Source organism: Macaca mulatta, chromosome 5 (genome assembly GCF_049350105.2).
Source record: "Macaca mulatta isolate MMU2019108-1 chromosome 5, T2T-MMU8v2.0, whole genome shotgun sequence".
In the NCBI taxonomy this organism is placed as follows: domain Eukaryota; kingdom Metazoa; phylum Chordata; class Mammalia; order Primates; family Cercopithecidae; genus Macaca; species Macaca mulatta.
In genome coordinates, this window is record NC_133410.1 from 130,556,206 (window position 1) to 130,844,563 (window position 288,358).

General features: G+C 38.6%; 6 protein-coding genes across 8 annotated transcripts; 2 read left to right on the top strand and 4 right to left on the bottom strand.

Moving 5' to 3' along the window:
• Positions 1–17,461: 17,461 nt before the first annotated feature.
• TMEM155 (transmembrane protein 155) lies at positions 17,462–23,707 on the bottom strand. 2 transcript variants are annotated; one of them, NM_001384279.1, is given in 4 exon segments: positions 17,462–19,003; positions 20,071–20,228; positions 22,296–22,404; positions 23,347–23,707. In NM_001384279.1, a coding segment is annotated over 1 exon segment (192 nt). In that variant the 5' UTR covers positions 23,636–23,707; the 3' UTR covers positions 17,462–19,003; positions 20,071–20,228; positions 22,296–22,404; positions 23,347–23,443.
• Positions 23,634–25,337, top strand: LOC106998484 (uncharacterized). The gene is made up of 2 exons (XM_015139156.3): positions 23,634–23,950; positions 25,038–25,337. Exons 1-2 carry the CDS (start codon positions 23,634–23,636, stop codon positions 25,066–25,068), a joined length of 348 nt encoding a protein of 115 aa, XP_014994642.1. The 3' UTR covers positions 25,069–25,337.
• A 36,873-nt stretch (positions 25,338–62,210) lies between these two features.
• Positions 62,211–77,767, top strand: EXOSC9 (exosome component 9). Its single transcript, XM_015139157.3, has 12 exons — positions 62,211–62,360; positions 62,694–62,788; positions 63,536–63,655; positions 63,777–63,879; positions 65,418–65,555; positions 68,345–68,427; positions 70,837–70,969; positions 72,447–72,535; positions 74,070–74,216; positions 74,711–74,892; positions 77,237–77,315; positions 77,628–77,767. The coding sequence occupies exons 1-12, from the start codon at positions 62,295–62,297 to the stop codon at positions 77,710–77,712; spliced, it is 1,320 nt and encodes a 439-aa protein (XP_014994643.1). The 5' UTR covers positions 62,211–62,294; the 3' UTR covers positions 77,713–77,767.
• Positions 77,327–84,648, bottom strand: CCNA2 (cyclin A2). Its single transcript, NM_001266158.1, is given in 8 exon segments — positions 77,327–78,491; positions 78,852–78,985; positions 79,609–79,722; positions 80,173–80,380; positions 81,320–81,543; positions 81,737–81,849; positions 83,152–83,395; positions 84,170–84,648. Coding segments are annotated over 8 exon segments (1,299 nt in total). The 5' UTR covers positions 84,383–84,648; the 3' UTR covers positions 77,327–78,442.
• A 569-nt stretch (positions 84,649–85,217) lies between these two features.
• BBS7 (Bardet-Biedl syndrome 7) lies at positions 85,218–140,011 on the bottom strand. Of its 2 annotated transcripts, XM_001101234.5 has the most exons (19): positions 139,817–140,011; positions 137,504–137,569; positions 132,424–132,486; positions 130,401–130,576; positions 127,894–128,080; positions 124,431–124,503; positions 123,643–123,759; positions 121,895–122,025; positions 117,613–117,697; positions 116,169–116,271; positions 114,252–114,444; positions 112,702–112,776; positions 106,408–106,473; positions 101,899–102,038; positions 93,866–94,030; positions 89,310–89,419; positions 89,089–89,192; positions 88,832–88,955; positions 85,218–86,698 (listed from the first exon to the last, which is right to left on the bottom strand). In XM_001101234.5, the coding sequence occupies exons 1-19, from the start codon at positions 139,850–139,852 to the stop codon at positions 86,565–86,567; spliced, it is 2,148 nt and encodes a 715-aa protein (XP_001101234.2). In that variant the 5' UTR covers positions 139,853–140,011; the 3' UTR covers positions 85,218–86,564. The 2 variants fall into 2 exon arrangements, with proteins under 2 accessions (XP_001101234.2, XP_028704583.1); XM_028848750.2 differs by lacking the exon at positions 123,643–123,759.
• Positions 140,012–148,600: 8,589 nt separating this feature from the next.
• On the bottom strand, positions 148,601–221,495 carry TRPC3 (transient receptor potential cation channel subfamily C member 3). Its single transcript, XM_002808420.4, has 12 exons — positions 220,493–221,495; positions 201,089–201,860; positions 193,882–194,070; positions 184,272–184,436; positions 181,373–181,589; positions 179,667–179,900; positions 176,812–177,076; positions 173,816–174,011; positions 172,345–172,554; positions 169,107–169,190; positions 151,938–152,013; positions 148,601–149,456 (listed from the first exon to the last, which is right to left on the bottom strand). Exons 1-12 carry the CDS (start codon positions 220,705–220,707, stop codon positions 149,314–149,316), a joined length of 2,766 nt encoding a protein of 921 aa, XP_002808466.2. The 5' UTR covers positions 220,708–221,495; the 3' UTR covers positions 148,601–149,313.
• Between the last annotated feature and the right edge of the window lie 66,863 nt (positions 221,496–288,358).

A 288,358-nucleotide genomic window follows, 5' to 3' on the forward strand; every position in this document is an offset into this window, starting at 1 on the left:
CCACTGCCTGGATACCTACTCTCAGGCTTCACCACATAAGTCTGCCTAAAATGTACACTAATTCAACACCTGTCTTTGAACACTGCATATGGTGGAGGCAGTCCAACTCAGACTTCCAGGGCCCCATCTTCTTAAGAATCCAGCTTTCTCTCTCTCCCTGCAAGGCATCACTCATTGCCTTCCTGCAATATAAACTGATCCTCTTGGGCCATAATAAGAAATGCCATAAGCATAGTAAAATGTAGTTTTCCCCTGGTATCTGACAAAACCTCATGATTTTCTGTTAACAAGATGGGGAGATGTGGTGTGGAGGATAGAACAGTCAGGTGGATTGATATCTAGCTGAATGAAAACTAAACTCAAAGTGTCTTGAGAAATGAATCCATGTCAAACAGCCTAGAGGGAGGTATGGGCATATTCTAAGACTATATCTGATCCAAACTTAAACAATGATTTTGCCAAAAACCACATAAAGACATAAAAGGCAAAAATGTTAGCTAAGTTTTCTATGACATCAGCCTAAGAGAGTTAATATGTTGGATAACTGTATGAAGAAATTTTTATTATTTCCTTATTTGTCAATTATATGTCAATAAAGCAAAAAAAATAATAAGTAAGTTTAGAAATCTAAGATTTTAACATCTCTTTACAAGTTGGAAAGCTGAGGTTTAATTAAAATCAACCAACCAACAACAAAAATAAAAACACCTTAACTAAAAAAAAAAAAAGAAAGAAAGAAAGAAAAAAGGAAAATACAAGCTGGGCCCAGAGCGCCTTGTAAGAAAGTAAAGAGTGCTCAAGAAAAGAAAGGATGGAATACATAATAGAAATACAGGAGCCAATCCCAAAGAGCTCACCGCCCGCATACAACCATAATCTTTCACCTGGGTTGTGGCTGCGGCCTCCAAATAACCATCATCTTTCACCTGGACTGTGGCTGGGGCCTCCAAACAACCATCATCTTTCACCTGGATTGTGGCTGTGGCCTCCAAACAACCATCATCTTTCACCTGGACTGTGGCTGCGGCCTCCAAACAACCATCATCTTTCACCTGGACTGTGGCTGGGGCCTCCAAACAACCATCATCTTTCACCTGGATTGTGGCTGGGGCCTCCAAACAACCATCTTCTTTCACCTGGACTGTGGCTGGGGCCTCCAAACAACCATCGTCTTTCTCCTGGACTGTGGCCTCCTAAATCGGTTTCCCTGTCTCCATTCCTGCCCTTTCAAGTCACTTCTCAACATAGCAGAGTTACCTAACCCATTATTCCTCCACTTGAAAGCACTAACCCATCATTCCTCCACTTGAAACTGTCCAATGGCTCCCCATCACACCCAGAATAAAATCTAGCGTTTGTACCATGGTCCACAAGGCCCTCCACTTGCGGCTGCTTTCTCCCTCAGCACCCCTTCAAGCGCCAGCCCCTGGTGGCTCCCTCCACACTGGCCGGCCTGCTGCAGCTCCGTTACATTGTGCAAGCTCCTGCCTTAGTTCTTTCACGTTCCCTAGTCCCTCTGCCTGGAAGGGCTTCCCCCAGATGCCCACAGTGCCGGCTCCTGTGGCTCCTTCAATCCCTCACTCAACTCTCATCTCACGGCGGCCTACCCAGACCACCTATCTGACTACAGCTTTTCAAGGGCCCCTTACGCTGCTCGAATTTCTCCTTTTTCATAGCAGTGTCTCCTTCTAATGGCACAAGATAATTTGCTAATCAAGTTTTATGTTTCTTTTCTGTCTCCCTGCTCTAGACGATAAGTTCCTAAAGGTAGGAATCATCTATTTTTTTCAGCCATGTACCCGATAACCCAGAACAGTACCTGACACATTGTAGGTACTCATGTCTCTAGTGTGTATGTATGTTTCTCTATAAAGATAGGAAAAGGTGGAATTACTGCTTATGTGCAGTTTAAATGTCAATAGATACTGCCAAATTACCCTTCAATGTATCCATTCAGATTCACATTCCTACCATAGTGTATGAGGACTTGTTTACCCACACCCGAGCCAACAGCATCACTTTTTAAGTGGAATGTAATCTAACTGGAGGGCTTCCAGAGGGAGCAAACAGAACGGTAGAGTCTGGCACTCTTTAAAAGAAACTTCGTCTGTTTAACCTAGAGAAGAGAAAATTCTGAAGAGCTCTCATGAAAGAAGAATTCTAATTATTCTTTGACATCCTAGTGCTGTAAAATCCTGCCTTCCCAGACCTACCCACAGGGCAGCTTGACCCATACTTGCTTCTGAATTCCCTGTTCCTAACGATGCTAATGAATTCAATTATTTGTGTAATGACCAAGGGGCAAAATACCAAATAAATTCTCTATCTTTTTTGATATCATGTTTACTAAGGAGCTGACTTCATATCATAAAGTAGTTGTAACAGTGTAACAATTTCGTCTCATTTTTTTTTTGTTCGGACCCCAATATTAAGATGACATGTACTAGATAAAAATGTTCTAATTGCCAATTAGCTTGTTCAATCTCATCAATAACTTTAAACTACAAGAATAAAATGTTTTAATCTATCAGATTGGAAAATATAAAAAAAGATCACGTACTGTTATGTAGAGTATAAATGATTATAACAATTCTGGAAATCAATCTAGCAATGACAGAAATACAAAATGTGCACATGCTTTAAGTCAAAAATTCTATTTTTAGGAGTTATCCTAAGGAAAGAATTATGGACGTGCACAAGCACTTAGCTAATGAGGGCTTCCAAATTCATTCATTTATACTAATGAAAAAATGGAAGCTATTTAAATATCCATCTATGTAAGGTTTGTTATGCAAATTATGTTACTAAGTTTAATGGAATACATGCAACCATTAAAATTTTGAAGTAGGTCTGTGTGCTGGGTGTTTCCCCACTGACCCTCTAGATCTATCTTTCACGCTTCTCCACCCTACCTTGCGTCCCAGGAGGGGCATCAATGGGCTCCCTCATCCTCTGGCTTTGTCTGGGTTTGGCCACTGGGAAGCCATGGTAGAAAATGAATGGTTGGCAGGAATGAGGGTTCTGAGTATTCCTTCCCTTTCTTCCCTCCCTGCTGAGTCACCAAGCACTGGCTGTGTTTTCCAAAGACCTTGGCTCCTGTCAAGAGGATATCTCCCACCACTACTCTCCTGAGTCCCAGCAACTGCCCTTCCTTTCACCTCTCTAGACCCAGGGCTGGTAACAGCTCCATCTCCCCACTGTGGCTGTCCCTGAGGTGCTTGTCCGGTCTCTGCTGGTTCCCTAAACCCTGCCCACAGTCCTGTAATGCAGCTTTAATTTCTGCCATCCAGTATTGAAAGTTCAACAAATGGAGAGGAGAGACATACTACATTTTTGGTTCTGCATTTTCATCCTATTTTGATGTACAAAATCATACATCAAAACATAGATTGTGTAAGGGACACAAAAAAATTAGTTATATACAACATTTAAAATGTGAAAAAAGTTGAAGTTTTCTGTATTAGCTATTATATCTTGCTTCGAGAATGTTATTTAAAAAGAAAGAAGATCAAGCTAAGAAGTAAAGAATAAATAGTAATGCATTACAAAACACTATTATAACCAAATAGGAAAGTGTCCTGAAGTGTTAGGGTGATAGTAAAGACCCACAGACCACCATGGACTTTAAGCAGTAAAAATCCCATTGAGAGGAGAAATACCAGCTACCTAATCAATCGCATGATTACTTTCTCTAACAGACTTAAAAAATAAAATATATAAGGTAATCAGCCCTAATTTTAAAACCTCGGGAAGACTTTTAAATAATAGGAATAGCATTTTTCTCAATATTAATACATTTATTATATATATATATATATATTTTTTTTTTTGAGACGGAGTCTCGCTCTGTCGTCCAGGCTGGAGTGCAGTGGCCGGATCTCAGTTCACTGCAAGCTCCGCCTCCCGGGTTCACGCCACTCTCCTGCCTCAGCCTCAGGCGCCCGCCACCTCGCCCGGCTAGTTTTTTGTATTTTTTAGTAGAGACGGGGTTTCACCGTGTTAGCCAGGATAGTCTCGATCTCCTGACCTCGTGATCCGCCCGACTCGGCCTCCCAAAGTGCTGGGATTACAGGCTTGAGCCACCGCGCCGGGCCTATTATATATTATCTTATGTTTCAATACAAATTTTCTAAATATGATAATGTATGGTATTATCAAGGTTAACTTTTGAACATTAATTATTTAGATTATAGATGGGATAGGAACAATCTCTAAGCAGCATTGGGTTTTATTTTCACAGGTAATAGGAGTTTCCTCCAGCTGCAAGGCAGAAGTTATCTTCCAAATCTGTTTTATAAAATGCAGATCAAGGCCCATGAGTGGGTCCTGAAATCAATTTACTGGATAGAGTAAGAGGGGGCAAGTAGTATTTTTTAATGACATAAAATGACTAGAATAGAATTAGAACAAAACAGAAAGTATCAGAGTGCCTTTCACTTAAGTGTACCATATAATGAAACTTGTATTTCATTTATTTTCATGTATATGTACGTGCACTAGGTCACAAGGCAAAATGCATTTCTTACTGGGTCTTGGTCAAAACCTTTTGAAAGCCTCTGTTCTAGTCTGTGCTAACCTCTAACAATTTCACTGCTTTCAGCCAAGGTTACAGTACAACTAATAAAAGCAGCAGACAGAAGTAAAGGTGAAGATCAAAACAGAACAAATTTATAGCAAATGTATTAGGCTAGAGAACACTTTAATGTTATTATCCTAAAAGGAATCTTTAGACTGATAAAAGCTATGGTATTTAACTGTCATGGCTATAATGGCATTAGCTGTAACTTTTGAATCTCAGTGGGAATGGTAGGGGAATAACTGTATTGCACAACTAGTAACTCACCTTTTCTGATATTTCTCCAAGAGAGGCTGTTCATTAAATTACTTTAAATAGATATCTGGTGTGATTACAAACAACATGGTTCAAATTAAAAAGTAATGTTGATAAAACTGTCACACATTATTGAGAAAAGCAATGAAAAAAAACAGCACTAGAATAGGTTCCAAATTATGACTCAAAAAATAATAAAAATATGTTATATACATGAAAAAATAGGAAAATCTATTAAGGGCATAGGATTATGGAATATCTTTAATAAGTGTCTGAATATTTATACTGAGTACACATTACCTTTATATTCAGAAAAAGAAATAAGGATATATTTGCAATATTCTTCAAAAAAGAAAGCAAAAAGTGAAGGCTCTCCATCTCAAGAATTCCTGGGACCCAGGTTTTCCAGAGTCAAGCAAATCCTGCCTTTGAGCGTTACAACTGGACCAGGGTGGCGAGGCCTCTTCCCCTGAAGGCATGTCAGATATCCAAATATTAGGTTCAAAAACAATTTCACAGGCCAGGCCCAGTGGCTCATGCCTGTAATTCTGGCACTTTGCAGGGCCAAGGCAGGGGGATCACTTGAGGTCAGGAGTTTGAGACCAGTCAGGCCAACATGGTGAAACCCTATCTCCACAAAAAGCATAGAAATTAGCCGGGTGTGGTGGCACGCGCATGTAGTCCCAGCTTCTTGGGAGGCTGAGGCAGGAGAATCGCTTGAACCCAGGAGGTGGAGGTTACAGTGAGCTGAGATCCCACCACTGCACTCCATCCTGGATTACAGAGTGAGACTCCAGCATTAAAAAAAAAAAAAAAAGAAAAAAATTCACAAGTGGTTTTCCTAAATTTTAATAAATTTACTTTTTCATTATAAAAGCAGTAAAGCAACATTTTTTTTTTTTTTTTTTTTTTTGGAGACGGAGTTTCTCTCTGTCACCCAGGCTGGAGTGCAGTGGCATGATCTTGGCTCCCTGCAAGCTCCTCCCCCAGGTTCACGCCATTCTCCTGCCTCCCAGGTAGCTGGGACTACAGGCGCCCGCCACCACGCCCAGCTAATTTTTGTGTTTTTAGTAGAGACGGGGTTTCACCGTGTTAGCCAGGATGGTCTCGATCTCCTGACCTTGTGGTCCACCCACCTCGGCCTCCCAAAGTGCTGGGATTACAGGCGTGAGCCACTGTGCCTGGCTCTAAAGCAACATTTTTAAAGTCTGGAAAATAGATGAAGGAATTCCAAATCCCACTGTTTGACACAACTATTCTCATTTTATATATTCCCTTACAGCATTTTTTTTTTTTTTGTGACGGAGTCTTGCTCTGTCCCCCTGGCTGAAGTGCGGTGGCGCCATCTCGGCTCACTGCAGGCTCCGCCTCCCGGGATCATGCCATTCTCCTGCCTCAGCCTCCCAAGTAGCTGGGACTACAGGCGACCGCCACCACACCCGGCTAATTTTTTTGTATTTTTAGTAGAGAAGGGGTTTCACTGTGTTAGCCAGGATGGTCTCGATCTCCTGACCTTGTGATCCGCCCACCTCGGCCTCCCAAAGTGCTGGGATTACAGGCGTGAGCCACCGCGCCCGGCCCTTACAGCATTTTTTTTATGTGTATTTTGCATGGTTACCACCATGGTAAATATAAAATTTTATGGTCAGGTTTATTTTTCATATAATATTACTACATTGTTCTTTTTGCTACATAGACTTCATATATTTTATTTTTAAATGGCTGTGTATTATTGCATTAAGTAAAATCATGATTTAATTCATCATTCCTCAATTACTGGAATGAATTTCTTAAATATTTATTGAATATTTCTACAATGCCCACAACCTAGATATAGATGATATCTCTATCAACACTTACATAGATAAGTACAGAGAGTACACAAAGACTTTATAAAGACCATCTCCTTTAATTTTTTTAAATGAAAAAGTCTTTAAAACATATTTCCAGCACTGGACTAGATATTTTCGCATATTTTCTTTCATCTTATCCTTAAACTAACCCTGCAGCATCAGGCTAACAATCCCTATTATAAGAATAAAATAAAATACAATAAGGAAGACAGAGGAAGTGTATAGTTAATATTTAAGTAGCTAAATCTCAACCCAAATCTGACACCCAAATCTTAGGACAAGATGTCTTTCTAAAATATATTTTTCAAATCTCTTTTTATTAGAAATAAAGGATAACTTAACCCTGTACTACTAAGACATTTTAGAATCTAAGCATAAAGACTTTGATGTTCTGTTTGGCCAGTATGGTATTTTAAAAATTTGTGAACAAAAGCATCTAACAGTAAAGCACATACCATGCAGCTAGCCACAGTCCTTACCCCTCACCTCATGCACATGTGGGCATGTACACACGCACACACATACGAACACACACAAATACACACAAACACAACCACACACAACATACAACCACACATGCACATAGTACAAACACACATGTATAGACACTCAACCACATACACACAAATATACACAGTGTTATAGTACCTTTATGCTATGAACCTGGCCTTTGAAGGCATCTGAGTTCGTGTCCCCTTTGTTAGAATTTTAACCAAAGAGAGGGGACACCTGTTAAGAAACTGGGAAACTGGCCAGGCGCGGTGGCTCACGCCTGTAATCCCAGCACTTTAGGAGGCCGAGGCGGGCGGATCACGAGGTCAGGAGATCGAGACCATCCTGGCTAACAAGGTGAAACCCTATATCTACTAAAAACACAAGAATTAGCTGGGCGTGGTGGCGGGTGCCTGTAGTCCCAGCTACTGGGGAGGCTGAGGCAGGAGAATCGCTTGAACCCAGGAGGCGTAGCTTGCAGTGAGCCGAGATCCCACCACTGCACTCCAGCGTGGGCGACAGAGAGGGACTCTGTCTCAAAACAAAAACAAAAACAAAAAAAACTGGGAAGCAGCTGAAGTAAATCTATAATCCTCAGAAAATTAATAAATTTGGGAGATAATGCTGTTCATAGCAGTAGACAGGTGATTAATGGGATTATTAAATTAAACCAATACATTTACACTGAGATACGCAAAATTCATATTTTTATTTGTTCTGCTTTGAAGATTATGCCTGTTATGATATTGCCCCAGACAAAAAACTGGCAGGATAACAACATGGTCATGAAATCAATAATTCATATTTGTGAAGACAATTTTAACTTTTTAAGTACTTTTACGTCTGTAGTACAAGGCTCAGGAACAAAAATAAGAGCAATTAAAATGATGTATAAGAACAACTAAAACTGAAATGGCCACATAACCAAACCATATAGTTTTTAAGAGCTCATACTGAAACATCAAAGGAAAAACATTTTTTAAAGAAGATTTTATTATATTGCATTTCCAGGAATCTCATCCAGTTATTGTCTAATCCTAAATAATTTCACTGATTGTTTAATTCTTTGTTTACCTAGATGATGTCAAAAGGGTTTCCTCCCTTGAGGGACTGATAAATTTCCCAAACACTTAAGGACCTGGAGACGCCCCCAAGTTGCCTCATGTTCTAATTATGTTTACCTTGCAATATTTGGAACTCAGTAAATATTCTAAGAAAACCATTTTAGGACATTATAATCTGATTTTAGACAATTCTTATCCATTTTTTATGGTTTTATAATTATTACAGATAATTATGAGTGAACCATTTTTTAAAACCTTGTATTTCCTTTATGCCCTGTGTAAAAATTAGCACTGTGATCATCTAATATTAGCACAGATTCATATCTAATTGGCATCCATGTTGATTGGATTATAAATTCATCTTTTTCAAATCTTGATTTAGAAGCACTCAGAAACATCAATTCATAATAGCATGCAGGAGAAATAACTATATTGAGTAATGTGGGCATTTGTCACCTGAGAAATTAGAAGTAAACAAATTGCATCCACATTAAATTATACATACATAGGTGGACATGAGAAGTACTCATCTTATATTAATCTTATATGTGCTCTGTATGCACATGCCTTCAGATGCCAGATAACAAAAATCCTGCTTTCTGCTTGTTCTAAAGCAATCTTCTGCATGCCAGAATAGCTCACCAAATTGAGTCTAGGAAGTGATTGGATTCTGTATTAGTTTGTTTGGGCTGACATAACAAAGTACTAAAGACTGGGTGGCTTAAAGAACAGAAATTTATTTCCTCACAGTTCTGGAAGCCAGAAGTCTGAGATCAAAGTGTCAGCAGGGTTAATTTCTTCTGAGGTCTCTCTCCTTGGCTTGCAGATGGCCATTGTGATGGTTATTATTATGTGTCAACTTGACTGGGTCACAGGATGCCCAGATAAACATTATTTCTGGGTGTGTCTGAGAGTGCTTTCAGAAAAGATTAGCACTTGAATTGGTGTACTGAGTAATGCAGATGGCCCTCCTGATGCAGTTGGGTACCATCTCATCCACTGAGGGTCTGAATAGAACAAAAGGTAAAGGAGGGAGGAATTCGACCCATTTGTTTCTGAACTGGGATATTTTATCTCATCTCCTGTTCTCAGACTAGGATTTGCACTATCTGTCCCCTGGTTTTCAATCCTTGGGGCTTGAACTAAATTATACCCCTGGCTTCCGTGTGTCTCCAGCTTGTAGACAGTAGATCATGGGACTCAGCCTCCATAATCATGTAAGCCAATTCCTCATAATAAACCTCCTTCATATATATTTATATATATAAAAAGGATGCATGGATGTGTGAATATATGTTATGTATTGTAATATACATATGTATATATTTTTATATATATACACATACATATATACGGTATACACATACATCTACATATATGTATATATACACATGCATAGTTTTCTTTGGAGAATGCTAGAACAGCCATCATCTTCCTCTATCTTTACACGGCATGTCTATGTTTTAATCGCCTCTTTTTTTGGATAAAAGTCATATTGAATTAGGATCCAGCCTAATGACTTCATTTAACCTTAATTACCTCTTTAAAGGACCTATCTCCAAATACATTTTGAGATACTAGAAGACAGGACTTCAGGACTTCAGACTGGGCACAATGGTTCACACTTGTAAACCCAGCACTTTGTGAGGCTGAGGTAGGAGGATCACTTGAGCTCAGGAGTTTGAGACCAGCCTGGGCAAATAAGGACCTTATCTGTCTTGTTCCTACTGCTTCCTCAGCATCTAAAACTGTCTGGAGCAAAGTATATGCTTAATAAATATGATTAGATGTTAAATATCTGAAACCCCATCTCTACAAAAAATACAAAAATTAGCGAGGCGTGGTGGCACATGCCTGTAGTCCCAGCTACTCGGGAGGCTGAGGTGGGAGGATGGCTTGAGCCTGGGAGGAAGAGCTTGCTGTGAGCCAAGATAACGCCACTGCATTTCAGCCTGGGCAATAGACCCAGACTTTGTCTCAAACAATGAGAAAAAGAATAAGTTAGTACTTCAACATATGAATTTTGGAGAAATACAGCTTAGCCCATACAATATTCTTATTTCTATATTTCATAACAGTGAAGCAAGTAACTATTACCTTCGCAGAGTTGGGTTGCCTCGTTTAAAGAAAGGAAAGAAAAAGAAAAATGAAATTAGAAGATATCTAGCTTTTTTTTTTTTTTTTTTTTTTTGAGACGGAGTCTCGCCCTGTCGCCCAGGCTGGAGTGCAGTGGCCGGATCTCAGCTCACTGCAAGCTCCGCCTCCCGGGTTCGGGCCATTCTCCTGTCTCAGCCTCCTGAGTAGCTGGGACTACAGGCGCCCACCACCTCGCCCGGCTAGTTTTTTGTATTTTTTAGTAGAGACGGGGTTTCACCGTGTTAGCCAGGATGGTCTCGATCTCCTGACCTAGTGATCCGCCCGTCTCGGCCTCCCAAAGTGCTGGGATTACAGGCTTGAGCCACCGCGCCCGGCCGATATCTAGCTTTTTAAACCATATTCTTCACCAACTCAGCCAGACAAAGGCAGTTTGGTCCATAAAGAGATGATTTCCATCCTAAGTAGCAGTGAAAGGACTCCTTTGCCAGCCAGTTTGGTCCCCTCCTGCAAAGCTGTACGCACATCCTGGTACATAATGAGAACAAAGAAAAACAGAAACAAAAGCAGGGTGACTGAATGACTCTCCTCTTCCATTCATGATCATGTCTGTTGTCACCACTAATCCTCAAAAGCCAAAATTAGACATTAGGATGGTGGTCCTCAAACAACTAGGACAAGTTCACGTCAAACTATCTAGGAAGCATTTTTTATATGTTCTCAACCTCAAACATATCAGAATATGCGAGTGAAGAAGTGAAGCAGGTAAGATTAAATTCAACTGTATACAACATAAAAGTGAAAATATGGGTGACTTTACACAGAAGAAGCTTGGAGAAAAGTGGTCTAGAGTAGGTATGGTTGCTCCATGGTCATCAGAGATCCAGCTCTTTCCTACTCTCTGGCTGCCATTCTCAGCACAGGCTTCCATTGTCACGACAGACTAATGTCCAAGGGGGCTTCTGGAGCTGGGGCCATCGAGACCCTGCAGGCAGCAGGGAAAAGGCAAGCAGAAATGGCAATAGGGGATGCCCTAGTACATCTGCCTCTTCAGGAGTCTTCTTGGAGATCCTGTCTGGTAGCTTCAGCTTTTAACTCATCAGCAAGGGAGTCTAGGAAAAGTAACGTCTCAGACACACCATTCTGAATAAAATTAGTTTGGTTCCGTAAAGGCCTAGGGATATGTGTGTTGTACGAGCTTACTGAGGGATCCTAATATTAATACATTCTTGAGAACCACTGTAAAAGAAACAATTTCTTGGATAAGTTTCTTGAGTAGGCCATCCCAAAGAAATTAATTGAAGGACACATTTGTCATTTGACTCCCAGCATCCATTCTGCCTGTTCTCAACAACAACCCAGATTTTCATTTGGGCATCAAGCCCTTGCCTACTCTCAGTCTATACGGTCCAGGTGCAGGCCCATCTTTAGCCCTAGGGATCAGGCAAATGATCCCAGCCTAAACCTCATTAGCATGTATCCTGTTGGCCAAGTAATTGGTTCAAAGGTAGGCATATGACCTAAGCCTATTCAATCAGAATGTGTCTCAAGACTTTTACTAGAATGTAAACTCAACAAAAATAAGGACCTTACCTGTCTCATTTCCACTGCTTCCTCAGCATCTAAAACTGTCTGGAATAAAGTACATGCTTAATAAATATGATTGGATATTAAATATCTGAAAATGGAGCTCAGAGATTAGAGAAAAACTAGATTTTGATAACATTGTTTGAATCTCTGTCTCTATGTACCTCAACTAAATCTACCCTTGGTTCTTTCAGTTACTAAATCCATCAATTTTCTTTATTTGCTTACAGCATCTTGAGTTTGAGTTTCTCTTACTTGCACCCAAAAGGTAACAGGGAAGTAGGCAGGACCAGTAGACTAAGTAATTTATAGATTCAATACTATTCCCATTAAAATACCATTGACATTCTTCACAGAATTAGAAAAAACTACTTTAAATTTCATACGGAACCAAAAAAGAGCCTATATAGCCAAGACAATCCTAAGCAAAAACAACAAAGCTGGAGGCATCATGCTACCTGACTTCAAACTATATTAGAAGGCTACAGTGACCAAAACAGCATGGTACTAGTACCAAAACAGATATATAGACCAATGGAAGGGAACAGGCCTCAGAAATAATACCACATATCTACAACCATCTGATCTTCAACAAACCTGACAAAAACAAGCAATGGGGAAAGGATTCCCTATCTAATAAATGGTGCTGGCAAAACTAGCTAGCCTGTGCAGAAAACTGAAACTGAATCCCTTCCTTACACCTTATACAAAACCCTAGAAGAAAACCTAGGCAATACCATTCAGGATGTAGGCATGGGCAATGACTTCCTGACAAAAACGCCAAAAGCAATTGCAACAAAAGCCAAAATGGACAAATGGGATCTGATTAAACTAAAGGGCTTCTGCACAGCAAAAGAAACTATCATCAGAGTGAACAGGCAACCTACAGAATGGGAGAAAGTTTTTGCAATATACCCATCTGACAAAGGTCTAATATCCAGAATCTGCAAGGAACTTAAACAAATTCACTAGAAAAAAACAAACAACTCCATCAAAAAGCAGGCAAAGGATATGAAAAGACACTTCCCAAAAGAAGACATTTATGCAGCCAACAAACATGAAAAAAAGCTCAATATCACTGATCATTGGAGAAATGCAAATCAAAACCACAATGATATACCATCTGACCAGTCAGAATGGCAATTATTAAAGAGTCAAGAAATAACAGATCCTGGTGAGGTTGTGGAGAAATAGGAACGTTTTTACACTGTTGGTGGGAATGTAAATTAGTTCAACCATTGTGGAAGACAGTGTGGCAATTCCTCAAGGATCTAGAACCAGAATTACCATTTGACTGAGTAACCCCATTACTGGGTATATACACAAAGGAATATAAATCATTCTACTATAAGGACACATGCATACATATGTTTGTTGCAGTACTATTTACAATAGCAAAGACATGGAACCAACCCAAACACCCATCAGTGATAGACTGGATAAACAAAATGTGGCACATATACACCAAGGAATACCATGCAACCATAAAAAGTAACGATCTCATGTCCTTTGCAGGAATATGGATGAAGCTGGAAGCCACCATAATCAGCAAACTAACACAGCAACAAAAAACCAGACACCACACGTTCTCACTCATAAGTGGGAGTTGAACAATGAGAACACATGGACACAGGGAGGGGAACAACACACACTGGGTCCAGTCGGAGGTGGGGGATGAGGGGAGGGAGAGCATAAGGAAAAATAGCTAATGCACGCAGGGCTTCAAACCTAGGTGATGGGTTGATAGGTGCAGCAAACCACCATGGCACATGTATACCTATGTAACAAACCTACATGTTCTGAACTTGTATCCCCGAACTTAAAGTAAAATTTTAAAAAAGAAAAAAAAAATCAGTGAGTCTTTTCAACAAATGGTACTGGAATAACTGGACATCTACATGCAAAAACACACAAAAATTAATTTAAAATGGGCCACAGCAATGCAAATGTACAATGCAAAACTATACAATTATACAACCCCTGGAAGATAACTTAGGGAAAAAATCTAGGTGACCTTGGGTTTGGTGATGACTTTTATATACAACATCAAAATCATGATTTATGAGAGAATAAATTGTTAAGTTGAACTTCCTTAAAATTAAAAACTTTTTCTCCACAAAAGCCACCGTTAAGAGAATAAAAAGACAAACCACAGACAGAGATAATATTTGCAAAATACCTATCTGATAAAGAACTGATATCCAAGATATACAAAGAACTCTTAAAACTCACAATAAGAAGAAAACAACCACCCAACTATACAATGGGCAAAAGGTCTAAAGAGACATCTCAACAAAAAAGATATACGGATGACAAATAAGCCTATGAAAAGATGTTCAACATCATACATCATTAGAGAAATGCAAATTAAAACAACAAGAAACCACTAGACACATATTAGAATGACTAAAATCCAAAACACTGATAACATCAGATGCTGATGAGGATGTAGAGCAACCAGAGCTCATTCATTGCTAGTGGAAATGCAAAATGGTAAGCCACTTTAGAAGACAGTTTGGCAGTTTCTTACAAACTAAGCATAGTCCTACCATACAATCCAGCAATCATATTCCTTGGTATTTACTCAAATGAGTTGAAAACTTAACATCTACACAAAAACCTGCATGAGAAAGTTTATAGCAACTTTATTTGTAATTGCCAAAACTTGAAAGCAACCAAGATATCCTTTAATAGGTGAATGGATAAACAAATTTTGATACATCTGTGCAATGGACTATTACTTAGAGATAAAAAGAAATGAGCTATCAAGCCACAAAAACACATGGAGGAAACTTAAATGCGTATCGCTAATTGAGAGAAGCCAATCTGAATGGCTGCCTTACTGTATGATTCCAATTATATGACATTCTGAAAATGGCAAAACTGTGGACACAGGAAAAAAAAAAATCAATGGTTGCCAGGAGTTTGGAGGCAGGGAGAGACAAATAGGTAGAGCACAGGTGATTTTTAGGGCAGTGAAACGATTTTGTGTGATACAGAAATGGCGGATGCATGTCATGGTACATTTGCTAAAACCCATAGAACATACACCAAGAGTGAACGTTAATGTAAACTGTAAACTTTAGTTAATAGACAGGACTGAATATTAATGTAAACTCTGTAAACTTTAGTTAATAATGTATTAACATTGGTAATCAATTGTAACAAATGTAACATGCTAATAAAAGATTTCAATAAGAATAGGAGAAACGGAGTGTGGGGTTGGGGAGTGTGCGGTTGGTATGTGGGAACGCTCTACTTTCAACTCAATTATTCTATAACCTGAAAACTGCCCCTCAATTATGAAATCTATTAAAGAACAAATCAATAAAAATAAATAAAAATTTAAAATAATCAGTGAGAATAAATTTTGAAGCAATATTCCCTCTATTTCTATATATGTTTCAAGTTTCTATAACAAATTTTTACAAAATGTGCATACCAAGATAGTCCACAGCTAGGAGTTTACCCTATAGATATATGCACATATCAATCAGAGATTTACATGAAAGGATTATGTACTTTGTCAATAATAGCAAAAGTCAGGAAACAACTAAATACCTATTAACAAATAATTAAATAAATTATGCTTTTTTTACACATGAAATACTACAGAGCAGTTAAAAAGGGACAGCTGGCCAGGCGCGGTGGCTCATGCCTGTAATCCCAGCACTTTGGGAGGCCGAGGCGGGTGGATCACCTGAGGTTGGGAGTTCAAGACCAGCCTGACCAACATGGTGAAACCCCATCTCTACTAAAAATACAAAATTAGCAGGGCGTGGTGGTGCATGCATGTAATCTCAGCTACCTAGGAGGCTGAGGCAGGAGAATCACTTGAACTCAGGAGGTGGAGGTTGCGGTGAGCCGAGAGCACACCAATGCACTCCAGCCTGGGCAACAAGAGTGAAACTCGGACTCAAAAAAAAAAACAAAAAAAAAAAAACAGGACAACTATATGTGTAGAATGCAAGTAAGCTCCACGATAGGGAAGGTATTGTTGCTTTGTTATTGTTCACTAATACAGCCTAAATAGCCAGTGTGTCTGGCACCTGGTAGATCCTCAATAAGTATCTGTTGAATAAATGAATAGAGAATAATGGTTAAATTTGTTTAAAAGCAAAGTAAAAACAATGTGCATATAGTTTGCTTATCTTGATAGGCTGAAACATGAGGGCATCCCTCTTGACCAAGAGCTACCCCAGATGTAGACTCTGATTTTCCATGGAGCTGGGAGCAGAAATAAAGGAAGCACAGTGTTGGGTGGGGATTTTAAAAATGAATCTGAACCCTTTTCAACAAAATTACTCAATCCTCTTAGTGTGTAGACTCAGCCTTAGAGTGGATGATTACAAAAGTTCAAACGCGTAATATTTTATGGTGAATACCAAGACTTACAATAAAACTTACAGTAATCAAGACACTGTGGGAATGACATAAGGATGACCCTATAGAACAGAACAGAGAAACCAGAAAGAGATCCACACTTACGTGGTTATTTTTAACAAAGATATCAAAGTAATCCAATGGGGAAAATCTCTTCAACAAATAAAAAAGCAAAAACAGAAACATTATTTATATATGGGGAGAAAAGTAACCTCAATCTTTACCTCATACCATACACAAAAATTATTTATTTATTTTTGAGATGGAGTCTCACTTTGTTGCCCAGACTGGAGCGCAGTGGCATGATCTCAACTCACTGCAACCTCGACTTCTTGGGTTCAAGTGATTCTCCCACCTCAGCCTCCCAAGTAGCTGGGATTACAGGCACCCACCACCATACCCAGCTAATTTTTGTATTTTTAGTAGAAACAGGGTTTCGCCATGTTGGCCAGGCTGGTCTTGAACTCCTGACCTCAGGTGATCCACCAGCTTCAGCCTCCCAAAATGCTGGGATTACAGGCGTGAGCCACAGCGCCTGGCCAAAAATTAATTTAATATGGAAAATAGACCTAGCAAAAGTTAAAACTATAGTTTCTAGCTTAGAAGGAAACAGGAGAATATTTTTGGTGACAGGGTATAGGTAAGTCTCTTAGGACAGAGAAAGCAATCAACATAAAAGAAAAAAGTAGATAAATTAAACTTTAAAATTTAAAATACATCTTTTGAAGACACTGTTAAGAAAATGAATAGGCTAGCCACAAAGTGGGAGAACATATTTGCAAAGCATATATATTTGATAAAGGAGTAGTGTCCAGAAGATATTAAGAATTCCTATAACTCAATAACAAAAGACAAACAACCCAAAACAGGGCACTCGTAGAGAAATAAGGTCCAAGTGATGCTTAGTGTGATGAAACAACCAGATACATAAGAACTAATCCAGTAATATTATACAACCTTCATACTTTATCCAAACTCTGAATATAATGGAAGAATCATTTAATATTTCAAGAAGATAACATTAATTGGCATATAAATTTGCCCATTAAAAAGTAAATTTAACATGAAAATAAATATTTCTATCTATGAATCTCATTCCAATTGACCATTAACAAAGTTCGGTAATAATAACTCACCAATAAAAAGCCACATGAAAAACTGTGTTACATATAGTTTATTTTTATTTCATAGCCTTTTTAAAAATATAAGCCACCTAATATTTTGAAAAACATACACAGAATAATCATTTAGCTGCCACAATATTACAAAAATAAAATGACACAGAATAAACTGCACAAGAGAACAAAATAATCTCTGCTGAGTCACTCTGACTGGGAACACATAATAGTCACTAGGAAGGTGAAGTGGAGCCGTACTGCCATTTCTTCAAGATCAGTTATCACTCAAATCAATCACAGGTACTCCCAGGAGACCATTCCATGCACTACACAGGAATATGTGCAATATATAGATGTCAAGTTAACATCTTGAATTTAATTCCAAATACCATTCTTTCTTTTCCTCTGGGAGACAAGTTCAATGGCAAGCTAGAATAGTGAAGACCATGGGACATCAAGCCCATGACTGACCCACACCTCTCCCAGCTGGTTCTACAACGCAAGAAAGAGAATAAAGTATACTGTGCTATCTAACACAAAAGCTAGTAGCCCCATTTGGCTATTTTAATTTAAATTAATTACAATTAAACAAAATTTAAATTTTCCTTCCTCAGTCACACTAGCCACATTTCAAGTGTTCACTAGCCCCATGTGTCTAAATGGTTAGCATATTGGACACTGCAGATATAGAACATTTCTGTCATCACAGAAAGTTCTTTTAGACAGCCCTGGATGTGGGAAGTGTTTCTTCTTTGCTTAGCTAGGATGTAGGCTGCTTATAGAAGCAGCTTTGAGAGGCAATTCTTCTCCCAGGATATTCCTAGACCGGTGGTGGAGTCACAGAAAGGAGTAAGGTAGCCTTTCTCTGCATAGATTCCCCTCCTCCATGCATGAAAGCAACGGTCTTTTTATAGGAATCAAATACACAAACCCAGACTCCACCAAAATATAACTGACAGGATAATTAGAGAGGAGAGAAATGATGCAGATGAGGGAGCAGCGTGGTAGAACATTCTTTATCCTACACCAACCCTCCATAAAGAGGTTATGGCCACCAAGGAAGTGCGCAGGTACCCAGGGCCCTCTAGAAAATCCTGATGTGGGACAAGGATATTGGCTAAGAGAGGTCAGTCCTGTCAAGAGTTTTGTGAGAACACCTGACATGCCTTCACTCTGCTCACTCTGTCAGAGGGGAGCAGTGCTGCTTGGAGCTTTGACAGTTGTGAAGGAACTAGAGTTTTGATCTTTTTGAACTTTATGCTCCTCTGCAACTGTATTTTGTAGCCAGGGCATAAAATGTTAGTTGTCCTCCCAAGATCCACCACCATCTTCTTCCTCATCAAGAGAAAATGGATTTTTGTCAAAGGCAGTTATATATCCAGCTACGAAAACTACATTTCTCAGACAATCTTGCCGATAGCAGTAGCCAATGACACAGTTCTGGCCAATGAGATGAAGGCAAAAGCTATTGGCCTGCTGAGGAAGCTCTTAAAAAGCAAGTGGATTCGAACTGGCATGCCCCGTTTTCTCTGTGGGCTTCCTCCTCCTTCTTGTGGGCAGCTGCAGGGACCATCTTGGAACCTGGAGGAAAAAGCCAAAGGAACCTCAGCAGCCACCTTAATTAAGCCTGACACCCGTGAGCTGCTGAACCAACACCAGCAGCTGCCTGCCTCTAACCTCCTTGTTCTATGAGAAAAGAACAAACCCTCTAATTTGTTTAAGCCGCTCTTCAGTCCAAAACTTCCTATTCCATTATCAAGATAAAAATTCATCTTGATTCCCAATAGGAAAGTGTGATTTTCATCTGAAAGGAAAAGACATCTTGCTTGAAGAATCTGTACCTATTCAATAAATTCAAGTAACTTCAGAGTCATACTAACAAAACAAAAGTCACAGATAAAGGTTTTAGCTCAAACCCACCCATGTCTTCAGGATCTGTCTATACAGACCAAGAATGGCAGAAATGTTTGGGTTCATTATACAAAGTGGCTACTGTTAAGGAAAATAAGAGGGTTTTTTTTTTAAACTTTAATCCATCAGAAAGCTTTTCCTGCATGCTTATTAGGTTCTGATTACTGGGTCTAAATGCCCTTCTGATAATCCAGCTTCCTGTATGGGAAGATGCTCATGACTCAGATACTTAATCAGATCATTATTAACCCATAACATTATTTATTTTGTGTAGACAAAATAAAAAGTGGAGGACTGAGAAATGTATTTCACTGATTCAAACAAACAAAAAAAAACTACATCAAAGATTTACAACTCAATTCTTAACCTTCCCTTGTATGTGACACAGACACCTGACAGTGACATTCTAATGATCCTAGAGTTTTAATTGTGGATTTAGCTTAAATATGCACAAATAACTCGGAGTAGCTGCTAAAATTAAAAACAAAGTACAGCACTGTGTAGATACCTTATGTATTACATTAGTATCTTTAGTATTCTACCAGTCTCTAGATTAGTAAGTGTGACTTAGAAAAAAACAAACATTTCCCACTATTCTAAATGGTTTAACCATTTACAAACTTTAAAATTTTGGTCATTTAAAATTTAACTCCATTGCACTGATTTTGAAACTATAGACAAAATTGGAAATACAGAATGTCAAACTAAAAATAGAGTATTTCATATTTTTTACTCACCTAGTTCCAAGTTTCCACCCCTGCAGGCGAACCAAAAACAAATCCTGGCACCTTGCCATTCCCAGAAAAGCCAGTGCATGGCACACTCTGGGTAAATTTTCTCTCTTATTCTGTAGAATCACACCAGATGGCATCAGTTCTGCATCTACAGCTGTGCCCTAAAATTGAAGTTCAGACATAGGAATCTACTTTATTAGACATTTTAGATTTTGCAGGTGTGAGTGTGATGTCATTCTCATTCAACTTAAAATGGTTATCTTGCCAAGTAGAACTGCAGATCCATTGCACTTACAAGTTTGGAAACTAATGCAACAACCAAGATTGTCTTGATAAGATCTGAAGCCATTTTAAACACCTGAAATTTAGAAACAATGATGAAATAATAATATTTGAAATAAAATACAAATATTACATAATAGAATTATGGCTCATTTCCTTATAATGTAAGAAATTCAAGTCACCTTCTAACATTGCTGAAGAATCACTAAAAACCTTTTTATTGAAAATAAAACATAGGAATCTTCTATAATGAAGTTACATTTATATAATAAGCAGTTATTTTAAATATTCTTGACTTTTCAAGTGCTTTAATGTCTGTCTCATACTTACACAGTCTTTAAAAATAGACTTGGCCCATAGTGACTGTCAGAACAGGGGGTGGTCAAGGGATGGAGTAGCCAACATGTAGAAGCCTGAAACCTAGATCATTGTGGGTGTCAGAGTATTTGATCTAAGTCAAAAATGCATTAAGGTAGCCAAAAATGTGAGTTTGAAAGTAGTCCTAATTTGGGAGGTCGGTCTATGTCAGGTCTTGGAAAAATGATGATTGAATAATTAAATAAATAGCAAAAGACAGCTCATCTACAGGTGTCAAAGTTTCAAAAGCAGAGCCTCTAACAAAGCAAGGGCAGGGCAGGAGATCAACAGCAGCAAGATCTAAGAGCAAATGTGAGTTACCTTAATTCCCAGAGCTTAGAGTCAAGTTCCAAGCAGAGGTTGAGTAATAGGAATAAATATTCATTGTGGCCTGGATAAATGGGAACTTGGTCATTAATGAATTTGATTACAAGGAGGTAATAAAATGACCCTGGACACAAGATAGAAAGGCACCACTGCTTTCTTAGGAACATGAGTCAGTAGAACCAGCTGAGAGATTGGATTAATACTCAGATGGTAATAAACTAGTCACCCTGACTTTTCAATAGTCTCCTGTCTAGGAAGAATGATGGGCAGGTTAAACTCATGGATACCAGTGGTGGTGCTAGGAAGATTAAAAGATTGCAAACTCAAGAAGCCAAGCATGTGGTTAAAATAATTTCCATTCTGGTTATTCTAAAGTGTGAAATGATTGTTTTCAATCCTTACAAAAACTATCATTGCTAATTAATTACTCCCACACTCATCTTCAATGTCCGTATTAACTATACAACCCTTTAACTAAATGCCACTGCGGAGATATCAACCAATTAGAGAACTATTGTTCAAAGCACAATACAGAATCACTGCAGTTGATTCAGGGAATTCAAACTGAGAATTCAAATCAAGTCTTACCATAACTCTGATAAAGAGGTGAGAATTTGCTCATACCCTAATAATTAAAGTAAACCACTTATTTATTAAGAACGGGCCTATTTGGGGAGAGTGAAATAGAAAGTGGGAAATTATCTGATGTCTTGGGCCAAAATTATTCACCTGAGACTATTTTTCCTTTAAAGCATCAAAATAATTGTCTTACACTTCACTTTTATATTATCAACTTAGGCAAACTTTAGTATTTCATTTTTTACCCTCTCTATATGGTCTTTCTTTGTGTCTAAAATTAGTATTTTCAATACTACAGTTATGACTTAGCTTATCCCACACTGATATGACTAACCCAAATCCTCCCTTACTGAAGACAGAGTCTATCTGCATCACATATTTCATCCCATGAACCCCCGCACTGTTTTTCAAAAGGGCAGAATGATTATTAAAAGTGCAAACACTCCTGACATCTCAGTCAAATTTCCACAATCCTCTACTGAGACACTGATTCTCGAAATGAGTTAGGAGTCAGTTTGGCTTTGTAGTTCTGGTAGAAGCTCACCAGATTTGAGTGGGAGAGAGCCCTTTCCTTCCTTGTGCCCATTTCCCCCATCCTGAACCTACATGTTTTTAGGCCCTGGATCTTTAGAAGTTTAGTCATAACTAAGGCCAACGTGAAACCATGTGCCATCCCAACCTACCATTTGCAGAAAGCTTCCATCTCCCGTTGTTCCAGCCTTCTTTTTGCAGGCCCAAACTGTCATTGCAGCTGTGGTCCTCTATGCACTAGTCAAGGGCAGCAGCTCGGCTCTAGAAAGAGAGACGACATAAATCCAGGGAAAAGCTTCCGAAGGATGAAGATATTTCCCAAACTAACATTACCGAGAGGGTACTTAGGGCATACTGGTACTCAAGTTTGCTCCTGCCCGCCCATATTCTGCAAAAGTTCTAGTAATTTAAACTGAAACCACAGACCCGCCTCTCCGTCCTTTTTCCTGTTTCCCTACGCTATGCAAACAGTACCTCTTTTAGCTGGCTTTCCAGGCCATCACCCAAAAGGTCACGTACCGGCAAACCCTAAGGCATCTTTCAAATGACTCTCACTGTAACGTTCACCATCCGCTGTCCCAGATTCCAAACCTACCCTGCACTGCAATCCGCAGACACTAACTGTGGTTGGTGGCTAGAATATGAGTAAGGAACACCGGGAGGAAGGGATTCCTCCCTCCAAATGGGCGACTGAATCTTCCCTCCCCCACGCCCCACCCCAGCACCACCAGACGAACTCCATTTACCATCTCTCAAAGCGCAAAAATGTTTAAAGCAATTTTTAAAATACTTCAAGTGCGCTGTTTCCTCCTGCCACCTGTCCCAAAGCCCACACACTCTTTCTCAAAAATGTGGATATTCAGGTTAACCTTCGATTTTGTTCGAAAATAGCTAAACTGAATTACCCGAATAATTTACTTTTCCACTCCTTGGGTATAACTAAAATGCAGTTGAACCGAAAAGAGCTTGCTGTTGTCCAAAGTCACTCCGGCTCCAAGGGGCGAATTCTCTTTTCGCCATCTCTCCCAGCCCTGGAACAACTTGAGGTCCCTCCCGAAGAGCAAAGCGCCAGCCCAGACCCCATACACCCACCGTCCCTGGCACCCGAACGCTCTGCGAGCCCCGGGCCTCCCACAGGAGCGGAGACGCGGGTACCTGCGCCTCACGCCGGAACCGACCCGTCAGAGCCGCCGAGCCCCGCACCTGGAAACTGGGAGGCCACGAAGACGCAGAATTGAGGCGGAGACCCAGCCCAGGGCCCGCGCAGTTCGGTGCCCTCCCGCCAGTGCCCGCACTCAGGTCACACCGCTTGCTCTCGGGAGAAGCCCCAAGGCTCACGGTGCACCGAGAGGCGCCCGGGCTGGAGCGCCCCGGCTGTGTTGGCCACGGAGTTCTTCAGTTGCTTGATGACCACGAAGAGCAGGAGAAAAAGTAAGAAAAGCAGGAAGAAGAAGAGCGCCAGGTAGAGCAGCAAGTTGAGTTCCCACTCCATGCTGGAGGCGCCGGCGCTCGCTTGCCGTGCGCGCTCAGCACGGGCTGCAACTGGAGGGCGAGCGCGCCGACCGCACACCCACCTCCCCGCACTCCCGCCCCTCGCGAGGCCGTGCCGCTTTGGGCGCCGACTCCGGGGTCCGTGCTCTGCCTCCCCCGGCTCCGAGGAAACGCGCCAAGAAGCTGAGGAAATCCGGCGCCGACTCTCCCCGCTGGCACCAGAGCCTTCCGCTTCGCTGAGATCCTTTCAGGTGCTCTCGAGGACGCGAGCGACTTCCCTAGGAGCGAAATTCCGCTGGCAGGGACGCCAGAAGAGGTAACGGCTCAGTCTCCCAGGGGAGGTCGGGACTGGTGTTTTGCAAATGATTTAAAAGTTCCCCTCCAACATCCAGTAGGGTCCCTAGCCCCCTGTCTTCCGAATTCATTTCTTTCGTTATATCCCTCCGTTCCTGCTTTCCGAAAAGACAGGGGTTGCCATGGCCCAGAGACCCAAAAGAATGAAAGGTGACAGTGAAGACGGGGTCTGAAAGGCTATGAGATGATTTCGTGCTATGAGATGTCTGAGTGAATTCCTGTTCGAGCTGTCTTGCTCTTCAGAGTAGCAGATGCATTCAATGTTGAATGTACTTTTCTATGGACAACAGGTCATTTGGAAAGGCATTAAGAATACAACGTATTTCGGTAGTGATATAGCACAAAGTTTTCAAATATTGGCCTCAAATTCAGTTTCTTTGGTGAAAGGAGGAAAACAAGTTTACTCAAAGTGTTTCTTGAGTCCCTAAAGCCTTTCTGTATCTAGTTGACGTGACCCGAAGCCCATATTGAGCAGCTTTGAAAGCTGTTCAGTGTATCTATTACTGCGCAACAAATTAAACCCAAATGTAGTGGCTTCAAACAACAAACATTGATCATCGCTCACAGTTTCTGTGGGTCCAAAATGTAGGAGCACTGGCTGGGTGATTCTGGTGTGGGGTTACTCATAAGGCTCCGTTCAGATGTCAGCCAGGTCTGCCTTCAGCTGAATGCTTGTGTGGAGGTGGAGGATCCACTTCCAGGATGGTTCACTCGCTGGCTGCCAGGTAGGGCTGGTTGTTAGTGGGAGGCCTCAGTTCCCTTCCATAGGTGCTTCCAACACAGCTGCAGGCTTCCCCCAGAACAAGTGATGAAAGAAAACAAAGCAGAGGCTGCAGTGCTCTTTACCACTAGCTTCAGAAGTCATGTGTGGTCACTATCCCACTGGTCACACAGGTCAGCCCTATTCAGTGTAGGAGTCCAAGAACATGAACGCCAAGGAGTGAGGATCACTGGGGCCGGTCTTGGAGTCAGCTATGACAGCTGCTAATACAGCCAGTTATCATTGCCCATTTGTAGGCCTAACTTTATTTTATTCTTTGTTTATGAAGATGCGGAATTGCCTCCTGGACTGAATTCTGAGGATGAGGCCTGACAACATCCCTGACTGTAGTAAGTGGCTGCTCCAGAGATGACAGGGGTTCAGAGAGACAGGGTGGTATGAAAACAGTGTGTGAACTGCAAGTCTCATGGACCTGATTCTAGTGTCCGCTCTACCTGTCAGGGGTCACTTTTGCTTAATGACTCTCAGTCCCCTCCTCTGTGACATGCCTTGCTGATCTTTCCCTTGGATTTGTTGTGAGGCTCAAAAATGAGCAAATGTTAAATAAAAATGTGTTTTGCTATATAAACGTCAGATACTGTTATTATTCTTTTACCAAGGGCCCCCAATGCTACAAGCTACTGAACAAAATTTCCAGGCCCTAGGCCTCTCCACCAAGCATCTTAGTGCATAAACGAAAAGAATCTTTTTTTTCATTTTCTCTTTGTCTCTCTCTCAATAACATGATATTGATCCACTTCAAGGCAGTGGTATGCTGGAGCTGGCTCATAATGACTCACAGGAGCTGATTGTTAAATTTTGTAAACCAGTTATTAAATTCCAGCTATTATTAAAAGTTAAATTATATAAAGCTACAATTATGTTAACAACAAAGGTAATTAATACTCAAAACTCATCACTTTCTAATTATTTTATTAGTTTGGTACAAAGGCAAAAACCACGTACTACATTTCACTGCTGTCTGTGCACTTGAGGTTAATTCCATGTGTTGTAGCTGTGTGGTGAAGATGCTGCATAGTGGTATGTTACTGCGCATCTCTTCCCAGCTGTGTTCAGTGCTGTCGTGTTGGTAGCTTGAAATTAGCTATGATGAGTGGGTTTGCCTTGAGAAAATAGACAAATGCTACAAATCAGGACCAGGCAGGCAGTTGTTACATTAACCAGCACAACACTGCTCGTGGGGCTATTGAGAGAAATTTAAAGTCTTATACAAGTTTAGCAAAGATTTGTGATTTTTTTTTTTTTGACCGCCCAGAATCCACACACCTCCACTCTAAGCACCACATGTTCCTACGGATGGAATTCTCCATTTTATGTAATCTTGGCAAGAAGACAGATCCCAGTGCCTACTTTCCCTTGCCACCTCCTGTTACGGAAACCAAGGGGATCAGATATATCTTTTACCCACTCCTGATACAGTGTGGGGAGGAGGGCAAGAAGAGCTATGCCAGAAACTTAGTCAAATATCCTTGTCTCCAGGACTCTGAACCTTGGGAGTTGACAGAACAGGAGGAATGTTCAGAAGTCAGATGCATCCCCGTTGCTCGGGCAATCTGAGCGCCAGAACAGTGCCAAGAGTGACCTAGGCATGGCTACTGCTGCCTGCCTCGACGGCATCCTCAACTCCTGGCCCAGACCGGGCCCTCCTGCTTTCTTTCCATTCCATAACCTTTCTCTGGCTTTCCAGGAAATCTTATTGCTGTGAGGCCAAGTGGTTAGTGCCAGTTTTCAAAGGAGAACGCTGACCAATTATGAAGGCATTGCTTAAGTACTTGGCACATGTTAAGCACTCTTAATTAACAAGGTGTTTGGTAGGAAAGGCGTGTGATTTGGCACATTGCCATCCAGATATCCAAGCTATCGAAGGATGAAAATTGAAGCATGGAGAGGTTAAGTGACCTGCTGAAGATCACACAGCTGGCAAGTGGCAGGAGAGGGATGTGAACCCAGAAAGTCTGGCTCCAGAGCCTGCACTCCCAACCCTCGTGATTGTACTGCCTCGCAGGGAAAAGTGTACTTTTGTGTGCATGACCATCAAATTAATCAACATATTTTTTCTTTTGAGCGTCAGACTAAAAAGAAACACATTTCAAGAGACATATGTCTTCTGCATCTCAGCTCCTACTTTTGAAATCTTGAAGGTCAGAACTTCAAATGAGCCAGTGTTTGCCTGCAGAATGCTGTGGGAAAAGGCCAAGGGATGAAGGTTTTATGTTGCCAAGCTCAAACCCATGTCAGCCTTTCTAACCGTAACTCTTTAGATTATCCATTTATCTGAGCAGCTTAAATGGATTTATAGGTATTAACTAACAAATTCTGATATTCACTTTCCATAGAATTTGTATTTAAAATAATATTGCTGCCACGAAAAATAACATATTACATTTAGTAGATGCTCCCAATGCTTTTCAGTCTCTGGTTATATTTATGTACCTCATAAAAGGCTCTGAACTTCAGTTTATATTGTATAAATGACTCCATATGAATAAAGCAGAATCTTTCTCTTCCTAAAGATGCACATTAATGGAAATTCATAGAAAGAAAACCCAAGCATTTTAAAAAGCAGAAAGGATACTCACTATAGATAAGAGCATAACTGCTTCCAGAAACTAAAAGATGTACAAATGGGTAGGTGGAGGGAGCTGTGTCACTACAATCACATACGACTGCCCACAGTGTGGACCCCAGATACACTCCCACTAACAGCATGCCTCGTCCCCCACTCAGAGTTAGACTTCATGCATCTTTCATCTTCTCAGTTTCCTCCCCGTGGGTCTCAAAACAACTAGATGTTGCCCCAGAGCTGCCCAAGGTCTTAGCCTATGGACCTCTATGGCATGTGGCAAGATGAGGGTTCCCCTTCCCTTTTCCCACCTTGTTCCTCCCAACTCTCATCTCTTATAGGAAGCAGGTATTTGATCATAACAAGCATCATAGATATTTATGAGAAATGATTAATACCAGGAACAGAAAGGTTTATGTGTCTTGTAAATGTGCTTCTCCAAAGAGTCTAAACACCTAAGAAGACACCCAGAAAGGGCTGTAAAAATCTACTGTCACAATCCTACCTGGACTTACCTGTTGTTGGCACCTGGAGGATGGAAGCAGCTTCCCCAGGAGAAGGGCAGGATAAGAGCAGGAGACAACAGAAAAAGAGATTTCCAGGCACCTTTCTAAGGCTGACTCAACTTGGCCTGATGTGAACCCCTCCAAAAAACAAAGAAATGTTTTGCAACATGCTTTAGTCTTGAAATGTGTTGTTAACCTGGGTAGTAAGATAGGTTCTTAAGTAACAGCACACCTTCCCAGGTGCTGCAAGCCATAAGAATTGAGTGACCCATAGATGATGTTTGCTTAGATGGGGTCACCTTAAAGCACCCATGCATGTGCTGGGGATGAGGTCCATACTCCTTGGAAGCTTCCAGGCCCTAGGACCCTGTCCTGGCTAGTTAGGACCTGAATCAGCCCCAGTGATCTTGGTGACTCCAATGGCCCAGAAATATCCCAGCCATACTATTCATGCCTCTGTGGCACCTCACCTCCCTTGCTTCTGCTCCATACACAAAAACACCACCATGTTCATTTCTGCAGAAGAGACACAAACTGGACCTCCTTGAAATTGCTGCTTGTTGATACTTTTTATCACCCCTACAACCCTCTAGATCTGAATTAGAAAGGCTAAGAGAATGCTCGCTGCTGTAGGAGAACAGAAAAGTCAATTGTTCTGCCTGAGGGAGTTGTATAAAGTTGATCAGCTATTACTGTAACACCCCATGATAGGATTTGCTCTTTACACCATCACCTCTTCCCAGATCCCATCCTCAAATCAACTGTATAAATATGCATTTTATACAGTGCATATAAAATGAGATGCTCTTCAGGAAATAAGTAAAATTTATGTGATAAGCTATTTAAATTTCATGTAACCGTTCAGGAATTCCAGTGAGAAGGAAGTAAGGAAGGGTGGGAGGAAGGGAGGGAGGGAGAAAAGGAGAAGGGGAGGGAGGGAGGGAGGCAGGGAGGGAGGCAGGGAGGGAAGGAAGACAAAGAAAAGAAGTCTAATGAAATTTATTGGAGGGGTATGTGGGAGATAGTCCTATGTGGGTAGCCCTTGAAATCCAGAATTTGCCACTAAGAATAGTTCTGTGAAAAATACTCTGGATTCTGTCCTTGATTTAGAATGTCTTTAAACACAGCAGAAGATACACTAAGTCTGTTCAATATTGGAAAAGAAAAATATTAAGTGACAGATTGTAATTGCAGCCAAATGCTATATCTTCAGTTTGGATTCTGCAGTAAATTAGCAGGAACATTGAAAAAAGTCGATGTGACTGTGGCCGACCCTGGACTTGATCAATACTATGTCATGTAGCAAAATAAAGAATCTGAGCATTATTAAGCAATGTATCTTTTGTTCAGCATAACTTTAATGGCAGTGGAGAAACTGTTGCTGCTGATGACAGGTCTGCAAGCTCCTGCATGAGTTAACGATGAAGAGCAACGAGCTTGCACACACACACAAGACAAAAATTGGGCAGTCCAGAGGGCGGAAAAGAATGGATAAAAGTAGATTTTGTCTGTAACTCCTACATCTTCAGTGAAACACTCGCTTGTGAGATCTAACCACCTCAACACCTAGGGCGTGCACTCCCAGACCCAGTGACCCAATCTGCCTTCCAGACATGTGCTTCACCGTGGCACAGACTGGCAGCAAACACACTTGGTTCCAGGCCCAACCCTAGATACTCGACCTTGTACTACACCATATACTGTAGTGCTGCAAATGGCAACAAGACTTTATTTAGGTATCTACCTCTTCTCCATGCATCCCATGTGACTTAGAGGAAACCGTTCCAGGGAATTGGGTCCATAATGGTCTAAAATTCATTCGGGGAATATGAAGATTTTTTTTTCATCCAGAAGGGCACATCTGATGTAAATTGATCTAATCTAATTCAAGTTTTACAGTGTCCAACAAAGAAAACAAAACCACTATAAGTATCTAAAGTAAGGGAATTTAATATTGTTTAAACTTGTAAAATTAGTTACAAGGCTGTTGAATGGTAGAAGGAGTAGAAAGGAGACAGTAAGTTTACCACAAGATTGTAGCTCTCCTGGACTAGAGAAGCAAAGAGGAAAATGGGATTACACAGAGCCCATGATCACTGTATCAGGAAAGACCCCCAAGTGTCCATGGCTGCTGCCGCCAGTGGAGAAGTCGAATCTCCCAACTGGATCCAAGGACTGGGTTCACCAGCCACCTCCCAAGACACCACCAGAAGCCAGGAAACAAAGAGGTATTCTCCCTTCCTCTCATCTTCCAACCTCATGGTAATGCCTCCCATTATGACATTATCTAATGGAAAGCTGGGTGACAGGGGAGTCTAGGCTCTCAGCAAGATGGTTGAGAGGAGAGAAGGGCAAGAATGAAGCTGAAATACAACAGGCACTACCCAGCACAGGAAGTACACATGATCCACGCACTGGGGAGAGGGTTCTCTCTCATCCATGTCAAATATAAGTAAATAAGAATGGCAGCCCAGTTTCTGGTGGTAGCCACCTTACGTCCATGGGGAGAACCAGCCACAGGATGTGGGTGATTTGATAAATGGCACGGTAGAGAGAACCTGCTTCCCTGATGGCACTACTGGGCCAGTAAATCCGTCAATCTTGAAGGCTTGCCTACCTCTGGGCATTCTATTTTGCACAAAAATGCATTTCATTATTGTTTAAGCTGGTTTGAGTTTGATTGTTATGAACTGCTGGAGGCACCCTAAGATACATTCAAAAGTCTCAGTTTTCTTATCTGTCAAATGGGGCTAATAGCATGATAATGACATCTACTTGAATAAGGGTGTTGTAACTGTTAAATGGAATAATACATGTGAAGCACCTGGCATTTAACAGGCACCTAACAAATGGTGATTTGTGTTATTATTATTACTATCATTTTTAATGGAGGTAACAATATTTCTAACTGTGTTGCCAAGCAAATATAGCTTAATAATAAATGTGGTCAGCCACTCCAGGCCAGCCTTCCATCCCTGCCACATACAACTTTCCATGCTGAGGCCTACACACCACCATCCACCACACAGCCTCCACCTCCCTTTTTTCCTCCTCGTAAGAACACTGGAGCCACCACCAGGACCTGGAGAGTGGATCAATCTGGAGCTCTTCATCTGCCACGGCTGTACTTTCCATACCTCACTATGGAAGCACTAGGATGATGTGGAAAGGAACCATGCTGAGAAACTGATAAAACAGCAGAACCAATAAGGTGACCTAATCTTCAAATCCTCAGGAAACCAGACCATGAGAACTAGGAGAGTAAACCGAGTACAAAGGAGTATGTTTACATTGTTTAAAGTATTGTGTCTTTACTGATATTATCTAAATAGGCCACTGAAATTACCCAAATTACGAAACAACCCTGGGTTGTGTGACGTTCTGGAGACTCATTATGTGAATGAGCAGGAGTAAGCAGTTTGCATGAAGTGGTGGCTGTAGAATCTGGCATGTGGAGCATCTCTTTGACAAGCCCATCCTAGGCTTGAGCCTGGGAACTCATGGCCATGGGGTTGACTTTCCATGGTCACCAATATACTACACACATCTTCGGGTTATCTTCACTCTTCCCATAGACTGTACCAAACCATCTGCCTTTTTCCCTTCAATATTTGTATCATTCATTTCAATAAAGTAAGTTGCTACCAGAAAAAAAAAGGAAGGAATGAAACCCTAGCCCCAGACTTCTTGAGGGGATGGATTTGAGGTTTCTTCCTGGCTCCTCCTTGGACCAGCACAATGATTAAACCTCTTTCAACCAAGAGTGTTAGCTTATGCCTATAATCCCAGCATATTGGGAGGCTGAGGCAGGTGGATCACTTGAGGTCAGGAGTTTGAGCCCAGCCTGACCAAAATGGTGAAACTCCATCTCAATTAAAAATACAAAACAGTATCTGGGTGTGGTGGTGCATGCCTGTAATCCTAGCTACTCAGGAGGCTGAGGCACGAGAATCGATTAAGCCCAGGAGGCAGAGGCTGCAGTGAACTGAGATGGCACCACTGCACTCCAGCTTGGGTGACAGAGTGAGACTCTGTCTAAACAAACAAACAAACAAAACACGAAGGAAGGAAGGTAGTTAATTCCTAAATGATTCTGATGATTAACCAGATGTGGGAATCACTATTCTACTTCAACTTCTTTATACTGCAGATAAAGACGTTGAAACCCAATGAGAATAAGTGACTTACCCAAAGTCAGACACAAAAGAAGTACAAAAGTGAAAACTGCAATTCAGGCTTACTGTCTGGTAGTTATGTTCTTTCCACCAATTGAGAATTCCATTCTTTTCTTTTTAAACTATGTAGCAGTTTTCCTATAGTTAGAATTGTTTTTGAAATGCTAATTTTGCCTCTGGATTAGAATTAATTAAAACCCACATTAAACTTTTAAAAAATTATTAATTCACAATATAATAGACTGCAATGTTTTATCTAAGAGAACTCAAAGAAATGAATTCTTCAAAAAATAAGACAATTATAATTTTTCAATCAAAAATAATATTAATAATTTTTTAAAATGTAATGAAAATAATGTGTCTTACTTACCACAGTACCTGGAAGTTCTGCAAATGAATCACTCACTTGAAAGGTTTTGAATAAAGCTAACCTTCTCCTGTCTGTGTTAGATCTTCTCCATGTGCCTTTCAAGTCTACCCTCCACCCTACTGTGTGTCCCATTAGCTCATATTGATTAGTCACTCCTTGCCCTACACTTTCTGCTAGGCTTTCTCCAAGGGAGGCATCACTGAAAGATGGAAGCAGGGAGGGGTTGTGGTATTTATTCCCTGGCCCCTCCCTGCCAGGCTGGAAGTTAATCATAGCCAACTCCCTCCTCTAGAGTCCTCAGTGTCCAGTAGCTGCTGATCTCACCAGGTTCCAGTACCCACCTTCTCCCTTTGCCTCTTTGAGATTATGGATGGTAACAGTTTCCGGCTGTTGCTGTCATCCCTTCATTACCATCTGCTATGAACTAATTGTTTGCTATAGTCTGAATATGTGCCCCCCAAAAATTCAGGTGTTGCCAATGTGAAAGCATAAGAGGTGAGGGTTTAAGAAGTGATTAGGTCATGAGGGCTCCTCCCCCGTGAGTGGAATTGAAACTCTTATAAAAGAGGTTTCTTGCAGCATTCATTTGGCAAGCTTGCCCTTCCACTTTGTGCCCTGCTGGGGCACAGCGTTCCTCCCGTCAGGAGGGTGCAGCCCTCCCCAGACAACCAAACTGCAGCACCTTAATCTTGGAGTTTCCAGCATCCAGAATGGTGAGAAATACATTTATCTTCTTTATAAATTACTCAGTCTCAGATATGTTGGTCCAGCAGCACAAAACAAACTATGATAATATTTGTGTCCCCTGGCCCCAATTCATATATTAAATCCTAACCCTGGATGCATAGGAGGTGGACCTTTGATAGACGATTAGGTCATAAGGGCAGCACGCTCACGAATGGGATGAGTGCCCTTTAAAGAGACCACAGAGAGCTCCCTCACCCCTTCTAACGTGTGAGTACACAGTGAGATGACAGCCATCTATGAACCAGGAAGTGGGCCCTCACCAGACACATAATCTGAGGACACCTTGACCTTGTACTTCCCAGCCTCCAGGACTGTGAGAAGTAAGTTGTTTAAGCTACCTAGTCTATGGTATTTTGGGTACAGCATCTCTTTGATCATCCCTTTAGAGATGCCTGGCTCTTGGCAGACCGCTGAGTGATACTCCACTCAGGCATTTCTCTTCTGCCTCTGCATCCCTTGAGGGATGGCATTCTAGATGGCTCCACTGTGGATTAGCTGTGTGTCTTTAGGAAAATTGTTTAACCTTTCTGACACTAAAGTTCATCAACAGTGAAAATAAAACGTTGCAGGATTGTTTTAAGAATCAAATGAGAAATTTATGTGAAAGCATTTTATAATGATTACTACATTAGAGGTAAAGCCAATGATCGATGTTTGTTTTGAATTTTATTAATTTTTATATATAGAAGCACATTGTTGAAACTTTCCCTATTTCAAAAAAATTGAGTATATCAGGGGACTGAAAGAGAAGCTATTTTATGTACAAATGATGATATGCCTGTGCAGTAAACTGAGGAACTAATATTGACTCCATCCCTACTGTCTGGTAAAACAATTTCACAGCTTTTTCTGTGGAAATTATGAATCTGCTTGTGTGATGACCTTGATAGAGGGGGTGTTTATGTCATTCAGGTGGTCTCCTAAAATACTGGGAAACATTCTCATCCATTTGATTGGCATCTAGGTAAATGTTTCTCGTAAACAGCATTTTTTCTTTTCTTTTTCTTTCTGAACATGGAAAAATACACTTAACATAAAATTTACCATCCTATTTACTTTTGTGTGTATAGTCCAGTGGTATTACATATATTCTCATTCTTGTGTGACATTACCACCATCCATGTCCAGAATTTTTCCATCTTGCAAAACTGAAACTCTATGCCCAGTAAACAACTGCCATTTCCTCCTTCCTCCAGCCCCTGGCAACAGCCATTCTAATTTCTGTCTTTATGAATTTTACTGCTCTAGGTACCTCATATAAGTGGATTCAGTAACTTTCTTTTCTGTGTCTGGCTTATTTCACTTAGCATAATGTCCTCAAGGTTCATTCATGTTGTAGCATATGTCTGAATCTCCTTCCTTTTTAAGGCTGAATAATATTCTGTGATGGTTAATTTTATGTGTCAATTGGACTGGGCCCTGCGGTGCCCAGACATTTAGTCAAACATTATTCCAGGTGTGCCTGTGAGGGTGTTTCTGGAGGACATTAACATTCTCCTATTGGTTCTGTTTCTCTGGAGAACCCTGACTAATACATATTCCGTTATATGCATATACCATTCCTGTAGATATATTTTATTTTCGTTAAAACTGCAGTTTCACCATATGATCTAAAACATTAAAGTAATCTATTTTAGTCGGAAGTTACAGGAAAGCATACACATATCCCTCCTGGACTATTTCCTGTAGAGTTTAAATATGCTTAACATAGAAAGCCACAATGCTGTTTTGCACATATGAATAATATTTCTACTTAGTTTTCTATATTTAGAGAGGCCAGTTCCACAGTGGCTAAGGTATAGGCTTGGTATGATTGCCTCCGTAATATGTCATATTAGAAGGCACATTGTCATGAATACCAATTTTATTTTATTTTATTTTATTTTTTTTATTTTTTTTATTTTTTTGAGACGGAGTCTCGCTCTGTCACCCAGGCTAGAGTGCAGTGGCCGGATCTCAGCTCACTGCAAACTCTGCCTCCCGGGTTTACACCATTCTCCTGCCTCAGCCTCCTGAGTAGCTGGGACTACAGACACCCGCCACCTCGCCCGGCTAGTTTTTTGTATTTTTAGTAGAGACGGGGTTTCACTGTGTTAGCCAGGATGGTCTCGATCTCCTGACCTCATGATCCACCCGTCTCGGCCTCCCAAAGTGCTGGGATTACAGGCTTGAGCCACCGCGCCCGGCAATACCAATTTTAATTTACAACAGAAACCCTGGGTGAGAGATTCTAAGGCCTCTAGTTGGAAATATATCTGGAAATTCATTTTGCTATCCTCGTCATAAACCAGCTATCAAATGACTGCCTACCCAAGCCTCCCTCTGGCTTTTGTATCAGCCATCTGGAAGCCACCATGAATCTATCTAAGGAATCTTCTAACCCTCCCCTCTGAAACCGTTATTCCCGATGAGAAGCTGCTGGCTCGGAGAGACAGGCAAGGACTCTTTTTGTCACTTTATATTTATGTGCTTTGTTGTAGTTTAATGGCTCTGAACACCCAAACACCAAGATGACCAGCATCATAGAGATGGCCAACTTGAAAGCATTGTTTTTCAATAATTCAAAAGCTATGGTTATAAATTCACCACAGGAAATTGTCTTACAGTTTTTTTTTTTTTTAATCATCTATGAATCATTGCAAAAAAGAAACTGTTCTGGGTGTTTGTGAAACTCGTGTTATTTGAACACTAATACTGTCTTGAGGTTTTCTTCTGCCCCATCACAGATACTGTTGGTTGAACTAAGTGATGCTGTTATAGTCATTACTCAACAATGAAAAAGAGGACTTGTGACATCTGAAGAAAATGCGTATTCCTTGTCACTGGTATACATCTGGCTCTTGTGTGCGGCCCTTCATAATCATGACCTCTTCAAGTGCTGTATGGCTGAGCTGGTGGGCTATGATTTTCACTATACATCACTAAGAATTATGTTTCTCCACCCACCCCAGCTGTGGTTGAACTGTTTCTCACCTTCAAGAAGAAATGAACACACAACTCATTATACAAAGCTCAGCACCTGCTACTTACATATTTTTCACATTTAATGTTTTCATCTATCGTGTGTATCTTGTCAGATGAAAAAGTCTTTTGCAAGAGGAAAACAGCTATATATCAGTTTCATCGTTTTGCTGATGCCTTGGCTATATTTACTGGTAAGACTTTTCCTCCTTCTCCAAATTTCTTCATATTTTGTGGTGCTGTGGAAAGAGCATTGGTTGAAAACTTCAGAGCCTGGATTCTCACCGTCCCCTGCCAGCATAAGCCATACAACATCGCACATGTCTCTAACTTCACTGTGGTTCTATTCCTCAAATTGGGGGATTAAATATAATTATCTCCAAATCCCTTCTAGTTCCAAAATTCAAATAGCTTACCATTTTTTACTGCCAAAACCAGGGATGGTGGAAGAGAGAGATTACTGGAATGAGTTGCTGCCAGCTGCCAAGATGACAGAGTAAGTGGGGAACCCAGAGTGCTTTCTTTCAGGAGAGTCATTGGCTCCAGGAAGGGCCTCTGACACATTTGCAGAAGAGGTTCCTTCATGGCTCACTGCTCATTCCAGCCACGACTTTATTCCTTTTATGAATACATTAAGTAAGTGGGGTTATTCATGTGTCACCTACATATCAGCCACCTTTCCACTGTGTGCAAACCACGAACAGGACTCAGCACAACATGTTGTTTCCCTCAAGGAGAAAAATCACTCCACAAAGCACGACTGAACAATGCAGACAGCACCTGGAGTTGTCTCCTTTTCATAACCTTTCTTCCCCAGCAAAGTAGTCACTTCTCCCTCCTTTCCTTTCTTTGTTATGCAGGAAACCTGGGTGCCAACCTGAGCTAATTTCTACCTGTAGGTTTATCAAATTGCCTTTTAAATAAAATTGTCTCTGCCCCCAAGGAATTCTCCTACTAGCTGAGAAGAAGGTATTTTTTTCCCTGAGTATTACACATACCTCTTCAACTTCTCTGATCCAGCTCAAACCATTTCCAAGTAGAAAAGGATGTGAAAGAAAGAAAGCTACGTTGATAAGACCTCCCACCTATACTTCTGAGGACAGGGCTTCATGCACTATGTGATGGCATGCAGTTTTTAGTCTCTTTCAGATTACTTATTCAAATAAATAAAAATTCATTTGTACAGGCTTAAGAATGAAACTTGCCCCATCTCTACCACCCTGAGAAAAAGGCTTCTCTTAGTCTTAATTTAATTTTGAACAAAAATTGGTCTTATCTTACAAATTCCTTTTTAAATACTGAAGAACATTAGTAGAGCATTTTTTATTATCAAGCAGTTGACAATACATTATTTTATATCTTCTTTAACATCACAATAATTATTTCACAACAATCTTATAAAGCTATTACATTTGGTATGCTATTTGGTATTTATACATTTCTAATGAGATTTACAGATTTACTCTGCCAAAGAAATAATGTGATATTTGCTCCCAGCTTCAACACAAGCAGAATACTAATGTAAAGAATGACTATTTTGTCTACCATCCTGTGATAAACTATTGATAATCATAATTGTAAAATAATTCATACATAATGGCAGTGTGTTTCTACTCTATGCGCTGTTTTTTTTTTAATACTATGAAATTAAATTGTGACATAACCTTGCAGAGATGTCAAAATTATACTCTCCTAGTGAAATATATAAGGGGTAAAATAGTACTGTGTCCTTTCACTGAACTGTTAAATAAAGACAGTCTTTTTCTAAAGGAAATATACAAATTGTTTAAACTTATCACTGCAGATTCAACTTTGTCAAAATTTAACAGTTATTAATCTGGTATGTCTAGTATTTTTTAAAGGCATATTGTGAAAAACATTGTTTCATAGTAAAGTGTGGTGACCTAGTCCCTGGGGTCTGGAGCCAGCGGCCTAAATTAATAAATCTTGGCTTTACTCCTAACTAGCATGTGACTTCAACTCTTGGTGCCTCAATTGCCTCATCTATAAAATGGAGATAATAATATTATTCTCATCATTGGGTTGTTGTGAAGATTAAATGGTTTAATACATGTAAAATGCTTAGAACAGTGTCAAGAACATAATAAGCACTCAATAATGGTTAACTGTTATTCTTATTGTTAACATGTCACAAGTCAGGATATTAACATACCGATGTCAGCGCTAATCTGTGAGCACTCTTGTGATAACAGAAACCAGCTGTATGCTTCATTGCCCACCTCACTAATCACACTTCCCATTCTCCCGCTATTGTTTCTACTGGTATTCGGTATGCTTATGGGTTTTTTAACCTTTTTTTTTTTTTTCTTTTTGAGATGGAGTTTCACTCTTGTCGCCCAGGCTGGAGTGCAGTGGCACAGTCTTGGTTCATTGCAACTCCGCCTCCTGGGTTAAGGCGATGCTCCTGCCTCAACCTCCTGAGTAGCTGGGATGACAGGTGCCTGCCACCATGCCTGGCTAATTTTTGTATTTTTAGTAGAGGCTAGTATCAAAATCCTGACCTCAGGTGATCCGCCCACCTTGGCCTCCCAAAGTGCTAGGATTATAGGCATGAGCCACCACGCCTGGCCTAAACTTTTATATATACTTCTATATATAGGGAAATATAGACATACATTTTTAGAAACAGGGTCTCATGACATTGCCCAGGCTGGCCTCTAACTCCTGAGTTCAAGCGATTTTCCTGTCTTGGCCTCCTGAATAACCGGGACTATAGGCATGCACCAGGGTCCCTGGTTGTTTTTTACGTTTAAATTTTTGATACATCCAGAATTTAATTTTTGATAAATCCAGAATTTAATTTTTGATAAGGTGTAAAGATCCATCCTTTTTTTTCCATTTGACTACCCAGTTCTCCAAGAATCATTCAGTCAGTGAATAATCCATCTTTTCTATTACATTTTCCTTGTTCATTCACTCTCCACAACCTTAGACCAAAAGTCTTCAAACTAGATTTCAGATATACCTAAGGGTATATGAAGACTTTCTAAAGGGCACACGAAGGTCGGACACAATGGCTCATGCCTGTAATCCCAGCACTTTGGGAGGCTGAGGTGGAAGGATCTCTTGAGCCCAGGAATTCAAGAGTAGCCTGAGCAACACAGTGAGACCCCTTTCTCTACAAACAAATAAACATAAATGAATAAAGAAAGGCACACAAACATGGTTAATTTTGTGACTATGTCCAAATACTCAATGTCTACGTACTTTTTCCTAAAATTATTTGTCTAAGAAGATGTCTATCATCAAGGGTACCCTTGCCTCTCTTTTTTTCCTCTCTCTCACCTTTATTTCTTAGAGCAGTTTTCACAACAAAACTGAGCAGAAAGTACAGAGTTTTCTCATATACCTCCCGTTCTCACACAGCCATCCTATCAACAGATCACTATCACTGCCCCCCACAGAGCTGTACATTTGTCACCAACAATGAACCTGCATGGGTATGTTATTACCCAGAGTTCACAGTTCACATCAGGGTTCTCTCTTGGTGTTATATGCTCTATGAGTTTGGACAAGCGTGTAATAACAGGTATCCACTATTACAGGATCACACAGAATAGTTTCACTGCTCTAAAAATCCTCTGTGTTCCACCTATTCATTCCTGCCTCTCTCCTAATGTCCGACAACCAGTGATCGTTTCACTGTTTGAATAGTTTTGCCTTCTCCAGGGTCTCATATAATTGGAGTCATACAGTATGCAGTCTTTTTAGATGGGCTTCTTTCACTTAGCAATAGGTCAAGGGTCTGTTTTCTTTTTCTTTCTTTCTTTCTTTCTTTCTTTCTTTCTTTCTTTCTTTCTTTCTTTCTTTCTTTCTTTCTTTCTCTCTTTCTTTTGTTTCTTTCTCTCTCTCTCTTTTTTTCTCTCTTTCTCTCTCTTTCTTTCTTTCTTTCTTTCTTTCTTTCTTTCTTTCTTTCTTTCTTTCTTTCTTTCTTTCTTTCTTTCTTTTCTTTCTTTTTCTTTTGAGACAGAGTCTCACTCTGTCCCCAGGCTGGGGTGCAGTGGCATGATCTCGGCTCACAGCAACCTTTGCCTCCCCAGTTCAAGCTATTCTCCTGCCTCAGCCTCCCAAGTAGCTGGGACTACAGGTGTGTGCCACCACGCCCAGTTAACTTTTGTATTTTTAGTAGAGATGGGGTTTCAGCATGTTGACCAGGATGGTCTCAATCTCTTGACCTCATGATCTGCTCACCTCAGCCTCCCAAACTGCTGGGATTAAAGGCATGAGCCACCATGCCCAGCCAGGTCTATTGTCATAGTCTGCTTTCCAGATTTTTTTCCCCCACTTTAACAATATCTTACTGACTCCTAACTTATCCTAACTCCTATCACACATTGCCAAATCAATAAGAAATCCAGCAATTCCTTTGATCAAGGCACCATAATACATCCTCTCCTATCCCCTCATTAAGAGATAGGTTTCCAATAAATTGTACTTTTTAGGTGACAAGAAACAAGTTTTTTCTCGCTGCACAGCTTCAGTGGTTCTTCCCTACTCCACCAGCTTCTAGCCAATGTCAGCCTCACTGAGCAGCTTCTAGCCACTGTTAGCCTCACTGAGCTCCAACTATTTCCTTTTTCTAAGACAGTCAGCCCACCTCTAGGAAGCTCCACTGTCACATAGTCAAATAAGTGCTCCCTGTCTCCTCTTAGTGCCCCAGGTTTCCACAAGTAAGGTCCTGAACCTACACACTCCTCTCTGCGGGATGATGGTTTGAGAGATTCTGTGTGCTTTGTTGGTGTCTCTTTGACAAGACTTCCAATAAACCTTACTGCCCCCTCTGTGTATCATCCAGGGGGATTGTGCCACCTAATAGTCATCTAAGAATGGTTTATCAAAATTTATAATGTGTGCTGTTTTAATCAAATGTATATCACCAGTATTTAGAATAACAAGTAAATCCAAAAGAAATTGTTTTACACATAGAGTCACAGGACATATACTTTATATGAAGAATGATTACCAATTGAAGACATTAAATATAAATATATTACATTAGGATAAACATGTATTGGAGATGTAGAATAGAAATGGAAGTTGAAAGAGAAAAAGGATGATGTGAAGTTTCTGATTGTTGGAGAGGAGCTCGTTTATTAATGTCTTAAAGGGACGATGGTGATGGATTCCAAATTACTGTGGTATCTGTACTTCCACTGGAGAGTGATAGAAAAGCTTCATTTTAAAATATAAATATTTACAATGTGCCACAAACAATATCCTTTGCTACTGTTTAAATTTATGATGAAATATTTAAGATGTCAATTTTAAAATATTTGAGAAGGTACATCGCTTTTCAGGATGCTTTTAGAGGGATTATTTTTAAAGAATCCTAAAATATATTCTAGGCTGCATTGTTTCTTTCTTTTTTTTGAGACGGAGTCTCGCTCTGTCGCCCAGGCTGGAGAGCAGTGGTGCGATCTCAGCTCACTGCAAGCTCTGCCTCCCGGGTTCACGCCATTCTCCTGCCTCAGCCTCCCCAGTAGCTGGGACTACAGGCGCTCGCCACCGTGCCTGGCTAATTTTTTACATTTTTAGTAGAGACGGGGTTTCACCGTGTTAGCCAGGATGGTCTCAATCTCCTGACCTCGTGATCCACCTGCCTCGGCCTCCCAAAGTGCTGGAATTACAGGTGTGAGCCACCGCGCCTGGCCCATTGTTTCCTATATTCCCAGCTAATGCCTGTAATCCAAGCACTTTGGGAGGCCAAGGGAAGAGGATTGCTTGAGGTCAGGAGTTAGAGACCAACCTAGGCAACATAATGAGATCCCGTGGCTATTGGAAAAAAAAAAAACTTAGCCGAGTGCGTAGGGTGCCTATAGTCTCAGCTACTCAGGAGGCTAAAGTGAGAGGATCACTTAAGCCCAGGGGTTTGAGACTGCATTGAGCTATGATCACACCACTGCACTCCAAGCTGGGCAACAAAATGAGATCCTGTTTCTAAAAATAAATAAATAATAATAATAACATATATTTGTAGACCAATTAACAGGGCACTTTTACATACATTATCTAATTTGATCCCAAGTGCAATCTTCAATTTAGAATGAAGAGCTTTCTGCAAAGTGCACAAATTCAATTCCAACTATGTGAAGAAACATGGGTAGAACTTCCTGAATTGTTTCCAAAGATGAGCATAGTCTAAACCCGAAGAGTTATTTGGCATTATTTTCCAATTTAATAATGTCAGTATTCTTCATTCAAATATAATTTGTTCTTATGTTACAGAAGGTTTTTTAAAATATAAGAGTGGTGGGGGGTGGTTTTATTGTTATATCATCAAAAATTTAGATCTGGAAAGCTTGTTAATAAAACTATGTCAAGAAAAATCAAATCACTTGTCCAAGGTAGTGGCAGAACACAAGTTGGAAACTGGAAACTCTGATCCTCTGTTCAAAAATCAATCATTTAAGAAGGAGTTTATCTTAGCTTGTACACATGGATGGACATTTTGTCTTGTTAAAAACAAGTTTATTGAAATATAATTTACATACACTCCTTGAATTATGTAATTATATGTATCATATATTAATATATAATGTAAGTACACTCCTTTAAAGTATACAATTCAATGGTTTTTGATACATTACAGACTTTTGCAACCATAATCATAACCTAATTTTAGAACATTTCATTATCCCCCAAAGAAACCTTGGCCCCACTGTCAGTCACTCTCCATTCCCCTTTCTCCTTACCACCTCCTTCCTTCCTCAGTCCCACGATACCACTAATCTACTTTCTGTCTCTAAATTCTTCTTTTTTGGGTATTTTATATCAACGAGAACATACACTATGTGGTCTTTCTTGACTGGCTTCTTTCACTTAGCATACTGTTTCTGAGATTCATCCCTATTGTGGCATGTAACATGTATCAATAAAAAATTCCTCTTTATTGCTAAATAACATTCAACTTAATGGCTATAGTACATTTTGTCTATTTATTCTCTAGCTGATGGACATTTACATCATTTCTACTTTTTGGCTATTATGAATAATGCTTCTTTGAACATTTGTGTACCAGTGTTTATGTGAGCATGTTTTCATTTCTCTTGGGTAGATATGAAGGAGTGGACTTGCTGGGTCATATATTTAACTCTCTGTTCACTTGTGTAACTCTATGTTTAACATTATGAGGAACCGCCAAACTGTTTTCCAGAGTGGTTGTACAGTTTTACCTTCCCGCCAGCAATATGCAGGGGTCCCAATTTCTCCACATCCTCACCAACACTTGTTATGTCTCTCTTTTATATTATAGCCAACCTAGTGGGTGTGAAGAGTGGATTGAATTAATCAAGATTCACCAAATAGTTGTGCAACTCCCCACTTCATTTCACCAAATAGATTCAAAATCAAAAACACAAACTTTATCATGAACATACAGGGTTATCTAATAAATCAACAAAAGGTTTCTAATGTCTGATTGCAACTGTACTGTGTCAGGTACTAAAGAAATTAAAAAAAAAAACTTAACATTAACTCTATATTGTCCACAGTTCATCCTTTATGCATTAGATACAATACCAATTAATAAAATACGAATCCTGTTATAAACTGAATATATGTTCCCCTAAAGCTCGTATGTTAAAACCCTAAACTCTAATGTGATGGTATTTGCAGGTGGGACCTTTGGGAAAGTAATTAGGTTTAGATAAGGTCATGAGAGTGGGGCCCCCATCATGAGATTAGTGTCCTTATAAGAAGAGTAAGAGTCCAGAGCTCTTTCTCTCTCTGTCATGTGAGGACACATCAAGAAGGCAGCCATCTGCAAGCCAGGAGGTGAGTCCTCACCAGAACTCAACCATGCTGGCACCCTGATCTCAGACTCCCAGCCTCCAGAACTGTGAGAAATAAACATCTGTCATTGAAGCCACCCAGTTGATGGTATTTTGTTATAGCTGCCCCAGCTAACTAATGCATAATGCACATCCTCATCTTTAAGGAATCCTCAAGGAATTTTTATTTTCTGATTAGGAAGAGACTAAATTTAATAAAACAGATAACAATTACAGAGCAGAATATGGAAAAGAGCTACAGAATTGGATACCATATGTATCAAAGTGATATAAACAAGCAGAAGGAGGTGGGATTCGTAGGAAGGACTGAGGTAACATTTATCGGGTACTTTTCTAGCTAGGAAACTGTTTGTTTTTTTGGGGGGCCCATTGCTTCTTTTTAGGCTGCTAGAAAAGGACGATGAGTGGGTGGATGGGTAGAACAAAAAGGCTAAAGGAACAAACAATGCCCACATATATGGAGGCAATAGACTAAATATTAATATTTCCTGTCTCCAGGAAGTCCCTATTCATATTTAGATTCTTATTTTCACAGGATCATGTCTGGTAAATTGGACTATTAATCTGCTTTGGCAAGCCTGGTACATTCCTGGGATGTCACAAATATACCTTCCTGATATTCAGGAAGCTCTTTTCTAGTCCAGAAGTCACAGGAGAGCCTTGTGGTTCTAGGAAGTTATTTCCCTGTTCCAAGACTGCTGTTACAGAGATGCCAGCAGCCCTGCATCCCTCTCTGACCCTGTGTGGAACCACAGCAAGCCCACAAAGCCCATCTTGGTGTTTTAAGAACTGTGTCTCATACACAGCTCCTCAAGCAAGCTGTCAACTTACCTTATCTGTAGGTAGCTCACTTAATACAGATGGTGTCACCCCCAGAACAGCCACTGATACATCACATATCTGAGGGCATCTTCTTTGTTGCTTATTTCTCGCCCCTCCTTGGAAATGGGCTTGCGTTGTTCCCTTTGCCTTTTTGTTCTACCACCCACCCACAAGCATTCTCTCTTGGCAGCTTGAAAAGCCCTGGCACTCTGAATGTAACTACCAATGGGTGCTCTTCGCCAAGTGGGTTCTGACATCACGTTCTGTTGCCAACAGCCCTGCCTCACTCCAGCTGTTCTGCCTACTTCTTTCTGAGCAGTGTGACACCCACAGAGAAGAGTGGGGTAGAGCTCAGCCCAAGGGAGTGTCTCTATTTCTGCCCTGGGCTCTGCTGGAGGCTCTTAAATATTGGACATGCACAACCAAATATGTACACATGACTGTGCACTGAGCACAGGGTTTTTGCAGAGTGTGGGCTAATCAAATGATCAGTTTGTTTTGTGGCTTGGGACGGAATGAAATCTTCTTGACTGGTGTCACAACAAGAAAAAATAGACATCAAAGCCTGAGGGATATGGCCACAGGGTGAAGCTACCTACTCCAGTCCACAGGGCTGCTTTTGCAGAGTTCACCTGGACATGAGCCAGATGCTTGAGCCTCCCCACTTGTACATGGTGCTAGGCAAACCTTGTATTTCTTCCCAACTTCTATCTATGAAAAAACATACAGCATCTCCATAAAATTAAGGGGGAAAAGTCCTACCACTCTAATATCTTCACTGGTTTAAATTTCATGTAATTACTTTGAGTTCTAACTGCTATGAATTTATTTTTACACAATGTTAATCAACCAGCATGTATTTCCTTCAGGGTAAAGCTCAAAGTGTTGCCATCTAAAGCCATTCCATCAACAAATATGCACTGATCACCTTCTCTGTGAAAAGCAGAGTTTTAAATTGGCTTCCCAAAGCCTGATTACCAAAACATTGACTAATCTCCTAAAGAAAAATTGAGTGCACTGAGAAGCTTGTGAAATATATTTTGGATGGCTAGATATGTTGTGAGGTTTTTTTGGATTCTGTAAAATTTTCCAATTCTGAACAAATGTCTTTATGCATCTTAAATCACTAGCCTGGCTCTATCGTACTTGGTTCTTTGCCTCACCTCAGCTGACTTTGGTGTCCTTCACATTATTGTAGATGACTGAAACACCATCTATGCTTCTCAAGGAGATTTTGAAACTATTTTAAAGAAAAGAAGGTAGTTTCATTGAAATGTTCCACATTTCATTTATATAATGTCAACTAAAGGTTCTATAGAGTAATTAATCCTGTTTAACAGTTTTCTCTGGCCAGGCGCCATGGCTCACACCTGAGTAATCCCAGCACTTTGGGAGGCCAAGGCAGGAGAATTGCTTGAGCTCAGGAGACCAACCTGGACAATATAGGAACACCTTGTCTCTACACAAAATTTTAAAAATTAGTGGGGCATGGTGATGCACCCCTGTAGTCCAAGCTACTCAGGAGGCTGAAGTGGAAGGATCACTGGAGCCCAGGAGGTCAAGGCTGCATGCAGTGAGTTACGATTGTGCCACTGCACTCCAGCCTGGGTAGAGTGAGGCCCTATCTGGAAAAAAAAAAAAATTGAAAACAATTTTCTCATAACAAAGATGTATGTTAATTTTAAATAAAATATTTTCTAATTTAAAGATTTAATGTATTTATTTGTTAGTTTCAGAGAACCTGAAGGCTCACCCTGGAAGTCTGTTATAGTCATATTGGTCTTACCTATATGCAATATATGATTAGTTAGTCTATCTTGTTAGATGTCCTAAACATGCATAGCTTCCCCACTAAAGAAGAGAAAGCATCAAACTTATCAATGCCTGACTTTATCAAGTTACCTTGTTTATCTAAGCATCAGAATCCTCATCTAGTCCAGGTTGTTGGGAAAATTAAATACATGGGAGTTGCTTTGAACAGTGCCTGGAACATGGAAGGAATGCAAAGGTGGCCATGAAGATCACTCTTGCTAGGCAGTACCACTTAGGCTTGTGGCTCCAGGTAAACGTGTTCCCATCTTCATCCTTTTCCCGCTCTTCTCCCATTCATTCGTTCATTCATTCATTCACTCGTTCAATATTTACTAAGCTCCTTCCATATTCCAGGCTCAGGCAGTGTGGATTAAAAAGTGACTACAACAGAGCTTAACGGGAGACACAGCCAGGCAAGCAGACCACTTTAATCCATGCCATAAATGCAAAGATAGAGGAAGTATCAAATCCTCAGGAGCACAGAGTGGGGGTTTAAGCGGGTCTGTGGTTTTAGGAAAGGCTTTTTGCTTTCTCTGAGATGCAAACTGAAGAATGCTTAGGAGTTGGCCAATCATAAAATGTGGGGGAAAGTCTTTCAGGCAGGTAACCCCAACGCAAATGGCTGAAGTTAAGAGAGAACTTGGTACTTCTGAGAAATTTAAAATAATTCAAGAAAGTTTAAGATTAAATAAGAAAGTTTTAAAAGATGGGTCTGAGGAAATAGACAGGAACTAAATCAGAAAAGGCATTGTAAACCATGGTACAGGGTTCGCAATGTATCTTAAAAGCAATGGGAAGCCATGGGAGGGCTATATGTAAAGTAGCATTGTTAGATTTGTGTTTTGTTTTCTTTTTGGGATGCGGAGTCTCACTCTGTTGCCGAGGCTGGAGTGCAGTGGTGCAGTCATAGCTCACTGCAGCCTCGGACTCCGGGCTCAAGTGGTTCTCCCACCTGTCTCCCCAGTGGGTGGACTGCAGACACAAGCCACCATGCCTTGTGTTTTAGAAGCATCATACAAGATGTGGAAAATGAACTGTTCGAGGGCAACACCGGAGGCTAGAAAGTTAAGTTGGAGGCTGATAACAATAATTTAGGCAAAAGATGATAGTGGCCTGAATTATGGTAGTGACAATGAAATTGGAGAAAACATATGGGTTAAGTGTTTAGTAGGTGGCCACAACTGGACTTGGTGATTTATGAGAAGGAGTGGGTGTGGTGAGGGAGGAATCAAGAATGATACTCTGGTTTACTGGTTACTGGGGTATTGCCATTCACTCAAGGGAACACAAGGAAGAACAAGTTTAGAAGAAAGATAGAGTTCAGTTGTGGACACAGTGAATTTGAAATGTCCCTGGAATATCTGGAGACACTGAGAGCCCAGAGAAGAGGTCTGGGCTGGTACAATAGATTTAGATGTCATCAGCAAAAACCACAGAAGTGGAAAACTAAAGCAAGTGTATAAAAGGAGACATTTTCTAGGACAGAATCCCATGAAACACTGGCACTTAAGAGGTGAACTGAAGAAGAGGACTCCCCAAAAGGAACTGAAAAGGAATATCCAAAGAGGTAGAAACAAACAGAAGCATAACAAGTCACTAAAGTCAAGAGAAAAAGGTACTTTGAGAAGCTCACTAAAGTCAAGAAAAAACAACATTTCAAGAAGACAGATGATATTAAATGATACAGAAAATTAAGAGACTCAATATTTATTAGTTTTAACAAGGAGATGTAAGTCTGTCTAGATTCCACAAACACACACAGAGACACTTACATATACATACACATACTCACAGATTTTAAACCCTCAGATAAGAGGCTAATGTTCCCCTAAGAGACAACAAGGTCTGCTCTCTCTTGTTTTTTTCTCCTACCGCCTCCATCTTTTGCAGTTTCTTTGTGACTCATCTGTAGCCCTCAGCATACCAAAAGCAAAAAGAGAAAAGAAACAAGGGGTAGGGTACAACTCGAAAGTTCTGTGACCAAAACTGAATCCATTTCAGTAGTACCCTGATTCTGGCTGGGGTTTTTTGGTTTTGGTTTGGGGGAGGGGGAGTTGTTTGTTTTTCTTGTTGTTGTTATTGTTTTTGGTGCAATCATGGCTTACTGGAGCCTCAAACTCCTTGGCTCAAGGGATCCCCCCAACTCAGCCTCCAAAATAGGTAGGACCACAGGTGCATGTCACCACACCTGGCCTTCCTTTCTTTCCTTCCTTCCTTCCTTTCTTCCTTTCTTCCTTCCTTTCCTTCCTTTCCTTCCTTCCCTCTTTCCCTCTTTCTCTCTCTCTCCTCCTTCCCTCCCTCCCTCCCTCCCTCCCTCCCTCCCTTCCTTCCTTCCTTCCTTCCTTCCTTCCTTCCTTCCTTCCTTCCTCTCTCTCTCTCTCTCTTTTTTTGGTAGAGACAAGGTCTTGCTATGTTGTCCAGGGTGGTCTCCAATTCCTGGGCTCAGGCCATCCTCCCCTGTCAGCCTTCCACAGTGCTGAGATTACAGGCGTGAGCCACTGCATCTGGCCAATTCTAGCTGTTGAACTGAAACTTCCCAATAGAAGCAAGTTATCATTATTTTAAAAGTAAACTGCAGAGATAAAATGCTAACTTGACCACTGAAGTCATGAAGTTTAATTCTCATCTTCTAAGAATCCAATTGACTCCTAGAAATTTTAAGAAGGGAGATAATGGACTATACACTTTAACATTTCAGAACTTTTACTACCAACTTTTGATTCAGGCGATACCATCCAGACAAAACAACAACAACAACAACAACAACAAAAGTACACATAACTCAGTTTCTTTGCTATGTTTAAATGATCACAAATTATTTATTAAAGAAAAAATGCAGTGGGAAAAGCTTGCCACAAAGAAAATCACTGACTTATTCTTAAAGTCCAAGTATAACTCTGAGAAATTCAAATATATGAAAGATATAATTGGTCAAGGGGTTAGATATATGAACATTTTTACATTTTCATTTTTTAAACTCCTTTAAAACATATGGTTTAGTTAAATAGGATTTATTTACAGGGCAGAAGAATGTCACATTATATGACTCACATCCTACCTAAATTTTCCTGTTGGAGCTTTTCCTCTGACAGATGAGTAATCTCATTTTATGTTGGATCAGACCCACAATTTGATACAGAGTTATGGCCTGAAATAGGAGCCAGTTGCTAGCTGCATAATTCAAATGCTCTTCAAGCACAATATAGTCATCTCATTGCTTTAAGAAAAAATTAACATTATATGGGAAATTTTTGATGGTCTTCATCACTAATGAAGTATACACAATTTTGATCCTGAAGAGAACCAGAAGTTCCCCTAAATTCCAAAATATGCAAAGAAGGCAAATACTGTAGTACACTAAATAGAATGAAGAGAGAGCCTGAATTCAGCAAAATCTGGTGCCAATCAGATTAAAGACCCGCACAGAGGAACAGAATCAGCATGAGATTACAGCTTCTTCATCTACCTGCCCCATGTCTCCACCCTGAACTCTTCAACCAATCAATGATCTCTTCACTTCCGCCCACTCTCAAACCTTTGAAAATACAAGCTCAAAGTCATTGAGGGGATGGATTTGAGGTTTCCTCCTGTCTCCTAGTTGGGCCAATCCAATGATTAAACCACTTTCTTTGCAAACAGAAACAAAAACAAAAAACAGTCAAGTGAAGCTGAAGAAGGAAAGAAGAAAAGAAAGAAAGAAAGAAAGAAAGAAAGAAAGAAAGAAAGAAAGAAAGAAAGAAAGAAAGAAAGAAAGAAAAGAAAGAAAGAAAATGAAGAGCTTTATACTGATTGCAGACAAAAATCTAAAACAGGTGATCAGATAGTCTGTAATCATTTAGAAATGTAAGAGGTGACGATTAGGCATCAGCGTGGGCTCATCACAATAGAATTTTACAGATAATATAATGGTCCTATCAAAATAGGGTTATTTTTGGAAAATAGATTTGCCAAGCTGCTGTTGTACACACCAAAGAACCTAAAAAGATGAAAATTTGAGTTATTTAGCCATAACAGAGTATACAAATATTCTATTGGCTATGTTATAATTTACTATGACTTTGCAAAGTCACTTGTTCAACAAATATTTAGTGAGGGCTTGCTTCGTGTCTCACATTGTGCTGAGTGCTTATCTATGAGGTAGAAATTGTTATCAAGAGGTAGCAGTGTGTGACTTAAGCACACAGACTTGGAATGAGATAGCCTCCATTCAGATCCTGACCTTGTCACTTAAATGGACATGTGACCTTGAGAAAGTAACTTAACCTCTGCCTCATTTTGCTCATCTGTAAAGTGGAGTGCAAGGGAATTGTGAAGATTAAATAAATTAATAAATGCAAACATCTTAGAACAGTGTCTGGCATGTAGTAATTGCTCTATGAGCATCAGCTGTAACAATTGCATTTTAGAGAGGTGCTATTGACAATGTTTGTGTTTCTCTCAAAATAATCCCCTGATAATCCTCAGTGTGATGGTATTAGGAGGTGGTGCATTTAGGAAGTAATTAGGTCATAGGGGTACCCTTCTAAAAAGAGACACAAGAGCGAGGCTGTCTCTCCACCGTCTGAGAATATAGCAAGAAGGTGGCCCTCCGCCATCCAGTGTCTTGATCTTGGACTTTCCAGCTTCCACAACTATGAGAAATAAATTTATGTTGCGTAAGCCACCCACTTTGTGGTATTTTATTATATAGCAGCATGAGCTGCTTAAGACAAGAGGTAAGATCATGTGTCAAGGACATCACAGTTTCCCCAGCCAAGATCTAAGCCCGAGACTGTCTGAGGCCAAAGCCCATGCCCTGAACCACATCAGAAATGACATTCAAAATGTGTGACGTTTTGGGCTTTCAAAAAAACCTTTGACATCCACTTCTTTATACTTTTACTTTAATCATGTATCCAGATCTGCAAAAGACCTAACGTGTCTGGGAAGTTATTTCTGGGTCTATATGCCAAAACTTTCCTAGAGGCCAGGAAAGTTACTTAGAACATTGGGCTTGCAACTTTGAAGTTGCAACCTATTGCAGAACTTTGGGAGGTTCAAGCGATATTTTAAAATATCTCCTATTTTAAAAGGTATGTCACGGCCAGGTGCGGTGGCTCTCGCCTGTAATCCCAGTACTTTGGGAGGCCAAGGCAGGCAAATTGACCGAGGTTGGGAGTTAGACACCAGCCTGACCAACATGGAGAAACCCTGTCTCTACTAAAAATACAAAGTTAGCCGGCCATAGTGGCACATACCTATAATCCCAGCTACTCGGGAGGCTGAGGCAGGAGAATCGCTTGAACCTCCCAAAGTTCTGCAATTCCAGGCATGAGCCACTGTGCCTGGGCCATTTACTTAATTATTGACTCCACACATTTTCAGGTTTCCTCAAATGCCCCCTCATCAAAAAGGCCTCTCTCCTGATCACATCACTGCACAGTAACTTCTTGGCCACCCTCTCTCACCTGGCTTTTCTTTTCTTTGTATCACCTCTCATTACCAGGCACTGTTGATTGTTTGATTATTACTTTATTGTCTACCTGTCTCTATAATATAGGCTCCAAGTGACCTGTTCTATTTTGTTTACATTATTCCAGTGCTTAAAATAGAACCTGGCACATAGTAGGTTCGCAAAGAATACTTATACAAATGACTGAATTCTTATAAATTTTTACTTCTTACAAATCTAATTTTTATTAGTAATACTAGAAACAAAAATTAAAGGAAACTCCCATTATCAAACTTTTTTTTTTTTTTTGAGACAGGGTCTCACTCTGTCACCCAGGCTGGAGTGCAGTGGCATGATCACAGCTCACTGCAGCTTCAACCTCCCCAGGCTCAGGTGATCCTCCCAAGTAGCTGGGACTATAGGTGTGTGCCACCACACATGGCCAATTTTTGTATTTTTTTGTGGGGACAGGGTTTTGCCATGTTGTTCAAGCTGGACTTGAACTCCTGGGCTCAAGGAATCCTCTTGTCTCAGCCTCATGAGTAGCTGGGATTACAAGCGCACACCACCATACTTGGTGTTAGCAACACCAAGCTTCCCAAATGTTGGGGAAAAAAGGCAAACAGGGATTTTATTTATACTATCATTGAGATGAGAATAGTCCAGCGAATTATGAGATTTATAAGTAATGCTCACCTGAGAAGAGTTTGTGCTCAAAGTTGCAGTAGTCATCTTTTGCTTCTTAGCAGCTTAAAGCAGCACACACTAATTATCTCATGGTTTCTGTGAGTCAGGAATCCAGGCACAGATTAACAGGGCTTGCTTAAGGGTCTCTCTTAAAGCTACAATCAAGATGTCAGCAAGGGCTAAAGTCTCATGTAAAAGCTCAGCAAAGGAAGCTCAACAAGCTCACTTCTGTGACTGTTGTCAGGCTTCAATTCCCTTTGAGATAGAGATTTAGGTCGTAAATATTGACCTGGCAATTGGCTGCAGAACACCCTCAGTTCCTTGCCACGTGGGCCCCCCAACATGGAAACTTGCTTTATCAAATGCAGCAAGAGAGGGAGTCCGCTAGCGTGATCAAAGTTATATTTTCTTATAATCCAATAGCAGAAGTGCCATCCCCTTAATGTTGAGGTATTCTGTTGATTACAAGTAAGTCATTCGAGGGGAGGGGATCACATAAGGCCCTAAATATCAGGAGGTATGAATCACTGGGGACCATCTTAGGGACCTCTTACCACTGAAATACTATCTCAAAATAACATTATATTGCTTGCTAGAGAAATGTATGCTTGAGCCAGGCACAGTAGCTCACACCTGTACTCCCAGTAACTCAGGAGGCAGAACTGAGATGATCACTTGAGTACAGGAGTTAGACTAACCTGGGCAATACAGTGAGACCCATGTCTAAAAAAAAATAAGACAAAGAAAAGAAATGTGCCTACATGATACCACCTTCCAGCCTAGGCTGTCCATGATCACCTCACAGGACAGTCAGCATCATCTGGTGTTCTCCCACTTCTGCTGAAGCTACTGCCTCTGAAACAGCCTAAGCCTTCCTTGTTAGACAACTTTAGGAAGAAGCAAACAGGGTGAGAGTGAATAGATACAAAACAGAAACTTTTCCTCTTAAGTCATTTATTTGATTAAGGAGTGGATCAACGGTATGGGTGCAGCATCCCTGGGAGCTGGGCTAATGGAGAGTGGCCAACGTAGTACAAATAACATATTCTGTAAAAGCCTCTCCATCAAGAACCAGGGCCACTTTTGCACGTCCAACTCCTCCTATTGCTTGTGATAAAAGCTCAATATCAACCTCACTCTTGCCTGTACGCTAGCTTTGGAATTGTAGTCAGACTTCATATGTCTCTTTGCATTAATGAGCCCTACTTCATCATTATACTTCTAATTGTGTGTCAGATTAAAGCATGAGAAATTGAGTTTGGATAATCTAATAAGAGCAGCTTTATTCTCTATATGGATATCAGATGGCAAAGTAATCAAATGAGGAAAGTTAAGATCCTCACAGACAGATAGGCAATAACCTGGTTTAGTGTTAAGAGTGAAGAGAATACACTCGCCATAGAAATGAATTCCCATTTACAAGCAGCAGCACAGAGTACAGTCTCTGGAGTCAGGCTGTCTGGGTATGAATCCTGGTCCTCTGGCTTACTAGCTGTGCAAACTTGGACAAATTACTCAATCTGTCTGTACCTTGTAACATAGGCATCTGTAAAAGACAGGTAACAAATACCGTTTCACCGTAACAAATGTACCACACTGATGAGGGCTATTGATGGTGGAGGAGGTTGTGTATGTGGGGGAAAGGTATATGGAGACGTTGTGTACTTTCCACTCAATTTTTTCGTTACCTGAAATTGTTCTTAAAATTGTCTATGAGTTTATAAAATCATGATGTTAAAATATGCCTCAAGATTAGATTGTCACTGAAAGCGCTCCTTCCACAAAATGAGTGAACACCAAGTTAGCAAACACTGTACGGAAGTACCTCGTGTTGAACTTTGCTGGCACCAATCACAATGCCTAGCACATAGCAGAAATTCCACCTAACTCAGGAAATCTGTAAGCATGCAGTTAGCACTGCCCTGTGGGAACAGGGGAGTGAGGACATCTCCCAGCACATTTTGCACAAAACAGACAGGGAATCCTAGAGCTAGATAAGATTGGGTATATCTCTCTCTCCGAGAAATTTAGATCAAGGCTTCTCCAACTTTAATGTGTATAAGAATTACCTGGAGGGGGCTGGGAGCAGTGGCTCATGCCTGTAATCCCAACACTTTGGGAGGCCAAGGCAGGCGGATCATTTCAAGTCAGGAGAACAGTCTGGCCAACATGGCAAAACTCCATTTCTACCAAAAATACAATAAATTAGCTGGGCTTGGTGGCACACGCCTGTAGTCCCAGCTACTCGGGAGGCTGAGGCAGGAGAATCGCTTGAACCAAAAGGTGGAGGTTGCAGCGAGCTGAGATCCCGCCACTGCACTCCAGCCTGGGTGACAGAGTGAGACTCCATCTCAAAAAAAAAAGAAAAAGAAAAAGAAAAAGAATCACCTGGAGGTATTGCTTGTGTGGGTTGTAAACTAGTTTCTGATTCAAATCGTTTGGGACAGGACCTGGGAATTTGCATTTTTAAGTGGCTCTCTGGTGATGCTGATGCTGCCGGGCAGTGGATCACATTTAAAAGTTGCAAGAGTTTGGATAAAGCTGAATTCTGTTCAGTAGACCCTCTGGGAAGAGTTTGGGATCAGTAATCTGTCCGAAAGAGACTGAAGAACTCAGAAGGCTGCATTTGCTTGGTAATCACACCGTGTTTACTTAGAATGAGAGTTTATTTGGATGGATCGAGGGTGACAGAGGTTATGAGAGAGGAACTAAACAGGCTAGCAAGCTATGTTTTATTTTTCTCTCAAAGAGTTTTAACAATATTTGAATCATTTTGGCAGGGCGTGTGTTGAAGGCCAAAAGAATGAGGGCCGTGATGAACTCAGTATACCACTGGAGGCTATATGAGTAAACAGCAAACTGTTTCTCATGAAAGCAGGATGTTGGCAAACTGACAAACTGCGTCTGCCTCCCAGAAGGAACGCTGAGGGGAGGCATGACCCAGGCACAGGTGTTTCTTGTGATTAGGCACATTTGAAGCCTGTCAGCAATAACGTGAACCTGTGATCAATCAAGCAGCTGACCCACTTTTACCTCCTTCTCCCTGCTCTTTCTACCCAATAAATACAAAGGGCTGTTGCCTTTGCTCACTAGAAGCAGGGAACCTTCTTCTTCTTCCCCTGGTTCCTTCCTTTAAAACAGTTTCTTTGAAGTTTTCATTGCTGCGTTCGTCATCCTTTGTTCAGTCTCGTAATTACTGTCTCAAACAGTCACAGTAGTAAGTCTTATAATTACAGTCTCAAGTAGTAACAGTAGTAACTGTCGTAGTGACGGTCGCAAGTAGTAACCATGACAGTCAGCCACAGGCATGTGTTACATGGGTCACCACAGTCTTCCCTACTTTCTATGGTCCTATATCTGACCAGCTTCACTCATTTGTAATTGGCCTGGACCCTGAAATCATTTGGCTTTGCAAGCCCTCGCTCTTCTCTTTCTCTCCTTCCTCCTGTACTAGAAAATATTTCAGAGCCCATACAGCTTTAAAATTAAGAGATGTTATCTACAGACTTTCCCTTTTGTGTCAGAGAACAAGTTCCTACTAGCACAGAAAAGGGCCATAGTTACACAGTATTTTCAACGACATACCCTTATGCTGCAATGAGGATTTCTCAGGTAAAAATGTCTTTATAAATAATCCCCCAAACATAATTTATGTTGAACACAAGCACTCTTTTAAAAGAAAAATTCACAAATAAAACTGGAGATCAAAATTAATACATAAAGGAATAAACAGGGTGCATTATAATAGTTTATGGTTGCCAGATTTATTTTTAAAAAAATATGTCGTTACATTTGAATTTCAGATAAACAACAAATAACTTTTTACTATAAGTATGTCCTGGGCAATATTCGGAACAAATTAAGCACACTTATATTTAAAAAAGTATTCATCGTTTATCTGAAATTCAATTTTAGCTAAGCATCTTGTATTCTATCTGGCAATCTATATAAGTTTTCTATTTATCGACTGAATATTTGTGTCTCTGCAAAATTCGTATGTTGAAATCCTAACTCCCGATGTAATAGTATTGGGTGGGGCTTTTGGGAGGTGATTAGGTTGTGGGAGCAGAGCCCTCATGAATGGGAATCTGAGGCTCCTTATTAACAAGACCTCAGAGAACTCTCTTTCCCTCCCACCATGTAAGGACACAGCAAGAAGATGGTTGTCTGTGAACCAGGAGGTTGGTCCTCACCAGATACTAAATCTGCTTGTGCATTGGTCTTGCACTTCCCAGCTTCTAGGACTGTGAGAATAAATTTCTGTTGTCTATGAACCACTCAGTCTATGGTATTTTGTTACAGCAGTCCAGACCAAGGCAAACTTACTGCAAACTTACTGGCTCTGAACAACATAAATTTATTATCTTATAGTTCTAGAGGCCAGAAGTCTAAAATGTGTCTATAAGGTGACTTTTTTTTGGAGGCTATAGGAGAAAATGCATTTCCTTGCCTTTTCCAGCTTCTAACGACCCCCTACATCCCTTGACTTGTAGCCTCCACCTTCAAAGCTAGCAGCATAGCATCTTCTCTCTTCTTTCTTTTTTCTTTTTCTTTTTTTTAAATTGAGATGGAGTCTTGATCTGTGGCCCAGGCTGGAGTGCAGTGGCACGATCTCGGCTCACTGTAATCTCTGTCTCCCAGTTCAAGTAATTCTCCTGCCTCAGCCTCCCAAGTAGCTGGTATTACAGGTGTTCACCACTATACCCAGCTAATTTTTGTATTTTTAGTAGAGATGGGTTTTCACCATGTTGGCCAGGCTGGTCTCGAACTCCTGATCTCAGGTGATCTGCACATTTCAGCCTCCCAAAGTGCTGGGATTACAGGTGTGAGCCACCACAACTGGCCATCATCTCTCTTCTGACCTCTCCTTCTGTCATCCTCACTTCTCTCTCTTTCCTGCCTCCTTCTTGGGCTCACCCAGCTAATCCAGGAAAACCCCCCTATTTCAAAATCCATAATTTAATCATTGCTGCAAAAAAACTTCTGCCACATAAGGCAACATATTCACAGTTTCCAGAGATTGGAACATGGACATCTTTAAAAGAGGCCATTGTTTTGCCTACTATACAACCCTATAATAGTTATTTACATGACAATTAGTTTAATTCACTAAAGCAAAGTCTACTTATTTTATTTGTAGAAGACTAATTGACAAATAACTTTTCTAGATTGTATTTATTGCTTAGACATTAAACAGTACAATTTCCTACAGATTTCTATCAATGAGCATGAATCTTCTTTTCATAGATGAGAACAGATCCAAGGGCATCAGTGATGTGTCCAAGATAGAGCCATATGCATAGTCTGAGTAAAGTGAAATGAAAATGTCCCTTCCTTGACTTATCCTCTAATTTGTTGTATTTTTGATAAGCCAAAAACGGATAATTTTTTATTCCTCTAAATACGTTGGAAAAGCTTAATAATAATAATATGAGAGATCACATATAGCTTCCTGGACATAACAAATGATACGGTCAGAGTCAAATGAAGAGCTCTTTTCAATATCCAAGGAAGCCAGAGATGGACTGGATAGTCTAATGGACTTAAAAATCTGTAATTCCAATAAAACATATGCGAGGGAAATTTGCACTACATTTGACATATTAGTGTTCGGCTGTCAATACATAAAATCTTTTCAACATATTAACTGATAAGTGGTTTCCAGTTTGAATCTTGAAAAACAACAAAACAAATGTCTTTGTTAAATGTAGTTGAAAGTCAAAATTCCCTTAAATAAAAAAAATAGCTAAGTGTGGCAGAACAATAAAAAGAAAACAACACTTTTTTACTTTTTTCTGACAATAAAAGCTATTCACATGCCTTACAGAAGATTTGGAAAGTTCATAAAGAAAAAATATCAAAATGAAAAAAAAAAAACTTTTCCCAGACTCCTACCACTCAGAGATAACCATTCTTAATATTTCATCTTATTCCCTTCCAGGATAATTTTTGGGTACACCAAATTCTACACAGACAAATTGTACAGCAGACATATGGTACATAAAATGAGAAACTTTCATTTGTTCACTCATCCACCCAGTTTTTTCCTTTTTTTTTTTTTTTTTGAGATGGAGTCTCACTCTGTCACCCAGGTTGCAGTGCAGTGGCACAATCTCGACTCACTGCAACCTCTGGCTCCCAGGTTCAAGTGATTCTCTAGCCTCAGCCTCCTGAGTAGCTGGGATTACAGGTGTGTGCCACCGTGCCCGGCTAATTTTTGTATTTTTAGTAGAGACAGGGTTTCACCATGTTGGTCAGGCTGGTCTCAAACTCTTGAACTCATATGATCTGCCTGCCTTGGCCTCCCAAAGTACTGAGATTATAGGCATGGCCACGGTGCCCAGGCCTTTTTTTTTTTTTTGAGATGGATTCTTGCTCTATTGTTCAGGATGGAGTGCAGTAGTGTAATCTCAGTTCACTGCAACCTCCACCTTTTGGGTTCAAGTGATTCTCCAGCCTCAGCCTCCTGAGTAGCTGGGATAGGTGTGTGCCACCATGCCCAGCTAATTTTTGTAATTTTAGTGGAGACGGGGGTTTCACCATGTTGGCCAGGCTGGTCTCAAATTCCTGACCTCAAGTGATCTGGCCGCTTTGGCCTCCCAGCGTGCTAAGATTACAGGCGTGAGGCACTGCACCTGGCCTCCACCCATTAATTCTTTCACCAGATATGCTATAATAGGCCATTCATCCTTTTATTCACAAGGTACACTACCAGTCTCAGTGGGTGCTACAAAGGTTGAGAAGACATGGACTTTATATTCTAGTAGAAATGTATTAGAATTCCTTTGGACACACTTTTACAAAGACCAACTCAAATGTATTGGCTCACTAGAATCGCATGGGGTCAGGAAAGTGCATTTCTCCAAGAAATAAAAGGATGCTGGTCAGACAAAGCAACTGATGTTCAATAAAGAGAATGCATACTCAAATAGTTTGTTGAGAACTAGGTTATTTTTAGACAGATCATCCAGATTAACATGCTGATTCAAATTGATTCTTCTTTTAAGAACAGAAAGTAAGGCCAAGTGCGGTGGCTCACGCCTCTAATCCCTGCACTTTGGGAGGCCAAGGTGGGCAAATCACCTGAAGTCAGGAGTTTGAAACCAGCCTGACCAACACGGTGAAACCCCGTCTCTACTAAAAATACAAAAATTAGCCAGGTGTGGTGGCGCATGCCTACAGTCCCAGCTACCCGGGAGGCTGAGGCAGAAGAATTTCTTTAACCTGGGAGGTGGAGGTTGCAGTGAGCCAAGATCATGCCGCTACACTCCAGCCTGGGTGACAGAGTGAGACTGTCTGGAAAAAAAAAAAAAAAAATAGAATGTATCACATTATCTGAACTTCTTCTTAATCTTCCAAACCTATTTTTCCCTGAAATCATGAAACAAATTTTCCTTTGGCATTCAAAAATTTCTTATAAACACAAGGTTGTAAAGTAGATATATTTTATGATGGTATGTAGTAGTAAGTGGAGATGGGTCATACACGTTTGGATTAACTCAAAAATAAAAAGACAAAAGCAGGAGTGTTAAAATTAGAATATAAAAGTGAAAGTAGAAAAGAACAGTGGAAATCCAACAAAAGTGGAAGGAAAGCAAAGTAATCAAGCAGCAATCTCAGAAAAGCAATCTGTCATACTGAGTTTGGGCAGTTGCATGGGAAGCCTTTGCCAAGCCAACAAGGAAGGAGGAAACTAACATTTGAATAGCTATCATGTCCAAAATGTTTCATTAGATACTTTCATTCAGACCACTTAACACAGAGTAATTGTTACTTCCAATCTGAAGATACAGAACTCCCAAATAAGAAAGATTATTTAGCTCACTCCAAGTCCATTTGAGCTGAAGTTTATCTGAAGCCAAAGTCCATTCTCTTTCCATTACCAAGCTGCCTTGCAGGAAGTAACACGCTATTTCAACAAAGGCCTATTTCATTGCTGAAGGGAAAAATTACCAAATGGCCACTGAAAGAACCCAAGGATTTAAATGAAGAACTTATCTACCAGCAGTTCTGGTGTGAAACTGTATAATAAAAATGAACTTATGTTGTTAAAGAACTTAAGTGGTTAGTACCCTGTAATCCCCTTGCCGATTTTGAAAATTAATCATTTCTGTCCACTTTCCTCCTTCTTCACAATTTCTGTCTCCAGACCATGTGGAGCTCATCCCATTTCAGTTTTTGCATATGTTACTCTTTCTGCTTGAAACACTTTTCCTCTCCAGATGGCATCAAGGGTGCTCCTGCTCAACACCAAAGATTTACTTTACTTAAATGTCAGCTCTACAAAGTCACCTGTTCCTGCAACTACCCCTATTAAGATAGCATTCCTATTCTCAGAGAGCACTTACCATTGTGTGAAATTGTTCTATTTGTTTAGGGTTTTTTTGTCTTTCCAAAAAGAATGTAAATTCCTTGAGAGAAAGGATCTTGTCTACCCTGTTTCTCCAGCACTTAAATTATTCTTGGACAGAGTAGGCCCTCTTCAAGTATTTATTGAGTACATGGATTGCAAGTGGTACAAAGTGAGACTAAAATGTATCACTGGTAGAAATAACGTGTGAGAAGCTACCAAAGAAGCCAAAGAGAGACTGCGTAGGAGTTACAGTGCCTACCACCTCTAAAGCAAAAGGAAACAAAATAATAATATGCAAACACTTAAATAGTGCTTACTCCATGCCAGGCACCGTTCTAAACATTTTATGTATCTATTCACTCATTTTATTCCTCATAATAAATAGGTTTCTCACTCCCCGCCGCCCTCTTTTTTTTTTTTTTTTTTTGCAGGTGAGTAATGTGAAGCACACAGGTTAACTTGCCCAGGGTTATAGTAGTTAACGACAGACTTAAAATTTGAACCCTGGCAGTGAACACTTTTTAAAAGTACTATTTGATACTGCCTCTCCAAAAAAGCTGATTGGTTGGCAGCATGGCCCAGCTAAGGTTTCTCTGTGACCATAAAAATAAGTCTATCGACTTAAAATAACTGGAGAGGGGATGAGAAATAAACGGTACATTTAGTTTCAGCCCACAGAAGTAGTAACATCATTGGTTATTACGTGCGAAAGTTCTCCATTCTCATCAACTTCTCAGATCCCACAAAATTTCACCTTTGGCCACAAAAACATCCCATTTCACCATCTTAACTTTCTCCCGCAACCCTTATGCCGCCTCATTCCAGTGTTTGTTCATTTAATATGCTCCAAATCCTGCATCTGCGGCTTTCTAGGGGCCAATGTCAACTCATCTGTGAAATTGCAGTAGTATCTCTCTAGTCTCCACCCCGCAAGAGGACTGAGCGAACGGTGAAGTGTGAGAGCGGTCTACTGATATTAATTTCTACCACTCTGATGGTTATTTTGAGTATCCTTTTCTCCTCCGCATTTTATGAGAAAAGAAACGCAATTTCACGTTCAGAAACGCCCTCCCTAAGCCGCACTGGCTTCTTGCTGACCGCTGGCCCGCCCCAATCACGCTTTGAGTCTGCGCAGTAGCGACTGCCCAAGCCCTTGCCTATTTCCTGCCGCCGCGTTTTGATGACGAAATTTTCCTGCGCCTCGGGACCGGCAGCGGCGCGTAAGGAAAAGTCAGTTTCCGTTTTTCCCGCGGATTCTGGTGCCTGTGGGGCCGGTGACCCAATACCATGAAGGAAACGCCACTCTCAAACTGCGAACGCCGCTTCCTACTCCGTGCCATCGAAGAAAAGAAGGTATGGTTTGGTCCCCGCAGAATTGCGCGCTGCATGGGCGCCCGGGTCTCAAGGTGTGGACTCATACCTGGTCCGCCTGGGCCGGGGGAGCCATTAGGGGAACGACCGGCACGTTCACCCCATTCCCCAGGCTTTATTTTTTTTCGACAGGTTCTTTTCGAGTCTCTAGTCACCCCAGCAGTTGTCCGTGCTGTAGTTTCCACTTTCTTGTATGGGCGGGGTGGTTAGGATTCCACTTTCCCCCAAGTGCTTAGCCCAGGGCCAGACAAAAAGTAGTTGCTTAAGACATACTTGTTGAAGGAATAAATGAATGAATGAATTTGTGCTTAACAGCGGCTGGATGGCAGACAAACCTATGATTATAGGAACATCAGGATCTCATTTGGAACAGATTACGGATGCTGCATTGTGGAACTTGGCAAAACAAGGTAACAGGATTTAAATGAGATAACACATTGAAAAGGGAGAAGTTTGAAAAAAGACCTTATTGACTCGGTTGTTTATAAAGCAGCTAAGAAGTCTGCACAGTATTCTTTGTTTAGCTGACAAAAATAAGTATTTTTTATGCAAGATTTTTTGATTTTGTGGTCACACTTGAACTTTTTAATCATAAACGTATTTTCTGTCACCTATCACATAGTTCTGACTTCTGTAAATCGTGTAGACAACCAGTAGTGCTCATATCGAATTTGTTTCTCACACTAATACAGAGATCTTGAGCATCTTGTCATTAAGTGTACATCCTGATTTCCTGTTTTTCGAGTGACATGAAAGTTAGGTTTTCAAATATTCATTTGAAAGTTGTAAGGCTATTTGGTCAGTTAATGGTGGTGAACTATGGCATGTGAAAACACTTAAATATCAAGTTTTCATGCCATCTTGTATCAATAAATACTTGCTTTAGAGGTAAAGGTCATTGATTTTTTAGAACAATCTGTGGAATAGTAAACATTGTAATAAGAAGAGAGGTGTTTTTTCTGTCGTGTTTTTAGTTGCACCAATTTATGTTTTATTTCTGTGTATATTATACTTTACATATATTTTTTACTTTCTATGATTTATCTGGCTTACTATGATATTACTCACATTAAGATTGAAACTTGTGATCTGTTTCAGATTTTTTTTTTTTGGAAGGAGAGTCTATTTAGTTAATACTTTGTACTTTATCTTTGCAGAGTTCTTGGACAGGTTTCCTGTGAACTTGTGTCTCCAAAACTCAATAGGGCAACAGAAGGTATTCTTTTTTTTAACCTTGAACTCTCTCAGATGGCTGCTCCAGCTTTCGAACCTGGCAGGTATTTAAATCTTTTTCTTAAGCTGCTTTAGTCATAGGAGAACCTAACAGCAATGAGCTTTTGTTTTAATACCAGGTGTTATATTTCATGACAGTAGCCCATTCCTATTTTCTTATTATAGGCAGTCAGATCTCTTGGTGAAGTTGAATCGACTCTTGGAAAGATGTCTAAGAAATTCGAAGTGTATAGACACTGAATCTCTCTGTGTTGTTGCTGGTGAAAAGGTGGGGAATATGCCCATAATTCTTAATCTTAGGATGAATACTGTTGATTCATGGATCCCGGTGTCTGAGCTTTTATTCTCAGAACTTTAGTCAACTCAAGTTTTGTACTGATTCACTTCACTTCAGATGTTCTTGAGTGATACCCTTAGAACTTTGTGCCACCTCTATCTCTCTGAAGGGATAAAAAGCATTATTCTAAAAGGGTGAAAATAGCAACTTAGATTTTTGTGTAAAAATATTTTATTCAAAGAATTTGTGGCTTTTTCATATAATCTCATTTTCTTATCTGCGTTCATAGAAGCAGGTGTTCATAGAAGCAGGTAGTTTTTCATGCAGAACTCAAGAACAGAAGAAATCCTTCATTTGGATAGGTTTATCGAGTTACACAGGGCCACACCATGTCAGTGGCAGGGATAATTTTGAAAATCTTAGTCCCAATAAATTGTGCTGCATTAGGATATTAGACTTTTATTCTTTTTTTTTTTTTGAGACAGAGTCTCACTCTGTTGCCCAGACTGGAGTGCAGTGGTATAATCTCAGCTCACTGCATCCTCTGCCTCCCCTGTTCAAGCAATTCTCCCACTCAGCTTTCTGAGCAGCTGGAACTACAGGCATCTGCCACCACACCCGGCTAATTTTTGTATTTTTAGTAGAGACAGAGTTTCACCATCAGACTGGTCTTGAACTCCAGACCTCAAGTGATCCACCCACCTTGGCCTCCCAAAGTGCTGGGATTATAGGCGTGAGCTACTGTGCCTGGCCAGAATTTGATTCTTGATTAGGGTATTTTGACAAGCATTTTTATTCCAGAGAAGTCATTTAGCTTTCCATATTCCATACCTAAGTATAATACTTCCTATTTGCATTACTTGTAAAGTTATTAAAAATATCACAAAACCTAAAAGGTTAACGTTTTTTAATTTTTGAAAATATTCATTATTTTCTGTTAGGGACAGTGACACTTTCATCCAGGCAGGAGTGCAGTGGTGTTATTATAGCTCACTGTAACCTTAAACTCCTGGGCTCAAGGGATCCTCTCTCCTTAGCCTCCCGAATAGCTAGGACTACAGGCGCATGCCACTCCACCCAGCTAACTAAAAAACTTTTTTTTTTTTCGTAGAGATAGGGTCTTGCTGTGTTGCCCAGGCTGGTCTCGAACTCCTAGGCTCAAGCAATTCTCCCATCTTCGCCTCCCAAAGTGCTGGGATTACAGGTGAATGCCACTGTGCCTGACCTAGAGTTTGTGGTTTTTAACAGACATGATAAAAATGTAATTAGATTTGAGGTTAGGAAAATCTTAGTATTAAACATTAGAGTAGTTCTGTCTATTTAAAGTATGTGTTCTACGATTAAACGACTCACATAGTATTTCAGATGTTTGGCTTAAATTTTCTAAAATACATTTTTTGTTAACAAACTAGAAGGAGTAACTGCATGTTTTAACAGCAAGAAAAATTACTTTGTGCACAATGTTACTTTTCTTGATAAATAGCCACTGGTTGTAATCAGGATTTATTTTATTTTAAATTCACTATCAGGTTTGGCAAATACGTGTAGACCTACATTTATTAAATCATGATGGAAATATTATTGATGCTGCCAGCATTGCTGCAATTGTGGCTTTATGTCACTTCCGAAGACCTGATGTCTCTGTCCAAGGAGATGAAGTAACACTGGTAAGCTCTTATGTGAACCAGGATCCTTGATACGAATGAATGAGGAGGGTCCTAAATGTGCAGGAAACTTGTTTTTAGTGAAGTTATGTTGTAGATGGCAATTGGGTAGGTTCTAAAAATTTGTTCATAAGACTAAAACTGCATATGGTCAAAATTGCCCTTGAAATCTCTTAACAGTTCCTCTATTGAAACATTTGTCAGTAAGAACATACCGTAGCATGGTTTTCCAGAATAGAATTAGATGACTATTTTGGATTGAGCATTAGATGAAGTGTTTGACTTATGTTTAAGGGCCATATGTGTGAAAAATAAATGAATCTCAGCACAGTGAGATGCTTACCCTGCAAGAGGTATGCAATAGCTGAAAAGCACTGAGGAATCAGCAGATTCATATTTGTCTCCAGGATGTTTGTTCATTAGGCAAAGAGCTGATGAAAGTCCATCAGAAATACCCGGAGGGCTTGTTAAAACATATTGCTAGACTCTACTCCCAAAGTGAAACAGGGCTACGACTTAAGAATTTGTACTTTTAACTTTGAGTTCTTAGGTAATACTGATGTTGCTGGTCCAGGGAGCACATTTTGAAAACCATTGACCTACATTTTCTTTATCTTTTGTTCTGAGTATGTCAGTTTTAATTTATATAAATTACTTGCTAGAATAATGAAAGTGCACCGTAGTTGTAGTTTGAATCCTGAAGTTGCAAAAGGACACATCAGATGCCCAGATTTTCTAAACAATGATTCATAATTTTGCTTTTGGGCAGTAGACTGGAGCAGAACCGTTAAAAAGTGAGAAGTAGGGACAAAGGTTTATTAACAGTAGAGGTAATATTCTTTTAGAGGAGGGAGTTTATATAAGGAAGTGAAAAAAAGTAGAAAGCGATTACTACACTTGAAAGATCAATTAAAGAATACTGTGGTGTTCTTGCTAGTGGGAATGTAAAATGGTACAGCCATGTTGGAAAAGTTTGGCAGCTTTCTTAAGTTTTAAGTGTAGACAACATTCTATATTCAGAAAAATAACATTAGAAGGAAATACTCTTTTTTTTTTTTTTTTTGAGACAGGGTCTCACTCTGTTGTCCAGGCTGGGGTGCAGTGGCATGATCTCGGCTCACTGTACCCTCTGCCTCTTGAACTTAAGCAATCCTCCCTCCTCAGTCTCTTGAGTAGCGGGGACTACAGGTGTGTGCCACCCGCTTGACTAATTTTTGTGTTTTTTGTAGAGATATGGTTTCACCAAATTGCCCAGGCTGGTCTTGAACTCCTGGGCTCAAGTGATTCTCCCACCTCGGCCTCCCAAAGTGTTGGGATTACAGGCATGAGCCACCATGGCCAGCTGAAAATACTCCTCTCTTATATGTACATCTTTCAGCAGATTTAACCTTGTAAATTTTTTTTTTTTTTTTTTTTTTGAGACAAGAGTTTCACTCTTGTTGCCCGGGCTGGAGTACAATGATGTGATCTCAACCCACTGCAACATCTGCCTCCCGGGTTCAAGCGATTTTCCTGCCTCAGCCTCCCAAGTAGCTGGAACTATAGGCATGCACAACCACGCCTGGCTAATTTTGTATTTTTAGTAGAGACAGGGTTTCTCCATGTTGGTCAGGCTGGTCTCGAAGTCCCCACCTCGCCTGCATCGGCCTTCCGAAGTGCTGGGATTACAGATGTGAGCCACCGCCCCCGGCCGACTTTATAATATTAAGACAAATTGCAATGGCTTAAAATTGGAAAAAAAAAAAATTCTAGCAATTCCATGCCTAAGAATCTACAGGAGGAATAAGAGCTTATTGTGTTCAGAGACTTGAATGCAAATATTCATAGCATCATGTATTAGCCAGAAACTGGAAACAATTCGAATGTCCAGCTGGTGAGTAGATAAATAAAATGTCATATATACAAATAATGAAATACTGTTCAGTAATGAAAAGAACTGAGCTACTGACAAATGCTGCAAGGTACATGAAGCATGCTGAGTTGAAAGAAGCCAGGCGCAAAACATTACAATTTTTTTTTCCATTTATATAGAATGCTCAGAAAGTCAGATTTACAGAGACAGAAATAAGATAGATCAGTGGTTCCTTGGGGCTAGGGTGGGAGTACACCAGACTCCTATGGACTACAGACAGATTCAAAGGAATTTTGGGGAGTAATGGAAATGTTAAAAAACTAGATTGTGGTGATGAGTCCATAAATATATCCATAACTACACATTTACTAAAAATTGAATCATATACTTAAAATGAGTGGGTTTTGGCTGAGCGCGGTGGCTCACACCTGTAATGCCAGCACTATGAGTGGCCGAGGCAGGTGGATCACCTGAGGTCAGGAGTTTAAGACCAGCCTGACCAATGTGGATAAACCCCGTCTCTACTAAAAATACAAAATTAGCCTGGCATGGTGGCACATGCCTGTAATCCCAGCTACTCGGGAGGCTGAGACACGAGAATCGCTTGAACCCGGGAGGGGCAGGTTGCGGTAAGCTGAGATTGTACCACTGCACTCCAGCCTGGGCAACAAACTTCGTCTCAAAAAAAAAGTGGATTTTATGGGATGTAAATTATATGTATGTCAGTAAATTTTTGAAAAAGGTTTTTGAAGAAGTTGTACAGTTTGAGGAACATGAGTGGCAAAATCAAACAGGTAATTATTAATATAAAAGAAGTTATTTGGGTAGTCAAAGGAATAAAGGAACTTCATTTTTATTTTAGTATTTGATGTGCAAGATGATTTTTTTGTATGTTCATAACTTAGTGACTATAATTATTAAACATTTTCTTTTGAAACAGTATACACCTGAAGAGCGTGATCCTGTACCATTAAGTATCCACCACATGCCCATTTGTGTCAGTTTTGCCTTTTTCCAGCAAGGGTAAGCCTCGCCTTGTTATGGGCCAAAATTACAAATGCAGCTAGGAATTTTATTGTTCTACTCAAGTATGTCATGTTAATATTAAATACTTCACCTAATATTAAAACACCTTATAGTTCCTTTCTTTCTTTGTAAGGGCATTAGTTGGCAAAGAGCTTTCTCAATAGAAGTAACAAAACTCTTATACTATGATGAAGATACTTCTCAACGTTTTTCTTTTCATGGCATACTTATAAACTTAGGAGTTTACTATGGCATGGTAGTGTTTTATGTTTCCTAAGGATGTACAGGGGTTAAGAGAATTATATGCTAGGCTCTAATTTGGGAAAGTGGGATGACAATTACTGTGGGTTATTGGAAGACAGGGGACTTTGGAGCATATTAGATGGAGTAGTTCTAGGAGTCAGTTACAAGAGGGGATGGTTCACAAACTGGAGGAAAAAAATCTAATGTTCTTCAGTTTTCCAGTGTTTACTTAACTGCTAAATCCTTCTGTGGCTGAAAACTTGGAGTTTTTCAGGTCCATTTAATGGTACTTTCAAATGAAAACTTGAGCCTTAAATTCCTTTAGAAACAAGGGAAGATAAAAATATTTCACACAGTGTTGTGTACAAGGACTAGAGAAAAACTTTCAAGTTTTAGTGATTGTAAGTGTAGAGTTTCATCAGAGGAAAATGGGCTAGCATTGTCCAGTAGAAATAAAATGTGAACCATATATATAATTTTCTTATTTTCCTTTTTTTTGTTTTTTTTTTGTTTTTTTTTTTTTTGAGATGAGATCTGGCTTTGTTGCCCAAGCTGGAGTGTAGCAGTGTGATTTTTGCTCACTACAACCTCTGCTTTCTGGGCTCAAGCAATTCTTCAGCCTCAGCCTTCTGAGTAGTTGAGACTACGGGCATGCACCACCATGCCTAGCTAATTTTTGTGTTTTTTGTGAAAAAGAGGTTTTGCCATATTGCCCAGACTGGTCTGGAACTCCTGAGCTCAAAAGTGATCTGACTACCTCAGCCTCCCAAAATGCTGGATTACAGGGATGAGCCACCATGCCTGGCTGTTTCTTTTTCTTTTTTTTTTTTTCTTTTTTTTAAGACAAGGTCTCCCTCTGTCACCCAGGCTTGAGTGCAGTGGCGAGATCGTGGCTTATTGCAGCCTCAACCTCTCAGGCTCAAGTGATTCTCCTGCCTCAGACTCCTGAGTAGCTGGGACCACAGGTGCACACCATGCCCAGCTTATTTATTTTTTGTAGAGATGGGATTTCACTGTGTTGCCCAGGATGGTCTGAAGCTCCTGGGCTCAAGTGATCTGCCCATGTCCACCTCCCGAAGTGCTGGGATTATAGGCTTGAGCCACCATGTGCCGTCTTTGTTACTTTTTAATTTTTTCCTTTATTTTTTTGTGACAGGGTCTCACTGTCACCCAGGCTGGAGTGCAGTGGTGTGATCATAGCTCACTGCAGCCTCCCAACTTCTGAACTCAAGTGATCCTCCCACCTCAGCCTTCCAAGTAGCTGGGACTATAGGTGTGTGGCATACCCAGCTAATTAAAAAATACTTTTTTTTTTGTAGAAACAGGGTCTCACCTTGTTGCCCAGGCTGGTCCCAAACTCATGAGCTCAAGTGATCCTGCAGTCTTGACCTCCCAAAGTGCTGGGCTTACAAGCATGAGCCATCATGCCTGGCCTCATATGTGTAATTCAAAATTTTTAATATGACTACTTATATTTTAAGTACTTATATTTTTAGTAGTCACATTAAAAAGGTAAAATTAATTTTTATATATTTTAATGAATATATTTTCATTTTAATGAAATAAAATGAAATAATCAGTATTTTAGTAATTAGTCATGAGATAGTCTACATTCTTTTATTTCCACTAAGTCTACATTCTTTTATTTCCACTAAGTCTCTGAAATCCAATATTTTACATACTCTGATTACATTTCAAGGACTCAGTAACCACAGGTGACTATTGATGAGTGTACTGGACAGTGCAGAAATAGACAGTATTTTTTTTCATGAGCCATTAGCAGAACACAGTAGAACTTTGGAGTATAGGACATTAGGGCAACTTTAGGGTTAGCCAAATTAACATTATCTAAGTTTTTATTAATGAGCCAGAAGTCATTTAATCAAAGAGATAGCATTATGTTTAGATGATCATTTAAGTAAATCCAATCTGAATTTAATGTGATTTCATTGTAATAACTAGAGATATCCACTTAGCATTCATTTGTGTTCATAAACACAGTAATTTTCTTGTCTCTTTCCCCATTTTAGTGACCCAAATCCATAGGCTCAGACCTTTATTCTTTGTTGACTTTATTGATGTCATCTTTTAAAAATTCATTACCCAAGAAATGGTAAGCATTCGGTCTCAGATTTGTTCAGGTCCATTTAACATTCGTTTCAGAACATATTTATTGGTGGATCCCAATGAACGAGAAGAACGTGTGATGGATGGCTTGCTGGTGATTGCCATGAACAAACATCGAGAGATTTGTACTATCCAGTCCAGTGGTGGGATAATGCTACTAAAAGATCAAGTTAGTGCTTTGATTAATGTCCCATTAAGAATAGGTTGCTTCTCTTTAGATGCTTTTTTTTGTCTTTTAACAAAAATCCAATGGGGATACTTCCAGTGACTGATTCTAGAATGTGTTAGAATGTGGTTTCAGTATTGTCACTATTAAATACATTCTGTTGACTGGTGGCTATGAGGTATCCTCCTCCTTCCTACCTTGGTGCTCCCATGTCTGGCCTGCTAGAGTCTGACCCTTCCGTCTAGAAGCAGGGTCTAGTGAAGAAAAAGATTTATATCCCTATTAAAAAAAAAGTGGCCGGGCATGGTGGCTCACGCCTGTAATCCCAGGACTTTGGGAGGCCGTGGCTGGTGGATCACTTGAGGTCAGGAGTTCAAGACCAGCCTGGCCAACTTGGTGAAACCCATCTCTACTAAAAAGACAAAATTAGCTGGGCGTGGTGGCTGGCACACGCCTGTAATCCCAGCTATTTGGGAGGCTGAGGCAGGAGAATCTCTTGAATATGGGAGGCAGAGGTTGCAGTGAGCTGAGATCGTGCCATTGCACTCCAGTCTGAGCAACAAGAGCCAAATTCCATCTGAAAATATAAATGAATAAATAAATAAATATTAGCCGAGCTTGGTGATGCATGCCTGTGGTCCCGGCCACTTGGGAGGCTGAGGTGGGAAGATTGCTTGAGCCCAAGAGGTGGAGGTTGAGTGAGCTGAGATCGTGCCACTGCATTCCAGCCTGGGCTACAGAATAAGACCCTGTCTCAAGAGCAAATAAAAGTTTTTAAACATCCAATAGTAGAAATTATGTAAAAAGATAGTTTTATTTTTAGGATTTGGGTACAATTGGCAGTAGTTCTGAAACCCAGCTACATATCAGATTCACATGGGAGCTTTTAGAAAATAGATCTCCATATAGCATACAGTGTAGGTGATTAAAAGCTGCTTTAGTTTGAATTCTAGTTGTGCCCCGTACTAGCTGATCTTAGGCAAATGATTTTATATCTTTGGGTCTCACTTTCTTTATCTGTAAAATAGGGAATGATGTTATTGCCAACACCTTGTTGTTATAAGGATATAAAGATAAGATATATTGCACAGTGTCTAGCATATACTAAGTGTGCAATAAATGTTAGTTTCTGGTATCATCATCATCTTTACCAGCATCACAAGTACTACCCAGATTACTCACAAAGAAAGGAAGTTAGTGCATCCTGGAGCATATGTGTCTGTGGTTTCTTCCATGGTATTAGTATTTATACTGTTGTGTAAGAAAGTTTTTGTGTCTGTTCCCATAATGTGATAGTCCTTCACATATCTTAAAACAACTTTCACATCTTGCCTTAATCTGTGTTTACATTGTATTCATGTTTGGAAAAGCCAGGCTTAAATTTATAAAGGTAGAAAAATTAATTTCATGGTTTTAGTTTCATTAGAGAAAACCATTTGGTTTACCGTCTTTAAACAACATAATTCACTTTTATAAATAGGTTTTGAGATGCAGTAAAATCGCTGGTGTGAAAGTAGCAGAAATTACAGAGCTAATATTGAAAGCTTTGGAGAATGACCAAAAAGTAAGGTAAGTAACTTTTCCAGAACTAAATGGTCTTTTATTTTCATTTTTTAAATATTTACTTTTTTTTTTTAGTATAGGCAAACTTTATTATGCATGAACTTGATTTCACAAAGTTAGAATGGCAATTTCACTTAAAATTAACTCATTAAAAAGTGTAAATACCATGGTATAGATATGTTATCCAAAACTCCGAAAGGTAGTGAAACTGGTAACAGATATTGCTACTCATCTTTGGACAGACACAATAAAAGTATTAATGAAACTGGTTTCCAGACAAGTGTGTGTCACTTGCTGCTGTGCCTTAGGGAGGAGAGGATGTTATAACACAAGCATTATTGATGCAGTGACTCGTGGATAGTTGCTCCTTACTAACACTGCTAAAATTAGGATCACAGTTTTTACTTTGTGTGGGAGCTGGTGATTCTTGTTTTATGAGGATATCTTTCAGGGTGTTGGCATCAAACCCACTTATTGCAAAATGCATCACAGATGGGAATTCAACGCTGGGTCAAGTCCAGAATTCCAAAACAATGAAGAGGAAAGACCCGCCTAAGAGCAAGAGGTCTTCATTGCTCCAGGCTCCAAGACACAACACAGGGAACAGGAAATGGCCCTAAATGGTCTTTTAATGTATTTTTTCTCTTAAGGATTTTCCTTGAACAAGGGCAACCATATAAACTTCACACTTGATCTTTCCTTATTTGTTAATCGCAATTGAGTGTACTACTTAGTGTGTTTTTAGAAAGTTGATTGGACTTACTATATTTTCTGCAATTTAAATATAACCTATATTGAAAAATCATGTAAGATTTTTGTTTTTTGAGATGGAGTCTCACTCTGTCACCTAAGCTATAGTGCATTTGTGCAATCTCGGCTCACTGCAGCATCTGCCTCATGGCTTCAAGTGATTCTCCTGCCTCAGCCTCCCAAATAGCTGAGATTACAGATGCATACCACCACGCCCGGCTAATTTTTGTATTTTTAGTAGGGATGGGGTTTCGCCATGTTGGTCAGGCCAGTCTCAAACTCCAGACCTCAGGTGATCCACCCACCTGGGCCTCCCAAAATATTAGGATTACAGGTATGAACCACCACACCTGGAGACCTAAGATTTTTCTTTAACAGTTAACATTTTCTTAGGATAAAAATAATCTAGTAACTCAAATTAATGTAAGGAAACAGGTTGATTCCCATCTCTACTTCTTACTGTGCTATCTTAAGCAAGATATATAACCCAGCATTTCAGTGTCCTCTTCTATAATATGGGATATTAACACTACCTGGTAGGGCTGATTTGAGGGTTAGAGAATAGTGTATTTTAAGCACCTAGCACATGGTCTGGCACATGGTTTAATAAATGATTATGCTATTGGCTCTTGTTAGGCATAATAAATTGGTGAGGTTAAGTTAGATAAACTAATTCTCTTTCAATATTTTTCATCCACCAAAGGATAATAGTTTTTTTCCCTTCCTGTCTTCTGTCTAATCTGTTACCTTCCTCCCGCTTCCTTCCCACCAAAAAAACCCCCACATACAGGAAAGAAGGTGGAAAGTTTGGTTTTGCAGAGTCTATAGCAAATCAAAGGATCACAGCATTTAAAATGGAAAAGGCCCCTATTGATACCTCGGATGTAGAAGAAAAAGCAGAAGAAATCATTGCTGAAGCAGAACCTCCTTCAGAAGTGTATCTTTATTTGGTGGTTTTTGCAGTAACAAGATTCATAACACTTGGCATTATAATATTAGGCTATATGAAGGATGTATATACTGAAATTAGTTTTTGTAAACACTGTACTTTGTTAGAAAAAACACTTAAAATACAAGATAGTGATGTGAGTCATATTCTGTTGATGGTATAACATTCAGCTTCTCTTCAGTTATCCTGGAAAAACCAGATTGTGTTTTAAGGACCAATTTAATTTAGTACTGTAACTAAAATGTTGAAGCTGTCTCTTCACATTTCTTATTATTAATTGCATCCATAAAATCTTGCCTGAGTTATTTTTTCTTCTTCATTGTTCAGCCATCCATAGTGTAGCTATATTAAGTTTTTTTTTTCCCTAGGAACTTGAGGCACACTTGAATCAATCTTACAAGAAGAAAACTTTCATTCTCATCTTTTTCAACAGTCCATCAAATAGCAATATTTTTGTTACTCAGTTTTCTTAACTTGTTAAGTGTTTCTACACCTGTGCTGTGGACTCCTGGAACTGCCCAAATTGGAGAGGGAGTAGAAAACTCCTGGGGTGATCTTGAAGACTCTGAGAAGGAAGATGATGAAGGCGGTGGTGATGAAGCTATCATTCTTGATAGTATAAAAATGGACACTGGAGTAGAAGTCTCTGATATTGGAAGCCAAGGTAGGTGACACTTTATGGCACACTTATTACTATATATTACATATATGTAGTATTTTGTATATACAATAATGCATAAAATGTGTATATTTATATTATCACTATATATAGTAATATATAGCATATCAGCTATATAGAGATGTATACTAGATAAATAACATACAGGATACTATATAGAGAGAATATAGATATATAAATATAGGGATATAAGTATTGCATTTTTAGAGGGGCTAAATATTGTGATTTAAATTTCAACTAAATTATTGTGGCTAACTGCAGTACTAACACGACTTGCTAAAAGAATATGCATATCTTTGTAGAGTAGTGGTACACTTTGGCATAAAATGATAGTGACATTTTTAATTAAAAAAAATTTTTTTTTGTAATGTATTTGGGTGGGTTTTAAGGGAATGAGTTTCTGGAAGATCTTATTCCTCCGTGCTGTCTTTTTTTGTGGTTTCTAGACTGAAACAAAAAGCCCATCCTTTATCGGAACATGTAATACTGTCTAAATAAAACTTTCTGGGATAGAAACATTACACTGGTATAGCAGCCACTAGCCCCACGTGGCTACTGAACACTTGAAATGTGGTTTGTATTACTGAGAACTGAATTTTTAATTTTATTTAATACAAAATTAAGCAGCCACATGTAGCTAGTGGCTACCATACTAGACATTGCAGTATTAGAACATAAAAAAATTCTAGAAATGACTAGAATACTGATAGTCCTAGACGTTGCTTGCATTTTGAAAGCCATAGAACTGAAGAAGTTGTTTTTGTGTATGGTTATTTTTACTTAAAAAAAAAAAAAAAGCAAATTCTTGCTGGTCTAGATAATAGAATAATGACTTATTTTCTTATGTGGTAAGAACAGAAATCCTACAAGGAACTGGGAACTAGGCTGGCAGGGAAAACTGAAGGTGATATGTTTAGTAGGAATGTAAAACAAATACTTCTGTTTTCAAAGAGAGAAATTATGAACACTACTAGAGCCTGAGCTTTTTGTTTTTTTACTTAATAGGGAAGGAAAAAATTTCCCATTGATTGGGACCCTTACTCATATTTCCCAGTGGTTACTTCTATTTGGTATAATTCTTCCAAATACTTGTCCCAGGTATTTATTTACTCTCTGTGCAGTGATATAAGCTAATGCTGCATAGACTTATGTAGCATTGAATATAACTAGTTGGTTTAACAATTCTCTTATTGTTGAAGATGTAAGTTGTTTCCATTTTTTCACTGTTAACAATATCCTTGCACTTGCATATACCTTATATGTTTGTTTAGTGTATTCTTCTAACAGTGAATAGTATTTTCAATTGAATATAATGAAGGTGGACCTAAGAATTGGAAAAATGGAGCAGGTACAGCCTTTCTAAAGCATGTGAAGAAAGGGAGAAACTAACTGAAAACTAAAAATACAAAGAATTGATATGGGTTAATTCACGTTTTATGTATATCATTAACTAATGATCAGGAGAAAAATAGGCAAAAGACAGGGAGCAGTACTCAAAATATACAAATGGCCAGTAATATTTTTCATGGTCAGCCCTGATAGTAATACAAATAAAATCCAAAGAAAAATGACATGGCATTTTTTGTTACTGTATTTTGGGCAGTATTAAAAATACCAGCAATGCCAAAGGTATATGGGAAATGGGTTTTTATTTATTGGAATGTAAACTGGAACTATTTCTGGAGGAATAGAGTAGCACAAACAATTCAATTGTCTCTACAAAAGATGATATATAGATTTCCCCCTAACTTTTCTATTATGACATGTACCAAATTGTCACGCCATTCGAGCACTTGCAGGAAATAAGAGTTTAAAGAAACAAATGTTACAGACAAGTTCTAGAGTGCTCTAAGAAGCTGATTTAAAGAGAAGAGTAAGCCTCCACCTAAAGAGTGGCATGGGCTGTTATATGCAAATAGTCTTATTTTTATTTATTTTTTAGGATGGAGTCTTCCTCTGTCACCCAGACTGGAGTACAGTGGTACTGCAACCTCAACCTCCCTGGTTCAAGCGATTCTCATGCCTCAGCCTCACGAGTAGCTGGGCCTATAAGCACATGCCACCACAACTGGCTAATTTTTCTGTTTTTAATAGAGATGGTGTTTCACCATGTTGGCCAGGCTGGACTCGAGCTCCTGACCTCAGGTGACCAAAATGACCTCAGCCTACTAAAATGCGGGGATTAAAAGTGTGAGCTACCACGCCCAGCCCAACCCCAGCCCCAGCAGTAAGAGTTTTAGAACGTCTGATAGAAATAAACTTGTGCAGAAGTAAATATTGCAAGAGATTGCTTACCCTTTTTTTTTTTTTTTTTTTAAAAAAAAAAAAGATGCTCCCATAATACTGTCAGATAGTGAAGAAGAAGAAATGATCATTTTGGAACCAGACAAGAATCCAAAGAAAATAAGGTAACACGTTTCTGGTTTATTTCAAATGTATATATATATATATTCAACACTTCTAGAGGTTTGCTCTCTGGTTTTACTCTCATCTTGCCACACGACTATAAACAAAAAGACGTCCCTTTTTCATTAGCGATCCATCTGTTCTGTGATTTCTTTACCTTGTGATTTATAAAAATTAGGACCAAAATCTATAGAACTCTTTGGATGCCAGTCTTACACATTTTATATCCTATTGGAAAACTAAGAAATGCCTCTTATTTCAATAATCCAAAACTTAACAAGCATACGCTTAGTAAATTCTTACTTTATTAACAGAACACAGACCACCAGTGCAAAACAAGAAAAAGCACCAAGTAAAAAGCCAGTGAAAAGAAGAAAAAAGAAGAGAGCTGCCAATTAAAGCTAACAGTTGTATATTTGTATATATAACTATTAAAAGGATATTTATTCCATTCTAAGAACCCTGGGTATTTTTTATTCACAAATCCATTATAAAATCTAGCAGGGTTTTAAAAATAGTTTTTTGTTTTTAATGTTATGCTTTAAAATAATAAACCTTCTGGAGCATTTCTCGTCTGTTAATTTGCACGTAAGCTTCCCACCCTCTTCCGCTCCCAGCCTCTGTTTAGTTTGCAGAACCTAAACAGGTTTTACAAAGAGTGAAAAAGTCTGTATTCAGATATGCTTAGATTATGCCCATCAGCAAATTGATCCAGTTGCTTAGGAAAATGAATGTTAGAATTTGAGGGTCTGTTTTCCTAAACCTACTTTAATTTTAGAGGAAGGTTTTCACTTCTCATTATATAGTAAACCAAGTAAACTTTTTTAATTGAAATCCTGAAGAAGTTAAATTTGACTTGCGAAGTTTTCCAAATCAATTTATTATCCTGACAGCTGGCATCATTAATACTTTAACAAAACCACTTAAAATTAGCCAAATATCTAAGACAGATACATATACAAAAGATATACAAATTAAAACCATTTAAAAAGTAATAGATACCATAATTTGTACTTGGCCATAACTTCTGTATTCAGAAATGATTGTAAAATTAAAACCTAAGTTAAAAACTGTACACCATATACTTTGAGTGATTTACATCTTAGAAAACAAAGGCAGTCTTTCATTGTTACAGATTTAGTGTCTCTGGTGGGTTGAGGAGAGAAACACCATGATACCTGTAAGTAGGAAAAAAAAAAACAAAAACATTTTTAGTAAACAGTCACTGGGTAAAGGAGATCATGGAATAATGTTTGTACTCATGTATTGGGAACTAAAAAATGCTATTTCTCTCTGACCGAGTTGATGGTGTTAGAAACATTGGTCCCTGAAACACACATGCATGCCCCTCTTCCTTCTCTCTCCTCCCCCAGACCCAGGGCAGAAAGCATGAACTGCAACCTTCTTCAAACACATAACCAATTAAGAGAACAGCTTCTTAAGGAGGCTATGGCAGATTCATGAATGAAGTTAAAATGTCAAAGATCTCTGAACCATAATCTAGAAAAGTAAGCTTCCATATTCAAGTTAATTCTTACTTTGAATTTTTGTACTTTTCTCTTATTGACTGTTGTGCATGCTGTGGAGCTTTGAGGTAGGTCTGGTGAAGGTCCATGAGACAAGGCTTAAGACTTTCCAGGGTATATCCAGTCTTTCGTATTAATGATTCAGGCTACAGAGAAGGGAATAGGAAGCCCTGAGTTGTGCTTTTAGTAACAGACACCAGTTAATAGTTAGCATTAAGCTTATGTTAAATTTCAGTACTAATCTTTATAACTTTTCCAACTACTAGCTTTCTCAGGCCATTATTCCATCTCTCGATCCATTTTTTACTACTTTCTCTGCCAGCAACAGGTCAGATGCTTTTTAAAAAGCTCACCTTTCAATCCAAGTTACAACTAAGCTTACTACCTAACAAAAAGCTACTGTTCAACAGGTAACATGCCTTAAACAGTATATAATCATCCCTCAGTATCCATGAGGGATTGGTTCCAGGACCCTCCCCAAGTATACCCAAATCTGTACATATTCAAGTCCTGCAGCCACCCTTCCATATATATGGGTTTTGAATTCCCTGAATACTGTAGTTTCAATCCACATGTAATTGGAAAAAAATCCATGTGTAAGTGGACTCACACAGTTCAAACCTGTATTTTTCAAAGGTCAACTGTATATATTTGAAGTTTTTCCAAGTAAGAACATCTAGGCAACCCTCAGTTTTGTAGGACAATTATTATTTAATCTGGCATAGGCATTTCAGTCACAAGATAGGTGTGTGAAGACCGTAATACATACCCAGCTTTGTCCTGTGACTGTGTAGAGTGCTAAATGAAAGGCGGCTCCAGCAATAACTGATGGCAAATACTTTAGGTATGGGTCAGCATCTATCAAACTTAATTCTCCCAAAAACTGGAATAAAAAATACTTTATGATCACAAGAGCGTTTAGAATTCAAATGTCAAACCTCTGCCTTCTAACCTAATATTTTCCTGCCTTTGATAATGGCTCTGTAGCAACCCTAGAAAAAAATATTTCACAGCCTCATCTTTAAACATATCAATCATTTTAGTGTTTTGTTCCATCCTCATCCTGTATTTTCCCTCCTTTATTAACTTTTAAAAAACAATTCTTCTGACTACCCATCCCCAAGATGTCATCCTTAGACCTCTGCTTCTAGTGCTTTCCTGATATAGATTATCTTTTGCCAGCAGCAGGCTTTCTTCCATACTGCAGCATTAATCTCCATCTGAATACTAAATCTCTTCACCATGCTGTACAAAGGAACTACGTTCCTGTACAAAGGAATTAGGGCTTACATTACCTAAGAATCGCCATTCAACAAAATGAAAGTTAACTCACCATTGCTAAACTTTCAACTTTGCTGTTTGCAGGCTGCTGATGCAGAAAGTATTGGGTAAGAAACTGATTTACTGTTGGAGCAGCTAAGTCAAAAGTAAGGACTTTCAAAACTAGATGCTCCATTCTCAGAACTTGTTTCTTGGTGTAGGTATCATCTGTAATGTACACAAACTCTGCTACTTCTGGGGGGTATATTTCTTCAAACTTTCTACAATGAAAAAAGTTTTAAGTAATCAGTCCTAAAAGAGAAGCAAGCTTCCTTATCCCAATTCTGAAATCCCATTAGCAGAATATATGGAATGAATCCAAAATCCATACCCACTGCATTTCCAGACACTTGATCATCATTTCTAGTAAAGACTGGATAGCTAATTGCTAATTAAAAGGCCCAAATCAATAAAGGACTTTTGAGATATTTTTCCCAGTTCAGTCAAAGGAAGTAAATGAAAGGCATGAGACTTCTCAAGATGGGAACAATGCCGGAGTTCACCAAGTAGCTGAAAATTTAGGAAATACAAATCTTAGGAAAACATGTTTCAAGTTTTCATTTTTAAATTGTTTTTTTTTTTTGAGACAGTCTTGCTCTCTTGCCCAGGCCAGAGTGCAGTGGTCCAATCTTAACTTACTGCAACCTCCCCGCTCCAGGTTCAAGCGATTCTCCTGCCTTAGCCTCCCCAGTAGCTGAGATTACAGGCATGTGTCACCATGCCCAGCCAATTTTTGTATTTTTAGTAGAGACAGGGTTTCGCCATGATGACCAGGCTGGTCTCGAACTCCTGACCTCAAGTGATCCGCCCACCTTGGCCTCCCAAATTGCTGGGATTATAGGCGCAAGCCACCGCACCCAGCCTTTACTTCTTAATAAAAGAGACACTGCTTATATGCCAGAAAGTAATATTGGAAGGAAAATGTTTTAAAATTTCTAACCTAGTGTACTATATCGTCTTCAAGGAATCCAGTTTGGGGAAAAACAGTGTTATAGATTAGAACACAGTTTCATCCTCCACTTCCCCAACCCCACCACATTGCCATCCCTGAAGTAGTCACTGACTCTGCCTGGTGTATGTTAAAAGGTCACCATTAAAAATCAGTTTCTTCCCTAGACAAAAGATCGTGATCACTTTTAAACAAACCAAGGTAGACTTACGAGGCTAACAGCATAGCAGCAGTGCCCACAAGCTGAAGCTTTCCTCTCAGCACTGACATGGAAGAAAGGAACCTATCAATGTAGTTCACAGCCAAATGCAGGGTCTCATTCTGTAGTTTATATTCTTCTCCTACTTCAACTAACCAGTCCACGAGGATAGCTCTCATACTGTTAGTGATGTCTGGCTGTTTCTTCATGTAACCCACTTTAGGTTTACATTTAACCTATTGAGAAAAGTATTTAGTAGTGTTAAAATTGCAATTAGATTATTTTACAATTAAGAGAGGCTACATGCTATAAACTTAACTGTAGCATTAGAATAATTCATTAGTTTAAAAATTTAAACATTATCCTCTCAATTTCATTTAGCCACATTTAACAAATACATTACACAAACTGGATTCAGAGAACCTTTACCTCCATTTCCCTAAGGTATGTGTGAATATCCTCATGGTAGTCTGGTACTTCATTAACACTCAGTGGCTTTTCATCTTCTAATACAATTGACATGTCCATAGTATGTGGTGACTCTGGGACAATTAAAAAGATATGATTAAATTAATTGTTTGTCTACTTAGTTTAATAGCTAAAAATGACTGCCCTTGTAAGGAATTTCATATTAACAAAGCACTTATTTCATCAAACTAAAAAGAGCTTCTCATGACGAAAAAGGTAGAATATTTTACCTTAGTCTCAGTATCTCTGTACATATAGCTTTGGAATGATTTTAGTTAATGAAGGGGGAAAGAAAACCATATTAGTAGGCCCCTAACAGGAAAACGAGAATCAGGTATTATCTTAAAGTATCCATCTTCCACAACAGAAAGGAGCAGATGGCATGGTGGTTCTGTTAGGACAGAACATTTAAAATCCAAGTTTTGAGATAATATCTAAGATTTGCCCTAAGAGAGACTGCAGATCCCAGAGTCTGACATATACAAAGCCCAATTAGGCGATAGCTAGAATCAGTTAAATGGCCTCCATTAACAAGTGTTATTAAGAAATTAGGTTTGTTATGGGCAAATGGATTAACACTATAAATTTATTTTTTGTAGTATAAATTATCTTTTGAAGCAAAGAGTATCATCCATTATTCTTTTCGCTTCAAAGATCACCTTGAGATTAAACATTTTCTGCAAAATTTTGATAAAAACACACAAATTATTATTTCCAAAGGACTTTTCCTGCTCACCCCTCCTTCCCCACGATCAATACAACTAAAACTAAAATGAGACTGGATTTAGTGAGCTGTCCAGTGACTCGATATCCCTAGGGCAAAGAAACAGTACAAACTGCAAAGAGCTGTTTGCAGCAGCTACTTTAATACATGGGTAAGAGTAAACAGCCATGGTACAACTGTTTACTTGTAGGAGGAAAAGTGTCACTTTCTGGTATCAGATGATAATCCAGACTGGTTTTATAGAAACAAAATTATAAAACTGGAAGAGATGTAATCACAATATTTAAGACTGCATCTTCAAATAGCACTCTCTAAGTGATATATAAGTGAGTTAAATAAAACAAATCTATTCTCCCAACCAAGAACACATTTATGGGATCAGATTAAAATAAGCATTTAAGATCTAATTATAATTAGACTGATGTGACTGGCAGTGAACCTGAAAGAGCACTAGGTTAGGATCCTTTTGTACATCACCAGGTCGAGTGTTAGCTGTGAGATCTGAGATAAGTCACATCCTTTCTAAGCCTTGTTACATTAAACCTAACTCACTGTAATCAAAATGACTACATAAGACATCTTAAAATGCAAATCATTAATATCTAATAATTATAATTACCGTAAATTCATATAGATTTTCCTTAAAACTTACCAAAACTACCATCCATTGGATAATCAAGAGGGACCAATGGTTTTCTGGGTCCAGGTAAACTAATGGCTGAATTAAAAGCCAGGGCATCTTCACGCTCCTTTTTTTGAGATTCAGCTGGCTGCTTCTGAGTCTCTTTTTCTGCTTCATCCACATGAATGGTGAATGCAGGCTGTTTACTGTTTGCTTTCCAAGGAGGAACGGTGACATGCTCATCATTTACAGGAAGATCCTTAAGGGGTGCAACCTAAACAAAAATAAATAACTGGCTTTGAGCCTACTAAATAGTTTTGCATTCTTTCTCTTATGGGTGTTGGCCTTTGCTTTTTCTCCCAAATACTCTATCAGGAATTAAACTTTCTGGGACAAACAATAGTTTGAGTATTCAAAAGAGAAGGGATGTTCCCATTTGTCACAGGCATTCCCACAAAGGCTATCAATAGATAACACTAGGTGGAATTATGCAAAACTAATCAGGGCCACAAGAAGGGTCGGGTGGCAAGTCAATACATGACAAGTTTAGGAAAGACATGGCAAAAAAGTGTTGGTTCACCACTGTCGCCCGAGGGTGGAGCAACAGAGCAAATCTGGCTAAAATGGCGGAATTTGCCAAAAGCAAAGTTATTTCGTACACCCTTTTCTAAAGTAGAGGTTATCTCTTAACCATGAGGAGGAGGGGGGTCAGAGTCCTACAGTAGTGCCTGGGGTTTAAAAGTGGAGAGAAAGGCGCGGAGCTGAGCGAAGACTACACGTTTTAGAGCTTGGTTTGACCCCATTATGTACAGGCAGATGCCACCTATAGAGAGCAGACAGGCAGCATACACAGTGTTGGCGGGGTCCTGATGCTAATAATGGGAGAATTCCTATTGTGGCATCCCACACACCAGCACCAAGTGGACTCCAGACCCTGGCCCCCTTCCAAAAGCCCAGGACATGCCTTCTCGCCACTCTTCTCTGCCTGCTAAGCCAGTGCCAAACCCTGCTCGACCCACCCTCCTGCAGACATCCCGCATCCCTTTACCCGTCGCGTCTTCGGCCTCTGCTGCTGCGCTAGACCCCGCGGGTTCCCGGCCTTCAGTACCGCCAGCGCGGCCCGGGTCCGCGGTTGCTGGACGGGCGCTGCCTTTTCCGGGTTGATATTCTCCTGGTCCTCTTGGAGCGCAGTCTGCTGCAATGCTAGTAGCGCTGAGCCCGCCTCGCGGGTCGCAGGCCCCGGCGCGGAGTTGCCCAACATCACTACTCCCGGGAGTGGACGGCGGGATCAGCCTGCGGCGCCAAGCAGCGTGCACTCTGCCCAGCCCACCCGGCCAAAGAACAGTCGTAGCCGCCGGTCGCAGCCCAGGCCAGCCTACCCGCCCGCCCGCTCACCCAGCTCGAGACCACGCAGGGTCGAGGAGGTTGCGAAAGGCGCAGGAAGGCACGGCCGGGCGTGGCGGGCCAAAGACACCCCGAGATGTAGCGAGCAGCCCGCCGGAGCGGCGGCTGTTCTTGCAGTTCAAGTATCCCGCGACTATTGAAATGGACCAATGAAAGCGCTCGCGGCCTTGACGTCATTCGAGGCGACAGGGTCGCAAGCGAGTGAAGGAAGCACCAAAGGAAACTGAGCAGGGGCGGGGCAGGAGGGAGAAACGAACTGGGGCTGGGGCGGGAGAAAACGCCTGCGCGGGTCGGGGAGAGCTAGGGGTACTCAGGGCCCGAGCTTCCGATTACTTTGAGCCACCTGGAGAGCGAGGCGGTCCAAAGGCTGACTCTAAGCCTTTTAGGGAATTAAGCGGAATTAAACTTTGGCGACTATCATTTGGGCTGCCCAGCCTTTAGCTCTGGGACCTCTAGTTAGCTCAAGTGACTTTTTCCCAAGGTCTAAAATCTGGACCACGTTTTTCAGTATCTCCGATTCTCCGTTTTCTTATTTGTTAATAGGGACTAATAACTACAGTCAAACGGTTATTAGGATTAAATAATGTGCATAAATTAACACGGAGCTCACATAGTAAGTAATACAGTACTCAAGTGTCAGACTGTAGTAATATCATCTTAACATTTAGGCATTTATTCATAGTAACCAGAAATTGTGTTTTATGCTTTTTATTTTTCCTAATGAAGATGCAATTAAGTGCCACCTTGAACTACTGTTGATATATATATATAATAAATATACAATGCATTACAAAATATTCAAATAGAGTCATTAATTTTTATCTATTTTTCCCCAAGCTGTGGCAGCCAACAAAAAATACAATGACATTCTAGTGACCTAGATAAATTATGTTCCTTTCAGAAGTAAAGTTTCTTTAAATATAGTAAAAACAATATGATCTTATTAAAATAAAATTCTCTTAACTATATATGTGCCTGTAACAAATTTTAATATTTATATACAAAGCTTGCACGTACCTAGTAAGTATAATAGCATATCATTAAGAAGCATTGTTTTCTAAAAAATTAGTGAGTCTGCCCTTCTTGAAACAAAGCTTATTTTCCATTATCTTTATGCCATTTTAAGACGTTTCAATATTTCTTTGAAATTAATAAATATGAATTAAGATTAATGTACAAAACTTCTGTAGCCTTAATGTCATATATGATAAAAAGAGATCATACTGGTGTAGGAAAATCTAAGATGGCATCACTATTTCTGCACTCTTCACTTGTAGCATGCTTGAATAGCTCCACTGGTTACAGCATGTCTAGTTAAGATCCCCCGACTCTGTGTAAGCTCTTATTTCCCTGACTACAATTTATAGCACTGAGCCAAGTCCAGCATTTCCACAAACTGCAGCAGAGTCATAAAACATCACCAAGCAAAAGGAAAATCAGTTGCAAATCAATCCTATCTCCTAGAAAAAATAATTGGTAGGTTACTTCCACTAGCTGGCAACATACATAGTAACCAGGACACAAAGCAAGTACCAGTACTTGGGTTCTGGTCCCAGCTTTATAAAGTACTAGCATGTCCTCTTAATCGCAAAATTTCACTGAGAATCAGTTTTCTTATATGATTTGACAAACTTATACAACAGTTGTTAAGATCAAATAAGGTAATATATAAAAATACATTTTGAAACCTATAAAGCAGTTTATATATTTATGTGTTTATGTACCTTGTAATACATTTGCATATATTTTCATTTTCCACATATTACTTCTCAATTTAAAAATTAAAACAGCCACTTATCAAAAATTCATTAAAATCCTATTTAAATCATTCTATTTGTGTTTTAAAAATAAAAACTCTTAGAAAGTTCAACTTGGCAAAAGAAACAGAAGCATTACTTTAAAAAGCCATTATATCTCAAATATTTTTAGATATAAAAAAGCAGTTGAAATTAAAGTAGGTACACAGTTAACTTCTAATTCTGTTTTAACATTTTTCATTTAAACAGACCACTTCTTTGGGACTTTACCTTATTTGTATTTCATGCTGCATCAAAGAATGAAATCAATGCATTTTGGTCATAACTGTCCAGAATTTCCAATAGAAGGGGTACTTTAGTTTTTACATTGGTGCCTTTGAACTTAAATTTATCTATGAAAAGATCAGTGATCATGCCTATAAAGAAAAAACATAAATTTCCTGTCAGTGATTAGTTATATTTAATTACACAGTATTTCACTAAAGTAATTGCTTGATAATCTATTTTTAAGCACCTGTAATTCCATTATTTAACATACACAAACCTAAAAGCCATGATGTTTTTAAAAATATTCATTTTGGGGGGATTTTAAAATAAGTTTCAAGATATAAATAGTTTGCCTAATAACCCTCTTAACAATTGATTACAAGCTATTAATTCAGACAATCAACTACTGGTCATTTTTGAACTATCAGTATATATAACATTACAACAAGTGGTATCTTTTTTCCACCAAGCAGACCATTTTGACATAGTGTAGGCAGATTCTATTTTTAACAGCTTATCTGAATTAAAATATTCCATTTACATGTTGACCATTCTTGGGATTTGACTTGAAGGCAAATAGTCCTAAGTTCAAAGATCTGGGCAAATCATTTCGCCTTGAGTTTTCTCATATGTAAAATAGGAATTATTCAAGCTGTAAATCCTTTATCCAAAAAGCTTGATGCAAGATGTATTTCAGAATTTTTCCTATTTTAGGAAGATAATGAAAGGAATATACTATAGTATTAACCCCAAGGGGACTGAGTGGCAGCATTCAATAGCAAAACATAGTACTATTTCTGTCACAAAATATATGGATGAATATTTGCACTAAGTGGAATAAAAAAGATATAACTTCGGGCTGGGCACCGTGGCTCACTCCTGTAATCCCAGCACTTTGGGAGGCTAAGGTGGGCAGATCACGAAGTCAGGAGTTTAAAAGCAGCCTGGCCAATCTGGTGAAACCCCGTCTCTACTAAAAGTACAAAAAAATTAGCTGGGCATGGTGGCATGCACCTGTAATTCCAGCTACTCAGGAGGCTGAGGCAGGAAAATTGCTTGAACCCAGAGGGCAGAGGTGGCAGTGAGCCAAGATTGCACCACTGACTCCAGCCTGGGGACCAAGCAAGACTCTGTCTCAAAAAAAAAAAAAAAAACCTCCTGTCAGGTTAAGTCAAGTTTTGTTATTAAATTAATTCAGATTAAGTCAAGATTTTGCTGTCAAATTATTTATGAAAAAAACTTTGATTTACAAAGCTGTCTGGATTTTGCAATCAGTGATGTTATGTACAGCCAATCTCATAAGTTATTACAAGGATAAAAGAGATCATGTGCTTGCCATGTAATAAAGGTTAAGACATTAAATACAGCCACAGTTTGCGAGAAAGTCTCTGGATATATAATAAGAAATTCAGTAGGCAGGCTTAAGGATCAGTGTGGACTAATGATACCAATTGGCTCTACAGTGACTATGGAAGACTTGGCATAGTGTAAAAGGCATGCATTTTGGAGTGAGAAGATTCTAATGCAGGCATTATCACTAGCTTGCTAGGTGACAACAAATTCCTTAGACTCAGATTTCAGTTAAAGTGTATGAAAAATGAAGATAATACCACTTAACGTTGCAGAGCTATTGTAAGGATTAAATATCTCACCTGATTATGAAGACAGTGTAAATAGTGTGCTATATACAACAGGTCTTATGTAAAGATTGCTAATAAAATTGTTTGTCTTAAGCTGTTTCTTCCTTCCTCACTCCTTCTTTCCCTCCCCTCACCTCCTTTACTCTGTTTCAATACAATTTGTGAAACATTCAACTTCTCACCACCAAAGTAAGTTTGGAATTGTAAATTGACACAACACGAATACTGTATATCCTTTATTAAATTTTGCCTTAAAATTTTTAAATGCTGCATTTTTATATTTCATAATAGCAACAAAACATGACAAATATTTGTGTGAAATACAGTCTAAGCTCTAAAGGTTCATAGACTACATTCATTTTATACCAGGTTTGTTCATATATATAGATTAATTCATCACGGTATACTTATTTCTTAATATACTTGTATTTTATCAAGTAAGAGAATTAAATATTAAAAGTGGCTTGACAAAAGACAGAAATATCCTGTGCAATAAATTGGTTGTCAACTGATTCATGACTGGTTCATGAATCATGACTGATGTAATCTTTTTATCTTTCTGCCCAGCTTCTCTTATATGATCCTTGGGAAATAGCCAGTTGAAAAGAAATATGGCAAGGTATTCTAGAATGGTCCACTAACCATAGAGTCTTTCAAGATGTGCAGGTTGCTTTTTGTATTCTTCCTGTAGGTGATCTGCCTCTTCTAGAATACAGCGATATTCTGGTATCAAAAAGTTCATATTTCCCTCATGAATCTGCAATTCCTTATTTAAAATTAAAAACAGAAGCACCTTAATATTCAAAATTCAATCCAATGTAATGTTAAAGTAACGATAATTTTAGAAATCCTGTGACTTAAAATAATAATCACCAGTCCACGACAACACATGTACTTACTTTTAAAGCATCAATTAACTGCACTTTCTTAGCCAAAAGCAACTGGTACTCCAGCTTTGGGTGGATTAGCTTTAAAGTGTGTTGGACTGATACTTCATTTATCTCTAGAAGGAGGTGACCAGATGCAGTTAGATAAATCACTTTGATCAGAAACATTAATAATGTAACAACAACACAAAATAAACATCAGAAAGAATTATTAATTTTGTTTGTTTCTTTACCGTATGATATGTTGAGGTTAATTTTCCTTTTTGTAGCTTCTTTAGAAAGCACATCTTTTAGGATGGAGATAGTAGAAATGTTGTCAGATTTAAAAACTCCCTCTCCTTTTCTATAAAATTAATATATTTTTTAAAAGAATAGCTGTAGCAGGAAATTGTCCAGTACATATATATTTTATGATTAGTACTTAGTGTATAGATTTCATTTGACTGTAGATTTCTTTTGTATACATATATCATTAAAGCAAATTTAAACATGTAATCCTTTACTATTATATTAATTCAGCTTCTGAATATACTCGTAAAACTAAACAAAAGATATATGCCTCCTAAAGATGTGACAATTTGTATAAAAACTTCATTTAAAACAACTTTTACCTTCACTTTTCACTAATATTTCCAACAGCCAACCTCATATATATACATATATAAAATGCACTTAGAATTGCTTACTTACATAAGTGTGTTTTTCTTTCATGTAATCACACAAATTACAATGTGACTATATGCTTTATCCTTAAAAGAAATCTGATATCAAATATGTAAGAATGAAATCTGCTGTTTTTCATGCTCAGCATCCAATGCCACTGCTTATGGTCAGAGGACCGTTATTTTTCTTTTCTTTTTTTGAGACAGACTCTCATTCTGTTGCCAGGCTGGAATGCAGGGGCGCGATCTCGACTGACTGCAATCTCCACCTCCTGGGTTCAAGCGATTCTCCTGCCTCAGCCTCCCAAGTAGCTGGGATTACAGGCAGGCGCCACTACACCCAGCTAATTTTTTTGTATTTTTAGTAGCGATGGCATCTCACCATGTTGGCCAGGATGGTCTCGATCTCCAGAACTTGTGATCCGCCCGCCTTGGCCTCCCAAAGTGCTGGGATTACAGGCATGAGCCACCACGCCCAGCCAGGATCGTTATTTTTCTTTAGGGTACCACTCCTCTTTCTCTTGCCCTCTTCAGTCCATATAGTTTCAGTGGCATTGGTCTCAATCTATTTATGGGACTTCAGGAGGAAGCATTGAGCAGTACATTCCATACCCCTGACCACAGTGGTTCATGGCTTGACAATGAAACTCAATCCTGGGATTTTTACTGGAGCTAGTGGGCAAGAGAAGTTCTATAGCAGCTGAAAATATATACAACTGGATTCTAGGAACTGCTGGTGGCCATAACACTGCATGGTAAAGCCAAGAAAAGATAAAAGCAGAACTGAACATGGGATAAAATCTTGATGACATCAATTAAGCCACTGATCCAGTTGTGCATGAGGCAGATTACTGCTAGACTTTTGAGTTATGTGAGATGATAAATTTATTTTATTTGGTTAAGCTGCTTGCATTTGATTCCTTTTTACGATGACCAAGTTTCCTAATTAATATATATCATCTTTCATATAGTTAATGCCTTTTCATTTGGTTTTCACACACACACAAATGATGTATGCCAACTAGCTATATGCAAATGATAATTGCTTTGGCCTGGTGTAGTGGCTCACGCCTGTAATCCCAGCACTTTGGGAGGCCAAGGCAGGCAGATCACTTGAGGTCAGGAGTTCAAGACCTCATGTTGGCCATGGTGAGACCTGTCTCTACTGAAAATACAAAAATTAGCCAGGCGTGGTAGCACACTCCTAAAATTCCAGCTGCTCAGGAGGCTAAGTCATGAGAATCACTTGAGCCTGGGAGGAGGAGGTTGCAGTGAGCCAAGATTGCGACACTGCACTCCAGCCTGGGCTGATGAGTAAGACCCTGTCTCAAAACAAACAAACAAAAAAAAGATATTTTTTTTTCTGGAAATGAATAATACACTTACTACTTTGATCTCAATTGTGTTTTAGAAATCATGACATTTCTATTAGTCTTTCATCTTAACAGATGATCTTTAGTAAACACATAGTGCCAGGTACTATAGAATGACTCAAATGGTTATCTTCTTTTAATCATCATAACAATTCAATAAAGTAAGTGCTATTATTTTCATTCTTCAGAAAAGAAAACTGAAGCTCAGAGAGTTAAGCAACCAGCTAGGGTCACATAGCTGGTAAGTCACAGAGCCAGGATTCAAATCTAAGTACATCTGCCTGCAAAGCACATACGTCTACACTACCTCCATACACATATATTTTATTCAGGCATCTGAAAAACATCTGTTGAGCATCTATTATGTGCAAAACTATGTTTTAGGTCCTTGGAGGCTACATACAAAAATATTTAAAATTAGACTGTCCATAAAAATAAAGTTTAACGCAGAGAAATAAGTTTATATAAAAATTATTAGGGGCCAGGCGTGGTGGCTCATGCCTGTAATCCCAGACTTTGGGAGGCCAAGGCAGGGAGATCATGAGGTCAAGAGATCGAGAACATCCTGGCCAACATGGTGAAACCCTATCTCTACTAAAAATACAAAAATTAGCTGGGCATGGTGGCACATGCCTGTAGTCCCAACTACTTGGGAGGCTGAGGCAGGAGAATCACTTGAACCCAGGAAGTGGAGGTTGCAGTGAGCCAAGATCGCGCCACGGCACTCCAGCCTGGTGACAGAGCGAGACTCTGTCTCAAAAAATATATAATAAAAAATAAAAAATAATTATATACTTTAAGCAGATAACAATAAATATCACAGACAAGTAAGAAAAAAATGCTATGGAAACAGAGAAGAGAATCAAGGAAGGCTTCAAAAATGTAGCTACTGCTGGGTACGGTAGCTTGCACCTATAATCCCAGCTACTGAGGAGGCTGAGGCAGGAGGATTACTTGAAGCCAGGAGTTTGAGACCAGCTTGGGCAACACAGTGTGACCCTGTTTCTTAAAAAAAAAAAAAAAGAAAAAGTAGCTATTAAGCTGGACCTTAAAGGATAAACAGTTTTGAATCTTAAGAAAAAATATTCAAAGCCACAGAATGATAAAGAGCAAAGGTGTGCTATTATAAAAGTATATAATATGCTAGGGGCATATTGAATTGTCTGCTATGATTAATGTGTGAGGTTCATTGTGGTACTTCAAAATGGGAGTAATTATTACAGGTTTAGACACAGATAAGCTTCCTTGGACGGTATAGTGAAAAACCTCCATAGAGTGGATGTTAAAACCAATTAGATTTCTGAAGAGTTCTAAAAGGCTGAATTCCTGGTTCTAAAAGGCTGAATTCTGAGGTAAAATTATGTTTTTAGAACAATACTGTTATTATTTTAAAATAACAAGAGAAGCAAAAGGTATTCTACTTCTTGCTCCTGAGTTGAGAGAACTTAGGAGAATACCACAATTATATGCTTAGGGAAAGACCCTTAAGAGGCCAGAGAAAGAATAATGAGCTCTCTCCCAGACAACACAAAGCAAAACAAAAACAAAAACAAAAACACACACACACAGAAAACAAAAACAACCTACAGGCCAGGTGTGGTGGCTCACACCTATAATCCCAGCACTTTGGGAGGCCAAGGCAGGAGGATTGCTTGAGCTCAGGAGTTTGAGACCAGCTTGACCAACATGGTGAAACCCTGTCTCTACAGAAAATAAAAAAATTAGCTGGGCATGTTGGTGAATGCCTGTGGTCCCAGCTACTCAGGAGGCTGAGGTGGCTGGATCACTTGAGCCTGGGAGGTCGAGGCTGCAGTAAGCCAAGATCATGCCACTGCACTCTAACCTGGGTGACAGAATGAGAGCCTGTCTCAAAACAAACAAAAGGAACAAACAAAAAACAACCTACAGATGTGAGAAAGAATGAAAAAGGAAAGACTCTGAAGAAGCAGGAGGATCCAAGCTCAATGGGTAGATGTAGAGAAATTAGCCTTGCCCAAGAAGTAGGCCATTTCACATTCAGAGACAGGTTAAAAAAAAAAGGAAAAGTTTAGCTTCTACTATATTGAGAAGTTGAGAGGAATTACTGGAGCTTATAGAAGATGAGTTAGAGGTAATGGTGGAGGAGCGACGGGTGTAACTAGAAGCTTGAGAAGAGTGTAAAACAATATAATGACCTCCAAACTGTATCAGAATAGCTGCCAAAAACCTGCATTTTCTAAGCCCTAAACTTCTAAGCCATGTTATATTTGTGCATGAAGAAATTCAACTGGAGTTTTTATTGGAATTAGGATAAATATTCAAATCAATTTGGGTAGGACTGTCATCTTTTACAATGTCTTCATATTGATGACTATAGAATATATTACTCCATTTAATCAAGTCATTTATGTCAATAAAATCTTACAGTTTTCGTCATGTAACTTCTACATATTTCTGATTAAGAATATGCCTACAGATTTTATCTGGCTATTTTGTTATTGTTATTGCTACTCTGAAAGGGTCTTTTAAAATAATTTATTTTCTCACTAGTTATTGTTATTGTTGGGAACTTAAGAAATGTATTGATCTTTGCATATACATCTTTACTCAATCGCTTTTCCAAACTTACTAATTTGATTTGTTTTTCAATAGATTATCTTGAACAGTATATATTTTCAATCAGATTACTCACAAATAACTCCTAACTTAAAGGAAAACTTAGAAGCTACATTTATATAAAATGACACTTGTGAACCAGTAATAAGTTTGATTTACCTGTAGATACTTTCAAGTTGTGTATCTAGAAAGGTGTTCTGAAAGTAAAATGTCACACATTCTCCTGCTGGAGGTTTTTCTGGAACTTCAGGCAGACAAAAAACCACCCAGGAGTGAACTTCAGCAAAACTGAACTGGCCTGTTAGAGTCAGTGTATTCATGGGTCTGTAATACAATAGTAGAGGCACATATTTATGTGTGGGAATACATGAAGGTATTATCTGTACACATTAATAAGCAGAATTTTGTAATATTTGTTAAATATAAATGAAAACATTCAATTTTCTCAGATTAATCTTATACGTAAAATAAATGAACATTTCAATTTCATGAAAAAAATCGAACACTTACCTATACCTGCACCTGTGCTAAGTATCAGTTAACTGATATATGTAAACAGGTTTTATTCATTATAACATGTTTTCAAATAAAATTCCATTTATTTGGGAATATTTCATTTTTAAAAAGTTTATTTATTTTTTTTATTTTTATAGAGATGAGGTCTTACTATGTTGCCCAGGCTGGTCTCGAACTCTAGGGCTCAAGCAATCCACCTACCTTGGCTTCCCAAAGTGCTCAGATTACAGGTGTGAGCCACCATGCCCAGCCCTCATTTTAAAAAAGCTTATCTAGTATTTCTACTACATAAACTACAAAACATACTTATACAAGAATCTCCTTAGGGAAATAATCAGTATAGTGTGAAGGCAAAGAATTGGGCTTTTGAGTAAGACAGGCATGGGTTGTTCCATTATTTACTAGCTCTGTGCCATTGGACAACTTACAGAATAATACCTTCTATCTTCCCGAAATATGGGATCATACTTTCTATCTTGCAAAAGCACACACTAAAGTAACATAAAAAAAACTGTAAAATAAATCAAATTTAAAATAAATCAGATGGATAATTATAAAGAGTTAAGAAAATGCAATTTATGAAATGAAAAGTTCAGACCAATCCTCTCATTTGCAGATGAAAAAACTAAAACCTAGAGACTAAATTAAATTATACCCCCAAAGTCAGACAGGAACAGATTGTAATCCAAGTCTCTTGATTACCAATTTGCTGTTCTTTCTAGCACACCATGCCGCCTCCATTAATACAACCTTGACTTTTAATGTTTTCCAAAAATCTTCGTTAGGAATAGTCTGCCTTACATCTTATTTAAATTATATATTTTAAATTATAGGCAGCAATACAAAGAACATGGGTTTTGGCTTAAATTCATAGCTTTAGTCCCTTTATGAGCAAGTTACTTACTTTTCTAAGCCTCCATTTCTCATTTATAAAATGGAGACATTATTACCTGTCTTGCTATAAGATTTAAATACTACATAAGCTCCCAGCATAATACATGGCACAAAGAAAGTAATCAGTAACTGTTCCTCTCTTTCCCTTCTCTTTAAGCCCATGTTCTGAAAAACTACAAAAAGGTGGATGCCTAAGTTGGCATGGAAATAAAAGGCACTATCACAACCAATTGCTTTATCAGTATTCCCTAAGAAGAAATATAAAGGAAATATAATATTTGAGGCTAATACAATGAGGTCCTATTCACAGAGAACTATTATACTATCTAAAGGTTAAATAGGGGGGGGGGCGTGCCCAAGATGGCCAAATAGGAACAGCTCCAGCCTCCAGCTCCCAGCATGAGCGACACAGAAGACGGGTGATTTCTGCATTTTCAACTGAGGTACCGGGTTCATCTCACTGGGGCGTGTCGGACAGTTGGCGCTGGTCCGCAGGTGCAGCCTGACCAGTGAGAGCTGAAGCAGGGAGAGGCATCGCCTCACCTGGGAAGTGCAAGGGGGAAGGGAATTCCTTTTCCTAGCCAAAGGATATTGAGACACACAACACCTGGAAAATCGAGTAACTCCCACCCTAATACTGAGCTTTACCAAGGGTCTTAGCAAACGGCACACCAGGATATTATATCCCACACCTGGCCCAGAGGGTCCCACGCCCATGGAGCCTCTCTCATTGCTAGCACAGCAGTCTGAGATCTAACTGCAAGGTGGCAGCGAGGCTGGGGGAGGGGTGCCCGCCATTGCTGAGGCTTAAGTAGGTAAGCAAAGCTGCCGGGAAGCTTGAATTGGGTGGAGCCCACCACAGCTCAAGGATGCCAGCCTGCCTCTGTAGAATCCTCTTCTGGGGACAGGGCATAGCTAAACAAAAAGCAGCAGAAACCTCGGCAGAGGTAAATGGCCCTCACTGACAACTTTGAAGAGAGCAGTAGATCTCTTAGCACGGAGGTTGAGATCTGAGAGTGGACAGACTGCCTGCTCAAGTGGGTCCCTGACCCCTGAGTAGCCTAACTGGGAGACATCCCCCACTAGGTGCAGACCGACACCTCACACCTCACACGGCAGGGTACACCCCTGAGACAAAGCTTCCAGAGCAAGAATCAGACAGCAACACTCGCTGCTCAGCAAGATTCTATCTTCTGCAGCCTCCACTGCTGATACCCAGGCAAACAGGGTCTGGAGTGGACCTCAAGCAAACTCCAACAGACCTACAGCTGAGGGTCCTGACTGTTAGAAGGAAAACTAACAAACAGAAAGGACACCCACACCAAAATCCCATCAGTACATCACCATCATCAAAGACCAAAGGCAGATAAAACCACAAAGATGGGGAAAAAGCAGGGCAGAAAAGCTGGAAATTCAAAAAATCAGAGTGCATCTCCCCCTCCAAAGGAATGAAGCTCATCGCCAGCAACGGAACAAAGCTGGACGGAGAATGACTTTGATGAGTCGAGAGAAGAAGGCTTCAGTCGATCAAACTTCTCAGAGCTAAAGGAGGAATTACGTAACCAGCGCAAAGAAACTAAAAACCTTGAAAAATGAATGGATGAATGGATAACTAGAATAATCAATGCAAAGAAGACCTTAAAAGAACTGATAGAGATGAAAACCATAACACAAGAACTATGTGACAAATGCACAAGCTTCAGTAACTGACTCGATCAACTGGAAGAAAGAGTATCAGCGATTGAAGATCAAATGAATGAAATGAAGCAAGAAGAGAAGTGTAGAGAAAAAAGAGTACAAAGAAATGAACAAAGCCTCCAAGAAATATGGGATTATGTGAAAAGACTAAATCTACATCTGATTGGTGTGCCTGAAAGTGAGGGGGAAAATGGAACCAAGTTGGAAAACACTCTGCAGGATATCATCCAGGAGAATTTCCCCAATCTAGTGAGGCAGGCCAACATTCAAATTCAGGAAATACAGAGAACGCCACAAAGATACTCCTCAAGAAGAGCAACTCCAAGACACATAATTGTCAGATTCACCAAAGTTGAAATTAAGGAAAAAATGTTAAGGGCAGCCACAGAGAAAGGTCGGGTTACACACAAAGGAAAGCCCATTGGACTAATAGCAGATCTCTCGGCAGAAACTCTACAAGCCAGAAGAGAGTGGGGGCCAATATTCAACATTCTTAAAGAAAAGAATTTTCAAACCAGAATTTCATATCCAGCCAAACTAAGTTTCATAAGTGAATGAGAAATAAAATTCTTTACAGACAGGCAAATGCTTAGAGATTCTGTCACCACCAGGCCTGCCCTACAAGAGATCCTGAAGGAAGCACTAAACATGGAAAGGAACAACCAGTACCAGCCATTGCAAAAACATGTCAAAATGTAAAGTCCATCGATGCTAGGAAGAAACTGCATCAATTTGCGAGCAAAATAACCAGCTAAAATCATAATGACAGGATCAAATTCACACATAACAATATTAATCTTCAATGTAAATGGACTAAATGGTCCAATTAAAAGACACAGACTGGGAAATTGGATGAAGTGTCAAGACCCATCAGTTTGCTGTATTCAGGAGACCCATCTCACATGCAGAGACACACATAGGCTCAAAATAAAGGGATGGAGGAAGATCTACCAAGCAAATGGAAAACAAAAAAAAGCAGGGTTGCAATCCTAGTCTCTGATAAAACAGACTTTAAACCATCAAAGATCAAAAGAGACAAAGAAGGCCATTACATAATGGTAAAGGGATCAATTCAACAGGAAGAGCTAACTATCCTAAATATATATGCACCCAATACAGGAGCACCCAGATTCATAAAGCAAGTCCTTAGAGACTTACAAAGAGACTTAGACTCCTATACAATAATAATGGGAGACTTCAACACCCTCACTGTCAACATTAGACAGATCAATGGGACAGAAAGTTAACAAGGATATCCAGGAATTGAACTCAACTCTGCACCAAGCGGACCTAATAGACATCTACAGAACTCTCTACCCCAAATCAACAGAATATACATTCGTCTCAGCACCACATCACACTTATTCCAAAATTGACCACATAATTGGAAGTTAACCACTCCTCAGCAAATGTAAAAGAACAGAAATCATAACAAAATGTCTCTCAGACCACAGTGCAATCAAATTAGAACTCAGGACTAAGAAAATCAAACAAAACCGCTCAACTACATGGAAACTGAACAACCTTGCTCCTGAATGACTACTGGGTACAGAACGAAATGAAGGCAGAAATAAAGATGTTCTTTGAAACCAATGAGAACAAAGATACAACACACCAGAATCTCTGGGACACATGTTAAGCAGTGTGTAGAGGGAAATTTACAGCACTAAATGCCCACAAGAGAAAGCAGGAAAGATCTAAAATTGACACTCTAACATCACAATTAAAAGAACTAGAGAAGCAAGAGCAAACATATTCAAAAGCTAGCAGAAGGCAAGAAATAACTGAGATCAGAGCAGAACTGAAGGAGATAGAGACACAAAAAACCCTCCAAAAAAATCAATGAATCCAGGAGCTGGTTTTTTGAAAAGATTAACAAAATTGATAGACCGCTATCAAGACTAATAAAGAAAAGAGAGAAGAATCAAATAGATACAATAAAAAATGATAAAGGCGATATCACCGCTGACCCCACAGAAATACAAACTACCATCAGAGAATACTATAAACACCACTACGTGAATAAACTAGAAAACCTAGAAGAAATGGATAAATTCCTGGACACTTACACTCTCCCAAGACTAAACCAGGAAGAAGTTGAATCCCTGAATAGACCAACAGCAGGCTCTGAAATTGAGGCAATAATTAATAGCCTACCAACCAAAAAAAGTCCAAGACCAGACAGATTCACAGCCAAATTCTACCAGAGGTACAAGGAGGAGTTGGTACCATTCCTTCTGAACCTATTCCAATCAATAGAAAAAGAGGGAATCCTCCCTAACTCATTTTACAAGGCCAACATCATCCTGATACCAAAGGCTGACAGAGATACAACAAAAAAAGAGAATTTTAGACCAATATCCCTGATGAACATCGATGCAAAAATCCTCAATAAAATACTGGCAAACCGAATCCAGCAGTACATCAAAAAGCTTATCCACCATGATCAAGTGGGCTTCATCCCTGGGATGCAAGGCTGGTTCAACATTCGCAAATCAATAAACGTAATCCAGCATATAAACAGAACCAAAGACAAAAACAACATGATTATCTCAAGAGATGCAGAAAAAGCCTTTGACAAAATTCAACAGCCCTTCATGCTAAAAATTCTCAATAAATTCGGTATTGATGCAACGTATCTCAAAATAATAAGAGCTATTTATGACAAACCCACAGCCAATATCATACTGAATGGGCAAAAACTGGAAGCATTCCCTTCAAAAACTGGCACAAGACAGGGATGCCCTCTCTCACAACTCCTATTCAAAATAGTGTTGGAAGTTCTGGCTGGGGCAATCAGGCAAGAGAAAGAAATCAAGGGTATTCAGTTAGGAAAAGAAGAAGTCAAATTGTCCCTGTTTGCAGATGACATGATTGTATATTTAGAAAACCCCATTGTCTCAGCCCAAAATCTCCTTAAGCTGACAAGCAACTTCAGCAAAGTCTCAGGATACAAAATCAATGTGCAAAAATCACAAGCATTCTTATACACCAGTAACAGACAAACAGAGAGCCAAATCATGAATGAACTCCCATTCACAATAGCTTCAAAGAGAATAAAATACCTAGAAATCCAACTTACAAGGGATGTAAAGGACCTCTTCAAGGAGAACTACAAACCACTGCTCAGTGAAATAAAAGAGGACACAAACAAATGGAAGAACATACCATGCTCATGGATAGGAAGAATCAATATTGTGAAAATGGCCATACTGCCCAAGGTAATTTATAGATTCAATACCATCCCCATTAAGCTACCAATGACTTTCTTCACAGAATTGGAAAAAACTGCTTTACAGTTCATATGGAACCAAAAAAGAGCCCGCATCTCCAAGACAATCCTAAGCCAAAAGAACAAAGCTGGAGGCATCATGCTACCTGACTTCAAACTATACTACAAGGATACAGTAACCAAAACAGCATGGTACTGGTACCAAAACAGAGATATAGACCAATGGAACAGAACAGAGCCCTCAGAAATAATACCACACATCTACAGCCATCTGATCTTTGATAAACCTGACAAAAACAAGAAATGGGGAAAGGATTCCCTATTTAATAAATGGTGCTGGGAAAATTGGCTAGCCATGAGTAGAAAGCTGAAACTGGATCCTTTCCTTACTCCTTATATGAAAATTAATTCAAGATGGATTACAGACTTAAATGTTAGACCTAAAACCATAAAAACCCTAGAAGAAAACCTAGGGAATACCATTCAGGACATAGGCATGGGCAAGGACTTCATGTCTAAAACACCAAGAGCAACGGCAACAAAAGCCAAAACTGACAAATGGGATCTAATTAAACTAAAGAGCTTCTGCACAGCAAAAGAAACTACCATCAGAGTGAACAGGCAACCTACAGAATGGGAGAAAATTTTTGCAATCTACTTGTCTGACAAAGGACTAATATCCCGAACCTATAAAGAACTCAATCAAATTTACAAGAAAAAAACAAACAACCCCATCAAAAAGTGGGCAAAGGATATGAACAGACAGTTCTCAAAAGAAGACATTTATACAGCCAACAGACACATGAAAAAATTCTCATCATCACTGGCCATCAGAGAAATGCAAATCAAAACCACAATGAGATACCATCTCACACCAGTTAGAATGGCGATCATTAAAAAGTCAGGAAACAACAGGTGCTGGAAAGGATGTGGAGAAATAGGAACACTTTTACACTGTTGGTGGGACTGTAAACTAGTTCAACCATTGTGGAAAACAGTGTGGCGATTCCACAAGGATCTGGAACTAGAAATACCATTTGACCCAGCCATCCCATTACTGGGGATATACCCAAAGGATTATAGGTCATGCTGCTATAAAGACACATGCACACGTATGTTTATTGCGGCACTATTCACAATAGCAAAGACTTGGAATCAACCCAAAGGTCCATCAGTGACAGACTGGATTAAGAAAATGTGGCACATATACACCATGGAATACTATGCAGCCATAAAAAAGGATGAGTTCCTGTCCTTTGTAGGGACATGGATGCAGCTGGAAACCATCATTCTCAGCAAACTATCGCAAGAACAGAAAACCAAATACCGCATGTTCTCACTCATAGGTGGGAATTGAACAATGAGATCACTTGGACACAGGAAGGGGGTCATCACACACAGGGTCCTATTGTGGGGAGGGGGGAGGGAGAGCATTAGGAGATATACCTAATGTAAATGACGAGTTAATGGGTACAGCACACCAACATGGCACATGTATACATATGTAACAAACCTGCACATTGTACACATGTACCCTAGAACTTAAAGTATAATAATAAAAAAAAGGTTAAACAGTATTTGCTCTCACATTAAGTATCTGAGAAAGAGAACTGCTATTCCAATAATCCCAGAATAGTAATATACGAGAAAGATGGAAAAGTACAACTCAAACTAGCCTGTAAAATAAAACAAATAATCTTATATTTATTAGAAATATTAAATCTATAATATTTAAACTATTTAATTTTTAAAAGTAGAACTTGCTAACAGAATTTACACTATAAAAATAAAAAACAGGTCTATTTGAATTGTGTAATATCCTAAAAAGAAACTGCTCTTTCCTTTGTCCTACCTGTCATGATCAATAAAGTGAGTTCTTTGATGGAGTGAAAGAGGTTTGATGTGGTATTGGCGGACCTGACAGGTTTTGGGTTGAATTCTTGGAGTCACATATGCTTGTAGTGTGCCATACTGGCCTTCAATTGAGCGAATCTGATTCAACAGAAAAAAGAAAACAAAATAAGAATATTTAGCAGCAAAACATATCTTTAAAACGTTCAACACAAGTTATCAAGTACTTAAAATTTACTAAGATGTGAAGACCTAATTTAAGAGGAGTTGGAAAGCTGTCTAGCTTCTTTCTCCTGTCCCACTCTGTTCCAATTCACGGGACAGATTGTAGTACCTCTTGTACTACACAAAGGTAACTTCTCTAATCTAATTAATACTTTAACTCATACTTTTCATGGCATGAGGGGGAAAACATCAAAATTTGACCTAAGTGGGAAACATTAAAAAGTTTAAGTAAGATGTTTTGCAAATGTTGCCCTGTGAATATTGCTGACAAGGAAGAGGATAAAAAAACATAATAAGTAAAACTATAGAAAGAAAACAAAAAATCGATCTGATAAACCTATATTTTGGTGTTAAGTTTTAAAGAGTAATAAGCTCATATTGGCAGAGATTTTTTTCCACAAGAAAAAGAGCTTTAATATAGAACATAATAATTTTATATGAAAAAGTATTTTGTAATAATCAGCATAACAATTAATATTCCTTATTTACAAATTCAAACAATAAAGAAAAATCTGGACAAACATGTAAGTCACCTGAAATCCTCCCACCCCAGATGATCATTATTACTACTTTGGTAGTTATGCTTTTATATGTCTCTCCACGTACAGGTACAAAAAAAGAGTATTTAGCACATAGCTGTTATTATAAAAATCTATTGACAGAAAAAATGTTTCAAATAACTTAATTATTGACATTCTGTGAAAATAGAGATGCATACCTATAATCTAATTATGGCATATTTGAACTGGAAATTCTTTTGGGCTATTTTGAATATAACTGGCTGGAAATCCTGAGAATTCAACATACTTAACAGGAAATAGTAATTCACTGAGCTGGGAAGATCTAATTTAAAAGAAGGGCCTAATTTAATATATCATTTCACATGACTAAGTCTATTGGATATCCTACACATCTTTGCTTTCATTTCTAATGTTCACATTTTCCCCCTTATCTCTGTCTCTCCTATCACCACCACCTTGCTGCTCCTCCCATCCCACTTATGCCTTCCCATATTATATAACTGGCTATATCAGACAGGTGTGTTTCTTTTCATACATTTATTCATACTTATATTAATATAAATAAAAATATATTCAAATTATATGGAGAGATTTTATCCGCATTTTGTGTGTTTTATGAAATTCCCTCCATGTTAATCTGTATAAATCAACTCATTCTTTATAGTAGCTGTGTAATATTCCAAGATATGGATAAATAGTTATTTATTCAACCATTCAATCATTAATGAGTATTCACCTTGGTTCTACTTTTCTGCTTCTACAAGCAATGCTGCAATTAATTATATTCATGTCTGTATGTATATTACTGTTATTTTATTGCTATTAACAGATTTCCCCAAAGGAGCTAATATCTGTTTTCCAAAGTGGTTGTAACAACTTATATTTCCACGAGCTGTGACTGACAGTGTCATTTTCTTCATCCCCGTCCCCAGTGATGTTGTTCTTTAACTATTAATTTTTTGCCATTCTGCTAGATAAAAGAAACTGCTTTTTGTTATTTTAATTTGAATTTCTCTGGCTAAAGATGAGGTAGAACGTTTTTGTTTGTTAGCTATTTTGATTCCCTCTTCTGTGTTTTGGGTTTTTTGCTTGTTTGTTTGTTTTTGAGATAGAGTCTCACACCATTGCCCAGGCTGGAGTACAGTGGCACAATCTCAGCTCACTGCAACCTCCATCTCCTGGGTTCAAGCGATTCTCATGCCTCGGCCTCCCAAGTAGCTGGGATTACAGGTGCGTAATCCCAGCTAACTTTTTTGTTTTTGTTTTTTTTGTAGTAGAGACAGGGTTTCACCATGTTGGCCAGGCTGTTCTTGAACTCCTGACCTCAAGTGATCTGCCCGCCTTGGCCTCCCAAAGTGCTGAGATTACAGGTGTGAGCCACTGTGCCCAATCTTCTCTTCTGTGACTTGCCTGTCCATATCCTTTGCCTATTTTCCTTACTTGGTGGTTTTTATTGTAACAATAGGCTGTTTATACGTTATCGACAATTACTGTTAGACAATTAAGTCTTCTTTCTTTAAATAAGTAGGTACTTAATTCATCTGAATTTATTTTTTATATATGGCATAAGATAACAATTCATTTGATTTTCTTCTAGATGGATGCTAGTTGTGTCAACAGTAATTTTTAAACAGAAATAGTGATTTAATAGAAGTGTTCCCTTCTATTAAAATAGAAATGTCATGCACTAAATTCCCATAAATGTGAAATATATTCTGGGTTCTATTTCTAGATTATTCTGTTGTATGGCCTATATATTTAGGCTTGGAAATATCCTCCATTATTTTTATTATGGTATGTTTTATCATATGGCAAAGCAAGTTACACCTTACTTTTCTTCTTTTTCATAATTTTCTTGGCTCTTTTCAGGCATTTTGTCTTTCTTCTACACTTTAAAATTATTATGTCCAACTAAAAAAAGGGGAACATGGCTGGGTGTGGTGGCTCACACCTGTAATCCCAGCACTTCGGGAGGCCGAGGTGGGTGGATCAACTGAGGTCAGGAGTTCGAGACCAACCTGTCCAACATGGTGAAACCCTGTCTCTACTAAAATACAAAAATTAGCCAGGCATGGTGGTGCACGCCTATAATCCCTGCTACTAGGGATGCTGAGGCATGAAAATCGCTTGTACCAGGGAGGTGGAGGTTGCATCGAGCCAAGATTGTGCCACTGCACTCCAGCCTGGGTGACAGAGCAAGACTCCATCTCAAAAACAAAACAAAACAAAACAACAACAAGAAAAGTGAAACATTGCTTTTAATCAATTTTTACTCAACTTTCAAATTTGTCAGCAGAAACTTGCTCAATGTAAAATGTTTAATTAGGTCACTTACTGATACTTTTTTTTTTTTTTTTAGAAATAAATTTATCCTAGTTTTCCATTTTTCTTTCAAAGTACATAAAAAGGAATGTATGCAGACCAAAATGAATTGTTCAGGGGAAACATCATATTTAACTGGAACTTCCTTAACCAGATGTGAAAAAAATATTGTGTAACAGCATCTCTCTTGAAAAATAAAAAAACCTTTGAGTTTCAAAACATCAGCAACACCAGGAAAAAAGTTACAGTCCTTAATTTTTAGATCATACGTCTATCAAAATTAATCCCACTATAAATAACTAAAACAGATTTGTGTGCTATGGTAAGTATTTAATTATAAAAATGATTATGTCAAACTTTAAAAGGTTTTCTCTAGAATGTATGATAATAAATCATATCACTGGAATGCAATCAGCAAAATTCAGGTGGTAGGAAAATATATGACAAATGCTCAGATACTTTAATAACTAAGTTAATTTAGAAGATGACTGTGAGGACCAGCCTGGCCAACATGGTAAAACCCCGTCCCTACGAAACAAAAAAAAAAAAGTACAAAAATTAGCCAGGTGTGATGGAAGGCACCTGTAATCCCAGCTACTCAGGAGGCTGAGGCAAGAGAATTGCTTGAACCTGGGAAGCGGAGGATGCAGTGAACCCAGATCATGGCACTGCATTCCAGCCTGGGTGACGAGAGCACAAGAGTGAGACTCCATCTCAAGAAAAAAAAAAAAAGGATGACTGGATTAAACAAGCTGTAAAACAAAAATCAGTAAAATCTGAACATTAAATATTTTATAATATTAAAAAATTGTTGATTTTTCTTAGGTGTGATAATAGTGTAGTTATGTTTAAAAAAAGAGAGAGTACCTATCTTTTAGACACACTAAATGAAATTATGAGTATCTTGTATTTGCTTGAAAATATTTTAGGGTAGTAATGATAGCATAAACAAGGTGGCCATGAGTTGATCACTGCCGAAGCTGTGTGATTAATACATGGGGATTCATTACTTTTATAAATATTTGAAACTTTCTATAATAAAACATTTGAAAGAAAATTTTCAGTTAGAGGAAACTTTAAGACCAATAATTTTAGGCTGGGCATGGTGGCTCATCCCTGTAATCCCATCACTTTGGGAGGCTGAGGCATGTGAACTGCTTGAGCTCAAGAGTTTGAGACCAACCTGGGCAACATGGCAAAACCCAATTTCTATTTAAAAAATAAAAATCAATAATTTTAGAGAAGGTGATTAAGAAATAATAGCAGAGATTGTGGTCTGGGCTAAATTATATCCTAACTGGTCATTCAAAATTCATTACTCCAAAACAATTCATTTCAGGGAGAAATTAAATGCAAACAAATAATATCATATGTTATAAGACATACCAGCAGGAAAAAGGAAATTTAAACATTCAAGTAAAGGTAATTTCTAATATTTTTACCTTGAGTTCCAGCCTTGTAGTATTTGCCTGGCACCGATAAGTGGCGAGAAGGAAGTTGTCATTTGACTGGGAAGAATACAAAGTGGAGGAAAAGAATGAATCCATGTTTTTAGCAACAAAAAAAAGGCATCAATAATAATAATGGTTACCATTTACTTAAGTATCTGTCACTGGTGCTAAGTGCTTTTGAAACATGTTCTAACTTATACTTACAAAAACCCTATGCACTAGGTTTTACTAATTAAGCTTTAACAGATGAAGAAACTGAGGTTATGAGGAGTTAAATAACTTCCCCACAGCCATTAAGTGATGAAACTGGAATTCAAATTCCTATCTAAAGCTCATGCTCTTTCCATCTTGAGTTTTTACGATAACATTTTTAAACATTAAGAATTCTTCTAAAAATCTGACAATGCAAACACCAAATGTGATATGGTTTGGCTGTGTCCCCACCCAAATCTCATTTTGAACTGTACTCCCGTAATTCCTATGTGTTATGGGAGGGACCCAGTGGGAGATAATTGAATCATGGGGCCAGTTTCTCCCATACTGCTCTCATGGCAATGAATAAGAGCTGATGGTTTTATAAGGGGAAATCCCTTTCTCTTGCCTCTCATTCTCTTTTCTCTTGTCTGCCACCATGTGAGATATGCCTTTCACATTCCTCCATGATTGTGAGGTCTCCTCAGCCAGGTGGAATTGAGAGTCCAATAAACCTCTTTGTTTTGTAAATTGTCCAGTTCCTGGTATGTCTTTATCAGCAGTGTAAAAATTGACTAGCACAGTAAATTGGTACTGGTAGAGTGTGGTGCTGCTATAGAGATACCCAAAAATGTGGAAGTGACATTGGAACTGGGTAACAGGCAGGGGCTGGAACAGTTTGGAGCACTCAGAAAGACAGGAAAATGTGGGAAAGTGTGAAACTTCCTAGAGACTTATTGAATGGCTGTGTCCAAAATGCTGATAGTGATGTGGACAATGAAATCCAGGCTGAGGTGATCTCAGATGGAGATGAGGAACTTGTTGGGAAATGGAGCAAAGGTGACTCTTACTATGTTTTAGCAAAGAGGCTGGCAGCATTATGCCCCTGTCCTATAGATGTGTGGAACTTTGAAGGGAGACAATTTAGGGTATCTGGCAGAAGAAATTTCTAAGCAGCAAAGCATTCAAGAAGTGACTTGGGTGCTGTTGAAAGCATTGTTTTATAAGGGAAGGAGATTATAAAAGTTCAGAAAATTTGTAGCTTAACAATGCAATAGAAAAGAAAATCCCATTTTCTGAGAAATTCAAGTTGGCTGTCGAAATTTGCATAAGTAATGACGAGCCGAACATTAATCATCAAGACAATGGGGAAAATGTATCCAGAGCATGTCAGAGGTCTTCATGGCAGCCCCTCCCACCACAGGCCTGGAGGCCTAGGAGGAAAAAGTGGTTTTGTGGGCTAGGCCCAGGATCTCCATGCTGTGTGCAGCCTAGCAACTTGGTGCTCTGTGTCCCAGTCACTATAGCCGTGGCTGAAAGGGGTCAACGCAGAGCCTGGCCTGTGGCTTCAGAAGCCTTGAGCCTTGGCAGCTTCCCTGTGTTGTTGAGCCTGTCAGTGCACAATAGTCAAGAATTGGGGTTTGGGAACCTCTGCCTAGATATCAGCAGATGTATGGAAACACCTGAATGTTCAAGCGGAAATTTGCTGCAGGGGCGGGGCTCTCACGGAGGACCTGTCCAGGGCAGTGTGGAAGGAAAATGTGGGGTTGGAGCCCCAACATAGAGTTTCTACTGGGGCACTGCCTAATGGAGCTGTGAGAAGAGGGCCATTGTCTTCCAGACCCCAGAATGGTAGATCCACCAACAGCTTGCACTGTGAGCCTGGAAAAGTCACAGACATTTAATGCCAGACTATGAAAGAACCCAGGAGTGGGGAGTACCGTGCAAAGTCACAGGGGTGGAGCTGCCCAGGGCCATAGGAGCCCACCTCTTGCATCAATGTGACCCAGATGTGAGACATGAAGTCAAAGGATCATTTTGGAGGTTTAAGATTTGACTGCCTTGCTAGATTTTGGACTTGCATGGGGCCTGTAGCCCCTTTATTTTGGCCAATTTCTCCCATTAGGAATGGTTGTATTTACCCAATGCCTGTACCCCCACTGTATCTAGGAAGTAACTAACTTGCTTTTGATTTTACAGGCTCATAGGCAGAAGGGACTTGCCTTGTCCCAGATGAGACTTTGGACTGTGGACTTCTGAGTTAATGCAAAAATGAGTTAAGACTTGGGGGACTTTTGGGAAGGCACGATTGGTTTTGAAATGTGAGGACATGAAATTTGGGAGGTGCAGGGGTGGAATGATATGGTTTGGCTGTGACCCCACCCAAATCTCATCTTGAATTGTACTTCTGTAATTCCCATGTGCTGTGGGAGGGACCCAGTGGGAGAAAACTGAATCATGAGGGTGGTTTCTGCATACTGTTTTTCATGGTAGTGAATAAGTCTCATGAGGTCTGATGTTTTTATAAACCCCATTCTCTTGGCTCTCATTCTCTCTTGTCTGCCACCATGTGAGATGTGCCTTTCACCTTCTGCCATTATTGTGAGGCCTCCCCAGCCAGGTGGAACTGTGAGTCCAATAAACCTCTTTCTTTTGTAAATTGTCCCATCTTGGATATGTCTTTATCAGCAGTGTGAAAATGGACTAATACAAAATGTTTATACTATAAAGGCACATACATCAGAGTTTGATATTGAATCTCTTGGATTTTTCACAAATACTTACGGAGGAAAGAAAATATCTCTTCTCTCTATTCCCAGCAAATGGCACAGTGCCTGGCACACTGTAAGCACTTAATACATGTTTGCTGAACTAACCTAGAGGAGTTCCTTCAAATATTATAACTTCTTGAAATTGAATATTAAACTACTAGAAATAGAGAAATGTAGCTAGGTTCGTGGATTACAAAAACAGACATAGCAATGTAAGATAATTTATATGTTATTTTCGAGACTATTTCTCTATTTTTATTAAATAATCAAAGAAATGAAAAGGATGGTAATATAAAATATAAAACTCAAACATTACAATTTCAAATCATTTAAACTCAACAGAGAGGACCGATCAATTTAAAAGTAAATATATTCTTTTTTTTTTTTTTTTTTTTGAGACAGAGTCTTGCTGTGTTGCCCAGGCTAGAGTGCAGTGGTGTGATCTCAGCTCAATGCAACCTCTGCCTCCTGAGTTCAATTGACTCTCATACTTCAGCCTCCTGAATAGCTGGGAGTACAGGCGCGTGCCCCCACATCCAGCTACTTGTTTTGTATTTTTAGTAAACAGGGTGTTTTACCATGTTGGCCAGGCTGATCTTGAACTCCTGGCCTCAGGTGATCCACCTGCCTTGGGCTCCCAAAGTGCTGGGATTACACATACGAGCCACGGAGCCAAGCCGTAAATATATTCTTGTATGATTAAAAACAAACGTTATATACTACAGTGTTTATTGATAAATGATACAGATAACATGTTTGGGATGAGGTTTGGGAGTGGGGAAGGAGAGGGTGAAGAGCATGAGAAAATAAGACTGGGCTGGGCATGGTGGCTCACACCTGTAATCCCAGCACTTTGGGAGGCTGGGAGGTGGAAGGACAGCTTGAAGTTAGGAGTTCAAGACCAGCCTGGGCAACAAAGTGAGGCCCCATCTCTACAAAATGTAAAAAAATAAAAAAAAATTAGCCGGGGATCATGGCATATGCCTATGGTCCTATGTACTCAGGAGAATGAGACAAGAAGGTAAATTTGAGCCTAGAAGTTTGAGGCTGCAATGAGCTATGATCACACCACTGCACTTCAGCCTAGGTGACACAGTAAGACCTCCATCTCTGAAAAAAAAAAAAAAAAGACTAACCATATGTTGAAAATTAGTGATGGGTACATGCAAGTTATTATACTAGTCTTTCTACTTTTGTGTACACCTGAAATCTCCATAAGTTTTTTTAAAGCCACTGTCCTAGAAAACATATTTTAAATTAGTATGAAATAGTCATTTCAAAAAATCCTTCAGTGATGTAATTAAAACAGATTAATCTTTCATAGTAACTTAAGAATCAAAGATCTTTTAAGTTTATGTTAACTTGATTTTCTAAATAATCATAAAAATGTAGGCCATATCTTTTGTGTTTTGTTCTCAAACAGGGATGACAAACCATATATTGATAATGTAATACAACTGTTATAAAATCTCTTATTAAAAATAAAATTTTTACTATGAAGTTACATTGAAAAATAGGCTGGGCATGGTGGCTCACACCTGTAATCCCAGCACTTTGGGAGGCCAAGGTGGGTGGATCACCTGAGGTCAGGAGTTCAAGACCAGCCTGACCAGCATGGCAAAACCCCATCTCTACTAAAAATACAAAAATTAGCCGGGTGTGGTGGCGTGTGTGTGTAGTCCCGGCTACTTGGGAGTCTTGAGACAGGAGAACTGCTTGAACCTGGGAGGCGGAGGTTGTAGTGAGCTGAGATTGTGCCGCTGCACTCCAGCCTGGGTGATGGAGTAAGACTCCGTCAAAAAAAAAAAAAAAAAAAAGACAGAAACAAAAAGAAAGAAAGAAAGAAAGAAAAAGAAAGAAAGAATGAAAAAGAAAGAGAAAGAAAGAAAGAAAAGTATTCTTATATCTATCAATATTTTACTTTATCTACTCTTTTATTCCTCCTTTTTAAAAAATATATAAGGCCAGACATGGTGGCTCATGCCTATAATCCCAGCACTTTGGCAGGCTGTGGTGGGAGGATCACTTAGGCCCAGGAGTTTGAGACCAGCCTGGGCAACATAGGAAGACCCTGTCTCTACAAAAAATTTCAAAATCAGCCAGGCATGGTGGCTTGTGCCTGTAGTCCCAGCTACTTGGAAGGCTGAGGTGGAAGGATCTGCTCGAGCCCAGGAGGTCGAGGCTGCAGTGAGCCATGATCACGCCACTGCACTCCAGCCCGCGCAACAGAGTGAGACCATGTCTTAAAAAAAGTAAATAAGTAACAAAAACCAAATAAGTAAAATATATTCTGCAGCAGTGCCAATGCATAAAAATAAAAATAAAATACATATTAATACAACTACCCACCAACTCCAGTTACCATCTCCTCCTGCTCTGGCTTGCCTTCTCCAATGCAATTAATCCAAACCTTATCTATACCTTGACTTCTCTTCAGGAGTCACACGTAGCTCTGAGACTGCTTATAGGCTAGTACTAAGCAGAAAGAAGAGATACAGAAAGCATGTCCAAGAGCACTGACGTGATCTCATCTCAGGTACTGTGCACATGTTAAGTGCTCAATAAAAGTCTGTTGAATGAAGTTTATTACGCATTCAACAAGCCTAGAAAAAGTGGGGCAGGGCAGGAAGAGCGGGGGAAGCAACAGATCATGTTCCAATGCAGGGATGTGTGAAACTATATAGCATTTTCAGGAATTTTAAGAACTTCAGTTTGGCAGAAATAATGTGCATGGGAGGGGTGGTAGCAGCCAGTGAGAGAGAAGTTAGAGATGTAATCAAGAGCTGAATCATGGAAAGTTTTCTATGCCACAATAAGGAATCTATATTTATATCTAGCAGGAAATCAGGAATATTTAAAAGGTTTTGAGAAAAGAAAGATACAGTGATGTTTGTGTTTTAGGAAGGAAGACTTTCTGGTGGTAGTGTACATACAGCATATCCCAGAAGTCAGAGGCAAGACTAGAGGCAGAGAAATGTATAAAGTAGTTCAAGGAAGACATGATACAGGCCTGGACTAAGTTAACAGGGGTAGGAATGAAGCCAAGTAGAAGTATGAAAGCCATGGAGGTAGAACTGACAGAAACTGACTAATTGGGTCTATAGGCTGAACATTCCCAAACTGAGTATCTAAAATGCTCCAAAACCCTAAACTTTTTGAGTGCCAAGATAATACTTTAAGGAAACGCTCACTGGAGCATTTCAGAATTTCAGATTTTCAAATTTGGGGTGCTGAACCAGTAAGTATAAAACAAATATTCCAAAACCTAAAAAATCCAAAATCCAAAATACTTCTTGGTCCCAAGCATTTCACATAAGAGATATCAACCTGTAACAGATCACAGAAAGGAAGGAATCTAGGACAACACTAGGTTTCTCGACTGAGGACAGGGAAAGAGAACCGACACAGATTTTGAAGGAGAGGTTACATAAGAAATGACTGAAAAAGAAACATCAAAACCTAACAGCATTTATAGACTTTAATCAAAATGGTATAATAGAAATGAAAGCATGTGAAGAATTCTTTTATATTTTTTACTCACCTCAGAATCACAGCTGCTAAAGCTAACAACAGCAGAATTTTTATCCACATCAAGTAAATCTATTGGAACATCACTCTACAGTCAATATTAAAAAAAAGAAGGTTTAGATGGAAAACCTAAAAATGTTCATAAATTATGTTTTCTCTAAGAGTTCTCCTTAGTTCTAGTTTATATTCATCTTTAAATCTGAGAGTATGAATTCTCTTAATTTATACTTGATAGTATATACTTCTAGAAAATAAATATAATAAAGAATAAATGTTATTTTACAATCACCTGTTTTGTTCTAACTTGGAATATAAAAATCACAGAATATAATCTCTTACCACCCCCTTAGAAGTCCAATTGTCCCACTTATTTTTGTAAAGTACTAAAAATGTTACTATGAGCTATAAATAATCACATGGCCATTCTGATTCATTTTTAGCAGTTTCAATTTCACCTGTAACACAGAAAGAAGATAATTTTTGGTCTCCTCTGGAGAGGCAGTTTCTAGGACAAAGCTGTTGCACTGTGTTCTACGTGAATGGCATTCCCAGAGTTGCTCAATGCAACAACCCGTGAGCTAGCATTACTTAAGAGAGTTTTCTGCCTTTAGGTTTTTTAAAATAATCTGATATCTTCATTACGTCTTTTTAAACCTTCTCTTCCTCCAATTTATTATGTTCTCATTTTGTGATTGGTTTACTATCTGTTGCTTGTTTTCTATTCATCCTATTATTCTTTTCTACTTCCTGAATACCTTCTAATTTAAATAAGTCAGCAAATGTATACATTGATGAATGGAGTCATACATTATTACCCCTAAATTTCACCCTTTAGGATTTTCTACTTTGCCTGTTGACCTGCCAGAAACTATTGGGTTAATGAGCAAGCTGTACTTTAACGTTTGGGGCTTAAAAAGAAGAAGTTCTAGCAAGGGCGTTAAATATGGTAGTTTTCTAAGTCACATCTTTGTTAAGATTCTCCCAGAGGGTAGCCAAAGAAGAAAAACCTTACTGTCTTTTCTATTTTTTCTTAAAATGTAAGCCCATCTTTGGTTTATTAAGTACATAAATAAAAAGTAAAAATATAATTCAAATAATCTATGAGCAAACAATAGATTAAAAGGCCATAAACATTTAAAATTACTGTCTATGGCTGGGTGGCGTGGTTCACGCTTGCAATCCCAGCACTTTGTGAGGCCGAGGCAGGTGGATCACCTGAGGTCAGGAGTCCAAGACCAGCCTGGCGAACATGGTGAAACCCTGTCTCTACTAAAAATACAAAATTAGCCAGGCATGGTGGCACATACCTGCAGTCCCAGCTACTTGGGAGGCTGAGAGGCAGGAGAATCACTTGAACCTGGGAGGCGGAGGTTACAGTGAGCTGAGATTGCACCACTGCACTCCAGTCTAGGCGACAGAGTAAGACTCTGTCTCAAAAAAATAAAAATAAAAAAATAAAAAATTACTGTCTAAAACTAAAAATGTTCAATAATAATTAGTACATATGACTGGTTTGTAAAATAGATCCAGTCATAAAACTAAGAAATTAGACATTTTGCTTACCTGTATTAAGACATTATCTATTGCAGTCTGTACCTCTAAGATAAGGCTATAACTGGCATCATCTTTATTTAGTGTAAATTTATCATTTATACCAAAGGAAGGTACTGCTGATTTTGCTTTGCTTGATTGAGAAGACTGCTGATAATTCTCTCTTTCCTGCAATACCTTATACTGCAGATGTTCCAACTCATTCCTGGAGAAAAACATACACAAATTTGTCAAATGTAAGTATAAACATTTGAGGTCCTTAGAATGTTTACAAAAATTTGAGACATTTGCTTTTACAAAATGTGTTTTTATTAGTTGAGCTAATAAAATAAAAATAAAGGGAACAAAATTTTTGCTTCTATGACTGACTAAATGATTCCACATTATTTATCCTTAACCCAAAAATTAAAACACGTACTCAGTCCCATACTAGCAATATTAATAGAGAGTTTTAAATATCATGGTAGGCTACAAAATAATCAATCTTAACACAGGAATCTTAGTACAGTTACATAAAATACTAATCAGAAGAGAAACTTATCATACTAAAGAGAAATTAATATTGCAGAACATACTAGACTTAATGAAAAGAGACAAAAATGTGTGAAGCTAGTAAACATGTAACTTTCAGTAAGACACTAGGGAAGACATAAAAAAATAAAAAGGAAGCTGCAGAATATTAGCATTTTGGGGACCACAAGGATGATCATGAGCCAGTGGTACAGCTTAACTACCAAGTGTTGGAGAGGATTCTGCTGAGACTGAACTACACAGGCATTGCTTAGAGCTCCAGTTAAGGGGAAGGTCCACATGCAAATGGAGTGAACAGTCATTGGGATAGAACAACATGAGGCTTAACTAGCCACAATTTAGGAGGAAAAGTCTAGGGAGGAGCTTGGAAGGGATTTGTGTGATGAACAAAGGAAAAGATTCATTCATTAAAGAATATTTACTGCTAAATATTACATATTTACTCCTATGTACCTAGCAGTGTTTGGGTATCAAATGAACAAATCAGACATGAGCTTCTCGTAAAGCTTACATTCCAGGGTGGAATCAAGAAATGGTAGACTTGGTTATAAATAAAAGGTACTATATTGAGGATGTGAGAGAGTAGTCATTAACTATACTTGTATCCTTGTTGCATGAAGTAGGATATCCTGAATGAATCTGGCATACTTGTTTGCATGAACATTACAGCTTGCTCTCTGGTGGCTTTGGTGAAATGGCTTGTGCTACTAGTACTTGTGGCATTTGCTGCCTTAAACGTTTCTGTAGCCTTCAACTACCACCAAAAAAAGATCATCCTTCACTCCACAAAAGGTCAGCATGGGTTGAAATGGGGAGAGCAGTCATTAAAAGTTTTAGCAACTCCTACTTCTTTATTGTATGAAGCATCTTTATTTGAGTTTGAGGTCCCCCTTTTCATAGCACACGTCAAATTGAGCATACCATAAAAGCAATTCTTGTGTCTAGGGGAGTCAACATTACTCAGTTCCAGTTAAGAAAATTTATAAGCCAACATTACAGATTCAGAAGGGTCCACAGGAAGAGTAAATGTTAGAGTTAATGAGAAATAATACAGCCATCTGTGTTGATTTATTTCTAATGTCTGTGAAAATCAAAAAATAAAACACTACAAGTGTCTATTACGTAAAAAAAAAAAAAAAAAAAAATGAAAAATACAACTCTTGACCTAAGAAAAAGTCAATTCAGAATAAGGCATACAAAAAAGTATATTTCTATCTCCAAAATATTAATCAGCACTTACTGCTAATTTTCTCAAAACTGTAAACTTTCATTTTAAAAGGTGATTAATTAATTATATAATTCCTTCCAATAAAATATACTCCATCTATAAGTAATAAAAAGCAATAATCACACACTTCATGAGATTTTTAAAAAAGCAAATAAAAAACTCAAAGTTACCGTAAGGAAGAAATTTTATTCTGCATCTCCTGATTAAATTTTAGTTCTTCTCCTGGTCCACTTTCCTTATGAATGGGCTCTGTTGTCAGACCTGTAACCCAGCCTGTAGAGATGAATTACAGTCACGCACCACTTAGTACTGCTGGTGTTAAAAAAGATAAATTATGCATTGTGTAGCAGAAACTCCAATGTACATGCCCCTTTGTCCACTAATATCAGCCTATCTTAACCCTAGGACTTCATTCAAAAACAAAACACAAAATCAAGCTGGAAAATATTCAGACTATATAGAAATTACTTAAGCATTTCACGATATCATTTTTTTTTTTTTTTGCCTGAAATACCATAATACTATAATGAAGGGAATCTTTTACTTCTTAACAGATTTAAAATATGGAGTAAGTCAACATAGTCTAGCAATTTCAAAAATAGCTGAAAAATAAGAATTGCCTTTTAAAAATTACTTTCATGGAAATTTAAACTCTCACATGACTACTATGAGGATGCAAAAATTACCAATTCAAAAGAAGTTTTGGCAAGTTTTTGAGACCCTGTCTCAAAATAAAAGTTTTTTTATCAGGCACATACATAGTCCAAAACATAAAATAAATCTCAATAAGTACTTCTCTTTAAATCAAATAAGATAATTTAATAAAGGTAAGAGTGACATGCTAAACACTCTTAAAAAGTATTATTCAAATATCAACTATTTTATAAATCAAGAAGCCTATACTTTCTCCTTATTTTTTAACCAAGAAAGTTTTTAATGCTATAAGTAAGAGTGATTGATTAACACAGCAGCCTCCCCTTATCCACGATTCCACTTTCTGCATTTAAGTAACCCATAGTCAATGGTAGGCTGAACATATTAAATGGAAAATTCCAGAAATAAGTCCTAAGTTTTAAATTGTACAACATTCTGAATAGGGTGATAAAATCTCATGCCATCCTGCTCCATTCTGCTCAGGATGTAAATCATCCCTTTGTCCAACATATCACCTGCTGTATATGATACCTGCTACCAGCCTATCTATTGTTCCCTTAGAAGCCAAACCAGTTATCAGATCAACTGTTGCCGTATCATAGTGCGTGGGTTCAAGTAACCTTACTTTATTTAATAAGGGCCCCAAAGCGCAAGAGTAGTGATGTTAAGCATATTGTTATAATTGCTCTATTTTATTATTCATTATTGTTAATCTTGTACTATGCCTAATTTGTAAGTTAAACTTTATCACAGGCATGTAGGTATAGGAAAAAAATATACACAGGGTTCAGCACTATCTGAGGTTTGGGGCTTCCACTAGGGGTCTTGGAACAGATTCCCTATGAATAAGGGGGGACTACTATAACTCTTTTTAAAAAAGAGACATCAAAAGCAGTTTATTAAGTTTAGATTTTTTTGTTGCTGACTCTTTCTTCAATTACTTATTATCATTTACTTTACCTGAATATGTGGACACCACGATTTCATCATAGCTGTCTTTTCCTACACAACCACCCTGGATAGATGTGACACTTTCAGACAACATCTAAGGAAGTTTAAGACCAAGCACTTCATTAGTAACTAAAAAATTCAGACATGTTAAAAATAAGCTACACAACGTTTTCCCTGGCTCCAGACATTCAACATATATTTACTGAATGCTTATGTGCAGACACTCAGATTAGAAAGACAAAATATCTTGAACAAATGGCAGGAAACTTCCGTGTTTTTAAATTTGGGAAAGAAGATTCAAAACGATCCTAGTATATTTGTGGGTACCACTCAACTAACGATATACTCATCTAATGAGTTAAAATAGTTTATTTATTTATTTAGAGGCAATGTCTCCCTCCGTCACCCAGGCTGGAGTGCAGTGGTGCAATCACAGCTCACTGCAGCCTTGACTTCCTGGGCTCAAACGATCCTCCTGCCTTAGGCCCCAGAGTAGCTGAGACTAGAGGTGCGTGCCACAACGCTGGGCTAATTTTTCTATTTTTTGTAGAGATGGGGCTTCGCCATGTTTCCCAGGCTGGTCTTCAAATCGTGGGCTCAAGCAATCTGCCACCTTGGCCTCCCAAACTGCTAGCATTATAGGCGTGAACCATAGCTCCCGGCCAGTTTATTTTCATAAAGAAAGGTTTTTTTAAAACTTACGTAAGCAAGGCTGGGCGCGATGGCTGACGCCTGTAATCCCAGCACTTTGGGAGGCCGAAGTGGGCGGATCACGAGGTCAAGAGACCGAGACCATCCCGTCCAACATGGTGAAACCCCATCTCTACTAAAAATACAAAAAAATTAGGTGGGCGTGGTGGTGCGTGCCTGTAGTCCCAGCTACTTGGGAGGCTGAGGCAGGAGAATCGCTTCAACCCCGAAGGCAGAGGTTGCAGTGAGCCGAAATCATGCCACTGCACTCCAGTCCAAGTTTTTTCAGATGACTCGGTGTTTATAATAACCATCTTTTAAGCAATACTTCCCAAACTTATTTGACAACGACTTAAGTAACTCAACTAGGAATCTGTATTTTTTTTTTTTAATTTCTTTCTTTCTTTTAAAATAATGCAGGGAGCTGGTTTTTTGTTTTTGTTTTTGTTTGTTTTTTTAGACAGGCCATTGATCTGTTGCCCAGGCTGGAATGCAGTGCATGATCACGGCTCACTGCAGCCTCAACCTCCCAGGTTCAAGTGACCCTCCCAATTTGGCCTTCCAAGTAGCTGGGACAACAGGTGTACACCACCATACCTAGCTGATTTTTAAATTTTTTTTTTTTGCAGAAATGGGGTCTCCCTATGTTGCCCAGGCTAGTGTTGAACTTCTGGGCTCAAGCAAACCTCCCACCTTGGCCTCCCAAAGTGCTGGGATTACAGGTGTAAGCCACTGTGCCTGGCCAGAAACTGTTTTTAACAAACACTCTAGGTCGGTGGCTTTCAAGCTATTTGGAAAGCAAGCAATAAATTTTATATTACAATCTGGTATACATTCACACATAAACATATAAAGCAATGTATCTAACTTAAAAGATTTGTGTCATACACTGATATGTTCTAATCTATTCTGTTTTTTAAAAACTGCACTGGCAACACACTAATTGGTTTTGACTAGCAGTTTGAAAAACTCTGGTATGTAATTCTTAGCAGGCAAGACTGAGAACCTTTGTTTTAAAGGAGGGAGTGGAAGGAAGGGACACTAGCACTAAACCAGACAATCAACAAAACACTAGTTCTCTTCACCTACCCTATAGGGGGCAAACCTCTGAGCTATCCTGCAAATTAGGATGTGATAGTTGTTCCTGAGGCTAATTACCTGAGAAATTCAAGTAACAAAGGTTTGATTATAAATCACATAAAGTTAGATTTACAGGTGGGGTCAAATATCTGCATTTTTAACAAGTGTCCAGTTGATGTGTATAATAAAAGTTTTCAAAAAATTGTTTTTTATTGATCTGACAACTTGATTAGATCTTCCTTTAATTTACTGAACACAAAACACTGGAAATCACCTGACTTGCAGAATAATGTTATACTCAACCAACAGAAACACGCACATTCTCACTTTCTGAGTGGTTTATCAGGGAACTATTAATTACAACTTTAAAGAGTATTTTAGGCCGGGCGCGGTGGCTCAAGCCTGTAATCCCAGCACTTTGGGAGGCCAAGACGGGCGGATCACGAGGTCAGGAGATCGAGACCATCCTGGCTAACACGGTGAAACCCCATCTCTACTAAAAAATACAAAAAACTAGCCGGGCGAAGTGGCAGGCGCCTGTGGTCCCAGCTACTCGGGAGGCTGAGGCAGGAGAATGGCGTAAACCCGGGAGGCGGAGTTTGCAGTGAGCTGAGATCCGGCCACTGCACTCCAGCCTGGGCGACAGAGCCAGACTCAGTCTCAAAAAAAAAAAAAAAAAAAAAAAAAAAAAAGAGTATTTTAATGCAATATACTTGGAAAACATTTTTAAAACTATTCATTTCCTTTTTTAACTGTTCATTTCTATATACTTTTTTGCTAATAGAACATTTTAATGAAATTCATTTATCTTATGTACTTACATAAAAAAATTGGGGCTACTCTGCACACTGCCTATGGGGTAGCCTTGTTCTGCAAGGAGCAGGAAAAGAAAAACAAAGGAAAAAGGAAGGAAGGAGGGAAGGAAGGGAGGGAGGGAGGGAAGGAGGAAAGAAAGGGAAGAATGGGAGGAAGGCAGGGAGGGAGGGAGGGAGGGAGGGAGGGAGGGAGGAAGGAAGGAAGGAAGGAAGGAAGGAAGGAAGGAAGGAAGGAAGGAAGGAAGGAAGGAAGGATCCTATAACCAGAAAATCAGAGATCCTGGGCAATATACTATGGATAAGTTTTATGTAAGAAAACATGGAACTAAACTTACAAAAAAAAGACCTTGGTCCTTCCTCAAAATATTGGCAAATGAGTATATAAGTTTAAGTTAAAATGCAATGTTCAAGGTATACATATTTTCTCTTTTTATGATTTACCCCTTAACTATCTTTTTTGATTAATCAACCATCTACCAGTCCAGACTGTGTCAGACAGTAGGTCTCCTCCTGATTATAAAAGCAACATAGTAAGTGATGATGTGAATCCAAGATGACGCAGAGTACTCCCAACCTAAGCATAACCTGAAAGCAGGACCTCTGTCATTAGACAGAAGAAATAAGAGGAAGATAGGATTTCTTAGTGCCAGACCTGGCAGAACAGGTAAATGCTATGACATTTCTGGGGTTTAGAACAAAAGTCAAAGAGGAGACTTGGGGTCCGAATAGGAAAGTTTCTCAAAGGGCTGATGAGAAAAAGCAGGAGATCATCAACAATGGATTATTATTTCTAAGCCTAGACTATTACTTGCCTCATTAGCAGGATGACTTTTTACACCAAAACAAGATGAACAAATTTGAAACCAATCTAAAAAATAACCTCAACTGTGTAACATTTTTATCCCTATATTTTCTAAATGATATATTTTACCTGTGCTTCAAACCACTTGTATTTTCTGAACTGCAGTTAAAGTTAGGATTGGGAGGTACCACTAGTAGAGAAATTAGACAAAAAAAAAAAAAAGAGTTGACACTTGAGTTGTGAACTCTTTTATTTCCTTTAAGTTTAATAGCCTCAGTATGTCCTATATGAGGCAGGATAGGGAAGCCCGGGATTGGAGAACACTAGTTCATGAAAAGGAAAGATTCAATTTATGCCAGAATGCTTCTCTATGTAACTTTATAGCTTGGCATAAATCAGCTTAATTACATTTAAAATTTGTGAACTAAAATTACTTTTATCTAGTATTTCTTCTTATATAGGCAGCCCTTGAATGGGTAGAGTGAAACTGCTACTTTTTTCCTTTTGCTTAAGGTTATTTCTGATACTGTCCTAACAATATGAAGTTTATTCCTAAAATCTTATTATTTTAAAACAGACTCATTTATATTAACCAAACATATAAATATTACTCCTATAAAGTGTCATTATATGTTATAAACTAAGGCAAAATATTTAATACTTTAGATACTTATAATAATATTTTAAAGTATAATGAAAAAGTGATTATCCTGCTTAAAGGCAAGAGTCTATTATTCAAACATAAGAGAAGTCTGGAGAAGATTCTGATAACATCAAAATAGCAATATTTTAAACCAAACACAAGATTTTAATATATTTTCACTTAATAAAATTCAAACCATCTGTCATCTCTATAATAATTTGACAAATAATAAGCATATATAGTCTTTTTTAATGAACTTACCTGATCAAATCGTAGAACAGGTTCATTTGCATTACCAAAACTATACACTTCCACCATTCCGTCATCTCTCCCAACAAGTAAATCTTTAACCCCATCACCCACAATGTCAAAGCTGTCAATACACAAAATACCTTTAAAAAGAGATATGTGATAAGTTATTAAGAAGACTAATAGTTATCGTCAAGTATATGCCAAGTAAGAATGAAAATAACACATATTCCGACTCAGAATGCTGAGTAAAAATCTTTGAGCAAAATCAAGTGCTCTTCTCTTGTCCATCCACATTCATCTATTTCCAGGTCTTTAAATATAATCTGTGTGAGAACGGCCCCTACATTTATATCTCCCTCCAGCTCTGGCCAAAGCTCCAGACTGATATATTCAATTTGGTATCTTCTCACAGACATCTGCATCTTAAACTTTCCATACCCCAAACAAAACTTTTTATTCCCCTTTTTACCATACCCCCTCAATACTGCTCCTCCCTCTGTCTTCCCCCATCTCCATAAATTATTCTACCTAGCTGCTTAGACAAAAATTCTGGGCTACATCTCTGATTTCTTTTATTCTCACCACCCCTCATATCAAAACCACTAGCAAATTCCATCTTCTCTACCTCCACAATATATACTGAAATTGTCTCCTTTAGGTTTCTAGCTACTGATAGCCTAGACTAAGCTAGCCTAGACTAGAATAAATTATAATAACTCTTCCAGCTGGTCTCCATGCTTCCAATTTTGACCTGCTTCCTCCCGCCCCCTCCAATCCATTCTCCAAACAGTGTCCTTTGTTTTGTTTAGGCTTAGTAAATTAAATGTCACACTCCCACTGAAAATTTTCTGATGACTTCCTACAGCACCTAGATTAAAATTCAAACTGTTTTCCAAGGCTTACAGAGTTTGGCTCTACTCTACCTTTCTGACTCCATCTCCTGCCATGTTAATGCATTTAGCCAAACTGACCTTCCTACTGTTCCTCAAATGAATCAAATCTACCTCCACCTCAAATCTTTCGCACTTACTTCCTCCTCTTCCTGAAACATTTTTTTCCCCGCAAATCTGCATATTGCTAACTTTTTTTCTTATCAGTTGAATCTCAGTTCAAATTTCACCTCTTCTAAGAGGCTATCTTTGACTACCTGGTCTAAAAGTGACCCTCCTCCTTCTATCATCACTCTCCAATACACTGCCCTGTTTTATTTTCTTCAGGTGACTAGGTAAAGCTGTCTTATGTATTTATTTGTTTTTACTCTGTCTCTCCTAATAAGTATTTGTTGAAGGAATAAATGAATATATGAACATCCTGAACATATACATAGGCATCTAACTATCTACCAAATCAGTTATAAATTCTCCTTAGAAAGTTATAAATTCCTTAGAAAACAGGAATATTCTCTGACCCACTGCACTTCTTCTTTGCTTCATAACAAAGACTCCTAGATTCCAATTAATTCTGTACCTCAGACAACTAAGTTACCTCAGACAACTAAAATCCAATTAAAACTGGATTTTAGCATAAAATGATATTAGCCTGTAAAAACGCATCAATACCAAATTACTATAAGCATTTCTTACTTTAAAAGAATTGCCAATAGTATAACAGACCTGACAAATAAACAAATAGTAGATAAATCAAGGTGTGAATTGCTAAGTCTGCTATGTAGTATAAATAAAATAGAATAAATTATATAATTTAAGATACTTAATAATCATTGACACCTCAGAATCTGAACTACATGAAAAGCATACCTCCCCTCTTTTTCTCATTTCGAATTTCCCACTTGTGTATTGGTTTGGATGTAGTAATCTGAATAAGCCCAAGTTTTCCATCTGATGTCCCAAACAAAAGGTCTTCTCCAGAGTCACCTAGTTATAATTAAAGTCAACATATTATATTTCTCCTACAATTAGTAATCTCTTTAAAATTAAAATATTGTTATGTAAAAATCTCATTTAAAAAATATTATAAAAAGACATAAAACTTAATTTTTGAGAATGGTTATTATATATTCACTCAATTTTATAGTTATAAGAGATAACATTTCCCCATTATCTAATTTTAAGATGAAGAAACTAGGTTGGTTGCCATGGCTCATGCCTGTAATCCCAGAACTTTGGGAGGCTAAGGTGAGAGGATCATTTGAGCCCAGGAGTTCCAGACTAACCTGAGCAACATGGCAAAACCCTGTCTCTAAAAATACCAAAAAGCTAGCCGGGCATGGTGATGTGTGCCTGTAGTACTAGGGAGGCTGAGGCGGGAGGATCCCTTGAGCCTGGGAGGTCGAGGTTGTGGTAAGCTGAGATTGTACCACTGTACTCCAGCCTGGGAGACAGAGTGAGAGCCTGCCCCCCAGGCCCCCAAAACCAAAAAAAAAAAAAACAGAGAATTAAAAGTTCAATAACTTGTGCTGTTAGTTACTGGCAAGATCCCAGAAAGACAACTGTCTCGTTTCTAGTTTATGTCCTTTCTACAATTTCCCATTTTCACTTAATATTAAAACACATAGTTGATTTGTGAAAAATAAAATCCTGATTACCGCCATTTCCATTGTGTAGTGCTAAGACAGTAGGGGGGCCAGGAACTTCAATTTCATACATCACATCAGATCCCTGAAGGAAAAGAAGTATTTAAAAACTGAAACAGAATACAGACTGAAAATAATAGAGGCATTCATGAATAACATCAATATTCAAATATAGTACTCTTAGTAACACCTAGAATAAAATTGCTTTAAAAATTAGGTTATGAATACAACTTGCATTTGTTAGCAATTTTGCATATATCAACTGATTTGAACACATATATATACACACACGTATATATATACACACATATATATACACACACGTATATATATACACACACATATATATATACACACACATATATACACACACACACACATATATATATAGTGTAAAAGACCATGGAGAAAACATTTAAAATATTGTCTACCCTTAATATATTTTAAATACGTTGTTTGCCTGAAAACTTGACACTGGTAGATTTTCCTATCAAGTCTCTAGGAACAAATTATTCCCTGTCCTCTCTAGGTGAACTGGAGAGCTTTAACTTGGAATACATCCAAATATTTTAATAGACACAAAGTTACTTCCTAAGGAAAATGTTGGCCTTGCCTTTGGGTATTCCCAAAATCTGCTCCAGTTAGAGGCAGAATGACCTGCTACTTAGATAAAAAAAAAACAAGTTAGGTCCTTTTATATTTCTCAGTTTTTCAATTTTGCTACTTGTAATGCTTGTCATTTGGGGCACAGTATTTGTGATGCTGTTAAAGAATGATTTAGAAGAACTTATACTCACATGGAAAAAATATCCATGATCTAGAATTGAAAGAAAACACAATTTGCAAAATGGGCCGGGCGTGGTGGCTCATGCCTGTAATCCCAGCACTTTGGGAGGCTGAGGCAGGTGGATCATCAGGTCAGGAGTTTGAGACCAGCCTGACCAACATGGTGAAACCCTGTCTCTACTAAAAATACAAAAAAATTAGCCAGGCATGGCGGTGCACGCCTGTAATCCCAGCTACTCAGGAGGCTGAGGGAGGAGAATTGCTTGAACCCAGGAGGCAGAGGTTGCAGTGAGCTGAGATTGCGCCACTACTCTAGCCTGGGTGACAGAGCAAGACTCTGTCTCAAAAAAAAAAAAAAAAAGAAAAGAAAAGAAAACACAATTTGCAAAATTATAGTAAATATAGTATGACATTTTTGTTTTAATTTTTTTTTTTTTTTGAAATGGAGTCTCACTCTGTTGCCCAGGCTGAAATGCAATGGTGTGATCTCAGCTCGCTGCAACCTCCACCTTCCGGGTTCAAGTGATTCTCCTGTCTCAGTTGCCCGAGTAGCTGGATTACAGGTGCAGGCCACCATGCCTGGCTAAGTTTTGTATTTTTAGTAGAGACAAAGTTTTGCCATGTTGGCCATGTTGGTCTTGAACTCCTGACCTCAGGTGATCCATCTGCTTCAGCCTCCCACAGTGCTGGGATTACAGGCGTGAGCCACCACACCGGGCCTAAAAAAGTTTAATGTTTATTTAGAAAACATAAGAAAGCCATATACTTTATCTTTTTTTTGTTTGTTTGTTTTGTTTTTGAGCCAGGATCTGGTTCTGTCATCCAGGCTGGAGTGCAGTGCAGTGGTGTGATCATAGCTCACTGCAGCCTTGACCTCCCAGGCTCAAGTGATGTTCCCACCTCCGCCTCCTGAGTAGCTGGGACTACTGGCATGCACCACCATGCCCAGCTAAACTTTTTTTTTAAGAGATAGGGGTCTCACTATGTTGCCCAGGCTGGTCTTGAATTCCTGGACTCAAGTGATCTTCCAACCTTGGCCTCCCAAAGTGCTGGGGTAATACGCCTGAGCCACTGTGCCCAGCCCGCTTTATCTTTTATTTAAAATATCATTTTAAAATTTACAGTTTTCCACACGTAACTATATAAACACAAAAGAATATACACAAAACTGTTTAAAAAAGGCAACCTCTGGAGTAATGGATTATTCATAGAGATAGATGGGGAGTGAGAAAAAAGTATGCAGTGCAGAGGGAAAGATTTCAACTTTATTTTCTACAAATCTTTAGTAATTTTTTTTAAAAAGTAATAAGCATATGGCTCTCTTGTCAAACAAAGCAGAATCCTAGAATTCAGTCAATTTCTAATTGAATGCCAAACAGTTCCTGTTAAAAGCCTTGTTCAAAATAATTCATATTTAAAAGCACAGGCTATGGGGGAAATTAATCATTCATAACTCTAAAATGAACCTTTCTTCTTTTCCTTTTTTTTATTTTTATTTTTTTGAGATCGAGTCTCCCTCTGTTGCCCAGGCTGGAATGCAGTGGCGCAATTTCAGCTCACTGCACGACCTCTGCCTCCTGGGTTCGAGTGCTCTTGTGCTTCAGCCTCCTTCCTTCTGAGTAACTGGAATTACAGGGGTGTGCTACTGCAACCGGCTAATTTTGTATCTTTAGTAGAGACGGGGTTTCACCATATTGGCCAGGCTGGTCTCAAACTCCTGGCCTCAAATGATCTTCCTGTCTCAGCCTCCCAAAGTGCTGGGATTACAGGTTTGAGCCACGATGCCAAGCCTAAAATGAACCTTTAACATGACTTTGTCCCTGGGGGGTAAAAACCTCATAGACTCACTGGATCTTTCCTTCTACAAAAGCGCTGATGCCAAGAAATGGCCATCTGTCTATGGAATTCCAAAGAGTAAGATGGCCTGTGCTGGCATGGACTTAACAGCTAAACTTTTTCATCAACTGCGCCAACTATTACCAGCCTGTTTCTGATCCAGTTGATATACCTGTTATATGCTATTTACATTTAAATATTATTTTAAGCATCCTATAGTGTGTGTGTGTGTATATATGTGTGTGCATGCATTTTATTGAAAGCCACTCTCAAGAAGATATAGTGGTAACTATTATTACTCATAACAATGACCTGAAGCCGTTGTTTTAGTCAATCGTGGTTTTTATCAGAAACATAAGGACATCAAAACGATTTTTCCCTCTATCACTCATTTACTTATCCAACAAATATTTACTGAGTGCTTATTTCATATACTGCCATAAATGCTGGATAAATTCAAGTTATATAAAACCCTCCCCCCAGCCCAATTTCTTCCTTTAATTTGATTTTTTGGGGAAGAGAAAGGTGATGGAAGAAGAAAACAAAACAAAGAGGCAGGCAAAGGTTATCTGTAGTCAAAGTACTCCATTCTGACAATAGCTCAGAAATTGTGGATGGTGAGGCAAAAAATATCCCTTTTCTCCCAAATATGCTTCTCTAAAAACTTACAAAAGAACACATTTGACTCAAGTTAAAAAAATTAATGTGTCAAATTATTTAAAAATTGTTTCCATATATTTATATAAGCACTTAAAACAGTAACCACTATCGTTATTTATCTCAAGTACATAATGTTCATCAATATTCTCTCACATAAATTATAAAAAATTAGAAAAATACAAATAACAGCAACCTGTAAAACTCTGAGCACTCTGTCCTGGCAGGCCAATACAGGTGTGATACGAGATAATCTTTCCACTGGAAGGCAGATAACATCATTGATTTTATCCCCAGAAAGGTAATAATGTTGGTCTTTGCAGTCACAATAATGGTTATAGATGTAACTTGCACTGAGAAAGAGGTCTGAGCCAGATATGTGCCTGAGAACATTAAAATAGTAATTTTTAAAAATAAGCACAGGTACTGAATTTTTTTCAGAGATAAAAACAGAATAATTTATAGTTTACTAACATTTTATTATAGACTTAGAGAACACAGTTTTTAAAACTTTCTCCTACTTAATTTCTAGTGTTTTTGGTATAACACTGTTTTTGATTTTGAAAGCTGAAAATGAGGATGTTAAGGCCTCAGCCTTCCCAATAAAACTGAGCTCAGAAAAATGGAAAACAAAGACAAGATAATGATAATTTAACTGTCTATATCCAAAGGCAATTAATACGTCAAAAAATGACTTCTTTGTGTACTATGTGCAAGCACTATCTTAAGTGATTTTTATGTATTAGATCAATTAATCATCATAACTCTATAAAATAGGGACCATTATTATTCCTTTTTACAGGTGAATAATAAAATGTTAAATAACTTGCCTAATGGCATCTAATTATTAAGTAGTAGATTAGACTGCAACTCAGTTTTTTGCTCTAGAGTTAGCTTTCTTACCAGCACACTAATTTGCCTGAAAAAATCTATTTTAAGTGACTCTACCTCAAACTAAATGATAAACAGCAGAAAAAAAATGATTTCATTAGAACTTTATCTTGAAAAGAGAAATGAAAACAAGTTCATTTCAAATTACACTTAACAAAATTTAGTCAATAGTCATAACTATGTTCTAATTCTTAGACTGAATCAAGTTTTCACTTGGGTGAGCTAAAATGGCTTGACAAAAATTTATATGTAAGTGTGATATATTTTTCACTTCTAGATTGTTATTACCATATTTATCATAAAGAGGATAATTTTATTTGAATGTTTCATGTATTCCTCTACCTCCAAGTTCTATTTAAAATTTTTTACATTAAAATTATTATCTAAAGAGCTTATCCTATAATAATCCTCCCTGATTTTCTCTTCTTCAGTTATTAAGTGGCCTCACTTTGTGGCTCTGCATATCATTGAATAGTCCTCTTACTATTTTTATCAACTTCATGAAATTCTGTTTTTCAAAATTTTAAATTCCATTTTGAAACCAATCTGTATTATATTTGCATTATATTGGCCAAAGTACTATTTAGCAATCACTATTGCTGACATGAGTGGGGATACATGGCAGCATTAAGCAGGAAAGGATGTGTAGTGACTAATGTTAAGTGGTCAGTTTCCTTACTGAGTATCTTCAAGTTATAACTTTTGTTTTCCTATAAAACCTTACAAATGTGGGGATTCAGACAATCAATTTTCAAAACTTGAGTAAAGAACTTTTCTATCCCATCTTTGCCACTCTAGTAAAAACATTAAAAAAACCATTTAAAGAGACTATTACTGAGAAACTCCGTATCTTTCTCACACTACTATCCATATACCTGTCCGAATGTAGTTATGCTATTAACACATTACTTTTAGTATTTCACAATTATCATTGGCCATGTCTATATACAAGTGTATTTCAAAAGTGTTACTATTCTTGTTAAACCATTTGAAATTACATATTTCCACTTACCATTGTTTGTTATCTAATTTCACCAAGCCAACATTTTACATCTCAAACATCAGGAGATATGCTGTGCATTATAAAAAACTCTGGGCTGAATCAGTTGTTTCTAGCCTAAGAGTCTGACTGATTATATAACTTGGCTGCACTAGATTCAAAGGAAGAACTTAAAAAATAAAAACAAAACCTACTCCAGGTTATTCTGATTCAGTAGGTATGAGGTGGGACAAGGAATTAAGTGTCCCAAGGGATTCTTCTAAGTAGCAAATTTAAGAAACAGTGAATTAGATGAATTTTAAAGCCCTTTTCAGCTCCCTGTGATTCAAAAACTAAAATCTGAATTGCAAAATTTCACATCAGGAAGCCATTTAGGGAGCTATATTTCACTTAGAGTCTTACCTGATATACCTGAAATTATACCCTATTGGTAATCACTAACTTTGACAGTCAGCTTTTTAACATAGCGATGCTACCTGAAAACCAGAACTAGCAAAAAGAGCCAAGGAACATAAAGCTAAATATCTAGAGATTTATTTTCCATTTTTTCCCATACCTTGATAATGAATCAAAACTGAACCAAGTAGTCAAAAATGATTGTATAAATACTGTGAAGTTCTTTAAAACAAAATTTCAACAACCAATTTCATATTGATTGTAGGTCAAATTTAGTTTCTGACTAATAAAATACCTTTAGTTAATTTTATTTTCCAGAACGCCTATTAAGATATGATACTTAATCAGTTGCCTTACATCTATCCAAAATATTATAAATAAGTATGTAAAAATACAAAAAGGAAAAATAGACATACATAGCTTTAATGCTTTCAGTGAGGTTTGTTTCAAAAGAGAGGAACTGTTTTCCTCTTTTTGTGAAGGCTCTAATCTCAGATGCTGCAGCAATAAAAATTTTCTCCTGAGGTGTGTTAAGAACCCCTCCTAGTTCCAGTCTTGCAATCTTCGGCCCCGGTAAAGTCTTGAACACTGCCTGAAAAAAATCATTCATGAAAAAAGTACATAAATTACTTCATTGTGAGCATTTTTTCCTTTACAATACAAAATGTTAAGATGTTAAATTTGCAAAATATTACAGTTCCACTATATAGAAATAATTTTAGATAATAATCTGTATACTTTAGTAGCTCTTCAGGTTTTTTGCTGTACTCAACTTTTAAATATATATTCCCACACATATTTGCATGTCATTGAAATCTAAATCCTTGCAATTCAAAGTACAGTTCACTAAGCAGCAATGTTAGCATCACTAAATTGATTTAAAATGCAGATCAAATGAATGAGAATCTGTGTTTTAACAAGATTCCCCAGCAAGTTCCTATGCATATTGAAGTTTTAGAGGCACTGGCTTAAACAATACTCCTATGAACAGGGAAGTCCATTTGGCAAATTATTTAATGAGGTCCAATGAACATGTTTTTACACTTCAATCATCTTTTAAAACTAATCTTTCCTGGTTTCTTTACAATTTTTATAAATTTTAATAGTAAAGGACTATAGAATTTACTGAAAATGTGAATGTATGACTTAATACCTATAATCATATATCTATTTAACTGAAAACAATATTCATTTCATTAATTTTTTCATGGTTATTTTCCATTTTATTATTTGCACCAGCTTTTTCTCCTCCACTTCCTCCCCGTGACTTTATATACAGAGAATAAGATATCTGGGAGAATATGAATAATGGAAACACTGAGTTTCTGGTAGTTTTTATTCTCTTCATCTCTTGGAAATTCCATATAGTATATAATGAATACCAGAATCCACATCTCAGACTCATCATTCTAAATTTCTAATTATGACCTGTAAATATGATAATGTAACAGTAATAACTTCCTTGATTAGGTTAAATTAAGTGGCAAAGGTTGTAGGTTAGTTGCTTCCATGATTACATTATGCTACATAAGATTCTTTCTTAGCAGACTAGAGAAATTTCCTGCTGGCTTTGTTTTGTTTTTTTTTTTTTTTTTTTTGAGACGGAGTCTCGCTCTGTCGCCCAGGCTGGAGTGCAGTGGCCGGATCTCAGCTCACTGCAAGCTCCGCCTCCTGGGTTCACGCCATTCTCCTGCCTCAGCCTCCCGAGTAGCTGGGACTACAGGCGCCCGCCACCTCGCCCGGCTAGTTTTTTGTATTTTTTTTTTTAGTAGAGACGGGGTTTCACCGTGTTAGCCAGGATGGTCTCGATCTCCTGACCTCGTGATCCGCCCGTCTCGGCCTCCCAAAGTGCTGGGATTACAGGCTTGAGCCACCGCGCCCGGCCCTGCTGGCTTTGAAGAATTAGATTACCATGTTGTGAGAAGGACTGTGAGAGGACCACACAGCAAGAAATTGTAGAGACCTCAAAGAACTGAGAGCAAAAAAAAGAAATTAATAAAGTGGGGACCTCAGTCCTGTAATAGCAAGGAACTGAATTCTGCAAACAACCACATGAGCCTGGAATAAGACCCCACACTCCAGAAAGGAACACAGCTCAGCTGACACCTAAATTGCAGCTGTGTGAAACCTTGAGCACAAACTCCTGTGCTACAGAAACTGTTAGATAATAAATGTGTGTTGTGTTAAGGCCCTAAATTTGAGGTAATATATTACACAGCGTAGAAAAGTAACCCACAACCACAGGATGCCAAAGGTGCCTTACAACTAGCTAGCAAATGACTTTTGTGCTGCCTGCAGACTCATACCTCACATTAACTACTTCCCTCAGAACCCATTTTCCATTATCTGCATTTTAGGAAATTTTTAACCTAGTATATTCAATAAATAGTGCATTCTGTTTTAGAGAACTATTTTTCCCCTTCACAAAGCTATACTTACTCCTGCTTCTCCTTTCTTCATGCCAAAGCACATAACTACCCCATCATGATCCCCAATAACCACCTGTAATAGATGGAAGAGAATCTAAAATTACTATTGTTAATATTATGACCTAATAATTATATACAGGGAAAGCAAGATTCTTAATTTATAAATATTGACTTAATAGAGAACAGAAAATCTAGGAAAGACACCCCCACAAAAAATAATCCTCAAAAGAACAAGAGCCAAAAGAGAAGGATATGGAGAGTCATTAGAAAAGTAATTGGCCATAGATTTTGTTCCTATAATGTTAATAGGACAACACAAATATGGTTGTTGTTTTTTTTTTTCAACTTTTATTGTAGGTTCTAGGAGTCCACATGCAGGCTGTTATGAAGGTATACTTCCGGACAATGGATTATGGTCAGAAATGCCTACAAAGTAATTTTTTTTTCATAACTGGAGCATAAGAACATTTTAAGATTAACTTTTAAAACAGATTATCAAATAAAGTTGTGAGTGACATATTTAATAATTTTAAACACCTTTTTTAAAAGTAAAATTTTAATGTATGAAAATGTACACAAAATATTATAATGAATTATCATGTGCCCATCACCTAGTTTCAACAATTACTAACATGTAGACAATGAATTATTTTGAAATTAAGGATAGAGGGACATTTTAACACTTCTTCCTCAAAAGGAGATATCAAACAACCTTGGACCAGTTCCAGTCCATGGCCTGTTGGGTGCCAGGCCACACAGCAAGAGGTAAGCAGCGGGAAAGCAATCATTTACAGACTGAGCTCCGCCTCCTGTCAAATTGGCAGCGTCATCAGAGTCTCATAGAAGCACAAACCCTATTGTGAACTGCGCATGGTTGTATGCTCCTTAGGAGAATCTAACTAATTCCTGATGATCTGAGGTAGAACACAGTATCATCACAAAACAATCCCAGCCCGATTGGTGGAAAAACTGTCTTCCACGAAACTGGTTCCTGGTGCTAAAAAAGTTTGGGAGCTCTGGTTTAAGAAACTACTAATCAAGTTTAGGCATAGTATCAAATAGAAAGAGTCACAATCATCTGAAAAAGTTATTTAAATACCCCTCCTTATTTCCAACTATGTATCTGTGTCAGCTGATTTTCTTCAAATATTTCAACCAAAACAACATAGCACGAGATTGAATGCAGTAAACAAATATGAAAATCTATGTGTGTATGCTTATGCCAGACATTAACCAAGTTGCAAAAAGTATAACATAATGATACTATACTCACTAAATTCTTTTTTGTTTTGAAAAATAATTATTTTTCATAAAGACGTGTTATATAAACATGTAATGAGTTAATTTTTTAATAAAAGAGTTTAAGCATTTCTTAGTCTTCATTTTAATACAGTAAGTATTGATACATACAACTTACATTAAAAAATGTTCTTTGGGATCCTCAATCATTTAATTGTGTAAAGGGGTGCTGAGACCAAAAAGTTTGAGAAGTGCTAATCTAGGAGACTTAATCCAATAAATGACAATCAGAAATCTGTTGGTTTATCTTTTTCATTTTATTCATTTAATTTTATTTTTAAATTGACAACAATTGTACATATTTGTGGGGTACATAGCAATGTTTCAATACGTATAACATATACTGATCACATTGGGATAATTAGCATATCCATCATCTAAAATACTGATCACTTCTCTGTGTTGGGATCAGTCAATATCTTCTTTTTAGCTATTTGAAACTATATATTGTTAACTATAGTCATCCTATAGTGGTATAGACTACTTGAGCTTATTTTTCCTATCTAGCTATTTTATATCCTTTAATAAATGCCTCCCTATCCCTTCCTTCCCTCTACCCTTTGCAGCCTCTAGTATTCTCTGTCCTACTTTTTACTTTAATGTGACCAAATTTTTTTAGCTTCCACATATTAATGAGAACATGTGATGTTCAACTTTCTGTTCCTGGTTTATTTCACTTAACATAATGTCCTCCAGTTCCATCTATGTTATTGCAAATGACAGGATTTCATTCTCTCGCTCTTTTTTTTTTTTTTTTTTTTGAGACAGAGCTTTGCCCTTGTCGCCCAGGCTGGAGTGCAATGGCACCATCTCGGCTCACTGCAACCTCTACCTCCAGGGTTCAAGCGATTCTCCCACGTCAGTCCCCCAAGTAGCTGGAATTACAGATGTCTGCCACCATGCCTGGCTAATTTTTGTATTTTTAATACAGATGGGGTTTCACCATGTTGGCCAGGCTGGTCTCCAACTGCTGACCTCAGGTGATCCGCCCGCCTCCGCCTCCCAAAGTGCTGGGATTACAGGCGTGAGTCATCGTGCCTGGTCAGGATTTCATTATTTTTTTTTTGCTTAATAGTATTTCATTGTGTATGTATACCACATTTTTTTATACATTCATCTGTTGTTAAACACCCAGGCTGATTCCGTATCTTGGCTATTGTGAACAATGCTGCAATAAAACATGGGGGTGCAGTTGTCTCTTTGATATAATGATTTCCTTTGGGTAAATTCACAGTATTGGGGTTGCTAGACCATATAGTAGCCCTATTTGTAGTTTTTGAAAAATCCTACATACTGTTTTCTATAGTGGAGGTACTATCCCACCAACGGCACAGAAGAGTTTCCTTTCTCCACATTCTTGCTAGTATTTGTTGTTTTTTGTTTTTTTGTTTTCTTGTCTTTTTGATAACAGCCATTCTAACTGGGGTAAGATGATACTTCATTGTGGTTTGATTTGCATTTTCCTGATGATTAATGATAAGTATTTTTTCCTATTTTTTTGTCATTTGTATGTATTCTTTTGAGAAATGTCTGTTTAGATCATTTGCCCACTTTTTAATCAGATTGCTTGTTTGTTTGCTATTGGTATGTTTGAGTTCCTTGTATATTCTGGATATTAATTCCTTGTTGGATGAGTAGTTTGCAAATATTTTAAATCCCATTCTATAGGTTGTCTTTTCACTCTTGTTGTTTCCTTTCCTGTGTAGAAGCTTTTTGGTTTGATATGATCCCATTTGTTTATTTTTGCTTTTGTTGTTTGTGCTTTTGAGGTCTTATTCATTAAATATTTCCCCAGACCAATGTCCTAAAGCATTAACATTTAGGTCTTTTTTTGTTTTTTGTTTTGTTTTGTTTTTTTGAGATGGAGTCTTGCTCTCCCAAGTAGCTGGGATTACAGGTGCCTGCCACAACGACCAGCTAATTTTCTGTATTTCTAGTAGAGATGGGGCTTCATCATGTTGGCCAGGTTGGTCTCGAACTCCTGACTTCAAGTAATCCACAAGCCTCGGCCTCCCAAATTGCAGGAATTACAGGTGTGAGCCACCATACCTGGCCACATTTAGGTCTTTGATCTATTTTGTGTTCATTTTTATATGGGGTGAGAGGGTGAGAGGTGGAAGTCTTGGTTTCATCCTTCTGCATACGAATATACAGTTTTCCCAGCACCATTTATTGAAGAGGCTGTCCTTTCCCCAGAGGGTGTTCTTGGCTCTTTTGTCAAAAATCAGTTGGTTGTAGATATGGATTAATTTATGAGTTCTCTATTCTGTTTTATGTTCTCTGTGTCTCTGTGTTTTTATGCCAGTATTATGCTGTTTTGGTTACTACAGCTTTGTAGTATATTTTGAGATCTAGTAGTATAATGCCCCAGCTTTGTTCTTTTTACTCAGGATTGCTTTGACCATTTGGGGTCTTTGTGGTTCCTTTTTTAAGATTTTTTTTCTTTCTGTGAAGAATGACATTGGTATTTTGATAGAGATTGCATTGAATTGTAGATTGCTTTGGGTGGTATTGTCATTTTAACAATATTAATTCTTCCAATCCATGAACATGGGATGTTTTTCCATTTGTTTGTATCCTCTTTAATTTCCTTCATCAGTGTTTTATAGTTTTCCTTGTAGAGGTCTTTCATTTCCTTGGTTAATTTATTACTACGTATTTTATCTTTTATCTATTATAATTGGGACTGAGTTCTTGATTTCTTTTTCAGCTAGTTTGTGGTGTATAAAAACACCACTAATTTCTGTATATTAATTTTGTATCCTGCAACTTTACTGAATTCATTTGTCAGTTCTAAAAATTTTTTGGTACAGTCTTTAGGTTTTTCTTTCTTTTTTTTTGAGACAGAGTCTTGCTCTGTTGCCCAGGCTGGAGTGCAGTGGTGCGATCTCGGCTCACTGAAAGCTCCACCTCCTGGGTTCACACCATTCTCCTGCCTCAGCCTGCCGAGTAGCTGGGACTACAGGCGCCTGCCACTATGCCCGGCTTTTTTTTTTCATTTTTATTTTTAATTTTTTTTTAGTAGAGACAGGGTTTCACTGTGTTGCCCAGGATAGTCTCGATCTCCTGACCTCACGATCTGCTCGCCTCGGCCTTCCAAAGTGCTGGGATTACAGGCGTGAGCCACCGTGCCCAGCTGAGTCTTTAGGTTTTTCTATATATAGGATCATGTCATCTGTAAACAGAGATAATTTGATTCTCCTTTCCAATCTGGATACACTTTATTTCTTTTTCTTGTATAATTGCTCTGGCTAGGATTTCTAGTACTATGTGTAATTGTTGATTCATCTTGCTAAAATGTTTATATATCAGGATAAAGTATTTTTTGCAGTTTTAAAATACTTGGCTAGTCTACCAAGAAACTGTAATTGTTTTGTGGAAATCATAGGATCAATATTTCTTTAAACATAATCAGTGTTGTTAAGTACAAAGTTTAACATCAAAATATTTAATTACTTTAAAATATGAGAAAGTTTAAAGAGAACATTTTCTTGATATCTTATTCTGCTTTATATTTCTTTTTTCATACATCTGATATACAGAAAAATGGAGTATGGTTTTTAAGTTTGCCTACACTATTTACTAATGGTATGTAATAATTTTAATGTCCAAGAAAATTATTGTCTATAAATGTCCCTTGGTATTCCAATTTCTGTTCAAATTAAAAAAAAAATCATTTCCATTTTAACATTAGCATTTTAAAGAGAATAACTTAATAATAAAGAAGGAAATAGGAGCCTCTCCTCTGTCAGTACTAGCGAATAGTGGAGAAATCAGAATCTATACAGCACCTTTTGTGTAGCTCTGTGTCTTGAGGCAGGAAGTAGCTTCATAGTCTTCTGAGATGTTACTCCCACCTAAAGAAAAACACCAGGTGCTTAGTGAATTTAATTTGAAGTTATTACAGAGATTAAAAGGATCAGCAGATTTAGGTTATAGTGAACCTTTTTGTTAAACTGAAATTAGTGATATAACTATTATCAGTAATTAACTTATTTTCTAATGAGATATGTCATATTAGTCAGAATACATATACAAAACAACCAAAATAGTAAAATTTATCCTAATGCCAAGCCAAAAATAGTTGTGTAAGATGACTGTCAAGATGCTTTATTTAAAAATATCTCTAGAAGCCTTCTTTTCCAACTGCATACAGTTGTTGAGCAAAGTGATTCAAGAACTTTGAAAATAGATTATAGTTATTAGAAATGCAACGTAAGACCACATGCAGTGGCTCATGCCTGTAATCTCAGCACTTTGGGAGGCTGAGGTTGGAGGATCACTTGAGTCCAGGTGTTCAACACCATCCAGGCAACACAGGAGACTCTGTCTCTACAAAAAATAAAAAATTAGCTAGCCATGGTGGTGCATGCCTGTAGGCCCAACTACCTGGAAGGCTGAGGCAGGAGGATAACTTGAGTCCAGGAATTTGAGGCTTTGGTGAGTCATGATCATGCCACTGTACTCCAGACTGGCTGGGTGACAGAACAAGACCCTGTCTCAAAAACAACAACAACAACAACAACAACAACAACAACATAGATTTCTGCTAAAATAACAAACATGATGATGGCCATAATATCCAATCTAACGAGTGAAGATTATTTTACAAAAAAATACAGAGGATGAAAGCAGCAGGGAACTGTCACTGCTGGTGTATAGTTAGGAGAAGAGGATGGGACCAATGGGAGAGAAATTGGTGAAAACAACACATCATGATAAAACTTTCATATAGTATAAATGACTTTATTCTGAATTCCAGAAAATTGTATTAAAGTCATCTGTTTAGATTTGTATTTCTGAAACATCAATCTAGCAAGTGATGTGAAGGATGGCTTGGAGGGAGATGAAGCTGGTGTTCAGGAGCCCAATTTGGAGGTTATTTCAATTATTCAAGCAAGAGAAGATGAGAACTCAAATGAGGGTAATAGAGATGAAAGACACGGGACAGATTCAAGAGATATTTGGGAGTTAAAAGCAGCAAGATGTGGTGAACAGTTGGATATGGAAGATATTAAGGTGGGAAGTACATAGCATAAACCCCTAGAAAATTCACTGGGCAAACATTTGTACCATTAGCTGAAATGAGATGGCCTAAAAATATGGTGAGGAATTGGGGTAGAGAGAATTTTAGGTCTGAAAGAAATTCTGAAAGGCAATGTGGTGTAAAAAAAAAAACACCAGTTCTGGAGTCCGAGACTTTGATTCAAATAGCAAATCCCTAATTTTTAGCTACTAAGCAAATTACTTACCTTCTTTAACCCCTTAGATCCTCATTTATAATATTGTCTACTTTGCAAATTCTTATGAGGATTAAATATGTTGGTAGGTACGCTAAATTCTTAGAATAAGCTAGATGCACATTAAACTGTTTTCATGGCTTTTTTTCCCCCCTTCTGTCTGTCACCCTGGGTAGAGTGCAGTTCCATGATGTCGGCGCACTGCAGCCTGCCTCCCGAGTTCAAGCGATTCTCCTGCCTTAACCTCCCGAGTACCTGGGATTACAGGCGCCCGCCACCACGCCGGGCTAATTTTTGTATTTTTTGTAGAGACGAGGTTTAACTGTGTTGGCCAGGCTGGTCTCGAACTGCTGACCTTAGGTGATCCGCCCGCCTCGGCCTCCCAAAGTGCTGGGATAACAGGCGTGAGCCACCGCCCCCGGCCCAGTTTTCATTGCTTTTACTATGATCTGCCTGGTGCGGTCCAGCTCACAGTAAGAAACAAGTGCCTGGTGCTTCGGCGAACGATACGGGTGGAGATGGAGATTGAGGATTAGAGGCCCTCAGGCAGCCACGGCTAGGGAGGAGGAGAAGGGCCCTGGGGGGAATCCGGGATCAGACCGTGTCAGCATTTTCAGAGCATCCTCAGGAACCGGCAGGAGCCAGCACCGTGGGGGCTTGCGCCGCTTTTCCCCGGTCCCCTCGGACCGTTACAGACAAGAGGGAGCTGCCCAAAGGCGGGGTGCTGAGAGGTCGGCACCCAGCCCGGCTCCTTCGCCTCCGCACCAGCTCCTGGAGACCCAGACTTTCGGCAGTGGAAGGAAGGAATCCTCTCTGGGAGCTGGGCTTGTCCAGCTCGGTGCCCGCCCCATCCCTTGGGTTTACCTGTAGATAATCCATTCGGTTTAAAATCGGATCCATGATGACAAAGCGGAGGGGCTAAGCAGCGCCGGACAAGAACAGGAGGGACAGAGACTGCCGGCCCGCAGGCCTCCGACCCAGTCTGAAAGCCGCCCGCGCCCCCTCAGAATCCAGCTCCAGCTACCGCGCCCACTTCCTGGGCTGCAAAGGCCGGGCGACAGGGCAGTGGCGTCCTGCGTGACGTCAGTACGCTGCTGCGAGGGGCTCCTGGATGAATATGAAGGCCCGTCCCTTTCCCGAAGCACCGCCCACTGATAGCGTGTTCCAATCAGAGGCGGAGAGGAACTAAGGGCGCGAGGTCTGGGAGACTCAGACAGGGCGGTTTCCACAGAGACCCCAGACGCAGCCTTGGCTCCACCCTCACCGCGGCCCAGGTCTAATACTGGACTTCTTTCCTCATCGCTGTAGAGAAAACTAGTTAAGCCTGCTGGATTCTGACCGATTTCACTCTGACATTGGAAAGGGTCCCGCGAAGAATTAGGTTCCACCGTTATAGGTGTTAGCTTAAAGCAGCGGTTCTCAGACTTTTGGCCTTAGGACTTCTTTACAAAACTCTTAAAAAACCGTTGAGGACCACAAAGCCATTTGCTTTTTGTGGGTTTTCTCTCATTTTTATTTATTTATTTTTTATTTCAATAGTTTTGGGTGTACTGGTGGGTTTTGGTTACATGGATGAACTCTTGAGTGGCGAATTCCGAGATTTTAGTGTACCCGTCACCCACCAGTGTACACTGTACCCAATATGTAGTCTTTTTATCCCTCACCCCGCTCCCAATCTCCTCCCCACCTGGAGTCCCCAGAATCCATTACATCACTCTGTATGTCTTTGCCTCCTCGTAACTTAATCCCACTTATACGTGAGAACATGCAGTATTTGGTTTTCTATTCCTAAGTTACTTCACTTAGAATAATGGCCTCCAGCTCCATCCAAGTTGCTGCCAAAAGGTATTATTTCGTTCCTTTTTATGGCTGAGTAGTATTCAATGGTGTATATATATACTACATTTTTTTAATCCACTCATTAGTCAATGGACACTTAGGTTGGTTCCATATCTTTGCAATTGCGAATTATGCTGCTACAAACATGCATGTATATGTGTCTTTTTCCTTTGGGTAGATACCCAGTAGTGGGATTGCTGGATTGAATGGTAGCTCCACCTTTATTTATTTATGGAAGCTTTATACTGTTTTCCATAGTGGTGGTATTAATTTACATCCCCCAAGCAGTGCAAAAGTGTTCCCTTTTCACCATATCCACGCCAACATCTACTGTTTTCTAATTTTTTTTTTTTTTTTTTTAGACAGAGTCTTGCTCTTGTCCCCCAGGCTGGAGTGCAACAGCACTATCTAGGATCACTGCAACTTCCGGCTCCCGGGTTTAAGTGATTCTCCTGCCTCAGCCTCCCGAGTAGCTGGGATTACAGGTGCCCGCCACCACGCCTGGCTAATTTTTGTATTTTTAGTAGAGACAGGGTTTTGCCATGTTGGCCTGGTTGGTCTCAAACTCCTGACCTCGTGATCTGCCCGCCTCATGGCCATTCTTGCAGGAGTAAGGTGGTATCTCACTGTGGTTTTAATTTGCATTTCCCTGGTGATTTAGTGATGTTGAGCATTTTTTCATGTTTGTTGGCGATTTGTATATCTTCTTTTGAAAAATGTCCTTTGCCCACTTTTTGATGGGATTGGTTTTTTCTAACTGATTTGAGTTCCTTATAGATTCTAGATACAAGTCCTTTATCAGATGCACAGTTTGAAAATATTTTATTTTACTCTATGGACTGTTTAGTGATTATTTCTTTTGTTGTGCATAAGCTTTTTAGTTTAATTAGGTCCCATTTATTTATTTTTGTTTTTGTTGCATTTGGCTAATGTCCAAAAGAGTTTTTCCAATGTTATCTTCTAAAATTTTTGTGGTTTCAGGTCTTAGATTTAAGTCTTTGATTCATCTTGAGTTGATTTTTGTATAAGGTGAGAGATGGGAAGCCAGTTTCATTCTTCTACATGTGGCTAAACCAGTTTTCCCAGCACCATTTATTGAATAGGGTGCCCTTTTCCCAATTTACGTTTTTGTATGCTTTGTCGAAGATCAGTTGACTATAAGTACTTGGCTTTATTTCTGGGTTCTCTATCTGTTCCATTGGCCTATGTGTCTACTTTTTTTTTTTTTTTTTTTTTTACCAGTACCATGCTGTTTTGGTAACTAGCCTTGCAGTATAATTTGAAGTCTGATAACGTGATGCCTCCAGATTTGTTCTTTTTGCTTATTATTACTTTGGCTATTCAGGCGCTTTTTTGGTTCCATATGAATTTTAGAACTTTTTTTTTTAGTTCTGTGAAAAATAGTAATGATATTTTGATGGCAATTACACTGAATCTGTAGATTGCTTTGGAAAGTATGAAGACCATTTGTTTATATGAGTTTACCTATTGATTTTAACCATATTAGACATTAGAACTGAAAGCAATTAGTGTTTTTTAAAAACCTATGACAAATATCTTAATTAAAAATATTTTCCAAAATCAAAAAATAAAATGAAATAACTGGTACTGTGTGCAAATCTATTTTCTGTCCATTTTAATAGTAGACAGGAGGAGCTTCAAATCTGCTACTGCATTCAATCTATTGTTATATGTTGTTTTTGTTCATGTGTATGAAGAAAATTTCGTCCAAACTCAACAAGTGGTAGTTTTTTGAAAGGTTAGTTGCAATGTGAAATGTGACTTCGTTACATAACATCAAAAAATCCCATCTGTTAGTACTACCATGGATCTCATCAGTAAAGTCCCGAGTATGGGAGATCTGTCAAACTTAGAATGGCGAATACATATTTTCCAAAATTCAAATTTGTGCTTGAAAGTTTGAAATTTACGCATTGGCAACAAATGTCGATTGTTTTCCTTGAACTGATAGGTTCCCTTCTTGAATTCACAAGAAAGTAAATGCCAAATATCTAAGTCTGAATAATCATAATTTGTCAGTAATTCCTTCAAATAAAAATAGTGTCCCATGAAAAAAGCAGCAAGTTCAGCTAGCAGCTCAATCCCACAAGTGCTTTTCCTTGAGCCAGCTAATATACTTCAGTATTCAGTAGAAGGATTTTATACATACTTCTTATGTCATCACATAGAACATTTAAAAAGACATATTCAAGAGTTAAGATGTAATAAATGAGGGCTGAATCAGAAGAAAGAAAAAAGGAAAAAAGACAATATTAACAATGTTGCTGCTTCGTAAAGGACATTTTTATATGAAATGGTTTTTGTTTCCTATCAGTGCATGGCATGTAGAATATGGTGTCTACTAGTACGGTTTGGAGCCACTATTTTGATTTATGCTTAAGCACTAGCAGTATTAACCACCATTGTTTTGGTACCATCATCGCAAATGTCAGCAGAGTGAAATGGCAAATCACATCTTAGTATTATGAAAATAGTTTCAAAATTGCAGACAGCTGTGAAAAGGCCTCAGGAACCAACCCTGCCCCTCGGGGCCCCACAGACTACTACTGACCCATAGTGACCCACGATTTAAGAGCTGACATTCTTTGACTCACTTTCATCAGTCCTTCCTTAACGCGCATAGAGCTCTGCCTAGGGAAGTACAGATGAGTTCAGATACAGCTACTTTCCTGATTTTTGTGGTTTTTCTTTTTCTTTTTTTTCTATTTTCTTTTTTTTTTTTTTTTTTTGTAGAGATGGAGTTTTGCCATGTTGCCCAGGCTGGTATTGAACTCCTGGTTTCAAGTGATCGCCCACCTCAGCCTCCCAAAGTTCTGGGATTACAGACATGAGCCACTGTGGCTTTCCAGGAAAGAGTTCACAAATAATTGTGAAACAAAAAGAATTAAATCCCTGAGAAGAGGTGCTTCTTAAGAAGAGAAGTTATTTACTGCAGCAATATCTGAAAAAGTTTTCCCTATGTTCCAGACAATTATTTCTCTGAGGCTAAAATAATTCCACATTAAAATAGACAATATATGAAGATGGGTTAGCTCTTCAGCAATTTGGGGGAAATATACATCAATTTAGATTCAAGAAAAAAAATACAGATAAATCTTAGAAGTCAACTGAAAAATAAAGCCACAGAAGAGATAGAAGAAACCAGAATTGTATAGCATTTTACAGAATTTTGGAGGTTGGAGGATATATTATTAGTTTGCTAGGGCTGACATAGCAAAGTACTACACACTGGGAGGCTTTTCAACACAGAAATTTATTTTCTCACAGTCCTGAAGTCTAGAAGTCATAGATCAAGGTGTCAGCAGGGAACCAAACCAATCTTCAGAGGCCTCTCTTCTTGGCTTGTAGATCGCCGTCTTCTCCCCGTGTCTTCACATGGTCCTTCCTCTATGTCTGTTTGTGTCTTATCTTGTCTTTTTAGAAGGACACCACTCATATTGAATTAGGGCCCACTGAGATTATCTCATTTTAAATTAATCACCTCTTTAACGACCCTATCTCCAACTATAGTTATAGTCCGAGATACTGAAGGCGAGGACTTTAACACGTGTTTTGAGGGGACACAATTCAGCCCATAACAGACGGAAACTGATCTCAAAAGGAATAGAAGAAACCACAAAGGAAAAAAGCCAATATGGTGGTACATGCCTGTAGTCTCAGCTATTTGAAGGCTGAGGCTCAAGAAGATTACTTGAGCGCGGCAATCTAGCCTGGGCAAAATAGCAAGGCCCCATCTCTAAAAAACAAACAAACAAACAAAAAAACTAACTTAAAAAAAATGAAAAGTAAAGATAAACATTTCAATATGTCACAACAATGTTTAAATGAAAACAAAAATATAGGAGAAAAGAGTTAATATCTTAAAAAATAGTTCATACAAATAATTAAGAAATACTATGATTCTAATAAATAGGCAAAACAAAAACAAAAACAGACAATGCTGGCAGTGCTTATTTTCCATTTAACAAGTGATGTCCACTGTTTAATTAATTGTGTAGAAGGAAAGCAAGAGTTTGTTTTGAAGCTCAAATTTATTTTAAAACAGTGAAATGAGGCTATGATATAGCATCAAAACAATACAAAAAGTTTGCATAATATGATATTTGGAGTTCTTTGATTTTGCATTTAAAAATGCAATTTATTATTTTTAAAGTACATACTATGTTTTGTTTCTAAATGATTAGTAAAGATTTCAAACTACTAATTTTAAGTATTCCTCAACTAATTAATTAGCAGGGTGAGGAATTTTTATTCACAATAAAGAAAATGTCAAGTTAAATTACCACTGTGTGTCCTCTTTTTAAAGATGTTTTAAGGTATCATAGACATCTTAGTGGTCTTTATAAAACTCAACAGAAGATGATTGCCTCTCAGATGTGACAAAGACCACTTTGGAGACAAATTTGCAGAATTACCATGCACCTCAGTAATTTATAACCTTATGTTATGGTGCTAAAGCAATCATTATAAGTTAAACAACTTATGGCTATAAATAAAAGCAATTTAAACTGCATTAAAGTTAAAACCATCAACACGCTAGTAGTGGTCAGCAGAATGACTGAGTCATGAGTAAAAACATTAGTTTCCCCTAACACATGGTATAAATTTAGAAATTTTCAAACTCTTTTTTAAACTGAACAAAGTTACAGATACCCATTTTAGGTTTTTTTTTTTTTTTTTTTTTTTTTTTTTTTTTTTGGTGGGGGGTTCACTTTGTCACCCAGGCTGGAGTGCAGTAGCGTGAACACAGCTCACTGCAGCCTCAACTTCCCGGGCTCAAGTTATCCTCTTACCCCAGCCTCCTGAGTAGCTGGAACCACAGACACACGTCACCATGCCCGGCTAATTTTTTTGTATTTTTTGTAGAGACAGTTTCACCATGTTGCCCTTCTGGTCTCAAACTCCTGAACTGAAGCCATCGACCTGCTTCAACCTCCCAAAGTGCTGGGATTACAGGTGTGCACCACAGTGCCCAGCCTGATTTTGGGAGGCTGAGGCAGGAGGATCGCTTGAAGCCAAAAGTTCAAGACTAGCCTGGACAACATAGGGAGACCCATTTCTAAAAATATATTTTAAAAAGTTTATTTAAAAAATTTAAAAAGACACAGAAAGAAAGATTACCACCTTGGATGATATTAACCTGCTGAAACACCTCTATGAGCTCCAGGGACTAGAAACCCCTGATGTAGCATAACCCTGTTTGCCTGAACTATTTATGAAGACCAGAGAAGTTAAATGGGTTGTCCCACACCACAGTCATTAGTGTGGCTTCAGTTCTCTTTAGATATTGTCCATAAGACAATTTATCATCCCATTTAGAAAAGCTGCTTTCACTTGGCTTGCACATTTGAAATATAAATATATTGACATATTGGGTAAGATAGTTATCCTAAATTGTATCAAATTTGCTTTTAATAATCACAACATATCATTTTAAAGTTTTTATTGTGCATAAACTCTTTGAAGATATTGTGTACCATTTTTCAAAGTTTTCTCATTATTTCAAGTCTAAGAACCCAAACTTTTGAACAGATTGTGACTTCCATAAAGTCACGGGTGCTCTGTAAATTCAATATAGCAGGAACTTACAAAGTACCAAACTTTTCAAACAGTACGTCTAAGAAGCAGTTTGACTGTTGCTTTCTTTTCTTTATTTTATCTGTAACTGAGAAAAAAATAAGAATAGCAAAGAGGTAAAAAAATGAGAGATGTCCCAAGGAAAGAAGAGTCCTGGGGTTTTGACAATCCTTTAATTAATGTTTTTTTTTCTAGAAAGTTGTTTTTGGTCCTGTTTAAACGCTCCCTTCTCTGAATTGCCCCAACAACTTTGAGCTTTGTTTTCCCAAAGGTATCTGTTAAAAGTGAGTAGGGAAAGGACTTGCTACCCAGAGCTATCTTTATCCTCAAGTGAAGGACTAATTCTGACAGCAATCCCCTCGACTAATCCTCATTTCAACCGTAGGCTACCACATTAATACCTTCTGTCTTAGTGTGAGTTCCCTAAAAGCAAAACCTAACAAGATTTGGATGTGATGACTCATTAAGGGGATGCTCTCTGGAGAAAGGGAGGGAAGGAAACTTGAAAAGGCAGAGGAAGAAGCTAAACCAAGATTTCATCTCAACTTGAGTCTGGCATCAGCCTAATCCTTTCAGGAGCTCTGGAGCATGAACTGCACCAAATAGTTGGCCCCACCTTGAGACATGGGGCTGGCCCTTTGTGCCCCCCCCCATCAGTCACTGGCCATGGGAAGCTGGAGGCATCACATCCAGGGTAAAACTGCTTCTTTTTAGCTGAGGGCAATTCTCCAGGGGAAGTGATTAGCTAGGAACTGGACAGGAGAATATGGGAGACAGGTGCACTGGCCCAGTAGAGGGCATCTGGGCAGGGCATCAAAAACATCAATCACACACACTACACTTTGTCATCACACCTTCTTCTGAAACACCACCTTGAAATGATAAGGAAAAAGATGAAATATTAAAACTATACCAGTTTATACATAGTAAATAAAGAAAAAATGCCTGTTAAGAGCTCCACAGTTGTGAGGGGCATGGACGCAAAAAAAAAGTCAGTTTTTTTTTTAATTCACATCGTGTAGATACCATGAGGCTTATCTTCATACTTCTCTGATCTTCAGATTCCAAGGATCATAGGCTGAATGTCCCCAGCTGAATCTGCCACTTTTTCATTCAGCATTTTTTCCAACCCCAAGGAAGAAAATTACAAAATATTCAGTTCCATAGCTATAAGCAAAAACTTTTCACACTTGGAATCTGGACCATACTATAAAACTATCAGAAATATCTATTATAGAAACTTTGTATCTTTACTACCTTAATATAACATATGGTAACATATAACAATGGAAAAATTCAATATTTTATTCAGTTCTGAGACACAACATGAAGTCTTAAAAATGTTTAAGACAAATACTCTTAGCATCGCACAAAAGTTAATGAAATATTCTACAATGGTAGCAAAAAATGTATAAAGTTCCTTTCTTAATTTAACTCTCAAAAAGTAGAAATTAAGAAGTAACTTTAAAGAGCTTTATGTAGTTCCATTTAACACTTATTTCTGTCTTCACATCTAGAAAGCTTTTCTGTGTGACAGCAATGATTTTAAAGTAGCATGTATTTAGTTGGTTTTAAGGACCTCTGAAACTCTTTGAGCTATGATCACAATTCGTATTCCTATAAGACTTGACAGCAACTGACTGAAGGGACTCAGGATGCTAAACATAACTCTATGAGAGATTTAAACCTAGCTGGTTAAAAAATGCTTTGAATGTTTTATGGTCTCTGAAGTGACTGGGGAACTTACTGGTCTGTATGCCTTTTCCCAAGAGGCATTGCGGATATTACCAGCATTCAGCTCAGTTATGTAATAAGGCATACGTAGATACATCACAATCTATTTTATATAGAAAGTGGAATTGGAATCCTTTGATAAGAAAAAAAGATGTCAATCGTTGTAAGCAATGATGGCAGGAAATGCCTCAAAAGGAACTGAAACACACTTGGGGATGCTTGGTCATGTCTTTCCAGGTACGCCCATAGTCATTGCTCTTTCCTATTTCTTCCCATGAGCAGACCCTCCAAAACTCAGAAGGGAGCTCACGGATGAGATACGAAGTCAGCTGTTGATATCTCATTTAGCATTAAAGCAGCAGAGGCAGAAAATAGACCGTTATAACAAAATGACAACCCTGCATAATCTCCAACTTAAAAGAAAATCACATTACTGAAAAATGACAAATGTAAGTCTAAGATAGAAAGCAAGCAGTCTGTATTTTAGAAAAATCTTTAATGTGTTGTTTTAAATAATTATATGAAACTTAAATATTTAATGTAATTATATTTTCCATTAACCGATTTTGTTGTTAAACTCTTCCCTCGGGGCTCAATGGTTCTAGGATTATCAGTGACACCTAAAATTCTAAGAATGTCTTACCAAGTCATAGCTGGTTGTAAAATTTCTTCAGTTTCTATTTAAAAAAAAAAAAGATCTCTTCAGAACTCAGAACTTGGACAAGGGAAGGTATGCTACATAGTGAGGACTTTTTATTTTTATTTTGTTGGCAGTTCAGTTCAGTTGGTTTCAACATTTATTGAGCACCTACTATGTACCAGGCACTGTACTAGATGCTGGAGACACAAAGATGAATAAGACATGGTCCCTGTCCCCAAGAAACTGATAGTCTCTTGGAGGCAAACAGGTAGTGCAAAGATGTGGAGTTTAAAATGAATAAAAATTTCAATAATATAGTAATATTGGGCTTTTCAACACAATGGTATGTCATTGTAATGTCAAGGCAGACAAATAAAATGCATTTTCATGTGATAAAACAATAAAACCATTACGAGCTAACTTTTAAAGATTCACATGATAAAGGTAGTTAATACTAAAAATGTACATCATAGTTTTTCAAGTATTTCATACTTAGAAATATTATTGCCCACATTTGTGCTATAGTCAAAGCCAAATCCAGGTTGCCGCATCATTCACATCTCAGCATGCTGGGATTCAGTTTCTCACTAAGTTTATGAATTAGAATGGCTAATTCCTCAGTTGCTTGGCTCTTGTCTTCCAAAAGTTCATAACGAAGGCTGGAGATATCTTGCTTGATTTCTTTTAATTCACCTATAGTATTAATATTAAAAAATTATTGGTAAGTTGCTCTTTGCATGTAGAAGAGAACAAAGAGTGAAATTCTTACAATATCAATGTATTTGCTTCATAAGGTCTCCAAAGTAGCTACTTCAAAGTTTTTTCTTTAAAATATTTAAGAAACATCTGTCTTTAAAGGTATACTGACCTTTGAAAAAAGCTATAAAAATAGTCCAGCTATATTTTTTAAGAGTAACACTCAGCTTAAAGTATTGTCCTTTTGTTCACCCACCTTTTAACATAAGGTGATTCTCTGTTAACTAATCTATAGCCAGGATATCTCCTTTCTGACTACAAGGGAGTTCCTTTGTTTCTTTCAAGTGTAAAGGTTGACACCTGCATCAAACATTTCCCATTGCTAGGATCAAAGGGAATCCTAGAAAAACTAAATTTTACTAAAAATGAATCAATCTGTCTGACAGGCAAATAATTTTAAGGCAAATATGAAGTAAGGGAAAGAAAGAAAAAAGAGTAGAGAGTGTTTATTAGGGAAGGTAATAGCAATGGACATGAAGACATTAGTTTGTCCAGCATAAAGGATTAATGTATAAGGAAGTAACAAGCAACAGCGCAATTGAGGAGTTTAGATATGATACCACTGGCAATATATTCTTGAAGAGAATAGGAAAGTTTGGGCTATAAAAATAAATTGTTCCCATAGTTCAGTTTGGCAATATTTAGAGCATACGTGTATTGCAATTAGAAACTGGATTCTCTTCAAGGAGAGGCAGTATTTGGTTAAAAAAGAAAAGAAACACTGGATTCTCTTGCAAGTGACTGTAATGTAGATAAATCACTGACTTTCAAAAGTGAATGTTGGAGCAAGAATTTACCTTGAATCTAAGAAATGATTCTTCAAACCATTGACTCAGCTTTTTATAATAAAATGGCATTTGAAACACACCTTTGATGATATTTCCTGGTATCTTTAATATGCTTTAAAGTATAATTTCAATATTCTTCTATTACATAAAAGTCAGAGCCTTTTTATTTGAAAAAAATTCTAACTCTCAGAAATACAAAACATTTGAGGAGCCTTTTGTGGCAAAAAAAAAAAAAAAAAAAAAAAAAAAAGTGCTTCCTTTGGCATATGGCAATATAAAAGGAATAAACTGATCTTATTTGAAATCATGAGGCAGACTTCGGTGGAAGGAGTGGATTCTCACACCATTCAGTATCATAGAGGACCCCCTGCCCCATTTCACCTTCTACTATCCTTTCTTCCTTGTTCCCGACTCATGGGGAGACTACAACCTATGTGTTGTATTAAATATTTACTCTGCCAATTCAGGAAACACAAGTTACTCAAACTCTTCAGATTTTAATTTCCTCATTAATTAAATGAGGAGGTTATATGACACACTTTCTTAGTAAGAACTTTGTTCAAAACTCCAAATTCCCATTGATTTTCCTCTTTTGTGCAAGGGCTTGGGAAATGCTTCTTGTTTTTTATGCTGTTTTGGCCATACAATTCTTCCCACTTTGTTCCTCCCTCCCCACCCCCCATGGAGGTTATGGTACAACTGATCAGACTTCTGCTTTCTAAACTACAACCTCATTCCAATCCTTTCTCCTGAGACAGTTTGATTAGGTCACCATGATTAGATTTTTGCTAGTTATCAATTATAAATTCACAGGTTTCTTTTCTACATACTTATACTATTAGATTGATTTCAATTTAAAAGGGATTCCTTGTATTAATCAAGTAACGGCTTCAAAGTCCATGAACAATATTATTAAGTTTAGCCCTTTCTTCTTTTATCAGTGTAGATAGATTTAGTGGCATCTCATTGATGTTGGAAGGTACAGTTTCCATTTTTAGGGCAACTTATTTCTCCCTGGTTGATTTCTTTCCAACTCTGGGCCTGTGTTTAGCTCTATCTCCTAGACTTTTGTAAAAAATTTTTATAGTCCACACTGATGCCCTGCCTCAAATATGCCTTAAAAAAATAAGCTTGCTTAAAGTAAGGAGGCAGGGGGGAAAGTGAAATTCAAAAGAGAAGCACCAGACAAGAAAAACAGGTTAAAAATGTGTTTCTGAACAACAAAATAGAGGTTTTCCTGAGCACATGAATTCTGTATGAGTCACTGTTCTTTTATCTGCTTAACTGGAAAAATGTTAGCACTAATGTGAACTCACTGAAAATGTAACCAATACTACTGACTACTTTATGTCAGAGGGATTAAAAAACTGCTAGAAAGATGTCAGTCTTTACATTCTAAGAATCAGTTAAGGCACTATGAGTAGAGATAAATTGCCTCTGATCAATATTTTAAATAACTGTTTATTTTAAAAGATGAAGTTTTAAAAATGTAACATAAGATCCTTCTCCCATCTGAGAGGCATCCAAACTATAACCTGGGATTGGATTTTTAAAGTATGCCTCAATATGAAGTTTTCCAGGTTCATTAAGTTAGTTATAAAAGGATGTTTCTCAAGTTGGAGATGCTTACCTTCATTAACTTCATCATTTTCTTTGTCTACTTGTGCTTTCAAAACATACCGCTTTATAAGTCTTTTCATTATCTGCTGTTGGGCAAAAGTAAATGATTAGACCTCCACTGATATACATAAGTGCCCCGAATCTTATTTTCCAAAGAGGCTTACATACCTGTAAAGCAAACAACTTGGGAGAAAAATTTTTTATAACTATGTATAGAAAAATTATGCAGGTTTCAGAACTTAACTCTCTTAACGCCTTCTACTGAGACTTACTGCATAATCCACCAATACTTTTTTTTGCCTCAGAAATGGAAGAAGCTTTCAAAAAGAAGTTAAGCTTGAAGATTTGAATTCACGGCTTCTCTTTCAACTGACAGTTTCTTTTTGAGTTACATTGATGCTACATTATCACCCATAGACACTACCTTATTTCCCAGTATTTAGAAAAATACATTAATGTATGCTCTCGATAGAGAATTTGTAAAATACAGAGAAGAGCAACTAAATAATGAAATCATTAGCAACCTCACCATCCAATGATAATCACTGTTGTCATTTTGGTGTATGTCCTTCCAATATCTTTTCTTTAAATTTTGTATATATACTAATTACTGTATTATATTTTACATTTTCTAAATGCCATATATTTTGTTACATTGCATGCTTTTCTCTAATATCTATATATAGTGACTATTTTCAGTCTAAATAAATGCTCTTCTAGGATAACTGTTTATCCTTATGGAAAAAAATAAATTGGAGCCCTATTTCATACCCTGAATACAAAAATTAATACCATGTGCATCTTAAATGTGAAAGATAAAGCTTCTGAATCCTTAAAATAAAATATTATATAAGACAGTATATTTATAAATTTAGGGTAGGCCTGGATTTAAAAAAAAAACAAGATTAAAACTTCTGATTACAATAGAAAAGACTGATAAATGCAACTTCATTACAATTTAAAATTTCTGTTTATAGAGATACCATAAAGAAAGTGAAAAGATAAGTCACAGACTGGGAGAAAATATTGGTAATACTTGTAAGTAAAAATAATTTGGATCCAAATACATAAAGAACTTTAATTCAATAAGAAAAACTCAAATAACCCAATTTTAAAATGGGCAAAAGACAAACGAATGTTTCACAGAAATGGAAATGTGAAGGGTCAACAAGTTTAAGAAACAATTTCAAACTCTGTTGCAGGGAAATACAAATTATGACTAAAAGGAGACACAATTTTACATCTAATAAAGAGAATGATTAATGAATCTGGTCATGCCAAGTGTTGGAAAGGAGATGGATCAATGGGGACTTTTATATTTTACTGGCAAGACTGTAGACAACTTTGTTGACAATTTAGTATTATCTTTTTAGTTTTTAAATTGATTTATATTAAGAAAATTTTAGAGGTGGAGTCTCACTATACTGTACAGGCTTGCCTCAAACTCCTGGGCTCAACGCTGTCCTCCTGCCTCAGCCTCTCAAGCAGCTGGAGCTATAGGCATGAGCCACTGCAGCCAGGTGGTATTATCTTTTAAAGTTGAACATTTGCATGCCCTTTCACCTAGAAAGTCCACTTCTCAGTATAAGGTCTAGAGAAACTTTGCAGGTATGAACCAAGAGACATACAACAATGTTTGTAGCAACTCTGTCTGAAATTGCAAAACACTAGAAACAATCTAAACAAATATTAACAAGAACAGACAAATTGTAGTATGTTATAATGTAATGTTATTGTGTTCATTAATGAAATTAATGCACCATGGCCACACACAATAGTGTGGATGAATCTTAGAAGCATAATGTTGAATGAAAAATTCCAGTTGCAGAAGACCACAAAGTATGAAGCTATTCTTATGAAGCTCAATAACAAGTAAATCTATAAAATATATTTTTAGGAATATTGACACATATAATAAATTATATTTGAAAAGAAAATCAAAGCAAGAAGGGAGAAACCCAACTTCAAGATAGGGATTAACTGTTAGGTGAAGGCAGAGGAGTAGGTAGGGAGGTGCATATAAGTAGAGGCAATGGATGGATAATGTTATCATTGTCAGGTCGGTGGTGGTTTCATAGGTGTGAATGTAATTATGCTTCATAATTTATTTTGCATTATACATATTCTTATGCATGTAACAAATATTGTATATAAAAGATAACAAAGGAAAGGGAAAAAGACCTGAACTAAGATGCAGGCATAGCGAGAGTAGAAAATATATACTTCAATTTTAAGAAAGTAGAAATTACACCAAGGTCAAGTAAAAGACAGGAATCCAGGAAGATTCAAAATGTTATGCAGAGAATAACAAGAAACTGAGAGGGCCCATGCTACTGAAAAGGAAAAGCTCATTTTACCAGTCACTGTAAGATATAAAACCTGTTGAATTGCATAGAATCTAGATCCCAAGACAGACTCACAGCTGGATGGATCTTAAACTGGATTGATTCATTCATTCGGCAAATATTTATTGAAAGCCAGTTCCGTGGCAGGTACTGAACTAGGTGCTAGGAATACAACAGTGAACACAGTCCCCAGTCCAGTGAAACTTCATATTGATATGGAACAATTCACTATAATGGGTGAACATATCAGGGATCTGGTTAAATTTAGGGGACAGCGAAGACAGATTCCTATAAAACGAAAATACAAAGTTATGTGTATCAGTTAAAAGCAGCTTGAAAGGCAGTAATACAAATTGATGGAAAAGAAATGACTATTTAACAATTAGTGCTGAGACAAGTTGAGCCTCTGCACAAGGCAAGAAGGTACCTGAGGTTAGACAGAAATCAGTTTCCCCATATATGACACTACCTGGTAATAGTCCATCCCTTTGTTCATGTTGGAAAGATAATTCATGAGAATTCTAAAATGATCTGCAGCTCAGAGAAGGAGACAAAGATTGGCCATCCCCATTCTATTAGGAAGCTTGTCTAGTAAACCCAAGACAGTATTGTGTAATAGGCAACAAAGACTCTTGAGGCCTCTCTCCCCCTATTGCAATAGCTCCTGAATAAAATCTGTTTTTAGCTACTGTCTAACTCTGGTTTTCTTTAACACAGTTGAGACTGTGAGTTGCAAGAACAAACCATGTAGATCTGGAACCTTGGTATCTTAATCTGCATAATGGAAATGCTAGACTGTGTCTTGTAAAAGAGACAGTACATGTAAATTACATAGTAGGTCCTCGAATAATATAACTATTATTCTCTCATTATAATCTAAGCTCTGTAAAGCAAATCTCGATAAATCCATCTTAATGACAGTATCATAAGCAAGGACCATGAAACTCATATGTAACAAGTAAAAGTACCATTTTAAATACTACCTTTAACTAAATTTCCAACTGATTCTTTCATTAAAGCTAGTACTAAAAATTAAACTACCAATAACAGATTCATCTTTTTTCCCTCTTGCTCAAATTGCTAACTAACTAACACAATAGAAGTCAACAGATTAACTTCCACATTCCACAAACCTCCAGAAATTATACAGCTTTCTTGGTACAAGCCTGTGAGTCACTCTTTAAGGAAGACATTCTAACTCTATAAAGACTATTGATTTTCTCCGTCCAGGATATGGAAATCCTAAACAGAGGTTCCAAAACTGAAATTCAGTGGTAACCAGGTAAAGATCCCAGGCGGTACTTACTTCAAACAGTCCTTCCTGCAAACAAACCCAACTTCATTTTTCAACCCTCCATTAAGACTAGGAGAAGAAATAAGATGTGCGTGGTTGGGTAGCTGTGAGGTGGTTAGATATCTTCCTTCCCAAAAGGAGTGAAAGCTTTTCTTCTCACTTGGTATTTTTCACTGAATCAAATTCAACTAATAATTGTTAAGCACTCTATCAGGTGCTTTTACATTCATTCTCTCATTTAATTCTACAGAGAAGCCAAATTTGACTGTCATTAGTAGGTTTTGTACTATGAATTTTAACAACCTGAAAAGTGTCAATGAAGGGTAATAAGACTGATGTAGACAAATAGAAAAAAACTCAGAAGTATAGAGTAAAATTTTCGACAGGAAAAGAACCTTAGGAATCATTGTTTTTCATGTTTTTATACCACTCATGAAACTTTGTGAAAGATTACCATTACACAGCTTCTGTATAAACTTCTGTGACTGAGGGCCTGCTATTTTTTCAGACAGCTGGTTTAATCTATTTTTGGACAACTATAGCTGTTAGAAAACAACTCCTTTGTATTGAAGCCAAAATAACTATCAGTCCAAGTTCTGTTCTTTGGGGCAACAGAGAATAAATCTGTTTATCCTTCTACTTGATTGACTTTTACCTGTTACTTTTTTCTGTGTTTTTTTTTTTTTTTTTTTTTTGAAGAGGGACCTGCAAACCTATTGCTTGACTTTAAAATATCCTCTCTTCTAGGTTTCCCAGTTCTGTTGACCTAAAGAAAAAATCTGAGGCAAACTAAATATATAAGTAGAGAGTTTATTTGGGCCAAGTTTAAGGACTGCAACCTGGGGAGCACAGATTCAAGTTGCCCTGGATATGTGCTCCAATTAGCAGCAAGTACTAGTGAGTTTTTAAATGTAAAGAAGAGGCAGTTCCTAAGTTGTTTATCAAGGATTTGAAATAACATAAGCTTTTGAATGGTCATACATTGTTCTTTGCATCACAAATTCCAGGAACATGAAGATAACAGGTGAGGCTGCAAGTCAGGAACAAATGAATTTAGACAACCGTCCTCAGGCATGGGTAGAGGTAGGGGGCTGTGACTGAAAGTCCCATACTCATGTTCTCTGGGCCTGTATACCTCACATAGTTCAGACTGCTCTGAGCTATTTTTGTTTTCTCTATTCCCAAACCATTTATATTTCATTGCATCTATATTTATTTCTATTTCATATATAGGCATAACTATACCACAGAGTATGTAGCGTTATGTGAGTATTTGTCTACTTATTCTTTCCTTTCTTTCTTCCTAACCTCAACACTGCCATTCTACTTCAATGGAGAGATTTTTGAAGCCATGACCTATATCTTTGTATCTGTATAACCTAACATCATGTATAACAGGGGTTGTCCTGAATGTGCCTGGAAGCTCACTGTGAGTGGAGTTCAGGAACATCTCATTTTGCCCCATTTAGAGAAAAACTGTCATGTGCTTCCAGTAAAAACAAGTCATCAATTATATCCTTCATGGACTGGACCAGAGTCCACCACCTGGGCCAAAGACTGTTCAATACTGTATTTGTTTGGACCAAGGGTGTTACCAAAGCGAAGTCAGCTGTGAAAGCAGATCTGCCCACAAGAGACAATAGAGAGAATAAAACTCAAGAACCCACAGTCCAACTTCTGTGGAGTCTCACAATAAATTCCTATTTCTTAACATATCATAGCATATCTGCATGCTTTTAACTTGAAATAACCAAACACAAATATTGTTACAATAAAGAACAAATAAAATATTGTTAAAATCAGCAGAATTTAATCATAGCCATCCTCCTAAGTATGTTCTTGAGAAAAAAAATCACACCCAGTTAAAAAAAGTTCTTTACACACATAAAAGAATTACTTCAACATGCTATTAATAATTAATTTTAATATAAATACCACTATTGATCAAAACATTTTTGGTATTTTTGTCTTTTTTTGAGAGAAAGGGTCTTGCTGTGTCACCAGGGCTGGAGTTCAGTGACATGATCATAGCTCATTGCAGCCTCAAACTTCTGGGCTTAAACTGCCATCGTATATCAGCCTCCTAAAGCACTGGGATTGTAGAAGTGAGCCACCATGTCTGGCCCTGATCAAAACATTTTTGAAACTCTTCCGCTGTGGCCCCTTGGGGCATATTTGAATCTCTGTCTTTAAATAAATTGTTTTGGAGAAAAAACCCCTCATTTGGATATAAAACACATAAGGTGATGACCCTATTGGTGATGGCTACATGTTTGTTGAAGTTGGATATGATCATTTTTTTAAAAAATGCAAAGTCATGGCACTAAGTCTTATTAATAGGAATAACTAGCTAAGTTCAGTAACTAGAAAAAAATGAAACATTTTTTGTCTTATGGACTAATTATAAAAGTAATTATTTAAAGATGTTCTAAAAATATTCTGAGTTGTGATAGCCCCATTAGAATTAGTATATTCTAAGAGTTATCACTTTGAAAGAAAATCCCTATTTGGTAGACCAAGTTCTGATTTTTTTTTTTTTTTTTTCCTAGTAGAAACAGGGTTTCACCATGTTAACCAGGCTGGTCTCAAACTCTTGACTTCAGGTGATCCACCCACCTCGGCCTCCCAGCGTGCTGGGATTATAGGCATGAGCCACCACACCCACCCCCAAGTTCTGCAATAGTTTTAAAGGTAAGTCTTACCTATTGTAATCGTGCTGCATGAAAAAAAAAAACTCTAACAACCAAACAATTGTTATTATCACTCACTTGTTCACTTGTTATGAACTGAATGTTTTGTCCACCCCAGACTCATGTGTTCAAATCCTAATCCCCGATGTGATGGTGGTGATTAGGTTCCACCCTTACGAATGGGATTAGTGCTCTTATAAAAGAGATCCCACAGAACTTCCTTGTCCCTTTTCTGCCATATGAGACAGAGTGAGAAGACAGTTGTCTATGAACCAGGAAGCACTTACAGCTACCTGATTTTCAACAAATGCACCAAGAACATACATTGAGGAAAGGACAGTCTCTTCAACAAATGGTGCTGGGAAAACTGGACATCCACACGCAGAAGGATAAAACTAGACCTCTATCTCTCACCACATACAAAAATCATTTCAAAATAAAGTGTCAGGTGTAAGACTCAAAATGATAAAATTACTAGAAGAAAACATAGGGGAAATACTTCAGGACCCTGGTCTGGGCACGGAGTTTTTGGATAAGACCTCAAAAACACAGGCAACAAAAGCAAAAATAGGCAAATGGGATTACAGCAAGCATATTTTCAAACTATGCAACTGACAAGGGGTTAATATCCAGAATATATAAGAAACTTAAACAACTCAACAGCAAAAAACAAGTAATCCAATTTAAAAATGGGCAAAAGACCTAAAGAGACATTTGTCAAAAGAAGACATACAAATGGACAACAGGCATATGAAAAAATGTTCAACATCACTAATCATCACAGAAATGCAAATCAAAACCACAATAAGATTTCACCTCACCCTAGTTAGGATGCCTATTATCAAACAGACAAAAAATAACAAATGCTGCTATGGACGTGGAGAAAGAGAACTCATACACTATTGATAGGAATGTAAATTAGTACAGCCATTACAGAAAACAGTATGGAAGTTCCTTAAAAAATTAAAAATAGAACTACCATATGATTCAAAAAGCCCACTACTGGGCATATATCCAAAGGAAATGAAATCAGTATATTGAAGAGATACTTAAAAAATTAAAAATAGAACTACCATATGATCCAGCAATCCCACTACTGGGTATATACCCAAAGGAAATGAAATCAGTATAGTGAAGAGATATCTGCACTCCCATGTTTACTGCAGCACTATTCACAATAGCCAAAATACGGAATCAACCTAACTGTCCATCAACAGATGAACAGATAAAGAAAGTATGGTTGTATATATACACACAGTGGAATTCTATTCAGCCACAATGACATTCTGTCTTTGTGGCAACACAGATGGACCTGGAGGACATCATGTTAAATGAAATAAGCCAGGTACAGAAAGGCAAATATCATATGACCTCACTCATATGTGACATCTTAAACAGTTTATCTCATAGAAGTAGAGAGTAGAATAGTGGCTACCAGAAATTGGAGAGGGCAGGGGGAATGGGAGGTGGGGAGAAGTTGGTCACCAGGTACAAAGTTATAGTTGGATAGAAGAAGTAAGTTAAGGTGTTACAGGGCACAGTAGGGGGACTATAGTTAACATTGTATTGTACGTTTTAAAATAGCTAGAAGAGAGGATTTTGAATGGTCTTACCACAAAGAAATGATAAATGAACAAGGCGATGAACACGCCAAATACACTGCTTTGATCCTTATACAATGTATACATGTATTGAAATATCACACTGTATGCCATAAGTATGCATATTATAATGTGTCAATTAAAAATAAAATTAAAAAATAAAGTTTGAGAAAAAAGGAGCCTAAAATAGAAATGGATGAAAAATTCAAAATGAATAGGGAAAAAATGGTAGATATGGAAGACAGTCAAGAAGAATTCAGTAGGCTTTAAATTGGTGTCTTTGAAGAAGAAATCCAAAATAATGGAGCAGAAAAAATATTTCAAGATATTTCAATAAAATTATTCAAAAATTAAAAGACGACTAAATGTACATATTGAAAGGCCATAGTGTGGCCGAGTGCGGTGGCTCATTCCTGTAATCCCAGCACTTTAGGAGGCTAAGGCAGATGGATCACGAGGTCAGGAGATCGAGACTATCCTGGCTAACACAATGAAGCCCCATCTCTACTAAAAAAATACAAAAATTGACTGGGCATGGTGGTGGCACCTGTAGTCCCAGCTACTTGGGAGGCTGAGGCAGGACAATCACTTGAACCTGGGAAGTGGAGGTTGCAGTGAGCTGAGATCACACCACTGCACTCCAGCCTGGATGACAGAGCAAGACTCCATCTAAAAAAAAAAAATAATAATACAATGGCCATAGTGTGTGCCAGGAAAAATTGATACAGATCCACCTATAGAACAATCAATACCGAGTTGTTGGATTTAAAAGATAAAGATATTTGGGGCATTCAAACTAAAACCTCAGGTCAACTATATGAGGAAAACAATCAGTCTGGCCTCAAATTCTTCCACATCAACATTCCATTCCATGAGGCTCTGGAGCAACGTCTACACATACATTAAAAATATCACCTAAGTATATTACAGGTAGTCAATATAAATACATAGAAATGGAAACTAATTTAGAACATAAACCCACTCAGAGAACATAGTTCCCATAAACTCTTCTTGAAGGAATTACAAAAAGACAAACTTAAGCTAACAAAGAGATAAATAGAAAATTATGGCAAAAAAGACTGCTGGTGAATATGGACTATGTTTAACTGTGGGACGAAAACTAAACCAAATGTAGGCTATAGTCCTGAAAAGGTAGTGAAGTGGATCAGAGTATGCCACCCCAAAATATGCCATTTTGGCATAAGGATTATTTTGAGCCGAAGGCAACTGAAAAGTAGGAAACACAGAAAGAGCTCTCTGCCCTAACCCATCTGCCTAAAAACAAGACATACATTTCCCTTTGTGAAGGTCTTCCTCCTCTCCCCCTCTCAGATTAGGAGAAAAACAATCATTACCACTGGGGACAGAAAGTCAGCACCAAGGTGGTTCTGTACAAGCAAACCTTACTAAAATAACCTGTATCTTCTATCAGTTTCTCCCACCTTCCAACAATTTACTACCTTTAGCAACCCAAACACTTTTTCCTTTGTCATATCACCTCTCCACAAACTTCTTGTCCTTTGTTAAGTTGGTATATAAGCCCCAAATGCTAACTACCCCTTTGAGCCACTCATCACTGAGTTTTTCTACATGTATGTGCACTGCATGCATAAATAATCCTTTTTCCCCCTCCTGTTTATCAGTCATTTATCAGTTTAATTCATAGCCCCCAGGTACTGAACCTAAAGGGATTAAGAAAATTATTATTCTTCCCCCAACAAGCACAGTTCTAATAATTTAGCAAGCAGGAGCTGGGAGAGGAAGGGGGAAAATGGTGTAAACACGCATATTGATTTTCTTCATAGTTTAGAGCTGAAGGATCAAAAGATAAAACTTGAAACATATCAATCAATTAACAGAGACCTAAGTATGTTTAAAAGTATTAAGATAAACACCAAGACATATAGTATAGTCCACTTCGGCAGACACTACCATTTCTCTTCCGCAGCTTTTTGACTTGGTGCGTGGCCACTTGAAATTAGGACTTTATTTCCCAGGCTCCATTGCAGACAGGTGGTTTGTGCAACTTTACAGAAGTTTCTTATAGGAAGGAACTTTCTTCTCTATCACTTTCTAACTATATTTTGGAATGTAGAAATAACAGGCAGAGCTCCAGGAGCTTTCTTGGAACATGAGATAATGTTAAGACTGAAAGCCATTCATGATGCAGTAATATGATGGAAAAAGCCTGGGTCCCTGACATTGTTAGGTACCACATTAGGAACATGAGAGAGAAATAAATTTCTATTTTCTTTTAGCAATTTAAAGGTTGGTATGTGGTGGTTTTGTGAGAACTGCACCAAATTAATCATAATTAATATAAACAATAAGGGGACTACTTTAAAATGTCACCAAATACACAAAAGAAGACCTAATAAATCGAAAAGTATCATATCCTTAGAAAAGAAAAGACAACATTATAAAACTTCAATTTGCCTTAACGCGATCAAAATAAAGACACCAGCAGACAAGCCCACCTTAAAATTCAAATAGAAAAATAAGGAAGAGGTTGGGTGCTGGTGGCTCATACCTGTAATCCCAGCATTTCGGGAGGCCGAGGCAAGTGGATCACTTGAGGTCAGGAGTTCAAGACCAGCCTGGTCAACATGGTGAAACCCCATCTCTATTAAAAATACAAAATTAGCTGGGCGTGGTGGCAGGCACCAGTAGTCCCAGCTACTTGGAAGGCTGAGGCAGCAGAATTGCTTGAATCCAGGAGTTGGAGGCTGCAGTGAGCCGAGATTGCACTACTGCACTCCAACCTGGGCAAGAGAGGGAGACTCTGTCTCAAGAAAAGAAAAGAGAAAAAAAAAAAAAAAGAAAGGAAAAATAATAGGAAATTCTGTAAAAAAAAAAAAAAAAAAACAAAACCCCTGAAGGATGTGTATGTGTGTGTGCACATGCATATGTACACATGTGCAAGCATGCACATGTATGTGTGTTTTGTTTGTTTGATTTTTGTCTTAAACTATAACAATTATGTTAATGTGGATTCTACAGCATGAATAGACAGATCAATGGAACAGAATGAAAAGCCTAGAAATAGATTTATACAGGAATTCAGTAAATTATTAAAGTGGTATTTCAAATCAATAGAAAAGATAGATTATTCAACACACCCAGCTGTATAATAATCTGGAAATACAACATATTTGGATTCCCATCCTACAGGTTAAATGAAAATATATTCTATATGAACCAAGTATTTTCAGAGTCCAAAGAAGTGAAAGAACTAAAGAAATATGAGTTAAAAATATTAAATAATCTCCTATGGACACAAAACCTGACTCCATCAACAATTTGTAAAGTTGACTATACAAAAATAAAAAAAGTTGTGGATGGGAAAAAATACTTTAAATATTAAAAAGACACAAACTGGTAAAAACATTCTTAAGTCATAACACAAAGGCTGATATTGTTAAAATATGAAGAATTCCTCTTCATTGATAACAAAAAGCCCATCAAGAAAAGCAAATATATATGGAGTAACAAGTATATATGACATTAAACATAAAAAAGAAGGTAAAACTCATTCATGATAAAGAAATGCAAAGCAGCACATTTTAACCTATCTAGTGAAGATAAAAACCTTTGGTAACACAGTGTTTGTAAATTAAGGAGGAAATAGGTGCTCTCAACATATTTATTGTAAGAATGTAAGTTAGTACAAGCTCCATCAGTATGATAATAGCTAAAAAATTAAAATTCAAATATATTTTAACCAGACAATTCCATGTATTTGTTCATGATTGAGATGTTATATATACAAAATGATTTACTATAGTATTGCTTGTAATAGCTAAATATTAGCAATATCCTCTATTTCCATCAATAAAAGAATGATTAGATAAGTATAACCATATGATGGAATACACTGTAACTATTAAAAGTAAAACTTTAAAAAGAGACAAAGAAAGGCATTATATAATAATAAGGGGATCGGCTCAGCAAGAGAATATACCAGTTGTAAATATATATGCACCCAATACCAGAGCACTCAGATAAATAAAGCAAATATTATTAAGTCTAAAGGGAGAAATACATCCTAATATAATAATAGTTGGGGACTTCAACCTCACTCTCAGCATTAGACAGATCATTTAGACAGAAAATCAACAAAAAACCATCAGATTTAAACTACACCAAGACCAATGGACCAAAAATACATTTATGGAACATTTTACCCAACAGCTGGAAGTACACTTTTTTGTTTGTTTGTTTCTTTTTTGAGACAGTGTCTCACACTGTCCCCTAGGCTGGAGTGCAGTTGTGCAATCATGGCTCACTGCAGCCTCAACTTCGTGGGCTCAAGAGATCCTCCTACCTCAGCTTCCCAAGTGTCTAGGATTACAGGCATGTGCCACTATGCCTGGCTAATTTTTTTCACTTTTGTAGAGGTGGGGTCTCACCATGTTGCTCGGGCTGGTCTCAAACTCCTGAGCTTAAGCAATCCCTCTGCCTTGGCCTCCCAAAGTGTTAGGATTACAGGTGTGAGCTACCAGACCCAACCCCAAAACATATATTCTTTTAATCAGCACGTGGTACATTCTCTAGGATTGACCATATGTTAGGACATAAAACAAGTCTCAGGAACTTAATAAAATCAAAATTATATCAAGTATTTTATCTGACTACAATGGAATAAAATTAGACATCATAACAAAAGGCACACTTGAAACTATGCAAATACATGAAAATTAAGCAACATATTCCTGAATGACCAATGGGTCAAGGAAAAAATTAAGAATGAAATTTTAATATTCCTTGAAATGAGTGAAAATAGAAATACAACCAACACCCATGCAACACAGCAAAAACAGGAGTAAGCGCCAAGTTTATAGCAATAAATGCCAACATCCATCAAAAAACTAGACAGATTTCAAATAAGCAATCTAATGAAGCACATAAAGGGGAAAAAAAGCATAAAAAATGCTTGAAAAAAGCATGAAAGAAAAGCATGAACAAATCAAACCCCAAATTGGTAGAAGAAATAATAAAGATTAGAGCAGAAATAAACAATATTGAGACTAAATACAAAAAATCAACAAAACAAAGGCTTTTTTTTTAAAAGACAAACAAAATTGACAAACCATTAGCTGGAGTAACTTAAAAACAGAGAGATAAGGCTCAAATAAGTAAAATCAGAAAATGAAAAAGGAGACATCACAATGGATAGCACAGAAATATGAAAGATCACTAGAGACTACTATGAATAACCATATGCCAATAAATTAGAAAACCTGGGAAAATAGATAAAATCATGGACACATTCAATCTACCAAGATTGAACGAACAAGAAATAGAAAATCTAAACAGACCAAAAACAGGTAACAAGATTAAATGAGTGCATAAAACATCTTCTAAAAAAATAATAATAAAATAAAGTCCAGGACCAAATCGTTTCACTGCTGAATTCCACTGAACTTTTAAAGAAGAATTAATACCAATTATTCTCAAACTATTCGGAAAAATTAAAGCAGAAGGAATTCTTCTTAACTCACTTTATGAGACCAGTATAACCCCAATACCAAAATAAGCACTCAATAAAACTACAGGCCAATATCCTTGATGAACATAGATGTAAAAATCCTCAATAAAATACGAATAAATCAAATCCAAAATCACATCAAAATCCCACTTGATAAGTCAAGTGGGATTTATCCCAGGAATGCAAGGATGTTTCGGCATACAAAAACCAATAAACATCACACATCACATCAACAGAATGAAGGATAAAAACTGTATGATTATCTCAACAGATGAGAAAAGCTTTTCATAAAATTCAGTATTCCTTAATGATAAAAAAACTTAATAAATTAGGTATAGAAAGAAAGAATCTCAATGTAATAAAGGCATGTAACAAACCCACAGCTAACATCTTACTGAACTGGGAAAAGCTGGAAGCTTTTTTAGAACTGTAACAAGAAAAGGATGCCCACTATCACCACTCTTATTCAACATAGTACTGGACGTTCTGGCCAGAACAATTAGGCAAGAGAAAGAAAGAAAGGGTATCCAAATTGGAAAGAAGGAAATCAAATTGTCCCTGTCTGCAGCCAACATGATCTCATACATTGAAAAACCTACAGACTCTACCAAATAACTTTTAGAACTAATAAACAAATTCAGTAAAGTTGCAGAATACAAAATTAACATACAAAAATCAGTCACATTTCTATACACAAACAACAAACTATTTGAAAAAGAAAATAAAAAAGGCAATGCCATTTACAATACCCAGGAATTCATTAACCAAGGAGATGAAAGACCTCTTCAAGGAAAACTACAAAACACTGATGAAAGAAACTGAAGAGGATACAAAGGGAAATGTACCCCATGCTCATGGATCAGAAGAATTACTACTGTTAAAATGATAATAGTACTCAAAGCAATCTACAGATTCAATGCAACTCCTATCAAAATACCAATGACATTATTCACAGAAATAGGAAAAATATCCTAAAATTTGTAGGGAATCACGAAAGACCCCAAACAGCCAAAGCAATCCTGAGCAAAAAGAAAAAAACTAGAAGTATCACACAATCAGACCTTAAAATATATTACTAGGCTGTAGAAACCAAAACCACATGGTACTGGCAAAAAAAAAAAAAACAGACATATAAACCTATGGAACAGAATTAAGAACTCAGAAATTAATCCATGTATCTAGAACCAACTGAGTTTTTACAAAGATGCCAAAAACACTCATTGGGAAAAGGACAGTCTCTTCAGTAACGGATGCTGGGAAAACTGGATATCCATATGCAGAAGAATGAGACTAGACTCCCACTTCTCACCTTGTATAAAAATCAGTGCAAAATGGATCAAAGACCTAAATGTAAGACCTGAAATGATAAAACTAGTAGAAAAAAACATAGGAGAAATGCTTCAGGACATTGGTCTGGGAAAATACTTTATGAACAAGACCTCAAAAGCACAAGTAACAAAAGCAAAAATAAACATATGGAATCATACCAAACCAAAGACTTCTGCACAACAAAGGAAACAACAACAGTGAAAAGACAACCTATGAAACGGGAGGAAATATTTGCAAATTGCTCATCCAACAGGGGATTAATATCCAGAATATACAAGGAACTCAATAATCTCAACAGCAAAAAAAAAAAAAAAAAAAAAAAAAAAAAAAAAAAAAAAAAAAAAAATTCCAATTACAAATGGGCAAATAATCTGAACAGACATTTCTCAAAAGAATACATACAAATGGTCAACAATAGATGAAAAAATGCTTAACATCACTAACCAAACCACAATGAGATATCATCTCACTCCAGTTAGAATGGCTACAATCAAAAAGACAAAAAAAAAAAAAAAAATGCTGGCAAGAACGCAGAGAAAGAGAACTCTAATGTTATTGGTGGGAATGTAAACTAGTACAACCACTATGTAGAACAGTATGGAGGATTTTCCAAAAACTACAAATAGAGCTACCGTATGATCCAGCAACCCCACTCCTGGGAATTTATCTAAAGGAAAAGAAATCATCCTATCAAAGAGACAACTGCACCCACATGTTTTATTGCAGCACTATTCACAATATTCAAAATATGAAATCAACCTAGGTGTCTAACAGATGAATGTATAAAAAATGTGGTATATATACACAATGGACTCTATAAAAAAGATTGAAATCCTGTCATTTGCAGCAACATGGATAGAACTGGAGGACATTATGTTAAGTGAAATAGCCAGGAACATAAAGTTAAGCACCGCATGTTCTATCTCATATGCAGAAGCTAAAAAAAGTTGATCTCATAGAGGTAAAATGTAGGACAGAGGATACTAGAGACTGGGAAAGGTAGGGGTAGGGGGGGATATGGAGAGATTTGTTAAAGGAAACAAAATTACCACTAGATAGGAGGAATAAGTTCTAGTGTTCTACACCAGGAATCCCCAACCCCTAGGCGAAGGACTGGCACCTGTCCGTGGCCTGTCGGGAATCAGGTTGCACAGCAGGAGGTGAGAGGCTGGCAAGCGAGCATTACCGCCTGAGCTCCACCTCCTGTCAGATCAGCAGCGGCATTAGATTCTCCTATTATTGTGAACCCTATTATGAACTGCACATGTTAGGGATCTAGGTTGTGCACTCCTTATGAGAATCTAATGCCTGATGATCTGAGGTGGAACACTTTCACCCTGAAACCATCACCCCACCCCATCCGTGAAAAAACTGTCTTCCACAAAACCGGTCCTTGGTGCCAAAAAGGTTGGGGACCACTGTTCTACACTATTATAGCATGACCATAGTTAACAATGATATTTTAATATCATACAGTCTCATATAGCTAGAAGGAGGATATTGAATGTTACCAACACAAAGAAATGATAGATGTCTGAGATGACAGATATGCTAATTACCCTGATCTGATCCCTATATATGTATCAAAACATCACTATGTAGACAATGAATATGTACAATTATTTATCAATTAAAAATAAAGTTAGACAAAATCAATAACACAAAAATAAACAAATATGTAAAATTTACAAAAATTTTCTTAAAAAAAAAAAGACTGACAATTAGTGTGCTGAGTCATTTTGTGGTTTCCTGCTTCTAAAAAAATTGGATAAGGAATAGAACAATATGCAGTAATTGACGTCACCAATATATTATAAATTCCTTGATCTTCGCTTTTGTGAACTTATACACATCAGAAAGTCAAAGACTTGGTGATCAAAATGATCAACTAGATGAAAAACAAAGGGCTATAACTTCCCCTGAGTTGGAGAATAGTGTTCAAATGTCACATCCAGTATCAAAATGCAGAAGATATTTTAAAGTAGTACTCATGAAACAGTATAGCCAAACAATCCATTTAAAAAATGGATCACCTGAAAGAAAAACATAGAGAAAAACCAAGTTTTTCTGCTGTGGGAGAATTATTCATTCTAAAGTACTCTGTCTTCTACTGCTTTCTTTAGTTTAAGTTATACATTATTTGGTAATTGTAGCAACACTTTGCTTTCAATGTTGTAAGAGGAACTCTTAGTTAAAAACAATGAAGGACTTGGACTCTGATTTCTAAAGTCTCCTCCAACTAACATACTATTTTCTTTTATTTTTAATTTTTTTAAAAAAATTTCACAGGTGTTGAATCATTTTCTTTGTTCTGAGCTATCCTCATGGCATATCTCAAGAATATAATTCAACTCATGACACACACACAAACACACACGCAGACATATATGGAATCACATACAGATCAAGAGATACGTCTAATGAATGCTTACCTGATAACGTGTTGGCTGATTGAGAATGCTGTTAAAACTGTGTGATTCAAAAACTCTTGAGTTAGACTGAGTGAAGAGGTTTAACTAGGAAAAAATACAATTAACCTAGTAAATTAGAATACATTCATTTGGAATAAAAAATATAATCCATTTATTCTCCTTGATAACATTTCTGGAGTCAACATTCCCAAGAAACATTTTGTGGAAGTTGAGCTTTGTAAGTGATGTAATATATTCCCAAAGGTTAAAATTACTGTGAGCAATATGCTCACATTTATCAAAATGTTGGCACAATGTACTACTGTAATAGAACTATTTAATTGAAATTATATGTTAAAAATTGGCTCATAAGAAACATAATTTTTCCTGGGGACCTTGCATACTTTATCAAAATGTACTCAAGGCATCTAGAAGGCCAGGTTCCATAGAAGTTCGATCTGTTCCTGAGTCTCTCCTAGACTTGAATAGAAACACATTGCAGGTTCAGATGGCACCATTTGGTATTTTGCAGCCCTAAAATATTAGCCAAAATAACCCATCTTCCAAAGTATCTTGGCCTTATACTGAGTCAGGTTCACAATTTTGGAAAGAATTGGGCTAAAGAATTTTGGTTTCCTTTTCTTTTCTCTCTTCTTCTTTTTAAGGTTTAGCTTTTGAGTGGGTAGGAACAGGAAACAAGAGGAACCCACAGGTACTACCTACTCTGCACGTATATCAGCAGGTCTTCTTATCTGTGGACAAGCTCTGCCACTGTAAGGTGTGATTCCAAGATGTGGCCCTCTAGCCGAAGAGATGATTCACCTCACCACCTAACTTCCCACCATTGTAACTCAGGAAGGTGTGGGATGCTAAGAAGAAGGAAGTAGCGCTGATAGGAAAGGACCTTTCTTTGCTCTCTTACAATTGTGCCTGGCGAAAACCTTAGCTAACAAAAAGTTAATTCTCCAATCAGCCACTGGAGGCCAGTATCTGATTGCTGACTGAGGTTAGCTGTCTAGGTTAGCAGGAAAGATTTCTCGAGGCTCCTTCCCCTCTTCTAAAAAAGAGAAATAGAAAAATATAATTTCTCCAAATTTCTGCTACATTCAATACATGAAGAGTATCTATGAATATGAGTAATATTAAAGAGATGTAAACGTCTGTATGCAAAATTTAAAAAATAAAATCAAAAATTTATTTATTTATTGTGGCAGTTTTTAACCAGATACGGGAAGAGTGGAAAGTCGAGGAGCAAGCTTCCTGAGAGATCAGTGTCCAACTTTCTATTTCCAGCATCTTCTCTGAGAAAGGCTATTCTTTCCTGTCAATGGTACCATACAGGCAGGAGACGACAGCCTAAATGCAACGCTTCCTTCCTGTTCCTGTGAACAGGCTGTGTTTTCTTTACAGGGGTCTGGGTAGCCACAAGCCTACTGTGTGTGCTCCTCTCAACCTAACGTTTAGTATTTCCCCTTCTACATTATGATAATATCAGGAATGAAGTCAGTGAGACCTGTTGCCTAGAAAAAGAAAATTCAAGGTATGTTCTGTGAAGTGCAAGGGTTGTGAGCTCCCACATTTGAGAGACTTCTTTTTTGCAATAAAGTCTCAGTTAATAAATCCCCAGAAAAACAAAGACCCCTCAAAGCAAAGTCAATTTCAGTAGCAGCAGGAGCTGCCCAGGGTGACAACTAGAGCCCGACTCCTTTAAGAGACCAGTTACCTCACAGCTGAAGGTACAGCTTGCTGAGAGGAAGTGGGCTGGTAACCAAGGGTGAACTCAGGTGCTGAGCATGAGGCATCCAGGTGCCGCAGAGAGAGCTAGGCATCTGATGCTAAAATACTTGAATTCTTCACCTACCCCACACTGGTCAGTTTATGTGACCTCGCATAAGCAAGTTATCTGAATGGCTTCAATTGTCTTATCTATAAAATGGGAATAATGATAATACCTACCTCACAGCGTTGCATGAGGTTCAAATGTACAGCAAAGCACTTTGTAAACTGTGAATGAGGAAGGGCACTGATATTTGTTGAGGCTGGAACTTTGTAGATCTCATATAATCCTCACAACAACTCTACAGAGTTAGACAATTGTCTACAATTGGTGGACAATTAAGGCTCAGAGTTGTGAAGTGATTTATCCATGTTCCTTGCTAATAAGCCACAAGTGCCACAATTCAAATCCAGGTCTAATGCCGAAGCTCTCTTCTTTGTGTTATACTGCTTCTCACTGCATACATGAGGTATTATTTTAAATTATGGGCTGTTGCAACCAATTGCTGACTTGTAACCCAATAGCCTTAAGAGCCCATATCCAGGTCAAACAAAAAAAGATTTAAAAGGTCACTTTCTTAAAGAATGCAATTCTTGAAGATTCAAAACAATTTTAAAAAGCAATAAATCAAATTGCACTAATCTTAGCTTTTTCTCCCAGTTTCAACTGAGAAAAAATATCTACCTTCACTCAGGAAGGCATATGCTTTATGGAGATAACATTGATATCTTGTGGGCTTTTAGGATGTTATAGCTACAGACCATTTGCACAATTTTAGAAAAAGTTATACTTCATAACTTTGTTCCTGTCTGCCTCATTCCCTATTATTTAGGTTTGCTCACATCCTTCTATCTATACCAATTCCATCTCTGAAAGTTAGTTCATGATAACAAAGTACCCTCATGAAAATTATCTTCTTTGTTAAAATTAAACTATGACTCAACTGGGATAACTCAAGGGTTTCTTGCTTATTTATAAAATGAGTACTTATGATTATTTGAGGATGCTCTTGGGCCTGTATCTATTTGATGGCACTAATGGAAAAAAGATTATTTAGCCAAATAAAAAGTTTCTACAAAAAAGGAGAATATGGTGGTGGTGAACTATACATACACCAAGAGGAAGGCTGGAAGTTTAAACTATGTAACTTCAGAATAACAGTTGAGAAGCACAGAACACACAAAAACAAAGTGTTTTCTAACAGTAACTTTTCTGGTTACTTTTAACAAGTTAAAGGCTTTTTTGTTTGTTTACAATCTGGCAGTTTATATGATGTTCTGATCAAAACAGGGCCTTGACTCAGTGACTTCTTGAAACATCATGAAAATATTTAGTATTAGTCTATGAAAGACTGTGGACTAGACAGTTACTTTTGACATCTTCTAAGTTCACACATAAAAATTATTGAACAAACATCAAAAGACAAGAAAAAAAAGAGACAGAACATTTATTTTAAGGTCTTGGTAAGTTTTCGATACCTACCCTGGACTTTGAGTTACCCATTCCCATTTCTATATCCTTCTGAAGCCTTCTCCTTCTGCATTTGGGGAAGTTAATGATTCGCATGATGAAATAAACAAATGATTTTGGACTAGGAACTAGACTGAAGGGTGGAGGTAATGTTTTTCCATCATCAAAATAGGATAACCAAAGTTTTGAACGAGCAAACTTCCATTCTACATCGCTGTCATCCTGTGTCACAAAACAGAAAAAACCTAATTTTAAAAGCTAAATATTCTAGTAACTGATGCTAATAGGTTTTTTACAATGAATCTAAGTTATGTTTTTGACATAGGTAACTTATACACATTTATCTACATATATTCTATAGACCTACATAATATTCTCATTTTTCAAATAAAAGATTCTCATTCTCTTTCATATGCCTCTACCTGTACCCACTGAAATTTAACCAGAACTTCCTGTCTACCATCCAAAAACAAGGCAAAAAGACAAGAAAAATAGAGTGCCAAGGAAGGATAAAAAGATTAATTCCTCCCTCTGTCCCCCACCCAGTCAATTCTGCATGTTTGACAATAGTTGCCTATTTCCCATCCTCCTTCCTCACCTATACCTATCCGAGCCAGGCTGTAGACACAGCATATTATATTTCAAGGGCAAGGGGAAAAAATGATTCTCAGATGAATTGCTTTTTGGTATTTCTGTGTTTACCATATGTCCCCAAATGTCACATAAGCCCCTGAGTAGCCTGATCCTGTCTTACATTTCCTTTCATTCTCTGTGCTGCCCACAGTGATGGAGATAACCACCCTAACTGATAGGAGAAATGAAGGGAAGGGGGTTCGTACTAGGAGGAAGCTGCCTCTCTCAGTTCACACAGCCTAGAAGGCCATTAGGACCAAAACTTCTACTTTGAGGACACTATATATTATGAGTTTCTAAAACATACATAGAGATTTGGTGGAGTTAACAAACCACAAAGCACTAAAAAGACACTGAACACTAAAGTGAAGGACATAAGAAAACATATATACAACAGTGAAGAGAGGTACCAAACCCAGCCCAATCCAAAACCAAGAATCAAGAGATTTCTAGAATACTCAAAATTTTGACTGGATAAAGAACACCATTAGTGTTTGCCAAACATCTGGTCATTCTACCAGGTAGAATGGTGGGCTGGCTAATTGAAAAGAGAGTAATTTCCTTAGGGCCAATACTTTTTCTAGCCACTTATTTCAAAACTTCTGAAGTATACCCTGAGAGAAGGCAGAGCAGCAATAAATTCATGGGGAACCCTGCTGTGCACCTAGAAGACACCAGAATGTGGATAGCTATCTATCCAGGTAGAAAACACAGGGAAAGGCCCAGGCTCTGTGTGGATATGAGCCTCTTTGTTACATGAGCTGGAGCTCAGCCATAGGGTACAGAAGCAGATGTATACTATCAGAATAGGATGACAAGGATAGACACTATGGATAGAAAACAGATTTACCTCAATTTCTTGATATGAGCTATTAATCATAGCAATTAGCATGTTGAGTAAAACGACCACCATAGTTACGTTGTATATTCCATAAAGAACGTATCCAATATTTTCTATGAATTTGTGATCATATTTGAGCACAACAGAAGTCACTTCAGACAACCCAAATATTGACCAAAATAAAGTCTTGAAACTTTCTTCTACACTGTTGAAAAAATAAGGTAAAAAGTAAGTAAGTTAACAGTTTTCAATATCTAAGAGTGAAAAGTAAAAAACAAGTTAGGGTCTAATTACTGTACAGGTGTAAAATGCCACCATAATATACTCCAAGAGTATAACCACTCTGTTATGACATTTCATAGAAAAATTATTCTCTCAGGTTTTCAGGAACTGGTGATTAAACGGTGCCAATGCCTAGCTTTTCTGAAGTTATCATCAAGTGAAAATTCTCTGAACTCCACAGGAGAAAGCTGAAGTCAAGTCACAATAACCATTCCTTTCTCCTACAAAAAGGGGAATTTGCTGTTTGATTTTGTATGTGACTTAGAAATTTAAATCAGGTTTTCTGTAGTAGAACAGGGTTGGGATTAAAATTATATAACCAATTTTTTAAAAGTATGTAAAAACATATTCCTTGCAGCATCATTTGCAGTAGGGAAGAATGAAAGTAATCTAAATACCCATCAATAGGGGACAGGCTAAATAATTCTGGTATATCCATATGATGGAATGCTATGCAGCCACTGTGGGAAAATGAGACAGATCGAGCTTTGTGTGTTTATATAAAATTATATCAAAGATATACTAAATGAAAAAATAAGATATAGGAAGTGTGAAATATTCTATAATTTAAATAAAAAAGAAAGGCATACAAATACTTATATTCTTTTTTATATAAAAAATATCTCTGAAAATATTCAAAAGTAACCATTGCCTCTGGGAACTAAGGAGAAGTAAGAGACTGTGCCAAGGGTAGGGAGAAGGACAGGCATTTCCCTGTAGACGCCTCTCTATTTAAATTTTTTATCACAGGAATATATTACCTACCTAGAAATACTTAACTGGAAATGAAGAGGAGGCAACAGAACGAAAGACTCCTGTTCTTTTCCCTTAATTTATATAATGTACTTCCCGATTCTTCTACCACAACAAATAGCACTTAGACCCTCACCAGACTAATTACCTAGTTTTGTCCCTTAATTAAATGATATTTGGCAACATGTATTTGGGTGGTTTTGTCACAGAACCAAATTGTAATCACTGGTGAACTAAATTAATAATAATTAAATTAAAGATTTACACACATAAAATTCCATTACACCTTCAAAAGTAAGTCTTTTTCTTTCTCAGAGAAAGATTTGTGAAAAAGTACGTTTTAAGTTTGTTATAACATCCTAAATAACAACGAATTTTATAGATTTGTAGGTTTTAGTACTAGTTTATTCATTCACTCATAAAACAAATATTAACAGAGCATCTATTATGTTCTAGAAATTTTGCTACACCCTGAGGATGGAGGGCTGAATAGAACTCTATTCCTGTATAGTTACTCTCTATTACGAAACATTTGGCTGTGTGATGTTATGGCATAGATGCTGACAGGAGAGTAAGAAAAACCATAACCTTTTTGTTCCTGCCATTTATTTGACTGTGTCACAAAATTCTCCTGCACCTTCCTCTTGCTCCTTTGCAAACCTTGCTGCCCCTCGCTTCTCTTCAAATCTATATGGAGTGCATGTGTGGGAAGAGGGGGATAGTAAAAAAGGAAAGGACACTGGCAGTTCTGAGCTCCTACTGTGGGCAAGAGGCTTTATATAACTCACCTTACATAATTGTCACAATGACCTTATTTAAACTTTATTGTGCTTATTTTAAAAATAAGGAAACTGACACTGAGAAATGTTCAGGAACTTAACCAAAAGCCACAGCTAGAAAACAGCAGAGACTGCATTCAAATCCAGGTCTGCATGATTTTCAGCCTGTGTCCTTTCTATTACATTGTATGGTCACATCCCTAGAAAAAACACTGAAGAAAATAGAATGTATAAAATGAGTTACCATAGAGTTAAAAGGAAAATGGGGGCAGGGGTCACACTGTGTGCAAGATCTCTTTGTCATTTCCCTGCTGGGTTCAAAACAGGTTTTTTTCTTCATTACAATAAAGCGAGTTTCAAATCTCTTTCACCTCCAAGACCTGTTCTATATTAACTATTAAAAAATTCATTTTAGAACAATTGAGATGTCTACAAGGGCTTGATATTCTACTGTGGTCTATAGAGTACTTACTGAGTGTATAGTTTGTTTCCAGTAGTGGCATTACTGGGAACAAAGGCAGAGCAGGAAGGGTTTATGACCTCCCCACCTGGAAGAACTGCAGTACACAGCAGAGGCCCTATGTCCATTACAACCGAACACCACCGGGTGAGAACAGATCTCGCAATCTGGGTGTCTCCATGCTGAAGGAACTTAAAGGGAAAATGACTAAGGAAACTTGATCAAGGAAGACTTCATGGAAGAGGTGAGTCTCCAGTGCAGAAACCAGTATGGCCAAAGGAAGAAACCGGTATTATCATGATAGTGGGCTATAAAATGTTTAGCTATAATTTCCTCTTACTCGACTCCCTGTACTGATCAATGAATATATTAAAATAAAAGCTGATGCTTCCTTTTTGAAAGAAGAGTATTGGCTATAAAATGATGAAACTAATTTTAATGTTATACATAATGCAAGAGACACCCAGTATTATAAATCTGTTATCCTGTTTTCTTAATATAGCCAGTTTTGTCTAGGGTTTTTCCAAATTCTGACCCATTCTGTGGTCAAACTCTCACTAAGCTCAGAGATGAGCCTTCAGAGCAATGTAATCACACACAAGCACTAACTGTTTTTGATGGATTATTTTCTGTGCTTAAAAACATCTTTATTACAATCACAGAAATTTTTCCTTTGTTTTCTGTAGATTGGTTAGAATTTCTCTTTCCTTTATAAAAGATGTTTTACTTACGTGGTAAAAGCAGCATTTACTTTAGCCCCAAGGTAGTAAGAATAAAGTATGAACATGCCAATCATAAAGGCAAAAAACACCATAATAAAGAGGACCATGAACTTGAATATGTCCTTTACAGTCCTTCCAAGAGAGATCTGCAGGGGGCCAAAGCTCTCATTTGCAGGGAGGATGTATGCAATCCGAGAGAAGCTGAGCACAACAGCTATGGCATAAAGGCCTTCAGATATAATCTGAGGGTCAGAAGGGAGCCATTTATCTCTAGCTAGAAAAAAAGAGAGAAAGAGATTAAAAATGGAGCTTTCTATTCATTGTCAACTATGCAAAGCAAATACCTTAAATAGGATCTATCTTGTAGGTAGGTGGTTACCATCTCAGTTGAAACTACTCTAGATTTAATTAACTGTCCAGGGATTATTTTCATCTTCAACCAGAAACGTAAACTCTATATTACTTTCAATGGAGGGTACACTATTATAAAGATACTAAGCTGACTTCACATTGAGCAGAAACAGAATAAAATACAAAACGTGAAGAGGTTAAAACACTTCATTAGACACAGACTGTTTCCAGGATGACAAAACAACTGACTTGACTGATTTGTCCCTTCAGTTATTAAATTTATTGACCAGTTATTTTGTCATCCTATAGGCACAGCTGGAGTGTAACTTCTTTCCCATATTTTGTGGGAAAATTAGTTCATCCAATAGTTTATGCAAATAAAATATTTCGAGGAGTGAGAATGTCACTGAATCACAATGGTGCTGACAATATGATATCTCAGCAATATAACTTGTCCCTGAAAAATGTAAAATGCCACTGAAGTAAAAGAATTTTGGATACAGATTCAGAATGAGGACCCCTAAAAACCCTTTCAAGGTCACTTATTAAGTCTGCCGCAGACCTGTCAGGTCAATGAAATATTATGTGGTTAATTTTGTACAAACTGAGTCACTCCCAAAAGAATGGATGTATTGCAGACATCTGCAATAACAACAAAACTTAACATTTATTGATCAGTTCAGCCACTGTGGAAAGCACTTTGAAGATTTCTCAAAGAACTTAAAATAGAACTACCATTCAACCCAGCGATTCCATTAGTGGGTATATATCCAAAATAAAACATATTATTTTACCAAAAGACATATGCACTTGCATCTTCATTGCAACACTATTCACAATAGCTAAGATACGGAATCAACCTAGGTGCTCATCAACAGTGGATTGGATAAAGAAAATGTGGTACATATACTTCATGGAATACTATGCAACTACAAAAAAGAATAAAAATCATGTCCTTTGCAGCAACATGAATGCAGCTGGAGGCCATTATCCTAAGTGAATTAATGCAGGAATAGAAAACCAAATACTGCAGGTTTTCACTTATAAGTGGAAGCTAAACAGCGGGTATTCATGGACATAAACATAGCAGCAATGAAACTGGAAACTACTAGAGGGAGGAGGAAAGGGTTGAAAAACATCTATTAGGTATATGCTCAGTACCCGGGTAATGAGGCCATTCCTAGCTCCAAACCTCAGAATCATGCAATATACTCAGGTAACAAACCTGCACATGTACCCTCTGAATATAAAATAAAAGTTTAAAAAATTAACATTTCTTGACTAATATGTGTCAAACACTGCTTTCAATGATCCTATGGATTTGATATTATTATCCTCTTTTAGAGATGCAGAAACCAGACTTAGAAAGGTTAAAAACTTGATCAAAACAATATAGCGAAGCCTGAATCCATCCCTTCCAGACAACAGCCACTAAATATACATGAATAAATTTAAATAAATAGGTTATGAAATAGTCAAGATATATAAAATGCAATCTAAAATTAATTCTTTAATTACAAATGGTGATCATTTGCTCATTTGAACAAGTCTCCTTAGTATATAAAAATCTTTGCTTGCTGAGAATAACAGAGGTGCTTAATTACATCTTACATTTTGGAGCGGAAGTCCAGCCTTCAATAACGTTTACATGCTACTTGTACTCATCACAATGTGCCCTAATTACACCCAAAAAAATTATTCTTCACAACCAGATCACAGTTAAACTCTGTGCCTGAGTTCCCCTACCTGTAAGATGAAGATTAGACAGCACTTTCTAAAGTCTTTTCCAGATTTCAGATTTTACAACTATATACAAATTTGCTAGCTGTGGCTCCTCAATTTGGCCTCAAGAGAAGGGAAGCTAACATTACTTACCATTGGTTTGTACGGGGGAAGGAAGGCATCAATGTTCTTTCACACTGGGTGTCAGCTGAGGTCTCACTGCTCTTCACAACATAGAGATATTTGACATGAACCCCATTCCATGACATGTGAGCAGGACAACATCCTCCCCCAACATTTCTGCTGGTTCTCCAGAGCTTACATTCTCGTGGTCACTTTAGGACCTACTTCCTGCCTCTGCTGAATTACTGTTCACTTTGCCTGTAGAGCAGTTTGGCAACTTTTATTATCTATCTCCTGCTCTCGGGGACTTATCTTTCACATCAAGCAGTTTATCAAACTATTTTTTCCCTAATTAAGACAGTCTCCCAATAGTAATTATTTTATAGGCTTAAAGGTAATTTTCTTCCACTTTGTAACATTGTCTTTTTATAGCTATGAAAACTGAGGCACAGTGAAGCAAGTTGACTTGAACAAGTTTACACAGTAAAGGGGGTCAGAGCCTTGAAATGAATCCAGTTTTGTAGGTTCCAAAGTTCATGATTTCTCCACTGTCCATAAATATTCAATACACCTCTTATACTAAACATACTCTCATTGGCATTTCCTTCCAAAATGTGGTTCCAATACCTTTCCTGAAACATAAGGAGACCCTGAAGCTAATAACTTACCATAAGTGAAATACTGTATCTCTGGTGGGAGTGTCACTTCACTGAGGTCGCTCTCTTGGACATAACTGTCCACATACTGTTGTGCCTTTGTTGCCTGAAGGAAAGCTAGGAATCTGGCTGTGAAAGCAGCAATGAAGATGGAGAGCATCCCAAAGTCCAGCACATTCCACAACTGCAAAATGTATTCCCTAGGTCCTTCCAGCCAGAGCTCTTTACACTCAGACCACATCATTCCTGTCACAACAAATACAGAAGGTGCAGGTCAGATTTTACAGGCTAGGCCGAGAAGCCATTACTGTGTCCACCACCAGGCCACAGGTATCTCTAAAATACCCTACACATCAAGCACAGTACTAGGCATCACAAAGCATTGACTGACTGACTGTATGGTCACTGAGGCCCTGTGCGGAGTTAAATGGAAGAAGCTCCTGCTAAGAAAATAATTCACCCCACAACACTAGAATTTGGAGAAGCAGTCTACATGTGGCACCAGAAACGTCTCTATTGATGTAGAGGAGGTAGTGGAGCGGGGTGAGGAGAAGGAAGAAGGAAAGAAAATAAGCAAGGAAGGTTCTTCAAGTTGTCCTATAAGACTTTTGGGGAAGAAAATATGTTCTATATAATCACAATGGTTAGTTATCAAACTGTAGTGATTATTGGAGAAATAAGTCCCCAAGATTTTTAACAAGAAGAACGGTTTACCAATAATACTCATATCACACTCTTATCCCCTCTTCTCATTTCCATGTCATGCTAAAAAGTGAGCAACATTATTTGAAAAAGACGAAACCCTTAAGTGAGAGGCCCTAGGACATTCTGAAGAAACTGAAAGCAGAAAATGCCATTCTGGGACAAGAGGACAAAATAGTACAATTTAACAACTTAACAAATTGTCCTGACTACATAAAGGGAAAATATTGTAGAATTTTTAAAAAGTTAATGGCTTAAAAGAAAATGTATAAAATAATTACTTGACCTAGGCTGAGGCCACAGGAGTGAATGGGAGGAAGAACTAACCTACTAACTCAGAAAATAAGAAGACATCAAGACTCACACTGGATAAAACAGATACAAAAATGACTTCAGATTAATCAGAAATAAACAACCTGGTTCCAATCTCCATTTCTTAGCAGAGAGCACAACAAATTCTTTTCCTCACATAACTTCAAATTCTTATTTTAACACAGCTATTCAAAATGGGTTATTGTAAGATGAAATAGGTTGGCACAAAAGTAACTGAAGTTTTTGTCATTTTAAAAATAGTAAAAGCCACAGTTACTTTTGCACTCAACCTAATAACAAACATTCTGAAAATGAAAACTCTCCTAAAATCTCTGGCACTAAACAACAAAGAAAGTATTTGTCATCAGTTGATAGTCATTGGGTTATTTCACAAGTATTTCAATTAAATAATTGATCACAGTGAGTCACATTTTAAAACTTACATCTTGTTCAATAATTGAAATTAGATTTCTGAAACATGGTATATTTGTAATTAGGGTCGTGTTATACATAAAAAATTTTATTTAGTGTTAGGGGACACCTTTTAGCATTACCTAGCTAGAAAATTATTTGATTATTGTGCTATTTAGCTTATCTTGCAATAGTGATGTTGTCACCATATAAGACATAACAACATTTTTTTTCAATAGAAAATGGCGATTATTTCTATAATTACTTTTTGGTAGAATAAATAAAAGACTTACCAAGAACCCAGACCATAATTAGCATTTCAGTCCATGTAAACTGGGTGGTTTTCACCCTGAAGATCTGTTTGGGATAGTCAATAACCGTGATATTGGGCAGCGTGGTGATGCCTTCAAACCTGTCTGAGGCATTGAACACAAGCAGGCCCAGGAAGATGATGAAAGAAGCTGCGTGTGCTACAAACTTCATAAAAGGGCTTCGCAGAATTTTCCCCAGCTGCAACAAGACAAAGAGGAAAAGTTTGCTTCAGAAAATCTGGCTTTCACTTGTGGAGATTACAATATAGGATTAAAAAAAAAAATTGATGAAAGGAGAACACTCATAATTCTGCTTCTGTTTCCAAAAAGCTCTACATTATGAAAAATATTCTTTTAAAGGGGGATGCTTCCTTCAAAAATAATTTAATAAGTCTTCAAAATTCATTGTTCCTAAATGTCCAATTTGTCTTACGGTAGACTGAATTCATAGATGCACTTCTGGAAATCACAGGGCCTATACCGGTTCTTGCTTTTATTTTTACACAAAAGAATATGCAAAGTCCAGATTTTTAGGGTCTAGAAAAAGAAACTTCAACTTTGTATTGTGTAATTCTTTATTGCTTTGTAACTGAGATGTTATGAGGTTCTCATAGACTCATATAAGACATTAAAAACCCTTTGAAGATTAAAAAAATTACTACTACAGAAGTAAATTTTAGTTCTCATTTCTAAATATTCCAAAATCAAGTTATACCTGGTATGCTATTAAAAAAAGGCAGAAAATATTAGAACTAAGATGAATATTGCATCTGTTACTGCCTTAATAAGAAGAGGGAGATACACAATAATTAAAACCTCTAAGTAGGTTAACTTAATTGAAAGTAATCTCTGACTTGGATAATCATGTAAATGGTACAAAAGGACTTCCAAAGTTCAGTTTATAATTATTTTAAGGTGACTCCTTTAAAATCCCCTATGATATAATGTCCTTAAAAGTCCCATGTTCCTGTGAAAATGAAAAACAATTCCTCCTGTCCCAAGGGCCTCCATAGTCTAAGAATTAGGTACATTTGGTAGATTCATCAAGTATGTTCCTTTCTACACTCTCAGACCCTGCTTTTTAACTCCGTCTGTGACCTTATAAAGTACTGAGGTTCACATTTAAAGGACTGTAACTCCGAACAAATGTTTTTGTAGGTCTAGAACCTTAATGTGATGTCAATAAATGATGAAAGAGATGGCAGGTATTTTTGGGATTGAACATGAATGCACACAAAAGTCACATTTTCCATGTCAGACACAGAAAAATAAACAACACATTTACATATCACTTTGTTACACAGTTGCAAAAAGGGCACGTTTGGGGGTAGCTTATCCATAGCACATAGAAATTTCTTGGGAATTATCAAGCCTGTTTCTCCTAAAGGTCAATCTCTTAGAACTTTAAATAACATGAAAAGAAAGCAGAATGCAAATCTCAAAAATGCGATATACATGGAAAATTCTTACTATGTTGCCTTTTTGTCATAAGATACGTGGTATACGGCAGCTCTAAACATGGGCTCTGGGAATGGCTTAACTTCCATGTTTCCCTTCTCTGCAGACCACGCCACACTGTTAGTTGTACTTGTAAAAGTGTAGGGAGAAAAGAAGTGGACTCCAAGATGGTTACTTCAAACCTGATGGAATGTTTTAACTGATTAAGTTCCCCTAAGAGACAAACACTTCTAAACCCGAACATTCCAACTCATTTCCTTCAGAAAGGAAAATTATTTGGGTAAGATATGATTTTCGTTTTATTGCATGCCCTCTCATATTATTTATAGTTTTTCATCTTTAGTGTTTACGTATTTGAAGAATCTTAAAGTAATTTTCCATGACATGTAACAAAAGAACTTGGCTGAGTCATCAAATACGATCAAAATGACAAACGTTCTGCCTTCACGTGCATGGGCAACTCAATGATGAAGTGAGATGGATGAACGTTCTCACACGTATATGGTGTTTGCAGAGCAGAACTCTGCTGGGGTAGATTGCTGAGCCAGAGAGATGACAGATTTCCAGGATCACTTGTAAGTGCCCTTGACTCATTTTGCCTTGAAACTACCTCTGATTTAAACAAAACCAAATTTCAGAATGTAAAAACAGGATTAAAGGATCTCAGCGCAGCTCCTTCTCTCTGGCAGTGCCCATAACTGGCATGAATAGTATTCCTTTCCGCATCTTGCTAGGGGATCTCTTGGGCACAACTAAACTGATTTTACATTGGAAAGTTGAGAGGAGAATAAAGGTACTAACCAAAATGATCCAAGCAAAAACAATAAACAATCTTAAAAAACTTAAAATCCCTGAACCTAAATCCTACATTTTTAAGAACTGTCTGAATTAACACAGGGCTAGGGGAACCTGACATGAATTTTCTTGAAGACTTTGGATACCACCACTGTTCTCAACTGTGCTTCACACACTCAACCTTGGATTTCTTCTGACAGGTCCAAATGGGTTGCCCTTCTAGTTCCCAGTGTAACTGCTTCTTGGTACTACTGCTGTAGTCCTCTCCATTCCCCGGTCTGTTCACAGGCCAACCCAGCTGACACTCTACTTATTAAGCTGTCAATAAAATCAGTACAAGTGCTACTTCATTCAAGCACCTTTTCCTTCTCTGTCTACCATGAGGATTTTATCTGAAAAGAGCCTAAGTACTGTATGCCTGCAAATGTGATCTATCCCACTGGTACCGAATCCTTTTTCATCCCTTATTTGAATTGATCCAGTAATTAAAAAAGAGAATTTGTGTTCTTGAGTCAATTAACATTCAGGGTAAAACTGATAAGAGTCTTAAGCATGAAGCTTTTTCTTTTTTTATCCTAAAGAGACACAGTACACCACTAGAGAGGAAATAGATGTAGAAAGCGAGTACCCTGCTGCAAGGTGCAATCCAGTAGCCGATAGCAAGGAATGGAAGGCCCAGGGCCACGACCAGCACAACGAGACACTTGATCGCTATGGTCTGCTCCCTTAGGCCTGAGAGGTTCTCATACCAGATTGTCAAGAGCTGCTGCTGGCAGTTGGGATGAGCCACAAACTGTTGGGAGAGAGAGAGTTTGAGAAGGGGAAAGAAAGGTAAGTTACCATACCATTGTCAGTAGTTCAACTATTAAATACACGTGCATCCTAAAGACATTAAAGCATATTTTTCTAGCATATTGGTACTGGAAGGTTCTGGTAATATTCTTCTTTGCTTTCCCTCCATTTTTCAAAATTATTTCAGAACTAATAGAAGAACTAGAATGGAAATGAGAGGATAAAATTGGTGGTGTCCTTAATCATAGTTCTTTTTGATAGAAACCCTCCATGATTCACAGATTTCTCTGTGGAATCTGGGTGACATCTGGCTTCTTTTGTAAAAATGTGTCCCATCTTGCGGTTGGCCAGCTTACTTGCATTCAGTTCAAAATGGAAAAGAAAAAAAGTTACTTGGTTTATTGTAGACTATAGCTAAAAGAGAAATGTGTGAAGTTTCGTGAGCAACCCCTAAAATGCTACATATAAAAAAAAATATGCATGATGCGCCCTTTGTGTAATGATGTACTATTACTGCAAATCTGTAAAAGGTCTGAAAAATAATCAATGAACCTGCAAATATTATGCTGGGTCTACACATGCACTTCTTCCGGGAACTGACATCAAATGTCACTTCCCTCCTGTCCTCTTTTTTATTGCTTCCTTTATCAAAAGGTCAAAATATCACGACTATTTATCTTCAGCAGTTCTTTAATAAATAAAATTCTAATCAGGAAAAATGAGAAAATTATACTTATTTCAGCCCAGCCATTTGATTTTTTCCCATTTGATTTTGTTAAGTTATCTGCCTGCATCATTTAGAGGGACTGGGATTTCTTTAAAGCCCTGTCATTATTCAAGAAGCAGAATGTGTTTGTAGTCAGGCCCATGTAAAGGTCCTTATGCCAAAATCTGCCCATTTGTAGCCAGATATGCCTTTTTATGAATGGCCATATGTTCTTTGTCCAAGCTCAGGAATTCAAAAATCAACTATGAGTGACAACATATTTTTTAAAGGAGTTCTTAGTAACACAAAAATCAAGGTATCACTGTCTTCTAAAAAATAGAATAAACAGTAATAATGAACCTGTTAAGAAACACCCATGAAATGTTTTTGGGAACTGAGAAACAAAGAAAGTAGCTGCAGTTCCTACTTGTCAAAAGGTTCCTCTTTAATCAAGTTGTAGTTAATGATCCTGATGATTCTTAGTAACTCCAGGCAATTCCTAGAGTTATTAATATTTGGCTCTTTATCAAAGCCCACCTACAAGGAAACGCACAGGTATCCACTGACTGGTGCATAGTTTCCCATGAACAATTTTAATTAAAAAAGAAAGTCTCATCTCCCAGGACAGGTGATGGAGGTGCAATTTCCCCCAAATCCCTGCTTTTGCCCCCAGAGTGCACCCAGTGGAGAAGCCCACTGATGGCTGCACTGGCAGCTGCCTCTGCACCACCATACATGGGAACTCAATGACCCACGGACAGAGGTGGTGAGAATAAATTTACGAACATTAGATTTGAGATAATTAACTGAGTTATAATGTTGAAATTCTAAGCCTCAGTGTGATGGGTATTAGAAAGCTAGGCTTTCGGGAGGTAATTAGATCATGAGGGAGGAGCCTTCATGAATGGGATTGGTGCCCTGACAGGAAGAGGTGGGAGAGCTTGCTCTCTTTCCACCATGTGAGGATACTATGAGAAGTCAGCAGTCTGCAACCCAGAGGAGAGCCCTCACCAGATCTTCACCATGCTGGCATCCTGATTTTGGATTTCCAGCCTCCAGAACTGTAAGAAATAATTTTTTTTTTTTTTGAGATGGAGTTTCGCTCTTGTTGCCCAGGGCTGGAGTGCAATGGCACAATCTTGTCTCACCGCAACCTCCGCCTCCCAGGTTCAAGCGATTCTCCTACCTCAGCCTCCCGAGTAGCTGAGATTACAGGTATGTGCAACCATGCCTGGCTAATTTTTTGTATTTTTAGTAGAGACGGGGTTTCTCCATGGCAGTCAGGCTGGTCTCGAACTCTCAACCTCATGTGATCCGCCCGCCTTAGCCTCTCAAAGTGCTGGGATTACAGGCATGAGCCACTGCACCTGGCCGAGAAATAAATTTCTGTTGTTTATAAACCACCTAGCCTATGGTACTTAGTTACAGCAGCCTGAACTAAGAAGCATATTTTATCATGCGAGTTCCTTTCCATTCAGTTTTCAAAATCCCAGGTCCTGATTTTCAGTAGCTGCTAGTTGCTAAGGATATATTAGGTCTTCTCTCCAAACCCAAGATTTTGTCACTTTTCAAAGGTTGTAATTTTGAAAACAGCATTTCACAGACCAATGCAATCATTATTTGAACTCATGAATATAATCAAAGTTGAGGCTTCCTGGGTATATGTGACAACTTCCTAGGATTCTTGTTGAGAACTTCTCCAAACTTCCACTTCTGCCCCTGTACTGTATTTAGATCATTTCCTTCTTGCTTCACCTCTCCCTCTATGGTCCCTAATGTCCTTTATTCATTCATTCATTTATTCACTCATCAAAATGTCTTAAGCCCCTCCTATGATCCAGGCAGGGGCAGTATGATCCAGATCCAGGCAGTATATTGGGCAAGTATATTGGTACAAGAAGATAAAAATGGAAGCATCAGAGTTGAATTAAGTGATAAGAGGTCATTGTTCTAGGGTACACAGTAAGCTTTGAATAGATACAAAATAAGCTATTATAACTGAGGCTTCAACTCATATGCTTGTCAAGATGCCTAATCAGAATTTAAAATAGCCTTAATTTGAATGTTGGTACAATCATCTTGATATTTGAAGGATCTGCATTTGAGGGAAGTTAGACATATATAAATAAAAGGCATCCCTGATGACTGCAGCCAGGCTAAGCTTGGGACAGGTAATGGTTCATTCAGGGTAAACTACAGGTGGAATATATAATGTCATCAAATCAGATTACCACTTAGGATATCAACAATGCAGTTTTTGGACCAAGGGTTTCTGTAGGAAACAAAATTCCCATGAAGTTAGGAGACAGGAAGACATGTGTCTATATGGATTTGATGGACAAATTTCCCTTTTGTGAGTATCTGGTTAGCTATCATTTGAATGTGTCTCCTCCAAAATTTAGGTGCTGTCAATGTGGTAGAGTTAACAGGTGGAGCCTTCAAGAGGTGATTAGGCCATGAGGGCTGCTCCCTTGTCAATGGTATTAAGACACTTATAAAAAAGGTTTTATGCAGCATTCAACTAGCTTGCTCTTCTACTCTTCTGCCATGTGAGGACATAGTGTTCCTCCCCTCTAGAGGATGCAGCCCTCACCAGACTACCAAACCCACTGTTGCCTTGATCTTGGACTTCCCAGCCTCCAGAACTATGAGACAAGAAAGTTTTGTTCGTATAAGTCTCTCCATCTCAGGCATTCTATTAAAACAACACAAGTGGACTAAGGCACTGGTCGTTCTTAGGTTTTAAACTCTTGAGGACAGAAATATTAATGTTATAGCGTATCTCCCTTTCCTACTCCTTGTCCTTGGACTAATTTTTAAATTTGAAGATGTGCTTTATGGCATTAATTACATATTTATAAAGATTGCACAGTTTCAAAGACTTGATGGACTCAATCCTTTCCATATGGCATATATGTGATGGTCAGTCTTTGACTTGATGTAACTTGTACAACAGTGCAAACCCTTACTCTACATTAAGTAGTAACCAAAATTGTGGTCTTTGCATTTTGCCTGTTACACTTTAAAATTCAGCTTAACGGGTCTATCTACTATGCTGCTAATTCTACTCTTTTTTTTTTTTTTTGAGATAATTATACACCACTTCATGGATTCTGTTGATTTCATTTAATCCACACAAACAGATTTTCCTCCAATGATTTAAAATCCTAATGCGAGTACACAAGGAGCATTTCAAAAAAGAAAGTAAAGTCAGAACAATAATAGCAAGCGAAGGCAAAAAAGCTAATCCCTTTAGGAGATGAGTTTTGGTCTTTTCAATGACTTCGAAATAGGGCAGTGACCTTTATACCTGAAAAGTGTTTTACCTCCTGAAAAATCTCCTTATGCCACTACACCAGTTACACCCAACAGGATAACATTTGTATTCTGTTTTCTAACTTCAGTGGACCAGCAAATTGAAGTTATCACAAAAATAATACCCTTATTTTGAGTTTTCTGATTTAAAGAGAGAATGCTTGACACAAGAAAATCTCAATCTTTCAATTGGACAACCAGCATTGAGAACAAATGAAATGTTTTTTTCTTGCCAAATGACTGATAGATTATAAACTGAACCACTGATCAGGGCAGGTTAGGGAAAACAATCAAATTTTAAATTTAAAAATTAATTAATGTTACACTGTTTTGCATCAAATCAGTCTTCACAAGAACTGTCTTCATGGGAATACTGTTGCGTAAAAACATGGTAGGAACTCTGGATTCGTTTTTAATGATACCGTTAGAGCCACAATTCATACAATTTAAAGGAAAATATTCTTGTAAATAAAAACTAGGCAATTCAACTTCTTTTTAAAACTCAATGAATTGTGAAATATAAACCCAAAACTTATATTGCAAAGGTTTTCTGGATTTTCAAACTTGCTGAGTGCAAAACGCTCTGTTATCTCTTGGTGCCTGGGGAAGACCAGGACAAGGGGCCACGCAGTACAGCACACAGGACTGTGCCAGCCAGCACACCCATTCCAAAGTCTCAGTGGCATATTTACAACTCTCTCTTTGCATTTCTTTAATTCTGGGCTTCCCCTGTATACTTTTTGCACAGAAAGTGGATACACAATGGATGCTTTTATCCTGTTTATACTGCTGCATGTTTCTTGTTAGGATGGCTTTTCTACATTTAAATCTAATCCTACTATGGAGGAAATATTAATAGGAGAACAGAAAGGAAGAACTCAGGAAATGTTCTCCTTCTCTATCTGACAGCCCAGTTTTCCAGATTCAGTGGTCTACCAAGCTCTAGTATCTTTTGTCAAAAACTTTCTCACAATAGACATAGCTCATGGTGAAGCAGGTAGAACTTTGGTTATTTCTATGGTGGGGAGTGGATTAATGTTCAGCTGCACATCACAGAGCAGGATAGAGGTACACTCAGAATTAGAACTCAAGACTTTTTGGAAGGGGCAAACAGTCCATTATTCTAATTAAACAAAATTAGTGTTTTTGCCTAAAAATTAATTTTCCTGTACCCATTTTCAGAAAATCAAATTTCATCTTCCAGTCTATTCCATTCTCTTTTCAAAGAATAATATAGGTATTTCTATAAATAGCAATAGTGTTTACTATCCTTCCAGCTTTATAATTTACCTTAGAGATCCCTTAAAAATGATTTTAGGCTGGACACAGTGGCTCACACCTGTAATCCTAGCACTCTGAGAGGCTGAGGTGAGCGGATTACTTGAGGTCAGGATTTTAAGACCAGCCTGGCCAACATGGTAAAACCCCATCTCTACTAAAAATACAAAAATTAGCCAGGCATGGTGATGGGCACCTGTAATCCCAGCTACTTGGGAGGCTGAGGCAGGAAAATTACTTGAACCTGGGAGGCGGAGGTTGCAGTGAGCCGAGATCTCACCACTGCACTCAAGTGTGGGTGACAGTGAGACTCCATCTCAAAAAAAAAAAAAAAAAAAAAAAGATTTTAGGATGAATAATCTCCAAAATCCATTCCTTATTAGTAAAGATGCAGGCAGATGGTTGCTGTTTTACTATCAGCACTGAGAATTATAAATTTTTATTCTTTGTTAGTTTGAGACAAGGAAAATGGTATTTGTACATTAGTATACGTTTATCATTAGAAGGTCTGAAAATTTTAAATATGGATGTTAGTCATTTGAATTTTCTCTTCTGTGACATGCCTATTCAAACCTTGTGCTAATTTTTCTACAGGGCTCTGGATGTTTTCCTTACAAATTTGTTTGAGTTCTTGGGATATTATGAAGATCAATCTTTTGTGAGTTATAATAAAAAAAAATTTTCCCAGTTTGCCCTTCACTCTTTTGTTTATAATCTTTCTGATGTCATACAGAGGTTTTAAATTATATGTGACCAGATTATTTGTATTTTTGCTTTGAGATTTCTTTGCTTTTATATTAGAAAGTCCTTTCTGACATAAACATTAAATTCATGGTCAGATAGTTCCTGTTCTGGTGTTTTATATATTCATTTACTGGATTAAGTATCATTGAGTTCTGTAAGGCCTGGGTTGAACTCATGCTTTGATTTCTGGGAAAGACCAGAGCTCTGGGAATCCTGAGTCCAGTTAGAAGACAACAGACTCGGAACCAAAGCTGGGAGTAGGTCTTGGGCAGTCGGTAGAAGAAAGACTTCCTGAGTCTCATATGCGGTCAATATGGCTTACCATTAGATAGGAATGGTTTCCTTGGTGGAATTATGGGTTGATTTGAATAAATATGAGTTTATTATGTTATCAGGGGGTAGGGGAGTCCATATAAAGTTACTTTGAAATCCCAATGACTTGCATATGGCCATAGTCTACCTCTGTGCCAGAGTGGGCAGGGATTATGCATCATTATAACCCAAGATGTGGTTTTGCTTGGAGACTAGAAATGAGATGGTGGGAAAAGGAAGCAGCAGGAGTGGGTAGGGTGATATTTTTCCTCCTTGTGAGAGTGAAGACGGGTGAGTGTTGACTGAAAATGAAGGAAGCCTTTGAAAGGAAGAAAGAAAGGAGGAATTGGGGCTTTGCAAGCACTCTGGAATATAATTCTTATACACATTTATTATTCTAGAACAGAATTCTTACGTACATTTATTAATCTAGAATATAATTTTTACATACATTTATTGAGTGAGGATTCCAAATCAAAGACTTTACTCATTAATACTCCTTTTATAGCATAAAACAAACAAAACCAGGAAGGTTTGCAAAGTCCTGAATCTCCTTACAGTTCTAAATATTTTTTTTGGTTGCCTGATGGTTGACTGGTATCAATTTATTATTAACGACACCTCATACACTGTAACCTACATGCCAATTTATTTAAAGTTAACATGCAGGAAGAAAGAAACTCTGCAAGGCAGTTTAGTTGACAGAAGCACAAGTGTAGATGAGCTGTCTCTGCTCATATAACACTTTCAAAGCAATGATAAAAAACCAGTGACAACTGAAATCAATTCTCTCAGGTGTCAAAGAAAAGAGATACATATTGCAGGATGTGTGAATATATGTCCACAGAGTTTTCTGAAAAACAGTTTACTATCAATCTTGCTCAAAATTATCCTTTTCCCTCAATATATTAATAACTAAACCTCAACTAGCAAGAACGCTCTGAGAGGAGGGCAATTTAGCCAATTTAATTATCTTGTAACATACTTTCTTTGAAAAGTGGTTTTATTTCCATCTTTACTGAGAATCTTCACATTTGACTGTCTTAAGAAATAGAGGAGAGATCTGCCATTAATGGTTGACCAAAATCTTGCAAATACTATGTGTATAAGTTTTCTACATTATGGTAGCAGAATTATGTGTGTCAGAAGAGAGAAAGACAGACAGGAGGGGAGAGAGAAAGAGGAGAAAGAGACAGAGACAGAGTGAGAGAGATTTCCCCATCCTCGCTTGCTGCTAGGGTGCAAACATTGGCTTGGGTCCACTGATCAGAGGCATTTTGACCAGTGGAAAGAGCCATATGAAAACAGGCAGGATTCAGAGCATCCTCTCTGTGCTGATATGGGAGCAGCAGAGACAGAATTGTTCCATTTGGGCCACAGCAACTCCCTTAGCAGGTCAGCGCTGTGCCTGGTTCTGGGTGAGGTTTTTGGAAGCACAGCTTAGATAAGCTTGTTCCTGTAGCTCTTCTTAGGATTCTGTGAGCTTCCTCAATATCACTCACTAAATTCCTTCCTGCTTAAATAAATTCCTCTTACTAAGGACTTGATTCAGTACAAGGGGCATGAAATCTGTCTTTGATGACTGAGGATTAACTAGCTTAAGAGTCATCACTCTGGGTGTGAATTTTCATAATGTAGAAATGTTATTATTAATAGCTAATACTTATTGAGCAATCACGATGTACTACTGTGTGCTAATTACTTTACATGCATTATCTCATGCAATCCTTAAACAAATGAATAAGTAGGTACAACTATTGTCTTCACTTTACTAGTGAGCAGATGGAGGCCTGGATGGTTAGGTGACTTGCCCATGGTCACACAGGAGCACATGGTGGTGTCGGGACCTGAATCCTTACAGGTTGGCTCTAGTGCCTGTCCTCTTAAGCACCATGTCACACTGCAGAAAAGACAGAACACTTGTCTCTTTGTAAATTGATCAACTTTATAAAACCAGAGCTGATAACAGATTATTTCTTTGTGATTTATCAGTTTCTCTTAAAGTACAAAAAAATCTGTTATATAACATGTATAAAGTATTGGATTCTGGATAACTGAGATGTTTATTATTGTGAAACATTATAACTACAATTTTTATGAATTATTTAAAAGCCCCATACAAGTTGGCAAATAGAAACACATAACCGTTTTTCTGCAGTAACCAGAGTAAAAAATCATAATTTTTATTTCTGGCACCTGCATGACCAACTCCATAGTTGTGTGACCTTAGACACGCCATTGAAGCTTGGCAATCCTCAGTTTCCTTGTAGAATAGAAACCCCATCATCTACTGACATATTTTGTAGATAAAATGAATAATAACAGACTTGCTGCAAGGATTCACATAAGAATGTAAAAGTGCCTTACAAAAACATATACAGGTAACAGCATTATTAATTGTATTGTAATTAACATTTTACAGAGTGCTTTTGCATATCATAACCCATTTAAATTCCACGAAAACCCTGAGATAGATAAGAGATATTATCCTCCTGGTACATGAGGGAACTGAAATTTACAAATTTATGACTTATTCAAGGTCCCACCATGGGTAAAAAGTAGAAAGGATCAGAAGCTACACATTTAACTTGCAACTTTACCCCCTACAAAAAAACCTTTTATCAATAGCATCTATTTTTTATTTTATTTTTTGAGACAAGGACTTGCTTGCTCTGTTGCCCAGGCTGGAGTGCAGTGGTGCTATCGTTGCTCACTGCAGCTACAAATCTCCTGGGCTCAAGTGATCCTCCCGCCTCAGCCTCCCAAGTAGCTGGAACTACAGGCACGTGCCACCATGCCTGGCTAATTTTTAAATTTTTAGTAGAGACAGGGTCTCGCTAAGTTGCCCAGCTGGTCTTGAACACCTGGCCTCAAGTGATCCTCCTGCTTTGGCCTCCCAAAGTGCTGGGATTACAGGCACATGCCATCATGCCCAGCTAATTTTGTTTATTTTTTGTAGACACGGTCTAACCATGTTGCCCAGCCTACTAGCATCTAGTCTTATTATTTTAATAATTTTCCTAGGATTATGGCATAGTTTGTATTACATGTTTATTCTAATATGGCACTAGATGAAAGTAGGCCCACTCACCTTTTTGACTTCATACTTAATGGCAAGTTTGACACGACTTAATGAAGCTTTGTGCCTGTGTACCTCCAGAGGTTCTGCTGACTCCAGATCTCCATTCAGAATGGCTTCTACCTCTTCTGAGTCTCGGCAGAGATCCAGCACACCCACTACAAAGTCTTTGCACTGCATGGAGAGCTTCCGATAGTCATTCTAAGAACAAGAGATTTAGTGTTTTAACACAAATAATTTGCTTTTATTCAATGGAAAGTGTTTGGGTGAATTAGAAAAAGGTATCCCTTCTTTTGGGGGTAGAAAGCTGCAGCCTACCTGGATGCAAGGCTTGTTGAACTGAATACAGGCTGGATTTGCACCCACCCAACCCCTTAGCCAGGTTTCCTTCTCCTGCAAACAGCCCAACCATCCGAGATAGTTCTGAAAATGGCATGATAATAATCTCACTTATATGTGGAATCTAAAAAAGTCAAACTCAGAGAATAGAAAAGTGGCTACCAGAGGCAGGGGGTGGGAGTAAGACGTAGGGTAAAGTAGAGATGAAATGAGGAGATACTGGTCAAAGTGAACAAAGTTTCATTTAGACAGGAGAAGTAAGTTTTTGAGATCTATCTGCACAGCACAGTGACTATAGCTTTAATACTATATTATATACTTCAAAATTGATGAGTAAATTTCAAATATCTCACTACCACAAAAAGTAATGTGAGGTGATAGATATGTTAATTAGCTTGATTTAATCATTTCACATTGTATACATCTATCGAAGCATCCCATGGTACCCCATAAATATATACAATAATTATTTGTCAATTAAAAATTTTAAAAAGCATTTACTCAAAAAATTGTATGCTGAAAGACCAAAGGATCAAAGAGTTTTCTCTCTTTTGTACAAACAATAGTTCTTGTAAAGTCAAAACAAGACCATTTCTACATTGGAAATTTTTCTATAATGGCCATTTTTCTAAAATGGCAATTTGATGTAGAAGATCAACTATATGTGATATGAAAGTTGTCAAAACTAAGTCAACTGTGTTAAAAACAACACAAAACAAAAAAACCCTGACTAATAGAGTCAGAGAAAGCCATGAAGGAAGGGTTCTCACACACAAAACTATCACAAGAGGGTGCAAAAACTATAACCTTGCATAAAGGCCATCGCGACCTTACACAAAAAATACCTCTGTGAGGACGTCTGCCCAGCAACTGCCTGTACAACTTTGGACTAGCTCTGCCTTTGTTATTGTTCCTGGAGCGTAGCCCTCCTCACTTTTCTTTTAAAAAACTTGTCTTTCTTTACCTCCCTGAATACACAGAGTTTACCATGTCACTTGTATTTCCACTGCAATATTACATTCCCAGATAAATATGATTTTCTATTTTTTTTTTTTTTTTTTGAGATGGAGTCTTGCTCTGTCACCAGGCTGGAGCACAGTAGCACAATCTTGGCTCACTGCAACCTCTGCCTCCCAGGTTCAAGCAATTCTCCTGCCTCAACCTCTCAAGTAGCTGGGATTACAGGCAGGTGACACCACACCCAGCTATTTTTTTGTATTTTCAGTAGAGATGGGGTTTCACCATATTGGCCAGGCTGGTCTTGAACTCCTGACCTCAAATGATCTGCCCAGCTGGGCCTCCCAAAGTGCTGAGATTACAGGCGTGAGTCACTGCACCCGGCCTCATTTTCTTTTAGAGAACCTCTCTCTCTGTTATTTAGGTTGACAGTGAAAAATAACTTGTCCAGTTCATTATCCCTTGCCTTACTGGAGACATTGCTTCTCAAAGTGTAGTCCTCAGAACAGCAGCATCAGCAGCACCTGGGTATGTGTTAGAAATGCAAATTCTCAGACCCCAGCCCACATGTCCTGATTTAGAAACTGAAGTAGGGCCCAGCAATCTGTGTGTGTTTTCACACACCCTCCAGATGATTCTGATACATGTTATGTTTGAGAATAATTGGTTTAGAACGACTGTAGAGAGGTAGATGGATACCCACCTGTATACAGAGGGTTTTCTGTTTGTTTGTTTCTCTGAAGGGCATATTATTGTGCCCTGCAGAACTAGAAGAAGAGAAATATATCATTGTATGTAATGGAATTCTCAAGGGTTACAGAATTCAGTACCTGAGAGAAAAATTTCCAGGCCACTGGAACTAACACCTTGCTAAAAATAATCCATGAATCTTTAATTTCATTTGCATACTTATATACTGCTGTGGACTACTATAAGTAAGTCAGTTGGTAGCATTCCTTGTTGCCTTCTGAATGGAGCTTTGTTTCTAGTCCGTTTGTTCTAATGAAGGCGTCAATGACCATCTCCTGAGAAAGTGTCTCATTTTTGGAAACCCTAGTTCCACTTTATGACTTTCACTAAAATTCTAGCCTATTAGGAAGGCTAACTAGATAATAATCTAATGTGGAACACTTGAGGAAAACAGAATTCCCCACTGTAACATGTCCTGAGACACTGTAAGTGTCTATATAACTAAGTAATATTTGGCACAGTAGAATTACTGGGCTTCCAAAAATCATACTTAAATAAAAGACGTGAAGAATTCCAATTTTTTTCCTTTACATAATTAATGTGATTTGATGGGCAAAACCACGTCATCAGCTAAAATAAACAAGAAGAAGAGAGACTGTTTAAAGGCTACACAGATTAGAATAGTTTCCATTTCAGATATCAGAAATTCAGATAAAGAACAGTTACAGTTAATCCTTTTCCCCTCATAAGGGAACAGATAAAATGAATAAAACTTCAATCTTTAGTTTCCATTCAAGTTGGTACCATGCAACTGATAAAATTAATAAAATGTTCAGTCTCTGGTTTCTGTGCAGAGTGTCAGTTAAATATCCATCTGCTTTCCATTCCTGAAAGACTAATGAAATATTTTATTATAGCATCCAGAAGAAGTATTAAATCCATGCCCGTTTCCATATAAAGCTTCCCTTTTAATACGATTTTTTTAGATGAAATTTCCTCATGTTATTCTTCAGTTCAGACTGTTCTGTAAGATTTGGTACAACATAGGGTGGTCATTTCTCCATTGATCAGAAATAGAAAGAGGCTACTTTCCATGCTTTGAAGAAAACTTAGTACCCACATCTGCAGTAATGCCTAAATAATAACTCATTACCTATAAAATTATAGCCTATAAACTGTTTAGTTTTAAGGAAAGCTTTTTTTCACATCCACTGAAAGATCAGTAAATAATCCAAAAAACTGATAATCAAACATGCTGCAAGGACAGCACTGTTTGTTTTTATAACAATTTAAACATTTCCCACTTAAAGAAGTCTGTTGCCGGAGTGCAGAAAATAATCAGAACTGGAGATAATGGTGATTTCTTTTGTTACAGTAATTGGATACCTTTTTTTAAACCTATGCAGAGCTCGCCGGGAAAGATGGAGAACTCCAGCTAAGAACAGCCTCTCTTCAGCTGTAAAAGCAATCATGTCCACATCGACTCTTAATTCCACCATGAGGCCGCATTGAATGGTAATTCCACCATGTTACTTCACAGATCAGACCATTTTCTGGTCTACATTTTCTAATAATTTTCTTTTAAGTTACTTTTGCATAATGGTCTTTAATAAACCACTCATCCATTACCACAGCCCTCCACAGTTAGCAGGTGGACCTACTGCACACCCTGTAGAGCAGAACTTAAAACCCTAAGGATCCGCTCAAGCCAGAGGAAGAATAATGAAGTTCAGTCTTCATTACAATATATCAACAGGTTCTGCACACTCCTTTTAATGTATGTGGTTTAATTATCATTCTAATCCTTTTTTATCCTGAAGAGGAAAACTGAAATTCAACTCTTAACAGGCTTGGTTCTGTCAGGCCCTTTCCCTAATAACAAAAGAGGCAAGTTATCATAGTGATTAAAAGCATAGAGTCTGAAGCCATACTTCCTGGGCTCAAATACTGCTTTACCACCTACTGGCTGTGTGATATTGTGGAATTCACTTTACGTCTCTGACATGAATAATCAATCCTACCCAATATTGGTACTATGAGGATTAAATGCTTAGAACATGTTTGGTACAAATTAGGTGCTAAGTGCTTCGATATTACCAGGTACATTATATTATATACAATACCTACGACTGGGACTCAAGACACTCAAATCTAGGCTTAGCATATGAAATGTTGCCTATAGCCTTTGCTTTCTCTTTTGCAAAATTAAAGATGATTCCTAGAGTATTTTCCTGCTATAAAATGTCATCTTGCTTTTTATATTCATTTTTTTTTCTTCCTTACAGCTGTAGTGTGATATAAGGTGAAATTGTTTTTTTACTTTAAGGAGAGGAAAACTGAGGCACGGGGAAGCAAACGCCTCTCCCCGCTTCCTTATTTTTACAAAAAAGGTGCGTCATGGCTCAGTCAAAACTAGAAAATTTCAATTTGCGTTCTCACAGCTTAATAAATGACTGGCTTCCTTGCCACTGACATTTTGGAGGATTAGACCAAGAGTCTATCCTTCCAATATTCTGTTTCTCAGAATAGCTTCAAATGGCATTTGCACATCCAAAATATTTCTTTAATAACCTGTCACGGAGCTATCCTCCACTAATTTATCTAAATCTGTATCCTAGAATGTTTGACCTCTTAGGGTATTGACCTTCACATGTTTTCAGCACCATGCCTACTGCATTTCTCAAAGAAATGTGAAAACTGCAGAGTGGCTGAGAATCTTCTCTGAAGCACCTAAATGATGGCAATTTCAGGGGTAAGATACTAGATATTATGGGCCATTGATAAGATAAAATAAATATAGGTGTTTTAAAAGGAAAAAAATCACCTCTTTTTCACTAGGGAACTATTTTTTTATTTCAAGGCTAACACTTTGAGCTCAAAGTCCCCATGGGAAGAATATAGCGAACACCATGGAATAGGGCAAATTAGGTTACCTGCTTGCCTCAGAAATGAGCTTCATTTTCACTGCCTTTTCAGAGCTCAGAGTCTCTGGGTCAGTGCTATGGAAGCACTATTTTCTCTGTCTGTCTAAAGCCCTGACAGATGGACATGAACATGGGACAAGAGGGGAGAAAGGTGAAATAAAGACAGATAAGAAAGGAATAACAAGGACAGGTAAAAATGAGAGAGAAAAGGCACATTGAGTTACGGGAGAGAGACGTGAAGTCCTCGGAGACTATAATTTCTAAAGAACTGTCTTAATTTCGGCTCAGAGAGGGCTATCTTGCTACACAAGCACTTTCCATATAATCTAGAAAAAAGAACTGGGAGATTTAGATGATTTTTGCATATCCTTATAGATATTTGGCAGCTTTATAGATGTTCTCTAGAATTCAACTGTGTTTTCTCTCTTTTTGCCTCTTCATTTGTGATATTTCCCCACCCTTGAAAGGTTATCAGAGGTGACTCTTTAAGTTACAATGAAAGAGATTCTAAGCATTACCAATATGGATCTAGCCAGCTTCAGGGTAAAACTATGAATAACAAATTCTCTTACCATAGTTGCACTGAGCTGACGTCTCTGGGTGGAATTGCAAACATCACCATCTTTAGTAAATTATTAAAACATGATCTTAGAAAATATTCCCTTTTATAGAATCTCTTGCAGACTTTCAGTATATATCAAGAAAAATGTGTAAAAACAAGGTTTGTGTGGCATTTGAAACAGTGGCAAATAAATACGTTTAGAATTATGTTTTAATTACTGTTTCAAAATAACAAAGTGATATTTAAAAGTGCTTTACCTACGTGCTTTTCTGCTGTCTCTAAACAGAATTTGGAGTTTCCAACTTGCTCTGAGTTCTATCTAAAAAAAAAAATCATTTGGGGGCCAAGTAAATAAATCTTTTCAAATACCACATAATGAATCTCCTCAAAGGGATTAGATATAAGGTAACATTTACTTTCTTCTTTGTATTTTACCTTTTTTGGAAATTTTTTACAATAAATGTGTGTAGCTTTTACATCAGAAAAAAATTTTAATGGATTAACAAAATTATAGTAAGTCCAGATCTCCACTGGGACAAAATGAGCATTGATGGATATCCAGGGAATTTTGTGTGTATGGAAAAGGGATGGGACCACTTTCCCACCATTTTCTTGCAACACCGGGACAAAGTATATTTTCTGTAACCTGAATTATATTGCTAGTTGCATTTGTGTAAATCTCACTAACTATAAAAACTATATTCAGATGTGAAAGAATAATCACTTTTTCTGTGATCTGACACCATAACACTCAACTAAAAAGATTAACTTAGCATCTAGAAAATAATTTAAGGAATTGATGTCTACAATCATCTTTTTAGATGGGAAATGGGAGACAAGAACCTGTCAAAAACAGTCTAAATGATATTGATCAGAACTATGAAATACCCAGATTTAGTAGCCAATCAAAATGCATAGGAGGAGGTAGCAACTGATCAAAAAATAAAAATGACCTGTCGTTAATGTATAATTTTTATAAAAATAAATAATACTGCTTGACTGAAAATAATGTCCAGGAAAAAAGTTCACTCATTAAAAAAATCCCTTAAAGCAAATCACTTTGCTGTCCTCATATTTCTAGATTGAACTGACATCTGCGGCTCACCATTCTGAATATACATATGCGGAATTCAGGGAAAGGCATTTTGTCATATCAGTGAAATGACTTTAATAGTATTTTTTATTGGTCTTTTGACTTTTGATTCTAAAGGGATACACAAATGCTTGGGCCAATGAACAGTGCATTCAAAACTAACACTATCGTGGAGATGGAATGGGAGCTTGCTCTGTCCAGTCCAACACAGACCTAGTATTGCAGGAACTCCAGAAACGGTACACTCCCTCAGGGGAAATAAAACAAACTATTACTACTTATGTTCTACCATACAACTAACTACAAAACAGGAGGAAGGATTTGGAAGACAAAAAGTCACACCAAAACCCTCCTTTTAGCAAAAAGGGGAGAAATCTTGAGTTTTATTTAATGCTTACCCAGAACACAGAGCGGCACCATAATTATAGCTCTCTGATCCAGAATACTGGATCCCCAAAGCGAATTTGTCACAGCACCATCATTGAGAGGGAGAAAGAAAACATCAGACGAGGTCTGAATGATGCTCTCAGTCCCTCGTGATTTCACATTCACTGGGCAAAATCGAATGTGGAACGAACGGTGGCAGAGCGGGCCAGGCAGCAGTGGGGAAGTGGGTGAGCACGCAGAGCAGCCGGGGTAGAGCGCAAAGCTTACCTTGAACTCCTTCTCTATGTTGGCCAGCTTGGCCAGCTCGTTGCTGAGCTCTAGGGCTGTGAGCACTGGGTCTTCGCTGGACAACGAGAGGTACGCCGGGCTGGCCAGCCCCTTATAGGCGTTGATCCTCGAGCGCGAGTGGCTGAAGGAGTCGTGCCTCTGCTTCTCCATGCAGTCCCCGCACTTGCAGAAATAGTCGTGCGGCCGCTCGATCCTGGCGCCCTTCATCAGCAGCATGTGTACCACTTCGTATTTCTGGCAGTGCGCCGCCAGGATGATGGGGGTGATGTCCGGCGAGAAGCGCGTGCCGTCCTCGTCGTAAGCGTAGAAGTCGTCGTCCTGCAGCTCCTGCTCGCAGGGGCTGAGAGTCAGGCGCTTGCTGGCGGCGAAGCCAGGGTGGTTGAGGATGGCCTCTACGATGCGCACGTAGCCCTTGCTGATGGCGAGCAGCAGGGCGTCGCCAATGCGCGCTAGGTTCTCCTTCTTGAGCAGCAGCTCGGTCACCTCCAGGTGCTCGTTGCCCACAGCCAGCTGCAGCGCGTTCTGGCCCATGTAGTCCACGCAGTTGACGTTCAGCGTCTTGGACTCCTCCAGCATTTTGCGCACCACTGGGATGTTGCCGTACTCGGCGGCGTCGAGGAAGCGCTCCTCCTCGGCGGTGAGGCTGGTGCCCCGGTCATTGAACATGAAGGCCGGGCCCCTGACAGCCTGGCGGCGGCCCTTCTCCCGCATCACCGTCATGCGTCTCAGGGATGGGCTTCCCTCCATGGACCTAATCAGTAGCAACGATAAAACAACTGTAGAATATTAGGGCATATTCCTTCCTTTCACATGTCAGGGCCCTTTCTGTAATACACAGTACCCACTGCAAACCTCTGTCTGCAGGGGGCCGGCTCAGTTGCTAGCGATATCGTTGCTAACTACTTGCCTGAAAGTGACACCTGTGATCTAACCCTGGCTGCTAGATCCCAGAAGGGAGCCGGTAGCCCTTCAGAACAAATGCTCCTGTTCTCTAGAACATGATATTCAGATGGAATAATAAAAATTTCCATATACCCATGCCTTCCTTGTGACCCTAGCAAAGATGTAACTCATCGTACCTTCTGCTCTTAAAAGTCTTGGACATTGAGGCTTGCAGGTACTTGGCATTAAAGTACTAGGCTTGAAGGCTAAGGGAAGTTAATTTTTTCAAGAATGAGACCAAAACACTCCTGCCAAGTCATTGCATCCTTTTAACTAAATAAAATCATTGACCCTCAGCCCCCTAAAAAAGCACAGGGTTTAGGCCAAGTATCATCTTGCAGGATCTTAGTTTCATCTTTTTCTCTTTAAAATTTTTGTTTATTTAAATATATTTTTAGAGACAGGGTCTCTGTGGCCCAAGCTAGAGTGCAGTGGCAAGATCACAGCTGCAGCCCTGAACTCTTAGGCTCAAGCAATCCTCCGCCTCCGCCTCCCAAGTAGCTAGGACTACAGATACGTGCCACTCGCCCCCACACCCTCCACCTTATGCATTTCTCTTAAGGGGATTCACCCATCCCCAAGTTACAGGATTTATCTTTTCAAAGATGCAGACAAGATTTAGCAATTTTGAGCATCAACCTAGATTGATTTCATTGAAAACAATTGTGCCTTTGTAATGAGAATTATTTAATTACTAGTATTACATATTTGCCTCTTGGAACTGAAAGGATAAGGTTTGATTATGGTTTAAAAATCACTAGAATTACTTTGTGAGTAAAGCAGCTGGGCACTATTTGTACATCCAGATCAATGTGCACTGAAATCCTAACACAACCACATTAGTTGAGATTTATTTAGCTGCATTATAAAAGTTATGTCAATTGATGTGTACAGTGATTTGAGTTCACATCTTAATTTCCGTGATGCTAGGTAAATAATTTCATTTCCTTGTGCATCATCCTTATGCCAGGTATAAAATCGAATTTTATAAAGTTCTCCAGATTTTTCTCATGAATAAAAAGCTTTTTTCAGAAATTCAGGGTCTCTGAAAAACAATGCTAAATAAACACTTTAACATTGTGACTATCTATAATCTTTCAATAGTCTGTGCAATATTTTGGTGGCTATTAAAATATTGCACAAATATTGTATAAATCTATACCTTACCTTACCCAGTTCCAACATTCAAGATAACTTCCTTTTAAAAATCTGTGATTTTTGGTGGGATGAATTGTACCAAAAAGTACCAGATAAAGCTTTTTCCACAATACTGACTTTTGAAGCAAATAAGTCAAAGTTAAAAGTGAATGGCTAGAAAAGAAAATGCTTTATTTCTAGAATATATATTCCAGAAATACCTCCTACCATTGAAAAAACTGTATTCGTGGAGTCAGAAGTTGAAAATTAATTAGAGAGGATATCGGCCTCCCTGGGTGCCTGGGGTGGATGACTAAATTGGGAAGCTTCCCTGGCAAGAGGAATCAGAGGCAGCCCAGTGCCAACTCGGTTTTCAGCTCTGTGGGCCCCAAACAGAGAGAGGAGCACAGAAGCCACTGGCAGAAGGTCTCCCGGATAGGGACTAAGGCAAATGTGGCTGGGCAAGCCTGACTCTATAGAGGTATGGCAACTAAAGGGGTCCCCAGAGAGGCTTGTTGACTTATGCAAGGACACAGTGCTGTGACTGGCACCCAATTCTAATGGCTCGACTAGTGTCAACTGATCAACTTTTAAAAATTAAATAAACATATTTGTTTTATATACACATATGTATTTGTAGCAATTTCTAGAAATCAACACATGAAGCTTTTGAAGTCATATCTGGGCTGGGACTAAGAAGTCATAGAGGAAGGGGGACTTTCACTTTTCATTTATACCCTCTTGCATATTTTGAATAGTTTTAACCACAGTGTGAATCTCTTTATTAAACAAAAAATTAATGTTTTACATTTTTATTTATTAAAATTTTTATTTTTTAATCCCTTAGTTGACAAAATGTTAAAATATAAGTATTTATTAGAAATCATTACATTATAATCTTTCTGAAGTGAAATAAATGTCCTGTATTTGGCTGTTATGAGTAGGGTATGATGTGTAGGGGAGGGTGTGGAGTAGAGTGTATGATGTGTGGTATGTGTGGGAGACAAGGGCAGGGTGCAAGTCTGAGTTGGGGGACATGTGTGTGGGGGGGTGTGTGTTGGTATAATAATGACTTTTAGGTGGACAAGAACTGCATAGAAGAGAACTTTGTCTCAAGACCAAACTCTATGACAAGGATTTTAAACAAATCTTGTAAATATGATAGCAATAAGTATATTTTATGACTATTAGTGGTACTGACTTCATTGGGTCAATATTTTTATTGTTAATCTATGAATTGATATTCTTCAAATGACAAGAAATTCCATGTTGTATAAAATATTATGTATCGATGAGAGGAAATCTATGCGGAGTATATATGTCAGAATTTCAATACTCAGAGGGGTTATCTTTGGAAAAATAAACCCTTATTAAAGTGTGACATCTTGGTGGAAAGGCTTTTAATTTAATGATTGCTACCTACAGGGAAAATCACTTATAAAAATCCTATTATTTCTCCCAAAAGACACTGGGTTGAGAATATTAGGACATCATTCTTTCATGAATTTTTCCTTTCTATTTCTTAGTATTTTAGGTTTTTTCTTAATACTATCTTATTCCTTCAGAAGCTATACCTCCATACTATATATTTGAACTGAAATGTCTGATTTTAGAACAAATCACATGTCATTTTTATTTTGTCTTTAAAAACTTCTGACACTGAGAAGTCAGATATCTCAATTAGAACAAATTACACTGTTTTATCAAAATAAAAGAGCTGACAATGTCACTCATGGTAAATTCACAAATCGAAGTGTCTTTTTGTTAACTTTCCTTATAGTACTAAGATAAATTTCATTAGTCTGAACTGATGGAACGAGTCAATATTCACATCATCCACAATACATAAACATAATCTCAGCTGGCCTTGACAATGTATCTCTTCTAGCATGAAAAATACGGAAGGAATGTGGGTGAATGGGACAGAATGTTTAACTCTAGCAATGTTAACACTAAAATTATTTTGCCAGGAATTTCCTACCCTCTGATCTTCATCCAATGGGTCATTCAACACTGTGACAGTACATTCTGCAGGGACGTCTTTCTAGTAAAAGCATTGGAGTACCACTGACCCGCAGATCTATGAGGGCCATGTTTAAGCATCTTTTGACTAATACAGATAGCTAGTAATATCCAACTGCCAAATTGTGTCTCCACAAAATTCGTATGTTGAAGCCCTAACCCTTAATGTGATGGTATTTGGAGATAGAGCCTTTGGGAGATTATTATGAAATCATAGGATCATAAAGATGGGGCTCTGATGATGGGATTAGTGCCTTTATAGGACAAAAGGGCTTGCTCCCCTCACCCTGCTACCTCCTATGTAAGGAAACATCGAGAAGGTGGCCACCTACAAGGTACCTCTCCAAAAACCGAACATGCTGGCACCCTGATCTCAGACTTCCAGTCTCCAGAACTGGAAGAAAATAAATTTCTGGGTTTTTTTGTTTGTTTGTTTTTTTAGTCACCCATTCTATGATATTTTGTCATGGCAGCCTGAATGAGGACACTGACAATACATTTTAAGGCAAAACATTTTTTTTCATGCTTTTTGCGATCCTAGAATTTGTCCAAACAAAACACTTAAGCAGATGAAAGGCTCTTTTGAGAAATATTGTGGTGGAACCATAGGAAACCCTCTGCTCTACTCTATTCAGAAGCTAAAATACAAGTAACACTCCTCAGTTCTCATAACTTTCCTATCAACTCATCTGACCTCCGACAGGGTTTCTCTAAGTGTGACCTGAGTACCACCTGCCTCAAGGTCACTTGGAAGGCTTGTTGAAATCAGATTTCTGGGCCCCATTCCAGATGAACTAAGTCAGAATCTCTCATGGTTGGACCCTGAAATACGTACTTTAAATAAAAGTCCTTTACAATTCCTGGGAACCTCCAATATAAAAATAATGGAGCATCCTGGATCAATGACCCCTGACTATGAGGCCTTCAAGCAGTTGTCACTCTGGTCCTGCCAAAAATGAAGTGGAAATAATATGTTTGAGCAGCACGGGCTAAGGGACAAGTAGTCTCACATTCATTTAGTTTCCCTAAACTTTATTAACTATTTAAAATTTGGTCTCCAGGAAGCTATTTACCTAAACCACAGCACAGCAAGTAGGCAGCCTACAGAAATGCCTTCAGCAGTGACCATTTAATGTCAAGACCTTGCTTTTATGAAGGAGTGATATTTTTAAAACGTTACTGTATCTTTACAAAAACAATTAAAGAGTTAAATAGATAGTTCACTATAGTATTCTTTGTACCTTTTTTTGAGGATTAAAGTGCCAAAGTCAACCTAGAATTGCAAATCAATAAGCCTCTCTCTTCAGATGAGTTTTTGTCCTTTAATAATAAAAACTGTATAACCCTCACTCCCCTGACCCCTCTTACGGTATCCAGGAATATAGCTAGGAACTAAAACTGCCCAATTATTATTACTATCTTATTCCAAATTTCTGGCACAGTCTTTCTCCTTTTTTAAATGATTTCTCACATAGATTTAAAAACAAATATCCTATATTCCATGTGTTTTAAACCTGTTTTAAGTTATTTGGGACAGAGTCTTACTCTGTCACCCAGGCTGGAGTGTAGTGGCAGGATCTTGGCTCGCTGCAACCTCTGCCTCCCTGCAACCTCAGGCTCCCGGACTCAAGTGTCTGACTTTATTTAAAAAAAAAAAAAAAAAAAAAAAAAGGCCGGGCGCGGTGGCTCAAGCCTGTAATCCCAGCACTTTGGAAGGCCACGACGGGCAGATCACGAGGTCAGGAGATTGAGACCATCCTGGCTAACCCGGTGAAACTCCGTCTCTACTAAAAAATACAAAAAACTAGCTGGGTGAGGTGGCAAGCCCTGTAGTCCCAGGTACTCGGGAGGCTGAGGCAGGAGAATGGCGTAAACCCGGGAGGCAGAGCTTGCAGTGAGCTGAGATCCGGCCACTGCACTCCAGCCTGGGCAACACAGCGAGACTCCATCTCAAAAAAAAAAAAACCCAGAGTATTAATAAATACCCTCTCATATATGCCACTACTGTACACATTCATAGACAGTACAGTCATGTTTTATTTATCATTATCCACAGAGTTCTACCCAGTGACCCATAGAAAGTAAATATTGATAAATATCTGTTTAGTTGAGTTTCCAAATTGCTTCCTAGATCCCATCCTCTCACCTGACCTCAGGTCCCACATGTACTGTGGTCTGTCCCATGGCCACTCTAAAATGCCCCAACTCACCTTCTTCCTTAAAGCAGCTCCCACTCCTAACATTTGTATCTCAGGCTGATTATTCAGGTTTAGAAATTTCAAGGTCATCTATGACTCACTGTTATGATCATGTCAGTCACAAAGTTCTAAAGCTTCTGCTTTGGGATGTTTCTTGTACTGAATGCTTCCTTCCAATTCTCACTGCCAGCACCAGCCTCCAGATCTTTATCAAGCCATAGCTAGGCTGTTGTAATAGCTTCCCAGCAGAGATGGCATGAGGGAAGGCAACTAAACTTTTTTGAGTACCTCATATGTATGTAGTGTTTTCAATGCACTATCATATTTAATTCTCATAACAATACTACGAAGTAGTTATAATTTTCTCTGTTTCATAGATAACAAAACTGAGCTCAAATGAAATTGCCCAAGGTAACACAAATGCTAAAATAACGAAGAACTGGGATTCAACCTGGAATCTGTCTGAATGTTATTTTTCACTGTCTCCAGCTGTACCTGATTCCCCTCTTTATACATGACAAACATGCCCAGCATCTTCCTGTTCGTAAATTCTGCTTTCACCAGATCACACTTCTCTTTTAAAAAAAAAAAAAACAACCAGAAAACCATTAGTAACCCCCCTACTGCTCTTTTCATCAGTCACAACTCTTCTGTATGACTTTTAGGGATGGTCACAGCCCACCCCACCCTGCCTAGCCAAATTTCCTTCCCTTGTTCCTCAGATTCATTCTTCACTGTCCTGTAAACATATTATTCTGCTATTCCTGTACTGTCAAGGGTACTCCCGTACTATTAAGGATATTTGTTGAAAATATATTAAGGTGCTCTGCTTTTTTGCCTTTTCAATACAAGATCTTTGCCCTGGTTGACTCAGGATCTCTGCCTGGAGGGTGGGTGGTGCAGCATAGAGTTGGGTGAGTGTGTTCAAGAAGATACATTTTAGAGGAGTGAAAAGAAAAGGATCATGGAGAAGTTCAGATTCTTGCAAGCAAAAAATTATGGGATTTTTCTATTTTTCGACTGAATGATTTTGAGGATTTTGCAAGCAGAATTTGAGAAAAGAGAAATTGTCTAATGAAAAGATTTGCTCAATTCCTTTATTCCTCTAATTCATCCTGAAGGACCCTGATCATAAAGTGCTCTCATTGTGCAGACAAGATAGCTCTCCCACTTTTGACAGCAAAGCCGTGATGCTTACTGTTCTGGGAGGATAAATAAACAACAGCAAGGAAGTAAAAGTCAAGGTGTGAATTCAATAAATAAGGAAGTACCTTAAATACTGGTTAAGTAATGGAATGATGTGGGTAAAGCAAAGAGCTTTCTCAAGCCACCCTCATCTCCCCTGCGATGTGGACCCTGCTATGAGAGCCAGGTAGCCTGCACTAAGGCTTGGGACAGACTGCTGGTACTGTAAGGCGGATGGAGGATGTTACAGGTGCTGGGCTTTGTAGCGGTGGGAGCTTTGATGAAACCAAGTACTTGAGGGAGCATATCTGGATTTCTAACAAAAGAAAGTCAGCCTAGATCCAGTTACTTCTGCTGACAAGCAGCACCCAAGTAGACATAGAACAGTGCCCAGAGACCAGAAGAGTTAGAGGACACTAACTGTTTCCCCGTCCAGGGGGAAAGCTCCCCTCCCCCAAGGGCCAGATGTGACAGAGAGGAGCAGGGGAAAGGGTAGTTCCTGAGAGCCTGAGCAAGTTTATCCAAATAAACATTTACTTTTAGTATCAAACTAAGATAAAAGAGGTGAGCCTCCCAGCCTCTTTCTGCAGTGTGCTGAATGCTGGCAGACAGGCCACTGAGACTCTGAGCCCTTTTGGAGATTGGGGGACAAGAATAAGGAAGCAAAAACCCCTTCCACGCCAGCTCAAGACATGGGGAGACACTGTCCTAACTGACCAAATCCCTGCAAAATGCAGAGCAAGCCTTCCCTCCTTGTCAATTCACATAACTGCTTAATTGCTTAATTGACTTAATTGCTTAATTTATTGATTGCACTATTCACTTGTTGAGTGTCTGTGTAGTAAGCAAAAACACACTAATGTGAACCACAGATTGGGCATTTAATTTTTTCTCTCCTACTCAGTAGGTGGGAGGCTGAGGAGACAGACTTGTGTTACAGGCAGATTACAGGAGCTAGACGTTGCTGCCCATCCAAGTTGTGAATGATTTCTTGACCCTTTTACACCTACCTCTGGGATGTTCCTCTTACGTTTCCCTCCCTGAATATACTGTTATTTCTGCTCTTCACCAGTTCAAATCCTTCCTACCATCAGGGTCCAGTTTACATCACACTTCTGTATACAGAGGGTCACATTTCACAGGGCGATGCCAATATGACCCACAAGATTCTGTTCAATATGAAATGTTGAGTCTTTTGATCCTTTCTGAAGCCATTCCCGACCACGTCAGCCTGAGCTTTTGTAATATAGGTAGTCTACTCATAAATAATAGACACTTAATTTTATTTCATCTCCTTGATTATTGTCTCCTGTGACACTCATGTCCTCAAGTTCAATTGAGGATAAACGTTTTATGCTTCTTATGTTTTATTCTTGATATATTATCTCCACTGTACCTTATACAATGTACTATATGTTCAAAAATACTTGGCAATTGATACTAATTCTGCAGATTAAAAGACTTCATCAGAATGGTACCTCCCTTAAAGTCACTGAGGGGTACAGAACTAGAAAATTAGAGCTCAGAGGTCTTCTTCCTGGCTACTTTATCATGATGCTGCTAGGGAATAAGAAAATGAACAATGGGTTATAAATCCAAGTATCATTATTAAAATGTATGCTGAGCTTATGTGTTGGAACATTTTGGTTCTACAAAGAACAGCTTCTAACATGGCTCTTTGGGTTGAATCACAAGCTCCTTAGCATGCTGCAATACATGAACATTATTAAGGAAGTCACCTCAAATCCTTTATTGAATGACGTAAAGATTAACCAACTGTTCAACCCATGTAGCAAGCAAGCAAAGTAAGAACACCATCACTGTGAGTTGAGTTAATGAGAACGACATCCAAAATGTTTGGATGGAGAGTTCACCACATTGAAGAAAGTGACAGCGCTAACCAGCCAGGATCCTGTCCATCAGTTTGTGAAGGGCAAGAAGAGCAGACGGAGCCACAGAAGATAAGTAGTGAGAAAAGCACAGAGGTGGGGGAAAGTGTTAGAGAACAGCCACCATGTTAGTTACACTATGGAGATGGTGATAATTGGAAATAGTAATGAGGGTGGGAAGCAGCAGGTACTGACAAAGGACAAGAAAATCAGAGAAGAAAAGTCAAAAAATAGAAAAATCCCATAATCTCCCTGGCAAGCAGGCACCTGTCAGTCAATGCGCCTACCTCTGGAGACATCTGACGTCTACACAGTAGGCTTATGTGTATGTGGTTGGAAGGAGGAGAGAGAATCTGACAAACAGTCTTAATATCATCAAAAACGCACATTTTGAACATCTCTTAATATATATTTTTTGGAGGGAAAGAAGTGGAATGGGGATACTGAACCCCAGTAGCCGCTAAATGCACCAGCATGCAAGGGTAGAGAAAGCTAGCCCATCAGTTCAACTGTTTAGTTAGAGGGTACATGGCCACAGGTAGTCCACAAGTATCTCATACCTACTTCTCAGCCTACATCTACCTACACATCATAGAGCTCAATAATACATTGTCACAGTAACAACCAAACCAGCAAGATAAAGTGCTTCACTGAAGAAAGAGGAAAGCACAGATTTCATTTCTAAAGATTCTCATCCTTCCCACCGCCCCATGACACACACACATAAATATTTAAAATGTAAACATTCCAGCACTTATAAGCGCAGAGAGATATTTAGGTCTCCACAGTAATGAATTCCCTGATAGTTTCTGTTGGCCTGCATTATATTCAGAATTCTTCATGTATAATTTTAATAAATCTTGGCCAGGCATGGTGGCTCATGCCTGTAATCCCAGCACTTTAGGGGGCAGAGGCAGATGAATCACTTGAAGCCAGAAGTTCTAGACCAACTGGGGCAACATAGTGAAACCCCATCTCTACTAAAAATACAAAAATTAGCTGGGCGTGGTGGTGCATGCTTGTAGTCCCAGCTAGTTGGGAGGCTGAGGCACGAGAATCGAGAATGGCTTGAATCCAGGAGTCGGAAGTTGCAGTGAGTCAAGATTGCGCTGCTGCACTCCAGCCTGGGTGACAGAATGAGACCTTGTCTCAAAAAAAAAAAAAAAAAAAAAAAAAACTTAAAAAACATCTATTAGACATATGATAATTTTGGCATTTGCCCTAATGACTGTCAGAAGCAAGAAGCTGTTGTGTATTTAAGGAGAGGAACCCTGGTCTATCTCCATTGCTTTATCTCTCCTTCTTTTCATGAAAGCATGAGTAGCTCTTTGCCAGATTCCTCAGCAGCTAAAACCAGAAAAGCAAACAGATACCTAACAGTGCATTGCTCCCTCTAAAAGTACACTGGAGCAGAAGTGAGGACCCTTAGCCATTGCCTGCATGACTTCTTGGTAATACTTCTCAAATGTATGTGCCCAAGAAAGTATTCAAGCAAATGCCTTCTAGAACTTAGATGTTTATGCTTCTAGGACTGTGTTTTGTGTATAACTCCCCATTAAACCAACCACTGTATTGCTTTGCAATTGTCTGTCTTCATGCCTATGTCCCCAGTGATGCTAAAATGTTCTTAAAGGCAAAGGCTGCCTCTTTTCATATCCGTATGCTTGGCTTTTAGTATACGGTGAGATCCATTGGAGGGATGGGTGCACAGATGCACACATACTTAAACCACATCACTGAAGACCTAAGGAACAGACAATTTTCCCCCTCTAGATTACAGAATACCCCTGGTCACATATGATTATGTGTGGAAGAAGCAGTGGTGGAGGGGCATTGAAGTGATTTATCTATAAAAAAAGAATGTCACGAATAATATAAATTAATAATAATAAAAGTAATGTCAACAATCATTCTTTCAAAGCAAATTTCTGCTTAATAACATTTAATTATTGGTTACACCACAAAAGTATTTGATGCATTCTATATCTCTTGATTTTGATTTTACATAGTTATATTTTATCAGGATAATCTAGAGGCAAACAGAAGATAAATCTTAAAATTAATAACTTTTAATAATCAGTAATTAAACAAATCTCAAACTCATCTTCACAATGTTTTTTAAAACTAATTTTTATTATTTCAGGAAGATCAGTGACAATGAAATTAAAAGTTATATAAATTCAGTCTATACTTGAACAAGAATTCAGACAAAATGACTTTAGATAATAAAATTAAGGAACTTCTACTGACCCAAGAGAAGTTCATATTTAAATACATTAGTCACTATCAATTATATACATATAGTTATTAGAATAAAGGGATCTGGTTTTCTATCATTATCATCCATATCTAAAGTCAAAACAAGTCACACATTTTCCTTAACAAGTCACGCATTTGTGGACATTTAATTCTCATTTTTTAAAAGGACCTAGCACCAAATCCATATTATCACCTATTATTTGAACAGTGCAAAGAAAATAGTATTTTTAATTGGGTTTTTTTTTTTAACTAGATAATTGAAGACAAATATACCTGACCTAAATGCTAAATTAAACACAAAATGCTATAACAATCCTAGTTATTCTCACAAAGTCACTGCTGAGCCCCTCGTGCATAAGTGTGAAGTCAGCCATCCCAGTCCACATCTGCAGACCCTCTGTATCGGGCCAGACTCCTATGTGTTCACCCAGCACAGCCCACTAATATGGCGCCCCTTCTGGGTGGATGTTATGCAACTCCAAGGGCAGTACAGGGGAGAGGGTTGAGAAGCAAGACTTCTGGACAAGCAAAGAGCCTCCCTTCCTTAGAAGAATGCCCAGCAGCCATTCATCATTCCTTAAGCATCCTCCCTGAAACAGGATATCTCAATCCTGAGCTAGGAAGGGCACAGCAACTCCGTAAAGTTTTCTTCCTCCTATTACATTTCCCATGGTGTTTGATTGCCTATTATAAATGGCAGGGGTGGGCGCTGGGGGAGGGTGGGGGAGTAAAGGTTTATGGGATATTGTAGGCAAAGGAAAAGCTCAATGTTTAATAACAACTTTAAGAGAAAGAGAGAGGGACAGCAGAACAGACACATTTTATATCCCAGCACAATAATGAAAAATCCTTAAAATTCTAACTCAGTCCTCAGAAGATGGTCTAGTGCTGGACTGGGATCCTCTCACCTCTCTAATATTAATAAAAGGGATAATCATAAATAATATTTGGCAGGGGGTCAATTGTGCTTTGCAATACCCTTTTCTCCTCTTTTCCCTTATTCCTAGACCTCCTACTTAGCTTACCAACTTTCTCAAGTTGATCTGCCATCAGCAGCCAAATTTAAATGATGAATTAATTGGATTTCATAAATAAATTAATACTAATTAATAGTTTCCTGTATTGCTTCTCCCAGGAGTACATGCATTTTAAACTTTCTTTGAGGCAGACAGAAATGCTTAACCAAAGGAGGCCACAGCACGAACAGCACAGTCCCGGAAAGCTGGGGATTTCAGATGGCCTGGGGCTGCTGTGAATCAGATGTCAACCTGCAGCTTCAGTTTCTTAATTTGTAAAATAAGAGACTGGACTAGATGAAATCCTCTCAAATTCAAACATTCTATTATTCTTCAAAATATTCTATATTGTTAAATTTCAGAAGTGTGGTACTAAGATGATTTTAGGTGGGGAATTCAGACGACCTTCTTACCACACAGTGTAAGTTACTATCTACTCCATGTGCCTAATAAGATCAGTTACGAGTAAGAATGTTCTTCCTTCTGCCATTCTTGGCTATGTTCAATAATATTGCCAATGATAGGGCTTAAATAAACACAACACACCATCATAGAGATGTTCAGTCTTCAGACGGTGAAATAAAGGCCTTTCTCACCACTTCTCCTTTTCAAAATTACCTCTCTAAACAAGGAGAAAAAGGAACTGCAACACAAATTTCATCTTCCATGAAACCAAGAGACATCTGTAACTCCAAGCCACAATATATAATGGTGGAAAGGTGATGAGTTGTTAAAATAGTAAATCATTTAGTGGACGGAAAGAAGTTTCAACTGGAGTGGCTGTTACAGAAAACACGCTGATCCACCCAGCTCAGTGCCAGAGAATGCCCAGAAATTGAAGGCAAAAAGAATTCCAGAAAGTAGAGATAAGGCTGGAACCTAAAATGAGGGGATTGGCTGTATAACAAGTGCATAGAAACCCTCCCCCTACATTCCCACCTGCTAATTGATATGGTTAAGTGACAACCCTCCTGCACCCCTATAAGAGATAGGATATGGAATCTCTGGAGATACGGAAACAGAAATGCTCTAGACGTGGGGATACCAGGCCTACGGGAGGGCAGGAACTAGGAACAGGGGGACTCTTGCCCAGTTCGTCAATACCAACAGCCAGGTTTATTATTTCCCAATCTCTTCTCCCCTGAGAAACATTAGGAAAAAAACCCTGGATCTCTGAAATAAAGAATGCTACAAAAAAGAATACTCAGAAGACAAGAAAGAACTCTTAGAAATTAAAAATATAATCACTAAGATGGAAATACATTCAGTGAAAGAGTTGGGGGATAGAAACAAGGAAATAGAAAAAACAGAAAAAGCAAGCATTGGAAAACAGAAGAGAAGAGATACAAAAACTAGGGGATTAGTCAGGAGGTCCAACATCAAGACAATAGAAATTCTAGAAAAAGCAAAGAATAAAAATGGTGGTTAGGAAAACTTCTCAGAACTAAAACTTCCCAGAACTAAAGGACATAATGTCCAGATGGAAAATGTTACCCCAGTGTCCAGTTCAGGTGGTGAAGAAAGCATCCATACCAAGGTACATCTTCAGAAGAGAGCTAATGAAGAGACAATTCTAAGAGCTTCCTAAAGCGGGGTGGGGGGGGGGGGGGAAAGACCTCATACAAAGAAAGTTAGAGGGCTCTAGAAGGGATAACTTCAGGAAAACATACACAGTTAGACACTGTAGAAGATTTAGCTAAGAAACAAGGACACGATGTGACAAATATTTACTCCAAGAAAAACAACCAATTATCAAATCAAATAAATGTAGTCATACTATACTACTTGACTTAGCAGTGAACAATGATTACATGGCCATATTAATGTAGAGCTTAAATAAGATATTAACCAGAAGTTGTGATAAACCATCTTGTGGAAGATACGGGGAGAATAAGAGATACATGTGAACATAAATTCTCACCTGAGACTATTGATAACATCTAAAATATGAATAAAAAGATATCAGTATATGAAAAAGTTGAAAGTGGAGTACACAGAAAAGGAGAGGGGACCAGGAAATTGCTGGGGCTTGCTGATGCTCGTAGAAGTCTTTTAGCACTATCTAACTTTTAAAGCTATATTCGTGTATTACTTTGATACCACATAAAATAATTTAAAACAAACCAACAAAAATGACGACTCATTGTACATAGTGAAATTGCTACTCTAGGTTATACAACTGATAATATAAAGAAAAGTTTCAGAGTATTAAAGGCCTCAAGGCTGGGTGGCGCGGTGGTTCATGCCTATAATCACAGCCACTTGCGAGGTAGAGGCAGGAGGAATGCTTGAGCTCAGGAGTTAGAGACCAGCCTGGGCAACATAGTGAGACTTCGTCTGTACGAAAAATTTTACAAAATGTATGGTAGTGTGTGCCTGTAGTCCCAGCTACTTGGGAGGCTAAGATGTGAGGATCACTTGAGCCTAGGATTTGAGGCTGCAATGAGCTATGATCGCACAACTGCACTCCAGCCTAGGTGACAGAGTGAGACCCTGTCTCCAAAAAAAAAAAAAAAAAAAATTAAATTAAAAAAATAAATTCCTTAAGTCTAATGCCATGCTGTGCTGTTCTTAAAAATTAAACTGTAACTGTAAAGAAAGCTGCTTCTTTCTTAATAACACTAGTCAGTCTGGACTCAACGTTCAGACTCCTGTCCCTAAGATTCAGCAATCACTTGGAGAATCTGATTCCCTCCAGGGTTGGGAGGGAAGGAAGCGCTGCTTCCAGTCTAATGCCTGAGCCAACACACGCACTAAGCCAAGCCTGGAACATTTATACAAGACCAGTGAGTGCCACAGACACTAACATACAAAGTGTTTTAGGTAATCTGAGTTACAAGGCACTGTGGACTCATTTTTGGTTCCTTGATCATATAAAGGTGAGTATTAGAAGATCTAATATTGATTTGCCGGGGAAGCGTTAGAACATTACATCTCTGTGTACTAATTTCCTCATTTGCTAAGTGACAATGATTTTAAAAACTGCTTTAAAGAGGAGTGATTTAAGTGAATGAGTATAAACGACAGCATGAAGTAGTATATAAACACAAATTAACTGCTTTTATTGTGACTACTTTTTGGCAGCACTTCCTCTGAAGAAAAACTAAACAGAATTTTTTTCTAGAAATCTTTCTCTGTTAAAGATAACATTGCTGAAAAATCTAATGATTTTGTGCATGTATGCCAATACGTACAAGGACTGATTCTTCTAACAGTAGAGTCATAAGTTTTTCTCTTGATCTTTTCAGTTTTTGCCAAGTGTGCATCGATGTTTCTCTTTTCTTGCTGCTTTTTCTCCCAGCCCTCTAAACAAAAATTTTTTTCCCTCAAAATCTAGCTTGGACTCCCTTTCTCTCTTCACACTCCTTTGAGTAATCTCATGTAGTCACACAACTGTGTAACAATTCCCATCAGACAGCTTTAAACTTGTATTTCCTTTTCCCTGCTTAACACCTCTATCAGAAATATTTGATCATTCACTATTCCTTTAAAAAGAAAACAACAACAAAAGAACTATCTGAAAAATCAGATCCTCACCTTTGCTTTTTTCTTGTCAACAATGGCATCAACCATCTTGGTTATCTGGGTCAAAAATCACTAAATTGTCTCTGATCCTGCTTTCTCTTTAAAGCCCTCATGGATAGTGAGTTGCAAAATTTCATAGATTCTAGCTGGCTTTTTTTCCCCCCCAATTTCTCCCCTTTCTATTCCACCAACACTACACTATTACAGAGCCTAATCTCAGCCTGGAGAGTTACAGTCATCTCCTAATTTGTCTCTTCACTTTCTATTAATTGTCACTTCAATTCAGAGTGGGTTTGCTCAAATTACTGCTACTTTAAAACAATCAGTGGCTCCCTAGTGCCTCGTTCTGGCATATAGGATCCTCCACACTAATGCCTCAAACCAACATGTCCAGCTAAATATCACTGCTCCCCTACACATATCTATATTCCATCCAAACCCAACTTATATTCCTTAGACACGCCTGGCATTGTGGGGGAAGAGAGGACTTGAATTAAGTATTTACCTTGTCTCTGCTTCTTGTCCTATCTATCCTTCAAGGCCCATAAAGGTTTCCTTGATTTCCCCACAACCTAACGTTGTCCTTCTCTTCTTTGCACTTGACCCTTTGTAACTCTTTGTATGTTTTTTTTTTGAAAACGGAACTGATTTTACTATAACTTACAGCATAATTGCTCATGCCCAGTCTCATTCCCACCATTCCCTCATGAGATTTTAAAATTCTTGAGCGCAGGAAAGTTGTCATGCTCATCTTTGTGGCTTGCTGTACCTAGCCCACACTTTGCAAATATGCATGCTTGAGAAACACTTGAATTGAGACTCATGAAAACTGCCTTCCAATACCTTTTTTGGAATTCATCAGATATATTGAACTGAAACATTATTAAAAAATGAGGCCATCACTACAATGACATATTACTTGGTCCTAGGTTTGCAACCAACTGGGATGAAGGAAGTCTTGGTTTGAATCAGTGGTTGAATCAAGAGTTCTATCAACAGGTAAAAATAATCTTGTTAGTGATACAGCAGGTGACAGTTTTCCTACCAAGTCAGTCTATTTAAAATTTCCACATGGAATAGGGGAGCAGGGAGCAGTGAAACCAGCAACAGAATTACCCTGAGAAATTATCTTGGTAAAGGTGGGATTGTATCCTCAGCATCCTGCCGAATTTTAAATTCAGCTATGCTGTTTTGTCTACTGAAATGACCCTGGGTATCCTTCTCGGAATCCATCCTAAGGCTGTCGTGTTCACTTTTAAACAACAATAAACACTGTTTATTAAACAGTGGCCGTATTCTCCTCAAAGGTGGAATAAACAGCTGATCTCTGTTACAGAGACCAAGCTAGTCTCTGATGTTACCAAGTGACAAGCCTGAAAGAAACATGAAGAGCTTGCTGCCCCGCCTCTAGAAGAAAAGTTTTTAATGTATATCTCCTTAAAAATGACTGGGTCTTCTTCTTGACCTCTACAAAATAAGTACACCACAACATTTACTTGTTGAATTATGTAAAGTTAGCAAACATATACAAAAGATGTTCTATTAGCAGTGAGACAGCAAATCTACAATAGAATTTGCCCCAGGGCTTTGTGTAACTGGCCTCAAATTTCAGAAGCAAAGTGAATAATCTCTGCTCCACCCTACTTCCTCAGATAAGAGTTCAGGTGTCTAATGGAAGGATTTAAGGTTTTTAAAAAAAGAAGAATTTTATAAAGGAACCAAGAAACAGCTAGGTTATAAAAACTAATTTGGCAAAAGGAAAAATGGACAATGTTTTAAAACCTTAGGGAGACTGGGAAGTGAGCTGGTGGCGCTTTAATCCCAAAGGATGTACCTTCCCTCCATTTCCTGGGCCGTTTCCATTCCATGCTTATCTTCAGCAATAACTGAACCATATCCGGATGAGTCGCTCATTTAAAATCAGAACTCTTCCCTGAGGGATCTACTCCCAGCCATTGATTGTGTTCCTGTGTTCTACGGGTAGGTGCAGCCAGACCAGGCGCAGACTCCGCGTGGGCGAGGCAGCGCGCGATCATGGGGTGCAGGGGTCAACCCGGAGGTCTCGGCCTCGGGCGGTGGGCCGCTCGCCGGCAGCAGGGGGCGCTGCAGAACCTCTGTCCCCACCCTGGAGAACCACTTCCCCGGCTCAGCCGGTCTGCGCCGCCCGCCACCATCCGACCCCAAGTTCTCTACCTAGTTCTGAGCGTTCTTCCTAAAAAAGACAGTAAGCCCTGCGGCATTCCCAGTGTACGTGACAGGAAAAATACAGAGCATCTCACCCTGTGAAACCGATCACCCTCTTTTTATCTTCTCTGCGTCTCGCACTGATTAAAAGCTGTCTCCAAGATTGGAAATTAAGAAAAGTTGCTCTTTCTCATGCATTAGCGCGCCGACCGCTCCTTCGTTTAGAAAGAGAGAGAGGGGGAGAAAGAAAGAGAAAAAGAGAGCCCCCGTGCCGGGGCGCGAGCCACTCCGCCCGGGAACCGCGGCCAAAGTTACCACTAAAACGGTTCCCTGGCTGCCCGATGCCCACTTCTTCCCTCAGGGAACCCTATAGGGCTTCAGTTCCAGTTTCACCCCAACTGTGCCTGAACCACAGACAGACGAGGCGCCTGGACAAACCTTCAACCCACACCCTGTATCGCACTGTCCCCTCCCTACTCCCCACTTCTCTGCCCCCGCCCCCGACGTCCTAGAGCGTCGGAGGGGACCCAAGTTCCCAGCGTGGCTACATGCTGGGACACCCGGGAGAAGTTCGGGGTTCAAGTGCGCGCCTGGGTCTGTGCACATCTTTTAACCTTCCTCGGCCTCCCTAGGTAAGCTCAGGACCCCGGGGTCCGTCTTCCAAGGGGTGCCCAGCCCTGGCGGCAGTCGTGCGAGCTCCTGGGCTCTAGGGCAGGGAGTGGCTGTTCGCCAGGATGCCGGTCTGAAGTCAGAGTGCCCGCCTGCGGGCTGTTCCGTGCGCTTGAGCCGGGACAGAGCCCCCGCCACGCACTCGGCGGCCCCAGTCCCTCCACCGCGCGGGACCGAGGGGGCGAGCCTCCGGCCGAGGGCTGTCCCGTCCAAATCACCCCGAATCGAACTGCCCGGCCGTACCATGTGGGTCTCGGAGGTCCCGGGCACGTCGTGGAGCCGCCCGGCGCGCGCTTTCCCGCCCCCCGCCCGGCACCGCCCTCCGAGGCGCGGGCCGCGGCCGGGCCCGGTACTCACAGGTCCGGCCCGTGGGAGAAGGGCGGCGGGCAGTAGCCGTGCGACTCCCGCTGCGAGGGCGCAGAGCGCGGCTCCAGCCCCCCGTTGACGCCCCTCCAGCCCCGGCGGCGGCGCTGCGGCTCCGCTCCCTCGTCCTCGCCCTCCTCTTCCTCCTCCTCCGGCGCGGGGAAGGTCACCCTTGCTTGCTCCTTGCACTTCCTGACCTTGGTGGACATCGCGCCAGCTGCGGTCCGGGTGTGGGGGTACCAGCTGCCGGCCTCCTCCACCTTCGCGGCCGTGCGGTCTTCCCGGGGCGCCCCTTCCCCACCTCCCGCGGCTTCCGCGGCCCCGGGCGGCCCAGGGCGGGAAGGCAGGAGCGGAGAGCGGTGCGGCCAGCGATCGAGCAGTTAGAGGCTGGCGCCGAAGCCGAGCTGCCGCCGCCCACCATCAAAACGTGGGAGCAACCGCCGCGGCCGTGGCTGCGACGAGGAAGCCCGGGGCCGAGCGGGGCGCTGGTGCTGGGAGAGGCTCTCCAGCCCCGCGGCGGCGGCGATGCCTCCTCGGCGCCTGTCTCCTGTCTCCGACAGCATCACTTGCTAGGACAGCATCGTTACTCAGGGAGAAGGAGAGGGAGGGCGGGAGGGGGAAGAGGAGGGGGAGAATCAATTCCTTATCAGACAGAGCTGGAGAGGAAATCAGACAGACCGCAGGTGGGGAGTAAAGAAAGCAGAGAAACTTCCCCTCCCCACTCGCCTCTTTCTCTTCCAGAGGATCTAGGGCCCTTTTTGCATCTACAGAAACAAGTTTCCTAAGGAAGGGGAAAGGAAATCCACTGGCTTGTTAATTTTCCTGCAGCCAACTCTCCAAATTTGTTTCAAAAAGCATCACTTGTTCGTTGTGTTACGCCCAGTGAGACTTGGTTGAACCTACGGAGGTTTAAGTACATTGCCCTCAGTGCCTTCGTACTCCATCCAGCCTGGTAATGTTTTAAACGTGCCTGATGCTTCGGTTCTTTTAATGAATCTCAAAAGCATCTAATAAGATTTATATACTTTCCAAGGAAGATTTTTCAGCGACATGCAGTCTTCTTTTTAAAACACACGCAGAAAAATTGCATTTTGGAATTCAAGACCAGTCATTCTTTTGGGAGGAAAGAGTTACAGAATCTTAGCAGGAATCTTAGGAATCAAGGAGTCTATTGGTCCTTTTATGAATAAGAAAGCCTTGGCCTAGAGAGACTGAAAAAAGTACTTATGATAGGTGGGTAGTGAGAAAACTTAGATTAGATCCGGAAGAGTGTGTTCTCCCAGACTTTCTCTTGCTTCAAATAGACGGCTTTCCAGCAAGTCCAACTTGGAAAAATCACAAAAATACTGGACACGCTCTGATGAGATAAAATTTATTTAACTGTATCCAATTATACTGTACTTTTTAGAGGAACAGTTCTTCCCAAATTTAAGCAAAACACAAGAAAATGTGGCTTCTTTGAATTTAATTCTTAAAAAGTAAGTAAAATATTGTGTATTAAATTGGCAAGTCTATATGTTGAAAGAAGCAATCATTTATACATCTAATACAGGAAAAACAAAAACAAGTAAATATTGTATAGTGCGTTATGCCTGGAAGTGCTTTTCAGTTGTTAGTACATAAACAAGTGTTAACATTTTCACAATGTAGGTTAGCAGACCTGTTCAATTTCACCTCTGGACTATCTCTAAAGCAGGACTGCCCTTCTCCACCCGGTACCACCGCCTCAATTCAGGCTCCCCTGCTTCTCCCTGCTATCCAGCCTTTCTGCAGCCCACCTCTCCCCATACTGTTTCATTCTTTGTACTACTGGAAAGACCATGCTCAAAGCAAAATCTGATCACGACTTTTCTTTCTAAAAATCTCTGGTGGCTTCCCACTACTTTCAGGTTAAAATCCAAATTTTCAATCTCTCCTCCCACCTTCTTTCATACACATTCTAACTGCAGTTACCCCAAACTCTCAGTCATCAACTGACATGCTAGATACTTTCCCATTTCTCTGTGTTTGTCTATGGCATTCCTGTCACTGAAATGTCTCTCTTCATTCATTTGCCACACTTTGACTTTTCCTTAGAGAACTAGGTTAGCTGTGGCCTCCAGTGTGACAGCCCTCTTGGGTCCCAGTGGATTTCCCACAGGCTCTGGTCCTTACCCACACTATGTATACCACAGTCTTACCAGTGATCACACAATACTGAAATTCACTCTGTATGTGCCAGTTTCCTCTAAACTATGAATCCCTTGAGGGTGATGTGGGATCTTATTTATTTTGAGCTACTCAGGGGCTCATCTTTTTGTCCTTGCTATTTAGCTCAGTATCTGATATGCAGGACAAGCTAAATAAATGTTTGTTGGATGAATTATTAAGATTGTAGTTTCTTTATAATTACATTAATATGTTTATAAACTGCTGCCTTAGAGGACTATGGATAGAAGCTCTATACCAATGCTGGAGTCACCAAGGTTTACTCTTACACAATGCCTTAGTCTCCTGGGGCTGCCATAACAAAGTACCAAAGACTGGGTGGCTTAAACAACAGATACTTAATTTCTCACAATTCTGGAGACTAGAAGTCTGACTTCAAAGTGTTCACAGAGTTGGTTTCTTTTGAGGCCTCCCTTTGTGGTTTGTAGATGGCCATCTCCCTCTCTTCACATGGTCTTCCTTCTGTGCCTGTGTCTTGATCGCCTCTTCTTATAAGGACAGCACTCATATAGAATTAGGGCCCACCCTGATCACCTCATTTTACTTAATCACCTCTTTAAAGACTCCATCTCCAAATACTGGCCCATTCTGAGGTACTGGGGGTTAGGACTTCAACATGTGAATTCTGGCAGGACACAATTCAGCCCATAACAGAGGAGAACTTTCTGATCTCAAAAGGAATAGGAGAAACCACGAAGAAAAAAAACAGGCATGAAAAGCAAACACTTCAATGTATGAAAAAAAATTTAAAATATAAATACAGTTATCTGTAAGAATTCCTGCTCAACAGTGTCTTCTTATTAGACACAGTGTAGAAGTTAGACTTAGCAATTTTCTGAAGGTAGCAAGAGCACAGAAACAGGTAAAGCGTTCCTAACAGTGTACATTTCTTCCCCCTTCTTGAGAGCAGAAGTCCTTGGCCAGGCGCAGTGGCTTACACCTGCAATCCCAGCACTTTGGGAGGCCAAGGTGGGTGGATCACCTGAGGTGAGGAGTTAAAACCAGCCTGGTCAACATGGCGAAACTCCATCTCTACTAAAAAAAAAAGTGCAAAAATTAGCTGGGCGTGGTGGCAGGCGCCTGTAATCCCAGTGCAGAGGCTGAGGCAGAAGAATTGCTTGAAACTGGGAGGCGGAGGTTGTGGTGAGCCAAGATCGTGCCACTGCACTCCAGCCTGGGCGACAAGAGCACAAGAGCGAGACTCCAGTCTCAAAAAAAAAAAAAAAAAGTAGAAGTTCTCCTATAAATGCATTTGCTTGCTTTTTAAAGCAGCCTTAACTGATTAATTTTGTTACCTGCATAAATTAAGAAGATATGAGCTGCATATCAGAACAATCAACCTCCCCCAAATTAGGATCCCCAAACTTATAATGTGGTAATTAACATTCTAGTGCCTTTTACACAGAACTTATAATGTCCCATACACTGCTTTTCGCTAATGCTTGCTGTTCTCTTATAGTCCAAGGGGATCGCAGGCAGTTTCCTCACTTAAAACATATGTTTTGAAAATTTCCTCTAGTCAGAAGTTTGGAACTTGTACTGGTCTGTTCTCATGCTGCTGATAAAGACATACCCAAGACTGGGTAATTTATAAAGGAAAGAGGTTTCATGGACTCACAGTTCCCCATGGCTAGGGAGGCCTAACAATCAAGGGAGAAGGCAAAGGAGAAGCAAAGGCATGGCTTACATGGCGGCAGGCAAGAGAGCTTGTGCCCTTCCATTTATAAATGGAACTTCCATTTATAAAACCATCAGATCACATGAGACTTATTCACGACCATGAGAACAGTATGGGGCATCTGCCCTCATGATTCAATTATCTCCACCTGGCCCCACCCTTGACACCTGGGGATCATTACAATTCAAGGTGAGATTTGGGTGGGGACACAGCCAAACCACATTAGGACTCAAAATTTACTTTAACATAGAAATAAATTATGAATTATGATTATATTTTCTGGAAAGTTAGCTTAAACTTGTATTATAGGGAGGTATTTAAGAACATAAGGCCAGAGGCCTGGAATCAGATCCCACCTTGGCTGCCTGCAGGTTCTGTATGATCTTGAGAAAGCTGCTTAACCTCTCCAAGCCTCAGTTTTTTCCTCAGTAAAATGAAGATATAGTCGTTGTACCTACTTCATAGGGCTGTTATAAGGATTCTGTGTTAATGGCACTTAAAACTGTACCTGGCATATAGTAGGCACTAGTATTAGCTACTATTAGTTCACTATGTGAATTATAGAACTAACAATAGAAATCAGAAGTCTGTTTCCTAAAGCAAGGATCTACCCTATCTGATTTAGACGCCGTTCTATAATAATAGTATTTGCTAAGTTGTACAACTGGGCTATCAGTTCTTCTAGCGGCAGGGACAGTGTCTTATTTGACATTGTCACACCAGTGTAATCATAAAGCTGGCAACATAGCAAGTGTTCAATAAATGGTAAGTAGTAATAACAGCAGTGGCAGTTGGAACAGCAGTGGCAGTTGAAACAGAAGCCATTCCATAACTATTTGTGAAATGAAGAGATCCCATAGTGAGGAGGGGGAGGGAGAGACTTTTCTTCTGCTGCTTTGGGTATAGTGCCAACCCCAAGTAAAATTTGAGAATGGGCAAAACCTTTCTTTGGCATCTCTCCACTCTTTCTCTACATCTTTGTCTACCTTATAATGCCATGTTTCAGGGCACCTATGAGCTCAGTGACATCGTATTGTTTTAATTCTTCCAGGATCTTATCTCTGGTCTGCCATTACCCAAAAAGGGCTGCATGCTTCTCAATGACCTTTCTATTCCCTGCCAGTCAAAACTGCTATTCCTTCAGGGCAGTCAGTCTCAGTTAGCTGTTAAAGGGAAAGTATTTTACACAAGTTTGTACTAATGTGTGTGAGCCCCTAAAAGTCCTTAATGCTCCAAGGGATTTACATTTTTCAAAAACAACAATAACTGTCCATTTAGTGGAATTACCAGCTGTGTATTAAAGTGAAGTGAAAGGAAGATGCTTTTAGGGGAAGGGAAGATGCGAGGAGCTGCCTACAACTCCCCTGTAGGGTTTCTGACTTTTTTTTTTTTTTTTTTTTTTTTGAGATGGAGTCTCGTTCTGTCACCCAGGCTGGACCGCGGTGGCGCAATCTCGGCTCACTGCAACCTTCGCCTCCTGGGTTCAAGCAATTCTCCTGCCTCAGCTTCCTGAGTAGCTGAGACTACAGGTGCCCGCCACCACACCCGGCTAATATTTTTGTATTTTTAGTAAAGACGGGGTTTCACCATGTTAGCCAGGATCATCTCGATCTCCTGACTTCATGATCCACTCAGCCTCCCAAACTGCTGGGATTACAGGCATGAGCCACTGCGCCTGGCCCACTTTCATCTTACCCATTACTAAAAGTTATAATTTTCTTCCATTTTGAATTTGCCCCGCCCCTACCCCATTAACATCTACCAATAGCATTGTCAAGATGGGCTCCCAATTTGAGGAGGGAGTGGAAAATGGGCTAAGGGGCAAAGCTAAGGGATTTATGTATAGTTTCAATCTTGAGCAAATAGAGACAGAAATTTATTATTTTGGGGAGACAATTCTCATGAGTGCCTCATGTTTCTATACATCTTGAAAGCAGAGGCAATGGTTACCTTTGTTCTGGAATATCTTTTCAAGGATGTTTATATGGCAAACAGCAAAGAGCTAGTATGTGTACCGTTCTGTGTAATAAAGATAACGCTCTCCTTGGGGCAAAGGTCAAGCATGCTTACTGACTGTTATAAAAGATTCAGGTTACCTAAGCTCCAGGTTCTTCTCTTGTAATGCAACCCACTGCATGTGCAGGTATCATCTGCCCCTCTCCATGTCACTCTGTGGGAATTGAGACTCAGGGAACTGGCACAAATACTGGCACTCTGGATACTGCTATTGCTATGAGTAATAAACTGTCCTTTGCGTCTGGCCGGGGAGTTTTGTGCCTTCTGCCAGCATTCATGAAACTGTGGCTAACTACCTTGTTAGCTTGCCAGTAGGGTAAAATTTCAGATCCTTCATAGTTCTTAACAATTATTACAGTTTATAAGCCAGGCACGGTGGCTCACGTTTGCAATCCCAGCACTTTGGGAGGCCAAGGTGGGTGGATCTGTTAAGTTCAAGAGTTCAAGACCAGACTGAGCAACATAGTGAGACCCTGTCTCTACAAAAAATAAAAAAAAAAAATTAGCCGGCACAGTGACATGGCATGGCTCGTGCTTGTAATCTCAGCCCCTCAGGAAGCTGAGGTGGGAGGATCACCTGAGCCTGGGCTGTCAAGGCTGCAGTGAGCCAAGATTGTGCCACTGCACTCCAGCCTGGGTAACAGAGTGAGACCCTGTCTCAAAAAAAATTAAAAAAATAAAAAAAAATTACATTTTATAGATGGGAAATTCACAGCTCTCTCCAGCTCGATCTCCAAGAGTAAATTAGTATGTTAAAGGGGTTGTAATAACCTTCCTATGTGACTAAGTGTATTATTAATCAATTTTTCTATGATCAAGTACTCCTTACATACCTGCTAATACAATTTTTGATATGAAATCAGTCCCAGAGGGAATCAATGTAAGATACAGACTTGATGAGTGCTTGTAGTTTTTTATTGACAATCTGAAGAATGACTTGACTCTAAATTGCAGCTCAAGGCTTAGAATGCTATTGTGTTTGGAGATTTGAGGAAAGTGGGCATGAAGACTTAGTGTTCATTTCCTCAATCTCTCTCTGTGTGAACACACAGAAGTCAAATCTGTCTAGCCTCTATTTTTGGCAAGGTTAAGAACAATTCCACTTCATCCTAATCCCAATGATTCCTGCCGACCCTCTTCCAAAAACTATTTAAAGACATGTTCTTCAAAGTTATATTTGTCTTTCCTTCAGGGAGAAAAAGAATACCAATCACTTATAATATGGAAACTGGCAGAAATGGGTCATATAAGTCACCTGTCAGAAAGAGAAATTGGGAAAATAGAGTAGGTCAGTCTTTCCAGTCATGGTACTTTTGCCTTCAATTGAATGAGAGACAATAGTTTCTTATTTATAGTTATCCTACCCAGGCTGAATTCTTAAGACATATTTAAAATGTTAATTAAAAATGTAAATGTAATTCTCTTTACTTTCCCCTTTCTTTTATGTCAAATTTATTCTGTGCTACATGCACACCTCTTACAGGTTCCAAATGCAACCCCATGCTAAGTTCTGAATTTCTAATAATGGACTTAGGATGAGGTTGTTAGTGTCCATATTACCAGATTAGTGGTTAACCACTTTAACTTTGTTTCGTTTAAAAGCAGAAATATCTACTCACCACCACTGATTGCAGAAAGACCTGACTTACTGATGCCCTTAGTCTAACCAGATATGAATTTCGAGAAGTGAGGGTGAAACTCACTTAAACGCTCTGTATATATAAAGGACACTGTTTTCCCATTGACATAAACCATGCCCTTTCTACCTCCCATTGTCCAGCTCTAATCTTCAAATGTAACTCCTTTATCCTGTAACTCTTAACTTTAGGCAATAGTGTTAAGATAAAGCAAAAGCAAAGAGAAATAAAGAAGACAAAAAAATTAAAAAGTTATCTTTTCTCCCGATATTCATCTGGCATGCCACTGGTGTACTGGTATCATGCAAGATTCCCCATATTCACCTGGAGTAAATTATCTTGAAAATGTATGAAATACCCACATAAGATGCTCAATGGCCTCATTTTAATGCAAATTTTGGTTAAATAATTAAAATTACAAGATATTCACATGGCAACATAGAAACATGTAATTCAACTGTTAATCCTTTTGATATGACATTATGATTATTATAATGTCTTTAAAGATTTTAGGGATAAAGGAAAGGGAGGAGATTGTACTGTCCAGAAAATTATGAACTGTGTGGGGTTGAAACATTTTAAAGGACATCCAGTCTGATCACTTTATGTTTGAATCCTTTGCACAATCCTGACTAAATGTTCATACATATACATTAATGTTTTCATAACTAAACAGTTTTTAAGAACATGATTCATTTACCTCTATAGATTATTTTTTACTCTAATAAATTCTATTTTTTCTTTTTTATTTACTTTTCTTTTTCTTTTCTATAAGTCATTTCTTAAAAGAGATTTGGATGCCAGGAAAAAAATTTCATAGTGTGGCTTACATCTTAATCAATGAGTCAAGTCTGTGAGTAAATACCCTTAGAAAGAAGGTTGTTGTATATCTTAGTGATGAGATAAGCACTCAAAGGGGGACTTTAAGTGATGTCCTTGAGGGTTCCTGGAAGGCATTGATGTCCAACATTGTGTATGTCTGCGAGAAGTGGAAAAGTCCAACTGGACATGTGTATTAGGCTGTTCTTGCATTGTTATAAAGAAATACCTGAGACTGGGTAGTGTATAAAAAAAAAAAAGAGAGGTTTAATTGGCTCACAGTTCTGCAGGTTTTACAGGAAGCATGGTGCTGGTTTCTGCTCAACTTTTAGGGAGGCCTCAGGAAGCTCACAATCATGGTGGAAAGTGAAAGGGGAGCAGGCAGGTCACATGGCAAAAGCAGGAGAAACAAAGAGGGAGAGAAGGAGAAGGGAGGGTTGGTGGGAGGTGCCACACACCTTTAAACCGCCAGATCTTGTGTGAACTCAGAGTGGGAGCTCACTTAACACCAAGGGGATGGCCCAAGCCATTCATGAGGGACCCATGATCCAAACACCTCCCACTGGGCCGTACTTCCAAGATTGGGATTACATTTCAACATGAGATTTGAGCAGGGACATACATTCAAACTACATCAATGTGTAAAATATAAAAATTCAGTAAACAATACAGTCCCTATTGAAAATGTATGCCTTTTAAGTTCAAGTCTTGGATACAACCAGTCAGAACCTCTGTTATAATTATGAGTTGGGGATGGGGATAGAAGGCATAATAAAGATCTATATTGTTGTGAACCAAAAAGAGACAGGTTATACCTCTTTGCGTTCAATAGATTTAGGCTTGACTACCAAACAGGAGAATGTTCTAAAATATAATGGAAAGTGAAAGCTTTGAATCTTGGCTTAAGGGTGATTTATTCTGCAAAAGGAGCTCTGTCCAGTGGAATTTTCTGGCACCCTCTGAAGGCTGACATTTTCTGTAGAGCCCAGGAAAAATAATAAAAGACTTAGTATCTACATCAAACAATTCCTGCACACTAAAGTATTTCTTCTAAAAGTTATACATTAATCTTGGCTACTGAGCAACAAAAAGAAGTCATTGCTTTAGGATGTTTTGTTTGCTTTATGAAGACTTTTCCCTCACTCAGCTGTTTACCTAGCAGCTTAAAATTCTGAAATCCCAAAGGAAAGAGAGGCTTCTCACACATCAGAAAGAAGATGGCAGGCTACCAAACCATAAATGGCTCCAATTTTCATGTAAAGTCAGCTGAGTGAATCACAATGCATTTTTACCAAAAATGCATTGAAGGGCCTATGCCACCAATAATATCTTATTTAAAAATAATCAGCTCATCCTTGGCTAGAAATATAATGCATACTGTAGCCAAATATATTAAAATATAAATAAAACAAAGACACCTTTGGAGATAGTTCAGCAAAAACTCAATATCCAGAAATTCAATTGATTTAGGAGGAATAGTAAAAGCTCAAAACAGGCAGCAAGGGTGCAGTAAGGATTTATAGGTTGGAAATGTTATAGGGAAAAAATAGAATTGCTTAGCTAGGATGACTTTTTGGGAACACATATAAGAAGATTTTATTCATGACTTTAGATCTTTCAGAATATACTTTTATATAAATGCAAAATATACAATTCAGTCAAAAGCAGGAAAAAAATTACCAGTACCTAAGAATATAAAAAAATCTCAAGATAAGGCTGGGCATGGTGGCTCACACCTGTAATCTCAGTACATTGAGAGGCAGAAGAGAGGATTGCTTGAGGCCAGAGCAAAACATTTCTCTCCAAAAAAAAAAAAAAAAAAAAAAGTAATGTGGCCATGAATGAAATAATCTTAAATACAGAAAATATAAGATAGTAGATGATTTGTCACAGTCATAATTACAGTACACATGCTTTATTTTCCATAATTACAGTACACATGCTTTATTCATCATCTTCATTAGTAGCAGCAGTGATTATGCTCTTCTACTATCCCTCCACTTAATGTGCAGTAAGCACCTGTAAGATAATGCCCTGGAAACCTAAAATAAACCCAAATATATATGATCTTCCCCCACTTATACCCTTCAATGTCTCCTCATTGCTTCCAGATAATGTCCTTTACTTAACACATAAGGCCTTTCGTGATCTGGCCCTTGCCTATCTCTCTAGCTTTGACTCCTGCTACCTTTCCTTTGAGACTTTGTATATGTGTTCCTTCTATCTAGAATCCATTCATTCAAAAAACTTGTTGAATACCAACTGTAGGTCAGGCACCATGGCTCAAGCCGGTGATCCCAGCACTTTGGGAGGCTGAGACTGCCAGATCACCTTAGGTCGGGAGTTCAAGACCAGCCTGGCCAACATGGCAAAACCCTATATCTACTGAAAATACAAAAATTAGCTGGGTGTGGTGGCACACACTTCTAATCCTAGCTGCTGGGGAGGCTGAGGCAGGAGAATCTCTTGAACCTGGAAGCAGAGGTTATAGTCAGCCAAGATCGCACCACTGCACTCCAGCCTGGGCAACAGAGCAAGACTCTGTCATCATCGTCATCATAATAATAGTAGTAATAATAATAATAATAAAGAACACCAACCATGTGCCCTTCCATGAATGTCTACCTGGAAAGCTCTTCATCCTTCAAGACTCAAAATCTCCTCCTTGAAGTTTCCTTCCTCGAGGCAAGTTCGTCCCTACTCTTTTCACTTTTTAAATAATGCCGCCATCGTACCTTGAACACAAACCTGGTACAGACTGGAACCACACTGAATTTTTTTTAAGGAAGTAAGACCAGAACTATCCAAGTGAATATATTCTAATTATCAAAAGTTTGAATAAGCATGAAGTAGTGAAAGTAAAAACTAACAATATTCTTTACCTTTTACCTCCTTCAATCCTACTCTCCCCCTCAGAAATAATTGTAGTTAAGAGTTTGGGGCGTATTTTTTTCAGGCTTTTTTCAATATGTGTCTGTAATAGCCAATTTTACATGTTTAAAAGCAGAGCTCCTAGAGCCAGGCTACCTAGAACAGAATTTGAGTCTGCCTTTTAATAGCTTTGGGGTTCGAGGTGAATTATTTATCCTTGCTGGGTCTGTTTCCTCATCTATACAACAGCAAGAATAATAGTACCTAGCTGATTAAGTGAATTCATACGTAAAGCAACTACAGCGCCTAACATGTAGTAAGTTTCTAAGAAGCGTTTGTTAGATATGCTATGCAAGTATAGGATTTTATGTTGCTTTTAAAAATACATAAATGAAACTATACTATACTTACTGTTCTGCAACTTATTTTTATTTTCGCTTAACAATGTATCTACCTCATTTTATAATACGGATATACTATGGTGTATTTAACCATTCATTATTTAATTTGTTTGTAAATTGATTGCCACATGGGAATATTTTCCAGAAAATCCCTAAAATTTTTGAGTCATAGTATATGCACACTTTGTTTATTTGTGCACTAACATTGCTATATGAGGAGGATGTTTTTAAATTCCCATCAGCAGCCCTAACCAGCAGGAATCAAGAGTGAATCAAGTACACACTGGACAAGACACGTCCCCCTGGTCACATGACCTCATGAACAAGTGTCAAGAAACCTTGGAGGGCCAGGCTCGGTGGCTCATGCCAGTAATCCTAGCACTTTGAGAGGTCGAGGCGGGTGGATGGCCTGTGCTCAGGAGTTCGAGAGCAGCCTGGGCAACACAGTGAAACCTCGTCTCTACTGAAAATACAGAAAATTAGCCAGGCATGGCAGCGTGTTCCTGTAATCCCAGCTGCTCGGGAGGCTGAGGCAGGAGAATTGCTAGCACAAGGGAGGTGGAAGTTGTAGTGAGCCGAGATTGCGTCACTGCACTGCAGCCTGGGCGACAGAGTGAGACTCCATCTCTCAAAAAAAAAAAATAAAAATAAAATAAAAAGGCAACCTTGGAGATACCTTTTGTCACAGCCGCCTTCTTGTTTCTAGCTGCTGAGGTCATGAAGGAACGTGAATATCCTTAATATCTCCTTTCCCTACACTCAGCAGTTCCAGCCTTCCCATGACCCTATTGTCTGCTTTGAGTCCACCAGGACTGTCTTTGTTAGGCCCTGTATTAGTCCATTTTCATGCTGCTGATAAAGACATACCCGAGACTGGGCAATTTATAAAGAAAAAGAGGTTTAATGGACTCACAGTTCCACATGGCTAGGGAGGCCTCACAATCATGGAAGAAGGCAAAAGGCATGTCTTACATGGTGGCAGACGAGAGAGAATGAGAGCCAAGTGAAAGGGGTTTCTCCTTATAAAACCATCAGATCTCATGAGACTTATTCACTACTATGAGAACAGTATGGAGGAACTGCCCTCACAATTTAATTATCTCCCACCTGCTTCCTCACACAACACGTGGGAATTATGGGAGCTACAATTCAAGATGAGATTGAGTGGGGGCACAGCCAAACCATATGAGGCCCTTTACCTACATGTTTATAAGACTCACTGTAAAAGCTCCCAACTCCAGGCCACCTCTTCTCTCCCATCAGATCTGCCCATTTCTACTTCTAACCCCATCTCCCACATATTCTTTTTTTTTTTTTAGATGGAGTCTCACTTTGTCACCCAGGCTGGAGTGCAGTGGCACAATCTCGGCTCAAGGCAACCTCCAACCTCTGCCTCCTGGGTTCAAGTGATTCTTCTGCTTCAGTCTCCTGAGTAGCTGGGACTACAGGTGCATGCCACCATGCCTGGCTAATTTTAGCTTTTTGGTAGAGATGGGGTTTCACCATATTGGCCAGGCTGGTCTCAGACTCCTGACCTCATGATCCACCCACCTCGGCCTCCCAAAGTGCTGGGATTACAGGTGTGAGCCACCACACCTGGCCCACCTATTCTTTATCAAACTCTTGAACTCCTTTCCTTTGTTTCTTCTGGAATTCAAGATGCTTCCTCAGCAAAATCTGCTACACGTTCAACCTCTTTTCTGAAGGAAAGTTTCCTTTACCTTCTTACTCTGCAGAAAACCTGGTTGCCTGAGGATGCTTCTTCCCTTACAATCTTCTCAAGTCAGGGCTGCTTTTTCTGATACATCCTTCTATATTTATGGGCCTGGAATGACTGTAGGTCTCTTTGATCTTTTTTCTTTTTTTCTGCTTCAGACCATTCTCCCTCCTTTTCCCCCAACTTTGAATGTAATTTCATCAAATGATATTACCAGCTAACCTTGTTGTTGCAATTATCTCTCTGTCCCTGAGCCCCACCTAATTTCTCTGTGACTTTAGCTCCTGACTCATTATCACTCTCTTCTGCACATTTTCTATATTAATTTTTGAAGATTCAGCGTATACATAGATGATCTTTCTAACACCCTGGCGTCTCAGTTTCTTGAATTCCTTTGTATCTTGTCCTACACCCTACCTCAACCATTACGCATGATCACACCCTAGAAGTTGTCACAACAACCGACTAAAACCCTTCCATAATCTTAATTTCATGCACCTTACTCTCTGACCTTACCACCTCCTGTAGTTGCAGGTCACTCCCTGTATTAGCACAATTCTAGCAATCCTTCCATCTTTTCAGAACCTCTAATCCATTGATCTACTCTTTTTTGTTTATTCCGATGCCTACTTACCCAGCTTGAAACCCATGACCATCATCATAATGATTCCCTGCATAATGCGCTCAACCGCCTTGCTCCCTCTCCCTTTCTTATGTTCACTTGGCAAAACCAACTCTACTCAGCCATGCTTCTACTTGTGCAGCTGGATGAGCCTGAAGGAAAACACACAATGGCACTGTCTTGCCCCACATTAAATCAGGACCAAGAATGTCAAGAGGGTTCTTATGCTGGCTGGCCATCATAACACAGAAGGTAGCAGGGGATGGGGGTGAATAGAAATATGTGAAGTTATACCTTGTTTCAAGAAAGGATAACAATATGGATTAACTCTATGAGGTGACAGAAAAATATACACTGAAATATATATTATTTATGAGCAATCACTATTGTTTTTATAAATTATTTTCCCTTCAGGGTGTTACTCATGGGGATAGGGACTACCACTCAATAGATTCTTGGAGAATTTAATTTTGACTAGAGTTTTTTTTTGTTATAGGTAACAATGTAAACTGATAAAGGTGGTAGTAGGGGTGGGAGTGATGCTGATGGCATGGACCTGGGTACTTCCTAAATGTATTTTATCTGTATGTCATTATCCTTAACCTTGATAGTCTTTATGTTCTTGGTAAACAATAACTGAATGTGCTTACAGGGCTAGACTGAAGATTTTAGTTCTGAGAACATTATGACTTCTTCAGAGCAGAAGTCATACACTCTTTGTGAATCTCCATCCTATGGCCCAAATCCATTTTGTTTCTTTTCCCATTGCTATTTTTTTTAAATTACTGACATTTTTTAGCCCATATTTAAGGTATAAACCTACTTTGGGAGCAAGGGATTAAATTGGATAAGAGGTAGATAATCTTAGTAATAATCCTTTCCTTAAAACCTTTTTTAAATGAATAATCTGGCCTGTAATCCTAGTACTTTGGGAGGCTGAGGCGGGCAGATCACCTGAAGTCAGGAGTTTGAGACCAGCCTGGTGAAGCCCCATCTCTACTAAAAATATGAAAAAAAAATTAGTTGGGCATGGTGGCGGGCGCCTGTATTCCCAGCTACTCAGGAGGCTGAGACAGGAGAATCACTTGAACCCTGGGGGTGGAGGTTGCAGTGAGCCAAGATGGTGCATTGCACTCCAGCCTGGATGACGAGAGTGAAACTCTGTCTCAAAAAAAAAAAAAAAAAAAAAAAAATTAGTAATCTGATATATTACCTCCTATAAAAGTTTTTGGATTTAAAAAAAAGGTCACTAGGATGCCTAACCAATGAAAAGGAATACAAATAAGTAGTCCTTGAACTGATTCCTTTAAATGGCATATTCTGAGATTTTTGTTTTTAGTTTTTGTTATCATTTGTCTTGGTAATAGAATTATTAAAAAAAAACTGATTCAGTTAAGGGACAGATTTTGGCAGTGTCATGTTTTATAATTAAGTAAATAGGTTATAATTTAGAATTTTAGAGTTTTTTTAAAAAGCCACATAGCTTTTTGCATCTGACACAAGTTAAGACTGAGACTGAGACTGATCAATGATCATTATCAGTGTATTAAGAATGTATTTATGTCATTTATCTAGCATGCACGGCCTTCAAACTTTACTGAATTAGCAAAAATTCTTCCCCGTATTTCTTTTTAGTAACTCACTAATATATGATAAATGATGAAGAAAATAAATGTTAAGCCTTTTATTTTTGCCATTGTTAAATGGTTTAAGGCCTTCATTTTCTATAATTATTTTATACTCTAAGAAAAAAGACAATATTTTTTTCCTATAAAATCTCAGTATCTTATTTCTTAGCCACACTTTAAAACTGAAGAGATTAGTGATTTTTTTCTATGTCAATATGTAAAATATGCAATACAAAATTGTACAAACCCATTTAATTCCATTCTGTCTTTGTCAAACATCCTCCCTAATAAGAGCTCAACCAAATATTTGATTAATTATAAATTGCTATTTTTTGATATGATATTCACAGTAGAATAATTTATAATAGACAAAATTACAAACAATAAGATCTTGGTGTTCACTAGGATTTATGGTGTTTTCATGCAATGGAATACCGAACTGACACAAAAGTCATGTTAGAAAAGAATATTGACGTGGGGAAAAGTTCATGATATCTATTACACAAAAATTGTGAGCTATGGAACTTTTATATATAGCTATATGCTGTATTTTTTCATCAAACCAACATAGCAAAAATGCTACAAAAACTTACACTTATTCCTGGGGGCAGGAAGTGGGAGAAGGCATTTAGGATTTTTTATGACTCTTAAATTTTTCTTTAGTTTTTTCTATGTTTTTCAGAGTTTCTGCACTGACCATCTGCTACCTCAGTAAGTAGAAAAAAAACCTTTTTAACCTAATTGCTCAAATTTAAATGGTTTTATTTAATTTCATTATCCAAATCAGCCAATATTTATTGAATGTCAGACTAGTGTAAGACACTGTAGGAAGACATTTTTAAAACAATTTTCCCTGCATTCAAAGAGCTTCCAGATTCCAGTTTTAGAAGAATTGGATGTAAAAAAATATAAAATGCTAAAAAAAAATTCAATAAAGTTCAAAGAAGTAAATCCAGGAATTGAAAGGTGATACGTGACATATGATTGATTATAGGGGCACTTACTGCTAGAGGGTCGCTTACTCTCTGTTTAACATTCTTGTGTTAAATCTGATAAAATACCAATCTAACCAATCCATGCTTTTTTCTTTCTTATTTGTGCAAAACCCTGGTGTTTTTCACTGGTGACCTCATCATTAGTGAAAAATCCTTTTCTTGAGTTTAATTTCAGTGTCATTTAGTAAAGGAAGCCTCCTAGTTCCCTGAGTGCAGGAGTATACACTTATCATTTCAAGTCCTACCCTTTGTCTGAGATTTTTATTTAGATATAGGCTATAAAACTTTCTTCCTTCCCTAATTCCTGATGTGGAATAAAAGATGGAGAAGGGGAAAAAATAGACACGTCTTTTTACTGTGGAGCTCTTAATATGTTTTCTAAGCGATAGAAAGGAGAGTATAGTAAGCTAATCAGTCATTTAGTCAATGGCTATTTTTTTGAGAGATACATAGAAATAAATGTGCTAGCACCAAAGCATGGTGCTGCATGCCAGTCAGTGAGGTGGCAAAATAAAGAGGATAGAACCAAAGGTATTTAAATATATTTCAAATAAGGATCCTAACTTTATTTTTCCCCCTCAGTACTTAACCATGTTTGTTAATTCCTCCCATGGGAAACACTCGGAATGAATTATTGTCATTCAATGATGCTAATTCTACTGGAAAGCAATATGCTACTTAGCACCATTAAGACAAATAGTATTTTTAAGCCTATAATAACAGAAACTGATGGTTTAAGTTTCCCTGAATGTTATCTATGGGTAGGTAACACAAATAATTGTTGAATCATATTCGTCTGTCACACCATATAGATTTTCCCACATTTCCTTCCAGAGTGATTTTCAAAACCATGTGTGAGAATATGTATTTTCCCACAGAGGGGACGTAAGCACAGGATAAATTTTAAAAGTGGTACAATAAAAGTGATAACAGGGTTTTAATGACATTTCTTCATGCCTGATAAGTGAGAATGATGCGGGGATAATTATTTCTCCATAGCACTTGTGAATTATATTTATCTAATGAAAATTTTAATTTTTTTCTCCTTATTATTGATCCCTCCCTCCTTTCCTCTCTCCCTTCCTTCCCTCTTTCCTTTTCTTCCACTGTAAAAATTGTCTTTTTTCTCTCCCCTATCTTTTTCCCTCCCTCCCTTCATTCCTTCCTTCCTTTTAATAATTTGCATAGATATGTTTGAAATTAGATTTCTACAGCTGCTGCTGGAGAGTGAGGGACTCTTTTCTTATCAATTAACAAATAAAGAGGTTGATAAGCCATGTTCTCTGGGACAAAACAAATATGGCTGCTCAAAGCAAAACAACAATAGCCTCCTAATTGAAAGAGACCTCTTCAACAGCTCCTTTAAAAACTAAAAAATAATTTGTTTAAAATAAAATAAGTATATTCTAACAAATGAATACTTTATTCAAGTAATACATTTAGTGTAAAAAATTTACATCACTATTTTTCCATAATATCAGAAAATTATTTCTCTGAAAAAAAACCTTTATTAAAGGATAACTTCATAACATCATACTCATTCTTGCATAGTTATAAGCCTGTTAAAACATACAAGTTTCTCATTTAAGTGAATTTACCACTTACATTAAATAATATTTATTGAGCACCTGTACGTTTTTCTACCTGAAGGTAGAAATTCTGCTAATCAAATTACTGACAGAATAAATGTAAGTATTCCCCTAAGTAATGCCCCCTACCTTTCCAGGAGTCACTGGTCACTGTTTATATTATTAATTAGTACATTCTGAAGTAAATTTAGGATTTTTAAAAAAGATATGGCAATTGTTTTTTCTTGACTACATTTGGACAACTGAATATTTTCTCTTTTTCTTTTTTTTTTTTTCACATGCCCACTGTGTCAAATGAATATTCTTGATGTTACATTTTTACCTGAAAATTTTAAAGTTCTGAATAATTTCTCACGCTCTAAATTCCCAGAAGATAACAAGAAGAGGTAAAGGAAACTGTGATCTTTCCAAGGCTTCTCCCTTCCTCACAGTGATATGAGGAATAAACACAATAGCGTTCATTGAATGACTTGGGAGGAAAAGCATTCTGCTCTCTAGAGTCAGAATATTACAGTTGGAATCCTAAGAGAGTACCTTGCCCAGCACCCTCATATTACATATGAGAAGAATAATGAGCTATGAAGAAGCTGACTTCCCCCATGTCACATGGTTGACTAATTCCCTCACAAACTTGCCCATCTATCTGCTTTTCTTCTTCAGTATCTTCCCAGTTGCTGAATGAGAAACCGCTCTCCTCCCCTTCAGTCTCTCCCCAGCTCCCATCAGTTGCACCTCTGAACCACCCTTTCTTCTATTCCCACTGCCTCCTTCCCAGTTCAGGTATTCATGATCCCCAGCCCATGTTCTTGCAGCAGTTTTCCACTGTTCTCCTGGTGTTCAGTGTCCGGGTTTCTTCTTCTCCCCAACTTTCACTTCATTACATTTTCTGCTACCAGAGTCATCTTTTACATCCAGACCAGATGCTATCCTTCTTCTATAATCCCTGAATGACTTCCTGACCCCTGAATATAAAAAAGTTATTTTTCTTTTCTCTTTTATTTTTAATATTTCAATTCAAATAAAGATGTGATTCAGTATGTACCATAGATACATAATAATATAAACAGTCTCTTTTCTCAAGAGCTTAGAGCTTTATTAGGAAAAATATTCATATATTAAAAAAGAATAATAATCTTTATGATGCTTGAAATGATTTCACGTGTATCATCTAACTTGAGCTTTATATATGATTCTGTATATCCAATATTTGCAAAATTTAAGGGACTTTTTCTTTTATGTAATATTTGACATAAAAAGTAGACATATATAAAGTATATGTAAATTATGAAGCATCATAAAAAAAAAACCTTATATACCTACTTGTATTAGGGTTCTCCAGAGAAAGAGAACCAGTAAAAGATACATGACTTCATAACATTATGCTCACTTTTACCTAATTATAAGCCTGTTTAAACATACAAATTTATCATTTAAGTGAATTTACTCTTTACATTAAATAATATTTATTGAGCACCTGCACCTTTCTCTACCTAAGCTAGAAATTCTTCTTTATGTAAATGTATATATGCACACAGATACACATGCGCGCACGCGCGCGCGCGCACACACACACACATCCACATGTATAAAGGAGATTTATTATGAAGAGATAGATTTATTTACTTATTTATTTATTTTTGAGATGGAGTCTTGTTCTGTCACCTAGGCTGCAGTGCAGTAGCACAATCTCAGCTGACTGCAACCTCCGTCTCCCAGGTTCAAGCAATTCTCCTGCCTCAGCCTCCTGAGTAGCTGGGATTACAGGTACCTGCCACCACGCCCGGCTAATTTTTTTGTATATTTAGTAGACACAGGGTTTCACCATATTGGCTAGGCTGGTCTTGAACTCCTGACCTCAGATGATCCACCCGCCTCAGCCTCCCCAAGTGCTGGGATTACAGGTGTGAGCCACCGTGCCCGGCCATGAAGAGATTTATTATGAGAAATTGGCTAACACGATTATGGGGGCTGAGAATCCCACCATTTGCTTTCTACAAACTGGAGACCTGGAAAACCCAGTGATATAATTCAATCTGACCTTTAATCAAGACAGGGTAAATCATCAGTGGGCTTCATGTCTTTTCCCATCTTAAACTATTTCTTTTAAGATCAAAGCATTTAGCCCAACTTGAATGCCCGAAATTCATCAAAGTAAGGTGACAGGGAATGAGGACAAGTTCCTTTTAATAACCCTGGCTTCCTTATTCTCTGACAATCTTCAAAGAGTACTTTGCTTCTGAGGACAGTCTTGTGAGAACAAAGCAAGTAAATATCCTTATGTTTATGTCTTCATGTTTTTCATCAGTGATGAAAAATTATTAGCCATTTCTCTTGGAGAATAGTATTTCTCTTTATCTGGAATTTCGATTAGATGTTTGTTTAACCTTCTCATTTTATTCTCTGTGCTCCTTAATACCTCTTTAATATTTTTCATCTCCTAATACTTCCTTGCTACATTCTGGACAGTTCCATTCATTTATTCAGCAAATATTTATTTAGCACTTACTAATGGTAAACACTGTTTTGGGCAGTTGAGTACCTCAGGGAACAAAATAAATGCATCCCTGCCCAGGAGGCGCTTACATTTGAAGAGATGAAATTAAGAAACAGACAATAAATGATAAATATAGTAAGCAAATTACGTGGAATGTAGAAGGTGATAAATGCCACAAAAAAGGCAAGTAAATGCCATGAAAAAGGAGAATAAGGTAATTCCCTCTCTGTTTTTATTGGTCATTTAACATTCAATTAAGTTTTTATTTTAAACAATTTTTTTTTATTTCTAAATGTTCTACTTGATTATTTTTCAAACCTGTCTTGTCACTTTTGAAAGTCTATGGTTTTTGCTCATTTAAAAAATTTTACCTTTTACTGCTAAGATTATCTGAGGAATAGTAATTTTATATAATTACTAATTACAATATTAAAAGTTTTGAAGATCTCTGTATTTATTGCTTATTTCTATTTACTCACAAAGGTAGATTTTCCTTTGTGTATTTGATAGTTTATTTTAAAATTATTTTTATTGTGAGTTTGTTTCAGATTGAATGTAGTCTGTGAAAATTCTAAGGGCCTAAAGTGAAATTACTTCAGAGAAGATTTGGATTTTCTTCTGCTGGGAACAAGGAGGCTGTGCTGATCTGGAAAGACATTAGCCCTTCTGAGAATCCAGTTGTAAATGTTGAAATCTCAGGGTAAATTCTTACCTAGGGATTGGGATTGGCATGAGATTTAGGTGTAGTATTCTTGTCCCAGTGCTGGTACAGGTGTTGCTCCTCAGATTAGTGAAGGCTTCTTACCATTTCCATTTCAACTCAATGTTTTTGTTTTGGTTTGGAGGCAAGAGCTAGCCCTAAGCTATTTCTCTTCTTTTTGTGCTCAACAATTCTTTAAAAAGCATGATTTTAAAAATAATTATTAAGGAACAGGGGTTTGTTTATTTATTTTTGAGATGGAGTCTTGTTCTGTCACCCAGGCTGCAGTGCAGTAGTGCAATCTCAGCTCACGGCAACCTGCGTCCCCCAGGTTCAAGCAATTCTCCTGCCTCAGCCTCCTGAGTAGCTGGGATTATAGGCACCCGCCGCCACGCCCACTATAGTGGAGAACCATTTAGGGTATCTAGTCTGCCATGCTGCTAGAATTGAACTCAACCCTAAGTTACCTTTCCTATTCCCATCTGGCAGCTTCTCACTAATTCAGCATCCTTTCCTCACTGCACTCCCAGTTCAATCTGGTACCTCATATTATCACACCTACTGTCTACATGCCTTTGTTTGTGCAATGGCCTTCACATCTATCTTCCCCTACTCCCAATAAATGAACTTCCACACTTTTTTTTCTGCCCAGAGAAATTCTATCTGCCTTTTAAGCCTACTAGAAGATCAGCTGTTCTGAAAACTTCCCCTAACCACCATGCCTCACCTCTCCAAGGCAGAATTAATTACTTCCTCTTTTTACACTAATATCATTACCCTTGATACCAGAGTAGAGCATTGAGATTACTTGGGTAGAGATCAGCCTGCCAATTTGGTATTAAAGAACCATATCTTAGTCATCTGTGTTTCCCTAATGCATAATGTGGCCGGCCATTCAATAAATCTTGTAAAAATTTAATCTAATTGTGGGATTCATGACTGCAGTTTTGGTTGCACAACTCCCAGTTTACTCCCCTTAGGCATTCACTGCTCTTGGACATTGCTGTTATTACCCAGGAAGATTGTCTTGGCTTTAGATGTGGGAGTTTTGTGGATATCATTTGTCCTTCACACTCAGAGAATATTCTGATAGATTTTTTAGAATCATACTCCCTTCTCTCAACAGAGTTGAAATTCTTTCTTAAAAATAGGATTCTCAACATAAAACATTATTATTATTGCTAAAAATCGTGGTAAAACATATAGCTATGTTTACTTAATTACAATATTTCATTAGATACAGTCATTATTGGGCTGTACAAATTTTCAGAATGATTTACTTCTTAAGGATTTTGAAAGCTGGGAAAGTGGTATTCTTTACTTTTAACAATTACCCTTGTAGTATATGAAGACATTTTAATTGTTAAAAAATTATTCTAATAAATCAAAGTATTTTGAGTAAAAATGAAAGTCCCTTTTCCCACAGTACCACTTCTACCTCATGGGTATTACTACTAAAAATTTAGTGTATATCTTTCAAACGTTGATATAGGTGTTGATATAGAATATAGCCATTAGGTTACAGTGCTATTTCCTTTACTAGAGAGCAAAAGGTCAAATTACATTGATTATTCTGCACTGAATATTCATTTGATGTCAGCAATAGAAAAGTAAACAAATATATATCAAGCTCAATACCAATCACATTGGATGCTAGGACACTAGCAATGACATTTTTATCTTGCATTGGACAGCTCATGATGGAATGAGTTTGTGAGGTTCATAGGAATTAGGGAAAAAAGGGGGTAATTAAAAGCAACTCTAATGACAAAATTGCAATACATCATGCTTAAGTAGTTATATAAAGCCATTATTCTGTCAAGTGGGGGTAATATTTTTCCATTTTTTCCCAACTTATAGAAATCAGTTACATATTGCTTTTTAACATATAGAGACCTGGCTTTTAAAAGTGTCTAGATCCCTAATTACTCTTAAAGTAACATTTTATTTCCTGTAAAATTTAGAAAGAAGCCTCTGAAAGCCTATGCTCCTTTTATTTATAAAAAATAATAAAAGGGGAACATAATTTATGACCAAGAATTTGCAGATGAAGTGTGTTAAGAACACACTTATTTAATCTCTGGATGAAGGGTTTGCATCCTAATTATAGCATAGAATCTTGGAAGGAACTGAAAAGACCTTGTAAGTAACCAAGGGCAAATTCTTCCCTTTGCAGACAAAGATGTGGGAATTTTGATCCTCCCCAGAATACTGCACGAAGAGCACCAAGATCCCAGAAGTCCTGGGTTTGAATCTCAGCTCTGTCATTCTAAGGCTGAGTTCTCTTCTTAAACCCTGGTGAGAATAGCTATGGCATGGGGATGTAGTCAATGGGATTAGTAAATTACCTGAAGTAGATGTGCCTGCCCTGTCCTTATGCCAAATTAGAGAAGAGTTCACAGTGTTTTTTTCCCTTCCCCATTCCACCTTGTCTAAGGGTACAGATCAAAGGTGTAGGAAAAGGTGGGCAAGAGTCTAAATTATCTGACTTACAGGCCAGTTAGCTTCCCATGAATTTCTTTTAGCCAAGCCCTGATGCCTGTCACCCTCTTCATGGAGATTATTTTCAGTCCTTAGACACACAGATGCCCCTTCACTATGAATGCCAGCTGTGTTCTCGGCTGATGACGGATCATGGTAGTCCCCTTCTTCCCCTTTTATGACTTTCCCTTGCCTTCAGGATAAAGCCCACCTCCTTAACATAACCTAAAAGGCCCCTGTTGACCTCTCTACCCTCTATGTTTCCTCTTCCTCTTAGACACTCAGACCCAGCCATGCTGAACTATTCTCAGGTACTCTGTTACCTCTGTGCATTTGCACAATCCCCTCACTCCTCACTAAGCAAATTCATACCCACACGTTTTGCTTGTTCCAACTTACATGTGATCCTTTCTGGGAAGTCTTACTTGACCTTGGATCTCATGCTCCTCATCATAGAACATATCCTAACACTGTGTAGTAATGGATGATTGACTTATGTGACTCCTCTGCTCAGCTACAACATCCTTGAATCTTGAAGAGACTGTTTATTATTAATCTTAATATCTGTCACAGCTTGCACAATACTTTGCACTATAATTCTATTATTTATTTTTAGCTTTTTAGTTGAAGTAGACCACGTATTCCAAAAGTACATAAATCATGTATGTACAGCTTAATGAATTTTAACAAATAAAACTTCTGCCATTACTAGCATCAATCAAGGAACAGAACATTAGCCCAGAATCCCTCTCCATGCCCTTTTTCAGTCATTACTCCTCTTATTTCTAATACAATACAGTGTTTTTGAACTTTATATAATTGAAATCATACAGTACATATCTTCTTTTGTGTCTGTCTTCTTTTGCTCAATATTGTGACTGTAGGATTCTAAAAGCTTATTTAAAAAATGGGTAATATTGCTGTATCTAAGATTTTAATCAATGTATATGAGAGGTTTTCTATTTCACCAGTTCAGAAAGAAGGCAGCTATTCTGAGGCACAGATGAAATCCCTCTCTAGTGGATGTGGTGATAGCCTGCTCAGCATTCTTTTTTGTCATTTCTATCAACCCAATTTTGTTCAGGTGTACACCCCTCCGTGGAAAGCCCAAGTGACTCCCAGTGGGCGGGCCTGGTTGGTAAGCTTTCTCCGCCTTGCCAGGGATTGGCTCAAGAATGGGAGTCTACATTTCAGCCACTGAGGAAACGTTGCTGGGGTTCGGGGTATCTTTTTGCCTCCTATTCCAGGAATGCATGCAGAAGCAACCTTCTCACTCTTCTGGATGTATCACGCGTGGGCAGTAGGCTCAGACACTAAGGCTACCCTGGTCCCCTTTGTCCTTGAGAATGAAGTCGATACAAAGAGGAAGACAGAGCCAAGAATCACAAAGAAATAGGGCTTGCTACTGCATTAAGTCATCTTCGAGCCTATGCTACTTCTAAGTTTCTAGTTATATCGTGTCATCCAGCAAATTTCATTATTGCTTAATCTGGTTTGAGTAGTTGTGTTTTTTTTTTTTAAATACAACTAAAGGCACTTTAACTGGTATAACTGGTATGTGTCCTAAGGACTCAGATGATTACTTGGAAGGCACATTGAATGGAATTGATGGTGATGTGAAGCTTTGATCTTGGGAAGGGGATGCGGGTCAGACAGTGAGGTATGGAGTGACATGGGATGGAGGGCGCCACCTACAACACAGGCTGAGAGGAAATTCCTCAAGGGTGAGCCATTTGCGCACTGCTCACAATGCCTTGGGTTGCCAAGGCTCCGTGGGTATGCTGCAGACTTAAGGAACCTTTTAAGTGAAGAACGGCAACATTGGAGTGGTGGGGATGAGGGCAGCTGCCTGTGCCAGCAAGTAGAGAGGGTTCTCCTTTCCCCCTCCCATGGAGGAAAGGATGGCCAGTGCAACAGCAGTGGTAACCCTACGTGGCCCAAGGGCATTTCTTCAGAGCACAGGGAGTGCCCTGGATGGCAAGTTGCCAGATTTTGGTAGTACACGTGCAGGAAGACAAGGTTCTCAAGTGCTGGACACGAGGCGAAGCGCAGGGATGTCAGGGATGTCGGATCCCCAGTGTTTTCCCAATACTCTAGTGTGAAAATGAGAGTGATAAAGGTGATAGGAAAGGGCCCCCGGGTGGATGGAGCTAGCTTCTCTCTCTCTCTCTCTCTCTCTCTCTCTCTCCTCCTCCTCTCTCAATATCTCTCTCTCTCTTCCTGGAGATAAGAGTAATTATATTGTCCACTAGGACTGAGAAATCATGCCTGAGGGCACTGGAGTTACCATGGAGAGAGGACTCTACAGTGGGAAGGCCATTTTGCATTTATGTGAGGTACAGCTAAGAGTGATTCAAGCTGAATTTACAGAGAAAATAGTTCTTTCTGCCATCCAAGCTGAGGAAGTGGGATAGACTGGTTCTGTTCACACAGGATATCAGAGAGACTGTGGATGAAGGTGGCATCTGATTTGACTTGTGAGAGAAAGATAGAATTTATACTTGCAGTGGGGAGGATATTTTCATTAAAGGGAACTGAAAGTGCAAAGGCAGAGGGGCAGGAAGTGCAGAGTGGCTATTCAGGGTATGTGAGAATGGGAGGGGTGAGGACATTCGGAAAGAGATGTGTCTAGGTAGAAAAGAGTTGTGAATGCCTCGGAAGAGGTTCGAATCTTACACTGTAGGTAAAGGTGAACAATTAAAGGATTTTTACCGTGTCAATAATACAATTTAAGTTGGTCTCAAGATGATTAAAATCAGGATGGACTAGAATAGGGAAAGATAGGGAGTGGGAAGACCAAGTTAGAGCCCAAAACAATAGAACCCAGGAAAGGAAGTGAGGGCCTGAATTAGGGTTGTGGCGATAGACTGTAGAGAAACTAGAGAATTTCTGGAGGTGAACTTGACAAGAACTGATAACTGATCGGATGTGAATATGGCATGATTAACAGAAACTGCATCATTGTCACAAAATCTAGTCCTAGAGGTTGATAATTTTTTTCACATCATGTTACATTTTCCACTTAACCATCTTTCTGGTAAGATGATTCCCAACTTGCAGACTATTTTGGGAGTATATTGTAGGAAAATGAAACACACAAAAAACAAAGTGATGAGTGTTACATGTAAAAAGAATTTGCCTGGAACAGACTCCTTTTTCTCATGGGGTTAACAGTAGTACTGCTTTTGATGAAGTGCATTGTGCATCCCAGTGATGGTAATAGAAAGAGAGGCATTTTGGGGGCCCCTTGCACATTCATGGCCCTCCCAACTCACTATCAGAACCTGCCAGAAGTGAGTGAGAGTCAAGAACTGAAGAAATATTTTTTACAGTTTTTCAGAATTTGTTTTTGTTGACTAGAGTGCATTCATTTTCTAAGCAAGAAAACTGTGCCTGGAACTTGATTCCAAAACATAATTCTCTTTACTAGTAAAGAGATGGAATTGTGAATGTGCTCCTTAAGGAATGGATGCCAAAAGCTTTCTTGATGATAAAAAGGTAATAATACCCTTTAAAGTAGTATCTTTAAATGAATAATTTCATTATCTTGTCTTCCAGAGGGAAGACCATAGAAGTTTTATCATAGGGCCTAGTGTCATGATCATATATTTACTCCATAAATATCTGTGAGGTAAATATCAGGAACAGATTCTAAGGAAAAGACCTTAGTTGGGAAAACTCGCAAGCAGTGATATAATACTAAAGCTGTTGTGGTAGGAGAACTGTCTTATTCTTGGTTAGTTGGAAAATAAACAGATCTTCAGAGAAAAAAGTAGAGGGCTACTCCTGAGGGCTATTTGGTTCACTCATTTAAGATGTGACTCAAGAGTTGGCCATAAAATTAGAGGTAAATCTCAGTTCCAGAGATTCTAAACAGATTTTACATTACTCATCCGCTTCCGGTTGTTGGCTTTGAGAACATCATTGAAGACTATGGAAGGATCCTCAAGGTCCACAACTTCTTTCTCAGGGAAAGGCTAGCAATGACTTCTTAATTTTGACCTTGGCTGTTTAACAGATCTTTTGTTGTTGTTGTTTGTTTGTTTGTTTGAGACAGGGTTTCTCTCTGTCACCCAGGCTGGAGTGCAGTGGTGCAATCTCAGTTCACTGTAACCTCCAACTCCCAGGTTCAAGCAATGCTTCCACCTCAGTCTCCCGAGTTGCTGGGACTACAAGCGGGTGCCACCATGCTTGGCTATTTTTTTATACTTTTGGTGGAAACAGGGTTTTGCCATGTTGCCCAGGCTGGTCTCAAACTCCTGGGCTCAAATGATCTTCCCACCCCATCCTCCCAAAGTGCTGGGATCACAGGCATGAGCCACTGGGCCCAGTCAACAGATCATTTATTTTCCCAGATTTATATTGCTTTGTGTAATCCAACCTAGAGGTCCAGTTTTTATGGCACATAGTAATTAGAATGACTAGTTAATCCTCGAAGGATAATCTGGAATATCTGCATTATATTTTACTGTATAGCAAATCCTGCACAGCACCACAAAAGCAAAGGGGCATTTAATACAGAGCAAGTAGTAACACATAATAAAAATGAAAAGCATTTAGTAGCAATGAGATATCGTGCCCCTAAATCATCCTTCCAATACCATGATTTGATAGAATAGGGAATGCTGGAAATTTTCCAAAAGAAAATGGAAATACAAGGATTCTATTTTTATTGCATAACAAGGAAAGGAAGTGCTCAACTACTGCGAGAATATGTTGGAAGCATATGGATTTTGAACCAAAAGATGAAAGTGATATTATACCTCTGGAAATTCAGTGTCTTCATTGTGATTTAAAGTGTCATAGCCCACAGTAAGCATCTTGGCACAAGCAAAATAAAAGAATGAATAAGAAGCTAAGTAACTATGAATCTATATTTCAAGATACGTGTAAGGAAAAAAGGCATAAACTAGCTAAAATTCTTATTCAGGCCAATTGTCTTTAAAATACATCAAGGCATTCTTAAAACTAACTTCATTGTCAGAAAAGCAGCAAAGTATCACTATCCTAAGTATGATCTAAAAATTAATAACAAAAGCTCTTATCTATATAGAATAATCATTTCATTACTTGCTTCCTTTTGTTACCATTCAGAAATTTAATAGTGAATTGGAAGTAACCTGAACCAGAAATTATTATTTCTCGAACCAAGGAAATTGATTGAAGATATTCATGGACTTGCTGGCTGTATCAATTAAGTATTGTTGCATAACAAACAACCTCAAAACTTGATGGTTTAAAACAATGATTTATTTAGCTCGTGATACTGCAAGTCAGGTTGGCAATTTAGGCTGGGCTAAGCTGTGCTCGTGTGTCTGCATGCAGCTATGTGATGTCTAGTTCACTGTGCTTCCAGGGTTCATCTGGTTGCCAGCTGGGATCCCTTGGCTCCCTTCATGTGATTTCTCATCCTTCAGCAGCTTGCCAGGGCTTGTGCTTATGGTGGAACAGGGGTCCAAGAGAGAAAGTAGAAGCATGCAAGGATTCTTGAGGCCTAGGCTTATAAACTGGCACAAGTTCACTTCTGCTGCATTCTATTAGCCAAAGCACCTAACAAGGCCAGCTCAGATTCAAGACATGGGAAATAGACTCTATATCTTGATGGGAGGAGTGGCATGGTCACATTTTAAAAGCATGGATACAGGGAGGTTGTTAATTAGAACCATCAAATGATCAATCTACCATACTAAAAACTCTTCTAACATTTTAAAACATTTATTAAAGAAGTTTTTTTTTTTTTTTTGCTTGATTTTTTAAGTTGTTGTTGCTGTTTGTTTTTTTTTGAGACAGGATCGTGCTGTCACCCAGGCTGGAGTACAGTGACATGAATATTGCTCAGTACAGCCTCAAACTTCTGTGCTCAAGGGATCTTCCTGCCTTAGCCTCCAGAGAAGCTAGGATGCTTACCTAGTTGTCATACCCATTTGTTATTCCACATAATAAATCTGAAATTAGCCAGGTGAGGTGACTCATGGCTGTTATGTTATCTCAGCACTTTGGGAGGCCAAGGTGGGAAGATCGCTTAAGCTCAGAAGTTAGATACCAGCCTGGGCAACATAGGGAGACGCTGTCCCCATTCTCAACAAATAATGAAATAAAATTAGCTAAGCATAGTGGTGGGCACCTGTAGTCCCAGCTACTTGGGAGGCTGAGGTGGGAGGATTGCTTGAGCCTGGGAGGTCGAGACCGCAGTGAGCAGTGATCACACTGCACTCCAGCCTGGGTGACAGAGCAAGACTCTATCTCAAGATAAATAAATCTAAAATTATTTGAAGACAGTTGTTTATCCTCAATCTTCTACTTTTGTTTTCAGTGTAATGAAATCATAAATACTGTGAGAAAAGGAACCAGTCCTATATATTTTGAATCTCCTGTGCTTATGACAGTCTGGCATAAAGGAGATGTTCAGTACATGTTAATGAAATAATATTAAGTTACCAATGTTAAATATCCCCAGTTCTTCCAAAAATCCCTTCTGTAATATGGTTCTCTGCCCTTCATCATCATCCTTGTCCCGTTTGGGGACAAGGTTTGGTCTAAGTAGTATGAAGAAATGTGTACTATTATGTAGAATGATTAATGAGTCCAAGATTGAAATCGCTGTTCACTTATCTTGTCAAAGAAAACCTTTCTTGTTTTCTTCTATGAGCTGTACTAAGTTCTGTCACTCCTATATCACATTTACTCTGTTTAATTTCAGCTTGTTTCATTTATTCCACCACACCAAGAAGCTGAAGTCTTCTTGGGTACTGACTTTGTCACCTAAAGTGGTCTCCCTTGTTCAAAACTGTACATGATCTACAGATTTGATAGGCTTATTTTTATAATTTTATCTACACCTTGAATAACAGTGTTAAGATATGGCCAAGATGAATCCATTTTTCTGGTTGATATCTATTTATGTATTAATATTCTTTAAGTGTTTCTCTTGTACAGACTATGGCAACAGCCCTTATGTTGAATCTATCATTTCCTCCCTTAAATTCCTCCTTTACAAAATAGCCATAGTGACTTTTGTAAAACTTAAATCAGATTATGTCTTGCTCAAACCTTTTAATGGCTTTGGCTTTATTAGAATGCAAATTTCTTACCATGGTCTATAGGCCCCAACACCATCAGACCTCTGCACACCTCTCAGCCCACTGAAGATAGTCATTTCACTGACTGCCGTGAAGTCAGCTAACAGGTTATTGTTCTTTCAAAGGCAATCTGTCTTTTCTTCTTGGGAAGCTTTCTAAGATTTCTCTTTGTTTTTGGTTTTCTGATGTTTCACTCTGATTTGTCTAAGGGTAGATCTCTTGATAGAGAAGTCCCCTGTATGGATAGTGGATAGTACAGAACCCTATATATACTATGGTTTTTCCTATACGTACATACATACCGACGATAAAGTTTAATTTATGAATGAGGCACAGTAAGAGATTAACAACAATAACTGAACTGATCTTAGTAACTTCAGCATATGATTTTCTTTCCTTATTAAGTAGAGAATGTTTACCTTTTCACTTAAAGGAAGCACTTTATGGTTTCTCTTTGGCACATACAAATCACCAGCATCACCACTCTTGCACATTGGGACCATTATTAAGTAAAACTAGTGTTACTTGAACACAAGCACTGCAATACCATGACGGTCTATTTGATAACTGAAACAGCTGCTAAGTGACTAACAGGTGGGTATTATATAGTATGGATACGTGGATGAAGGGATAATTCACATCCCAGGTGGGCGAGATGGAATGGAATGATGTAAGATTTCATCATGCTACTCAGAATAGCATGCAATTTAAAACTTATGAATTGCTTATTTCTGAAATTTCCCATGAATATTTTTGGACCACAGTTGACTGTGGTTAATTGAAACCATGCAAAGTGAAACTGTGGATAAGCAGGGAGTTCTGTATTAATATTTCTTGAGATTCACTGAGTTTCTTGACTCTGTAGGTTGGTGTCTGTCATTAGTTCTAGAAAATTCTTAGCCTTTATGTCTTCAAATATTGCCTCTGTGCCTCCTTTTAGAATAGCAGTTAAACCAGGGGTGTCCAATCTTTTGGCTTCCCTGGGCCACACTGGAAGAAGAAGAATGGTCTTGGGTCACACAGAATACTAACACTAACAACAGTTGATGAGCTAAAAAAAAAAAAAAAAAAAAAAAAAAATCACAAAAAAATCTCATAATGTTTTCAGAAAGTTTACAAATTTGTGTTGGGCTGCATTCAAAGTCATCCTGGGCTGCATGTAGCCCATGGGCCACACATTGGACAAGCTTAAGTTAAATTTATGTTAGCCTAGAACTTTTCCTAATATCCTCTAATTCTCTTTCCTTTTCCTCTGTATTTTCCAGCCCTATATCTCGCCATACAGTTCTCTGGATAATTCCTCCCAACCTGTATTTCAGTTCATTAATTCTCTCTTCAGCTTTTTAGGTTAATCTGGCATCAAACTAATTCATTGACATTTTTACAGTTTTAGTTGTCATATATTGTATTTCTAGAAGATCAGGTTTTTAAAAACTCCACTTTGCAACATTTTATAGTTTTCTGTTTCTTACAGATGTCTTCAAGCTTATCTTCATTTATATTACATGGTGAGCATAGTTCTTTCACTGTTTGCCTCTGAAGTCTTTGTTGGGGTGGGGGGGTCTGTGTTTTTATTATTTTTGATTCTTACTCAAGCCTAGTTTATTTATGTTGCCGGTTTCCTTTGTGTGTAGAACATTGTATTTGAAAAATTATTTGTAAACAATTTGAGTCCCACAGGTGAAGGCCCACTCATCTTTTAGTTTGAAAGAATTTTTGTTTGCTTCGTCTAGGCTTCTGGGGGGCACTTTCACCTTAAACTAAGTGGAAGTCTTGAGATAGCAATTAAATCAGGGGTTTAAATTTTCTTCCTGAGCTGGCTCACTTCTGGTTCATGCCTGTCCTGAGTGTGCAGCTCTGTGGAGGGGAGCTTCCAGTTTATTTAGGAGAGGATCTTCTACGAATTCTCCACATCATGCCATCTCCCTTGCCCAGCAAGGCCTTCAAAACAAAGCTTCTAATTTATCCAGATTGACAAATGACTTCAGAGCAAAAGCAGTTTCTGTACCCATTTCTCCTCAACCCATTTACCTTCCAGAGTTCTCATTTTCCCTTGACCTTAGGCCTTCAAAAAAAAAAAAAAAAAAAAACTATCTTGTTATCATTTTGATAATTTTAAAATGTTTCTTTTAAGTATTTCAGTTGTTTTCATCAAGATGATTGATTTAATACACAGGAAACAACTTCACTTCAAATTCTCACTCTGTTATTTTGTAGCTGCGTGACTTTGGACAAGTTATTTAACCTCCATGTAACTCAGTTTTTTCATGCATAAAATGGGGCTAATAATACTACCTACATTACAAGATTACATGTAAAGAATAGTACCAGCATATAAAAAGTATTTGATCAATGTTAACTGTTATTAGTATTGTCATACCACTTATTTATTTCCTTTAGGCCACTTATCACTTTCAAAAATTGTCATATTTATTTTGATTGTTGTTTTCTTTTCTAGTAGAACATAAGCTTCATATTTTCATATTTACCATTATAAAATTGAATACTATTATTTTAAATGAATTAATAAGTGTATTCAAGTTTTCACTATAAAAACATCAGCTTTGGGCCTGGCACGGTGGCTCACGCCTGTAATTCCAACACTTTGGGAGGCCAAGGTGGGCAGATCACAAGGTCAGGAGTTTGAGACTGACCTGGCCAATGTGGTGAAACCCTGTCTGTACTAAAAATAAAAAAATTAGCCAGGCGTGGTGGCATGTAGTACTAGCTACTCGGGAGGCTGAGGCAGGAAAATCGCTTGAACCCAGGAGGCGGAACTTGCAGTGAGCCGAGATTGTGCCACTGCACTCCAGCCTGGGCGACAGAGCAAGACTCTGTCTCAAAAAAAAAAAAAAAAAAAAAAAAAATCAGCTTTGGCTCAATCCCAATAACTCACAAATTGAAAATAGGCGAGGCTGATTTATGTGAAAAAGTGAACAATCTAAATTCTATTCTATAGCATATTCTTTTTTAAAAGAGTAAACTAAAAACCCACCTTAATCCAAGAAAAGTGAAATAATAATTAGACCATATTTTACAATTTAATTTTCCAAAATCACTTGGATATACAGCACATTATTTCTGTGTTCGAACAAACATGCCCCTTTTCAAATTTTAAACAACAAGATACCTTAGTTCGAGTATCTTTTAAAATTTGCATATGTACTTCTTTGCCAAATATCTTAGTCTTTCATCATTTATCATAATTCTAGAGACTCTTTCTTCCATGGAGTCATTACTCCATTTACAGGGGTTCAGGGATGTTCAGCGCGTAATTTCTCACATTATGACCTTTTGATGAAACTGCTGCATTATGCATTCTATTCAGTGCCAGTGAAAGGAATGAACTGTAAACATGTTTGATTATTAATGCCTCATTGTTTGCTTTATCATTTGGTAGCTAAAAACTTCCCTATTACCTCTGTCTTCTCTCAACTCAGAATCTCAGAAGAATATAGATCATATTAGACATACTATTGAGTTTGTCTTAAGAAATGCTCGGCCGGGCGCGGTGGCTCACGCCTGTAATCCCAGCTCTCAGGGAGGCAGAGGCGGGAGGATAGCTTGAGCCCAGGAGTTCGAGACCTGCCTGGGTAATATAGCAAGACCCCGTTCTCCACAAAAAGGAAAAAAAAAAAAAAAAAAAAGACAAAAAAAAAAAGAAATGCTCTCGGCCGGGTGTGGTGGCTCACGTCTGTAATCCCACCACTTTTGGAGGCCAAGGCGGGCAGATCATGAGGTCAGGAGACCGAGACCAGCCTGGCTAACACAGTGAAACTCCGTCTCTACTAAAAATACAGAAAATTAGCCGGGCTTGGTGGCAGGCACCAGCTACTTGGGAGGCTGAGGCAGGAGAATGGCATGAACCCAGGAAGCAGAGCTTGCAGTGAGCCAAGATTGCACCACTGCACTCCAGCCTGGGTGACAGAGTGAGACTCTGTCTCAAAAAACAAAAAAAAAGCAAACAAACAAAAAAAAGAATGCTCTCACTCTCTGACTCAGACTTGACATCTCTCTTTGGTTCTCCATGAGGAGATTTGTGATTGCCTCTGCAAGGAGAGCCCAGGAAACTCCTTCTTCCAGTAAGGTTACCTGAAGCTCTTTAGGTGCTTTCCAATAGGCAAACGTTTTATTGCCTTTAAAGGTTTTTTTAGTTAGTAGAGTGAGTCAATCTTAGTACAATTTTTTATATTCTTTCTGGTCACAGAACATATAGGCCTTTGCAAAGAGAAATCTAAATGTTAATACCTATTTGTATAGTATGCCCAGCTTTACGTAATATATTTCACCCCAAAAGTTTTATGGCTATTAGATCTTTATAAATTGAATTATAATCAAGTATACTAAGGGGTCTTTGTATTTAAAAATAAACCTGAGATTATTTTTAGAAATCAGAGTGAAGAGGAGGAGCTGGAGGAGATAAAGTTCCATAGGTAGAGAGGACCAAATTGTGAAGATAGTTGTGTGAAATAATAAGTTACATACTGAGTATTGTCTGACCAGCACTGTTTTAATGCAGGGCCCTGCTGGGGGTACTTTGTGAGTTATCTTTTCATCCCTCATGCCATCAATGTATGATAATGTATACATTCATCCATAAAAGGTAAATGAAATTGTGTCATTGAGAAATGAAACACAAATCTCAATTTCTTTTAGGGCAATGTAGTCTTAAAGTCTTGAGTGAAAGAATGGAACTAGAAAAAAATGTTCTTTAAGACTAGCTGTGTCTAAGTAAGAAGGTTATGAAGAAGATATGGGGCCAGGCATGGTGGCTTACACCAGTAATCCCAGCAGTTTGTGGGGCAATGAGGGAGGATTGCTTGAGGCCAGGAGTTTGAGACCAGCCTGGGCAACATAGCGAGATGCCTCATCTCTCTCTCTATATATATTTTTTTTCTTTTTTTTTTTTTTCTTTTTTTTTGCTGGGCATAGTGGCACACACCTTTAGTCCTAGCTACTTGAGAAGCTAAGGTGGGAGGATTGCTTGAGTCCAACAGTTTGAGCCTGCAGTTAGTTATGATTGCACCACTTCACTCAACCTCTGGACAACAGAGTGAGACTCTGTCTCAAAATAAAAAAAGCATTAAAAAAAGAAGATAAAGGAGAGCAAAGTACAGATGATGCTGGACTTTACTATTGTCATGCTTTAAATGTCCCCTCCAAAACTCATGTTGAAACTTAATCCCCAGTGTGAAAGTATTGAGAAGTGGGGCCTTGAAGAGATGGATCATGGGAGTCTGCCCTCATGAATGGATGAATGGATTCATGGGTTATCATAAGAGGGGAACTGGTAGTTTCATAAAAGGAAAAAAGAAAGACCCGAGCTAGCACATGACAATGCTTGGTACCCTCATTATGCAGTACCCTGTGCCACCTGGGGACTCTTCTTCAGCAAGAAGTCCCTCACCAGATGTGGCTCCTTGACCTTGGACTTCTTAGCCTCTAAAACTGTAACAAATAGATTCCTTTTCTTTATAATATAGTTACTTAGTTTCAGGCATTCGTTATAAGCAACAGAATATGAACTAAGAGATGTATTAAAGCATGTTTTTCTCATTGGTTATAGAGTGTCATCAACTGGCTTGCAGTAAAGGAGTGATGTGATAAGATTTTGTTTTATTACAATAACTCCAAGAGCCACTTGGGGGGTAAGTTAGAAGGAAAAGTGACTAGAGACACAAAGTCTTGCTGTGGAGTCATTGCAGTAGTTAAGGCAAGGAAAACAAGAGCCTAATATAGTGGAGGAGATGCAGAGTTATTTGGGAGGTTGAGTTGACAGGACTTGCATTTTAGTGGCACTCACAGGTTTCTGAATTGCACTATTGAGGGACTGTTATGCCAGTTACTAAAATAGGGAATGTAGGATGAAGGGTAACTTGGTGGCAGATGAAGAGGAATGGATTTAATGAGTAAGGTATTGAGCATCTTGGAGGAGGAATCTGTGAGTATCCATGTGGAGTTGTTCAGTATACATATCGGATACACAAGTCTGGGACTCAGAAGAAAGAACAGGACAGAATTAAAGGTCTGACCTGCACCTACACTGGGCACGGAGGTATAGGTCAAAGCCATGCAAGAGATGGATGAAATGACTTGGGAAGATCAGTGAAGTGAAAAGAGAAGAGGAGTAAATGTAGAACCAGGGAAACCTGAAAAGGAAGGAATGGTTAGAGGAAAAGAAAGATAAGCAGGAGAAGGTGTGTGTTTAGAGGCCTAAGGAGGAAAAATGCCAAAGGAGAAGACTATTTCAGGAAAGAGAAATGCCAATAATATCAGAAGGTCCAGGGAAGGCTAGCATAATTGGTTTCTGGAACATTTTCACAGGATTGAACAGATACAAGGTCATTGTTGACTCTGCCAGAGTACTAGAGAAGTGAATTGAAAGTGGGATTCAAATTTTCTCCCCCTTGCCAGCCCTTATCCTCACCTGCCTGGGCCTCCAGACACTCTGACTCACCCCACCCTGCCTTTTGCGTTGTCTGGGGTGGGTTCCTTAGCACTAAAGTTCAGGGCAGAATTTCCTCCTCAAAGCAGAAAAAGAGATGCATGTGTGGGAAACAGAGAAGGGAATCAGATTATAGTCACTTAAGTAAAGCAAGATTTCAAGCCGTAGGGAAGTCAAGTCTCAAGGGGTCTAAGCTGGAGCTGCAGATTAAGGATACAAGGTGGGAACAGAAGGTTTCAAGGAAAGCAAGTTGCAACACAGAAAGAGAAGTTGGGGAATTTCAGAGAGCTCCAGTGGGGTTGTCCCAATTTGCCTTCAAGGTGTTATAGGCGGGTCCAGCTGTCCAGAAGCAGGGCAGTGAAGTGAAGAAGAGGTGACTGTAAATGTAGAACAACTTTTGAGAAGTTTATCCATGAAAGAAAGAAAAAAGTGAGGGTTTGTATACATTGGACTCTTGTAAAATAAAGCATATACAACGATAATTTGCTTCCTAAATTTAGGAATTTGAAATGCTGGAATCTGGGATAGTGGTGACGTTAAGATAATGAATATAATTTAGAAATATATTTATTCTTCAAAAAGTATCTGTAGTTAATGGGGCTGATTGCCAGAAAATAGACTTTAGCCTAAATGATGATTAACAACAATAATTTTTTTTGTCTGTCTTATTTTCATTTTTATTTCTACAGGGAAGAAAGCTAATGGAACTCGAGAGCAGGTGAAATGGAAGGCTATGTGCAAGTTCTAAGAGAATAAAATTTGTTTTCTAATGTTGCCTCTTTATCGAGATTGTTTTTTCATAACCTGATTAAAAATCTCTGTCCTTTTCACCTTCTCCCCTGCCTGAAGTCATTTCTGCCATGTATATGAGTTAACGATTTTTGGTGTAGTCACCTTTTCTTTTCTTTCTTTTTTTTTTTTTTTTGAGACGGGGTCTCGCTCTGTCACCCAGGCTGGAGTGCAGTGGCCGGATCTCAGCTCACTGCAAGCTCCGCCTCCCGGGTTCACGCCATTCTCCTGCCTCAGCCTCCCGAGTAGCTGGGACTACAGGCGCCCGCCACCTCGCCCGGCTAGTTTTTTGTATTTTTTAGTAGAGACGGGGTTTCACCGGGTTAGCCAGGATGGTCTCGATCTCCTGACCTTGTGATCCACCCGTCTCGGCCTCCCAAAGTGCTGGGATTACAGGCTTGAGCCACCGCGCCCGGCCGGTGTAGTCACCTTTTCAATTGATCTGTGTTGTTTACCAAGTGTCACATCAGTTTCAACTGTGCTGCCTCCCGGAGTTCTGCTAACTTGTGAGGACAAACAATCCTCTCCACCTGGCAGGCAGCAGATGAGCAGACCCCGCTCAGTTCTATTGATTGAATCCTCTGGGTCTGATTAGTCCAGATGAGTCAGAAGGCATGTTCCCAAGCATGGGCTATGTTTATTGTTCGTTATTGTTCTAAGTCTTAAACAACTGGAAAGATAACAAAGTTTCCTTGAAAACACATCTTTTCCTAGAAAGTGGCTGAAAATACTTGCACGGGTTTGTTGTCTAGTGGTGGCAGTGATGTGTATCAGTAAGATCTCTTTAAATTAAAAGTTACCTGATTAAATAGATTTAAATTAAAAAGGGAATTAGTCGGTTCTCATAACTGAAAGTCTGGGTGAGAGTTCAGGCTCACATGAACTTGAGTGCTCAAATGCTGTCATTACAAATCTGTCTCTCCCCTGGGGACTACTAGATAGGGGAGCGAAGAAACAGGGGCAAGAGTTGAAAACCTACCTATTGAGTACTCTGCTCACTACCTGGGTGACAGAATCATTTGTATCCCAAACCTCAGCATCATACAATATACTCATGTAACAAATCTACACATGTACCCCCTGAATCTAAAACAAAAGCTGAATATATATTTTAAATCTTTCTCTGCCTCTCAGCTCTGCTGTCTTCTGTGCTGCCTTCATCCTTAGGCTCTAACCAAGTCATGTGAAAAGTGTCAGCCAGCAGCTCCAGGTTTATAACGTATCAGTTTCTGAACTCCAGAATGTAGTGAGCACCTCTTTACCAGTGGTTCTGGAAGATACATCGGAGCTAAATTTTACTTACAAGATGGTTGAGGAAGGTGTCCACGCCTCAAATAATCACCAAGTCCAAGGACTGGACTGGACTGATTGACCAGGTTTATCTCACATACCCGCTCCTGGAAATGGGGGTGACTCTGGGGGTCAACCATGGAAACAGCAATGAGAAGTATGCTGCATTCCTGTAGTAGGTCAGAGGATTTCATTAGGGTTCAGCTCAAGTTCCATGTTCTCACCAAGCCTTTCACATTCAGGGAAGGTAGGTCCCTTTTACCTAACAGTAGAACCTATTCTTAAAAAGAGGAGAGAAGCTATAACTGATGTGAGGAAAGCAGCCCTGGAACAGAAAAACTAAAGAGAGTAGGAAAAAAACAAGGAATACAATGAGAAAGGAAACAAAGAGCTAAAAAGAGACACAGAGAGAGAGACAGAAAGATTAAAAATAAACAGAAACTGTAAGCAAACATAAGGATCATTAAACAGCTATAAAGCTAATCACAGCATTTGCCTAGACAAAGATTACAATTCCAAGAGAAAGCAATCTTCTTTGGCGTAAGCCCCCTAGGAAGAAAATGTTGGCCTGTTCTGGCTCATCCCCAAGGTATGTGTCTTTCTTGTCTTTTCCGCTCTCTGTCTTCCATCCCTTCTGTTCTCTTTTTAACTGCTCACATCTGCACTGACTGCTTCTTCTTTACATAAGTAGCTACTACCTTCCACCTTCTCTTGGCTTCTTTTGCTTCACTTCTGCACAGCAAAATTTTATTTCACAATTCTCCAAGGGAAGATGAAAATGAAAAAGATGAAGATGACACTCTACCAATCTCCTGGCATAGTTATTTGACGTGCCAGAACTAAGACAGACCACATAATTTTTAGGGTCCCTTATTGAGAACTTATTAAAAATATTATGATAGGCCGGGTGCAGTGGCTCACACCTGTAATCCCAGCACCTTGGGAGGCTGAGGCGGGCGAATCACTCGAACTCAGGAGTTTGAGACCAGCCTGGCCAACATGGTGAAACCCCATCTCTACTAAAAATGCAAAAAATTAGCCAGGCGTGGTGGTGCATGCCTGTAGTCCCAGCTACTCGGGAGCCTGAGACAGGAGACTCACTTGAACCAGGGAGGCGGAGGCTGCAATGAACTGAGATTGTGCCGCCTCACTCCAGCCTGGGTGACAGAGCGAGACTCCATATAAAAGAAGGAGGAGGAGGAGGAGGAGGAGGAGGAGGAGGAGGAGGAGGAGGAGGAGGAGGAATGTCATGATAGCAGAGCATTAAACTAACAACAGAGATTTTCTGGGAGTGGGATCTGTGCAACTGCACAAGATGCACAGCCATGAAGCTAACACTGGACAGAGTTCTTGGTTACCTTCCCAACTGCTGTCCTCAGATATTCCCTCTCCCTCATATGGCCTCTTTTTAGAGGAGGCTAGTCCCATCCACAGTGCCAATAATATATTCCCATTCCCTTTGTCTGCAACTGGCTTATTCACGAACACATGATACAGCTCTGGTCAATGGTATTTCATTTCTTCTTTGATGAAAACAGACACATGGGAAGAAGCAGTTCCTTTTTCCCTAGACATTGTGCAATAAGGCCTAGCACCGCTTCGGGCATCTTGCTAAATGACAGACACTTTCCCAAAGACAGCAAAGTAGAAAGAGAAGACATCCATCAATTAGTTGTTGAATTAACTAGCCATGAAGTCATTCCCACTTAGACGTCTTGGTATGTGAAATAGATTTTTTCTTATTGCTTCAGTCAATTGAGTTGGGGTTTTCTGCTTACAGCCAAGAGCAGTTTAATTAATGTGTCTTAGTAATCAAAGAAATTATTATATAAAAGTAAATTCTTACATAAAAACAGGAACAGGAAGGAGAAGGACAATAATGTAAATTGTGGTGCAATATAGGAGGACCAGGCTTAGTGAAATTATTTTTTCCTACTGAAGAGGTTCATCTCAGACAGTCCACTTTCCCTCTCCCTCTTGTGAGATGTTAAAGCAGATGCATGGAAAGTTTAGAAAAAGGAGACAAAGTAACAAAACATAAAATGAAATGCAAACCCAGATTTCAGAAACATGTCTGATAATAGAAACTTTGGCTTACAAATAAGATTTCCTGACGGTAATGTGTGAGTAAGCGTTACCAACCCAGAAGTAGAAACAACAAGCCCTTGAATGTGCTTTTTTGGGTCATCTTTGAAATTTCTGTAGTAAGTGACTTATATCTACTTTCAAGAACTTAGCAAAATAGAGATAAACTAAAGGGAAATCTTTCTTGAGGTACTGCCAAACAAATATATTCTAAGGCTATTTGTTACGGTGAGAACTCTGTCTATTGTAAGTAATAGGAAAACTAACTGAAACTGACGTAAGCTTATGTAATTAGGGACTCCAAGATAGACTGGATTCTGGGCCAGCTGGATCTAGGCTCTAAGTAATTAAGGCTCTTTCATTTTCTCATCTCTTAACTCTGCCCATCCTTGAGAGATACAATACACTGATACGATACTCCTCACATGCCCTGTCCTGGCATCAGGAGGAGGGGCTCACGTACCCCAGCCACCTAGACTAAGATGGAAGAGAATGTGAGTTTTGTCTCAGGAAGGGGAAAAGGATCCTGGGCAGGTACAAACAACAATAATTGTACATTACCTTACAAAAAAGGTACATTATCTTACAATTATTGTGCAATGAACTAGTGTTGAAATTGTAGCTTATTAATAGCAAGTGTTTCAGGGTAAGGCTAATGCTAGTCAAAAGTCGAAGAATACTAAATCCAACATGAATTTATTTCAAATTCACACATGTCTTAACCTCAAATGTAAATTGAAAAGGGAATGGAATTGAAGCTAGAGACATCATGTATATTACCAAATCAAAATGACAGATTAGAGATAACAAAGCAAGATCCCTGAGTGAAACTATCTATTACATTCCATCAAAGTGGCAATTAAAAAGCCCAGATGTAAAGTCACATAACTTTGATTGGGTTCATACCAACATGTCTGACTGCTCTTCAGAAAAGACAATTTAATTAGGGAGTTGACGTCATATATTAGAAAGCAACGCCATGTTTCATTCTTTCTTCTAAACGGTTTGTATTAAAATCCTCTAGTCACCAGATACTGAACATTCTGACTTACTGGCAAAATTCCAAATAGGAGTTCTGGTGAAATGGAAAGCATACTTCCAATTTCTAACTGCACCTTGTTTTTTGAGATAGAGTCTCACTCTGTCACCCAGGCTGGAGTGCAGTGGCACGATCTCGGCTCACTGCAACCTCCACCTCCTGGGTTCAAGCGATTCTCCTGCTTCAGCCTCCTGAGTAGCTGTGATTACAGGCGCGCGCAACGAGGCCTGGCTAATTTTTTAATGTATTTTTAGTAGAGATGGGGTTTCACCATGTTGGCCAGGCTGATCTCGAACTCCTGACTTAAGGTGATCCACCCGCCTTGGCCTCCCAAAATGTTGAGATTACAGGCATGAGCCACCATGCCTCGCCTGCTTTTTATTTAATATTGTTTTAGGGAGCCACCTTTTTAAGAACCAGATCTTCAATCTGTCTGAATTTGAGATCACCTCATTTTCATTGGCACAAGGACAAAGACATTTGTTTCTTTTCCCAAAATAACGAGACATCTTTTATTTGAAATAGAGGTAACTAGAAAACATTGCAGTAATTTATAGATACCATGTAATTGTAAGACACCATGTTATTCCAAAGGCTGAAGAAAAATTAGCTATTTAAGAAGTAGTTTATCTGAATCAAAATTATGGCATTGCTTTGCAAGGAGTTTTCTTGCATCTTATACAAACCAAACTCCTTTTTAAGTTATCACCTGATGAATTGCGTGACGTTAGTCAGTGCTGATGGGAAGCCACGGGATGGGAGTGAAGACCTTGACCAAATGAAGAGATATCTTAAAAAAAAAAAAACCCAGTTCACTCAATATCATCTTTTTATATCTTATTAAGCAAGCAGCACCCATCATCACAATATACAATAATAATATGTTACTAAGAGAAAAAAAGGTATCTGAAACTAAAATGGACTGTGGACAGTTTTTCCTTAGAAGGAAGGGGTGTCATAATTCATTTCAGTGGGGAAATAAATCTTTATACTGCTCCTTTCTTCTCACAGAGATTATAAAGGAGAGGAGAGAAGAGTGAGACCTGGAGCAGGGGCCTGCCATTCACAGTCTTCCATCATTCAAGAGGGAGGTTGATACTGAGCTGGGAGACAGAAGTTAGAGCAGCAGTGTTCTCTCTAACCCCATCAATGGTAGGAAGAATCGTAGTTATTGTTGTTTTAGATGTTGTGGCAATAAAGGAGGGAGGCAAAGCAAGAGCTAAGCAACTTGGTGGGAAGTGAGAGCTGGTGAAATAGCCAAGGGTCTCCAGAAGAAGAAAGTTAAGCATTATATTTCAAGTTGTCTGCCCTAGAAATCTGTGATGCAACCTTTTTGCCATTCCTCTGAATTATTAGTAAAAATTTGCTATACATTGTAATGCATTGTGTAATTTTTTTGAGGATCAGGATATGGTTGGAATTCAAGGCAAGCAGCTTGAGTTCCACATAGAAGGTAGTCTGAATCAGAGAAATAGAGATAAGACATTGGTGAGCAAGAGTTCCGTAGAGCAGGAACAGAGTCACAAACATAGCCAAAATTGACACAGAAATTCTGGGAAGGAAATAGGATGGGGGCTTCAGTTGATATCTGGGTTACCAGCATATATTGAAAGGTTTACTGTGTAGCAGGCTCTGGACTAGGAGTTTACATGTACTCTCTTGTTCCTTCCTCTCAACAATTCCATGTGGTTGTATTACTTTTCCTCCTTGACATGAAGAAATTGAGGCATAGAGATATTAAATAACTTGCCAATGATCATAAATGCTGGCGCTATTATAAATGGAGCACAGAGATCTGCATGACACAAAAGCCCATGTTTGTAAGTGTTAGTTTATACATACTCCCTTTCCAGGACCCTTATGGGCTTTGCAGTACCGGTTGAGACTCTTTGATCCATACTCCTTTTCCTTGGTATAAATAATTAAGTGCTGACTTTAAATGCTGCCCCAAATTTGCAGTTATGTTCAGTTTTAAAAGAAATCTCTACTATTAATAATAGTTATTGATTATCTAGTTAGTATATATGAAAGAAAAAAGAGGTATAATACCCAATTCCTAACCTTATGAAATTTATAATTCAGTTGGGTAGATATGGTAAGTATTAACATAGAAATAAAAAGCCTTGTGGACATTCCAAGCCAAAAACCAAAAGACTCAGCTAATGTTGGGTAATGTAAAGTTTGGAGTGAGAAAGATACTATGGGATTCCTAGGTCAGTTTCTCAGAAGCTGTGTGGGTTTGAGCAAGTGACTTGACCTCTCAGTCACAACTGCCTCACTGGCAGTATGAGACGGGGAGACCCCCTGCCTTACCCATCATAGCATTGCTGTGAGTCTTAAGTGAGGTGACAAATGGAAAAACGGCTTTGTAAACTGAAAAGACTTATATGAATTCCAGTTATTTATTCTAGAATTCTCCTATAAACATGACTGTGTTCCAGATATTTGTTAATGGCCCATCCTACATCAATCAGCAAATGCCAGAAGGTAAGACTATAATGAGTACATCTGAACAAAGCATCTGTTGCTCTGAAGCACTACTTTCACCTATCGCTTATCTGCTCATGTTAAGAGAATGATTAGCAGGAGAGCAGGCAGCGATTGTAGTGAAGAGTATTGGTGCTGACAAGGCCAAAAAAAAAAAAAAAACAGTCAACCAAAAACCCTATCCTCTTCCACGCACTATCCCCTCATCTGTTGGTTATGGAAACAGTTTTATACCCTGTTTCTCAGTACACCTTTTTCTTCTCTGTATCAGCACTGCCTGACTTCAGGCCCTGGTTTCCTCTTGACTGGGCATTGCAACAGCCTATCAACCAATTTCCCATGCCACCACCAAGGGTTTCTTTCTAAAATGCAAATGTAATCATGTTGCTCTCCAACTTAAAAATCCCCAGACTATCTTTCCAATGCCTGAATAAAGTTTAAACTCACCAAAACCTTTCATAATCAACTTTTTCTCTCTAAGGTGATTGTCCAGTGATACCTTATAGGCCAGCTTGACTCTGTCTTGCAGCAGTTAAATAAGCTATGATCAACTACACTGCCACACTTTTGGACTTGCCCTTCCCTTCCTTGTTCTACTGATGATTTTTCTTCCACCCTCAAGACTCAGCCCTGGATCAACCTCCTCTTCACAGCCTTCTTCCCCATCTGCTCCCATCCCACACCTAGAAGTAGAGTTAGGGGTTTGAGCTTTATTATTGCATTATAATGCAATAATATAATGTTTGAGCTTTGTTAATGCATCTTTGATGCATTAACACATGAGGAATGCTCCTCTTACAGTATCTTCCACAGGTAGTATCATTATTTATTTTTCTGTCTAGTACACTAGACTATAAAATCTCGAGGATGGTGACTTCCTTGAATTTGAATCTCTGGCACCTAGTATACAATAGCTCCTTAATAAATGTTGAAAGAGTAGATGTATTAACACTGACTTAAAAGTTCCCCATATTAGTTTTCAAAATGACTACATTAGCAATATATTATAGAAGCACAGCTTGCTTGTAATTTTCTGTCTTATGTACTCAGCATGGAAATTTTTTCAATCAGAATAACTGAAGTTGTAATCACTTAAAAGAGGTATCACTAGCTAAATGGATTCTCGTGCTTAGAAAAATGTAAGAGAGTGCAGTGAAGAACAGAAAAATTCCGCCAAGATATTTCTTTATCCTCATTTTCAGGTCAAATTCCCTTCTCTTGGAACTGGCAGTCAAGTTGTGACTTTATTAATTATGGCATTACTGGCTGTGGCTATCAGCATATCGACACTGTCAAAAATAAATAACTGTGAAAACCAGTAGGAATAAATGGAGCATGAAAAATGGAATGTTTCAGTATGAGAAACTCTCTAAAGGAAGAATTCCAGTGTCCAGAGACCATTATCTGGTCAAAATAGTTGCCTGACTATGGGTATAAGCCAAAAACATTTCATTTATAGTGGGTAGGGTAGAGAGGTCAGTGTGGGACATAGCTATTTTAGCTGCTTTTTTTCTGTGTAATGGCAAATATCCCAGGGTTCTATAGAAAAAAAATTGAAGTGCATTAATCAGAGACTCACTCTCTGGGAAACCTCAATTTACTCTAGACTAAGTGATAACACAGAGGGGTCATTATATCAAAATTAGTCTGACTTTCTGTATCAGTGGCATTTTTTAAAAAAGGAAATTGGTAGCCTTTCCCCTTTTCTCCTATTTTTTTTTTTTAGAGGCTTCCTTAAGTAGTATATCTCCTTAAAATCCATGAGTAAAATTTTGCTTTCTTGTAAAGGCTGGGATTATTGCTCCTTCTAAAAGGACAGAGGAGACCTGCAGATGAAAGGTCAGGACAGCATGATGTCTTTTCCTTTTCATTGACTCTTTGAGTTCCCTAGCTTGTGCCCTCATCATCCTATGACTGGATCATTGCAACTGTCTCAGGCACCTCCCATCAGCTCAGCCTGCCTTTTGCTCCAGTCTTTGCTGGGTCACCCAGCTCTGCACAGGTTAACCTTGCAGCACCTGGCACATGGTGCTCCAACCGTGAGCCTCACACTTGCGGCCTCAGAGTGTGTATGCAAGGGGGCAGGGTAACAAAATGCTCCCCTTTTCCATCCCTGAGGTGGATCTGAGGCTCTTTCTACATGACCTACAGATAGAGCCATCGGTATCAAGCCCCAGTTACCAACTGGATAGTACACCATTGTATTTCCTGTCCTCCCCTCTTGTTTCATGCTCTACCAAGTTCTCCACTCTTTTCATTGAGACCACTTCTTCAAATGAACCACCTGCATGCAAACCTTGTCTCAGAGCTCTGCCTTTGGGGACACCCAAGCTAAGCCAGCCTCCAAACTGGTCTGTAACAGACACACATTTTTCATTACTAAATGCAATGGGTAGAAGTATTTTTTTTTATTTGTAATAATAAAGCTCAAAGTTTCACTCCTATTTTGTAATGGGGGGGTGGAAGGAAATAATTATTTAGTTCATTCAAGTAACTCAGATTATTTTGGCTAAGAGTCTCTTATGATAGTCCATTCCTTCAGTATTTAAGCTTCACTATTCTGGATTCTCTCTCTCCCCTTCTCCTACACTTCTCTCCCAAGGCCATGTAAATTCTCAGATACGTAATATCATTCTGACATCTTTCTCTCCCTTCAGTGTTACTTGCTTTCTTGTTCCCTAGGGCAATAATCCAGACTCTCCTCGTCTAGTAATAATAAGAGGTTGTAGGGGAAAAATATTAAAAAAGACAAATATGGTTAAAAATAATACAAAGACATTATTATTATTCCTCTTCAAGTCTCTCCCTTTTTTCCAATCAGTCTTCTACTGTTATTGACTAGTACCAGTGTTACCATGTCAGTTATCTACTAAGGAACTGACAAGGGCTTCTAATAACCTATGACAGCTAGCCTGCTCCGAACTCCTCTGCTTCCAGTTGTACTTAAAGGCAGTGTCAATATCCTTTGAAGTGAAGGAGGTACTTGGGGTACAAAATTTACAGTAATGTTAGGAGGGAAAAATGGGAACTGGGGAGGTGACCAGCAATTGCCATTAAAGTTTGCCTCTTCTTACTGTCCCTCATATGATCCCCTGCAACAAAAACAACACTTGGTTCAGCAATGTAAGTTTGCTCTCAGGCACACAGATAAAATATATTTCTCAGGTTCCTTGCTGTTAGGTTGGGGCTGGCTGACTGCATTCTGGACAGTGGACAGCAGAAGCAATTTACACCATTGTTGGGGCTGTCCCGTAAGAACCTCCCATGCACAATCCTCCGTTCACTCATTTTCTTCTGTGGTAAACTTGGAAGTCATATGCAGAAGATGACCATGTTAAAGGATGAAATGAGCCTCAGGCCCTGAATAATAGGGTAGACCTGGATGGAGATGAACCCCTTATTCTCTCCTGATGCTCACCCCCACCATATCGAATTGGGATGTGAATAGCTCTATTAATTATGACGTTATTGTCTGTTGCTATTAGCATATCAATAATGTCAAAAATGTATAACTGAAGACCAGAAGGAGTAAAAAGAGCATGGGAAATGGAATGTTTCCATATGAGAAACTCTCTAAAGAAAGAATTCCAGTGCCTTTAAATTATTATTTAAAGTTGTAAAGATTTATTGTGTTAAGCTATTGAGATTTGGAGATTGTTTGTTTTAGCAGCTAGAATTATTTACTCTTATATACCCTTCAGTATTGTGCATGGAAGTCCCTCTTGCCCCAAATGGATATTCTCGTCTCTTACTTTTTTTTTCTAATCAAAATCCTACCAACTTTCAAAGACCCAGCTAAAGTCCTATCTGACCCACAAACTTTTCAATGATCTCTACAGCTCACGGTGACCCCTCTCTTCTCCCAACTCCTATAGTACTTGCTGTATATCCTAATCAGACCTTAAGTGTGTACTGGTTTGGTTTGCTATTTCATATTTTAAAATGTATATGTGTCTACTTGTCCACTAGATTATAAATTCCCAACTGGAAAAGACTATTATTAATATTATTATTAAACCCCCAAAGCAATTATCACCCATCTGTGTAGATGGCACACCAGGAATGAAAAGTCAGAAGTCACAGAAGGCTTCTAAATGTCCTATAAATATCATAGTATGATTTTAGCATCAGCTAAATATAAGAATTCAAACAGTAATGCCAGCTCACAGGTACAACAATAAATTCTCTGAGGATAAAATTAGTGCCTATATATAAATAAGCAGTTCAGAAATACATTCAGTTTGCTTTTTTCCTCAAGGGCTAATTAATGTTAGCATTTACTCTTCCTCTCTTCTAAATGAATATTAAACAATATCCCAAATTGTGAAAGGCAGGATTAGAATGTGAGATCTTTTTGAAATTCCCCACACCACTGATTTTCTCTCACCTATATTTAACTCCTCATTTGGAATGGAAGTCAGCAGGTTTAGCACAATGTTTGCAGGACTTTATGAGTCTACTTTTTTGATAATAACAACAATAAAAATAATAATAATACATAATTCTTTACATTCCTGAATCTCCTCTTTCTGACCCTAAGTGTTACAAACTAATATCCACCTATTTATTTTCTTTCTCTAATTGTGATAAAAGAACAAGTTACCAATGTTTATCATTTAGGGAATCTCTAGGTAACTATGATTTATTTGGCAATTAAGCAAAAGAGTTTGGGAAGAACTGTTTTAAATTAAAGATGAGAAAAGGTCTTGAAAAAAGTTCATATTCTAATATTTTTATATAAGTTGGTGTTTGAAGATGCTGGAAATCATTTTAAATTGAAAAAAAAGTTGACTGTAAATGTTGATGCAGTTGCAATGTGCTGGCTTGAATAGTGCAGATATCATTGAACTCTTCTATTCATTCAGGAAGGCTTAGTGCTAGCAATTTGCTTTTCTGTCCAGTCAATGCACTTTCGTTTTGAGCTGGAGAAAATACCTCTGTAATTGTAGAGTTCATGCCCTCTAGTCTTTAGTTTCTTCTCCATTGAAGCTACTTGTATAGAGATCAGTCTCTGCTGGTTTTAACAGTGGTTCTAACAATCACAGAGCATTCAGTCTCATCCTTTTCAAGTTCCAAGAACAACATATTAATAATAAAGAGTAAATTTTCTAGTCTTTCAGGACTAACTTGAAATGATAAAGCAACATGGAAAACATATCTGAAAAGCAAAGAAACATTTTATGGACAGTCTATTATTCTTGCATTTTTATTTTTTCACAGCCATAATTTAACCTCTGGTTGACAGCAAGGAAGACCAAGAACTACGATTTAAATACACTGGTGCATATATTTTCCCCTACAACCTCTAATGTGAGAATTGCCTTTCAATATGTGCTTGAAGTTTATAAAAAATAGCCACCATTAAGGACTTTCAGCTGAGGTTTTCAAACTGTGTTTCTCAAAGTCTGAGGTTCTACGTGGTGGGACCTCAGGGCTGCAAAAAGTAGACTGAATGTGGGGTCTTTTCTCCCCTTCCAACCCAGCAGTTTTGCTTTTTATCTGTTTACATTTGGATTTCTATATAAAATTTAGAATTACAAAATGGATTCTGTTAAAAAAAAAATCCTTACATGATGTAATCCATCTATGGAGATGTTTATTTTCCTCTAATCGATGCAACTCATTTTTCTGTATTAAAATAACAAAAATGTCATGCCGTGGGAACTATGCAGAGGACATTTGCTGTTTTGTTGGCTGCCTGGGGTTTATTCCATTTCCTAGCAGTACCCTAATTTCCTTTTGGGGAACTACCTCTCTCTCACTGTGTGTGATGCTGGTGGATGGTAGATCTGGGGACCGCCCTTCAAAGGAGCTGAAGTGACTTGCTCTATCCTCTCAAAGCCCCAGGCCAACAAAGGTGTGAGTTACTAACCTGTACTCTGTCAGTCAGATGCCCTCTCTTGGGTCTCTGAATCTGGAGTGAGTGACACAACAAAAGGAACACCGGGGTTTAGAGATTTTATCAGTGGTACCCTGCCCTGTCAGGAGACCATGCTAAAGTTCCTCCTTTCCCATCTTCCAGAGCTGCATTGGTGCCTGCCCATTTTCAAGTCTGAATCTCAAGCCTTTCAGCAATTAAGTGAATCCCTACTAATTCTTCCACCTGCACATGCTTTTTTGCACTGTATATCTTCATTTTTCTTGCCTTGCTCTTCCTTTCTCCCTCGTGGACCAGACTGCAGACCACCTTATGGCAGCCTCCCACAAGAGTTTAGCTACTCGCTGCCCACTGTCCCTTGGGATGCATGCTTTTCTTCTTCTAAGAGCGTTGGTGACTCACTTACTCTCTATCCCTTTCTACTTCAGTATCTGCACTCACTTCTCCCTGTTTTGGTTCTGCTCTCCTGTGTCAGTGCTGATATCCAATGCATTCCTGCCTTCCTGCACAGCAAGTTACTCCAGTGACAGTATGAAACATGCAGGCTTCACTTGTCTGGAGAGTCAGGAACTCCTGCCAGAAAGATGCAGGCAGAGAAGGTTAGGAACAATAAGAATATCGGGAATGTAGTGTGTCAAGACACAGACTGAGAGACGAGCAAGTATTAGAGAATGGGCAGGAAGAGGCACAAAATTAGAAAAACAGAAATTTAGGACAGGGTGCCACTATAATGAGAAAATTATTCTGAGGTAAAGTCTGGTTTGTACAGGGGCTTTTTCGCAGCAGCAGCTGCTCTGGTGAGGGTGCATCCAAATAAAACAATGTGGACTTTTACCCAAATTCTACGTGGTCTTCACAAGACATGCCACTATCTTATTAACACAACAGTGACAATAAGACTTACTTGATATATTTTGTAATAATAATAGTAGCTGTCATTTATGGAGTGCTTACTGCATGTCAGGCTCTTTGGCAAAGTGCTTTGAATATAAGGGGAACTGAGTTTGAGGGAGGTTAAACAACTCATTCAAGATCACTCACCAAGTAAATGGTAAAGTTGAGATTTGAACTTAGGTCTTCCCAGTCAGAGCACAAGTTCTTAATCATTTAGCATTTTGACCCTAAATGATATTCAACTGGACTGTGCTCTGGAATATACAGACAACCATGTCTTCCCATCCCAACCTTCTTACCTAGTTCAATAAACTGGTGCTGAATAAATAAGTACAAAGGAGGCTGTTAACTCTCACCTGGTGTAAGAATGGGTATACTGGTCATTGTCCACAACTGTACGGCCTTATTTCGGGAAATGCTCCTTCCCCTACTCTACCTATAAGCAAATAGAAGTTGCCCTTCACTTACAGAGCCCAACTGGCCTGCTCTGATTGGCCCAGGTGGTGATAGTAAACCATGTCCTACTTACAGCTGATTGGAACAGGTTCCGGCCCAGCTGGGATGAACACAAGGGAGGCCAATCAGAGGGAGCCTCCCCTGTGATGGTTAAACTGTGATCAGAGGCTAGTCTCAGTCTCCCTCTGGTGGTGAAACTTGGAGGTATTCGGCATAATAGCGGCTGGTGATCATATTTCCATGAGGAGATGCGTCTGAAAATATACAGCTGACCTATAGACAGAAACTGAGAGGTCAAGAGATGGAAACCAGAAGGAGAGATTAGGAGAAAGTGAGAGCAACAGGTTTTGAGACCTGGTATGAATTTCTTCTCAAGTCCCAGCTCCACAGTTGCCTTCGCATCATCTTAAAACAATCCAAGTTGGGTTTAGTCACTTCCAACCAAAATAGTTCTGACCAAGACCGTGAATTTTTAAAAACTCGCATTAACACATTAGGTCTATGCTTACCCTGAGAGAAAAGAGAAAATACTTTGTCTTTTATCTGCACATGGCATGCGTTTCACCTCTAAACTTAGACTGTGCAGCCCTAGAAGGGAGGGTAGTGGTGAGAATCGACAGACCAGGGAAACCAATTTTAGGAATAATTTCTTGATAGCAGTCCTGTTTTCTTGTCTCCTTTGCCAACTTTCAATACTTATTTTGGAGGAGTCTTCCCGAACCATTAGGTAGCAAGAAATAAATTTGTTATGGTACCACATATTCCTTCAGAATAGTTGATAATAAAGTTTTTATCCTGAAGAACTCAGGAGCACATAGACAGAGGTTTTTTCGCCACCCTGGACATGAACTCAACTGAGTTTAACTTAATTCATTAAACTATTCTAGAATAATTCAATAATTACTATGATGTTAAATATTAATTTATAGAACAGATCAACTAGGAGATAATTCTTCACCTTACACCCCCACCCACCCCCTCAAAAAAAAAACCATCATGGAATTGCTACAAGTATTTGGTTTCAGAGTGTAAGATACTGTCCTGACAATTTATAAAACCTCCCCTTATGGAGAAGCCAAAGGTCATAGTGAGTCCGCATATATTTAATTAACACACAACTTCTTCAGACATAATGTTTATTATATGAAGCCAGGCTACTAAGGACAGCTGGGCAGTCTGCTCACTGTTCAATGACACCTTGATTGGGGCACAAATGGGAGCTGAAATCCAGCCCTCACTTCACATCCTAAGCCACGCACCCACGAGCCTGCCTCCACCCACACATGGACACCATCTAGGTCAGTGGTGGCCCTACCATAAGTAAAGCAGACCTGCCTGCTACCTAAAACTCTTTAGAAGGAAAAGGCTTTCTTTTGAAACACAAAACAGAAAAAAAACAGAAGTAACATTTTCCCTAGAAAAATTAAACACATAAGTGCCTAATAAGTACTTACTGAACTAAATGAATACACTATAGAATAAGTAGGGTAATGATTTTCTTGATAATCTGCCTGAAGGAAAATGTTAGCAAATGCTCCTATTTCCATGCATGGCTTATTTCTTCCTGATCATTGCTTTTTGTCCATTCCACCGAACAGCATTAGAATCGATGACACCTTTATTGTATCTTTTCTGCTTTTAAATAAGGACACCAGAAGATCAAGAAACTTCTTTTAATTTTTAAAAAGTTTCTTATTTACTACCAGCTTCCCTCCCCCATCTCTATCCTCACAGTGCCCTGAACTGCCTCATAGCACCCAAGACTGGTGGGGAAACAGCTCCAGTGAGTCAAACAGAATTACATCCCCATCACTGGGGTTTCAGTTTACCAACATTGACAATGAATTCCTTTCCATGGTTCACCACAGTTTGCTTTTTTATACCACAGAAAGGTTCTGGACACGCATATGGTGCTTTCTATAAATATCAGCTACACATTCCAGCTTTCGAAGGAGCACATTCTGCTAAACATAGACTGTGGAGACAAGTAATCCCTGTTTTTCTTGCTGTATATCATGGCTGCTAATTCAGGCTAAGTTTTCCTTATTCCATCTCAGTTTGGCCTTGGTTATTTTGGGCCTTTGCATAAAGGTCACTGTATTGCTTCTAGTGTCTCGTAGTTAATGCCCCGATTAGCAGTATCTGCAGTCACAGGCTTCTGGAGCCACAGCTGCAATTCCCATTAACTAGAAGAACCACAGTGTTGCTAAATAGCCTCACAGAAATTCTAGTCCCAAAACAAGAGGTTTGGGAGTCTCTTGGTAATCGCAAGAGCCATAAGCCATTCGAAAGTTCAGATCTAGATATTACTGACCTACAACTTCCCCAGATGGTGCAGGAAGACTGACAATTTGGCATGAATAGCTACAGCTAGGGCAAGAGCTCTGTGGAATATGTGATTAATACCAAAGGCTTAAAGCGTGATTGTTCAGTCCTCCCAGGCAATGCCAACCTATGGGATAACCTGGGTATTATGGGTTCATAATACCTATGGTCCAGATGTGACTTGATCACATCTTCTCTTGCTTTCTGCTTGTTCGTTTTTGTTTTAACTTTTTTTTTTTCAAACTTCAATACAAATTTGGTCTTATACGCAATTTTAATGTCGGAGTATGCCATTCACCACAAGAAATAGAAGTCTGTTAGAGCTACTTGTTATTGGCTCTTTCATTTTGAATAAATTAATTTTTTTTTTTTTTTTTTGAGACGGAGTCTCACTCTGTCGCCCAGGCTGGAGTGCAGTGGCCGGATCTCAGCTCACTGCAAGCTCCGCCTCCCAGGTTTCCGCCATTCTCCTGCCTCAGCCTCCGGAGTAGCTGGGACTATAGGCGCCCGCCACCTCGCCCGGCTAGTTTTTTGTATTTTTTTTTTTTTAGTAGAGACGGGGTTTCACCATGTTAGCCAGGATGGTTTCGATCTCCTGACCTCATGATCCGCCCGTCTCGGCCTCCCAAAGTGCTGGGATTACAGGCTTGAGCCACCGCGCCCGGCCATAAATTATTTCTTTAAGACCTTTGTCTCTTCCTGTTTATAACCTGCCAATTAAGCTCTAAAATGCCCACAGGCCCATCAGTCACACCAGATCTCCACTGGAGTATTTGTCATCTGTGCAGTGCTTTTCAGTTTACAAAATATAACATCACATCCTTTCCGTCATAGATTCCCAGAAAAACCTTGTGAGGTAGAACTTATTTTCATTTTAGAACTGAGGAAAGTGAAACCAAACCGATTCCATGACAGGTCCACAGAGGAGATCCAGAACTCAAATTATAGGCTAGTGTTCTTTCCATTTTAACCAGAGTATCTTTTGCCTTTAGAACTGTTGCAACTAGATGTGGTGGAGGGGGCACTGGATCTGAGCTCCAAGATTTCCTGTAAGTCATTCCTTACCAGCTAGGGGAATTAGCAGTGGTTGCTTATTGGCTCTGAGCCTCAGTTTGCTTTTCTGTAAAATAAAATCGTTTTTAGCTCTCATGCTGTATGATCCAGTGATAAGCAAACAGGGCCATCAGGAGTTTTTTTCCTCCAAGTGTGATGTACACATTTAGCAGCAGAGGAAAACAGAAAAGCTGAATATTTTTTTCTTTTTCTCTCTCCTCCTTTATCTTCATTTCTTTCTTTTACCATTCCCTTAGTCTGCTGCCTTTCAGTAATTATTTATACCATTCAAGTCCTTATTTTGTCAGCTGCTAAATGAAGAAAATAGTGCTGTTCTCACACAATTTTATGGAGGTTTACAACTTCTGTCTCCATCAAGTAAGTCTTAAAACAGCAGGTCCAGGTAGCACACCAAAATCTATGGAAACTTATATTGAATTGGTTTTTGGATTTGTTTTTGTTTTTAGCTTTGATGTTATGTTCTTCTTACAGCATTTTGTTGACATCTTTGTTTGTATCAAGAATGGAGAGGCCAAGATTTTTTTTTTTTTAAATTTTTAAACCTCAATTCTAACCTTGTCATGCATGTGAAACTGATACTTGCTGAAAACACAAATAGAGAAAAAGACTTTCCTGGGGGATTCTACAACAGATGGGCAACAGATCTACTCATGCAGTTAGATCAGAGGCACCCAAAATGTTTTCCGTGGACCAATAGCATCAGCATCAACTGAAAATATGTTAGAGATGAAAATTCTCCAGCCCCTCTGAAGACCTGGTGAGTCAGAAACTCTCAAACTGGAGACCCTAAATCTGTGTTTGAATAAGCCCTCCAGATGCTTTCGCTACGCTCTAACGTTTAATAACTACTTAGTTAGATTATTGTCTTATTATGGTATTTTTTCAGTTTTAGCTACTCAGCATGGCTCTGGAAGGGAAACCACTGAGAATATCTGTTATTGGAATGGAAGAAACTTTACATGGGGCCAGTAAGGCACAGCTGTAACTACAGAATAACAATTAGCTCTGTTGTAACACTCCATTACCTTTTCAATTTTCTTATTGCTACCTTGGACATATATTATTAATGTCCTTCATGTATTTTAAAGATATATTAAACCTTAATTATAAATTAGCATCAATACATAATATGAAATGAATAAACATAAATCATAAGATACTTGTGATAAAAAACTTTTTTTTGTTTTTTGAGACAGAGTCTTGCTCTCGCTCAGGCTGGAGTGCAGTGGAGTGGCATGATCTCGGCTCACTACAACCTCTGCCTTCCAGGTTCAAGCGATCCTCCCACCTCAGCCTTCCAAGTGGCTAGTATTACAGGCGTGTGCCAACACGCCTGGCTGATTTTTGTGTTTTTAGTAGAGACGGGGTTTCACCATGTTGGCCAGGCTGGTCTTGAATTTCTGAGCTCAAGTGATCTGCACAAGTGATCTGCACACCTCGGCCTCCCTAAGTACTGGGATTACAGGTATGAGCCACTGCACTGGCCTACAGGCGATGTTTGAACCCTAGTTCAGTTCCACTGGGACTGGTCATTTTTCTGTAATGACCCCGTTTGACTGTTCCTACACGGTAAATTCAATTTTGTCTCTTAGTTTTTGAGTAATCCTGGCCTTACAGGATCTATCCTGCTAAATATTTCTTTCACACTGCCAATTCCTTATTCGATAAAATTTTGTAAGAGGCTAAGCTTGTTTACCCTGAGGAAAAAGTACCCTCCCTGAGGCATTGGATCTGGTTTGTGAAATCAGTTAGTAGCAGTACATTTCTGGAAAAGACACTTTCTGTTTTGATTAGCACTTTAATTTTCGAGGTTAATACTCATAAGCTTTCCAAACGTAGAGGACCAGCTTTTACTCATTACAAACATATATTCATCTTTGGATAGCAAGACTTTGGGTTATGCTACCTAATAGCTGTGTGATTTTGAGCAAATTACTTAACCTCCAAGAGCCTTGGTTTCCTCATCTGCCACATAGGGGCATTGCTTCTGCCATGGACTCAGGGTCAGAATTCAGAATCTGGGGGGAAATTCCATTTGTTTTAAATGCAACTCAGCTTTTCCTTACACCCAGGTTTTTCAGCCTGTGAGAGGAGATGCAAAGGTTCTCCCCTCCCATTTGTAATGGGAAGACAGTGGCACTTTGATGTCTATATTGTAGACTTTGGTGTGACTCCTAAACTTTAACATTTACTAGCCATATGACTTTGGGTAATTTACTTGACCTCTTCAAGGTTTACCTTTTTTATCTACGAAATGGTGTAATAATATTACCTATGTTGTAGGGTTGAAGAGATAAATGTGCAAAATGCTTAGTCCGGCACATAATACTATTATTGCAATTATTTTACTACTTCTCTCACTGGACCAGAATAATTATTTATTTATTTTTTTACCATAATGCAACAAATTATAAGTCACAATTTCCTTCACTCTTTTTTCTTTACTAAATTCAGTGCAAAGCCATATCTAGCTATTGCCTGTATTGTTTGAAGCACACTTTTTGGCCATGAAGATGGGTCTTCTCAATTGATTATTGGTTCTGAGTTCTGAATGTAGATGTTTCATTTATGGGCAAATGACCAAAGGCTTTTTCTTATGGCCTGTAGCTTGTAGCCAAGCCTATGGAGACAATTTGGTAACTTTTCCCAGAATAGAAATTATGGGCCATGGTCCAGCCAACCACAAAATTCTTTCACCTTACATTGCTGTACATCGAAACATAAATTCCCCTCCCCTCTATTTTTTGTGGAAATAAAAGCAAACAAGAATGGTTTCTAAACAAAGGAATTTTAAAGAGGGGCTCTGCTGAATGCAGAAATTCTCTCTTGTTGCAGTCTGTCTCTGGAAATAGCACACATATCTTGCTTAAGAACAACAGGCAATACCTGTGATGTTTGAATCCCATCAATTACCACTAAAAGAAAAAACCTTTACATGTCAGTATCAGAGGGTCTTAGTTCCTTTGTAGGAGATTTTCCTGAGGGCCTCTCATTATAATTCTCACAAGCTTGTTCTGAAAATCGTAATGTACATATACATACGAATGTAAAATTTAGGAAGTGCTAGTTTCTTTCTTTATATAATTAAGAGTACTCAAATAAGACAATTGAAGAGGGCTTGTGAAAGGACTATTTACAAAAGCATAAGCTGGATAAAGGGGGAGGTACAGGGAATGAAGAATTACCCTGGTGCTAGCAATAGCAGGACCCATCACCATCCCTGGGACTAAGAGGCAGGAGGAGGGGGCAGTTAAAGGGCCTGGAGAGAGAGCTGGCCTTTGGTAGAAAAATGCAGCAGCTGCCTGCATAGTCGGGCTCTTTCATCCTCTCTGATCTATGGTACCTCCTACAGCTACTTCCTGGCCCACTGATTCCATCTATAAAGGTCAGTGGATTCATTTCTTAGGCTGCTGTACCACAAACTGGGTGACTCAAAACAACAGAAATGTGTTGTCTCACAATTCTGGAGGATGGAAGTTCAAAATCAAGGTGTCATTAAGGCCACTGCCCCTCTTAAAACTGTAGCATAATCCTTCCCCACCTCTTCCTAGATTCTAATGGTTTGCTGGAAATCTTTGGCATTCTTTGCCTTATAGAAGCCTCACTTCAAGCTTTCATCTTGCCATGCTGTTTACTCTCCCCTGTCTCTGTCTTCACATGGCTGTCTTCTTATGAGGACACCAGTCATGCTGGATTCGGGGCCCACCCTACTCCAGTACACCCTCATCTTAACTAGTTACATCTGCAATGACTCTATTTCCAAATAAGGTCACATTCTGAGGTCCTAGAGATTAGGGACTTGAACATATTTTTTTTGAAGAAACACAATTGAGCCCATAGCAGTCATCCTCCAGAGCACAGGCAGATGGAGAAGGGTGAAAAATAGTGGATGGAGAGGAACAGGCAGAGGAGAATTAGTGTACTCTCTTTTCATCATGTCCTCCTTGGTTCACACTCCACAGTGTCCCAAACTTTGACATCTCTTCTTAAGCTTCATTTCATTTTTTATTAAAGTATAAGGTGTATACAGAAGTATACAAACAGTAAGTGTATAGCTCGAGGAATTTCTCAAAACTCAACATACCCATGTAAACAGCATCTGGATCAAGACACAGTATTAACACTACAGAAGCCCCCTCCTACTCCCTTCCAGTCTTTATCCCTCCATCCCCAAAAGAACAACCATCACTGCGGCTTCTAACACCATAGATACACGTTGCCTGCTTTTCAACTTCACATAAGAGGAATTTTACATCTGCACTCCTTTGTGTCTGTCTTTTCACGCAACATTATGTTTCTATGAGTCATCTATGCTGTTGTGTGTAGCTGTAGGTCATTCATTCTCATTCCATTATGTGCATATACCACAATTTATTTACCTTTCTACTGTTACAGGTTCTTGGATAGATTCCAGTTGGGGGATCTGATGAATTATGTTGCTGTAAACATGCTTGTACATATCTTTTGGTGAAAAGTTTTTATGTTTATGACTTTTTGACAAACGTTCTCTAGGAAGTCCTGCTCATTCCCTAGTCAGAATTATGTGTCCTCCTTGTTGTTCTCAAAATGAGCACTTACTGGAGCGTCAAGCATGAGTTATCGACATCTGTCTCCTCCCTACCCGCTAACACCTCTGTGAGTCTGTGAGCTTTCTGGGGGGAAAGATTCTGCTTTATATCTCTTCACATCTTAGCATGTGCCTGCTACATAGTAGGTCCCTAATCAGTTTGTTAAGTGAATGAATGGATGAATAAATGAATAAATGGGTAAGACAGACAACATGAATCAGGACTGGAGGATGGAATAGGGTCTGATGACAGTCGACTCACCTTCAAGAGTCTGGCGCACTGGCACCTTGTGATGTTATCTCCTGGCTTCCACCTGCCTTCCTTCAGAGTCCTCTCACTTTAGGATTAGGTGTCTCTGCAGATCACATTTTCTTTTCAGTGCATTATCACTAACATGAATTCTTCTGACCAGGGCCTTTGTGCATATTGAGAATTCTTCCCTATTTTCTAATATTTTACATATTTTTTCCTTTATTTCTCCCTTTGATATTTAGACATGACTCAAGTTTTCTTTACCATGAAATACTGTTTTATTTTCTGAATCTATGATTTACATCTTTTGCTCCCATTCTGTCTGCTCTCCACATCTGCAGCTCTTTCAAAATTCTCTATGAATACCAAGGCCTCCACATTCTCCTGGGACTCTAGGTTTCCAACCTTGGAGTTCATCTTAGTCACTGCTTCTGTGACCTTTTCTTATCTTTCCTTCTTACTTAATCTGCTGCCTCACCTCGTTCATACTTCCCCTTCCCCTTTAACGTCTTTCTTACTAATTCCAGAGTTACTACATCAGTCAATGTCCTACTCACCTCACACTTATGTTCATAATAGCCTCTTAGCTGGTCTTCCTATCTCCTTTATTTCAATTTGTCCTTCACATACAGAATAATTTTCATCACTCATTCATGAAATGAGAGACTTCCAATTGCCAACCAGATCCACCTCAATTCTCTCCAATCTTATGACTCCTTACTTAGTGTCATAACTATACTTGCCTTTGTAGAACCAGTTCCCCACATTTTTCCAGCTGTCATTATCATGTCTTTGGTCATTGCTCATTTAACAAGAGCTCTGAACTTCTGGTATGAAACAGAAATGAATTCTAAACTGGCTTTCCAATGACAAGGTAGAGAAAATATCAAAACACAAGGCAGAAAGGGTGTTTCGATAACATTTTACCTTTTGAAAGCACTTGTTATTTTCATAGCATTATTGTCCTTAATTTACAAAAATTCTAAAATTTGGAATTCAGCTGGTCAAGCTGATATTTTGCAGCCTTAACAAGTATGTCCTAACACTGCAGCCTGTGCTTCACACAAGCATATCCCCACAGTTAGATAACAAGCTAAGTTTCAATAACATCAATCATTTATATAAATTATATGGGCTAAAGTGTGACTAATAGCTTCATTACTAAGTGGAGAAGTATATTGGAAATTAAGTCATTTAATAGTGCCCAAAGTAGGTAATCATTTGGTAGTAAACTCAAGGCTAGTTTAACTGCTACGTATAATAAGACATTTATATTTTTGTAAAATGACTTCAATATTAAGAATCAAAGGTTAGAACTCAGTGGTCTTCTCTTTTGTCATGAACACATTTTAATTTTTACAGCAGAAACAAGAGACTTTTTATTATACTATTTATGGTAGCCAATTATCTCTTTGTAAAAAGAGATTTCATATAACCTATTTTAGGGAAAAGAGTTAAGAATCTATTTTGGTTTTCAGTGTCCAGATATTTTGCTCCTTCATTTTATATCATAGTTATATATTATAATCAGAGTGGGGTTTTTGTGCATGGTTTGATTTGGAGGAAGTTACTGTAATTCAGAGAGGATATTAATCTCTGCCAGTCACCAGTGTGAATATAGCTCAAGATTGCTCAATTCTTATACTGTTTCCAGGAATAGATGAGAATAGAGCCTAGTGGGGGCAGGGCTGGCTGAGCCATCCTGGGGGAAGTAGCTTTATTTCATGAATACTAGAAGAAAAATTTGGTATATGCACATTTGCAATTACTTGGTTTTGTAGCCAAACATTACTCTCTTTTTATGGTTTCTTCTCAATGAAGCCAAACATGCTCCAGTGTTTATTGGTGGTGTCAGTTTGATCCCTGACTTTATCAAAATGTCATTCCAATACTCTTCATTGTGGTTTTAGTCTCAGCTAGGTAAATTCTTCCTGAATTTGCTGTTGTCTGTCTTAAGAGAGGCCACATTTGAGTTGGAGCATAGTGATGATAGAGGCATAGGTACCTGCTGAGCCAGCTTTGGGGAAAGGGAACTTGGCTTTCTGAGTATCACATTTATTTTTCACAGAATTTTGACTCAACTGAAATTTCTACGTGTGAATGTGTAACAAGTTGAAATTTTAGGTGAAGAATTGAAGTATTCTTCTATACTACTGTATAAGATTATACCTCATTATAAAGAAAATCTGCTGTAGTGTAACTAGTTCATTGCCTTATTAAGAGAGAGAATGGTTCACAGTATTTTTATAAGTAATATATTACCATATAAACAATGATAATTATTATAACCTTAACAAGTAGGAACCCTATGGCTGAAGCAGTAAGATGAAAGTTCTTTTTTTTTTTTTTTTTTTTTTTGAGACAGGGTTTCTCTCTGTCACCCAGGCTGGTGTGTAGTGGTATGATCTCAGCTCACCGGAGCCTCGACTTCCTGAGATCAAGTGATCCTTCCACCTCAAGCCCCCAAGCAGCTGGGACTACAGGCATGTGCCACCATGCCTGGCTAATTTTTGTATTTTTTGTAGAGACAGGGTTTTGCCATGTTGCCCAGGCTGGTGTTGAAATCCTGAACTCAAGCAATCTGCCCACCTTGGCCTCTCGAAGTGCTGGGATTACAGGTGTGAGCCACTGCCCCTGGCCCCCCAAAGTTCTTATAGGGCATCATAGGTAAGTAAGCACATGAAAGACCCAGCAGTGTACAACAATGTTCCTAGATGAAAGACACAACATAATATCTATAAACAGAATCCTGGGCCTTCTTGGTTATTTATAAACACTGTATGGAATTCTTGTTGAAGACACTTCTCCTTTGCTTGAGTCTAAATTCCTCAAGGGCTTGTCCCTTTATTAGTGATTGACATCACAGATAATGTGTTCTAATGTGTGTTCTTTCTATTGAGGGCACTATTATAGCCAAAATGTTTCAAAAATGTCAATATATATTTATGTTTTATAGAAGTTGTTCAGTGTAAGTATGGAAATATTCACAGCCTGCAGCCCTCATAGGTCAATGCACCAAAGATCATTTTGTCTTTTGAAGTTAAAATTCAATTTACTGAATTGCCAATTTACCAAAGTTTAGTGATTTAGCAAAAATGGTTTTAATATTTGAACAGGAATTTTAGTTACTGATGATAAAACATACAAAATTAATGCTGATATGCCATTTGAAGATTTTGCCAAAAAAAAAAAAACCTGAAAATGTTTCAAGTTTGAATAAATAAAAAACATCACCCAAGAAGTAGTCAAAACAATCCTAGCACATATGGAATGCTAAAGGTTTGGTTTCCAACAAGGGGCAATGGTAATGTGTAGACTTGGTGGCAATTTGTTAAAAGACTTGCTATGAAAATCTTACTAAAGCATTAGGAGAGCCAAAAGGGAACTCAGAGAACGCTCTGTAAATGGGCCATGTGATTAGTGTGAAGAGAGAAATAAATCAGCTAGAACAGGATAGGAGAAACCACACCAACTCCAACATTGGCTACCAGTGGTTAAAAATGAGTTGAAGGTTGATGTGCTACCTGAGAAACTGGAAACATATCTTTAAAATGCTGTGTAATTGGGAAAATGTAAATGGCATTAAATGAAATTTCTAGTTACCTTGTTAATTTTCCCAATTTGAAGAGTTTTGCTCTGTGTCGTAAACTATACAGTTGTTCTTGTTTTGTTTTCCTGAATATTCCTGCAGAGTTAGTGTAACCCAATCACAAAGACATTTCATCCTTCGGCATCTATGTTGTGAGCGGCCATACTCAGTGAATAATGGAACTGATATTTGCATTCCCGTGTGGGTACTCCTCGCAGTGGTGGCTGTCCCAGAACCTCATTGTCCAATTCTGGCTTCTTGGTGCTGTCAATAAATTACCAAAGGCCCAGATGATTTGATGATATCAGCTACCAGAATTGCCAATGCCACTTTTCTTAGTTTTTATTAGTAACATTTATTATTGCTATATAATATTGTTGGTAGAAGTTTCTCATGTGTTAGGCCAACAATGGTGGAAAGTCACTGGTAGCAATCTAGAAGCCCAATACACTTACCCTAGAAATAGTTCAGGGCAGATTGGGCCTCCCCTAGTATGATATGATTGTCCTAGAAAGCAGTGAAAGTTGACTCCAATCTAAGCAACTGGGACAAACTCCAAGACTAGAAGCATGGATGGCAGCCTGAGGACATAGGGCTACAAACATTTTCAGATGGAGGGTAGTGAGAAGTGGTGAGTGGTTTTAAGTTTTTGTTTTCACACTGGTGTCCCAGAATCTAAGTTTCTTTGATACACTGAATTATGACTACGGAGTTATTTTCATTTTTTATACCCAGAATCTTATAAAGAAAAATTCCTCTCTTCTGCCAGTTTGTTTGTTTCATCAAGGATTATGACATTACAGCAATGAATGAGGTTCACTATATGCGAGGTATTTATGTTGAATTCCTTATGTGGTTGCATATTTGTCATGCCAGAAAATTTTCAGTATCAAATATATGTGCTCCCAATGCCACATATTGGAATGTCAAGCTATTTAGGAAAGGTTATCTAGATTTTTGATAAATTCCATTATATTTCTTCACTTAATATGAGTAGTATAGCGTGAGTGGTTTTTGCTTACGACTGCTCTTACAACTTTGCCTTCTGGAACCACATGTGTCTGTTGATGTCAAGTGGAGTGTATCTAAACTCTCCTGTACCTCTTTTCCATCCTATACTTGTTTCTAAGGATGGTCAAATTTTGAGTCAGGTAAAAGCTGAAGACTTGGGTGTCTCCCCTTTCCTTCACACCCACCAGTGTTTTCATTACAAGTTCTGGGTAGTCAGTATGGTCAGAGACTGTTTGGGGAATAGAAAGATAAGATCAAAGTGCCAGCATGATTATACACACCACATGAATGTGGAATTATATAGAACATTATGATTTCATTAATGCATTCTGGAATTCAGTCACATCTATGCAAATATCTCACCAGAAGAAAAGCAGAGTAAAGGCAATCAACTTGCTTTCCCATTTTGTTTGTCAAATGCTTTCAAAATCCTCACTTTGAAAAGAAAAGGCTTTGCAGAGGTGAATTCTTTCTCACTGTTTCAATGACAGGTAAGGAAAATGTGCCCCACCAACCACCTCACCTAGTGTGGCCCCCAGGTGCTTCAGCAGCCTGTAGGCCACCCATTACTTTCTAACCCAGTCTTTGTGAAGCAGTGAACAGCTCACTTCAGGCTTTCCTAAGATTGTATTTCTGTACTGGTCTCTTGACTCTTCAAAAATCACAATCCTTAGCGCTGTCAGGAACCATGCCAAATGGATTGCCAAAAAGTTTTTTAAATAATAGCATCTCATATGAAAATTATTATGTTACACTGATAATTTCTCTTTTGAAATTTTTTAAATGTTTTTGGATTCTTATTCCAATATCCCAGGTAGTATTAGTTAATATGCAAAGAGTAACCCTAATTGAACATCAATAATTGCCAAAATTAATCATTTCTCTAAAGGTGCTAAGGCTATTAAAACCATGACTGTAAAACTATCCTGTTTCCAAATGTGTCAGTATTCTTATTTTTCGTATCCACAGATGACAAAATATGCAGAATTAAGGTTGATACTTAGCGCAGGGTCTGGCATACAGTAGGGCATCCAGTGAACATTTATTGAAATAAACGTTGCTTGGGTGCTGCTGACCGGTCAGGCTTATTTCGCAAATCTCCCTCACTGGGAGTTTTCTCTAGGGAGCCCTCGTCATTCTCAGAGCTATTATTTTGGTTTCCCTTCCCTTTCATCTGTCATATAAGTCTGAACACAAACCATAGAGAGCATTTGGTGTTTTCTTCCTGTTCAGTGTTTTTTCTTCCGTCCCTGTGTGAATCAGTGGTTCAAAAAGATGGATATTGCCGCTTCTTCTGTGTCAGCCCAAGCAAGAAAACTCGCTACAGATGTACCAGTGGGATAGTGACAACATTCAGTTACTATTAATAATAACTGGTAAGGCAAGTTTAAGGCCTGCTAAGGATTTGATTCATGAAGAGTCAGGAGACCAGTAAAGAAACATGATCCTGTAAAGCCTGATGTGAGCTATTGGCTGTCTTCACAAAGGCTGGGACAGATAATGATGGGTGGCCTACAGGCTGGTGAAGCACCCCAGGGGCCACATAGGTGAGGTGATTGGAGGGACACATTTTCCTTATCTGTCATTAACACAATGAGAAAGAAGTCACTTCTGCAAAGCCTTTTCTTTTCAAAGTGAGGACTTTGAAACCCCTTGAAAATGGAAAAGTGAGTTGATTGCCTTTACTTCCTCCCCTAGGATTTAGAATTTATTAAAGTCCACTGGAAAGGAACAGAGAGCAGGAGATTGTACTTGATAGAATGTCTTCAGAGTTCTGAAAGTGGCCCAAATGGTCTGAATGTTGGGAATTCTGGCAAGACAGAGGAAGGAAGTTGAAGCTGTTTCATTTACTAACGTAGCAAAACCAAAGAAAATAGTTATATCACAAAGCAGAAAGCACCCTCTACTCCCTACATCCTCCAATATGGTTAATGGAAACTGAAGTCCATGAATACTTTTCTTTAAAAAAAATCTCTGGATACAAGATATGATCATGATCTATTCTCTATTTTTATTTTGCTAGTATAAATGAGATAAAACCTTTTTTAAAATTTAAAAATGGACAAATTGATTGAACACTAGAATGGTTTACTGAAGAAAGAAGGCAAACAGGAGAAAAATTCACTTATGTTTGGTCTCCTAAAGGACTCCTAAGGCACAACAGCCTCTCTGCAGATATATTCCAGATCTGCGAGAATCTCTGTCCTTGCATAAGAATTGTAAGGAGTACTGATCGAGGTCTGCAAATACAAGATTTGCAGAGCATCAGTCTCTCCAATGAGCTTTACTGTCCAATTAGAGGAATGAGAAAATGATGACATAAAAAGACCGGGACTCTGGAGAAACTTGTACATGATAGTTATTGACAGCATCACGCTCCATTCCACTCTGATAGACCTTGTAGTCCTTGCTATGGAACCTTTGCTGACCCAGAAGTTCATGCCTCCCTCCTTTCTCAAGTAACTGAATAGCATCAAGCTAGGCCTCCAAATGGGACCTGCTAGATGATGCAGAATGTGCAAAGACAGTGCAACTGAGAAATACACTGAGCAGGCAGCTTGTGTCATAGAGCTTGGCATTGCCAGGGTATGCATAAGACCAGAGAGACTATCATTTACCAGGATGTATTTTTCTGGGCTGCAAGTACTTCATATTTTGATGCTTATGAAATTACCTCACAGGGAGAGGGAAAGCAATTATCTATCAGTGTAATTTCAAAAAACAGCATTTTAAAATTCAGGAT

Bases quoted from the DNA above. Each gene is read 5' to 3' on its own strand.
- TMEM155 (XM_078001810.1), bottom strand. From the start codon at position 20,416: ATGGCTTCAGATCTTATCAAGACAATCTTGGTTGTTGCATTAGTTTCC. The intron at 20,229-20,362 runs GTAAGTGCAATG...CTTCAATTTTAG, and splicing joins TTGCATTAGTTTCCAAACTT to GGCACAGCTGTAGATGCAGA. The intron at 19,004-20,070 runs GTGAGTAAAAAA...TTTTTCCTCCAG, and splicing joins GGGTGGAAACTTGGAACTAG to GTTCCAAGATGGTCCCTGCA.
- TRPC3 (XM_002808420.4), bottom strand. From the start codon at position 220,707: ATGTCCACCAAGGTCAGGAAGTGCAAGGAGCAAGCAAGGGTGACCTTC. The intron at 179,901-181,372 runs GTAAGTCTTTTA...TTGTTGTGACAG, and splicing joins AATTATGGTCTGGGTTCTTG to GAATGATGTGGTCTGAGTGT. The intron at 174,012-176,811 runs GTAAGTAAAACA...TTTTTTCAACAG, and splicing joins GTAAATGCTGCTTTTACCAC to TGTAGAAGAAAGTTTCAAGA.
- LOC106998484 (XM_015139156.3), top strand. From the start codon at position 23,634: ATGCTGGAGGCGCCGGCGCTCGCTTGCCGTGCGCGCTCAGCACGGGCT. The intron at 23,951-25,037 runs GTAACGGCTCAG...TTGTTTATGAAG, and splicing joins TGGCAGGGACGCCAGAAGAG to ATGCGGAATTGCCTCCTGGA.
- BBS7 (XM_001101234.5), bottom strand. From the start codon at position 139,852: ATGGATCCGATTTTAAACCGAATGGATTATCTACAG. The intron at 116,272-117,612 runs GTAAAGTAAATG...TCATCTCTACAG, and splicing joins CGTGGTGTCCACATATTCAG to GCTGGGTTACAGGTCTGACA. The intron at 86,699-88,831 runs GTTAGTGGACCA...TTTTCTTTATAG, and splicing joins ACATCTTGAAAGACTCTATG to GCATGATCACTGATCTTTTC.
- EXOSC9 (XM_015139157.3), top strand. From the start codon at position 62,295: ATGAAGGAAACGCCACTCTCAAACTGCGAACGCCGCTTCCTACTCCGT. The intron at 62,789-63,535 runs GTAACAGGATTT...TTATCTTTGCAG, and splicing joins GTGGAACTTGGCAAAACAAG to AGTTCTTGGACAGGTTTCCT. The intron at 74,893-77,236 runs GTAGGTGACACT...AAAAAAAAAAAG, and splicing joins CTCTGATATTGGAAGCCAAG to ATGCTCCCATAATACTGTCA.